The sequence below is a fragment of the Tachyglossus aculeatus genome, chromosome 24, assembly GCF_015852505.1.
Source record: "Tachyglossus aculeatus isolate mTacAcu1 chromosome 24, mTacAcu1.pri, whole genome shotgun sequence".
Lineage (NCBI taxonomy): Eukaryota > Metazoa > Chordata > Mammalia > Monotremata > Tachyglossidae > Tachyglossus > Tachyglossus aculeatus.
In genome coordinates, this window is record NC_052089.1 from 18,378,653 (window position 1) to 18,667,010 (window position 288,358).

At 39.8% G+C, this 288,358-nt stretch overlaps 1 protein-coding gene and 1 non-coding gene across 2 annotated transcripts; both read left to right on the forward strand.

Annotated features, from left to right (window-relative positions):
• The first annotated feature begins 7,356 nt into the window (after positions 1-7,356).
• On the forward strand, positions 7,357-7,494 carry LOC119945337. Its single transcript, XR_005456206.1, has one exon. It is a non-coding gene; the product is annotated as a small nucleolar RNA SNORA7 (small nucleolar RNA).
• A 23,204-nt stretch (positions 7,495-30,698) lies between these two features.
• Positions 30,699-210,853, forward strand: GBE1 (1,4-alpha-glucan branching enzyme 1). Its single transcript, XM_038766124.1, has 16 exons — positions 30,699-30,831; positions 75,153-75,322; positions 92,828-92,943; positions 117,560-117,685; positions 120,522-120,657; positions 121,993-122,083; positions 124,658-124,867; positions 141,955-142,070; positions 142,408-142,535; positions 145,047-145,145; positions 148,683-148,793; positions 150,834-151,005; positions 177,349-177,533; positions 181,064-181,194; positions 193,521-193,638; positions 208,879-210,853. The coding sequence occupies exons 1-16, from the start codon at positions 30,719-30,721 to the stop codon at positions 208,933-208,935; spliced, it is 2,079 nt and encodes a 692-aa protein (XP_038622052.1). The 5' UTR covers positions 30,699-30,718; the 3' UTR covers positions 208,936-210,853.
• The last annotated feature ends 77,505 nt before the right edge of the window (positions 210,854-288,358 follow it).

Below are 288,358 nucleotides of genomic sequence, written 5' to 3' on the forward strand. Positions count from 1 at the left end.
ATAATACAAAAGCCATTTAAGAATATGCAACAATATACAGTGAAACCATGGCAGCTTGACAATGATTTCTGACACTGACAGCTACTGTGGAGGGTATATTTTGTGTGTCTTAAATCTTCTCAGCTCACAGTATAATGAAGACAAAATCAGTCACCAATGACATCCCCTCCTTTTATGTTTACAAATAATATAGATCATTGTAATAATAATAATTTTGAGGCTAACAAGGATCTTTCTTCTGCTGTCAGTGAGTAATGGGTGAAATTCGCATCTCGGCAGAGACATATAAGACCTTTTTATGATGATGCTGTATTTGCTGTCAGATAGGTACTTTACATACAGCCTGAAAAAATGTGCCTAAGTAAGGCAGAGGTATTATTTTAGCCATTCAAAATTTGTGGCAAGGAGGAATTACAAATTCTCTTCTAAACTCCTTAGAAGGTGGGATGGTATTTATGTAGCTGGTATTTATAAAATACCAACTCTATTGTGTTCTCCCAAGCACCTAGTAAGGTGTTTTGCACACAGTAAGCACTCAATAATAATAATGATGGCATTTATTAAGTGCTTACTATGTGCAAAGCACTGTTCTAAGCACTGGGGAGGTTACAAGGTGATCAGGTTGTCCCATGGGGGGCTCACAGTCTTAATCCCCATTTTATAGATGAGGTAACTGAGGCACAGAGAAGTTAAGTGGCTTCCCCAAGTCACACAGCTGACAGTTGGTGGAGCCAGGATTTGAGCCCATGTCCTCTGACTCCAAGCCCGTGCTTTTTCCACTGAGCCATGCTGCCAGCGATCAATTGAATGCAGAAAAAGAAGTAAATAAATGAATCTCAAAAAGTTTTAGAATATACATTGTCTTCCTTGAGCATCGCCACTTTTAGATCTGAGTTGTCACTAGGCATGAGAAAAATATAAATGAATTAGCAGAGGCTAGTCAAACCATGGATCAAATCCCAGAATGATTGCAGATGGAGGTGGGACGTTCTAGGAGAGATGTGTCCATGGCACCGCCATGGGTTGCAGACAACTCAATAGCATAAGACAAGTCAAACTATAGGCAGGGGAGGCTTTATTATGCCCCCCATAAGCATGATAAAATTCATGTTAAGTTCACTTGCCTCCCCTTGAATGATTATTCAACCAGACAACTTGGAAATTGACAAAACACAGTACCTCACCTTCCCTTCAGCAAAGGGAATAATGTTATCATAAAAACTTGAGGACAGTAGTTTCAGTTCCATTGAAAGAATTGTCTAAGGGATTAATATGTTTTCTGATCATTTTTGATTGTATATCATTTTACGATCTGCCAGGCATCGAAACTACAATTTGTGGTGGACCATATGTGAGCTTACCTCACTACCCCTCTAGGTAAGCTCTGGGCTGGCTTGGTCATATGTGGAAGGTCAACACATTGTTTAGTTTGTTGCAATATGCCTATGATTTTCCAAAGCACAACTGAAAAAAACTTGTATTGTACTTTACATACTAATGACTATATTCATAATGCTTACTATTATTATACTATTATCCTACTATGCTATTAAAATACTATACAATTACTATAATATTAGTTTAGAACTATAGTGCTATTACTATGTTACTAGTAATACAGTCATTACTATATTGCTAATAATACAGTAATTACTATATTACTAATACATTTTGATGCTCTTCTGGGCTTGTGCAATAGTAGATGGATGGAAAATATGCTGTATTACTTGTGCCCTATGTTACTAAGATAAAGTTTAATTTTTTCAATCAGACTTCTTTTCCTCAGAAAAATGGCTACCTGCAAAATTTGCAGCTTTAGATCTTGGTCTCGATCTTGGACTAGTCTAGACTGAAGGAAAATCTGCTTCAGACTAGAACTTCTCCTGAGAGGCCCCCAAATTGATTCCTAATTAATACTTAATGATTGTGTTAAGTGCTTGCTTTGGGTTTGCCATGGTGCTACACATTGGGGTCGATGCAGTATAATCAGATCAGATCAGTCCCTCACAGTGAGGGAAGGTGGGGAGAGGTGGAGAAAGCACATATCTTAGCCTCATTTTTACAGTTGAGGAAAATGAGGCACAGGGAATTTAAATGACTTGCCCAAGATCACATGGCAGGCAAATGGCAGAATTGAGACTGGAACCCAGGTCCCCCATCTCCCAGACCAATGCTCTTTCCACTAGCCCACACTTTTCCACCGTGGAGGAGCTATATTCAGCAGTGACTAATTTTGCACCATTCCATCTGATGGCACAGTTGAATTGTGAAACTCTACGAAACACACATATTTTTAAAATTTGAATTTCATTTTCTCTTCTGATTTTCCTCTCCAGTTATTCAAGTTTTCATTTCTCTTCTATTAGTCTGCCTATTACTCTGAGTAAACATTTAGGTCTGGAGGCCTAAAGCTTTCATGAAAACTATGCTATAGTTGTGATTTTGTGACACTATAGCTATTTGCTTCTGAAAAATAAAAAAACAGCCACTATATTCTGAAAGTTTTCATGATTTAGAAGAACTCTCTGCCTGTTTTGTGATGGCACAGAATTTCTGCTAAGAAAAGAACAGACGTTGAGAAAGCTAAAGAACTAATTGGGCTCCCCAGTTCTGTCAACACATGAGAGAGCTGCTGTCTATCCATATACCTGGGAAGAAGTCAAAAATGGAAAAAAAAACAAAACCATAAGATTCTGACTGACAGTCAGAGTGAGAATCCATTTAATTTGGGGTATTGTTATGGGGTTTCTTTTTCCCCTCTCTTCCCCCTCTGGTGTTTCCTTCTTATAATTTGTGTTTGTTCTTTGTCTCCATATGCATAATTTTACCCAGAGTAATCACCACTTAAATTTTTTTTAGAAAAAATATATTGAAGAACCAGTTACATGCTTGCTCTACTGAAAGGAGAAATGTGTTTTGAAAGCACTTAAGCTTTATGATCTGATTGTTAAAATGCCTCCTATTGTGATGAGAAACCAAAGCAAGTACCTCATCCAAAGGCTAAGATGAAAAATTGCCAAGAAAATGAAATGTTTAAAAATGATTAGTCCTGCTTCCAAGTAAGATGTGGCCAGCTGGCTCTCAATAGCCTGTCTTTAGCAACCCCTCTGCCATAACTAAATAGTGGCAAACATTTCTTAGAAATGAAAAAAAGAGTACTCCCTGCACAACATACTCTGATCTTTTCTTAATCGGATCTTTCTTGATCCCTCCCAGGCTAATTAAAAGTGGGAAGCAGTGAGTATATTGAACGAATCTGAACAGGCTCTTTTGTAAGTTGGCTAGAGAATATGTGGAATGAAGGATGTTTTCTGGAATCCCCTCACTTCCCTCTCATTTCTAATATGCAGGTGTCCTGGTGGTTATTTCTGACCACCTGATCCATTACCCTTCAAAGAAAACAACTGTGGAAGCTAGACTGGTTATTTGTTTATGTTCTACTGTGGCCCCATTTACTCTTCGGCTGATATTCAAGTCCCTGATGCATCTGAATTGAGGATATTGTATTTATAATTAGTGATAGCCAGAATTCCCCAGGTTCATTCACATTCATGCTAAACATAATTTGTTGACAGTAGTTATGAGATATTTATTGCTTGAGGCCACCTTGATGGGAGTTCCCAGTTCTAAGAAAATCCCATACCAGACACAGAGCTATCAGAGGGGCCTCCAACATCTCACATCACCTGCAGGGTGACATGACTAATCTGTGTTCTTGCAGTGCCAACTAATGTCTGGTTGGCACTCTAGAATTTCAACACAGATGTGTTCCTTTATAGATTTCCATCCCAGGTTGTGTGGTAACTGGAGTACTCCCAAGCTGGAAGAGAGCCAGGCCACAAAAGAAGTGGCTGAGGTTCACTCTGAATTCATCAGTCTATCATATTTATTAAATGCTTACTGTGGGCAGAACACTGTACTAAGCACTTGGGAGAATGTGATCTAACAAAGTTGGTAGACCTGTTCTCTGCTCACAAGGAGCTTATAGTCTAGAGGGGGAGACAGGCATTAAGTTATGGATATAATAATGATAATAATAATAATAATAATAATAATAATGGCATTTGTTAAGTGCTTACTATGTTCATGGCACTGTTCTAAGCGCTGGGGAGGATACAAGGTGATCAGGTTGTCCCACGTGGGGCTCACAGTCTTCATCCCCATTTTATAGATGAGGGAACTGAGGCCCAGAGAAGTGAAGTGACTTGCCCAAAGTCACGCAGCTGACAATTTGCAGAGCCGGGTTTGAACCTACGACCTCTTACTCCCAAGCCCAGGCTCTTTCCATTGAGCCATGCTGCTTCTCTTACAGTACATAAGTACACAGTACATAAGTGCTGTGAGGCTGAGGGTGGGTTGACTAAAGAGTAGAAATGCAAGTGCAAAACAGGAGAGAGGGGTGAGGTGATGCTTGGGGTCATTTCCCCTTTGGGGACTCCAGGGGTTAATTTGGAGACCCTGGATGAGCCCCGTCAGCTGCAGCCCTAATGGAAAGATCCACCAGTGATACCCCGCTCCCACTGCTATCATCCCCTTTCCCATGTGTTCCTTTTCTCTCTTCTCACCACTATGATTTCTCTCTGCTCTCTTCAGGCAACCTTACTTGTCCTCTTCACCTACTTCACTGCCACCTTGCAATTGCATAAATCATTTTACTATCCAACTGCATATTTTTGAGCAATTACTGTGTACCAAGCACTATGCTAGGCTCTTGGGAGAATGTAACTGAGTTAGAAAACAAGATCCCTGCACTAAAAAAGCTTACAATACAGCAAAGGCAGGGGCAGATGCTTGAATACATTTCTGATGGGGGAGTGATTGAATACATACGTGCTTCAGGGTTTGTGGGAACTTGAATGTCTAGGCAGCAGAAGGGCTGAAATGGCATCTGGGGGATAAAAGGTGAGGAGATGAGAGAATCCTCTGCCAAGCTGTGCCATTTGATTCCTTCCTCCCATGTTTCATCATGTTTTGCCATATTTAGTCATGCTGCTAAATTAAATGAATGTATTGGAATAGTATAGTTAAATTGGTAAAGAGGGCCTTAGTCTTGGGAAGGAAACTTCTGTCCACAGTTTATTTAAGGTGCCTGAAATCTTTCATGGTTTTCAGAAAAATCTTATATTTAGTGTTGGCCACTGTGTCGACTATTGCGATTAAATAATAAAGAAAGAACTGGTACTGTAATGGGCTCAGTAGCTTCTCTCAAATTGTTTCTTCCTGCTACCTGGATGGCTACCTGGTACAGTGAGATGCCTTGGCAATTCTGCTGCAGGCACAGTGATCCCTAGTTGCTTTTGGGGAGATCAGCAACACAATAAAGTGGGCTTGTCAAAATCTAGTGTCCTCTGGCCCATGAAGACTCAAGCTTAAAAAGCCAAATTTTTCCAGTATCCGAATGACTAAACCCCTGGCTATCCACAAGAATCACTACATATTCTGAAAGCACCAAATTTACAGTCAGGGAATCTGTACTGGGAGGGTCTGGCCTTCATGGAACTTATTTTCAAGAACGTAAATGATAATAGAGGTAAACTGCAAAATGTCATGGTCCTTGGTAGGACCTACAAAAGCTGCCTGAAATGTAAGATATTTGGTGCTGTGATGGGAGAATTTGAGACTCAAAATGACAGGTTGTAAGAGAGAAATGCATTCTCTGTGACTGCAAAAGTAGAACTAGCACTTGCCCTAATCCTCCCAGAATCAATCCCATCTTAATAATTAGAATTCATTTTGCATTAGTAGTTTAATTTGGATGTTTTCCATGCTTATTTATGAATGAATGAATTCACTTTAGCAACTGTAGGAAACAAAATCAAGCAAGTGACTTCAGCATCCAGAATTGAATTATTAGCTGAATATGGCTATGACCTTGGAGAGAGAGAAATATCTATAAAAAGTAGACGTGGAATTAAGCTCCAATTAGGCTTAATGAATACCTGCTTACAGGAATGCTAGATAACCTGCACTTAGTACATCTCCAAATGCAGGGTATTATTTGAATTGATTCAGTGAGGATCTGAATGCATACTTTGCCAAGGGACCTTGATTGAAAAGAAGAGGAGATCTGTCATTGGAGCAGGTGAACTACCTTGTCGTTTTCCATACCAGAAAAATAACAAGCAGAAAAAATAAGTCATTGCAAACACGAGCAACTATCATCAATAGCAGAACACAAGTGAACATTAACCCTGACTAGAACATCGGTGTTGTACTTAGAAATCCATTCTATTGGTGGTTATAAAAGTAGACAGATGAGGACAAAAGAGAAGGACATTTCCCCTCATTAAATGTTTACCATTTGAACTTCAGCATTGTGAGAGGTAAGTTCTGAGTCACTGCTTTTTATTTTCAAGATCCAATCCATTTAGGAGTGAACAGAAGGCAATAGTTACCACATTGTCAGAGAAACAGTGAGTTCTGTGAAATGATTCATTTGAAAAAAAGGAAACGATTAGAATGATGGGATTATGTAAAGAACACCTCCTTTTCTTCTGACACCTGGAAAGTATGTTCATTTTTCCCCACATGTCTTGAAAATGACGATCAAGGTAGAAATTCAAGATTATATGGAGAAAACTGTTCTTTGAGGTGTGATTTAGAGTCTTCATCTCCTAGAACAGCCAACCGCATGTTCTTGCTCTTTTTCTTTCCTAGTAATCTGAGTGCTACATTAATTTTTCTGGATTCTGAAGCCTTTTGGTCTCCCATTCCATACTGCTGGAAATAGGGGTCTGTTCTTCATCAAATAACATTGAGTTATTTCTGACCCATAGCAACTCCTTGGACACACATCTTCAGAATGTCCCATCTTCTGTCATCAGGTCGTTTCGGGATGTATATCCCTAGAGTTTTCTTGGTAAAGATAGGGAAGTGATTTACCATTGTCTTAGTCTCTGCCATTGTTTCTGATCGATGTTTTGATCTCTTGATCATCTGCCTTTGATTCTTTCCCATGTCTCTGCTGACAAGCACAAGTGAATTGAGTTTAGAGCATTCATTCTGGGTAGCCTTATATGGCATAACTCTAAGCTTCATCAGCATATGCAAGCTCTCCGGCCAGATTAGGTGTTGATTCACAGGAAAGAGGACTCTGTTGGAACTCACATATTTTATGAGACAGGTGCCACCTTGCTAAACAACTTAGAATAAAAAGCCAAAGGAGCATTTTACCAATCCTGGTGCTTGTACTCCCTCCTCCTTAGACTGTGAGCCCCATGTTAGACAGGGACTGTATTCAACCTGATTATCTTGTCTGTTCCCCAGTGCTTAGCACACTGCTTGGCTCAAAGTATGGGCATAGAAAAAGTGACAATAACAACAATAATAATGATAATAATCATGTAGAACCTGATTCCCCTCTCAGGGTCACATCTGGAGAGTTTCCAGTACTCTACCAGTCTCAACTACGGGAGGTAGAATCAAGCAGAGGCATACCCATTCCATTCCTAGCTTTGGCAATGGCTAGCAAGTGGAAGGCAATCTGCTACAATCACCTGTGCTGGGCAGCAGCGGCATGGAAGAGAGTTGAAGGCAGAGACTCAAGTTTACTACAAGGAAAGAAGCAATGGTAAGCCACTTCCATTTTTTTACCAAGAAAACTCTATGGATCCACTACCAGAACGTTTGCAGATGGAAGGGTGAGAGATTTGGAGAGATGAGGAGAGGTGTGTCCATGGTGACGCTATGGGTCAGAGACGACTCTACAGCATGTCAAGAACCTGATTACACATGTTTGCTAACAAGTATTGTTTCAAACATAGATCTAATTGAAAAGTATCGTGTGTGTGTGGTATTTTCAGGGTGAGAATAGTGGAATGTTTTGCACATTTGTTCCTTATAATGGGTAAAGCAGAAGCTTCAGCTTACTGTGACCCTGAGTGTATGCCATTTTAATGAGAGAGCATCATGGTTTTGTGTAGGTTGCAAAGGAGATTTAAAACCACAAACTAGATTTCACATCATTTTAGTTTTTGCCATATGCACCTATATAAAATATACTCAATCAATCGGAATCGGAAATATCAGTGGCATTCACTGAACTCCTCCTGAGAGTTTGAAAGTGTGATATGAGAAAACACATGCTCATGACCATCGAGCAACTTGCAAACTAACAGGTGAGACAGGAAAAAGTATTTACAAATAATACGATAGTTCCTCATATCTTGCATTATTCCTGTGAATAAGCAAGTAAATATAATGTTGCAAAAGGTTTTTCCCAGATATATATTATATATGCATATCTATGTAGCATTCTTTGTGTGTGTGTGTGTGTGTGTGTGCACGCATTTGTGTGTCTTCATAGTGTCCCTGTGTGTAACTATATTTGAACTGTAGCAATCTCCATGCTTCCAAAAATGGTATAACTTCCATTCAACTGAGTTGCCTTGTCCTTGGAACTGAAAATTCCCACAGATAGTCTGATCCTTTAGGTTAATCTTTCATTAACCTACATTATTCATTCATTCAATCAATTATTGAGTGCTTTCTGGGCGACTTTGGGCAAGGCACTTCACTTCTCTGTGCCTCATTGCCTCTTCTGTAAAATGGAGATTATTAATAATAATAATAATAATAATAATGACATTTGTTAGGCCTCTTCATTTTGTTTTCAGCTACTCTTTTCAGAAAATGAGAGAAGGAAGAGAAGATGAGGTGTGAAGTGCTTGCCTTTTATAATGGCATTTATTAAGCGCTTACTATGTGCAAAGCACTGTTCTAAGTGCTGGGGAGGTTACAAGGTGATCAGGTTGTTCCTTGTGGGGCTCACAGTCTTAATTCCCATTTTACAGATGAGGTAACTGAGGCACAGAGAAGTTAAGTGACTTGCCCAAAGTCACACGGCTAACAAGTGGCAGAGCCGGGATTTGAACCCATGACCTCTGACTCCAAAGCCTGTGCTCTTTCCACTGAGCCACACTGCTTGCCTTGGTAACCAAGTAAACCCAGAGGCAATCAAGCAGGCCTAGAGCTGAAACAGCTCAGAGAAAAGGGGAACAAATGCAGGACCTTGACCATTGCAGTCCCAAATTAGGACCAAGAACTAGGAGCAAGGGTTCGGAAAAAAGGTCAGAACAACACTTAGAAGGGTAGATGATTGAACTTCAAACAGCCCCTATCTCAGGTGTAGTTCACAGTCTAAGTTGGAGGCAATATTTAATTCCTGTTTTTCAGATGAGATAACTGAGGCACAGATAAGTTAAGTGACTTTCCTAAGGCCACACAACAAGTAAGTCGTGGAGCTGGGATCCGAACCCAAGTCTTCTGATTCCCAGGCCCGTCCTCTTTCCACCAGGTCATGCTGCTTCCCTTTCAAATAGTCTATGTTTACTATGCATGTTCAATTTACTTTTGCTGTGATATCAAAAGCACTCTAATTCTGTTTTGGGCACCAGAGCACGTTTTAGTCAAGATGGAAAATATGCACGAGAAAAGAAGATAGTTCCTCTGTTGAGGAAAGGTGGATATGTTTGGAATATCTGGAGTTGGTCCCAGATGGTGCAGGGTTATGTTGTTCTTACATTATAGCTATGCTTCTCTTCTCCCATCACTAACTCATGTTCTCACTTATGAAAAAACACAGTATTTAGAAATAATGTCAAAACTATGCTCCCCTGTGAAATCTCAACTGAGCAAGCCCAATTGCAAAATCAGTGCAATGTTTCAGAGAAGCTATATTATCTGAGATATATATGTAATTTATATCGCAAATGTGATTTATTGCCAGCAGGGAAGTGGTTAATATACAGTTTAATATTCCAACACGTTTTATTCACCTTTTAAATGTGCATGGCCACAAATTGTAGAGATAATATCTACTGCCAATCTGCTTTGTTACAATGAACAATGACAATGAACTGCAAATAGTCACTGGTAATTTTCGCTTCTATCTATCCAATGGTTTAGGGTGTGAAAAACAAGCATTAGCACAAAGGTGTATGCTATCTTTTCAAATCTGGGTCCATCTTCTGGGTTTGTTTACAGAATTCAGGTCTACAGAGCAAAATAAGTTATGTTCTTTCATCTGTTCAAAATTTACCAAGAATTTGAATCAAAGTCAGGCGAATACTATGGGGCATAAGGTTGCTTTAACCTTCCTCAGAATGTGATCCTTTTTTCCCCCATACTTTGATCTCTTATTAACCAGTAAGTTGATTCAATTAATAAATTAATTATACTACTTATTTTGCACTTACTCAACTGCATTAAGAACTGAGGCAGAATGAAGGTTATTCTGGCAACCAGATTGCTCACCCGAATGCAAGTGGCGGAGTGATATTTTCTGTATGAGGATAGTGGTATGTTCTGCACATTTGTTCCTCATATGCTTCAATTTAGAATAATGTGTAAAGCAGAAGCTTCAGCTTACTGTGACCCTGAGGGTATGCCATTTTAATGAGAGATCACCATGGTTTGGTATAGGTTATAAAATGAAGCAGTACATTTAATTTAAAAAGCATTTCCCCTATCATCCAGGTGTCCTTCAATAATGGGGGATTGTCTTTAGTCACACCGTTAGTCCCTTTTCTGGCCCAATCTATTTAGAAATCAAGTTTCTAGCTGAAAATAATTCATTCTTGCCCAGTTTTCAATGTGGATTTTTGAAATTTGGTCAGTGCTTAGTTCATGTATTTAAGAATTTGGCACAACCATGAAATTTAACTCCCCCAGTCTGATTCAGATTCTTAAAATGGGTTTCCTTTTTTTTATAAGGGAAAAATGAAATGGCAACCGTTTAGTATAGTGCTCAAAACATGGTAAGCACTCAATGAATACCACTGATGATGATAATAGCTTGAAGTTGTTTATTCAAAACTTAACCCACTTAAAACACAATCATGACTATAAATTTATTTTGAAATAGATTAACTCTACAGTGTGTCTTAAGTACTTAATCATAAAACAAGCCTCCCTACTGATATAGCTTTCTATGATTTCAATTCAATGTGGAATCTGTTGTTTGTCCTTGATCTCAAAAGTGCCTGATAATAATAATAATAATAATAATAATGATGATAATGGTTTTTGTTAAGCGCTTACTATGTTCCAAGCACTGTGCTACGTGCCAGGGTAGGTACAAGGTAATCAGGTTGTCCCACATGGGGCTCACAGTCTTAATCCACATTTTACAGATGAGTTAATTGAGGCCCAGAGAAGTTGTGACTTCACACAGCTGATAAGTGGCAGAGCTGGGATTAGAACCCACGACCTCTTACTCCTAAACCTGGGCTCTTTCCACTATACCAAGCATAATGTGGTATGCAAACATCTGTTAGATTCAGTTGCAGTAGTCATATAGGAATGGCAAATTATTGGCAGATCATTGGAGGAATATTGGCAGATCGTTAGAGCCTCTCACAGGAATCGCACCCTGAGCTTTTTCATTATTCCAGAAATAGTAAGAGTAATGACATAGCATCAATAGTTCATCCTCTGCCGTTCGGAATGGAGGAATATATGCAAGGAACAGTACATCTTTACAGATTTATTCACTCACATTTATAAATTATATCTGCAATTACATTTTCACCATTGTTTCATCTGAACCTATCAGTTTGCTCTCCTCATTAAATAAGTCAGAGATCTAGTGTTATACCGCTTCTGTATGGATCCAAAGCAGCGTGACTCAGTGGGGAGCAGCATGGTTCATTCATTCATTCATTCAATCAATCGTATTTATTGAGCGCTTACTGTGCAGAGCACTGTACTAAGTGCTTGGGAAGTACAAGTTGGCAACATATAGAGACGGTCTCTACCCAACAGCGGGCTCACTGTCTAGAAGGGGGAGACAGACAACAAAACAAAACATAATTAACAAAATAAAATAAATAGAATATATATGTATAAATTAAATAAATAGAGTAATAAATACGTACAAACATATTTACATATATACAGGTGCTGTGGGGAGGGGAAGGAGGTAAGGCAGGGGGGATGGGGAGGGGGAAGATGGGGAGAGGAAGGAGGGGGCTCAGTCTGGGAAGGCCTCCTGGAGGAGGTGAGCTCTCAGTAGGGCCTTGAAGGGAGGAAGAGAGCTAGCTTGGCGGATGTGCGGAGGGAGGACATTCCAGGCCAGGGGGAAAGAGCCCGGGCTTGGGAGCCAGAGGTCATGGGTTCTAATCCCGGCTCCGCCACATGTCTGCTGTGTGACCTTGGGCAAGTCACTTAACTTCTCTGAGCCTCAGTTCCCTCATCTGTAAAATGGGGATGAAGACTGTGAGTCCCACGTGGGACAACCTGATCACCCTGTATCCCCCCAGCGCTTAGAACAGTGCTTCGCACACAGTAAACGCTTAACAAATGCCATCATTATTATCCAAAGGCCCTTTGCAATGCTGTGCATGCAGTAGATGCTAACTAAAAATTGTTGACCATGCAACTGATAAGGACTGGGCCTTAAAATGAATATTCTACCACTGGTGCTCTGCTATATTTTGGGGGTTTGAAATATCAAGTTAAATAAATAACATATGATACATGTATCATATTTTATCTGTTCATCTACGTAATATGAGATTTTATTCATCTTTTATATGATGTTATTTGACTAACTTCTACCTTTTAAATGATCATGATGAGGGAGTCTTCTGTCTTTTATATTAGAAATATGTCATCAGTTTATACTTTTAACATACTAAAAAAGTTTTGAACCAATTTTAGGAACAGGAATATATTTACCAATGTGTTTCAAGTACAGTGCATACAACGGAGTCCCACAGTATTGGGAAAAGATACCCATGAATGACCTTGAAATGAAAATCTGGCAACTGTTTTTAATTCTCCTTCTAAATTTAACCATGTCATAAATTCCTATTAGTAATCTAATTCATCAACGGGGAGTTGGTACTCATCTAAGAAAAACTGAGTACATTTTCAGTTGATCAGCTTTCTTGATCTGCTTTCAAGTACTGGCGCAGGAACCTCTTCCATGACTGCTCACATTTCCTACAATGACATAGAGGCATTTAATGAGAAATCTGTAAATTACAATAGCAGGAGAGGGTACCATCATATGAAAGATTTCTGATGGAGCTGATTTTTTTTTTTTTTGCTAGTCTCAAAGGCTGAATCACCTGAAGCAACTAAATTAATGAGAAAAATTTAAACTGAATGTTAGTCCCCTTAAGTCCAAACAGTCTCTACTGGCTTTCAGAAAGAATGAAATGGTGAAGTGAAACTGAGTTCCATAGTTTTTCTTTTTCTTTTTAAGAAAATAAAATAAAAAAAGTTCTCTGGGAACCAGGTAGCCAGTCTTCTACCTGACTAAATACACCTGTCTGCAAAACCGAATGATGCATCAACATTGCAGCCTCAGTTCAATTTAATTGATCTGTATATATCATTATATCGTTTGCTATGTTTATGTTTTCAATTGTCAAACAGTATTTGCAGACTAAGGGCTGTATAACACAACAGGCAGAAGATGGAGAGACACAATCATTAGTCTGCATCATTTAGCATAGGCCAAGAAGTTTACTCTCCCCGAGTTAAAAATTCAGAGTTTAAGGGATGAAGTCTTGACACTGCTGACTCTACAAATCTACAGGGCTAATACATAGAACATGCTGGACTTGGGGATCTGCAGTTCAGTGTCCAAGGGACCAACTGAGAATTGACAGAATGAGCTGAAAGGAAAAACTGCACCCAAGAGTTCCAGCTTGGCAGTTTGGATTTCTTAATAATGAGGAATATGAGCCATTTCCAAATGGTTTGGGTGAGAGGCATATTTGACGCAAGCTTTGTATCTATTTTTAAAACCCCTGAGAAATCAGAGTTGATAACTGTGGATCAGTAGTAACATTTTATTTCTCAATCTAACGTAGTGTATCAGTGTACCCACGGCATAATCTTCGTTAACTCACACAAGAAGTTGGTCACCTGGAAGGTGCATATTCTGCCCTCATTATGTAAGATCTCTGAGCCCTTGGATAGGTGCAGAGATGAAGAAGCCCTAAACCCAAAGAATTTTTCATATAGAATGGTGTTTCTGCTTAGGGTTATTGGTTTGTTATTTGCAGTAATATTGGCCAGTCCACATGAGGCAAAACAATGACTGAAAACGAAATGCGGAAACATATGTTTCTTTTATGGCTTTAATGTAATAGCTTCGTTTTCCAAATAGTTACTGGGAACCTGCTGTTGTTATTATTTGTCCCACTTTGACATAGAATAGCTGAAAAGCATTTTGGAGAAGTAATGCAGTTGGAGAAGCACAGTGGCATAGTGGACAGAGAACGTGCCTGGGAGTCAGAAGGGAGTGGGTTCTAATCCTGACCCCACCACTCCTCTGCCGTGTGACCTAGGGCAAGTCACTTCACTTCTCTGTACCTCAGTTACCTCATCTGTAAAGTAGAGATTAAGACTGTGGCCCCCATGTGGGACACGGACTGTGTGCAATTTGATTAGCACTTAATCTACACCAGTGCCTGGCACATAGAAAGCTCCTAACAAATACCACAAAAAAGGATGAGTTTTTGTCTATCGTTGTTTCCTCTTTTTTCCTCTTGATCTTTCGGCACGTTCCTTGATTAGTCCAGGAATCTAGTTGATTGACGGGCTGGGGATGCTGAATCTGTTGTTCTTATTCTCCAGCAATTTCAAAGGATCTCTTATTTCTATTTGGCCTTCAGTGGGAGCAAAGATCAGTTTTACCTGTCATCTCATTTGTTTGTTTTTTTGCACCAAGGGAACTCTACCCAAACCCTGTCTTCCCCCTGTTTCACAAGCCCATAATCTCAGCATTACCTTCAACTCATCTCTCTCATTCAACCTGCATATGCAGCCTGTGACCAGATCCTGTTAGTTTTACCTTCACGGGATCGTTAAAATCTACCTTTCCCATCCAAACTGCTGCCATGCTGCCCCAAGCTCTTATCCTATCCTGTCTGGACTACTGCATCGGCCTCCTTGCCGACCTCCTAGCCTCCTATCTCTCCTCATTCCTCTCCTTACTTCAGTCTGTTGTCTGGATCATTTTCCTAAGAAAAAGTCAGTCCATGTCTCCCCACTCCACAAGAACCTCCAGTGGTTTCCTCCAGTATAGTGTGCTCTCCAAAGTGCTTGGTACAGTGCTCTGCACTTAGTAAGTGCTCAGTAAATGCCATCGATGGATACCTGTAATTGATTTATTTATATTAATGTCTGTCTCCCCCAATAGACTGTAAACTCATCGTGGGTGGGGAATGTGTCTACAGACTCTGTTATATTGCACTGTCCCAAATGCTGAGTACAGTACTTTGCACATACGAAATGCTCAGTGATTATAATTGATTGAGTGATTGGTTTCGGCGGGCTTTGACTAGGAATCTGCCAGCAAGGAAGGGTAGTGAGATTCCTCCTTATGTTCTCTACTCAGTTCTTTTTCTTTATTCTTGAATATGGTGATGATGGTCCTCTCTTTGGCATTTATAATTAGGGTGAGGTTCTGCTCAGTCACTTATACAGATTTTTACTTCAACATATTGTCCCAAATGGGAATTTTGTACCTGAAAATTCCACCCAAACACCTTTCCCCTTTCCCTAGGCAAACCCAGCCAGAGGTAAGTAATGAGCAGGATCCATGCTTTATAGCACTTCGCAGTGATGCACTTGTATATTCAGTCGTTTGAATTCAACTCTGATGCTGAGTTTGTGTTAGGATGCAGCTTTAATATTTAAAGAAATGTTGACTTTTTCTGATGTGACTCAACCTTAGAATTGCAGTGAGCACCAAAGTGATTTGGGTATTACGAAGAGAAAAACAGCCTTAGGAAAGCAGGAGTCGTGTCTTGTTTCATGCCATCGAGTCGTTTCTGACCCATAGCGACACCACGGACACATCTTTCCCCGAACGCCCCACTCTCCATCTGCAATCTTTCTGCTTGTGTATCCAGAGTTTTCTTGGTAAAAATACAGAAGTGGTTTACCATTGCCTCCTTCCACGTAGTAAACTTGACTCTCCACCCTTGACTCTCTCCTATGCTGCTGCTGCCCAGTATGGATGAGTTTTGCCCGATCACTAAATAGTTCAACAAAAGGACGTGGCCTAGAGTTCAAAATGAGTAAGTTTGGATTAGAGGTAACTGGGTAATCGTGTTCTTTGGTATTTTTTAATCTCCTTGTAGGAGAAGACCTAATAATTTATTTGAGGTCGTCATTCTTGGTTTTCCACTATGGTAGGCCTACTTCTTTTGTATGGTTATTTTCCCTTCTGTTCCAATTGCTGAACATTTATGGGCACATTTTGGTTACCTTTAGGAATCTTTCTGGAATGGGAAATTTAATCCAAAAATGTTTCTAGCACATGTAATCTTCAATAGTGTGGTAGCTTTCTTGTAATAATAATGATACAATAATGATAATGGTATTTGTTAAGCGCTTACTATGTGTCAAGCGCTGTTTAAAGCATGGGGGTAGATACAGGCCAATTTGGTTGGACACAGTCCCTGTCCCACATGGGGTTCAGTCTTAATCCCCATTTTACAGATGAGGTAACTGAGGCACAGAGAAGTTAAGTGACTTACCCAAGGTCACACAGCAGACAAGAGGAGAAGACAGGATTAGAACCCATGATCTTCTGACTCCCGAGGCCCATGCCCTATTCACTACGCCATTCTGCTTCTCCCATAATTCTGTGGGTACAAGTTAAAACAAGATTTAAGGGTTTTTTTTCTCTTTAGAAGAATGTGGTTTTCCTGAGAACTCTACGACTGACTGGCATCGATCAGTCATAGAAATGGGATTTTTCCAAGAACTCTACGACTGACTGGCATCGATTAGTCTTATAAATGGAATGAATGATAGATAATGCCCATGGAAATAGGCAGCTAACTTCTGACATAACTATTTTAAAAGTAAATGTTCATGTGAAAATGTATCTTTAATCGACTGTGCCTGGACTTGGGCATAGCTTGATTGGTACAGTACGACTGATTGATTGATTGAGGATCAATCTGACAGGTTCCGTGTTACTTTAAAAACAGTTTTTTTGGGGTTTGTTACAGGCTACATTTTGATTGAAGGCAAGTGATGCCATAGAAGAGGATGCCACTTATCAGAATCCCCTAGAGCCCCTCAGGGGTCATTTCCAGGGTCCAACCTAAGGATTACACTGCAGAGATCAGAAGAGAGGGATGGGCATGTTAAGCATTGGTAGGTCTAATAGATTCTGAGAAAGCCTTTTATTTTGCTTGCCATCATTATTATTATCCCCTTCTAGGCTGTGAGCCCATTGTTGGGTAGGGATTGTCTCTATATGTTGCCAACTTGTATTTCCCAAGCGCTTAGTACAGTGCTCTGCACACAGTAAGAGCTCAATAAAAACGATTGAATGAATGAATGAATCAACTTCTTCCATCTTTCTGTAGTCTCCTTTCCAAACTACATTTTTGTTTCAACTCATGTAACATAAATAAAATGTTGTGTTACAACTAGGTGCCAGAATTGACACTTTTGAAAAAATTCAAAAAAATTAGAAAATGACACAATAGTAGCCAAAAAAAAAAAAAGGCTAGAAGCAAGAATATCTGGCCATGTTAAGTCCCTATAACATGGACATAAAATAAGAGTAATTGCAGAATTAAAAGCAGGTTACCCGAGCATGAGGGGAATTAATTAGAAAGGCCATATTAATCTGTTTTTAAGGCAAAGAAATGCAAAAAACCTGCTTTAAATTTATTATTTACCTATATAAAATTGAGTCTATTATTAAAAAGTTGTCTCAGGGAAGAGGTTAAAAATATTTGATAAAATACAGGGAATTATGAAAGCAGTCAGGCGCATATTACATCACAGTACTTTATAAAGCAGTGAGTTCAGTCAAGGACAATTTATAAATATGGGTGCAATCCAAGCTCTGAAGGTCATCAGACTGCTGATCCGTAGCAGCTTAAGGGTCAATAAGAAATTCTGTAAATGAGGGCTGTCTAGAAGCTATGCTTTCCCCTCTATCCCTCTGGATTGAATTTTGGAATTATCAATAGGATAATTTCAGCTGCTGTTGATAGTGAGAGAGAAAGTTTGTGTTGCCTAATGTACAGTTCTCTTGCAAGAAAATCCAAAACCAGTACCCCTGCCCCTCCTCAATATACAGTGCTCTACACACAGTAAGTGCTCAGTAAATATGATTGAATGAATGAATATATATGTATGTATATGTCTATATGTGTGTATATGTGTGTCTCCTTCCCTCTGTCTCACACAATCTGTTTCTGTATCTCTCTCTGTCCCCTTTCCTCCCTTTTTATAGCTTTTAGCCTGTACTCCTGGAGAAAGGAGAACTTTAATTACCATCTTTTCCTTGGAATTGAGTTCCCTGGTAAGGCAGGGGAGTTGCCATGTGGCAAGCACTGATAACTTTGCAGACATGAACACTCCAGACCCAAACTCTTCATCTTTCTATCCTGGAGCTATTCTTAAGTTGTACACAGTTTTCTGATCTCATCTGAGTAGGAGAGTTTAGCCTCTCAACGTTTAGCTTAAAGTGCAAGATTCTGGGAAGACTGGGCAGGGCTAATTATAGTCCATGGAATGATTTAATGGATTTAATGATTTAATGTACTGTGGAGTCACATGCCTTCCTCCACAGAAAGTTAGCTTAGGACAGACCTCTGAAGGATTGATCTATTTCAAGTGAAAACTTCACAGAAGGTAATAGCATATGAAATGATTACAGCACATCTTTCTGCTTGTAGCAGTAGGAATGTTGTATTTATGTCTAGCTAATCAGTTCTCAACAGGACAGTTAGACCTTTGAAAAAATTTTCTTTACTATTCAGTATCAACTAAAGAACTGGAGCTCTCCTGAATTCTCTTTAGCATACTGTGATTTCTTGAAGGCTTATCTGGAGAGCTTAATAATTTCTGCAAATGTGCATGAAAAGAAAACTACCTGAAAAAAGGAATCCTTTTTAGAAGAGATTAAAACATTAGAGTGAGAATATGAGATAGCAAAACACTAGCAAATTAACTCAGACGAGAAAAGAGCTCCAATACACTCAGTTGGGGATACTTAGAAAACTTTGTATTGCCCTTTAAAATGTAATGTATGAATAGAATAATAAAACACACTAACTGTTGATGTGCCGCATAATAGGAGAAAAAGAGAAGAAAACTAGCAAATCAAAGAAAGGAAGGGAAGGCAATTTCTATGGCTAGAAAAACACTCTACCATCTGGAGGGCCTCCCGCAGCCAATCGTCTTCCTCCTCTGAAATGAAAATCACTGGCAAACTGAATTCAAGGCCGCAGTTGGAATAAGCACGCATAGTCTAATAACACACAACTCAAAACTTATTTTTCCAGTGGGTTGGGATGATGAAACAAAAGAGGAAGCTCAGTTTCTGGGACTTGAGGACTAAGAACCTGCACGGATGAATTGAATGAATGCCAGTGGTTCGCGCAGCCCCCATTTGCATTCTGCCGTCTTTCCCAATCACGTTCCTGTTGGGGCACAAGGAGCAACGGGCGAATAGATGGGCAGGGGTGCAGCACAGTACAAAGTGGCCGTGTCTTCTCTGCCCACATTAGCCTTATTGAGAGCCCGAGACTAGAACCCAGGTCTTCTGATTTCCAGCTCAATGTTCTTTTCAGGAGGTCAGGAGAAGCGTGAGAAATAGCTTGGCCTAGTGGAAACAGCTCAAGCCTTAGGTGTTGCAGGACCCGGTTTCTAATCATGGCTCTGCCGATTACCTGCGCTTGGTCGGGTGTTTGCCCAATTACTTGGGCAAGAAGCAGTGTGGCTTAGTGGAAAGAGCCCGGGCTTGGGAGTCAGAGGTCATGGGTTCTAATCCCGGTTGTCTGCTGTGTGACCTGGGGCAAGTCACACAACTTTTCTGTGCCTCATTTACCTCATCTGTAAAATGGTGATTAAAAGTGTGAGCCCTACGTGGGACAACCTGATTACCGTGTATCTGCCCCAGCGCTTAGAATAGTGATTAGCACATAGTAAGTGCTTAACAAATACTGTTATTATCATTATTATTAACTTCTCTGTGCCTCGAGTTTCCTCTTACATAAAATGGGGACCTGTTCTCCCTCCTACTTAGACTGTGAGCCCCATGTTTGACAAGGACTGGGTCCAGTGGGAAGAATTGTATCTACCCTGGCACTTAGAACAGTTCTTAAGCAGTTAACAAATAGCATCACTATTACAGGAAGCGTTATTTGGAGTGGTGGTGGGAAGGACATGGAGCAGGCATTTGATGAATATTTAACCTGCCTTAACTATTTACTGATGTTTTAGTTCTATGATTCCCTATTCTGAAAGCTACGCTGAATTATATGGAGCAAATATGTGATTAATACAAATTATCACTATGTCCTCATTTATGTATCTTTGTGACTACAAAAATAAAATGTACTGAAAACATCTCTCAAAAGGGAGGGAATAAACTTCATTATTATTGTTATTATTAATACTTTTATTGGAAAATAGAGTATGATGCTTTGCAGTAGCTATTTCTTATACTGACACTGTCAGGTATACCATATTGTTATTTTATGATTTTGTTTTCAGCTGGGTAAACTGAAGTACTAAGAATGCTTATTTTTTTCTTAATGTTTGAACACAATAATAGTAATTGCGGTATTTATTAACTACTTACTAGGTTCCAAGCACAGTGCTAGACAAATTACAGTTGGATCATACACAGTCCGTGTCCCCTACAGGACTCCCAGTCTAAGAGGAAGGGAGAACAGGTATTTAATCCTCCTTTTATGGACAATGAAGCTGAGGCACAGAAAAGTTAAGTGACTTGTTCAAGGTCCCATAGCAGTGAGGGGACAGAACCGTGAGTAAAACCCAGTTTTAAGCATCGTGGCCTAGTGGGAAGAGCACAGGCCCAGGAGTCAGAGGACCCAAGTTCTAATCCTGCCTCTGCCTTAAGTCTGTTGTGTGACCTTGGGCAAATCACTAAACTTCTCTGTCTCTGTTACCTCATCTGAGAAGTGGCATGACCCAGTGGATAGAGAATGGGACCGGGAGTCAGGAGGACCTGAGTTCTAATCCTGACTCCGCCATTTGTCTGCTGTGTGACCTTGGGCAAATCACTTCATTTCCCTGTGCTTCAGTTATCTCATCTATCAAATGGGGATTAAGACCCTAAACCCCCATGTGGGGCAGAGACGGTTTCCAACCCGATTTGCTTGTATCGATCCCAGCGCTTAGTACGGTGCCTGGCACATAGTAAGCACTTAACAAATACCACCACCATTATTATTGATAAAATGGGGATTAAATGCCTATTCTCCCTCTGATTCAGACTTTGAGCCCCATGGAGGAAATGAGATATGTCCAACCGGATTATCTTGTATCTACTGTAGTGTCTAGCACTTAGTAAGCAATTAAAAAGTACCATTTAAAAAGAAATCAACCACAGGGACCTTGGGCATTACTTAACTTCTCTAGGCTTCAGTTTCCTCATATTTACAATGAGGATAAAAGAGACTGTGACCTCTGTGTGGAACAGGAATCTCTTGAATCTACTCTAGCACAAAGTAAGGGCATAATAAAGGCCATAATTATTATCGGCGAGCCACCTGCCTGAGTAAATTCTTTTTACTGAAAAAAAACAACTTCACCTTTATCAAAGGAGAAAGAAGAAAAATTTTAGCTCAAATCTTCATGAAGGATAATCTAAGATGTTGAGGCCTATGACGGATGAAATTAAACACACACACACACACACACGCACGCACGCAACATAAAAAGAATACTCTGCAATCATCATGTCTTCAAGTTCCTCCAACTTCTTCACCAGATAAGGCTATGGGAGAATTATTAATGGAAAGGATGGGTGGCTCAGGGGATTTATAACAGAAGTTAGAATGCTTCACCTCTAGGTCACCATTTCTCATCCAACCCACATCAATGTCATTGAGTGTCATTATCATCGGAAAACTATTAAGTGGCCTCTCTGAAATGAGTCGGTTGTCTCAGTCTAGTTTCTAGTTGACAGTTGTCTCCATCACAGAAAACACTCTCACAGTGGGCGGTCTGTGCAGAGAGGTTAAAGGTGAATGAGTATCGAGAGAGACTGACTGTCTCCTCGTGGGTGGTGGTCTGCTCAGGGCACCCCTAGGAGCATGGGAGTGGGAGGAAGCAGATTTCATGGCCACTATCAGTTCTGTGCTAAACCCGTGGTTAAAATGAGAAAATTTAGGTTTCCAAACGTACCATCCGATCCTTTTTCATAAGTGTTACTCTCCTGTAAAAGTGCATTTATAAAGAAATAGATACGATGGGCAATTTGTGATTTGAGATAGTTTTGAGAGACAAAACGGTTCCCTATTTTAATCGGGACAATGACTTTATTTTCCTACAAAGGGGGTGCCACAGGAGGAAGGAGAATTTTAGCGATTTAATCCAAGAAAACTGTTAGAAAAACACATAAAACCATTTATTCATTAAAATCACTATCAAATGCATTCTATTTCATTATAGGGAATATAGGGAATCCTATATAAATAATGGAGCTAGATGAATATTGCGCGTTACCATGCAACAGGCATCCTGAAAAGACAGCTATTTTAATTTGATATTCTTTAGATCCTTTCGTTAACGGACACTGACACCCTGTTCTCTAGATCATAGAAAGCTAGAATTTTAACTACGCAACTAATCTTATTTATGTGAATGTTTGGTGCAGCGGAGTCAAGTCAGTTCCCCTGAACTGGGTGGTTTGAATCAATATGGTAAATAATTCATTTTTTGTCATGGACAGGAATAATGCATTCGTGCCATATGACGTGAAACGCTGCTAACCAAAACACACGTAAAACTTCTAATCTCCACTTGCCTGCTTTGGGACCTTGGGCAAATCACAGTTCTCTGTGCCTCAAGTCACCTCAACTGTGAAATAGTGGCTAAGACTGTGAGCCTCTATGTGGGATGGGGACTGTGTCCAACCCGATTATTTTGTATCTACCGGCTTTTGTCTTGTATCTACCTGTATCGACCTGCTTAGTACCAGATGTGACATGTAAGTGCTTAGCAAATGACCATTTTAAAAAAAATATGCCCAAGCTCCGTATGGGTAGGAAGTGCATCTACCACAGCTCAGGTTTATTTTACTCTCCTAAGTGCTTAGTACAGTGGTCTGCACACATTAAGCGCTCAGCAAATACCACTAGCTGATCGATTGGGTAATTCTGGAGCTGAAGGTTTCACAAGTCCTTGCTAGGTTTTGTCCAGTGGTGCTCTACAAGGTGTGCTTTTTTAGGAAGATGAGGAAGCTTCTGAAAGCTTCCCAGTTGCCTGAGTAGAAGTGAAATCGCTGTTGCAGAACATCCTCGGTACTCCTGTGACAAGTTGTTACATTCTTGACCAACTGACTTTAGGAAATACGGGTTTTTGTTTGTGTGACCGACTCTGCTCACGTGCCACCATTTTTTTTTATGTCAGCACAAAGGAGTGGAAAGCAAAGCTATTTTGTAATCTCATGCTGCTGCTGGGGCAGGAGAGGGGTCGATGGAAAGTCCTGGATGACCTCCACTAAAGTGGCCGGAGTGGGTCAAAGTACTAAAGTCCTTCCCCAGCCTGGGTCCATATGGGATGGGAAGGGGAACACCAGAAGGGCCATTCTGATACCTTTTCCAACCTGTTCCGGTTACCTTCCACACATGCAGGCACCTCGCCATTTTTATTAACTTGACACCACAATTTATCTAGGTAAAAGAGTGTTTTTGGAAGAACTCCCTTTGTAGCACATTCTCTCCCAAATGTGTGGTGGAAGAACTGAATAAACTGAGTTGGGAAAACAGGATGACCATTGTGGACAAATGGAAAGAGAACGGGATTGGGAATCAGGAGGCCAAAATTGAAATCCCAGCTCCGCTACTGGACTGCGCTGCGAGCCTGCCTCGATATCCTAACCTGTAAAATGGGGAAAACATACACGTTCTCCCTACCTCTCAGACTGTGAACGCACCATGGGACCGGAGCAACGTTTGATCTGATTCTATCGACACCTAGGCTTAGCACATATTAAGTGCTTCCTGAGTACCATGCAGAATTGTATATAACTTGGGACCTCTCCAAGCTTGTTTCCTTGCCACTTCTCCCTTAATAGCCAGGAGGGTGTATGTGTGTGCCCCTGTAGGTGTCGTTGGATGAAAAGTCAGAGGGGATGGTTGTCAGCATTCTGGAGTGTCTGTAGAAATTGTCATTGTAATTATGGTATTTGATAAGTGCTTACTATGTGCCAAGCATTGTACTAACTGGTGGGAGAGATACAAGATAATCAGGTACCACCTAGGGCACACAGTCTAAGTAGGAAGGAGAACAGGCATTGAATCCCCATTTTGCAGATGAGGGAAATGAGGCACAGAGAAGTTAAGCGACTTGCCCAAGGTCACACAGCAGGTATGTGGTAGAACCAGGATGACAACGCAGGTCCTCTGACTCGCAGGCCCATGCTCTTTCCACTAGGTCATGTAGTCCCGGAATCAGCCAATCAACCCATCAGTCGTATTTACTGAGTGCTTACTGCACACAGAACACTGTAGTAAGCACTTGGGAGAGTACAGTTTAACAGAGTGGGTAGACATGTTCTCTGCCCACAGTGAGCTTACAGTGTAGAGATGCTTGTTTTGATGTCTGTCTCCCCCATTCTAGACTGTGAGCCCATTGTGGGCGGGGATTGGCTCTCTTTGTGACTGAATTGTACTTTCCAAGCGCTTAGTACAGTGCTCTGAACACAGTAAGCGCTCAATAAATACGATTGAATGAATGAGTGAATGAATGATGTTGTGACACCCAGATTGAACACATACTAGACTTGCTTCAGCCCAGATGTGGTGGTTGGTTTGAGTGCTCAGGGAGCACCCCGATTCTGGGATATTTGGGTAGTTTCCTGAATTTGTCCGAGGCTGCCTCCCAAAATTCAGAACTGCGATACCTTAAGGGCGACATCTGGTCAATGGGCAACGGCTCTATTTTTTTCTTGATAGGGCAAACAAACAAACAAAAATTACCCATGTCAGCCGGTGGGGATACTGAAGTTTTAGCCCGATCAGCATCTGAGATGCTGAGCTGCAGAATAGCCCTCAGTATTCGGTAGTTAAAGAAAAACCTGTCATCACTTCCCTTTCCCTGATGGCCTCTGGGAAAGGAGGTAGTGCCTTCTGGATATCCTCCTGCCTTCAGGACATCTCAACATGTCCAAGACTGAGCTCCTTATCTTCCCTCCCAAACCCTGTCCTCCCCTGACTTTCCCGGCACAACCATTCTTCCCGTCTCACAAGGCCGCAACCTCGGTGTCATCCTTGATTCCTCTCTCTCATTCACCCCAAGCATGCAATCCGTCACCAAAACCCGCCGGTCTCACCTTCCCAACGTTGCCAAAATCCACCCTGTCCTCTCCATCTGCTCCACTACCATGTTAGTACAATCGCTCATCCTATCCCGACTGGATTACTACATTGGCCTCCTTTCTGATCTCCCATCCTCCTGTCTCTTCCCGCTTCAGTCTATACTTCACGCCGCTGCCCGGATCGTCTTTGTGCAGAAATGCTCTGGGCATGTTACTCCCCTCCTCAAAAATCTCCAGTGACTACCAACCAACCTATGCATCACGCAAAAACTCCTTACCCTCGGCTTCAAGGCTGTCCATCCCCTCGCCCCCTCCTACCTCACCTCCCTTCTCTCCTTCTACAGCCCACCCCGCACCCTCCACTCCTCTGCCACTAATCTCCTCACTGTGCCTCATTCTCTCCTGTCCCACCATCGACCCCCCCACCCCACAACCCTTGTTTATATATGTACATATTTATTATTCTATTTATTTTATTAATGTGTATATAGCTATAATTCTATTTATTTCTACCGGTGCTGTTTATGCCTGTCTACTTGTTTCGTTGTCTGTCTCCCCCCTTATAGACTGTGAGCCCGTTGTTGGGCAGGGATTGTCTCTGTTGCCAAATTGTACTTTCCCTGCACTTAGTCCAGTGCTCTACACACAGTAGGTGCTCAATAAATGTGATTGAATAAATGGATATAATTCTATTTCTTTATATTGATGCCTGTTTGCTTGTTTTGTTGCTCTACACACAGTAGGTGCTCAATAAATGCGATTGAATAAATGGGTATAATTCTATTTATTTATATCGATGCCCGTTTGCTTGTTTTGTTGCCCGTCTCCCCCCTTCTAGACTTTGGGCCCGTTGCTGGATAGGGATTGCCTCTCTTTGTTGCTGCATAGTACTATCCAAGAGCTAGTGCTTTGCACATAGTAAGCGCTTAATAAATGCCATCATCATCATCAGTCCAGTGGTCTGCACACAGTAAGCTCTCAATAAAGACGATTGGACGAATGAATGAATGAATAGTGGGATGCCACGACTTGTTTTTCTAAAATGGGTGGGTACTGGTTAAGTCAGAGGGCTGCTATAGACGGGGGATGTAGCCTTGAAGAGTTCTGATTCATTTCAGTGAAAACACCTCCCGCCCCTCTGCCACGGGTCTGTCGTGTGTGACCTTGGGTGAGTCACTTCCCTTCTCTGGGCCGCAGTCCCCTCCTCTGTCAAATGCGAATTCATTCATTCATTCATTCAATCGTATTTATTGAGTGCTTACTGTGTGCAGAGAACTGTACTAAGCGCTTGGGAAGTACAAGTTGGCAACATATAGAGACGGTCCCTACCCAACAGTGGGCTCGCAGTCTAGAAGGGGCAGACAGCGAACAAAACAAAACATACTAACAAAATAAAATACATAGACTAGATATGTACAAATAAAATAAATAAATAAATAGAGTAATAAATATGTAATAAATATAATAAATAGTAATAGTATAGTAGTAGTAATAGTAGTAATAGTAATAAATATAAAATGCGAATTCATTCATTCATTCACTCGTATTTATTGAGCGCTTACTGTGTGCAGAGCACTGTACTAAGCGCTTGGGAAGTACCTGTTGGCAACATGTAGAGACAGTCCCTACCCAACAGTGGGCTCACAGTCTAGAAGGGGGAGACAGCGAACAAAACAAGACATACTAACAAAATAAAATACATAGAATAAATATGTACAAATAAAATAAATAAATAGAGTAATAAATCCGTACAAACATATATACATATATACAGGTGCTGTGGGGATGGGGAGGAGGCGGACCGGGGCGGGTATGGATCCGACCCGATAAGTTTGTAATAATAAGAATAACGATGGTCTTTGTTAAGTGCTTACTATGTGCCCAGCACTGTTCTGAGCTCCGGGGGAGATACAAGGTCAGTGTAAAGAGCCCGGGCTTTGGAGTCAGAGGTCGTGGGTTCAAATCCCCGCTCCGCCGATTGTTAGCTGTGTGACTTTGGGCAAGTCACTTTACTTCTCTGGGCCTCAGTTCCCTGATCTGGAAAATGGGGATTCATTCATTCATTCAATCGTATTTATTGAGCACTTACTGTGTGCAGAGCAATGGACTAAGCGCTTATGAAGACGATGAGGATGAAGACCGTGAGCCCCCCGTGGGACGTCATTATTATTATTATTATTATCAGTCTTATTATTATTACAGTCTTCATCCCCATTTCACAGACGAAGTTCTCCCCCAAGCGCTTAATCATCATCATCATCATCATCAATCGCATTTATTGAGCGCTTCCTGTGTGCAGAGCACTGTACTAAGCGCTTGGGAAGTACAAATTGGCAACATATAGAGACAGTCCCTGCCCAACAGTGGGGTCACAGTCTAAAAGGGGGAGACAGGGAACAAAACCAAACATACTAACAAAATAAAATAAATAGAATAGATATGTACAAGTAAAATAAATAAATAAATAGAGTAATAAATATGTACAAACATATACACAGGTGCTGTGGGGAAGGGAAGGAGGTAAGATGGGGGGTGGAGAGGGGGACACGCACACACTAAGCGCTCAATAAAGAAAGCTCGATAAGCTCAGTGGAACGAGCACGGGCTTTGGAGTCAGAGGTCATGGGTTCAAGTCCCTTCACTTCTCTGTGCCTCAGTGACCTCATCTGTAAAATGGGGATTAAGATTGTGAGCCCCGCCGTGGGACAACCTGATCACTTTGTAACCTCCCCAGCGCTTAGAGCGGTGCTTTGCACATAGTAAGCGCTTAATAAATGCCATTATCATTATTAAATACGATGGAAGGAATGAATGAAGTGAGTGGCCCAAAGTTACCCAACTGCCAAGTGGCGGAGGCAGGATTTGAACCTGAGGCCTCTTCTTCCCCAACCCGGGCTCTTTTGCCACCGAGCCGGGCTACTTCTCGTCTCTCTGTCGGCGGTTAGTACAGCGCTGCGGATTGCTGCTGTTGTTGTTAATAATAATAATAATAACATTTATTAATCGCTTACTATGTGCAAAGCACTGTTCTAAACGATGGGGAGGTTACAAGGTGATTAGGTTGTCCCACAGGGGGCTCACAATCCTAATCCCCATTTTCCAGATGAGGGAACTGAGGCCCAGAGAAGTGAAGTGACTTGCCCAAAGTCACACAGCTGACAGTTGGCGGAGCTGGGATTCGAACCCATGACCTCTGACTCCAAAGCCCGGGCTCTTTCCACTGAGCCACGCTGCTTCTCCAATAATAATAATGATGATGGCATTTAAGCGCTTACTATGTGCAAAGCACTGTTCTAAATGCTGGGGGGGGGGTGATACAAGGTGATCATGTTGTCCCACTGGGGGCTGTCAGTCTTCATCCCCAGTTTACAGATGAGGGAACTGAGGCTCAGAGAATAATAAATAATAATAATAATAATAATAGCATTTATTAAGCACTTACTATGTGCAAAGCACTGTTCTAAGCGCTGGGGAGTTTACAAGGTGATCAAGTTGACCCACGCGGGGCTCCCAGTCTTCATTCCCAGTTTACAGATGAGGGAAGTGAGGCTCAGAGAATAATAAATAATAATAATAAAAATAATGGCATTTATTAAGCACTTACTATGTGCAAAGCACGGTTCTAAGCACTGGGGAGGTTACAAGGTGATGAGGTTGTCCCACGGGGGGTTCCCAGTCTTTATCCCCAGTTTACAGATGAGGGAACTGAGGCACAGAGAAGTTAAGTGACTCGCCCAAAGTCACACAGCTGAAATGACTTGCCCAAGGTCACACAGCAGACAATAATAATGATGGTATTTGTTAAGCGATTACTATGTGTAAAGCACTGTTCTAAGCGCTGGAGGGGGAATACAAAGTGATCAGGTTGTCCCACATGGGGCTCACAGTCTTCACCCCCATTTTACAGATGAGGTAAATGAGGCACAGAGAAGTTAAGTGGCTTGCCCAAGGTCACACAGCAGGCGAGTGGCTGAGGCAGGATTCGAACCCCGACCTCTGACTCCCAAGCCCGTGTTCTTTCCACTGGGACACGCTGCTTCTCAGACGTGGTGGAGGCGGGATTATAATAATAATGATGATGGCATTTGTTAAGCGCTTACTATGTGCAGAGCACTGTTCTAAGCGCTGGGGGGGGGGGAATACAAGGTGATCAGGTTGTCCCATGTGGGGCTCACAGTCTTAATCCCCATTTTACAGATGAGGTAACTGAGGCTCGGAGAAGTGAAGTGACTTGCCCAAAGTCACACAGCAGACATGTGGAGGAGCTGGATTCGAAACCATGACCTCTGCTTCCAAGCCCGTGCTTTGTCCACTGAGCCATGCTGCTTCCCAGACGTGTGGTGGAGGTGGGATTATAATAATAATAATAAAATAGTAATAATAATAATGATGGCATTTGTTAAGCCCTTACTATGTGCAGAGCACTGTTCTAAGCGCTGGGGGGGGGAATACAAGGTGATCAAGTTGTCCCACGTGGGGCTCACAGGCAATCCCCATTTTACAGATGAGGTAACTGAAGCTCAGAGAAGTGAAGTGAATTGCCCAAGGTCACACAGCAGAGTCTGGGAAGGCCTCCTGGAGGATTTGAACCCACGACGTCCGCCTCCCAAGCCCGGGCTCAGAGAAGTGAAGTGAATTGCCCAAGGTCACACAGCAGACATGTGGCGGAGCTGGATTCAATCAATCAATCAATCAATCAATCGTATTTATTGAGCGCTTGCTGTGTGCGGAGCACTGTACTAAGCGTTTGGGAAGTCCAAGTTGGCAACATCTAGAGACGGTCCCTACCCAACAGTGGGCTCACAGTCTAAAAGGGGGAGACGGACAACAAAACCAAACATGCTAACCAAATAAAATAAATAGAATAGATATGTACAAGTAAAATAAATAGAGTAATAAATACGTACAAACATATACATATATACAGGTGCTGTGGGGAAGGGAAGGAGGTAAGATGGAGAGGGGGGAGAGGAAGGAAGGGGCTGAGTCTGGGAAGGCCTCCTGGAGGATTCGAACCCACGACGTCCGCCTCCCAAGCCCGGGCTCAGAGAAGTGCAGTGAATTGCCCAAGGTCACACAGCAGACATGTGGCGGAGCTGGATTCAATCAATCAATCGTATTTATTGAGCGCTTGCTCCACTGAGCCACGCTGCTTCTCTAGAAGCAGCACCACCTGGGACTCCCCAGCCCGGGCTCTTTCCACTGGCAGCGCCGGGGCTTCTCTAGGGCGGACGGGGAGGGGGGGCGGGAGAGGGGGAGGAGCCCGGGGAGGTCAGGGAGCGTCCCGTAAAGAGGCCCGGCCCAACGCCGCCCCCGCCGCCCCCAGCTCCGGCCGTCCGTCCGGCCGTCGTTCCGGGCCGCTCGCTGCGGCTCCGCTGGGCCCCGCTCGGCTCCCCTCCCTCCCTCCCTCGGGCTGCGGCCCACAGGAACATGGCGGCGGCGGCGGCGGCGGCGGGGGCGGGGGGCGAGGCTGCGCCGGAGCTGTCCCTGCTGCTGGACACCGACCCCTACCTGCGCCCCTTCGCCGCCCACTACGAGCGAAGGTACCGAGCCCGGCCCCGGCCCTCCCCGCTCCCTCCTCCCCCAGCCGGCTCCCCCCGCTCCCTCCCCTCCGACCGGCTCCCCCAAGTGTTCCGCCCCGCCCGACTCCTCCCCTCGGGTCTCCCCCGACTCCCCCCGTCCCGTCTGATTCCTCTCCTCGGGTCTCCCCCGACTCTCCCCCCCCCCCCGCCGGCCCTCCCCGCTCCCCCGCGGCCGGCTCCCCCCGCCGGCTCCCCCCAAGTGTTTCCCCCCCCCCCCGCCCCGCCCGACTCCTCCCCTTGGGTCTCCCCCGACTCCCTCCACCCCGATCCCCCCCCCGGGCCCCCCGCTCCCCCCAAGTGTTCCCCCCTCCCGCCCCGCCAGACTCCCCCCCCCCCCCGGGCTCCCCCAGTTCCCCCCCTCCCTCCGGGCTCCCCCCGCCCCGCCCGGCTGCTCCCCTCGGGTCTCCCCAGACTCCCCCCCCGGGCTCCCCCCGCTCCCCCCCCCGGCCAGCTCCCCCGGCTCCCCCCTTGTGTTCCCTCCCCCCCCCGCTCCTCCCCTCGGGTCTCCCCCGACTCCCCCCCCGGCCCTCCCCGCTTCCCCCCGGGCTCTCCCAGTTCCCCCCCGCTCCCCCCAAGTGTTCCCCCCCCGCTCCCCCCCAAGTGTTTTCCCCCCTCCCCCCCGGCCCTCGCCGCTCCCCCCGGGCTCCCCCAGTCCCCCCCCCGCCGGGGTCTCCCCCCCCGGCCCTCCCCGCTCCCCCCCGGGGCTCCCCCGCTCCCCCCCCGCTCCCCCCACGAGTTCCCCCCCTCCCCTCCCGGCTCCTCCCCTCGGGTCTCCCCCGACTCCCCCCCCCCGGCTCCCCCCGCTCCCCCCGCCCCCGGCGGCTCCGCCTGCTCCCCCCAAGGGTCCCCCCCCCATCAATCAATCGTATTTACTGAGCGCTTACTGCGTGCAGAACACTGTACTAAGCGCTTGGGAAGCACAAGTCGGCAACCTAGAGAGACGGTCCCTACCCAACAGCGGGCTCACAGGCTAGAAGGGGGAGACAGAAGAACAAAACCAAACAGACTAACACAATAAAAGAAATAGAATAGAGAGGTACAAGTCAAATAAATAAATAGAGTAATAAGTATGTACAAACATAGATACGTAATATACAGCCTCCTCCCCCTCGCTTCCCCATCATTCATTCATTCATTCATTCATTCATTCAACCGTATTTATTGAGCGCTTACTGTGCGCAGAGCACTGTACTAAGCGCGCTTGGGACGTCCAAGTTGGCAACAGAACAAGTTGGCCATCAGGCCTCCCCCCCTCCGTCCCGCGTACTGAGCGCCCCCAGAGAGAGGCAGCGGGGCTCCCGAGTCCCAGGGCCTGGGTTCTAATCCCGCCTCCGCCGCCTGTCAGCTGGGGGACTCTGCCCAAGGCACTTCACTTGGACTTCACAGGCGCTTAGTACAGTGCTCTGCACACAGTAAGCGCCCAATAAATACGATTGAATGAATGACCGCACACCGCTGAACTGAGCGCTTACGGGGGGGCCGCAAAGCAGTGTACTGAGCGCTTACGGGGGGGAAGCACAGCACTGTACTGAGCGCCTTGGAGCGCCGCACAGCGCTGTACTGAGCGCTTATGGTGCCGCACAGAGCTGTACTGAAAACTAACGGGGGGGCGCCCACCGCTGTACTGAGCGCTTATGGGGGGGGCGCACAGCAGTGTACTGAGCGCCTTTAGGGGCCCTCACAGCAATTTACTGAGCTCTAACGGGGGGGGGGGGGGGCGCACAGCATTGTACTGAGCGCCCTTAGGGGGCTGCACAGCAGTGTAGTGAACGCGTATGGGGGCCGCACGGCAGTTAAATATGCGCTTACGGAGGGGGCGCACAGCACTGTACTGAGCGCCTTTGGAGGGGGCGCACAGCACTGTACTGAGCGCCTTTGTGGGAGGCCGCACAGCAGTGTACTGAGCGCCTTTGTGGGAGGCCGCACAGCAGTGTACTGAGCGCCTTTGTGGGAGGCCGCACAGCAGTGTACTGGGTGCTAACGGGGGGGCCGCACAGCGCTGTACTGAGCACTAATGGGCGGGCCGCACGGCCCTGTACTGAGCGCCTTTGGGGGACCGCACAGCAGTGTACTGAGTGCCTTTAGGGGGCCGCACAACAGTGTAGTGAGCGCTTACAGGGGCCGCACAGCAGTGTACTGAGTGCCTTTAGGGGGCCGCACAACAGTGTGGTGAGCGCTTACAGGGGCTGCACAGCAGTGTACTGAGCGCTCACGGGGGCCGCACAGCATTTAACTGAGCGCTTACGGAGGGGGCGCACAGCATTGTAATGAACGCCTTTGCAGAGCCGCACAGCGCTGTACTGAGCGCTTATGGGGGGCTGTACTAAGCGCTGAGGGGGGCCGCACAGCTGTGTAGAGAGCCTTTACAGGAGCCATTCAGCGCTTACGGGGGGGCGGGGGGGTTGTACAGCAGTGTGATGAGCGTTTACAGGGGCCGCACAGCGCTGTACTGAGCGCTTATGGGGGGGTGGCGCACAGCAGTGTAGTGAGCGCCTTTAGGGGGCCGCACAGCACTGCACTGAGCGCCTTTGGGGGGCCGTACAGCGCTGTACTGAGCGCCTTTGGGGGGGGCGTACAGCGCTGTACTGAACGCCTTTAGTGGGCCGCAAGACAGTGTGGTGAGCGCTTCGGGGGCTGCACAGCAGTTAACTGAGCGCTTAATGAGGGGGCGCACAGCAGTGTACTGAGCGCCTTTGGGGGGGCCGCACAGCAGTGTACTGAGCGCTTACGGGAGCCGCATAGCAGTTAACTGAGCACTTACGGAGGGAGTGCACAGCATTGTACTGAACGCCTTTGGGGGGCCTCGCAGCGCTGTACTGAGCGCCTTTGAGGGGGCCGCACAGCAATGTAGTGAGCGCATACGGGGGGAGGGGCCGCACAGCAGTGTAGTGAGTGCATACGGGGGGGGCGCACAGCGCTGTACTGAGCGCTTACGGGGGGCTGCACAGTGTTGTATTGAGCACCCTTTGGGGGGCCGCACAGCAGTGTATTGAGCGTCTTTGGGCCGCACAGTGCTGTACTGAGCGCCTTTGGGGGGGGCCGCACAGCGCTGTACTGAGCGCCTTTGGGGGGCCGCACAGCAGTGTAGTGAGAGCCTTTGGGGGGCTGCACAGTGTTGTATTGAGCGCCCTTTGGGGGGCCGCACAGCAGTGTAATGAGCGTCTTTGAGCCGCACATTGCTGTACTGAGCGCCTTTGGGGGGGGCGCACAGCACTGTGCTGAGCGCCTTTGGGGGGGGCGCACAGCACTGTGCTGAGCGCCTTTGGGGGGCCGCACAACACTGTACTGAGCGCTTACGGGGGGCTGCACAGTGTTGTATTGAGCTCCCTTTGGGGGACCGCACAGCAGAGTAATGAGCGTCTTTGGGGGGCCGCACAGTGCTGTACTGAGCGCCTTTGGGGGGCCGCACAGCAGTGTAGTGAGCGCCTTTGGGGGGCCGCACAGCAGTGTAGTGAGCGCCTTTGGGGGGACGCACAGCAGTGTAGTGAGCGCCTTTGGGGGGACGCACAGCAGTGTAGTGAGCGGCTTTGGGGGCCGCACAGCAGTGTAGTGATCGCTTACGGGGGCCGCACAGCAGTGTAATGATCGCTTACGGGGGGGGGGGGGTCGCACAGCTCTGTACTGAGCGCCGAAGCGCAGACTGCATTAGAATGAGCAGAAGCGTCCCTTCCCCATCAATCAAGCAATCGTATGGAGCGGTTGCTAGCTGCGGAGCACTGTATTGAGCGCCAGGCCCAGGAGACTGCAAACAGCAGGAGCGGTCACGTCCCCTGCCGATCAGTTGATCGTCTTTATTGAGCGTCTAAAGAGTGCACAGCACTGTACTAAGCGCTTGGGATGGACGGTGTAAATGCATGAGCGGTCACGGCCCCCCACGATCAGTCGATCGTCTTTATTGAGCGCCTAAAGCGTGCAGAGCACTGTACTAAGCGCTTGGGATGGACGGTGTAAAAGCATGAGCGGTCACGTCCCCCCACGATCAGTCATTCGTCCTGATGAATAATAATGATAATGATGGTATTTGTTAAGCGCTTACTATGTGCCAAGCACTGTTTTAAGCGCTGGGGTGATCAGGTTGGCCCACGTGGGGCTCACAGTCTTCATCCCCATTTTCCAGATGAGAGAACTGAGGCCCAGAGAAGTGAAGTGAGTTGCACAAAGTCATACAGCTGTTGGATAGGGACTGTCTCTATATGTTGCCAACTTGTACTTCCCAAGCGCTTAGTACAGTGCTCTGCACACAGTAAGCGCTCAATAAATACGATTGATGATGATGATACAGCTGTCAAGCGGTGGAAGCGGGATTAGAACCCACGACCACTGAGTCCCCAGCCCAGGCTCTTTCCACTGAGCCACGCTGCTTCTCTGATTGATTCTTGCTTGAGCACCTACTGCACAGCACAACTGAGCGCCTACTGGGTGCAGAGCACTGTACTAAGCGCTCGGGAGAGGATGGCGTAACCTACTTAAAGCAGCAGCGTGGCTCGATGGAAAGAGCCCGGGCTTGGGATTCAGAGGTCATGGGTTCTAATCCCGCTTCCGCCAATTGCCAGCTGTGTGACTTTGGGCAGGTCACTTCACTTCTCTGGGCCTCAGTGACCTCATCTGGAAAATGGGGATGAAGACTGTGAGCCCCACGTGGGACAATCTGATCACCTTGTAATGTCCCCAGTGCTTAGAACAGTACTTTGCACATAGTAAGCGCTTACGAAATGCTATTATTATTATTATTATTATTATTATTATTATTACTGAGGAGTCAGGGCCCGAGCCCACCACGGTCTTAGAGTCTGCAGGACTTGAAGTGGCTCAGTGGAAGAGCCTGGGTTTGGGAGTCAGAGGTCGTGGGTTCTAATCCTGCCTCCCCACTTGCCAGCTGTGTGAGTTTGGAAAAGTCATTTCACTTCTCCGTGCCTCAGTTCCCCCATCTGTAAAATGGGGATTAAGCCTGTGAGCCCCACGTGGGACAACCTGATCACCTTGTATTCACCCCACCCCCACCCCGCGCTTAGAACAGTGCTTCGCACATAGCGCTTAACAAATCATCAATCGTATTTATTGAGCGCTTACTATGTGCAGAGCACTGTTGATAATAATTAACTGCTAATAATAGCACAAATGCTATTATTATCATTATTATTAGAGTTGGGAAGTTCTCGAGCATCATAGACAAGGAGCGTGGCCCAACTTGTACTTCCCAAGCGCTTAGTGCAGTGCTCTGCACACAGTAAGCGCTCAATAAGTACAACTGGATGAATGAAAGGGAAAGAGCCAGGGCTTGGGAGTCAGATGTCGTGGGTTCTAATCCCGACTCCGCCACTTGTCTGCTGTGTGACTTTGGGCAAGTCATCATCATCATCAATCGTATTTATTGAGCGCTTACTATGTGCAGAGCACTGTACTAAGCGCTTGGGAAGTACAAATTGGCAACATGTAGAGACAGTCCCTACCCAACAGTGGGCTCACAGTCGAAAAGGGGGAGACAGAGAACAAAACCAAACATACTAACAAAATAAAATAAATAGACTAGATATGTACAAATAAAATAAATAAATAGAGTAATAAATATGTACAAACATATATACATATATACAGGTGCTGTGGGGAAGGGAAGGAGGTAAGATGGGGGGATGGAGGGGGGACGAGGGGGAGTCACTTCACTTCTCTGGGCCTCAGTTCCCTCATCTGTAAAACGGGGATCATCATCATCATCAATCGTATTTATTGAGCACTTACTATGTGCAGAGCACTGTACTGAGCGCTTGGGAAGTACAAATTGGCAACATATAGAGACAGTCCCTACCCAACAGTGGGCTCACAGTCTAAAGGGGGGAAAGAGAACAAAACCAAACATACTAACAAAATAAAATAGACTAGATATGTACAAGTAAAATAAATAAATAAATAGAGTAATAAATATGTACAAACATATATACATATACAGGTGCTGTGGGGAAGGGAAGGAGGTAAGATGGGGATGAAGACTGCGAGCCCCACGTGGGACAACCTAATTACTTTGTATTCCCCCCAGCGTTTAGAACAGTGCTTGGCACACAGTTAGTGCTTAACAAATGCTATTTATTATTATTATTATTATTATTAGAGTTGGGAAGTTCCCCGGCCCCTCCTCCTTTCCGGCTTGTTGGCCCCCGCCTCCTGCTCAACGGCCTTCTGTCAATTTCTGCGGCAATAACGGCCCGTGGCTTGGTTTAACCGCACAACTCAGCAATTTTCCAGCCTCTTTTAGATTTTTTTTTTAAGTACTTACTAAGCGTCAGTCGTTCAAGCAATCAATCGTATTTATTGAGCGCCTACTACGAAGTACTGGGCAAGATGCAAGCTGCTCAGGTTGGATACAGCCCCAGCCCCACGTGGGTCACAATCTTCATCTCCATTTTACCGGGGAGGGAACTGAAGGCACAGGGAGGTGAAGTGGCTCGCCTGAGGTCACACAGCAAACAAGTGGCAGAGCCGGGATTAAAACCCAGGTCCTCTGGTTTCCAGATCAGTGCATGTCAAGTCCACACTGCTTTTCTGGGAGCATACTGTAGTTTTTCAGGCATAATAATAATAACATAGTTAGAGAAGCACCGTGGCTCCGTGGAAAGAGCACAGGCTTGGGAGCCAGAGGTCATGGGTTCTAATCCCGACTCTGTCACTTGTCAGCTGTGGGACTTTGGGCAAGTTACTTAACTGCTCTGCACACAGTAAGCGCTCAATAAATACGATTGATGTATATATGTTTGTACATATTTATTACTCTATTTTACTTGTACATATCTGTTCTATTTTATTTTGTTAGTATGTTTGGTTTTGTTCTCTGTCTCCCCCTTCTAGACTGGGAGCCCACTGTTGGGTAGGGACTGTCTCTATGTGTTGCCAACTTGTACTTCCCAAGCGCTTAGTACAGTGCCCTGCACACAGTAAGCACCCAATAAATACAATTGATTGATATATATATGTTTGTACATATTTATTACTCTTTATTTATTTTACTTGTACATATCTGTTCTATTTTATTTTGTTAGTATGTTTGGTTTTGTTCTCTGTCTCCCCCTTCTAGACTGTGAGCCCACTGTTGGGTAGGGACTGTCTCTATGTGTTGCCAACTTGTTCTTCCCAAGCGCTTAGTACAGTGTTCTGCACACAGTAAGCGCTCAATAAATACGATTGATTGATTGATTCTCTGGGCCTCAGTTACCTCATCTGTAAAATGGGGATGAAGACTGTGAGCCCCACATGGGACAGCCTGATCACCTTATACCCCCTCCAGCGCTTAGAACCGTGCTTCAGACATAGTAAGAGCTTAACAAATGCCACCATTATTATTATTATTATTGTTATTATTATTATTATTATTATTATAGAGTATACAACTGCCATTCATAGTAGTGGCCAGATTTATGAGGCTATTACTGTTCGTGATGGCAAGCATGTCAATCATATTAATTGAGCATTTACTGTGGACAGTCCTCTAGATTGCAAGTTCATTCTGGGCAGGGGTTGTGTTTATTGCTTTCAAGTGCTTACTACAGTGCTTACTCACAGTAAGCACTCCATGAATATGAATGAATGAATGACAATACAACAGAGTTGGTAAATGCTGGCCCCAAGTATCTTTTTTTCCCTGAAACTTTTTACACTACCTTTGGACCAGGACTTTGTGGTGGATAGGTGTATTTCACAGCCAGCATTTTCACCCTTTGCCAAAACTAATTTTCATCAGGGTGAAGGAGGAATGTTGACTATAGATCGACCTGATTCATGACATATTTATTATAAATACCTCATTTGGAATGATATTTAACCATGGAAATTCCGCAAGTCTTAAAGTCTTAAACCTTGTATTTTTTGTACAATTCAGGGGTTCATTATTTTAGTGGGGATCCATTTAGTGATTCTGTGAACATAATATTTTCCGGCTGTTGGAGAGGAACATGTTAACTGTGTGGTTTGGGGACGTTTTAGTTTGCCCAAAGAGGGTGGTGTTACTTTGGGATTGAGTATTTACGGTTGTGAAAACCATCTTGTGAGCGGCGGCAAATTTAGGAATTGATGCTTCCCACTCTGATTCAAGAATATTGTGTGTGTGTGTGTGTGTGTGTGTGTGTGTGTGTGTGTGTGTGTGAGGTGTTGGGGAAGGTGGGATGGGGAAACTATTTGGTTCCCCAATCTTCATTTTTTTCATTCCTTTGTGATATCACTTAGCTCCCGATGTCCAATGGACAAGCATTCCCGAATTCAGACCCCAGTGAGTCAGTTTTGAAATCAGAAGATTATCTTTTGTCATAGATTTAATGCTTTCCCCTCTAAACTGTAAGCTCATTGTGGGCTGGGGAATGTGTCTACCAACTCTGTTATTGTACTCTTCCAAGCACTTAGTACAGTGCTCTGTGTAAAGAGAAGCAATGTGGTTCAGTGGAAAGAGCATGGGCTTGGGAGTCAGAGGTCATGGGTTCAAATCCCGGCTCCGCCTCTTGTCAGCTGTGTGACTTTGGGCAAGTCACTTAGTTTCTCTGGGCCTCAGTTACTCATCTGTAAAATGGGGATTAAGATTGTGAGCCCCACATGGGAAAACCTGATCACCTTGTATCATCCCCAGCACTTAGAGCAGTGCTTTGCACATAGTAAATGCTTAAAATACCAAAATTATTATTATTATTAATAAAATAAGTGCTCAATAAGTACGATTAATGGAAAAATCCTCCAAGCAGCTTGACACATTACAAAGCATGGGAACGTAAACACTTCCATTACACCACGTAACCCTCATTCTGTCTTCTACTGTGGCAGTGAGATTTTGGGAGGAATTTGTTACCCTTCCTTCGACGGGCATCTTAAAAGCTGGTTATGTACTATCGAGTACCCCCATCTCTCGTTTCCCCTCTCTATCCCAATCTTTCTCTTTGGCAACCCACATTGGATCATTCACCCATGGATTTTAGTAAAACTCTCCAACCTTTTGGTATTGCGGGTCTGCACACATAGATCATTCACCCGTGGATTTTAACAAAACTCCCCAGACTTCTGATATTGCAAGTTTGTACACCTGCCTCTATTAAGTTCCACATCCTTGCCCCTCGAAGTGTCCATTAGTTTGTTCTGAACATACTAACGTCCAGAATTTGTCAGCAGTCCTCCTATATTGGCTAGATCTACTCCCTTCAAGACTCTGGAAATGTCCATCTTGTCCCTTCCAAGTTTCTGTCTTTAAAGACCAATCAATCAATGGGATTTAATGAATGCTTACTATGTGCCTAGCACTGAACTAAGAGCTTGGGAGGGTTCAGTGCATCAGAGTTGGTAGATGAGTTCCCTGCCCAAGTAAGTGTCTGATCTAGAGGACAGAGACAGACATTAATATAAACAAATAATATATGGATAGCAACATAAGTGACGTGGGGCTGAAAGTTTTTTCAGCCAAGACTGAAGACTAATCTTTTCAGTCCCTTCTCAAATGGAGATAGAATTACCTTTCTTCTGGGCCCTGGGCCAGTAACCCACCTGATCCTAAGCCTGCTCCTACACTTCTTTTGACTCATTGGGCCTCAGTTGTACTCCTGGCTTGGCTCTAGAGGAGTTGTCATTCGATGCTTTTTATTGTGGTTTTACTGTGTAGAGTACCCTGCTATGCGTTTGGGAGAGGACTAGCTAGTAGCCGTGAATCCTTGCCCTCAAGGAACTCAAATTCTGGATATTGACATCTTTATCAAATGTGGTTGGTGAACTTTTCCATGCTTCTGCTTTTAAAAATAAATGTTGTACTATTTGAAATTTGACTTACGAGGATTTGGTTGAGAAAATGCTACTGTTATAATGGCATTTATGGACCGATTAGTCTGTGCCGCGGTAATTCAAGGCCAAAAGATTCGGCCTGGTCCTTGTTCCAGGAGAGGCTCACTGTCTGGGGATGAACAGACAAGGGGAACAATAACAATAACAATGCAAAGCAGTAGCACATTAAAATCTCAATAACGCAAGCTTGTCTTATGCTGCCGAGTTGTCTCCGACCCAAAGAGGCACCATGGACACATCTCTCTCAGAATGTCCTGCCTCCGTCACAAGTCGTTCTGGGAGTGTACCCATAGAGTTTTCTTGGTAAAAATACGGAAGTGGTTTACCATCGCCTCCTTCCGCGCAGTAAACTTGCATCTCCGCCCTCGACTCTCTCCTATGCCGCTGCTGCCCAGCACAGGGGAGTTATAAAATGGGAGGAATCGCCACAGTCTAGGTGTATTCTTTGTTCACTGCAGGACAACGGGGTTTACACCCTGTGTTGACCTGAGACAGCTAGGAAAACAAACTACAGTCAAGGTGTTGGAATTGGAAACTTCTTTCCCTCTCCATTTGACTATACACTAATCGATTGTCAGGAAGCAAATTAGAATGCTGTAACTGCATGGGGCAGTTATTTCTCACTGAGAGACTCACTCGTGAGACAAGACAAACCCCTGCACTCCCGAGCCCCCACCCCCCGGGCTCCCACCCCCTCTATTCCCATGTAAGGCTTCCTTGAAAAATTTGGGAGATTTTAGGTGGCGCGGCTTTTATGAGGCCACATCTGCAGAGAGAGATAACAGTAGAGAAAATCCAAGGGATTTGTGGGAGTGGAAGAACACTCACTTTTAATAGTCTACCTTGGTTTAACAGTGTCATTAGTATAAGTTTTATAGTATTTTTGCACTTGCTATTGAAAAACTCACTTCAGCAACTAAAGTGACTTTAGCAATTAAATGGTGTCTTTGCTTTCCCTGTCTGCTCAAGAACATCGTGTGGATGAGAGTGATGTAGTAGCAAGACTCGTGGGTAAGAGAAACATTTTTCTGCTTCTGTAACAAGGATTTACCATTTTGCCACTGAGACCTATCATGCTCTGGAGTTGCGACTGGATTTTTAATAGCTGTAGCCGAAGGTGCTTTAACTTGTCCTGTTACCTACAAAGTACCTTCAAAGCCTGCTTTGAACACTACAGTATTTATTTCAGTTGGGAATTCGGAATGTGCAGTACCACCTACTTTGCAGTGGGTCTTTGTGTAGCTCTTTCTCTAGGCTCCTGTACAAATACCTTCCAAGCCTATCCCATCATAACCTATGAGCTGATCACAGGATCATAGCACAAGGTGTGATTCCTGTTGGTTACATTACCCGATGCTACGTGTCTGCATGCTTTAAACTTTTTGTGTAGATATTCCGATGAAAATGAAAACCTTAAAAATGAGAGTGTTTTCTTTAGATGGGATTACTGCAGACAGGCAAATTGGACACTAAAACAGGCTCATATTCTCCCTAACATATAGATTCTCCTTTCCTAGCCATAACTGCTATTACTAGTCATTCACTGTTTTGGATCTGGGCATTTTTATATTCTAATTTTTTTTTTTGAAAGTTCCCTCTAGCAGAAGCAGTATTCCAACTGGCCAGTTGACATGAGGTTAAAAATCCACATTGAACTAAGTTGCTGTTCATACTCATTTTAAATTTAGGTTCCCACAACCCTGCAACACGTTGAAATTAAAACCCAGGTCGGATGCTAATGATCCAGTGAACTGTGAAGATACAGTGCCATTAAAGACATTGATGTTTCATGGCAGATTGATCAGGGAAATGGAGTACGTCCTTTCTGAGGATAGATTGAAAGGATTAGGATACTTCATTCTGGAAAAACACAGGCTGAGAGGGGTCATAATTGAGGTCTGTAAAATCACGAAGGATGTCGACAGGGTAAAAGTGGAATTGGTGTTCCCTTAAACAGTATTATCTCCAGGAAGAGTGGACACCCATTTAAACTTGAGCAGGTAGATTGCAAATAAGCAAAAGGAAATAATGCCCACATGCAGGTTATAGAGTCCTTGAGGGCAGGAACTATCTCCTTTACTTTAAAAAAAAAATTAAATTTTTCTCTCACAAGCACTTAGTGCAGTGTTCTGCACACAGGTGCTCAATGTAATGAGCAAATGTAAGTCTGTGGAATTTGTTAGGTAGGAAGCTGTGCACAAAACATAATCAGGAGGCTCAAGAAAGATTTAGTGAAAGACATGGGAAAGAAGTCTATAGTGGATGATGGTGAAGTTGAGAATTGAGTAGAAGAGTTGGGAGCGAGAGCATCCTGAGGGAAAACTCATGCACAGTTTGTTCAAGCATCTTGTTGCCATTGCTGGAGACAGAATCCTGGGCTGAACAGACCATCAGTTTGATCCGGGAGTGGATCTTTACTTGTACATCAAGTAAGCACTAACTCTGCACCCTTGGCCCTAAGAAGGGGCCGCAGTTTATTGGGACTAATTGGGGAAGAGTTACTTTTTTCAGCTTTCCAAACTGTGCGGCTCCCAGTTAAGCTAGGCTACCTATTCAAGCTTGGCCTGGGGCTTACTCTTCAGATCCTTCATCCCCGGCCAAAATTAGCCAAAATTTTTCAGACTCAAAATGAAAATTATCCATTTTGGAAATGAAAAACTTCAGAGAGAGTGAGAGATAGGATTGTCTATACCTCTTTCTAATTACTTGGCATTAACATCCTGAAAGCAGGTTCTTGGGAAAGTTCTTGGACTGAGAAAACTTCTGTGGTTTTTGGGAGTGGCCAGTGAATTTTTGTTCTATTTTTGTGTTGTTGTTGTTGCTGCTGTAGAGGAGACTTTCACTGAGGTGGGAGGGGAGCTTTGACTTAGATTATAATTATAGCATGGAAAAAGAAGCTTTTTAGATCTTGATACTTAGATGAAAAATAGTAAAACAATTGTTGGTTAACTGCGCTTCAGGCAAACTGAATCCTGGGACATAATTAACATGAAACTTTTGGTATTGAGGTAAAAACTAGCCTGCAGTAATTCAAAAATCAGCCTACACTATCTTTTCTGCCTTTTCTTTCATCTGATTGCCAAGTGTTCATATTCTTGGGCAACAAACAGCTGCAGGGATTTATTTGGCTTAACCGCTGATGGTGGATATGAATGTTCCCTCTTGTGCAAAGTCTGTTGATGGGCAAGAACAACTTTGAAAGTAGGGCACTTTGGAAGAAAAGTGACAGTAGCTTTGAGAGCATGAAAACCAAATATATTTAAAAAAATGTGTATCATCTAGTGTCTATCACCAAGGAAAACAAACGCCACATTAGTTTTCGTGCCCATGCTTGGTTTTATGTGCATGCATTTTATGTGTAGATGCAAATGGTATCAAATTTTTATTATTGAGAAACTTGCAGACTTTCCTCTGTCCCAGAGGTACCAGGTTTATTTGGAATCCCAGTGATTACTTTGTCCAGGTGTGGGAGACTGGCAGACTAAACACACTAATCAATCCATGGTATCAAATTTTAGGCTTGTTGGACTGCTCGTCAATTGATATTGTAAGATTAATTGATCAATTAATGGTATTGAATGAGCGCTTACTCTGTGCAGAGCACTGTACTAAGCATTTGGCAGAGTATAATACCATAGAGTTGGTAGACACGATCACTGCCCACAAGGAGCTTACAGTTAAGTCCAGGACAGAGGTGTCACCTGCCACGACCTTCCGGAACTGCCTTTTTGCCCAGAAGACATTCAGAAATTTAGAAGCAGCGAATTTCAGGAGGATGTGGTGGTTATGTCTAATGTTCTCCTTGACGTACGGCAACAACTCTAGCTCTGCTTTTGGACTTTAAAAATGGGAAAACAGGGAAGTGGGCATCACGATATCAGCAAATCAGATCCGGACAGCCTTGCCATAGTTAAACATTGAGATGTGAGTCTGAGTGGTTGATGCCGTTTCAACCAAGTTTATTTTCTTATATAATCAATCAATCAGTCGTATTTATTGAGCACTTACTGTGTGCAGAGTACTGTACTAAGCACTTGGGAAGTACAGGTTGTAACATATAGAGACAGTCCCTACCCAACAGTGGGCTCACAGTCTAAAAGGGGGAGACAGAGAACAAAACCAAACATACTAACAAAATAAAATAAATAGAATAGATATGTACAAGTAAAATGAATAGAGTAATAAATATGTACGAACATATATACATATATACAGGTGCTGTGGGGAAGGGAAGGAGGTGAGATGAGGGGGATGGAGAGGGGGACGAGGGGGAGAGGAAGGAAGGGGCTCAGTAAACATAGATATTACAATTTAATGCTCGTAATTCAGAATCAATCCCAGCCATCTTGTATTGAGAAGGATCAAAGGGACAGACCTGGAAATTCCACTCTGAATTCCATAGGCTGCCTAGGCCTCAGTGATTAATAATGTTTGAGTTGCACCCACAGAAAAGTGGTAGTATAAGGAATCAGGGTTTGAATCGGAATACAAAGAGAGGTATGATTTCACACCAGGAAAACTTCCAGATAGATTAACAACTCCCTTTTCCCTGGCATACCTTCCCTTCATCTTAATCAAAGAGCTAGTGGGTTTTTTTTTTAAATCCATCCACCCTAATCAAGACCAGTGAGGGGCAAAACTCCACCTGAAACCACTTCTTAAAGAACCAAGCCCCTTAGCCTCTTGGAAAATGCTGGTTTTTTCCCCTTTGCTTCCATACCTCTTCTTAGCTGACTTTCAGCAGGATCTTTTGGATGACCAAAGATTGACTGTAATGCAGACAGTGCCAACGGCAGCATAACAATGACATTGTTTGAACCATATTGTAGAACTGTGTCTGAATCCACTTGACTATAACGTATTTTTTTGTTGGGGGAAACACTGGCCTTGTCTACTTGCACTAGAGCCTTTTTGCTCCTTTCCCACATCCATGGGCCATTGCTCCCAGGCCATGTAACTCAGCGGCAGGAGCTGAGGAGGATGCTTAAAATGATACCCAATATATAAGGTTCTGGTGCCATCACGATACCTGCTGTGGTAGAGACCTTGCTGGAAACTGGATTTGTGTAGAATAAAACCCAATGAATGAACACCCTAGAAGTGAGCCATTGTGTAGATGATAAATGATGTTGTGGAATGTAGGAAGTCCATGCAGCTTGGAAACAAGTAGTGTGGAGATTTGGAGTTTCTGCAGCTTTTGGAATTGCAAGTAGTTAGATGAGTTTGATGCTGCTGAGAGCTGGGTGTTAAGGACAGAATTGGTAAGGAATAGGAGTTGAGAGGGCTGCTTAACTTAATCCTAGGTAAACCTAGTAATTGCAGCAGGGCTATTGGCTTTAACAGGGATAGCTCTGGAACCTCTCAGCCTTGTTTATTTGTTTTTCATTGTTAGGGCTTCTAAAGAGGCTGTTTACTTTGTTTAGCTTGCAAATCAAGGATGTCCCTTCCTGGAAGCCAGCAGGAGATTGGGTTGTGGACTAAAGGAAACATCAGCACAGGCAGGGAGCAGAAGCAGGAACAGGTAGTGGGGTTTTACAGAGGGCAGGCACAAGAGCAGCTCCTCAGGGTGGTACTGTTGTTGTGGCCTGAAGGCCAAGAGGGGTAGGGGAGAGAGAGTGTGGATGGCTCAGTTCATGCTATCGTCCTCATCATCAATGGTATTTATTGAGCACTTACTAGGTGCAGACCACTGTACTAAGTGCTTGGGAGAGTACTAACTGAAGTCCACATATTTCCCTTTTTGCCTTTAGTATCGGAGCGACACTTTCACAAATAGCAAGGTCTAGAAAATGGCCATTATGATAGCATTTCCTTTTTTGCCTATTCCTGAGACACCAGTAGCTATTCAAAACAGCTGACTCGTATTTAGCTTGTGTCAACCAAAGTATTAGTACAAGAACTAGGGAATCTCGTGTTTTATTCTGCAGAGGTCAGACCCTCATTATTATATGATTACCGATTTATAAAAATGATGAGGAAAATGGGTAAGGGCTCAGAGATGAAACAAATAATAATTGTGGTATTTATTAAGCACTTACTATGTGCCCGGCCCTGTATTAAGCACTGGGGTGGACATAGTCCCTGTCCCACAAGGAGCTCAGAGTGTTAATCCCCATTGGACAGATGAGGTAACTGAGACACAGAGAAGTGACGTGACAAGCCCAAGGTCACACAGCAGACACGTGGCAGAGCTGGGATTAGAATACAGATCCTTCTGACTCCCAGGGCCATGCTCTATCCACTAGGCTGTGATGACAATCACATTGAGAAATACATCCTAAAGGAAAGCGTAAAGGAACTAGGACTGTTGAAAACGATGAAGGAGAGACAAAGGAATTCCTTAATAACTTCTGCGGGTATGAAGAGTTTTTATAAGGAGAGTGCTTGTCAAGTTGTTTTCATGCTTGGGGAGAAATGTTGGCTCCACTTAGAGTCTGAAAATATTTCATTGGGTTGTGAAGAAGAACTTCTTGGTGGTTAAGGGTGACGTAACAGTACAACAGGCATCATGAGATTTTGGGACTCTTTGGAGATTTTTCAAGAAATGAGCAGGCATCCATCTGGGTTGGTCTGGTTGTTAACCTATAGGGAAGGCCTAGATCAGATAATCACAACTTGTCATAAAACTCTTCTCAACTCCTGTCTGATCCTAAACTCAAACCCTTATATTAGACTTACTAAAGCACACAAATGTGTCTAATTTATTTCTTCTGAAACACTCAGTTGCTAATCCTAGTCCCACTTTGTCTTCTAAATTTGCCGTCAGTTTTCTTGAATCCTCAATAAAGCTCCAACTGTGCACCCCCAAAAAAGAAAAGAGTATAAAATGTCCATGAGAAATGAATTTTTAATTGGCAGAAGTTTGGATTAACATTTTATGAAAGGCCTACTAGCTATTCTTATTTATTGAGCACTTACTGTGTGCAGAGCACTATTCTAAGTCCAGGGTGACAGTCTACAGTAAAGGTGAATTTTTGAAAGATGGTTAAGAGCATCTCTTGATATAATAGTGAAATGTGACAGACAAGAAGGCGAAGCTATCACTAAATGCTGATTTTGCGTTTTGCTCTCAATAGCTGGGAATAGCACATGCAGCTTGAAGTAAATTAGTACTGAATAAAGAAAGTTATGACGTGATGTGCTGTCTGAGGAAAGAAAAAGATGCTGTAGAGCTTAGCAGTAAGATGGTGTCGGGTGCCCAAATCCCTAATGTCTGTATTAATAATTCAGTCAATTAGTCAGTGATATTTATTGAACACTTTCTGTGTGTTAAGTGCTTGGGAAAGTAAAATTCAGTAGCATTGGTAGACATGATTCCTGCTATCAGGGAACTTACTGTCTAGTGGAGGAGCCTAGAGGGAAGAATTTCATAACTGAAACATGGTACTGTGTAGGTGATGGTGGAGAATTAGGTTATGGGTGGCTGGTTTAGAGACTGTTGATGTACATAATAATAATAATAATAATGGTATTGGTTAAGTGCTTACTATGTGCAAAACACTGTTCTAAGCGCTGGGGAGGTTACAAGGTGATTAGGTTGTCCCACGGGGGGCCTCACAGTTTTAATCCCCATTTTACAGATGAGGTAACTGGGGCACAGAGAAGTTAAGTGACTTACCCAAAGTCACACAGCTGACAGTTGGCGGAGCTGGGATTTGAACCCATGACCTCCGACTCCAAAGCCCGTGCTCTTTTCACTGAGCCACACTGTTTCTCCTTCTACATCTGGCCCTTTAGGAAGATTTGGGAAACTCAGGGAAAAGAGTTTTCAGACAAAACAATTATTGAAGACTTTACTAGAGATGAGTTCAGAATCAGCCTATTGAAGCATTAAAATTGGGAGGAAAATCCTGGATCTACATTAATCTTGTGTTTGATGGGAAATATGCTGAGTTAAAGGCTTATATTGCCTTTTTTGTGCAGAATTTTCTATAAGGAAATGACCACAGACTCGTGTTTTTGTTTTTTTAATCATGAAGACACTTAAGACTAGAGCTTGAAAATGGTGGTTGTATTGATCACTTGTTTATATTCTGAGAATAAAATGCATAAAAGCATGAAAGCCTTCCTCTCTCTTGGCTACTCATCTACCCTCATAGACCCAGTCCAGTGAAGAGTTGCAGTGTGGCCTAGTGGAAAGAGCCAGAGAACCTGGGTTCTAATTCCACCACTGCCACTTTCTTACTGTGTGACCTTGGGCAAATCACTTAAATTCTCAGTGCCTCTGTTTTCTCATCTGTAAAATGGGAATCAAATTTCTGTTCTCCTGGCCTCTTAGAATGTGAACCTTTTGTGGGACAAGGACTCTGTCTACCAAATTGTATCTATCCTGGTGTTTAATACAGTTCTTGGCACATAGAGCTTAACACACTAAATTATTATTAGTTATTGGCTAACCATAGGCTGTTAAGCAGCCACCTGATTAAATGGTGTAGTGGATAGAGTATGGGCTGGGAGTCAGAAGGTCATGGGTTCTAATCCCGGCTTTTGACCTTGTTCTTTTTGACCTTGGGCAAGTCACTTTACTTCTCTGTGCCTCAGTTTACCTCCTCTGTAAAATGGGGATTGAAACTGTGAACCCCATGTGGTACAGGGACTGTGTCCGATCTGATTTACTTAGTACAGTGCCTGGCACATAGTAAGTACTTGACAAATATCAAAACAAATGACCCTTCTGTTTTCCAGTCATCTAGATGCCTTTTTGGTTGTTGATGTTTTTCATAAATGAGTCTTTGGTACATTTCACATTCTTACCTGAAGCTGCGTGGCTCAGTGGAAAGGGCACGGGCTTTGGAGTCAGAGGTCATGGGTTCAAATCCCGGTTCTGCCAATTGTCAGCTCTGTGACTTTGGGCAAGTCACTTAACTTCTCTGTGCCTCAGTGACCTCATCTGTAAAATGGGGATTAAGACTGTGAACCCCCTGTGGGACAAGCTGATCACCTTGTAGTCTCCCCAGCGCTTAGAACAGTGCTTTGCACATAGTAAGCGCTTAATAAATGTCATTATTATTATTATTATTTATAGTGAAGCAGAGGTTTTGGGAACAAAGCTTATTCTAACTTGATTTTCTCAGTTTCAAGAAAGACAAATGTCAGTTTTATGTGAAGTGTCTGTCTCACTTAGATTTGAGGCCAAATAACAGGTGTCTCTAAATTTGTTGGACTGTGTCTCAAGTTTCATTATTTCCAACACGGTAATGACAAGTAACACATTGTCCAGTTACTTGAGTCAGGATGACTTGCATTATTTCCTAGTGGCCCAGTTCCACATGTAGGAGAGGAGGTTGAGGTGATTCACCAATGACTTAGTTGCTAATGTTTCCTGTGTCCTTCCCAGGGAAGGATGAACAAAACCAAAATGCCAGCTTGTTTCCAATTTGACACTTATTTTTAGTCAAATGCAATGTTTCCCTAAGTATACAAAATTCACATATGAGACAGATTCTTGTGGAGTATTTTCCACCTTACTGTTCACATTTCTAGCTAAGTGTCTCTTGATTTTTCTGAACTGTAACAGGGAATCCTTATATAAAAAAGCAAACTCTCTGGACATGATTTGGCAAAAGAGGGAACTGCTTACAGATTGTGATTAATGCTTTCAGATTTTTTGTTTTTTGGGGGTGATGAATGCACATTTTGAGAAAGCACTTTGCTGTAGTAAACGGCAGGCTTTTCCTTTTTAAATAAAAATCCTCATCTGCCCAATCTTAATGAAGCATTTTTATCTAGTGATTTTTTTCCCCTTGGGTGTTGCATTCTTTGGACAGTGGGTGAAAGGAGTTATGTAAACACATATGCATATTCTTATATCTCACACTTTTATTTTCTTTTAGCCTTCCCGCAGATTAGCTACTATTCTTTCTTGCGGTTTGTAGATTACTCTCTCTGAATAGGTTCAAGACTAGGAAGGGAGGTGTTTCTTGAAAGTCTTTACTGACTCTCCAACTGATGTGATTTAGAGAATGGCCACGTCCATTGGCACTTGGCCATGGAATATTACTCCACTTTCAGCCAGCTTAAATTTAAGGGCAGTCAACTGCGCTTTGTCAGCTGAATGGAAAGCAAAGATGCCAAAGAAAGCTGTTCTGTGCCTCTCACCCATTTATCATCTTCAAGACAAGGTTTAGAACCTCATATTTAGGCCACCGATTAGTTGCTAAATGGATGGGTGTGGGCCTTGAGACTCAACGTTTCATGAATAATTGTCTCGATGATCGGTAAAAGCACCAAAAACCCCCATGAATCTCCATGGCAGTATTACTTCAGTACTATTGACTTGAAAAAAGACCTAATAAAGGATCAGGTAACTTGGAAAACTTCTAGGGGAAAAAAACAGTATTTTGTATCTTTTAGATGAGAGAAGAGTTGTAAGTTTCTAAATGTCTTGGTTCCTAAATTTTCTTTAAGTTCTAACCAGTAATGTCAGTACCGAGCAGTGTAATAATAATAACAATAATAATTGTATTTGTTAAGTTCTTACTATGTGCCAAGCACTGTTCTAAGCGCTGGGCACTGTTACTTTTGACTCCAGAGGTCAGAGAGTATGGTTTGTAAACTTAAAGATTGTGCTGTCTGGAGATGTGCACTGAACTTTAGGGAACATCAATCAATCAATCGTATTTATTGAGCGCTTACTATGTGCAGAGCACTGTACTAAGCGCTTGGGAAGTACAAATTGGCATCACATAGAGACAGTCCCTACCCAACAGTGGGCTCACAGTCTAAAAACATCTTTTTCCCTTAGTTTCACATAGCCAAACATATCCTATTTCTTACACAAGGATGTTTGACATACCAAAGGGATGTCCCAGGATGAGCTTACACTGAAGCCACACTATGTCTAGTGCAGACATCTAGTGATTCTTCTAATGCCTAGAGAAGCTTAGAGCAGCCTGTTCTGGAGAAGAGCGCAGAGTGAACCTGCTGCCATTATTGTTCCATGTCCAGGAATGTTCAAGTGCAATTCCCTTTCCAGGGTTAACCTACGATGGGCAGAGCATGTCTCATAGACACAGCTTAACCTTTCTAATGCCTAATTTGATTTGTGAAGGAGATTGTAATTTGGGCATTGTGCTTTTATCAAGTTGCTGTTCCCAGTGCAGTTAGTATAATTTTCCATTTCCTTATAGTCCTCAGGCAATTCTATTTAACACATTTTCTATTTCAGAATGTTCTTCTTTTTAAAGGAGCTCTTTTGCCTCAGGCTTTAAATGCTTTCCCAGGCAGGTCTGTAGTAATTTCTCTCCTTGTCATCATCTTTCACCGATGTATCCACCTTTTAAAAATTCACTTGTTTTTACTTTTTGAAGTTCTTATTTTCAGGGTGCTGCTTATATCTCTACTTTGCATTAGCTACAAATCTAATATTGGGAAGCTCTAAGTTGTATTGCTTAAGTTGCGATTTAGATGAATATTCCTTCCTTTCTAGCTTTTTCCATTGTTATTAAAATGCTAATATTAAAAGCGTCGGTTGAATCGTGTTCTCTTTCCATTTTGGTGTGATGCTTTTCAAGAGTCACCTAGCTAGTCTTCTTCATAGACCTTTGCAAGTCTATGTCCTGTTTAATGGCCCTCTGTGAGGTTTTTAGACCTTTGGATGGCCATAACAGAAGAATTCTTACTTGAGTACTATTTCAAGGCTTATTCTTGCAGCATCATTGTAGACTTTCAATTAAAAAGTCATTCATTTTACCACTTGCCTTTTAATTTTTTTTCAAAACCACTGTTAAATGGCAACATACCAAATGCTAAAATGTCCTCAAATCCAAAGGGGGCAAGTGGATCAATTCTAATGCGGAATGCTTCCGTTATTACCCATATGAGAAGATTAATGACCCTAACACACTTTAGCATCTTCACTTTAAAAGTCCTTGCATCGTGACGGTTTAGTGGCTAAAGTGCGTTAATAAATTTTGTCTTGTCTGCTGAAACTGCAGCTCATGTAGAGGCCCCATATTCATGGGTTCTGCCCACAACCTTCTCACTGTTTTAGTTCCTCTTTCTCCATCGCCATTTGTCATTTCTGTGGTATTAAAACAAACAAGAGGGTAGTCTGCCCCTTTGGGAGAAATAGGAAACTCCTGAATTTTTGGAACTAGATGAGGGAAGTATTTAAAGGATAATATTATTTGGGGTTTATGAGGCTTAGAAAAAGAGTGGGTTTTTCTGGGATAGAGGGGGGAAGAATTTTTTTGAAATTGTAATTTGGTTATCACCTGCTGTGCACTTACAGGAGGTTGAAAAAGGGAGTGTCCACACCGACTGATATTACAATTCATTCATTCAGTCGTATTTATTGAGCTCTTACTGTATGCAGAGCACTGTACTAAGTGCTTGGGAAGTACAAGTTGGCAACAGAGTCGGTCCCTACCCAACAACGGGCTCACAGTCTAGAAGATATGTGCTATATCTTGGTAGTACTCATAAGGAAGGGTGCCTTAATTTCATACTGCACCAACTGGGACTTGAAGAACGTTTTCAAGGAGAATTCATAATTTAACTCAAGGCTTTCCAAATGAAATGAGAGAATTCTTCCTCGATTGCCACAAGGATTCCCAAGGATAGGGAAAATTCCTGAGACATGCTAAGTAGATGTGCTTTCCCATCTAGATAAGAGTTCAGTCCTTTGGAAGTCATTACTCCTTGCAGCTTGTTGGTGACAACAATGAGGAAAGAACAGAGAAGAGTGTTTTAGTGGATGTAACATGAGATTGGGATTGAGAAGAACCTGGATTCTAATCCTGGCTCTGCCACTTGTGTGCTGTGTGACCTTGGGAAAGTCACCTAACTTCTCTGTGCCTGTTACCTCATCTGAATAGAGATAAATACTGCGAGACTTTTGTAGGTTATGGATTGTGTCCATCCTGATTAGCTTGTATCTAACCCAGTGCTTAGTTCAGTGCCTGACGCATAGCGCTTAATGAGTACTATAAAAAACAGTAGAGCAAGAAGGCTGAATGTTTTGCTATCTCTAGTATTTGAAGTTGGAGATTGCCTTTCATAATCTTCTATTATACTCGGGGAAAGGTATTATTCCCCAGATGCTGACCCAACAGAATTGTTTTGAATCGTTTTCTTTATATATCACTTTTATGCATAAATATGAAGCAAAACAAAAGGAAATAAGGGAAAAAACTCCTTTGTACTGAAAAGTCACAACTCCAATCTCACCAAATAAGCAGTGAGTTTTAATATACAGCTCTCTATCCATCCCCAAAGTGCCATTGATTTTATGTTAAGTTTTCAATTACACATTAAAGACCCTATTTTGACCACCTTTTCCAGTTTTCATTAACTTAATACAGAAACGTTGTTTAGACTGACATACAATACACAGTATACTTTTAGAGAATAGTTCTTACAAATGGAAACAAAAAGTAACAGTTTCATCCTCTAAATGTATCTTTATAAAATTTTATTTTTATGATAAATCCATAGCACTTCACCTTTTTAGCTGAGAATGAATTTATTTCCTAGCAGTAGTAGTTAGGTTGTTATTACTGTAATCCTGGTTTATTATTAATAATGGTAGAAATGTCACAGCTCTGAATATTTATTTTCTTTGTTATCTGAAAAAGAGATGACTGAAAGAAAATGCCAAGACCCCGAACACTTTTCAATATCTCGTCTCATTTCATGTCCAATGTATAGATTCTTGGTTTTTTTTTTGAAGATGTACAGATTTTTTCCACTTAAATTAGTCTAATGAAGTTTATAATCCAGTTTTCTTAATTTTCCAAAATTACCATCGTCTACCCCTCCTACTCCAAATAATGTATCAGAATTTAACACTTGTTTTCAACACTATTTAACACCTAGCCCTTCCCCTGACCTGGAATGCCCTCCCTCCACACGTCTGCCAAGCTAGCTCTCTTCCTCCCTTCAAAGCCCTACTGAGCACTCACCTTCTCCAGACTGAGCCCCCTTTTTCCTCTCCTCCTCTCCATCCCCCCCGCCCTACCTCCTTCCCCTCCCCACAGTACTTGTATATATTTGTACAGATTTATTACTCTATGTTACTTGTACATGTTTACTATTCTATATATTTTGTTAATGATGTACATATAGCTTTAATTCTATTTGTTCTGGTGATTTTGACACCTGTCTACATGTTTTGTTCTGTTTGTCTCCTCCTCCTAGACTGTGAACCCGTTGTCGGGTAGGGACCGTCTCTATGTGTTGCCGACTTGTGCTTCCCAAGCGCTTAGTATAGTGCTCTGCACACAGTAAGTGCGCAATAAATACGATTGAATGAATGAACCCAACACTTTGCCTAGGAGGCAGAAGTGTCCAAACAAGCTGGCAGTTATTCAAAAAGACAGTTCTGTGTGATCAGGGAAAAAAATGCATTATGTTGAAATTCAAAGAACAGGACATTCATTCATTCAATTGCATTTATTGAGTGCTTACTGTGTGCAGAGCACTGTACTAAGCGCTTGGGAAGTACAAGTAGGCAACATATAGAGACGGTCCTTACCCAACAACGGGCTCACAGTCAGTCCCACCTGATCAAGTCCTCAACAGGGGGGAGGTCCACTTGTTTCCTTGCCTACTGATAGGCAGATATAGATTGTTAGATAGAGGTGTTACTCCTATGACACAGTAGTTGCATTCCTGAAAACCCATGTTAGCAAAAAATAATTTTTTTGTCATCCGGGAAATAGTAGTCAAGGTTAGAAATTTATTGCGATCGTGCATAACTTCTGTCACATCGTGTAAAATTCAATAAACTATGGAAGACAAAATATTCAGGCAGTAGCATTTATTGAGCATCTATGGTTTGCAGGACAATGTACTAAGTGGTTGAGAGACTATAGTAGGTAAAAAGATAAAGTTTGTGTGCACTAGGTACCTGAACTATATTGGGGGAGACACACAAGTCTATACATTTATGAGTATTAAAAGTTGGCTTGAATTGGACTCAGTTTTTTTTTGAGAACCCATGATTATGCGACACATTTTGGGGAGAATGCTGATACTGAATTAAGGAACTTTAATCTGACAGCATAGCTCTCTGAAGAGAATGTGATATTAAAACAAATGTGCATAAATGTGCAGCTTCTGTCAAGGTGTTATTTCTATAACTTAACTATGAAGACCAATTATTCAAATATGTGTATATATATACTTATATACATATATATAAAATCTCTACACACAGTTTGAAGTTACTTTAGTGTTGATCAATCAATCAGTGGTATTTATTGCGTGCTTGCTATGGGTAGAGCACTATTTTATGCACTTGACCAGTCATTCAACAGATGGTGCATTTGGCAAATTGAACACGCCGGAAAATAGGATGAAAAAGGTTCAATAATAATCCTTGGTGGTATTTAAGTGCTTAATTCATGCCAAACACTGTACTAAGCTCTGCGGTAGGTACAAGATAATCAGATGGGATACAGTCTAAGTAGGAGTGAGGACAAGTATTTAATCCCCATTTACAGATGAGGAAAATGAGGCACAGAGGAGTTAAGTGACTTGCCCAGGGCAACAATGCAGCAAAGGGAAGAGTCAGGCTTAGATCCCAGGTCCTCTGATTCCCAGGCCCATGCCTGCCCTTTTTACTAGGCCTCATGGCTTCTCCCTGCCAAAAAGGTGATTGTAGAGAGTCAGTAGTCTCCATCCTCTTCAACCCTTGCCCCTGATCAATTCAAGAACTTTTCAAAGTAGATGGAGAGGTTTCTTACTGTTTTTTCCCTTGTCTTCACGGACACTGTCTTCTCCAGGTTCTCCTCCTATCTCTCTGGCCACTCCTTTTCCGTCTCTTTCACAGGCTCCTCCTCGATTTCCCACCGGAAGGCTCAGTTCTGGGTCCCTTACTATTCTTCATTCCCTTGGAGACTCATTCGTTCTCACTGATGATTTCCAAATCCTCCTCTCCAGTCCTGATCCCTCTCTTCTGCAATCTCTCATTTCCTCTAGCCTTGGATATCCCTCTGACACTTCAAATTGTAACGTGTCCAAAACAGAAGTCTTCATTTTCCCACCCAAACCCCACCCGCCTCCTGTTTTTCCATTACTCTGGGCAGCTGTACAATCTTCCCTGTCTCTCAAACCTGTAACCTTGGCAGTATCCTCAACTTATCTCTTATTCATCCCACGTATTCAGTCTGTCACTAAATGCTGTCAGTTCATCCTTTGCAACGTTGCTAAAATCCACCCTTTCCTCTCCATCCAAACTGCTGATCCAAGCACCACTTATATTCTGCCTTGACTACTGCATCATTCTCCTCATGAACTTCCCTGCCTCCAGTTTCTCTCCAAAGCAGTCCATATTTCACTCTACTGCCTGGATGGTTTAGGAAAGAAAAGATTCAGTTCAGGTCTCCCCACTCCTCAGTAAACCTCCAATGGTTACCCATCTACCTCTTCAACAAACAGAAACTCCTTGCTGTCTTTTTTAAAGCACTCAGTCAGCTCACCCCTTCTTGCACTCCACTCCTCCAATGCCTGTTTACTCATTGTACCTTGATGTCGTCTTTCTCACTGTCGAATTCATGCCCACATCCTTCCTCTGACCTGGAACTCCTTCCCTCTTGATAGACAACAGACCACCACTCTCTCCATCGTCAAAGCCGTGTTACAATCACATCTCCTTCAAGATACCTTCCCTAAATAAGCCCTCATTTCTCCTACTCCCTCTATTTTCTGAGTCTACTATGCACTTGGATCTGCAGGGTGGTTTAGTGAATAGAGCACAGGCCTGAGAGTCAGAAGTCTTGGGCTCGGCCACATGTCTGCTGTGTGACCTTGGGGAAGTTACTTCACTTCTCTGAACCTCAGTTACCTTATCTGTAAAAAGTGCTCACACTCTTAATCCCCAGTGTGGGACAGGGACTGTGTCCAACCTAACTCTCTTGTATCTACTCCTGTGCTCAGAACAGTGCTTAGCACATAGAACTTAATAAGTACCATAGTAATAATTATTATTATTATCCTGTAAGCACTGGATATTCACCCTATCCTCAGCCCCTCAGCACTTATATACATATCCATAATTTTTTTTTTGTCTTTGTCCCCCTCTAGACTGTAAGCTACTGGTCAGCAGGGACTGTATCTGCCAATTTTGTTGCATTGTACCCTCTAAAGTTTTTAGTACAGTGTACCCTGAAGTTGTTATTAAGAGGGATTGAAAGGACCCTTGAAAAGGAAGACTCATCTGTAGGTCTTAAAAAGAATATTTTTGTAGCCCTTTGTTTTTTACACTTACAAATTTAAAATGCCTGGATAGGGTGGTAATATTAAATTGTAGCTTGCCTAATTGTTTCTGTGATGTGCTTTCTATATTTGCTTCCACCCTGTGGCTGGCCAAAGAAATAACTTTGCTAGTGATTGAGTTTTGCTGCTTCCAGAAGCAAATTCTTAAAGAGCAGCTCAGCTCAAGCACTCCCTATGTTTTAAATATCTTTTCAGTTTTTAAAACTTAACCTCAAGCTGACATTTATAAGATGAACTGTGTTGAGAAGCACTTAACATGAACATCCTGTGCCATTATGGTTTAATGGTAGAGAAGCAGCGTGGCTTGGGAGTCAGAGGTCATGGGTTCAAATTCCGACCACCGAACAAGCTGATAACAACTGACCGAATTCAGTTTAGGGGGGAAGATAAGCATTAAAATAAATTGCAGTTGTGTACATAAGTGCAAGGGGGCTTAGGATGGGGTGACACTCAAATCCTTAAGGGGTACAAATCCAAGTGAATTTGAGTATCCCAATGGAACTGAAAAGCGGAGACGAGGCCTTGACGCATATGTGATGATCAAGATGAAGTGTGGGGTATACGTTGGGTATTCCTTAATCAGGGATGGAGACAAATGTATTGTTCTTCCCAGTAGGCTATGCTGCCTTCCACTATGGACTTTGAGCAGAAGGCAAAGTGAGAGCAGGGAAGATAAAAATGCTAAACAGCAGGATTCAAGGGAGAAGATTTACTTAGACTGGGCACCTAGTTTGAAAATGTTGATGCATTTTTGTGTTGAATCAATTTGAAATATATAGCTAAGGTTTCTTCCCTGTAAAAGTAATCATCATCCAACAAAAAGTACTGTGTTTTTCCATATTCTTTTACCAAAACACATTGATCTTAGGAGAACATTTTAGGCTCTAGATAATGTCCCATTACCTATAGTTTACTTCAAAATAGGACAGAATTTCAGAACATGCAGTGCATTCTCATATATCATTGGTTTAGGGACATTTGGGTCAGATGTGGTTAGGCTAGAAAGGAAAGGACTAAAAAAATTAAGGGATTAGTAAAGAGACTAGTGATATTCAGAACATTTGATTCTCCCAATATTATTGTGGACCTTGATACATTGGTCCTCTTCCTACTCATATCTTACTTCAGCTCACTCTAATTACATCCCTCACCTCCTTAATAATGAGATGCTCTCATTATGTAAATGTAGCTAAAAAGGTCTTTGCCTGTTGACCCTCATATACCACTGTGTTTTACAACTGTAGCAGCTGACACTTGTTTTGAGACTGTCCTAATGGATTCTTGATTTTCCTCAAAATTTCGGATCCAAAGATCATGTCCTCTCCTGATTGCCTAACACCAGGTCAATCTTTCAGCTGCAGTTGTTTCTCAAAAGTCTGCTGCCAACCACATTGTTTGATTTGGCTTCATGAAGTTCTTAGATTTATCCCAGCATCAACAATCAGTGCCTATAGTGGACACATAATAATAAAATAATGATGGTATTGTTAAGCGCGTGCTATGTGCCGAGGACCGTTCTAAGTGCTGGGGTAGATACAGGGTAATCAGGTTGTCCCATGTGGGACTCACAGTCTTAATCCCCATTTTTCAGATGAGGTAACTGCTAACTGAGGCACCGAGGAGTTAAGCAATTTGCCCACAGTCACGCAACTGACAGGTGGCGGAGCTGGGATTAAAACCCACAACCTCTGACTCCCAAACCCGTGCTCTTTCCAGTAAGCCACTGAAGCTATAGACCAAAATGCATAAATTTCAAGATCCTTGCAGGCAGAAAACATATTGAGTACTTACTATGTGAAAGCACTGTACTAAACACTTAGGAGATTATAATGCAGCAGAATGGAACAGAATAACACATCTTCCAAGTGCCTAGCTTAGTAAATGGTGTTGATTGATTGCTTTTCCCTTCTTGGCTTCGTGTACCTTGCTGTTAGTATGAACAAGGCCACAAAGCTAATGAACTGACTGCATCGGTGGGGGTTCCTCAAGACTCTGTTCTTGGTCCCCTTCTATACTTCATCTACACCCCTCCCTTGGAGAACTCATTTGTTCCCATGTCTCCAACTTCCATCTTTATGCCAGCGATTTCCAAGTCCACCATTCCACCCCTGAACTCTACTTCTCTGCAGACTTATTTCCTCCTGCCTTAAGAACATCTCTGCTTGGGTGTTCCACTGGCTCAAGGTTAGCTCTTTATCTTCCTTCTTAAACCCTGTCCTCCTCCATGACTTTTCCATCACTGGGTACATCACCACCATCCTCCCTGTCTCACAAGCCCATAACTTTGGCATTATCCTCCACTCACGTCTCATTCTAGTTGTCTGGAAATCTTGTCAGTTCTGCCTTCACAACATTGCTAAAATCTGCCCTTTTGCTCTCCATTCAAACCGCTACTCTGGTGAGCCAAGAGTTTATCATATCCTGCCCTGACTACTCTTATCACCCTCCTCAGTGACCATCCCGCCTCCTGTGTGATCTCCTCAATCCTCAAAAAAACTCCAATAGTTTTTCCTTTAATCTGGCATCGAGTCATTTAATCTGTCAGCTCCTTAGGGACAGGGAATATGTTTACAAGATCTCTTGTATTGTGTTCTCCCCTATGGTTTGCACAGTGCTGTGCACACAGCACTCAATAAATAGCATTGATTGATCGACTGATGGTTGCCCATCCACCTCCACATCAAACAAATGCCCCGTACCATTTGCTTTAAGACACTCAATCAGCTCTCTTGCCTTATCACACTGATTTCTTCCTACAGTCCAGCTTCTTGGGTGGAGAAGGTGTTGGGCCTACCTACTCTTTTGTATTGTACTTTTCCAAGCACTTAGTACAGTGCTCCTCACCCAGTAAGGGCTCAATAAATACCATCGATTGATTGAAAGACAGCAATCAATTTGTGTGCTTTTTTTCTTTGCTGCCAAGGGTACATCTACTTTGCCTATCTGCATTGGAGCATCTTATTAGTGAAAGTTAATTATGCAATTTTTGTGTACTTCAGTCTTTTTCCACATCATTCATTCAATTGTATTTACTGAGCACTTACTCTGTGCAGAGTACTGTACTAAGTGCTTGGGAAGTACAAGTTGGCGACATATAGAGACGGTCCCTACCCAACAACGGGCTCACAGTCTAGAAGGGGGAGACAGACCTCAAAACAAAACATGTGGACAGGTGTCAAGTCATCAGAACAAATAGAATTAAAGCTAAATGCACATAATTAACAAAATAAATAGAATAGTAAGTCTGTACAAGTAAATAGAGTAATAAATCTGTACAAACATATATACAGGTGCTGTGGGGAGGGGAAGGAGTTAGGGCCAGGGGGATAGGGAGAAGGAGAGGAAAAAGGGGCCTCAGTCTGGGAAAGCTTCAGAGAGACCATGGTCACGTTCATTCTACTCAGGGATAGTTGTCTCTCCTTGACCTTTTATCCTTTCTCGGTTTTTATCCCCGCAGGCTTTGAACCAGTTTTCAATTTTTAGGAGATAATACAATTTATCTGTGGGAGGTGACATTCCAAATAGAGCAAGTTTTTATATGCGTGACCTGGGAACCAGCAGCTAACCTAACTCCTAATTCTGGGTGTGAATTGGTCAGTGGACGTTGCCAGCTGGGACTGGTGGCCTAGGGGAACAGTGGCTTTTCGGTGTCAGAGTAGGTGAAATAAGATGGGTCTCAAGGCACGGAATAAGATGGGTGGGATGGGACTAAATAACACCCCTCTCCCGACCCCCAGTGCTGATGAAGTGGTCTAATTAGGAGAAAGTGACTGGAGAGTTGGGAGTGAAATGAGGGGGAGTGTGGCAGAAAGGGGCAGAGACCATAGTGTTCTGTCAAAATTGCAGCATTAGGCTTCGGGCTTAATTTTCAAAAAGGAAACTCTTAATTAGTGCATAAAACTTATTTCAGAGGCTCAGCATATGTGCCACTCATCTGGTATATATTTAATGTTAACTTAAGATTTCAGTACCCGTATTCCAGCTCTATTTTCCAGTAATTAGTACTATAATGGTATCTACAGCATTGTTTCTCCTAATGTAATGCCTATATTTTCAAATGTTCTTCTGAGTGTCCATTTGTCTGAAAATAACCTGTAAGGGAAACTTAAAAACAATATATAGTTCTAGGGTTGAGCTACCACATCTTCAATAATCCTGGTGATTGTGACTTCCGGAGAAATTAGCTGTCTCAAGAAAAAATGAAAATGGATCAGTTGGAGTTTGATGTTCCCGTTTGAGTATTAGACAAAGGAGTCCCCTGTTGCAACCATATTTCTTGGATTACTAATTCTTCTTTTGGAAAACAGTGTTCATTTTAACCCAGAGCTGCCTTTTCAAATGGGCTATTTTTAGGAAATTGCTTTCTTAAAGTGACTGTATCTATCAGTGGTATTTATTGAGCACCGTACTAATAACTTGGGAGAGAACAATAAAATAGAGTTGTAAGAAATGGACCCTCCACACAAGGAGTTGAGTCTAGAGGGGAGATAAGCAGTGATATACATAAATTTGCAGTGCTGTGCACATAGTAAACACTCACTAAATGATCGAATGAATAAATTATGGATATGTACATAGATGCTCTGGGGCTGGGAGTGGGGTGAATAGCAAGTGCTTAAAGAATACAGATCTAAGAGATGCAAAAAAAAAAAAAGAGGCAGCAGAGGAAATGAGGGCTTTATCAGGGAATGCCTCTTGGAGGCCATGTGATTTTAATAGGGCTTTGAAAGTGGAAAGGGTGGTGATCTGTTGTATTATATTAGAGACATCATATATTACTATATAATGAAGCCCTTGAAATGTAGATCTGTCTCTCAGCAAGTATACTATTAAATGTAACACTTTAAATTCAAGGTCATGTGGTAAGCACTGTGGCCTAGTGGAAATGGCACAGAGTTAGATTTCAGAAGACCTGGATTCTAATCCTGGCTCTACCACTTGCCTCTGGTGTGACATCAGGCAAGACACACAATTTTTCTATGCTTCTGTTCCTTCATCTATAAAATGGGGATTAAATAGCTTTCCTCCCTCCTGCTTAGACTTGAGCCCCATGTGGGCCAGGGTGGGTCAGGTACTGTTTCTGATTGCATTGTATCTACCTCAGTGTTTAGTATAGTGCTTAAACAAATACCACAATTATTATGAGAACTCTGATTTGAAGTATCTGATGAAATAATATAAAAAAATCAGATTCTTGGGGAATATTTAAGTTGTCTGCATTTTATATTTTGATTTTTTTTTTTACTCAGGTAGTCCCGAAGTGGAAACTAGTAGTTTCCAGTTTTCAGCAGCCATTCATATTAGCTTCTCCAGCTCTAGGCTCTGCTTTTTTTTTTTTTTTGCTTCAAAACATGCATGCACAGCTGACTTTTTTTTCTTCTTTTTGCTTTCTCACCTCATCATACCCACCCTCCCTTGCTGTTGTTGCAGCTGTTAACAGAGTGGGGGGTGGTAACAGAGGGGTAGATAGTATTTAAGCCACCTTCAAAATCCTCCTAGAATCTGCTTTTTTTCCCCACATTATTAGAGTGGTACCCCATGATGTAGGTATTAATCCCTTTGGTGTAGAATAATTCCCACCAAGATAGATCCCAGACTTTTTTTTAAAGAGGCAATTCTGAACTTTGGAAATGGTAAGCAGAAAGAGAAACCCAGCCCTTTGTGATACTGGGAAGAATTTTGGGCTTGGGAAGCTCATCACTTTCAGGAGGAAGTGACAGAGCTATGTCAGAGACCCCATGAGGGAGGAAAAGTCAAACATAAGTGATGACTGGAGGAAAAAGAAACCTCTTTCCCTTGTGCTGAGCAGCCTGAGCAGGTATGTGGGAAGGCAGTTACCGCATTCTCCACTTCCTCCGTAGGTACAGGATTTCCTGACACAGTATCTGACTGCTTTAAATACCCAGCTCAGTGTGATAGTAGGATCCAAGCAAATAATGAGTTTTATGGTGTTACCCACATAAAAAGGAGCTAGCTGTGTAGTTGGATTCTGGCTAATTTAGTTAGAATCTATTTTATTTTACGACGGTTTACAATCTGCATATTAAATCAGTCATCTGTATTTATTAAGGCCTTAAAAGGTGCAGAGCCCAGGAAGTGGGATTATCTGCAAGGTGTCCTGTTTGGATAGCGGAGAAGAAAACCCAGACTTAAAATTCATTTTACTTGCAAAAATGACAGTCTTCTTTAAAAGAGTTCTGTAGTATAAAATTGCATACCAGTATGGTCTATTCTTGACTATTGTGAATTTCTTTTGGATGACAGTGTTTAATCTTCACTCTGAATATTCTAAAAAGTGAATGTTTTTGTTTTATTTGAACTCCATCCTAAAAGAAAAAGAATGAATTAGGAGAATTCCTCTAGCCACTGATCTCTTAAAAAAAAATTGTGAAAACAGAGAATGCTTATTTGTCTCTGTTTTACATGTGAATTGTCCATGACATATGTATACTATAAATATACCCTCTCTTCCTTCGGGTCGGGATCATTTTTCTACAAAAGCGTTTAGTACGCGCTTCCCTACTCCCCAAGAACCTCCAGTGGTTGCCCGTCTACCTCTGCATCAAACAGAAACTCCTTACCATCAGTTTTAAAGCACTCAATCACCTTGTCTGCCCCTACCTCACCTCATTACTCTTTCTTCTACAACTCAGCCTGCACACTTGGCTCCTCTGTTGCCAATCTTCTCACTGTACCTCCATCTCATCTATCTCTCGCTGACCTCTCACATACATCCTGCCTCTGGCCTGGAACACCCTCCTTTCTCATGTCCGACAATTACTCTCCCCACCTTCAAAGCCTTATCGAAGGCACAACTCCAAGAGGCCTTCCCTGACTAAGCCTAATTTCTTCTTTTCCCACTACTTTCTGCTTACCCCTGACTTGCTCCCTTTATTCATCCCCTTCCAGCTCCACAGCACTTATGTACATACCAGTAATTTATTTATTTATATTAAAGTCTATCTCTCCCTCTAGACTGTAAGTTTGCTGTGGGCAGGGAATGTGTCTGTTATTGTTGTGTGGTACTCTCCCAAGTGCTTCGTACAGTGCCCTGCACACAGTGAGTGCTCAATAGATTTGATTGATTGCTAAACATAACTCAGGCGACTCAATTTGGCTTATTCTGTTAAGGTAATGGTACACTTTTTCCCCAGGGTTAATGAAATGTAGATTGGTTTTCTACTTTAATATTTTTAAGTCATTTGTGTTTCAGACATATCATTAGATGTATATTTTATTGAATTAAGGTAGCATTCAGGAATCTTTTGCTTTATGAGGCCACCAGACTAGAATTATGAGAAACTAAATGTCACTTCAATTTATTCAAGAAGAACTTCTCTTAGAAAAGAAGTTTATAAATCGGCTACCCGTTGTTTTTCTTATTTCTGAGTCTCATTTTATACTGACATTTGCATTCTTTTAGCACGTTACCCTGAATAATTGTGTTTCTCACTACTGCATGAAGATTTAGGTAATGGGGCACTTTGCCTTGTATTCTATAAAGACTGTTCAAGAGTTGCTGAATCATACGGTCTGGTGATGAACTTTCTAATTGTGAAATCAGCCTAGCTTAAGCCTGATATTGGGGGAAAAGGGGGATAGGATGTTGTGTCAATTAAGTGGTTTCTAAAAACTAGGGTTGGGGACAGAAGGAAGTTGCCATGTAGATGTAACAATCTTTTGCATTTGAATTAAACACTGCTCTAATGGTAGATTGGAATAATATCTGTATAGGGTTCTCTTTAGTCACAAATGAACACAAAATCCAGAAAGTGGATGATGTGATTTCCTAGCATTAATATTAACATGGACTGAAATACAGGCTGGTCAATTGGCTAATTAAAAACTGTATGGCAAATTGGTAGCATAGATGGGAATTCAGTGCAGGAGTACAGCTAACTTGTTCACTCTCGTCCCTTCTCCATGATAGTTAAGTCGGGAGAAGGGCCCCATATGACATATCCATACAAACGGACAAAGTCTGACAACAGTGATGATATTTGGCCTAGCAGTATTGGGATATAATTGGCATTTTCTAGACTGTGAGCCCGCTGTTGGGTAGGGACCGGCTCTATGTGTTTCCAACTTGTACTTCCCAAGCGCTTAGTACAGTGCCCTGTACACAGTAAGCACCCAATAAATACGATCGAATGAATTTTCCCAATCCGTAAAATGTAACTCCTTGTTGAAAGAAATATTTTCGTCTTTACTAACTCCAGAGATCTTTTTTTTATATTACTTATTAATCAGTGATATTGAGGGCATACTGTGTGCAGAGCATTGTACTAAGCACTTGGGAAAGTACACTACAGTAGAATTGACTGACAGGACCCCTGTCCACAAAGAGATTAGTTGTTAAGCACTTATGCCTGGGGTAGGTATGTGATGATCTTGTTGGACACAGTCCCTGTTCCTCATGAGCGAGGGAGAAGGATTTAATCTCCATTTTGTAGATGAAGTAACTGAGGCATGGATACATTAAATGACTTGCCCAAGGTCACTCAGCAAACAAGTGATGGGCCTGGGATTAGAACCCAGGGCCTCTGACTCCTGGGCCTGTGCTCTTTCCACTAGACCACCCTGTTTCCCCATTTGCAATATTTTTTTATTTGCAATTTCCACTTTCTTCACTCATTACACAAGTCACAGAGCCCTGCTGGTGGAAATCTAAATATCCGGTGAGTGTTGTCCACCTGAAGTTCATCCTTGTGTGCTTAACTCGGGTGGAGTGAAGCAGTAAGCATTGTTGGCTTGTTATCCATTTAACTTCATGAAGCAGGGCAGGAGTTGGATGTGCAATTTCTGAAAGGAAGAAAAAGCATTTCCCTCCCTCAATCCTTCATTCTTTCCCCCTCCACCCCCCCACTTCTCTTTTCACTTATAATCAATCAATCAATCATATTTATTGAGCACTTACTGTGTGCAGAGCACTGTACTAAGTGCTTGGGAAGTACAAGTTGGCAACATATAGAGACAGTCCTTACCCAACAGTGGGCTCACAGTCTAAAAGGAAGCAGATGTTTAGAGGTAAGGCAGTTGTTTGGCTACTCTGAATGGACTCTCATCTAGGGAATTAATTGGTGGTTTCAAGCTATTAATTTAGTCAACTTTTCCCCTCTTCCACCTCTCCATCCCCCCGCCTTACCTCCTTCCCTTCCCCACAGCACCTGTATATATGTATATATGTCTGTACGTATTTATTACTCTATTTATTTTACTTGTACATATTTATTCTATTTTATTTTGTTAATATGTTTTGTTTTGTTCTCTGTCTCCCCCTTCTAGACTGTGAGCCCACTATTGGGTAGGGGCCGTCTCTATATGTTGCCAACTTGTACTTCCCAAATGCTTAGTACAGTGCTCTGCACACAGTAAGCACTCAATAAATACGATTGAATGAATGAATTTTTTCACTCTACCTGTCTTTGATTCTAGGTACGGTTTCCCCTGCTACATTGTAAATTCCTTGAGGGGCAGGACTACTAATTTAACTGTACTCTTCCGAGCACTTAATACAGTTCTCTCCACACAGTGAATTGATTGATTAACTCATCAAACTTTTTTTTTCCATGGACCTTGGGAAATCATATAGGAACAGTGTTTACCAAATATGCGTAATATATTGTGAGTAGATGCAGTGTGTGTGCTTGTGTGTATGCATAACCTCTTATTAAGCTGCACACAGAAATATGGACTCCCACCTAAAAAGCTGGTACCTTTCCGCTTCCTCATTATATTATTTGGGTAGCAAAGATAAGTCTGTGACTTTCATTTGCAGGAATGAGATTTTAAAATTTTTTGGACTGTTTCCTCTTGGCTCATGCCTTTCACAGTACTGATGGGATTCACAAGAAGTAGAAAAACTTGGAAGAAACCATGAGTGGAGGTGGAACAAAATCAGTTAAACTTTTCTTTTAGAGGTGTGGTACTGGGCCATTTTCATTTGTTCGTTCAGTTGTATTTATTGAGCTCTTACTGTGGGTAAGCACTGTACTGAGCACTTGGGAGAGTACAATGTAACAGACACATTGCCTGCCTACAAAGAGCTTACGGTCTAGAGGGGGAGACAGATGTTAATATAAGTAAATAAACTTGCGATCAATCAATTGAGACCTTTATTAAGGGCTTGGAAGTGTACCATTGAGAAAGTGACGTGATCCATGCCCCCAACCAAAGTTGGAAAACATTTCAGATTTTCCAGGTTCCCTCCTCAGCCCCAAGGCATACCCCTGGCCACCAAACTGACAAAGCAGCATAGTCAGTCCACATCTGAGAAGAAACAGATGGTTTCTTGTTCACTGCTGTGATGAACTAATAAGTGCTATTTAAATAATTTGTTTTTTGTTGGTGCCAACCAAAATTAAATAGCAGAGAATTGCTTTGTCTTGAGTCTCATCCAAAGCTCATTTTGTTGAGATTATTTAGCATGATATTTTGGTGGGAGGATAGCAGTGAAAAACTAATACTAAGCATTTTCATCACCCAAAAGATTTTGATGCCCATTTTTTTCAGTAGTTATAGAATTTAGATTCTTATAGACCTTCTTTTGCAGACAAGACACTCTTTCCCGATTTGTTTGTCTTAGTTATTATTTGTCTCGGCCACACTTAACATTAATTTTATTTTAGCATACGTTTATTCCACTTTGGCTGTCCACCCTGTTCCATTTTACCAAATGATCACCTGTTGTGGTTTGACTTGTGTAGACCTGATCTTAAATTTGGGAAGCTTCCTTAATCTTCATATCAAGTACCACATGAGAATGTTTGAAAATTGTGCTCTGAAATCAGAGGAGAATTGGCATAGTTTCACTCAAAATGAGTTTGAAAAGACAAAATAAATGCTTTTCTCTAGTTAATGTTCATTTTAAGTATCAATATGTTTAAAATGTTTTTACCCATTATTTTGCATTTAGAGTGTCTTCAACTCAATAGAATTTAATAATATGAATGACAAGAACCCAGCATGCAATCTTTAGTGTAAACATAGCTTGATTCCCAAGTGGATTCAATAATTAAAATAAATTCCCAATATTTAGCTAGGAATTCATTTTAATGACTATGTGTTGTCTCTGAATTCCAAACAAATTAAGAGTATTTTGCTCTTGTAGCTTTCCTAGGGATATGATTAATGAGCAGTACTAAATATGTTGGGATCTTTTAGCCAAGTAAAAATCTGACTCTTTAAATGAGAACAAAGTTTCAAATGAATGTAATAAATCTGAATTACCCAAGGTAAATTCTCCGGGGTGGCCCACTCAGCAAAGAGTGTTGCCCTGTTCACATTGGGCAGCATGCCTCTTTATTAGTTACTGTCTTTCCAGTCACGCTTGTGTTCATGTCTTTGCTACATGCTCTGCTGATTACCTTGGAAAAGGGCAATGCTGTAACTGTTCAACTGACCTTTTGGTTTATTTTCTCTTGTGTAATATGAAACATGAGCCAACACAGTCCTAGTCTACTGATTTCCACATAGAAAGCTGACTTAATGCTATTACTGCTTATGACTCAAAGATAGTGGTGTTTTTCTTTTTTGTAAAAGAGCACTGGTAATGATCAGGAGAGAGAGAGATTGATTGAAAGATTGACAAAACTGTGAGTGTCAGTCTGTTTTGATTTTTTTTAAGGCCTTTCCCTTTATTTAGCACACTAGTTCTTTAAAGTGCTATTTCAATTAATATAAATATTGTATGGCATATCTTATGTCTGAGAAATAGGACAAGAAACAAAACTAAGAAAATAGTTTGGATTCAGGTTGTTGAGAAGCAGCGTGGCCTAGTGGAAAGAGCATGGGCCTCAGAGTCAGATGACCGTGGTTCTAATCCTGGCTTACCCGCTTGTCTGCTTTGTGAGTTTGGACACAATCACTTAGTTTTTCTATGCCTCAATTACCTCATCTGTAAAATGAAGATTAGATGGTGAGCCCCAAGTGGGACATGGGCATTGGCCTTTCGGATTAGCCTGTATCTGCCCCAGTGCTTAATAAATGCCTGCCACGTAGTCAGCATTTAAAAAATGCCGTTTATTTAAAAAAAGTGTTTTAGGTTGCTTCCTGACAGATTTATAGGTTGTGGACTCATCTGTTATGTCCCATGCCAATGTATACATGGTAATGGATAAATGATTTAAGAAGGAAAAAATGGTTCAGTTTGTGTACATGCCCAATGTATCCCCTCCCCTACCGTAATTTTTTTAATGATTGGGAAGGAAATTTTAACAGTAGTAAATACTAATTTCAAACACTTAAAATTTTGCTCTTTTTCTTGGCGTTAATTGCTTATTAGCATCCCACCAGAATTAGCAGCTGCAGACTAGAAATGTCAAGAAAACTATATAATTGCCATTTAATCTTTCCCCAGATTTTCTACATTCTTTTTTATCATTTTTGGAAGTTATGCAGCATTTTGCATCCTATCTTGCATGGTAATGCATTTTTGATCAGTTGAGTCAAATGTTGGAATTCTAAGCATTCAAAACCGCTTTTCATTATTGGTCCCTTTGACAGTTCCTAGTAACAGTAACACTTTGGTAGTTGAAATTTCACCAAAATCTAAATTCTGTTAGAGCTGTTCTGTCTGTCTTGTGGAAGAAATATTGAGAGTTTAGATAATTACCGCTTGCTCTTCTAAAGTTTAAGGCAATGCTGAGGTTGCTGAGTAGTGTTGGCTCAGTGTATATGAAAGCTATTTCAGAAATTTACTGTGACATCACCATAGAAAAGTCCAGCTCTCCAAATATCACCATTAGTGGTAATAGTATTAAGCATGTGCAGTGTGCAGAGCAGTGTAATAATAATAATTAATCAGTGCGGTATTTGTTAAGCGCTTACTACGTACCAGGCCTAAGCATGGGGAAAGAATACCCAGGTGAGGATTAGATATGGTCTCTGACCATCCATTATAGGAAATAATTATTTCAATCAATCATTAGTATTTATTAAGGGCCTAATGTGAGCTCAATACTGCAGCTAATGCTTGGGAGAGTACAAAGAAGAAGGCATGATCACCATCACCAGGATCTTAAAGTCTAGCTGGAAGCAGACCAAATAAGTTATAAATCAGAGGAGGAAGCTTGGTTAGGCTTAGGAGAAGGAATTTGGAGTAAAAGTGAAAGCATGAAATGTGATGGAGAAAATGTTTGTTTATTACCGGGAAGGGTGGGCTATGAACAAGGATCTAGTAGAGAATGAGGGGAGAGGTTGAGGAGCAATGTTTACAATGTGATAGAGGTTAGGCATTGTCACAGGTGGGGCAGTAGATTTTAAAGGCTGGTGAAGGATCTCTTGAAAAATGGCTGGTAAGGTTAAGTGGATATAGGGGTGAGAAAGGCAGTAGGGAAATGAGGGGGACTATTTGGGGGGTTATAATAATAATTGTGATATTTAAGTGCTTGCTATGTATCAAGCACTGTTGTAAAAACTGGAGATGATACAAGATAAATTAGGTCAGACGTAGCTAACGGTGTCATAATCTAACTAGCTGGGAAAACAGGTATTGAATCCCCATTTTACACATGAGGAAATTGAGGCACAGAGAAGTTCAGAGTCTTGCCCAGGTCACCCAACAGGCACGTGGCAGGGCCAGGGCAAGAATCTAGGTCCTCTGATTCCCAGGCTCCGGCTCTTGCCATTAGGCCTCACAGCTCCCCAGGATTAGGATATGGGACTTAATGGTTTCAGGGCTTTTCCCAGAAAGTAGTTTGCAAGATTGTAAGGCTTAAGAGAGTGGATGGACGAGGGCACTGGAAGATCTAGGAACAAGTTGAAGGTTTGGAATCATTGGTGGGGGCAACCAATGAGTATGTGAGTTGCGATAGATGAAGTAATGTTATTGAGCAGTCTGACTCAGCCTCTGTCTCTGCCCTAAAGTGTCTTTGCCCATAGGCCTCCATCTTCATTTTCATATTGCAGCAGTAAGGGATAGGTGAAGATGGAGGGCTAAACTTTTGTTCTCTGCCAATAGTGGTTGCCTGCTAATGAAGAAGCTGTTCTGAATAATTGCACCATAATTAGTTTTTTTGGGTACAATTGCAGTGCCTTAGTTATTAATTTGATTAAAGATAGACCACTTAATTTTGAATAAAGTACTTGAAATATTTAAGGTATTATCTTTAAAAATAAAGTTGGCAGAGCCCCTGAAAAATGCAGTGGAGAAATTTAGTCTAGATTTGTGACACTAATATTAAAACATAACATAAAAGTATTTCAAGTTTATAGAGATGAATAAAAAGATCTAAGGTGAACTACACAAAGTATGCTTGCTTTAATCACTAGCTTTAGACTAATAATTGGCATACAGATCGGTCAATTGTATTTGAACACTTTGTGCAGAGCAATCAATCAATCAATCGTATTTATTGAGCGCTTACTGTGTGCAGAGCACTGTACTAAGCGCTTGGGAAGTACAAGTTGGCAACATATAAAGACAGTCCCTACCCAACACTGTACTAACCCCTTGAGGACGTAAAGTATAACAGAGTTGGTAGACATGTTCCTTGTCCACAAAGAGTTTACAGTCTAGAGATGAGCTTATAATCTAGAAACAACCTTACAGAAGCACGGCAAAAATGAATCTAGAGTACGAAAGCAACCAGATATAGAAATCAAGCTCTGTCTTTCCTATTTCTCTTTAAATGGTATCACTGCGATATATTATATATAGTGTTATCAGTAATTTGATGCTTTGAATTACAGAAGTCCTGACCCAGAGTTTATTTTGCGTGGCATTGGTGAACGAATTCAATTAGTTCTTCCCTAATGTGTGTTTTCACTACACGTTTTTGTTAGAATGTGATGAAGATTCGGGGGGAAAAAAACTTTCCTAACAAGGCAGTTTTAGCAATGATAGTCATTAAATATGTACTCAGTGCATTGCACTGTACCAATCACTGAACTCAAGGAGCACGAGAAGTTTCACACTCTCAAGGATCTTTTGTTCTAATGGAGGAGAAAGACTGACACAGTGGGAAGGAACTAGACCAACTGTGTCCCATTTTGTGTATCCCCTCACTAATGTTCCAGGGGGAGGTGAGACCGTGGAATTTAGGCATCCAGAAGCCATGTGGATTCCTCCACTGCAGATGGATCCTTGTTTTGGATTTAAGGATCAGTTGGAGAATGGGCAAGGGCAGCCGGGAGAGATGGGGCACAAGTTTGAAGTGGAAGTGGAGCTGAGGCCATGATCACCTTCCTGTTGTTGGTGATAACTCACAATAATTGCCGGATGCAGTTCCTTGGTCCAGCTGTGAAGTGCAGGATGATTTAGAGGTGTTTCTGGTCCACTTTTTCTGGGGAGACTTGAAGATACAGTATGGTGGAGTGTTGGAAGAAATGGTTGTGCTCTGTGTACCGTGATGGTAAAGGCATAAATACCACAGTGTGTCTTTTCCTTAACAGTGATCCTTTCTAGGAATCATCATCATCAATCGTATTTATTGAGCGCTTACTATGTGCAGAGCACTGTACTAAGCGCTTGGGAAGTACAAATTGGCAACACATAGAGACAGTCCCTACCCAACAGTGGGCTCACAGTCTAAAAGGGGGAGACAGAGAACAAAACCAAACACACCAACCAAATAAAATAAATAGGATAGATATGTACAAGTAAAATAAATAAATAGAGTAATAAATATGTACAACCATATATACATATAGGAATGCAGCCAGGCCTAGTGGAAAGAGCATGCGCTGGGGAGTCAGAGGACTTGGGTTCTAATCCTGCTCCATCGCCTGCCTGCTGAGTGACCTTGGGCAAGTCACTTATCTGTGCCTCAGCTACCTCATCTGTAAAATGGGGATTCAGCCTTCCTTCCCCCAGTTTAGACTACGAGCCCTATGTGGGACAGGGACTGTGTCCAACCTGACTGTCTTGCATCTACCCCAGCACTTAGAACAGTGCTTGACACATAGTAAGCGATTAAAAACTACCATTAAAAAAAACTACCTATGTTCTAGGAGATGTGACTTGATTCCAAGTGCTTAGTACAGTGCTCTGCACACAGTAAGCGTTCAATAAATACGATAGAATGAATGAATTAATTAGGGAGAGTGGTAGGAGAGAACAAGAGTTTGAGTCCGCTGTATTCTCAGACTTTTTTAAACCCAACTGATTTAAAGGCGAACATTTATATCAGTAGTAGAAACTTTTGGCAGTGCTGACCTTGCTCAAAGTCATGCTATTTATTCAAGGTAATGTATGTGCAGTAAGCCTGATTTTATTGAAATTCCTAATAAATGGGACATTTTGAACCTCTCACGAAAATATGAAAAAGAATGATTCTCATTTTGAACTCCAGATAGTCTGAGAATAATAATCATGTTATCTCTTCAAGGTTTAATGTGCTAGTTGTCGTTTTGGTTGTTGGCACGTTTGATGGAATTGTTTTTCTAAGTTGGGTCTCTAATATAATTGGGTGGTATTCTTTCAAAATGATATTGTGCAGTATTCTATTTTCATCCTTCATGAAACAAGTACACAATTGTCTTATACTACTTGGGGTCAATCATTTTGATATCTTTGTCTGTCCAAATTATGTTATTGAAAATGTCACAGTGTTGCATTTTTCAACTACTGCATTATTTAAAGTGTTTAAATGTAGCCAAAAAATATTTGGGATGAGTGAGGTACCTTTTTTTAGTGAAATCGAGATTGGCACTTTGGGTTTATGCTAGTTGCAGAAAATATGCCCCCATTAGGTGGGAAGGTAATGAAACTGATAAATCAAACTGTTTTTACATGTAATATTTTTGCTGATATGGTATCTCTGACCCTTTTTACACGTGGCATATTGAGTTGAACAATTCTTTCAACCAAATCACTGCTTACACTTGCAGGCATACATATTTTGGCAATGATATCTCTCTAGACATAAAGATATTCAAAATGATTACTCTTCTGATACTGTTAGTAGACACCATAAACATTAATTTAGATAGGTGGCAAATTTGGGGGAGGGGAATTGTAATTATCCATGCAATTAACTTTCAGTAGTTTATTTTAACAAAGGGGATAGGAAATGAAATACCATCTCCCCTGACCTGTAATTTATTTTAATATGTCAAATTGTAAACTCTATGATGGCAGGGATCATGCCTGTCTGCGCTCCCAAGTGATTAGTACAGTGAGTATGCACGCGGTAAACACTCAGTACGTACATTGATTAACTGGCGGTGTGCCCAAATGGAGCTGATTTATCCTTTTTGCAGTTTCTTCTGCAGTTTTTTCTTGGGAAGGTGTTCCCTAATATCATTCTGTATTGGCTCTTTTGAAGGTACAAACTGTTTAACCAGCATTTGAAGAACATTGAACAAAGTGAAGGTGGCATTGATAAATTCTCCAAAAGCTATGAAACATTCGGCGTTCATAGATGTGCAGATGGCGGCCTGTACTGCAAGGAATGGGCACCAGGAGCAGAAGGTGTTTTTCTAACTGGAGATTTTAGTAAGTATATTATAAATATTTACATACTTGTGGTCCACTTCCTTCCCACTCTCACACCCCCCCTAACTGGAATAGTAATGGACCATTCAGTGGTTGTATATATTAAGTCTTAAGGATATTTTATACTAAAAACCTCAATTTATTTCCTATAATGCTGGCACTACTCTACCAGTGGGACGAACTGGCCGTCTCTAGCTCCTGGACTTCTCCTTAACTCTCTCTCTCTTCAAGCTTTCAGGAAGCGGAGAAGTAGGTTGGGATTTTCCAAACTTCCAAACAGCTGTTGATTGGTATCAGCACCTACATTGTCATACCCTTAGTTTGTTGATAGAGGTAATGGAGGGAAGGAGAAGGAGTGGTCAGCGATAGAGCCCTTAGCCGAGGTTATAGATATAAAACTTCTCAAACACTGTTATGGACTTTAATAAAATTTTGGCCAGGATGTCGAACCAAGAGGGTAAGGTATATTTAAATTCCTTGGAAGTGAATGTTAATTTGAAGTAAAAGAAATGTAAGGTGGAGGTGTACACTGATTTTAAAATGCAGAAGCATCAGTAGTTTTTTAATTGAATTGCATGTTCATAGTAAGTATCAATAGAATGGTTTTAATGTCTAGTTGTTGAACTTCCTCCCTCTCGCCTATTTCTATACTAGTGCTTAATCTGTGGTTAGTAGAAAAGCTGTGACCTTAAGGTGCCAGTCTTGCTCAAACCCAATTTTCAATGTTTTTATCGTTTTGAAAAAATGATAATATAAAGAATTAAAGTTACTCCTTTAGTTTCCTCCAATTTCTCTCTCCATCTCAAAAAGGAGAATGGTTTCATCTTTTCTGATATTTAAGATTTTAGCTACTCGTTCTCGTCTTGCTGGTTGTTTTTTACTTTGTGCATTATATCATTGGATTTTTTCCTCTTGAAATTTCTAGCCAATTTGAATAGAAACTGCAGAAGTAGATGGCAGAGCATGAAGCCACTGGGGATTTTTACTCCTCAAATTCCTAAATTCCGGGTGCAGGATTTTATCCCGCCCATTTAGATTAATTTTTTTTTAACAGTACAGTTCGAAAGGAAAAAACAACTTAATTCACCAAGGATCATATAAAAAGTCTAAAATTTTTTTGTTTTTCTTGGATGGACAAAGAATAATACACCCATTTTTGCTCTGCGCCAATACCCCATTCAAATTAACAAAACAAATTGGTTTTTAAAAAATGTAGTGCATAACTAGTCGTTGATTACTTAATTGTGTTCATGCCATGCCAAGCTAAGTACTCACACACTCTTTTTAAGTGTCTAAAAACAATTTTAACCAATAATCCCAAGTGACTGCTTGTCTCAAAAATAGGAAACTTAGAAAAGCCAGGAGTGACTTTAAACTGAATTCAGTAATGATGGATGCAGCACAATAGTGAGGCTCTATGTTGTTTATTTCGATATATAGTTTATTTTTAAATATGCATTTGGTTACGAAAAAGGGAGAAAAATGTAGGAGGAGTAAAAAGCAATATCTTGTTAGGTCTTTTCTAATTCCCAGATTCAAGACTCTTTATATACTTTGTTGAAATGTCAATGTAAAGTCAGACCTATCTTTCACCAAAATAATTAAATGTGTCTCAGCAGGAAAAAAAGACTTGTGCTCCATAATGTAACTCCTTGCTGAAATGAATTTTTTTTTTTTTGGTTTTAGATACCATGTACATATCTTTTAGACTCTTTGAAATCAACGGAATGTCATCGTAGAACATTTATTGTGTTGAATAGAAAGGGTAGAGTAGTGTGAAAAGACGCACTACACATAAACTGATATTCAAATGTCACTTTTGCATTTAAAGATTACAGTGAAGAAATCTACCATGTGCCATTTGCCAACGGACAAATACAGCTGAAGCAGAACTAAGCTTAAAAGATTCTGTGGGATTGATTCCTGAACATAATCATGATCCATGTTCTGGAGTCTGATTGGAATCCCTGTAGTGGGAACTAGACTGGCTACTTTGTAATCCGTTTTAGAAGTTAAGGCAAGGTTTTAAATATTTATCGACTGGAATGCCTCAATGACTATTGCTTGAGACCTTTCAGCACAATGATTTATACCTTTTATTGGGATTTCAGTTTGTTTACTGCAGGTTCCAAGCTGAAGCAATTGGGAGCTTTACCTTTTCATTTTGATAATGACTTGAAGAAAATCTGGGCGGCAGACCTAACATTTAGGCAGGCACATGACAGGTCTGAGTCACCCGTATTAGTAGAAAATCTTATTTTCATCGACTATGTAACTTGCTTTTTTGTATCTGAAGTAGGATCCCTTAGCAATATAGAGAAAATCTAATTTGAGACCAGTCAACTATACTCGGTGGAATTTCAGCAGGGATATTTAGTCATTCCCCAATATGTCCTTATAATATATTTTCCCCAATAAATTGCATAACTTTCTTCCCCTAATAATAGTACCTCAAGGATATCTTATTTTACCATGAGAGCCAGGGGAATATCTGTCCCTCCTTTCCTGTCTCTATTCCCCTGACTTTGGCAGGAACAGGGAGATGAGGCTTCTAAAAGGAAGAGGAAAGAGTATTATGGGAGTAGTTGTGCTTCCTGCAGCCGAAACTCTCATTTTCGTTGGTCTGGAAAAAGATGAAATAATGGAACCTACCGGGGGTAAGGATGGGAGTTCCAGGGAGAAGGTGTGAGAGGGTGGCAAAAAACATTGTGAGAATGGGGGGGATCGGATGAGAGATGAGTGAGGAGAGATGGGGGAAAGCCACACTGAGAGAGTTTAGAGTGTAGAGTTTTTGGATGGTAAGCTCGTTTTGACTACGTCAGAGTTGGTTCTTCAGTGGAACCAGACACATTGCCCGTAAGCAACCGTGCCTCATGAAACAACCGTTGGTGATACTACCACATATTTGAGGAATGGTGATAGCGTTTGGTATGCTTGTACACTCAATTCTAACGTGCTGTTTTGGGGAATACAAGATACTCTGTAGCCAGAAACAGAGATGGGAGCTGATCCTCAACTCCTGCCTTTCCTGGTCTGATGAATAGGTATAATAATAGTCTCAGATAGGTAGTTTCATCCTTCGGGGACAGATGACAACCACCTCCAGGGTTTTACTTAGTCTAGAGGTCACAAGAAAGGTCCCACTAAGAATTTCAGGTTCTGTCTGCTCTTTGTTTTGATCTCCAGGGTTTTACAGTGTTGACAGTCTTTCCCAGATTTGGCTTCAACCCAATTACAAACAGCATTGGAAATGTTAGTATACCCCTGTCATTTTTCCAGCACCAAAGCGTCTGGAGTCAGAAATAGTAGCCAAACTGATAGAGCAGTTAGGATGTGTCTTTTCCAGTTAGTAAACTGTCCCCAAAGTCCCATGGATAGATAGACTGTTCTGATTCTTTGGACCATATTGAGGAATTGATCAGAAAACTATTGAGTAATTTTTTTTCTCAGAAAATCAGGCTTTAATCCCTAGAATATCATTGTGATCGATTGCTTAACAGATAAGCCCATATTGGCGTTAAGCAACTCTAAGCATATTTCATGCACACTGGATGGTTGGCATGTTGAGCATGACTAGGTGAGGTGGCTGGTAAGATGGTGAAAGCCACAGAATTGATCAGGTGGTTGGGTGTGCTCTGAGTTGAACTACCCCATTGAATACTTGGGATTCAATGTTAAATCAGAGCATTATTTCTCCCATAATGATTCTATGAAATGTTTGATGGAATATCCGATACATAAGGACCAGTCTAAGTCTGTATTTATGTGTTGTTTTAACAAAAAACACATAACCAATTTTTATTAATGATTGAAAAATAATGATATTAGTTTGAATTAGTTCCCATCCCAGCTCTGCCACTTGTCTGCTGTGTGACCCTGAGCAAGTCAACCACTCTGGGCCTAAGTTACCTCATCTGTAAAATGGGGATAAGATTTGTGAGCCACATATGGGAATGGACTGTGTCCAACGTGATTAGCCTTTATCTACCCCAGCACTTAGTACAGTGCCTCACACATAGTAAGCGCTTAACAAATACCATCAAGTAAATAGTACAGACTATTTTAGAAGTGTGCAATATATGGGAATACAACATATTAGTCAAAGTAAACTTTTTGTAGCATTCTAAAAAGCAGTCACTAGGTTTAGTGTTTTTTGGATGGTAAGCTCGTTTTGGACAGGGAATATGTCTACTAATTCTGTTGTACTCTCCAAGTGCTTAGTATAGTGCTCTGCACATAGTAAGCCCTCAGTAAATGCTATTCACTGGTTTTCAGCTCGGCTGAGTTTTTTTTTTTTTCTTTGGGGGGGAGGCTAAAATTATAAGTACTACATCTTATCCATTTGCAATTTTTTGGAATTTTTGAGTCCGTATAAATGCACCAAGGAATTATCTCCATAGATTTTTCAGGATGATTTCAGCATTCTCTTGATGAGGTTGTTATGAATTAGATTTGTCAGTTAGGATCACTTGACACTTCACTGTACCTTAGTATGGGAGAGAGTTTTCTTCATTGTTGTCTGATGGCAACATTTCATTCAGAGTGACATACCATTTTTATATTCAGTTTTTGGAGTGTTGGGATTTCATTGTTATGTTCTGAAGTAACAAGAACAAACAGATTAACAGGTTCATGGATATGTTGTTTCATTTAATTGCTTCTGTCCTGCTCAATCCAACTGTGTCGCATCTATACCAGTGGTTCGTACAGAGCTCAGCATATAGTGAGTGCTTAATAAATACCACTAAATAAACTCCCCTTAAATGTGTGCTTTAGAGAATTGGAGCAGCCCAAGGGCATCTAAGCCCCTTAGAACTGTGTATGTTCCCTTGCATTTCAGGGAACCCAGCCCTTTTGAGCCCTCCCACCACCAGAAGAAGAGGAGCATGGCACAAGCAGCAAATGGAGAAGGCTGAAGCATCCTTCCCATTGTGAATTTCTAACCACTTGCAGCAAATTTGGTTAGACAGTTCAAAGATAGAAAAATCATTGTTGTCCATGACCGATTATTTCCGCTTGGTGGAAAAGCCAACTAGTAGACTAAGTAATATCTGTAGCATGGCTACGGTAACAAATCCTGGCCTTACCTAAGCAGTTTTTTGCCAAGGTCCTGGAACCTGTCATCTTTATCTGTGATTATCAGGATACCAGGCTAGACTTGGGGTAATTGCAGCTTCGCCTCCCTGCTCACTCTTGTTTCAGCCCTCCCTACCACCATACTTCTTCTCCCTCTCCCTCTTCCCTCCCCACAACATGCTTTGTGTGTGCTGGGCAAAAAAGCTGCTGCTGAGCCTCCTTATCCCCTCCTCCATTGGCAGCAGAGCTAAACACCTGGTAATTGCAGCCATATATTCCCACATGGTCTCACCTCCTTCCATCCCCACTGTCCAGTGAATCTGTCATCCCAAGAACTGGCACCACTCCAGTTTGCACCATCAAGGAGACCCTGCCCCATCGTTCTTTCTATTAGCCTGGTGGGAAAGAGAACAGCCCCTGTAGCATGAGTCCTCATACAACCTCTAGAAGGCTACCATTGTTATTGCCGTAACAGTGGGTATATTGCGTGAACTATGAATCACAAGAAGCCTGAAATTCTGTTCTTCTAGCAACGATCCCCTACTGGCTTTTGTTTTTATTTTGTATATTGTGTATTTGTCCTTACGACTTATGCTGTCTGAGTGTTCTATTATTTCATTGCCCCTGATGTGTCTCTGTTCTATATTCCTGTATTCGTACATTGTGAGCCCCTTGAAGGACAGGGTCCGTGTCTCATTCCTACTTGTACACTTTTCCCTCCTCACTCACAGAGTAAATACTTAGTAAACACTATTGCTTTGCTTGTCTTGAAAATCCTGCCCTTTAATCTCTCCGTTTTGGAAGCAATGTAACGTCATTACTTAGAGCACTATTTCTTCACCTTACCACTTTGATCACCCATTCATTTCTTTACGGTAAAGGAGTATCTGAATAAAAGTCTTAAATGGCCAACATTGCTCTAAGTGTATCAATGTATAACTACATATACTTGAAAAGCTATGTGGCTCAGTGGAAGGAGCATGGGCTTTGGAGTCAGAGATCATGGGTTCAAATTCCGGCTCCGCCAATTGTCATCTGTGTGACTTTGGACAAGTCACTTAACTTCTCTGCACCTCAGTTACCTCATCTGTAAAATGGGGATTGACTGTGAGCCCCCTGTGGGACGATCTGATCACCTTGTAACCTCCCCAGTGCTTAGAACAGTGCTTTGCACATAGTAAGTGCTTAATAAATGTCATTATTATTATTATTATTTTAGAATGTCCAGAACCTATGTAGCAGAGGACAATGGTATGCCTAATTTGATTCCAGTTGAAAACAAAACATAGCTATTTTCTTGAGCAGGTGACCTGAGGGTATTTGGTGCACTTGCAAATGAAAGAATACTTTCATTCTCCTAATGTTATGTGGGAGCCAATGAAATGAATATGGTAAGGACAAATAACTTTCCTGAGACTGCTTTTGTTGAGGATAGTCTAGGACTAGGCCAAATCAGAATTAATGGAGGCTTATAACTGTGTTAAATGAAATGGGGACTGCTTCTTAAAATAAAATTTAATGGTCATCTTGAAATGTCCATATCCTTCAGTGATTGATTACTCCATGATCATCATTTGGAAAAATAATTTCAGTGGTCTTTTTTATTTTAGTTAAGAGCTTAGTTTTGTGTCTTAAGTTTTTGAGGTGTTTCTCCAAAATCTTTAATTGATTTAAATGTTACATGCCTTTTTTTATCAAAGTGAACGCAGATTTATAAAAAAAAATCTTAGCATGGCTGTATTTAGATTTTAATGAAACCAGGCAGTTAGGCGACTAAAGTGAATTTCCTTTTAGTCTTTTGAAAGAAAAATTGCATCATTTGTCCTATCTATCTTATTCATCATCAGTCATAGCAAAGCATTCATTCCCATGAGGGAGATAATAGATTCAGAAAGCCTAGAGGAGGGAAAGATTGTCATTCAATGCAGATGAGTTTTAGCAAAATTCTTATCAGGAGAAATTGGGTTGCAAAACCTGAAGATTTAGAATTAAGTTGCTATAGATATAGTTAATTAAATATGGTTTGCTTTAACCTTTCTTGAGGTTAGAAATAGGTTAAAATCTTAAATTAAATTTATAGTGACTTTTGTATTTAACTAAAAGTCAGGAATTGCTTTTAATAAGAAATCTTTATAAAACCTAGTTCAATAAAGTGTTCTCTTCTTGGAGCCATTAGAATGTGAAATATGTAAGGAAGGTTTTCAAAAAAAACCCTCCTTCACCCAAGTTACTGGCTCCATTTTTTCTAGATGGAGACAGGTCATCTTTAGCAAAATGTTATTTGTCAAATTAAGAATTGTTTTTACATTACTATGTTACATTACTTGAATACCATGTAAGTAACCCCTATCTCTATCACTCTATAAGACCTTTGACAGAAACTGTGTCTTCTACCTTTAGCATATTCTTTCATGGCTTGGTAAATTCCTTCACACAATTGATCCTCATTAAATATTGGTTGATGGCATGCATAGAAAATAAGAAATTCACTTGGAGAGTTTTTGTAATCCAAGTTTTAAACAATTTTTAATGCCTTTGAATTTCTTGTTCATTTCTAATCTTAGTACTGTGAAATGTTAGTGTTGAAGTCTGACAGTTGCCAAGCATAATGCTTTTGGAGAGTCATTTGGTGGTTGCTTCCCTGATTTGGATTGAAGAGGCAGAAATCAAATGATGGGGTAGACACAGTCTTCATTGTGCTCATTTCCAATACATTTTTACTGCAGTCTACTTGAGGGATCTTGTAGAAGGATTGAACTGAGTAAAATGGTATGATGATTTTGCTTTTTATTTCTAACTTTTTCTATAAAAAAATCAATTTTTGAAGGTGTGAGAGTGGTGAAAATTATATGGTTTTTTAGTGCTGTTACTTAAGGTACTTAAGATATTCATTCATTCATTCATTCAATCAATCGTATTTATTGAGCGCTTACTGTGTGCGGTGAGTATCCAAAATGCTAAAATTGATCAATTAGTGGCTTTAGAAGCAGAGTAAATCAAGTGCATGAAGCAATTAGTCAGCTAAAATTCTGATTCAAAAAACACTATTGGCATTTAAGCTTCCTGAAAGGGCCTTGATGATGGTGCTGAATACCTAATTTGCATATTTTATTGCCCAAAAACTAAGTGGCTACTTGTGTAATAGTTTTTTAGACTACCACTCTGAACCAACATCCTGGTTCATTAAGGATTTATGGTCTCCATGCTCAATAGCTTCATAACTGTGGAATAGGGGGAATAATAAAAAAAAAGGGGGGGGAGGAGGCAGGGGAGTCACTCTTCTAACCTCTTGGTTTACCGTAAGTGGTTCTTCATCCTTCCTCTTAAATTTAGCCATCTCTAAAAGGAGAATGAATCACCCTTGTAATGAGTGTAAATTAGTCTTGGGTTAGCTACTCCTTTGCTTGCCTATACTAGTAGTAATTTATTCCTGGTGATAGGAAAAAATGCTGATTACATTAATTTTGCTATTAACGTGGCTCTTTGAGGAAGAAAGAATGGTGCATGTTAACACAATTGTAAGGAGCTGGTATAGGACATGCTTATTACAGTAAGGGACCTTGATAGTGTTGGGGCTGGTTGAAGCAGTTGAGATCTAGGACTGGTGGTGATGGAGGCAAACTGGGCCAATTTTATCCCGAGTTCTGTTCTCAACAGCCCTGTGTGTTCTGGACTGGGTCGGCCGTGGTTAGCTACTTATCCTACTGCTCTTAGTTTCCGCTGCAGCAGTGCAACTGCTGAGACTTCGTGATAAAACTCAAGGTCACAAAGCTGCTGAATGGGAATGGATAGCAAAAGCAGTTCTGTGGAGTGAGCAGTCAGTCAAACAAAGTCCTGGGTTCCAACTTCCATAGAGAAGCAGCGTGGCTCAGTGGAAAGAGCACGGGCTTTGGAGTCAGAGGTCATAGGTTCAAATCCCTGCTCCACCAATTGTCAGCTGTGTGACTTTGGGCAAGTCACTTAACTTCTCTGTGCCTCAGTTCCCACATCTGTAAAATGGGGATTAAGACTGTGAGCCCCCTGAGGGACAACTTGATCACCTTGTAACCTCCCCAGAGCTTAGAACAGTGCTTTGCACATAGTAAGTGCTTAATAAATGCCTTTATTATTATTATTCTTGTATGCCACCTTTGTCTCTGTGCCACCCCTTGTATCATTCTGAAAGTAAAGATGTATCCCAGGTTAAGAACACCCGATAATATATGCACCCTGGGGACTGTGCCCTGCACTGCTGCTGACTTTGGTAGACATGTGCCCCACTCCAGCATTTCTTCCAATCACTATAGGTAAATCTGTTCCTTCCACTTTCCACTAGGTATATTGCTTCTCTTGGGAGGGGTGAGTTGGGGCTCAAAAGAAAAGCCTCTGGGAGGGAGGGAGGTTGGAAAGAGGGCAGAGTGAGGCAAGTTGGAGGGATTTTGCAGTATAGTTTTAATTTACTTGTAGAGTTCAGTTTGGTTCTAGAATTGGTGTTAACTAATCATATGTATGCCTGTGGGAAAACTTAAGCCATTATAAAGTCATTCGTGATCCAACCACATTTCCAAGGAATGTAGCCCGGTAATAGCCTCTGATGCACCTTTATCTTGAAATTGATGGTAGTCAGGCAAATTAAATCGGCAGGCTTTAGTACTAGGCCTGTCATAACTTGTAAAGTTTTAATGACCGTTTTGAGTAGTTGTCTAATTTAAACAGTCTGATACACAATTTGCATTTTCTATTAATTATTGGTAGATTAAGAATACTCAGTGTCTGACTTCTTCTTTTAAATTGAAGAATCAAGAGCCAGTTAGCTTGACTGATCCTTGTTTATCTGCTCTAAGTAGTGTTGATTCATTTTAGTCATAAGCCCCCATTTACATCCAAACGTCTTAATCAAGAGAGTCAGTGCTATGGCAAGTTGGCATAGTATGGAACAAGGCAGAGGATAGGGCAGCGTTGCCAGTTCCCTGGGGCTGTCAGTCAAATATTTGAGCACTTCAGACCCCTTGTCCAAGTTTCACCTCTGGCCTGTAGCTCCCTCCCCCTTCGTATCTGACAGACGATCACTTTCCCCACCTTCAAATTATTACTAAAATAATAGAATAAGAATACTAAAATAATATCTAAATATTACTAAAATAATAGAAGAGGAGGCTGATTACTGCATCAGCCTCCTCTCCCATCTCCCATCCTCCTGTCTCTCCACACTGCAATCCATACTTCACGCCGCTGCCCGGATCGTCTTTGTGCAGAAACGCTCTGCGCATGTTTCTCCCCTCCTCAAAAATCTCCAGTGGTTACCAATCAACCTATGCATCAGGCAAAAACTCCTCACCCTCGGCTTCAAGGCTCTCCATCACCTCACCCCCTCCTACCTTACCTCCCTTCTCTCCTTCCACAGCCCAGCCCGCACCCTCCGCTCCTCTGTCACTATTCTCCTCACTGTGCCTCGTTCTCGCCTGTCCCGTCGTCGACCCCCGGCCCACGTCCTCCCCCTGGCCTGGAATGCCCTCCCTCCGCACTTCTGCCATGCTAGCTCTTTTCCTCCTTTCAAACCCCTACTGAGAGCTCACCTCCTCCAGGAGGCCTTCCCAGACTGAGCCCCCTGCTTCCTCTCCCTCTCCTCCCCCTCCCCTGCCTTACCTCCTTCCCCTCCCCACAGCACCTGTATATATGTTTGTACAGATTTGTTTCTCTATTTTACTTGCACATATTTACTATTCTATTTTATTTTGTTAATATGTTTTGTTTTGTTGTCTGTCTCCCCCTTCTAGACTGTGAGCCCGTTGTTGGGTAGGGACCGTCTCTATATGTTACCAACTTGTACTTCCCAAGTGCTTAGTACAGTGCTGGGCACACAGTAAGCGCTCAATAAATATGATTGAATGAATGACTGAATCTTCTCCAAGAAAGTTTCCTGTTCTCCCACTCCTGTGTCACCATTGCACTTGGATTTGCACACTTTATTCCCCCAACCCTCAGCCCCGTAGTACTTATGGACACATCCGTAATTTATCTATGTTAAGATCTGTCTCCTTCTCTAGACTGTAAGCTCTTTGTGAACAGTGAACATATTCACCAACTCTGTTATACTGTATTCTCCCAAGCGCATAGTTCAGTGCTGTGCACACAGTAAACTCTCAATATATTTGATTGACTGACACATTGAAGCAATTCCACGGACCTGTTCTCTGACCCCTTGAGCCACATATCCAAATGAAGTGTCTCAAAACATATCCTTCACTTGGACTCGATAGCAGTGAGGATCACAAGGAGCCATTGTTATGTGGTAAGCATTCCTGCCGGTAAGAAGCAGGTCAGGGTAAGTCACATGCTGCTTTGAAAAGTGAAAAAAGAGCTTCCCTGTTGGCACATGCTGGCTATTTTCCATTTAAAAATTTTTCCATTTTTGTCATTCTAGGTAAAAATCACTGAAAATAGCATGTATTGTACTCTTTGAGAAGTAATTGCTTAAGTGGTTGGTTCAGATGTCTGGGAATCCGTAGTCTTTCAGTCTTTTAACATTCACATGATCCCAGTTCCATTTCTGAGATGAATTTATTTCCCATGGTGTTACACTGGTTTCATTTAAATGCTGTTTACGTAGATTATGTAATATATTAATTATGTAAAATTGCATGAAAGGTACACATCAAATTTCATGTAATTTGACATTTTTCTAAAATATTACTATACAGATGATGCATTTAATTTCACATGTAACTTATATCTTTAAGATCCAATGTTATTTATGTAAGACATTCAGATTCTTCAGGTGTGCCTTATTTTCTATGTAAATTCTTCAAATGTTAAGTTTTCTTGAGCTACTAAATTTTGCATGGAATCCTTTATCTGAAAATAACTCTCATTCCCTTTTTTCATTTTTTGTTTTTCAAGCCTAGTATTGGGTGAAGTGGAAAGTAGGCCTCACAAAACCTACCTTAACATGTAGCTCAATTGATTATTTCACTGTGGAATTCATTCATTCATTCAATCGTATTTATTGAGTGCTTACTGTGTGCAGAACACTGTACTAAGCAATTGGGAAGTACAAGTTGGCAACATATAGAGACGGTCCCTACCCAACAGCAGGCTCACAGTGTAGAAGGGGGAGACAGATGACAAAATAAAACATATTAACAAAATAAAATAAATAGAATAGTAAATATGCATAAGTAAAATAAATAGAGTAATAAATATGTACAAACATATATACAGGTGCTGTGGGGAGGGGAAGGAGGTAGGGCAGGGGGGATGGGGAGGGGGAGAGGAATGGGGGGCTCAGTCTGGGAAGGCCTCCTGGAGGAGGTGAGCTCTCTGTAGGGCTTTGAAGGGAGGAAGGGAGCTAGCTTGGCGGATGTGTGGAGGGAGGGCATTCCAGGCCAGGGGTAGGACGTGGGCCAGGAGTCGACCATGGGACAGGTGAGAACGAGGCACAGTGAGGAGGTTAGCGGCAGAAGAGTGGAGGGTGCGGGCTGGGCTGTAGAAGGAAAGAAGGGAGGTGAGGTAGGAGGGGGCGAGGTGATGGAGAGCCCTGAAGCCAAGAGTGAGGAGTTTTTGCCTGATGTGTAGGTTGATTGGTAGCCACTGGAGATTTTTGAGGAGAGGAGTAACATGCCCAGAGCGTTTCTGCACAAAGATGATCCAGGCAGCAGCGTGAAGTATAGATTGAAGTGGGGAGAGACAGGAGGATGGGAGATCAGAGAGGAGGCTGATGCAGTAATCCAGTTGGGATAGAATGAGAGATTGAACCAGTAGGGTAGTGGTGTGGATGGAGAGGAAAGGGCGGAGGTGAGAGCAGCATTTTTTGGTGATGGATTGGATGTGAGGGGTGAACGAGAGAGCGGAGTCGAGGATGACACCAAGGTTGCGGGCTTGTGAGACGGGAAGGATGGTAGTGCTGTCAACAGTAATGGGAAATTCAGAGAGAGGGCAGGGTTTGGGAGGGAAGATAAGGAGTTCAGTCTTGGACATATTGAGTTTTAGATGGCAGGCAGACATCCAGATGGAGATGTCTTTGAAGGCAGGAGGAGACACGAGTCTGAAGGGAGGGAGAGAGAGCAAGGACAGAGATGTAGATTTGGGTGTCATCAGCATAGAGGTGATAGTTGAAACCGTGGAATTATAGTCATCATAATAATTGTGATATTTGTTAAGGACTTCCTATGTGGTAGCACTGTATTAACTGCTGGGGTAGATACAAGGTAATCAGGTCCCAAAAGGGGCTCACAGTCTAGATAAGAGGGAGGATGGATATTGAATCCCCACTTTTGCAGATGAGGGAACTGGGACTCAGAGAGGTTAAATGACTTGTGCAAGGTCACAAAGCAGACAAGTGGCAGAGCAGGGATTGGAGTTCTTTGACTTACAGGTCCTTTTTTAAAAAAAATCGTATTTGTTAAGCACTGGGGTAGATACAAGGAAATCAGATTGGACGCAGTCCACATCCCACATGGGGTTCACAGTCTTAATCGCCATTTTACAGATTAGCTAACTGGAGACACAGAGAAGCGAGGTGACTTGCTCAAGGTCACACAACAGACAAGTGACAGAGCGGAGATTAGAACTCAGATCCTCTGCCTCCTAGGCCAGTGCTTTATCCATTAGGCCACACTGCTTCTCATTCAAATGCATGCTGGATATTATTCCAGATATATGCACATTCCAGTACATGAATCTACCAGAGTTCTTCATCTGTGATGATTTAAGTAATCACCCGTTGAAATGACTGCATGTGTGTGTTTGGGTGTTGTTTACAGTCTGTTTTATTTTAAAACTGAGTAATATTTTCAGGTAACGATCATTTTCGTAACATGAATCATGACGTTCCTTTGTACTACTTTGCTACTTTTTTTTTCTTGCCTCCTCTACACTGTAAACTTGTTTTAGGTAGGGAACGTGTCTACCAACTCTCTTGTATTCTCCCAAGTGTTCAGTAAGTGTTCAGAAAATACCATTGCTGGATTGCCACATTGTTGGTTTTAGGAATCTAAATATCCTCGATTACGCCATTCTGATAGTTCGATAGTTAATGCAGTTTGTCAGGCATGCCTTGGGTTTAAACTTTGAGGCAGTTTAATAGCAAATTGATGGTTTGTGAGTGTTTTGGAGTGGCTGAGTGAGGTGCTTGGAGAAACCCCAATATATGTGGGAGAAGCTGATGCAATGCAGTACATGGTATTCTTTCACAGAAATGCTAAAATCCAAATTAAACTTCATTTCTTGAATCTCAATTTATAAAATGAGAAATTGGACAAAATATGGCATTCCTGATTACAGTTCCCCCAAATATTTCCAGATTTTATCGAGTTTGGTTAAAAAACCATGTGCCTTTCTGTAATAGGTTATATGCAAGTTGGAGGACTGATGGTTTGTAGGTATTTTTTTATTTAGTAGGGTTCTTAAGTCAAATATTATTGGCTAACCAAATATTTGGGTTTGACAAAAATGATAGAGGCGGCTGGAGACTGTGCATAATCAACATCAGGCATGAATTCCTTCATTCAATCATATTTATTGAGCGCTTACTGTGCGCAGAGCACTGTACTAAGCACTTGGGAAGTACAAGTTGGCAACATATAGAGATGGTCCCTACCCATCAGGGGCAGGTCCTCTAAAAGGGGCTTTCAGTTCTCCAAGCAGTGTTCCAAGACCTGTTCTGCTGAATGATGGATAAGTGGTGGCTGGAGAAAATGAGGAACAGTAGAAAGTAGCTGACTGCAAGGAGTCAGAGATTTTCCAGAAGGCTTAGTGCACTCTAAATCCAGTAGTGTTAATCCCATCTGTCTGTATTGCTGACTGATCATGCTATTATTCCATACTGGGAGGCTGAACATTTCAAAGAAGTTCTCAATTCTCATCAGTGGTCTCGGATACCTCAGTGAGAGATCTGGATTAGATTCTGATAATTAACCATTTCAGACTTCCCGTCAATCCACCTTCAAGTAGAGAGCTGCTGGTTCAGATGGCATTCCCATAGAGGTGTACAAATATGGCAGGTACACACTTACCACAAAGCTTACCTGCCTGCTGTGCCTAATTCGGGAATGGTGAGAAGCACTACGCATGTCGTTTGTTTAAAGGGAAGGACGAGCATGCCTTGTGCTGTAACCATCATGAGATATCACTTGGGCACTGTCGGGCAAATTCTAGCTGGAGTGATGTTAAATCATAGAACTGTCCAGTTAGTAGAAAAATACTTCCTGAAAACCATTATGATTTCAAACAGGACATAGTTCTACTGAAATGACCGTTGCCACTAGACACCTGAAGGAGAAATGCAAAGAAAAGAATTAGGACCTGTTCATAGTGGTCATTTACTTCACAAAAACTTTCCAAGGCCTGTGGGCTGTAATTCTAAATTTTGGTTGTTAAGAGGTGTTGGATGTCACATGTCACTTCAGTGTTGGAATAACATAATATTGGGAAGCAGCATGCATGACCGAATGGATAGAGAGTCACTTCTGGGAGTCAGAAGATCCTGGGTTCTAATCCTGGCTCTGCCACTTTCATTCAATCGTATTTATTGAGTGCTTACTGTGTGCAGAGCACTGTACTAAGCGCTTGGGAAGTACAAGTTGGCAAGATCAGGCAGAGAGGTTAATACTGAATCACTGGGCGAGGCAAGAAATCTACTTGATCTCCATCCGGTTCACTTATTATATGGAAAAAGATTCAAAAAGAAAAAGAGGAACTAAGATCTGAAACATGCGTATGTTTTCACTTCATTCACTGTCTACCAAAAACCAACACCACTACGTCCACTGATAGTATATTCATACACAGAATAGATAATAATTATAATGGCATTTATTAATCACTTACTATGTGCAATGCACTGTTCTAAGCACTGGGGAGGCCACTTGTCTGCTGTGTGACCTTGGGCAAGTCACTTCATTTCTCATGCCTCAGTTCCCTCATCTGTAAAATGGGGATTTATACTATGAGCCCCACATGGGACAGGGACTGTGTCCAACACCATTTGCTTGTACCCACCCCATCTCTTAGTCCAGTGCTTTGCACATAGTAAGTGCTTAACAAATACTATTATTATTATTATTATTATTATTATTAATAACAGCCGGCAACCTGGTCAGAAGTTGCGTCTTGACACCCATCCCTTACAAAAAGCACTGGGAAATGATGAATTCTCACACAGACCCTTTGACCATTATTTTATCAGCCTTGCTAGTGGGTGGGCCATGTGGAACTTGAGGTCTGAAGGCAATATGAGCGGGTCTGTAGCCTATTGTTTTTGTAGTAACTTTGTGAGAAGACAGAGATGGCAAAAACTCTCATCTGTAAAGTCAGTATAAAGATGTTTCATAAGTGTTACGTGTGCATAGCACTATCAACTTTTGTTAGCATGATAAAGTCAAGTCAAAATAAGTGTTTCAAGGTTGGTTGATTTAGAATTGATTTCTACAAGATTACGTAGTAATTTTGGTATTGAGTGTTACAGTGTGGCAATCATTGTGCAAAGCACTGGGGTAGGTGAAAGATAATCGGGTCGGACACAATTCTTCTCCCATGTGGGACTTAGTCCAAGTAGATGGAAGAACAGATATTGCCCATTTTACAGATGAAGGAACTGAGGCACAGAGAAGTCATGTGACTTACCCAGCGGTCAAACAGCAGGCATGTACCAGACTTGGGATTAGAACCCAGGTCCTCTGATTACCAGATGCCTGACAAATCATTGACTACAAAGCAAATAAAATCAGTCAAAAAAAAAATCCATTGGTCAATGGTTGCTGAAAAAAAATGAAATAACAAAGTATGGTCCATTTTGTCCTCCATGCCTTTTTAACAATTGCTGGAGTGATTTCAGTGTCTGGAGTGTTTAGACTATTTGACTTTATTCTTTTGAATTCAGCCATCTGTGGTCAAATCCCCAAATCTTCAAATGATTAGCTCTTCTCTATGAATAATAGTTTATCCTCTTTAGAGGTCATAGTATGAGCAATGTTGAACTGTGAATAAAATACTCATTCCTAAAAATATCCTGTGCCACTAGCATGCAAATTAGGTGGTACTAAAAATTCATGTATGAATTAACTGTCTTTCAGGTAGCCACAATGTTACTGGTTTATTAAATTGCAAGTAATATGCTTAAATTCTGGCAATGGTGGAAATGAGCTTTGAACATGTGGGAGTTGAAAAATGATTCCATTAGTAATATGATTTCTGGAGCATCAGGGGTAACTATTACTAACTCAGCAAATGAGTTAATTTAGGATAGAGCAGTTTGACTAAAGTTGGTCCTCTATTAATGTACTAAGATTAATGGCCTTTAGCACACACCACAGTTTCACTTATGTAGTCTGGATTCCAACTTTTTAGGAGGTGTTCTCAACAGAAAAATCAAATAATATTGTATTTAGAATGTTAGTGGATGAACATTAATTGTATTACTTATTAGCAATTCAAATTATTTTTCTGTTACAGATGATTGGAATCCATTTTCTTTTCCCTATAAAAAGCTGGAGTTTGGGAAATGGGAGCTGCACATTCCGCCAAAGCAGAACAAATCTTCACCTGTACCCCATGGAACAAAATTAAAGGTGCTGTCTTCAAAATTATAAAAACCATAACATGTTTTCCATTGATATAGTTCTACTTTTGAAAATTTCTCTGATCAAGTTAGGCTTATACTCTGATTTCATTTGAGCATTTTACTTCAACAGAAAGTGAAGAAAAATAGGAAAATTTCAATATATTAAGATGTATAAAGATTTGATACAATCCAAATTCAGCTTTCTAAAATATGGGTTTGTCATTTTTTGGTTTTTGTTTTCTACAGCCTTCCACACAATTTTCAAAAATTCTTAGGCTTACGGAAATTGTGTTACATGCTCACCTGGCTAATCAGTAGATTCTCTCTCACCTGTTTCAATGCTCTAATCTCCTTATTGTGGTCATCTGTATATCCCTTTAGTGCTCTATAATGTACTCTCTTAAAGCCCAAGCAAGTTCCTGCAGTATTTCAAACTGAGTTTCATCAAAGAATACAGCCAGGTGTATGTGGATCATTTTTCTTGCCGAATTTTCATTAAGGCCATCCTGATTTCTTTAAGGCTTTTGGTTTATGGGACAGTGCTCATTTACCCTCCTGGGTGGTTCAACACCGTGACTCAGTGGAAAGAGCCCGGGCTTGGGAGTCAGAGGTTGTGAGTTCTAATCCCGGCTTCCCACCTGTCAGCTGTGTGACTTCGGGCAAGTCATTTAACTTCTCTGGGCCTCAGTTACCTCATCTGTAAAATGGGGAGTAAGACTGTAAGGCCCATGTGTGACAACCTGATTACCTTGTATCTACTCAGTGCTTAGAACAGTGCTTGGCACATAGTCAGTGCTTAACAAATGCCATTATTATTATTATTATTATTATTATTATTGTTATATGACATTTCAGAGAGTTAAACTGTGACACTAACATTAAATGCCCTGCTTGAGTAAAAGTTAATGTGCCTAGATAAGTTACTGACTATATGCTGGGGAGTGATTTAGGGGTGGGAGAAACTGGTTTCTAGATTATGATATCCTTAAGGGCACAGATTGTGTCTTTTTTCTCTGATTAAATTCCCAAGTATCTACTACAGTGTAAGGATACATATTAGAAGCTAAAGTCGTTGATAAATGGAGAATAACGCGACTCATGACTTTTGTGCTTTCCCTTTTTCCCCTTCCCTCGGCCCCTTTCTCACTCTCTCTCCCTCTAAATTGGGTGTGAAAGTAGATCAAGAAATTAGAAGGTGTATATTTTAAAGTCAAGAAATGAAGAGATAAATCTAGTTTGCATTTTTGAGTGTCAACAGTGCATTGGGCATTGTACAAAACTTTAAAATGAATTAATTTGAAATTTTCAGTCTCCCTTGGTCTTTTAAATAGTCTCTAGACAATATTCTCATTATTTAGCCTAGACACCAAATCTCAGTAATTAAAAGCCTTGTTATAAATAGAATGTGACAATTTATTTCACTCCATAAGGGGATTGACCTTTATCACTCACTTGAGAATATTTCTCTCATGAATTGTGTGGCATCCATTCATAAAAGGAATTGTTACTTGCCATTCAGGTGATCACTTTGCCGCTAAACATCTGGCCTTGTGGATCAGTGAAATTTACAATTGAATTGTAAAAACAAAGTATAGCACTAAAGGTAGCCAGAGGATGATAAACATATAAATCTTTTCTATTACCATATTTTAGATGAGATTTTTAAATGCCAGCATGAATGAACAAGTAAGGATTCTTGTTTTCAACACCAGGAGAATATCACTTTTAAATGAGAAGATAACTCTTATTGCACTAGAAGGAAAAGAGGAAAAATTTAGTTTAGCGCCATTGTGCAGAACTGTAGTCTGTGTCCCCCTGTTTTTGAGGGTTTTTTAATCATCTTGTAAATCACTTTTTTCCTCTTCTTTCCTGATGAATTTTAAATGCCTTCAATATTTCATGAAACTAATTTTTCCTAATTCACAATAATATTTCCCTTGGCTTTTTTTTTCTTCTTTCATTTCTATCTATTTGGCCTTTAATGTGATTTCATGGTTATATGAGACATCACAATTTGTATCAAATAGAATCAATATATGTAAATTCTTTGGAGAATGAGGCCATCAAAGTGGAAGAGAACTTTGCAGAAAGCATCTAGATTATGTCATACGTCCAAAATTTTCCCCAATCAATCAGCCAATCATTGGTTTTTTATCTTCTTTAAATCTGTGTTGAATCCTAATTCTTTAACTTGGAATTAAAGTTAATTCTTTAACTTTATCTCTGAGCCAGACCTTGATAATGTGGCCCTGGGTAGCAGTAGCTAGGAGATTGTGCTGCCTTTAGGTGCATGTGATATTGGGGAATGAGATTGTAAACTCCTTGAGGGCAGGGATCATGTAAACCTACTGTATTATGCTCTCTCAAGGGCTTAATACACTGTTATGGCATTGGTGGACAATATCTCTGAGCCACATAGGATAGGACCAGTACTCAATAGGACATGACCTGTATTGTGAAGAACTCATTCTTGATTTGAAACTTGTTACTAGAGTCTCATAAATGACTTCTTAATTTGGGTCTGTTAGCATAACATTTATTAGTATACTATTGAGAGAGAGAGAGACAAACTCGGTAACAATTTCCAGCTCGGAACCTCTTAAGATATTTGGCTCCATTAGTGTTGACTGGTTTGGGACCTCAGTCTTCCTCAGTCTTACTGATAGGATTGCTGTATGGACTTTTTGTAGTAATGTGTCATTTTATATGTATGCTACTGTATGTGGCCTTTAGCACAATCTATGGCATAGAGTTTCTAGAAAATGTCTCCAGGACATTTGGTGTTCATAGCCTGTTGAACCACAGGACTCAAAATGTATTCCAGACCTGAATATCTGGTTTTCTGTTTGGGGGTGTTACCTGCAAATTCAACCCCATAAAATATTTTGTTTAAAATTGGGTCTATAAATAAGGTGGTTGTTATTGGGTTAAAAATTGGATTGATACTTATTCTGAGGATATGAGCATGGAGGGAGAATGAGAATTCATTCATTAATTCATTCCATCATATTTATTGAGCACTTACTGTGTGCAGAGCACTTTACTAAGCGCTTGGAAAGTACAATTCAGCAACAAATAGAGACAGTCCCTACCCAACAATGGGCTCACAGTCTAAAAGTGGGGAGGTAGACAACAAAACAAGTAAACAGGCATCAGTAGCATCAGTATAAATAGAATTATAGATATAATGTGAATTATAGAGAATGCATTTTGGGGTGGTAGAAAATGGGTCATCTGCGCTGCAAGTCCATCATGACTGGTAGAACCAGGACAATTACAAAAATAAGAGAGCTGGAAACCAGCACATAAGAGGCTGCCTGGTTTTAGCTGGGATGCCCCTGTTCTAGAACAATATTCTTTGTTTACAAAAGCTTCTAGGGCTGCGATAGTTAACCCCGAACCTATTGACACCCTTGGAAATGAACAGCCCTTTAGTGACAGGAAAGATGCTGTTATGGCCTTATGAACTCCTAACTTCATTGTCAATCAAATGGTATTTGAGAGCTTACAGTATGCAGTGTATTGTACTAAGTGCTCAGGAATGTACAGTACAACAGAGTGGTAGACTTTTCTCTACCCACAAAGAGTTTACACTCTAGACAGGGAGACAGACATTAAAATAAATTATGGATATGTACATAAGAACTGTGGTGTTGAAGGTGGGTGAATATCAAGTCCCTAAAGGGTACAGATCTGAGGTGCCTAAAGGGTATAGATCCAAGTGGTTTATTTATTTTGTTAATGATGTTCATATAGCTTTAATTCTATTTGTTCTGATGACTTTGACACCTGTCTACATGTTTTGTTTTGTTGTCTGTCTCCCTCTTCTAGACTGTGAGACAGTTGTTAGGTAGGGACTGTCTCTGTATGTTGCCAACTTGTACTTCCCAAATGCTTAGTACAGTGCTCTGCACACAGTAAGCGCTCAATAAATACAATTGAATGAACGAATGAATGAAAGTGGTTTGATGAAAGTGAAGAGAGAGGGGATAGAAGAAATGAGGGAATAGTTGAGGAAAGCCCCTTGGGGGAGATGTTGATCTTAATAAGATTTTGGTCTATTGGATGATAAAGAGGAGGAAGTTCCAGGCCAGGTGGAGGACATGGGCAAGGGGTTGGCAGTGAGATAGATGAAATTGAGAGACAGTGAATAGGTTGGTGTTAGAGGAGTGTAGCTTGCCAACTGGTTTGTAGTAGAAAATCAGCAAAGTAAAGGAGGAGGAGAGAGCTGATTGAGTAGTTTAAAGCCGATGGTAAGGAGTTTCTGTTGAGGAAATGGGTGTAAACAACTCACACAAGGATCGGCTACAAAGTTCTTATTTTAGTTTTTAGTTTTATTAATGGTGCTTGAATGAGCTTTTCTCGGCATCCAAACTTCCTTTCAAAGTTCAGGTCTTTTGATTATTTCAAATGCTTTTGTAAAAAGGACTATTTTTTGAAGAGGCCCTGGCAAATCTCCATGGAAAATGCTTCACTTTAAACATCTAGGCTGTTTTACAGTGTTACAGAAAAAATCAGTGTTCCAATTCTAGGGGCAGTAGTATTTCGAAGAACTTGGTGAGCAGTTTAAAAAAACTCTCATCAGGGAGGTAGAGCACATAATTCTCTTTATTTGTCTCACTCTTTGTTGTTTTTCCTCTTGAAGTAGGTGATAATAACACTAGCTTGGTTGAAATCTATATACATTTCCAGGTGAATTGAAGGTGAACTGTTTAGTGATGTGCCTGGAGGGTGTGTCCCCATGTTTAATATAGTACGTACTGGGTTAACACAAGTTGATGTAGTCTGTATATGGAGGGTCCTTTAGGATGCTCATGGAAAAAAACTGATCAGAAAAGGGTTGGTTATTCCTCTCAGTTCAATGTCAGACTAGTCAAAGCAGCGAATCAGTATTGGCACACTTTTAGGTGAATAGAGGTTCATTTAAAAGCCTTTCATTCACATCAATTCTCTATTCTCTCTTTCCTAACTGTTTTAGAACAGATGCCATTATTCTGTGTATGAGTATATGTAGTCTTAGAGATGACTGAGGGAGAAACGCAATGAAAAACATTCATTCAATCATATTTATCGAGTGCTTACTGCATGCAGAGCACTGTACTGAGCGTTTGCTGGCCAGCCGTGAGCCTGTCAGTTCATGAAGACATTGCCATTCTCCCAACTAAATAATAAATAAATAATAATGATGGTATTTGTTAAGCGCTTACTACGTGCAAAGCACTATTCTAAGCGCTGATAGATACAAGGTAATCAGGTTGTCCCACGTGGGGCTCACAGTCTTTAATCCCCATTTTACAGATAAGGTAACTGAGTCGCAGAGAAGTGACTTGCGCAAAGTCACACAGCTGACAAGTGGCAGAGCTGGGGTTAGAACCCACGACCTCTGACTCCCAAGCCCATACTCTTTCCACTAAGCCATGCCACTTCCTTTGAAGTGGAGAAAAACAATTTCAAGCCCTGAAATGGTGCATCAAGATCAATGTTTAAGGTACTTGTTAAGCACTTACTGTGTGCCAGGCACTGTACTAAACGCTGGCACTTTTCTAAGCGCTGACAATCTGTGGTATTTATTGAATCCTTTCCCTGTGCAGAGCACTTGGGAAAGTACAATACAGCAGGGTTTGTAGTCGTGATCCCTGTCCCCGAGGAACTTACAGTATTACAGTAGCTTAGGGATAGGGAAAATAGTGGAGCCCAAGAATATTTGCATAATAATAATAATGGCATTTATTAAGCACTTACTATGTGCAAAGCACTGTTCTAAGCTCTGGGGGGGATACAAGGTGATCAGGTTGTCCCACGTGGGGCTCACAGTCTTAATCCCCATTTTCCAGATGAGGTAACTGAGGCACAGAGAAGTTAAGTGACTTGCCCAAAGTCACAAAGCTGACAAGTGGCGGAGCTGGGATTTGAACCCATGACCTCTGACTCCAAAGCCCGTGCTCTTTGCACTGAGCCACGCTGCTTCTCATAAGTGTGTGTAAGTGCATGTAGGACTGGGGTGAGTGTCAAAGTGCTTAAGTGCATAGTCGATGGAAAAGACAAACTTTTCATACCCCCACATGATGAGGATTGGTTATCATGGTCTGGTTGGTTGGTCTGATCAGCCTCATTGGCAAAGAGGTACTGGATCTCACTGCAATTAATACCATCTTTAAATTCTTAAGGTGTTGCTATATCTTCTCTCCTTAATGTTACTTCCACATACATATCCTTCTGCTTACACGTCGTTTCACCCTTCAGTAAGAGCAAAGAGAGAATCAGCATAGCCTAGTGGTTAGAGGACGGGCCGGAGAGTCAGAAGGATGTGGGTTCTAATCCTGGCTCTGCCACTTATCTGCGGTGTCACCTTGGATAAGTCATTTCTCTGCCTGTTACCTTGTCTTTAAAATGGGGTTTAAGACTGTGAGCCCCATGTGGGATGTGGACTGTGATCTGCTGATCTTCAGCAGCAATATTTTAGTCCTTAGTCTATGTTACCTGAGTATCACGCTCAAAGGTAATTTAAGAGGATGGGCAGCTCAGTGATGTCTGATGCTATTGCAGTAAAAGAAATAGTCTGTTCTGTGTCCATAAGTAGTCCCTCTGCCTCTCACTTGCCATCTTAGAATGATGCTTTTGGATTCAGGGAGATGAGGGGAAAGAATTGGGTAGTTCAGTCAAACCCTTGGCCACTACTGCATACCTTTCCGGTCGAAACAGTTGTTGCCTGAGAAGTGCTCATCCTGAAAGGCAAGAGAACAGAAAAGTGTATTGTATTTGCATGGGGACAGTGTGCAAGAGATTCGCAGGATGACAAACAGCCACATCAATCCAAAGACACAATATCATGGTGAACATATTGTCTTTGAACTGAGCTTCCCTGTTTTCAGAGCATTATACTCAACTGCTCGGGAACATAGAAGTAAAGAATATGGTCCTGTCCTTAAGCAATTTAGGGTGGAGGGGACCAGCAGGCACAGATTGCCAAAATTCATTATTGGAAATTAATAGGCAATATCTCTGCAGCTTGTGGTCCTTAACTGGTGGAAATGCTTTTAAATCCAGGGTAAATTCTATATAGTATGAGTTTATTGTTTGGGAGTTTAGGGAGTATGGATTTAGTGAAGGTGATAATCTAGATGGTGGTCATAAATGCTAAGTGCACATTGCTTTTATAAGTTGATTGTGGCATTTAACTGATCTTACACAACTGTGATTTGTTCATTTACTTTAAAGAAAGCACCAAGATTAAAAGTTAAAGGTGATTTTAGTCTAGTTTGATATGTTCTCTTGTTAGCTCTTGTTTGACAAATTTTGACTTTGGAAATGAGTCCACAAAATTGGTTTTTAGTGGGCTTTATTAATAGCTAGAATTTTGCCACTTCCTGATAAACATGAATGATAAAATACACTATCAGCAGCTGTCTATTTTAGCAGTGTACAGGTTGAATATTAACCCAATATAAATCTGTGTCTCATTTCCGTAGTGAAGCTGAGAGTTGGTGAGAGGCTTATATTATGTAGCTTTTACCAGGAACCTTTAGAGATTGGGAGATTGTCAGTGCAATATCAATGGTAGTATAGGGATTGCTTTCTGAAGTCATTATGATTTAACAACTAATGGGTAGCTTTCTTTGATGGCTCGTTTATAATTGAGTGCAGATAGATGGAAATCAAACACAAAGGGAACTCAATTTTATCATTAATTTTGACTTTGTTTAACAGATGATTTCGATGCTCCCCAGCAGCCTTTCTAATTTGTCTGTGTGTGATGAAGGAACTAATCATACACAGCTCAGGGAACAAATAACGTAAGTTTCTCAGAAAAGGTCACCTTCAGAGACTGCTGTTAGGAATTTTTTTAAAAAATCACTTCATTTTCCCTTTCTGTTTTTCTCTAACCACTGCCATCCCTGAAACAGATACAAATGATTTTTGTGTCCAGGTCTGTATTGGTAAGTTCCTAAATACAGTTTCATGAATCTGTGTATACATGTTCAAAAACAGGAACAGTTGACATGCTAAAAAGGAGAAAAAGTTTTGTGGCCCACTATCCTTGCTCACTAATTATATGCTTTAGCCTTTGGCAGTGGTCATTCACACAGCTGGGGTTTTCCTTTGCATTTTTAAATATATATTGGGTTGCTGTACCCGAATTGAGCCCATTTTCGACTTGTACTTCCCAAGCGCTTAGTACAGTGCTCTGCATACAGTAAGCACTCAATAAATATGATTGAATGAATGTTTTCTATCTTTTTGGTGATCCATGCAATAGGTATTTGTAGTGAAGATGAAAGAGATGAAGAGGAGGTGTGGTTTGTTTCTTGGTCAAGAGAAAGCTATACCTGGGGAAAAGTCCATGATGGGAAATTGTGGAGATTGGAATATAAATGCATAGAAGTTGAGATTAGAATATAAATAGTGACGGCTGTTAGCTACTTCTGAAGGGGAATAAAGACTAATGATATGAATAAGCTACAGAGCCCATGCTGTGTCCATGCCTATATTTAATTTTAAAGGGTAAGTTATATAACTGAGTAACAATATGGCATAACCATGTCTCACATGGTTGGATTTTATCATGAATATCTAGTTTTAACAACACCCCTTTAAAAGTATTTAAGATCAGCTACTAATGCCTACTCTACCCACTCAGTTTGAAAAAAATAAAATGTAAATTTAATTTTTTTTGAGCAGCATGCTTTGGAAGCAAGTTGGAGGCACAGTGACCACTAGCTGTTCTTTTATTAGAGCCAAACATGGAGGGAGGCCTCTGGATAGAAAAACCTCTCTTTATTGAGCAACGCGCCAACTTTGTCCTCCTACTTGAATCCTTCATATCAGCCAAATCAGTGGAACTCTTGCTATAACTACTGCAGTTGTCTGTAAGTCACAGACAACCCTTCAAGAAGGAAACAAGATTAGGCAGGAAGGATGCACATAACCGGCATGTTAACAAGCGGGTAGTAGGAACTCTGGTATAGCAATTTATGTGAAGTTAAAATATCACAGTGCAAGTTGTGTCACCATTTAACCTCAATGTGTCTCTTCCAGATTCTTGGGAGAGTACACTCACCATATCATCTTCAGTAAGTTGTGTGACAACTTAACTCAAATTCAGGGGAAGAGCTTGAGGCATAAATGTAGTCGAACACTCTCTCCAGCTGATTTGGTATTCTAATAAGGTGGCCATTTTCTTATTCTGTTATAAATTGGGTCAGCTAGCTCATCTACGTAGTCCTCCTATGGAGCTGTTCTTTTCTCTCTTTCGTGTTCCTACTTTCCACTTCATTTTGGGAGGTGAATAGTGACATAAGTGACACAATATTTAGTAAGATGATTTTATTTGCACTAGGCTATGCAGTTTCAGTTTTTAAGTTTAAAATTACTATCAAATCTGATATGGGATGCTGCAGTTGTTGGTCCTCGGATCCATTCTGTTTTTTGCAGTTAAGATGAAAATCAAGAAAACAGAAGATACACTGAATTTCATTACTTTCCTTTTAGACTGATAATCAATTCTGGTCACACCTTTACCATTAGCCTGTTTTGTGTGTCTTTGGAAAAATCACTCAAACTCTGAGCCTCTCACCTGTAAAATGAAGATGGTGATGCCTGCCTCTTCCTTCACCAGTGGATGTTGTGAGGATAAAATAAGACAAATGATGGGAAGACACTCTGGAAAAATAAGCCCTCCTTGAATTTGAGACATTAGCTAAACGGAGGAACGTATTCCATTCTCTGAAAAGAATCCAAGCATGCAGTGTGAGCAATAATAGGTTGACTGTTTTAGCCAGATTTTCCCAATTTTGAGATCTTTTTATTTTTCTAGCCAGTATTGTCTCTACTAATCAGATGGTATGTTAGAGATTTTCCCTCACCTACTTACTGAAACAGAGGAATTGAATATTTTAAAAAATAGAATCTTCCAGTCTAGTTGCTCCATATGGCAACTCTTAATTCTTCTTCATTCAGTTTTCCCAGGAGACTTTGGTGTGATCCGGTTATTTTGAGCCTGAAGGTAAATTCTTTAGTTCTGTCCCTATTACCTTCACATAGTTGAGGAGAGGAAATAATACTATTTCAGTCCTTACCATGTGCCAAACACTCAGATAATTAAGTTGGACACCACCCTTGACCCACTAGGACTAAGGGGCAGGAGGACAAGTATTTGATCCCCATTTTGCAGATAAGGAAAATGAGGCCCAGAGAAGTAGCAGGAGAAGCAGCTTGGCTCAGTGGAAAGAGCACGGGCTTGGGAGTCAGAGGACGTGGGTTCTAACCCTGGCTCCACCACTTGTCTGCTGTGTGACCTTGGGCAAGCCACTTAACTTCTCTGTGCCTCAGTTACTTCATCTGTAAAATGGGGATTAAGACTGTGAGCTCCACATGGGACAACTTGATTACCTTGTATCTACTCCAGTGCTTAGAACAGTGCTTGGCACATCGTAAGCACTTAACAAATACCATCATCATCATTATTATTATTGTAATTTGCCCAAAGTCACACAGCAGGCAAGTGGTGGATTCAGAATTAGATCCCAGTTCTCCTGACTCTAAGGTGTGTGCTCGTTCCACTGGACCATACTGCTTCTCAAAATTTGAATCACTGTCAGAGTGTCATGTGTTTGAATATCTTTTGATAGACTTACCACTCCATTCTAGTATACTGTTCAGTGTCCAGGATAGACTTTGTTTTGAAAATTCTTTTGTTGTGTTTTCAACAAAGGTGATCAAATGACTTTTCAACCATTTTAGCAGGTAAGGGTTCTTTGGCCCTTCAAAACCCACCTTTGAATTCTCTCTGGAAGGGGAAAACCTAGAATGCCCTCGATGCTAAAAATTTTATCGTAAGGATTTGAAATTGCACTTGAAATAATTGGTTAATAATTGACTAAAAAGAGCTCTTAATCATCAATCAGTCAATGGTATTAAGCGCTTACTATGTGTGGAGCACTATACTAAGGACTTGATAGAGTGCAGTACAACTGAGTTGGTAGATGTGTTCCCTGTCCACAAGGATCTTACAAACTGTAAAGATTGCACCTGTTAAGTCTGTTTTTAGTTTACCAGAAGATTTTCATAGGGTCCAAAGTCAAGTAGTAGAGTGGGTCTGCCTAAACATCCTCTGCAGCATATTAACAATTGTCCTTGTGTGGCTCGGCTCTCATTGACTATGCCAGTTGTTTCAGAAATTGAACTCCCCCCCTCCTTCATATACTACAGACTACTACTCTCTCCACCTTCAAAGCCCTATTAAAATCACAACTCCTCCAAGAGGCCTTCCTCAAGTAAACCTTCCTTTCCCCTACTCACTTTCCCTTCTGGGTCACTTAGACACTTAGATCTATACCCTTTGAGCATTTGATATTCACCCTACCTTAAGCCCCCCAGCACTTAGGTACATATCCACAATTTATTTTAATGCCCGTGTCCCTCTCTAGACTGTGTGTGTGTTTGGGGGGGCGGGGGATGTGTCTACCAACAATTGTATTGTACTCTCCAAAGTGCTTAGTACAGAAAGCTCTCAATAAATGCCATTGATTGATTATTTTTTAGTTAAGTTCAAGGTGTTCATTTGATGTGATCTGAATTACTAAGGATTTTAGAAATCACTTTTAACCTTATTTGCTGAAATGCCAGTTGATATACATCTGGATACTTGTATTTGTCCTTTTATGTGACTGGAAGTTTAACTGTGAATCTTTTTTCTCCTCTCTCTCTCTGACACAACTGAACTTCACTGTGTACAAGGTTCGTCACTAAATCATTATGAAATATTTATATGCTCTCCCTATTTTAGGTGCTTTTCAGAGTTAGTCAAGATCCCTGCCCAATAGAAGAGTATGCTGTAATCAGTATTAACTGATATTGTCATGGGTTATTTTTATTTTTGGTGTTGCTTGAAGGAGCGTGTATTCTGGATATGGAAACAGAAGGTGACTGCACATGACTTTGGAGGATTTGTGTTATAAAATACAAAATCTTAATTAGTCTATATCCTAATGTACTCTAGAAATATTTCCAGAGACATTTTATGAGTTCCAGGACTCCCATGCACAACTGAAGGAGCTTCTGGTGTGGGTGAAATGGAAGTCTTCTAGACTGTGAGCCCGCTGTTGGGTAGGGACCATCTCTATATGTTGCCAACTTGTACTTCCCAAGCGCTTAGTACGGTGCTGTGCTCACAATAAGCGCTCAATAAATACGATTGAATGAATGAATGAAGTGCCTCTTTATGCATGTTGATCCAATTTAGGTAAGTCAGCATGCATTCTGTCAAGTGGGTCAGGTTGAAAGAGTCAATTGGTTGGTGCTGGCTGCATCTTTTTTAAGCAATGACTATTTAACTGCAGCAAGCAGCATCGGTAACTCTGCTGCCTTGGAAAATAAAGACCGTACACAACTATGCAACTATACCGAACCTCTTCTCTATGTTCCAAGGATTTTGTATTTAGCTGTATATAAATCTTTGCCACAGATTTAGAAACCAGATGTAATGTGTGTTTCGTTCAGCAAAGCGGAGGGCCAGGAATTTGGATTTGGGTCTATTTACCCACATAAGTTTGCACATGATGCTCGATCCTCTTCCAAATGTCAATAGGTGGCATTTGTTTATGTGACCTCTGCTCATTTGGTAGCAGACATTATTTGCCTGTTTTGCATAGTTTCCACCAAAGTTTCCTTGTGTATTATTAAGTTCTAAAATTAACACTGTAAAATACTCTTCCGAAGTAATGGGAGGGGGCCATTTGTCAAAATTCCTGTTCTTGTTGTGTGTAGGTCAGCCTGTACTGAAGAACCACTTCTAAGATGTGGTTTAGCATAGGTCACAAAGACAGCTAGAGGACCAACTGCTTTTTAATCAGATTGTATGAACTCCTTTTTACCTGTCTCACACTGCTCAACCCCCCCTTTTTTAATGGTATAAAGTTTATGCTATATGTCCAGCACCGTACTACAAGTTAATCAGGTTGGTTACTGTCTCTCACCCACATGGGGTTCACAGTCGAAGTGGTCGGGAGGAAAAGGTACTGAATCCCCATTTTACAGATGGGGAAACTCTGGCACAAAGAAGTTAAGTGACTTGCCCAAGGTCACACAGCAGGGGAGTGACAGAGCTGGGATTAGAATATAGCTCCTCTGATTCCCGGGTGCCTGCTCTTTCCACTAGGGCATGCTGCTTCTGTACAATTTATATATAATTTAAAGATTAATCTGTGCAGTTTCTATTTCATCTTTGGGATATACTTTTATTTAGAATTAAGTGGAATAATTTTAAGCAATCAAAGATCTAAGTTTAAACAAGATCTTTGGAGGAAAAAAGCAGTATTTTAATAATTCACTAAATCGTGTGAATCTGGTGGTGTATTTCAGTGGAGTTATATCTCCCTCTTTTGGAAAACCAAGGCATGACCTGTTATGATGGAGATTAGGCCGATCTCCTTCATATGTTTTCTGCTTAGATAAATTTCTTGAGCATACAGATGCTAAGATATTATCACTGGAAAAAAAAAGTGTCAGTGTCTGACAATTTGAATCATGAAAAGGGGAAAATTCTCAAGAGATGTAAATCTCTTGCTGTCTTGAACTGAGAGATTTCCAGTCTATGTTGAATAAAGATATCCTTATGTTGAGAAAGGAAGATTTTTCTAAAAATCTTGAAATCTAAAGTATTCCTTTTTAAGGACATTCATTTTACAGTGTAAGTACTTTAGCTGCATGTACATCCTTGTAAATAGGAGTGAGTTCACAAACAGTAGTCTTAGTTGATGGGATTACATTTTTGCTAATTAAATCTGACGTCCAATACTTACATCCCATAGCATTTAATTGGCCATAAATAAATAACTGAGGGAAATACTTTTATGAATTAAACTTTATCTTAATTTTCTTCAACAGGTGAAAATATGTAAAAAATGAAGATTGACAGTGAGGTGGATTATCAATCACTAGGATTTATTGAGTACGTGGCTCAGTGGAAAGAGCATGGGCTTTGGAGCCAGGGATCATGGGTTCAAATCCCAAATCTGCCAACTGTCAGCTGTGGGACTTTGGGCAAGTCACTTAACTTCTCTGTGCCTCAGTTCCCTCATCTGTAAAATGGGGATTAAGACTGTGAGCCCCCTGTGGGACAACCTGATCTCCTTGTAACCTTCCCAGTGCTTAGAACAATGCTTTGCACATAGTAAGCACTTAATAAATGCCATCATTATTATTATTATTATTACTTATATGAAGAGCACTGTACCAAGCACTTGGAAGAGTGAGGCAACAGTTGGTAGACAGGCTTCTGGTTGGGAAGGTATTGTATGTCTTCTATGGCTCCCTCCTATCTCATTTTTGAGGGTCTACTTTGAAGGCAGGTATTATATAATAATAATAATTATATTATTATTATAGTGGCATTTGTTAAGCGCTTATTATATGCAAAGCACTGTTCTAAGCACTGGGGAGGATACAAGGTGATCAGGTTGTCCCACTTGGGGCTCACAGTCTTAATCCCCATTTTACAGATGAGGTAACTGAGGCACAGAGAAGTTAAGTGACTTGTCCAAGGTCACAAAGCTGACAATTGGCAGAGCCAGGATTTGAACCCATGACCTCTGGCTCCCAAGCCCGTGCTCTTTCCATTGAGCCATGCTGCTTCTCTGATATCTACTCTCCTCTACTCTATCTACTTTATCAAATTCTCCTAAGCCCTCAGTATGGTGCTGTGCACACAGGTGCTCAATAAATATTATTGGTCAGATCTACCTATTAAAATGTTTAACTGTCATTGCATATTATTGCTTTAATCAGTGGATTTGTGAAACACTAATGATGGAGAGATTTTCTGGAAATGTAGTTTATGATGCCATAAATACTTGTATCTCCATATTAGTCAGTGAACTAGGAAAATGAATGAAGAATTATTGCATTATTTTTTCCCTTCTCCTTGTCTCTCAAGGAATGAATTCCTGGAAGCATTTGCATAGCATTAAAGTGTTTCTTTTGTGAAGTTTTCCACAAAGAAAGCCTTCACTTTGCTGTAACCACATAGCTGATAGATAAATTTATGTGCACTTACTAATGCGAAAGAAAATGTGTTAACTATTAGATGAGGAGGAAGAAAGTTAAAAGAGAAAAATGGAGTAGATGAATCAATGCTGTGTATTGCACACATACTGTGCTCAGGCTAATCAATCATTTGTATTTATTGAGCACTTATTGTGTGCAGATCATTGTTCTGAGCTTTTTGGGAAAGTAGACTACAGCCGAGCTGGTAGACAGGATCTCTGTCTACAGGAGCTCCCAGTCTTCAGGCCACTCTACTAAGCTCATGGGAGAGTATAGCTCAAGTAAAAGATGAGGTCCCTATCCTTAAGGAATTTAACAGCCTAGTACGGAAGACAGGCAAGCATAAATTATTTGTAAATTGTGGGAGCAGGAGGAAGAATGAGTTTTAAAATTGGCAACAGCAAGATTATGGTAGCCTGTGATAAATGATAAAGTGGTGGTATATATAGGTCACTATCTCTCCCTCTCTTTCCCCCTCCCCCCCCCTTAATGTGCTGAGGATGGGAAAAAAAGCATGTATGTACTAAGTTGTAAAGTTATAGCAGAAATTAAAGGGAAAAAGTGACAAACAGAAGTAACTTTAAATTGGGACCTATCTAGAACTTGAAAGTCACAAATGAACAACTTCACATTTTTCCTTGAGGTTTTGGTGAGAATTTCAGAACTGTTGAATTATTGTCTTCTTATAAAGGTTGACCTATCATTCGTTCATTCATTGTCACATTTATTGAGCGATTACCATGTGCAGAGCACTGTACTAAGCGCTTAGTGTTAGGCGTTCATGTTGTGGCTTCCTGTGTTGCACTACCCTGTTTTTCTACTTGTAGTAAGTATTATTGTCCTTCAGGAGCAACTTTAATTACCTTTAAATAACCCTAGGGCATGTTCAGCACAAAGTCTAATGCCATGTTACATTTGCTGCTCTCCAGGTTGTCTTTGGTCCCTTTGGGCTGAGATCAGGGCTACCAACTCAGTTGCATTATACTTTCTCAGGTGCTTAGTACAGTGCTTTCCAGCCAGTAAGCCCTCAGTAAATCGCATTTATTGATAGATCGATTCAGCCTCACAAGTAAAATAGGAAGAGGTATGTTTATTAGCCATAGCATTAAAAGTTACCTTTAATGCATAATTAAGATTTCAAGAATCAACATTTTCCAAGTGTGAAAAACAATTTAGTGTTCCAAAGGATGAAAATGAAGAGATGCATCACTTAACATAGTCTTTTATAACCATCCCTCCCCAGGACTTTCTCAGTTGCTTTTCCTCTCAAACCACACATTGTAAAATAAATTGGTAGGTTTTGAGTTAATTGCTTTTAAAGTATAATTATTTCATCAAACTTACCACAAGGTTGATATGCCATTTGAGAGAAATGCATACACCTAGTGATGGAAATTGTACTTATTTTAAGACCAAATAGTCATGCCATTTTTCTGAGGCATTTTGAATAAAGGTTAAAAAAACCCCCAAAACCTCTAATGTGCTTTTTGTAAAATGTATTTCCTATACATATCAGATTTTAATGAAGTACTAAAAATTGATGAATATGAAGAGAATAGCTTTTGTTTATTGACCTTGTAAACAACGTCTTTGACATTTGCATATTTATATAAAAACTGGGTTCACTCAATCATTATGTTAAATATCGTCAGTCTTTGATGGCCAATTAATTCTATGTCATTGGCATAAAAAGCCACATTTACCAACAGTTGTTTTGAGAGGTTTGAAGCTATGATCATGATGAAAGAATAATGCATAATGTCCCAACTGCTAATTTCCCTGGGTCATTTTAGTAAATCTCCTTTAATGTCTGTACCATCAACATTCTCTGCAAATAAGGCTCAGAGTTGAAAGGAAGCAGATTTATAAATAAAAAATTCAGATATCCCTGTACCTCATAGATGATTTGAATCCACACCTATGCCAAATTCAATAGGTAATACCTCATATCTGTTAAATATTGCCAGAATATTACATGGAAAAATGCATAGCTATTAGCAATAAGTAAACAGAAAATGGGGAAAACATATTTCAATTTTATCTTTCAAAATCAGTGGCCTTTCCGTGCTTATCTGTTTACTGATTGATCTTCAGAGTACACTGTCCTTCTGAAAGGGGTATGCCATTTAACTTTGTTTTTTGTTTTTTGTTTTTTGTTTTATTGGGGAGCAAAAGTCTGGGTGTTTAATCAGGCAGTGCCTGGATGTCAACCTTCAAGTGGACTGTAAAAAATCCTTATCTCATCAAACTTACCACAAGGTTGATATGCCATTTGAGAGAAATACATACAAGAGAATCAGAATTCTAAAATACTACATGCCACAGGATTTTTCCATAGAGAATTTACTGGAAACACACTTAGTACAGTGTTCTGCACACAGTAAAAGCTCAATAAATACAGTTGATTGAATGAATGGAAAAAAATGGGGATAGTTTTGACTTAAGTACAGCATATTCCGAATTGAAGCTGCTGCTGATGGTGAGAGGGCATGTGTGAGTGTCACAGAGAATCTCTTGCTTTCTTGACTTTGTCCATGAAAATTCAGTAGTGTGACTTTTCTAGCCCCTTTCCATGTAGGGAGCAGAGTTATGAAAAGTTGGAGTACGTAATGGCTTCAACTATCACGTCTATGTGGAAGATATCCAAATCTACATATCCAGCCCTGATCTCTCTCCTCCTCAGCAGTCTCACATTTCTTCCTGCCTTCAAGAATCAATATGTCCTAAACAGAACTTCTTATCTTTCCACCCAAACCTTGTCCTCCCCTTCACTTTTCCATCACTGTAGCAATACCACCATCTTTCCTGTCTCACAAGCCCATACCTTGGCATTATCCTTGACCCGTCTCTTTCATTCAACCCATATATTCAATCCATCACTAAATCCTGTCGGTTCCACCTTCACAACATCGCTAAATTTTGCCCCTTCTTCTCCATCCAAACTCTTACTACATTAATCCAATCATTTATCCTATCCCACTTTTATTACTATATCGACCTCCTTGCTGACCTCCCTGCCTCTTGTCTCTCCCTACTCCAGTCCATACTTCACTCTGCTGCTCAGATCATTTTCCTACAAAAATGTTCAGTGTTTCCCCACTCATTAAGAAACTCCAGTGGTTGCCCATCCACCTCCACATCAAACAAAGACTCCTCACCGCTGGTTTTAAAGTACTTAATCACCGTGCCCCCTCCTACCTCACCTCCCTACTCTCCTATTAAAACCCAGCCCACACAGTTTGCTCCTCTAATGCTAACCTTCTCATTGTACCGTGATCTCATCTATCTCGCCGCTGACTTCTTCCCCCTAGGTCCTGCCTCTGGCCTGAAGTGTCCTCCCTCCTCATATCTGACAGACAGTTACACTCCCCCACTTCAAAGCCTTACTGAAGGCATTTCTCCTCCAAGAGACCTTCCCTAACTATGCCTTTCTTTCCTCTCCTCCCACTCCCTTCTGCATTGCTCTGACTTGCTGCCTTTATTCATATTCTATCCAAGCCCCACAGCCCTTATGTACATGTCTGTAATTTATATTCATGTCTGTCTTCCCCTCAAGACTGTAAGCTCATTGTAGACAGGGAATGTGACTGTTTATTGGTAGACTTACTCTCCCAAGATCTTAGTACAGTGCTTTGCACATAGTAAGTGCTCAGTAAATACAGTTGAATGGATGAATGAATGAATGAATGAATAATTGCTGCTGTAAGGCATGACTCCTGAAATGAGACTTAAGCCCTTGGGTACAGGGAAGCAGTGTGGCTCAGTGGAAAGAGCCCGGGCTTTGGAGTCAGAGGTCGTGGGTTCTAATCCCGGCTCTGCCACTTGTCGGTTGTGTGACTTTGGGCAAGTCACTTAACTTCTCTATGCCTCAGTGACCTCATCTGTAAAATGGGGATAAAGACTGTGTGCCCCCCCCGTGGGACAACCTGATTACCTTGTAACCTCCCCAGTGCTTAGAACAGTGCTTTGCACATAGTAAGTGCTTAATAAATGCCATTATTATTATTATTATTACTCACCTCCCTCTCCTGGTATTGCTAATGTATCTTTAAACTCTTATCATTTCCCCCTGCCAGTAATATATGTTAATGCCTGTCTCCTTGCTAGGTTGTAGTCTTCTTGAGGGCAGAGACCCTCTCTACTAACCCTGTTACCCCAGCCCTTAAGTACAATTTTTGCTCAGTGCAAGCAGTCAATAAATACTGTTGATTGAGAGGATGTGACCTATGGAGAAGAAATAATAATTGGGGAAAGTTCCTCCAAGACGTGGGGGTTTAGTAGGGCTTTGAAGATCAGGACATTTGAGGACTAATGAATTTGAAGGGGAAGGGGGAGGTCCAGTGAGGAAGAAGAGTATGAGCCTGGAGTTGGAGGTAAGATTGTTGAGAAGGTGATGTTGTGAAGAATGGCCACCTTACTCAAGTGTCTCTTCACTTGCTTGCTACTCCTCAGATATCAGTCCTTTCAAGCTAACCATACCTTATTCACTCTTACACTATCCTAGAACTCTCTCTGATACCAAATTTGACAGAACAGAGCTTGTTCCAAACTTAAAGCCCTTCTCACAGCCTTACCCCTCCAGCAAGCCTATCCTGATTGAATACCAGAACCCTTAATCGTACAAATCCACTAGCCACCTTCAGCACAAATGCAGTTACTTATACTATTTCTCAATACTTTTGTATTATGTATGTTGATTCAGTTGCACACTGATTATTGACTACCCTGAACATATAGTCAGCTATTTACCCTGGTAGACTGTAAGCTCCTAGTGAGCAGGGAATGAGCCATTCCTTGCGTTGTACTTTCCAACCTGTCACTATGGTGCATTATAACAAATGGTGTTCAATATTATTATTATTATTACTACTACTTCTGACATTGCTAAAAGGGGAGTGGATAGATGAGGAAGAGAGCTGTTGGAGTCCCTTAAAGCTACTGTTCAGAAATTTCTTTTATAATGCAAACATACAAATGGATAATCACTGAAAGTTTTTGACAAGAGGAGAGGTGTCTGTAGAATAAAGGGGCAAAGAATTAAGTGAAAGTAAAAGGACAAGTTGAAAACAAGTGAAGCAGAAATATACAGACTTTACCGTGAGAACAGAAAGATTTAGTGACAGTGGAGGAAATGTACAACATCTATCTAATCATAGCTGAGACTGGCTAATATGCCTATCATTTCTGAGGGTTTTTCTTTTACTCATCAAAATCTTAACACAAAGTATTAATCAGTAACAAAAAATAATTTTTAAGTTCAATATGAAATAGGATAGCAAGTATCGCAGGACAAACATCATTTTCAGTTATTTCCTTCCTCTTTGCTGCCCCTCACTTGTGACCACAAAGTGGATAGCTTGCTCTGAAATTTGCAGATTATTCAAAAATAACTTTCTAAATGACTGTTTGTGAAGAATGGTTACCATATAAATCTTGAAAAATGCAGTTTAAGAAAAATGGAAGGTAGTCTGTGCTGCCAATTTTAGTTCTCCATAAATAATTTAAAGATAGAGGATTGAGTCATTTTTTCTATAAGATTATGAAAATATGTGTGCATATATATGCCCTTATATGCACATGCAAATATCTTCTTTAGATCATATTCAGTTTCCAGCTCCCAAATGGTAAGGTTCTTTTAAAAAATATTTTGAAGTCCATGTTTCACTGAAGATTTGAAAACCATCACTTGAGATTTTTATATGTAGCATTCTGTGAGCATCCCTTTGCACTTCCTTTTCATCCAAGTGTATCACTTTATCAATTTGGCAGAATGCAATGGTTAATCGAGATTTATATGTGAGCCTCTAGACTCAAAGCAGAAATTGAATGTACATTTGTTTGTGACATTGGAAAACTGTGATACAGAATATTTTATAAATATATCCATTATGGGTGTCTCCAAATAATTTGTGGACTCAGTTGAAGGCCAGATTTGATGTGTTTTCCAATCGCTTCATTCATTCTTGAATGTCTCTACCTTGTTTGTTATAAGAATGTGTTTTTTTCCCAGTTGTAACAAACACAAGTTAAAATAATTTGCTAGAGGAACAATCCTTTTGGAATGTGTTTTGCTTATGTGACTTTAAGAGCCATCATGGGTAAATGCAGAAAATTTACAGTACCTTGGAGGGTAGTTATTCGGGGTGCATCATTTCTTAAATATCCTTTTTTTTCATTTTGCATTCTTCTAGGTGTTGACAGTGTGTGGAATTTGACATGCAGCTAGGTGTGATTGGAACATTTATTTTGGTAGTAGTAGTTAGGTATTTATTAAGCATATACTAAATTCAGTGTGCAATACTAGGAAAGTACAACAGAAAGAGAGGGTATATCCTGGCCATGAAGTATTTACATTCTGTTGGTGGAGACCTAAACAGTGAAAATAGAATAAATGAAAAGTATAGAAGGGGATCATAATGGCTTAATGGTAACAGCATGTATTTGGGAGTCAGGAGGTCTGGGTTTTAATCCTAGCTCCACCATTTGCCTGCTGTATGACCTTGGACAAGTCACTTAACTTCTTGGTGCCCAGTTTTCTCATTTGTAAAATGGGAATTTAATACCTGCTCTCCTTACCATGTATACTGTGAGCATTATGGAAGACAGGCCTGGATCCAACCTGATAATCTTGCCTTTATCCCAATGATTAATACAGTGCTTAGAACATAGTAAGCTCATAACAGATATCACAATTGTTTTATTTGCCAGTGCTGAGGATGGGCATAAATAAATATTTATGGGCAAAAGGTGACTGAAGGACTGGTAAGATTTGGGGTACTTTAAAATAATAGGGCCACAATGAGAGAGAAATTATTGTAGGAACAAATATGGGTTACTAGAATTTACATTTGGAATTCTGGAATGATGATGGTGTGCTTTTTAGTTACCTTCTGCCTAATGAAATGTCATTTAAATTTAAAAATAGCATTAACCAAAAGGCAAAGTGTTAATTAAACCAAACCATAGAGACCAAAGCGTCCGTGAAGTTTTTGAATCTGTTCAGATGCTGAATTTAGCACTACAGGAATAAATCTGGACTTCCTAGAGTCTTCTAATTGTCGCTTACTTCAAATATAAAATTTAGAAAGCTTTTATCTAACACAGAATAAAATGGTGTGTATTAAGCATTTTGTACCCAGCACTGGACTGAGTGCTAAAACAGATACAATTTAGTCAGATTGGGCATGCTATCTATCCCCCACAATCCACATATAAGAGTTAGGGAGAGCAACAATCTTATCCCTAGTCTACTGATGAGGCAGCTGGAGCAGAGAGACTAGGTGACTTGCCCCAAGTCTCATAGCAGAGAAAGTGGTGGAGCTGGAAGTAGAAAACTGGGTCTCCCAACTTCGTCTTATAAGACAAATGATTTTTTTATATTAATAGCCAATTTTCTTTCTCGAAAGAGAGAGACGGTAAACAGTAGCTATGAGTAGAATATGATTTAGATTTTATTATCAAATTTTGGCCCTGATTTTCAAAAATTCAAATCTCTAAGGGTTTAAGCATTTGGATTTCTTTTCAGTGAGTTTAAATATCTGCATTTTGTAGTAAGAACAAAACGTTGACTTAAATTCTTACAGTTAGTTGAATTTAAGAGTCTGAATTATTAGTCCATTCTTTGAATCACTAAAATGCCCATATTTTCTTGGTAGCTTTTATTATAGAATTATTTTGCTTCTCTCAAACCTTTCATCAATTAGGAACAAACTAATTTAGTAGAAGATTGTGGCACTTCTTAGTACCTAGGTGCAACTTTTGGATAAGAATAGTGGTTATGTTATTTTGATGACCTGTTAAGATAATTGCCCACTTTTTTGCTTGATTCTGGCATTCACGATGTTCACAAAATTAATTTGTGCCTTTTATTCGTGAATAAATTTATTCTCTATTCTCTAGGGCACAGAGGTCTTAATCTGTGCATAATCTTTTTGAAGGATAAAATGGGTCTAATAAAAGTGTAGACCCCAAAATAAATTATATTAATAGTATATCTAATAACTTTAAAAATAAGATTAGTTTAGGGTTTTTTTAAATTTCACATAAAAATAAGGAGCTTTATTTTTAAAGTATTAACAATCTGGTAAACTAAGGTAGAAATGTAGGTGTATGTATACAAATATACACTGGTTTTTAAAAGTTCATTTTTATTAATTTTGTTAAAATATTCATTTAAAAATTATAATGTAATCCACAAATTATGTTTTCTAATTTAGGATCCAAGACTTTATCCTTCTAGAAAACCATTAGTTATACCTACCCAGGTGGACCCTGAGAGCCCTTTTTATATTCATTCATTCAATCGTATTTATTGAGCGCTTACTGTGTGCAGAGCACTGATTTTTTATACTCAACAGAGAAGCAGCATGCTTAGAGAAAAGCAGCATTGCATAGTGGGAAGAGAACGGGTCTAGACATTAATTCCAACTCCACTCCTAGTTTGCTTTATGGCCTTGGGCAAGTCACTTAATTTCTCTGGGCTTGTGTAAAATGGGGATTAAGTTTCTTATCCCTTTAGACTGTGAGCCCCATGTGAGACAGAAACTGTGTCAAATACCACAGTTTATAATGCTGTTATTGTTCTTGTCATTATTAATGGTGATAGCTTGACTGTACTGGTGAGTGTGTGTATGTATGCACACACTATACTAGATAGTTGAAAATTAAGCATGGAATAGGAACACTTTGACATTCTCACTTAATGTTAAGTCATGAATAGTTCAGTCCTCCACAGGAAAACAGTGTGCTCCATTGATGCAGTCTCCAAGGTTTCAGCCCCAATCTCTGGAGTGGTACAGCCAATTCTGAGTGGCTCTAGCTCCTGCACTCCATGGATGATGCCCTGACGGAACACCCTTATGCTTGCAGTTCATTTATTCAGTCATATTTATTGAGCGCTTACTGTGTGTAGAGCACTGTACTAAGTGCTTGGAAAGTACAATTCAGCAATAGAGACAATCCCTGCCCAAACTGGGCTTATAGTGTAGATGGGGGGAGACAGGCATCAAAACAAATAAAAAAGCATCAATATAAGTAAATAGAATTACATTATTATTATATTATATATATATATATATATATATACATATACATAAGCGCTATGGGGCAGGAAGAGGTGGGAAAGAGCAAAGGGAGCGAGTGTAGGTGATGTGGAAGGGAGGGGGAACCGAGGAAAAGAGAGGGCCTTGATTCGAGAATATTCCTCTACATGAATAGTACTGGTAGCGGTGTTCATTGAGCACCAACTGAATGCAATGCATTTTAATAAATATATGGAAAGTACAGCAGGGACATTAGACATGTTTCCTGCCCACAACAGACTTATGGAAACAGCTGTGCTGTTAAAAATAGGGCTCAACTAGCTAATTGGGTCTCATTTCTGTGTATCAGTTAACTGTTAGTTATATTTTAATTGATACCCCTCAACAAGTCACCTTCTCATAATTGGGAAGCCCTCACAGCCTTGTTTTAAGAGTACGTTCATAATAAAATGCCTGTGGTTATTTTCAAAAATGATTTGGCAGCTTCACAATTCATGATCGTTCAGGTGATTTTAAAAATAACTTCATTTTGTTCTTTAGGTGGTTATTGCTAGTAAAACTGGACAGATCCTCTACCGAATTTCACCATGGGCAAAATATGTGATTCGTGAAGGTGATAAGGTGAATTATGATTGGATACACTGGGACCCAGAGCAATCATATCAAGTAAGTATTAAGTGCTTAGTACAGTGCTCTTCACACAGTGAGAGCTCATTAAATATGACTGAATAAGTAAGATCACTGCATATAACTTCAAATTTAGATATCACTGTTTAGCCTTTTTAATATACTTTTGTTTTTTAACCATCTGTTGTAAGATTTCTTACTTACTGATTTATATTACAGTGCAGCAATTATCCAGATAAAGTGAAAGAAGTTATGTATGCTGTTGAAGAGGCCATACAGCAGAACACAGATTCATGGCTACATGTTTGATGTTGCTAGCCTAGTTGTAATGTTATTGTAGGTGCACTATCCTAAGCCAATATTCTTATGTAGGGCTTCTTTACATGTAGCAAATGTGTGCCTTGCCATTTCACTTCAAGAGCACTATATTAGGAAACTCTTCAAATTGCTCATACTCAGGCAATCACAAACATCACTGGAAGTCTTCAAGTTAGTTACCCATGTACTACAGTATGCCATCTTGGTGCTCTGGCTGCAGACCTACATGAGGAAAAGTAAATGAATATAAATTGTTGATCAGCTTTGAAAAGGCTGCTGTGGCCTTCTAAGTTGAAAGAGGCCGGAATTTTTGGTCAGCCAGGGCCAGAGAAGCCATACCTATCCAAGTACTTAATGTAGTTCAGTGGCAGCTTTCAGTTTTATTGTGCTGATAAATTTCTACATAAGCAGAATGAGGCAGTAATACAGGGAAGCAGGAAACTAAATCAAGAAAACAAAAACAGGCTAAGGCATGCAGCTTAAGATGAACAAAAGGAGGTGACTGATTTGTGTACTGACTGAGATGGGTATCTGCCCTTGCTTGCATCACTGTCCCTGATATATGAAGTCTTTTTTCTTTTTTTTTTTGCTTTTGGATTTTGTATTAAAGCCAGGGACTTGGAGCAGAGCAGGGTAAAAATAACCCACCTCTAAAAATGTTCATTTCCATGTATGGCAGAGATCACCTTTCCACTAAAACATTATGATTGGATGCTTTAAATCAGGATGGTTTTAGATGGGTCCCCTGGATGGCACACCTAAGGAGTGTTTCAGAACAATTTTACTGCTGTGTCCTTCAACCGTCAATGGTCTCTGTGCTTGTAAACATTCCTTTGTTGGAATGAATAAACACTGCTCATCCCAATATGGACTTTCATTGCTAAAGATTAAATCCAAGTCCTGTGGTTAGCACTCCAACTACTTGGAAATGACTACTTTTGGTAACTCTGTGTTACCCTTTTGATCTTATGTTGACTGTTTATGCAAGGAGGTTCTGGAAGCACTGAGGAGGAAATTTGAGATGTTGACAGCACTATTTGTTTCTGTTTGGCAAGAACACTTTTTAAAATTGTATAGAACACCTGAATTCAGGCAGGATACTTTTTGAAATTTTATCTCAATAATATTTTAGTGTACGGCTCTTGTGCTAGATTGCAGAGCTCTTTAAAGGGAAGACTGTCTAACTCTGCTGTGCCTTCTCAAATGCTTACTGCTCTGCACACTGATGCTCAATTAATACGATTGATTGATACTTACATTCTCACTCAATTAAATCCTTAAATCTTTATTAGAGAAACCTTGCATTTAAACTTTTTTCCAAATTAGCAGTCATTTCTAAACATCCCACTGAAAACCATAAGAACAATGCAAATGTATTGCTTTTATTTTTGCATTCATTGTCTTTTGCTTTGGGGTTTTTTTTTGGGGGGGCGGATGGGGAGGGAGGAAGAGGGTTATTTGTCTTTTCCTATTCCTTGGCTAAAACATTTACTAAGACATTTCATTTTAGTTGGACGGGAAAAGATGTGTGCATGACCTTATGGCCTTTTTGTTTTTCCTGTATTCCATCAATGAAAAACTCTCATTCTAAAATGTGCTGTTTGTTGTGGAAACATTGTTTAAGTATACTTATTGACTACTTTGGGAGATATTCACCTGATATCCTTCTCATCCTTGGTCAGATCTTTCTCTCATTTTGGGCAGGGAATGTGTCTACCAACTCTGATACATTGTATTTTCCCTAGTGTTTACTACTGTGCTCTGCACACATTGAGTGCTCAAGAAATACAATTGATTGATTAATTTCCTTTGTCTCTTTGAGTCCGCCTTCCTGGCCTTCTAATGTGTCTTACCTTCCTTTTTCCACATCTCCCCATGTTCCCTTATTGTCTCTTCCACATTTTCCTTCCTGCTTTTTGCTGTTTCTTCTAGCCTTGGTCCCTTCTTGAGTTTCTCTTTTCTGATACTGTAACTACATTTCAGCCTCCTTCTTCTCTTCTGTCCACTTTCTAACAGGTTTACTCTGTCTGTTACTCTCCCACAAAAACTTGGTAAAGATAAGAACATGAGCATCACTAGGCCCAATCAGTGGCCTTTCTAGTACAGAACAATGTTTTGTCTCAGGCAATAGTAAAAAAAAATGCCCGGGAGGACAGGAAATGTGATGGTTTCCCTTCTTGAACCAATCCTTTTGATTTAAGATTTGCCATTAAATGTGACTTACTTTTTCCTCTAATCAGCTCTCTCTGAAACTACCCCTATTTATTAATTCTTCATAAACCTGTTAAAATTCCTGGTTTTTGTTGTGGTGGCAGCAAGTAGTGGGCCTTATTATAAGGTCCCCTTCAGAGCCCTCCTTTCCAGTCACATTCTCATTATCGTGGGATTGTCCACTCTTAAATTCTTATTTGTATTGCTTACAAATTGGTATTTAGTAACCTGAAGTACTGATGACATTGAGGATCTTTTGACTTTTTAATCTCTATCATCATATTTTTTATACCTGTGACATATTTTATCCTTTACATCCTGATAGCCACTGTATCTTCTTTTACAGCGCAAACATTCTCGACCGAAGAAGCCACAAAGTTTAAGGATCTATGAATGCCATGTTGGAATTTCTTCTCATGAAGGAAAAGTAGCTTCATATAAACACTTTACATGTAATGTCCTACCGAGAATAAAGGACCTTGGTAAGTAATAACTGTGATTTTTTTTTTTACACTTGGATACATTTTTAATGAGTTTGTGCTCATATTGAAAAAGCTAATTATAAGGATCTTCTTGGGTTAAGATTAAATGTTTAATAGAAATGCATTTTGATTTTAGACTTCTCAAAATTGCTTGCTCTAATTTGATCTTAGAAAATGGACTTAGATAGAGTATATGACCCAATTTATTGCTTAAGAAAAGCCAAGAGATTATTCCAATACAATGTGTTAAGGATAATTGCTGTCTATTTAGGAAGATGCCTCTAATACCATTGGATAGTTGAGAAATACGTGTTTCATTTTGCTTACTATTTTCGAAACCTTAACTTTTTCGTGTCGTAATATTGGCAGTGTGGGTAAAATGACTATGGTCATAGCATAGTTACTAAAATAGTTTGTGCATTCTCATATACGGGATGTTCCCTACAACCCTCCTTCTGCCCAACTTCCTCTCCATCCCTCAACTCCACCTCATCCACTAAGCAATTGGATGCATAATCAATCCATCATCTCTAGTCATCGTACATTTATTAACCTCACCAACTTTGAAATTCTCCTCTCTGACCACAAACTCGTCACCTACCTTTACTCTCCATTTGCTCCAACAGTACAAAATCATCTTATTCTCCCAGAAAGAACACCGATCCTTTGACCTCCCCCAGTTTTCTAGTCATCATAGTCATTTTCGCTTCTATTCCCAACCTACCTTTATTAGATGCAGAAATCCACCCCCTCAACACTTTGGCCCTCTTCATTGAGCACAATTCTCTTGCTCCCCTGTCCCTCCGCCAGTGTCATACCGCCAACCCACAGCCCTTGATCCACAGCACGATTTCCCCATTCTTGTGTTCAAACCCTTGGGGCACTGCTGGTGGAACTACAGACATCAGAACAAAATTCTTCCATCTCAAACTCATTCAAACTCATCTCAAACAATGCCATGATTAAATACACAAATCAAGTTTCAGAGTGTAAACCACAAGTTAAACCACATGTAATAATGTCTTGTTTTGCTTTTGTCACTTAATGTGAATATTAAAATGCAATTGTTGTTTGTATTATAATTACCATCTTAGTTAATATTGCCAAGTGAAATTACAACTAATTTATATTTTATTTTTTATAAAGTCAATCAGAATACAAGGTATGCAGTGATAATTTGGATAAAGACCAAACCTTTTGCCAACATATATCAAGGTTAAATGTGAAATTTTGATTATTTTCAAATTCAGTTGGGTAGTAAAAGGAGTTCCATATTGATGCATTTAAAATGTTTCCTATCCATTCAGTCAGAGGATTCACTTCATATTTAAACAGGGTACAACTGCATTCAGATGATGGCTATTATGGAGCATGCCTACTATGCAAGTTTTGGTTATCAAGTCACAAGCTTCTTTGCTGCATCAAGGTAAGATAATAAGCATATATACATAGAACTTTTTATTTGAAGTAATAGAGTAAAACAAAACAAGCTTGGGGAATAAAACAGGGATTCTCCCGTGATATTCACATTATTTTCCTAAGATTATTCTGCCCAGAGCAGGGGAAATATTTTTAATTGCATTTGGTATTCATTTGTCGCCCGTCAAAATTTTGGGTGCTGTCTCAAAGATTTGTGTTGAGAGGAAGTAGCCCCATTCAGTGAATGGATTTGCCTGCAGTGAGTGTGTACTTGGTAAGATTCTGGAAAAGTGTGTAGCCCTTGGAAAAAAATAAGAAATGGTATATACTTCGGGCTTGTTTTCAGTTCTGAAGTAGTCTAAAGAATTAGCTTATGCAGCATGTTGACCATTTGTCCCAATTTTTTTTTTCTTCAAATACAGTGTCATGGACAGTTATAGAAACACAGGGGCAGGGAATGTGTCTGTTTATTATTATTATTATTATTATTACAGTATAACAATAATGTCGGTATTTGTTAAGCACTTACTATGTGCCACGCATTGTTCTAAGTGCTGAGGTAGATACAGGGTCATCAAGAAGGAGCGTGGCTTAATGGAAAGAGCCCAGGCTTGGGAGTCAGAGGTCATGGGTTCAAATCCCAGCTCCTCCACGTGTCAGCTGTGTGACCTTGGGCAAGTCACTTAACTTCTCTGTGCCTCGGTTACCTCATCTGTCAAATGGGAATGAAGACTGTGAGCCCTAAGTGGGACAACCTGATCACACCTTGTATCCCCCCCAGCGCTTAGAACAGTGCTTGGCATGGAGTAAGCACTTAAAAAATGCCATCATCATTATCATTATCATCCGGTTGTCCCACCGCATCCCGCCGAGTGCGTGGCATGCAGCGTTCATGTGGGTGGCAGGGGGCAATCACTTGGTGATCGTGTAGATTGCACAAGTGCTTAGTACAGTCCTTTGCACCCAGTAAGTGCTCAATAAATATGAATGAAAGAAGAAAGGAACATAGAAATGTACCAGGGCTGGAAGTGTCACATGTAAATTGCTTAGCCCAGCTTGCCTCTGACCTTAGCCATTCTTGCTCATTGTAAAAGCTGGGTTATGCCCTGTAACCGGCCCCTTGCCTACAGAGTTTAGGTCCAACATACTAAGAAAAGAGCGGGGACTTTTTCTGTCCCACTTTCCATGCACACGGGGAGGGAGCGTACTCAGGCTCTGAAGTCCAACCTCTTCATAGACTGAGATTAGAGGATCCAGAGAACAATGGAAAACTCCTTTGGATGGCACACAGAAGACAGAGCACTGTACCCAGAAGCTTGGCAGAATGCAATGCAATTTAATGTGTTATTTTTTTCTGCATTTTTAGTGCCATTATTAGAGAGATTACTGGGCTGAATAAAGTATTTATTGAACCCCAATAATAGGTCTGTTTATGTACTGAGTAGAAAGATCACAGTCTTAGTGACCTTCTAGACTGTGAGCCCATTGTGGGGCAGGGACAGTCTCTATATGTTGCCAACTTGTACTTCCCAAGCGCTTAGTAAAGTGCTCTGCACACAGTAAGCGCTCAGTAAATACAATTGAATGGATGAATAGTCCCTTGAAAGTTATAAGTAGCAGAGAAGCAGCGTGGCTGAGTGGAAAAGAGCCCGGGCTTTGTGGAGTCAGAGGTCATGGGTTCTAATCCTGGCTCCCTCACATGTCAGCTCTGTGACTTTGGGCAAATCACTTAACTCCTCTGTGCCTCAGTTCCTTCATCAGTAAAATGGGGATTAAGACTGTAAGCCCCACGTGGGGCAACCTGATTACCTTGTATCTACCCTAGCGCTTAGAACAGTGCTTGGCACATAGTAAGCACTTAACAAATATCAACATTATTATTATTATTGTAATAAGTGCTTAACAAATACCATCATCATCATTGTTAGTAGTAGTAGTAGTAGTAATAGTAGTAATAATATACCTAATTAGTGGCTTCCTAGCTATTCACTTTTTGAAACCTGCCTCTTTTTACCTCCACACTCAAGTTGAAGTTTTGGCACCAGTACATCTCAAACTCATACAAGTGTTTGTTGGAGTTGGAAGAATGCAATACCCTTGGTTGCACTTGCTCCAGAATCACTGCTCGGGAGTGTTCCTGACTTATCCGGTCATGCCTCTAATCATAATGATAATTGTGATAATTGTTAAGAGCTTACTATATGCCAGGCACCATACTCAACACTGGGGGAGATGCAAGCAAATCGGGTTGGATACCATCTCTGTTTCACATGGAGCCTCAATCCCTATTTTACAGATGAGGTAACAGAGGCACAGAGAAGTGAAGTGACTTGCCCAAGAGCAAATAGCAGACACGCGGCAGAGGCGGGATTAGAACCCATGACCTTCTGACCGTAGCTTCATGTAGTGCGATGGTGGGGGAAAGATTGTTCTCCAGAATTAGCTGGATGCTTGCACCAATTTAATTCACGTTGCTCTCGTTCCATGACAAGGGATGGGTGGGGCGAGGAGGGAACATAATGCCAGTCTCTGGAATCGGAATCTTAATGTTTTGACTTTGACTTTTGAAATTAACTTTCAGCCGTTACGGAACTCCTGAAGAACTGAAGGAACTCGTTGACACTGCTCACTCAATGGGCATCACAGTCCTCTTGGATGTTGTGCACAGTCATGCATCCAAAAACTCTGAGGATGGGCTCAATCAGTTTGATGGCACCGATACTTGTTACTTCCATTCCGGTCCTAGAGGAAGTCATGATCTCTGGGACAGTAGACTCTTCGCCTATTCCAGGTATGTGAAAACTTTATTGTCTTTAAAATACATCTGAAAAAGCTGAAAATTTTGTTTTTTAATGAAGTATTAATGCCATGAATTTATTTTTTATTTCATGTTATGCATTTATGTATTTTTTTGGAACGAACCCTGCTACTTGATGTTTTACTTGGTTACTTCATAACTTTAACTTTGTGTAAGGTTTAGACATTAATCCATATAGTTGGGTTTTTTAAATAATTCTATTTTTGTATTGCTATTACTTGGAAAAGTTATCATTAGTATGTTCCAGTTTGGGTTTTAAATATAGCCTGATCTTCTTTTCCTGAACCTTCCATTGTAGTTGAGTAGCAATAATAGCATTTCAATTTAATTTATTTTCATTTTTTGTCTTCATCTTCATCAGCAGCAGTAAGAGGTTGTGCTATTTTATGGTATATTAATGCTCTTATTCTAGAAACAAAGTACAAGCAGTGAAATATTACCTAAAATGATCAGTGTTTGGTTCTCAATTACTGACTCAGATCTTTCTGAACAGCATACGGACAAACTATCGTCATGCTTGTGTGGAGGTTACGATGCCAATATAAACTTGATTGTTGAATGTCAGTGTTAACTCCACCCTTTCGCGCTTGCCTTTGGATACTCTGAATAGCAAATTTGGGGTAATTCCCAACATCAGAATTTAATGTTAGCTTATGCTCATCAACAGGGCATAATTGTATAACAACTGCAAACATCTCCAGCTGTGAAGAATTAGCACCCTAGACCAATCACTGACTGCATTAACATCTTCCTTCCTTCAGTAGAAGTTGCCAAAAATAAGAAATGAGTGCCTAATTGAACTGTAGAAGAGGTGATTTCTAGAACTGGTCTCCACGCTTCCTCTATTATATCTTGTCTCAGTGACCTTAACACACTGTATATGCTCCCACTTAAGTTGGAACATAAAAACTTTCACTGCACCTTCTCTTTATTGGGTATGTAATTTAATTTTGATGATTTTGACTTTCCACACTGTTCTCCTTCCCTGCCAAGCAGGCCTTTTCTCCTAAAAGGGCAGTTTCATTTAGAGGGTAAAGAGTTAGATTCATATTAATTTACTTGATCTTCTAAGCTAGATATTTTCATTGATGCATTCCTTTTGAATTGTATGACACACATCCAAAGTGCCTAACAAGGGTTGTGGACTGAGCCCCTACTCTCTGTTTATTTTTGAATATTGTATTTTCCACATAGGAAATAGAAAAGATATGGAAGCACTCTGCCTTTTCCAATTCAATATGCTACACTAAACTTGAGAGCATATTTCAGAAATCATTAGCTTACTTCCAGGAACTCTAGCTGGCCTGCAAAATTCGCTTTAGGTCTGTCCCCCATCCCAGACCTCTAGGCAAAGATTATGATATATCTTGGAACAGCAAGCAAGTGCAGACAGACCTAAGGGAAGGAAGGTAATCAGGATAGGGAACATGCATATCATTTCCTAGTAGTCTTGCTCTGGTTGATTTGAGTCACGAGGAACAGTGCTTCAGTTTATTGCTCTGCAACAGAATGAAATACCACATTCCAAATATTTTTGTTAAGGATTTTTGCTGCTTACTGTAGCCACATCGTAAATCCATCTGTCATGTTATGGTAGGTGGGTCCCACTTTGGAAATTCTCTGGCATCTGGAAATTCATTTCTAGGGTTTTGACTCTTCTGTCCACTACTCTCCCACCCCAAGTTGTATCTGTTCCCATTCAGTCATTAAAAAATAGGAACAACAGATGGATAGTAATGACTGCCATGAATTTTATTTTTCAAGTCATTGAGTCTGATTTAGCTCAAGCTACTTGTTTCTACGTAGGGATGGCTAACCCAGGATCCTACCTAAGATCTCCTTTCAGTCACCAGCTTTTCCCACTTGGGAGCCTTTACCAGTCTGATTCCTTGGTACTTCCAAAGCCACCTTCCTTCTCCCCTGGGGCCACATTGTTTCAGGAATCTTGCTGCAAAAAGGGGACTTAGTGTTTGTCTGGCTTTATGTCTCTTGGTTTGGTGCCATGCTGGTGCCAGTGTACTCATTCAACTCATGGGGAGATAATGAAAAACCAGTAATATTTTATATTTATAGATTTTCTTGCTGATTGATCACATTAATGTCAACATGCAGATACTGTAAGTTAGCATCTTTATCAGTCTCTTTTTTGTAACATAAAATCTTTGAATTGACCAGAACATTTTCTTTCAATCTAAAATACTTGGATCATTGGTTGTCTACTAATATACAGAAATGTCAGATTGGGACAAAATTTTGGAAGCATCTATTTTTTTTCCTTCCACCACTCTCATCCCCTGTGAATAAATTAAGATCCCAAAATGTTGTGATGTGCTGATGAATTCCCAGGAAGTTGTGGAAAGCATTTTGAAAAAAATTATAGATAATTGATCTTCCCCTCTTGGAAATAAATTGGTTTCTGTTTGAAAAGGGATTCTGTAAATGCCCATATCTATGGAGTATTCCACTCACATGCCACTACACTTGACCAGTTTTTTAAAAATCATTATCAAATTTCAAAGAATTACACTATCCCAGGAATTACCTGAGAGACACATTCTGACTGTCATTTCACTGCAGACTCTAAATGCATTTCCAATCAGGTGTTGAACATATTTCACACATTTTAATGTTCTCTCTGCTCTGCTAAACTGCTTTCTATTTTGCCAAATTACTAATGACAGCTCATAACAGTGATATGGTTGTCCTTTCTTCATTTGGTAAGGAGGATTTTCTGACAAGGCTGTCACTTTTAAGATCCTCTAGAGAAGAAAGTAAATGTGAATGGATGATCTCATTAGTTCTTTTAATTTGATTTATGCAAATCCCCAACATTTTATAAACAAGACACTCATAAAAAAAGCCAGTAAGCTATGTGAACTTAAAAATAAACAATGTCATCAACGCACAACTAAGTTTCAAGTTCATTTTAGGTGAGGGCATACCAAAAACTGAAAATGGGGGATATCATCAAAGAGGAGCAATGTGGCCTACTGCAAAGGGCATGGGCCTGGGAGTGAGGAGATCTAAGCTCTATCACTTGCCTGCTGTGTGACCTTAGGCAAGTTTCTTAACTTCTCTGTGTCTCAGTTTCCTCATCTTTAAAATAAGCTTCCTTGTCTGGATATTTAACCAAGCTTTTCCGGATCTTGCTATTAATTTTTGCCTGAAAACCTAAAAAAAAAAAAACACCCCTCTGTGAAGAAGTGTTACTTTCAACCAACTTAAAATCTAAGTGATTTCCCCCAGGCCTTGTGGATTTTGTTCATTCCCTTTATGACTTTTAAAATTTCATTCCTTGTTATGAAGATAAGCCTAATACAGCTTCTTTCATGCCATCTCCCCAGCTCCAAAATTACATTATCACTTACTTAACTAGTGCCCATGTTTAAAACATGCAGCCAATCAACAAAATTTTTCATGAGCCACGGGTTTATATTGTAATGCTCGTATCTTCAAAAATAAACCTGGAATCTGAGAGGATGAATTAATTCCTTCTGAAAATTGGCCTTGATGTTGAAGGCAACAGACACCATTCTACCTTATTTGCTTAAAACAAATTTATTTCCACGCAAGAGAATCTAGAGAACAACTATAGAAAAGAGGTTACCAAAAGCTCTTGCAAGTTTGTAGTCTTTTTTTCCCCTTTGGAAAGTAAAGCAGCATGGTGCACAATCATTGATTTCCAGGAGAGCCTTTGATAACCAGAACTTCAACTTCTTTCTTCCTGTAGTTTTTCTTTAAGCATTTTTAATTCACTTAAACTAAAAACTTCTTTCTGCTCAATTAGAAAACCTGGTTAAATCTGCTACTCTTCCAAAGAAAGTCGAGTTAACTGCAAAATTCAGAAAGACTAATTCTCTTTCGTAAAAGAGATTAAGAACATTGCTCTCTCAATCTAATCTCTCTGGATTTGAGTTTGAAAAGGAGAAACATATCTCATCTCATAAGGTTTATAAGATTATTCAGCCTACTAGAAAGGTTTCTATTGATGTGAAGTATAACCCAGTGGTAAGGATTTATATGTCTTTGTATCAACTTTGCCCCTTGGATTATCGCCTTCTGTTATTCCCCACAGGCCTAAAACTCAGAAACCCAGAGGTGCACATTTTCTAAGTTGTTTAAGTTTCTATACTTTAGTTCAGTATAACATACCCTAATCTGAAATGCCCTCAGTATAAAAGTTTTGGCTCAGTGGAAAGAGCCCAGGCTTTGGAGTCAGAGTTCATGGGTTCAAATCCCGGCTCCGCCACTTGTCAGCTGTGTGACTTTGGGAAAGTCACGTAACTTCTCTGTGCCTCAGTTACCTCATCTGTAAAATGGGGATTAAAGACTGTGAGCCCCCTGTGGGACAACCTGATCACCTTGTAACCTCCCCTGTGCTTAGAACAGTGCTTTGCACATAGTAAGCGCTTAATAAATGTCATTATTATTATTATTATTATGACTCCAAAAGAATTACCTACTTTTAAAAAAAGAAATCTGAGAATGAAACTCGCATTAGCTCAAGGTGGGAGGAGCATGCTTTTGCAAGTTAATTTTCATTGATTAGTCTATATCTAAGCTTATGACTTAATAGCTGTGTATTTATTTGGACTAGCTCAACCATAATGATGCTAATGGATTTTTTAAAATATGATGTCTGTAGCCCAACACTGGATGAAATTCACACTCTTACTGAACTGGCTCACTTCCTGAGAAATATAATATTTCTATAATAGAACCCATGACCTACTGACTCTCAGGCCTGTGTTCTACCCACTAGGCCATGCTGCTTCAATACAAGATCAACGAAGGGATAGAGGAGCGAGTAAATTGAGTTCAAGTGAGAGGGTGGTGTTGAGAGTGTCAACTTGATTGTCACATTGAGTACGTAAATAAAGTAGACAACTACTCGTGGAACAAATACCACATGTGCATAAAGGTCCCTTGGAAAAGTGGACCATTTGAAGTGTCTCTTGAACACCTGTCTATTCGTTTTCAGTTCAGGAGTCCGACTCTCATTCTGTCTTCCATCGTTCGGATCCTGATTCCTCCCTCTCACAAAGATTAGCTTGGCCAGCCACGTACTTGTCAAATTTGAATGGGGTTTTGTTGATCGGAAAAGTTGGAGCAGAACTAGAAATATTCCGTGTGCTATTGTTTTTTCAGTGGATGAAACTTATAAGTAGGTAAACCTTAACAGAAAGAAATTGAAAATGTTAAAAAAAAAACAAGACTGATTCTGAGAGGATGAGTTCATTTTTGAAACGCTAGCGCTTAGAACAGTGCTTGACACATAGTAAGTGCTTAACAAATACCATAATTATTATTATTATTATTAGTCAGGAGACCCGGCACCACTCTTATTTTGCTGCTTTGTGCCCTTTGATAAGCTGTTTTAATCTTTGTCACAGTATCTTCCACTGTAAGAAGGAAAAAAAAAAAACATTGCTTCCCTCTAATCCTCATTGAGGATAAATAGGAGGGTGTGAAAAATGTATCTCTTTGGAGAAAAGGGTACTACATGAAACCTCTCTGGGGAACCTGTTCCTCCCTCTGCTCTTTCCCCTCTCACACTTCGTAATTCCCTAAGATGGCAGTAATGTTTCATTTAAAAAAATAAAATTTATATAACTTTATAAAATATACTGAGGTATACTTTTAATATACCAGTAAGTTGGCTCATTAGTTTGAGAGCATTTATAGAACTGGTGTGAAGTTTCACAAGATAGCAATAAATTATCTAATAAGCAGTAAGCATTGACACTGGAAGGTGTCAGTAACCATAAAATCAGACTAGTTAGTAGGCTTTAGTTCAGTTGGAATTGTTTTGTTGTACTAAAACCTGCCTCTAACCTTTCCTCAGTACTCCCAAACTGCTTCTCAGGTACATAATTCCATCCTTGGATTTTGGGAAAAATAATGTAATTTGAAGTTTCTGACATCCTTTTTCCCTCCTTGCCGAATGAAATTTCAGTTTATCAATCTCAAGATTTAGGACTCAGTGGGAAAGTGTGCTTTATGGTTCAGTTCCTGATTGTGTACTACTTCTAACCAAGTTTTCTTTTTTCCCCCACCAACCTCTATTTTAGAATGACAACTGCATGACCATTTTCAATTATTTCCTAAATGTTAGACTCTAGAATAAGCATTTTAAAATGGTTTTATTTAGGAGTAGAAGGAGTCTTTTTTGGTAATTTAGCAGCTGTGCTTGGTAATTAAACCCTACTAATATACTACCAGGACTTAAATTATTCTTCATTGGCCTGATTAGATTTGTCCACTTCAAGATGTTGAGATAACACGTTGAAAATTTCAAATTCACTGGGCTTAGTGTTTGTCTACATTGGTCCCAAGTGAACAACTGATTTTATTACTGGCCTTCACACATTTTTTTTAAATATAAGAAATATTGACTTTTGAAATGTGCATATATCTATAAGAACTATCACACCATCTGTTCAGTCTACCAGTATCATAAATGAGATATGATTTTAGCTGATTAGTCAGAATATTTTATGCCATATTTCTTCCTGAATTTTGGAAGAGTAATTTTCCTATTGCCTTATTATGCATTCTGATTTGATCATCGAATTGAAAGTGCTAAAAAAAGGCTAAACTGCTTCAGGTTGTGATTTTTTTAAAAAATTACATATAGCACTCGGAGACTACTTTGGATTATTTTAGGAATCTATGCATGCTTTGAAAGATAGCTACAATTAATGAATATTCTACAAATTGTATCAAATATGCCTAGATTGGTATAGTGAAGCAGGTTTTGCCCCAAAGAGGTGATAACCTGGCACTATTTTTCAAAGGTTATTTTATGCTGCTGTGCCCTTTGGCACTGCTAGTGGATCCTTGACAGATTTTAAGTGATGAGCATATATTGGGTTATTTTAAAGATACTTATGACCTAAAGTGGCTTATACTTTATACAATTTCACATGATGAATTATAAAACTAAAATCATTTCCAAGTGCTTTAAAAAGTTCAATTCATATGTATGTAGGCCCCTTGACGAATTCAGAAATAATGTTGTCTCTGTATAGACCTCTTAGTGGTTTCTCTTTTTCCGTGCATATCAGGGCACGCACCCAAACACTGTGAACAACAGCCTCCTGAATATTCTTTCCTGTGTCCGACCTGAAACCTGAGCCTACATCCATACTGTAAACTCATGGTGGGCTGAGAACCCGTCTATCACCTCTGTTGTACTGTACTCTCCCAAGAACGTAGTACAGGTCTTTGCACACAATAAGCACTCAATATGTACCATTGATTGACTGAAGGGTGAATGTTCATTCATTTAGTTGTATTTATTGAGTGCTTACTGTGTGCAGAGCACTGTACTAAGTGCTTGGAAAGTACAATTCAGCAATAGAGACAATCCCTGCCCACACTGGGCATACAGTCTAGAAGGGGGGAGACAGACATCAAAACAGTAAACAGGCATCCATATAAATAAATAGAATTATAGATATGTACATATATACGTAAGTGCTGTGGGGCGGGAAGAGGGGAGAAGAGCAAAGGGAAGATTGGAAGAGACCCGGAGGGGAGAGGGAGCTGAGAAAAAGGGGGGCTTAGTCTGGGAAGGCCTCTTGAAGGAGGCCAGAGGTAGGATGTGGGCTAGGGGTCGACAGCAGGACAGGCAAGTAGGAGGCACAGTGAGAAGATTAGCACCAGAGGAGCGGAGTGTACGGGATGGGATGTGGAAGGAGAGAAGGGAGGTGAGGTAAGAAAGGGGCAAGGTGATGGAGAGCTTTGAAGTGAGGAGTTTTTGTTTGAGACGGAATTTGATAGACAACCACTGGAGATTTTTGAGGAAGGGGGGTGACAGGCCCAGAACGTTTCTGTAGAAAGATAATCTGGGCAGTAGAGTGAAGTATGGACTGAAGTGGGGAGAGAGAGGAAGTTGGGAAATCAGAAAGGAGGCTGATGCAGTAATCCAGTCAGATCAGGATGAGTGATTGTACTAATGTGGTAGCAGGATGGTGGAGAGGAAAGGGCGGATCTTGGTGATGTTGTGAAGGTGAGTCCAGCAGGCTTGGGTGATGGATTGGACAATTTAGGGGAAATAGCCACATATTTCTGAATTCATTTAAAATCATAATAGCCTCCTCTACGCTGTAAGTTCACTGTGGGCAGGGAATGTCTGTTTATTATTAGATCATACCCTCCCAAGCATTGAGTACAGTGCTCTGCACAATGTAAGTTTTGTTTTGTTGTCTGTCTCCCCCTTCTAGACTGTGAGCGCATTATGGGGTAGGGACCGTCTCTATATGTTGCCGACTTGTACTTCCCAAGTGCTTAGTACAGTGCTCTGCACACAGTAAGCGCTTAATAAATATGATTGAATGAATGAATAAATGAATATGTTGGGTGAATGAGAGAGCAGAGTCAAGGATGACACCAAGGTTGCAGGCTTGTGAGACGGGGAGGGTGTTTGTGCCATCCGCAGTGACAGGAAAGTTAGGGAGAGGACAGGGTTTGGGAGGGAAGATAAGGAGCTCTGTCTTGGACACGTTGAGTTTTAGGTGGTAGGAGGACATCCAGGTAGAGATGTCCTAAAGGCAGGAAGACATGCAAGCCTGGGGGGAGGGAGAGAGAACAGGGAGGAGCTATAGATGTAGGTCCACATTGTAAAGTCAATATTTTTAAGGGATAACATTTTCTGCAATCCTGAAGTGTTGACTTGGTAGTTCCTTGGTATGTTTTTTAAAAAAATATAAATTAAAATCACTGTGCCAATTTACCAGTGCTTAATTTTGACCTCTTTTAAAGGTTAACCATTATAGTGAATTTTAGGGGAAGCAGCATTTCCTAGTAAAAAGAGTATGGGCTTGGGAGTAGAGAACTTGGATTCGAATCCCAACTCTACCACCTCAGTGCGACCTTGAGCAGGTCACTTAAGTTCTCCATGCCTCAGTTCCCTTATCTGTAACTTGAAGATTCAACTCAATACCTGTTCTCCCTCCTGCGCCATATGGGATCAGATTATCTTGGGTCTACCCCAGCACTGAGTACGGGGCTTGACACTTGGTAAGTGCTTAACAAATGTCATTATTTTTCTTATCATCATCATTATCATAAAGTTATACATACATCTCCAATACCAAAGTGGAAAGTCCCCTAAAATAGTTCTCCTATCACAAAGGTGATGTGTTCTTGCGGAATCTTTGTCCAAAGCCAACATCAATTTGTGCTGTCTCCAGATAATCCCACCATGTCAGAAGGGCATTCCTCAATTCTGCTGTGACATTCCAGCCAAATCAATTGGTAAAAATATGAGTTCTAGCTGAAATTAGTGTATATGTGTACTTGAGTCTATTAATCAGATTTGTAGTTGATTCGTAACTGAGAACCAGCATGGGCTAGTAGAGTCAGAGGGCCTGGATACTAATCCAGGCTCTGCCACTTGCCTTCTCTGTGCCTCAGTTCCCTCATTGACAAAATGGGAAGTTGAATACCTTTATTTGAATACCACTGTGGGACCTGATTATCTTTTAATCTACCCAAGGGCTTAGTACAGTGGTTGACATATTGTAAGTGCTGAACACTACTAGTCATTATTATTACTGTTAACATTCATTCAATAAAACACCTCTGTTCTCTAAATTCCACCATGTTGTGAAGCATAAATAGCACTTTTAGGTAACCAAGCTCTTCAGATTTATAAAGAAAATGAAGTCGATGAAGTACATTTCTCATTTGTGGATCAACGCACATGCATGGAGAATACTATTCAAGTTCGAATTTGACAGACAGTCTCAAATCCAAAGTAAGACAGGGAAAAGAAGGAAATAGAAACACAAGTGGAAGTGTGTGGTAGAGAAAGATAAAGTAACCTCTGTCCTGTCTTTTTCCCCCAGTCCTTCCCTGTTGATCTCATTCCCTGATCACCCCAATTGTTTTCCTCTTTTCTGTTTCCTATCAGTCTCCAAGCCTCTTGTTTCTCCTCTCTTCCTGCTCTCGCAGTTGGTTCTTGGATTCAGAGAGTTGATCCAGTTCCTTTTTCCTAGCCCCCTGGAGCATTTGAAAGCTCAAGCTGTGTGCCCTGCAGTATCTCCTTCCCTTCATTCCATCAACATTGGGGGCTTTAGAAGGTCAGAGCCCCACTTGGGCATACTTGTCTAAATTTAGGGATGTGGAAATATCAGGAGGAGGTAGGATTGGACAGCTGAATGGTTAGCTAGGCTCAGGTCATCACCACACAGTTCTTTTTATTTGGGATTCCTTGCCAAGATTGAGACTTCTACTAACTCGAAGGTAATCCTGTGAAGTCAATCAGTATCATATTCTTCTGTGAAAGTATTGTAACTTTCCAAAGTCATCTCGCAGGGCAAAATATTTAAAAGAGCATGATCTTTTTCACAGAAATATGAGTAAAGTTTTAATCTGTTTAGTCCACGAGCCAAAGAAGCATTTTTTTTAAGGGATCCTTTAACCCCCTCATACAGGGGCCTAAATATTTTTCTGTCTAGTGAAATTAATGAATAAGCCACCGTTTTCCTTAAAAATTTTCAGAATTGGTGCTGAGTTAAAAGAAAAAGAAGCAGTGATGAGCTGGAGTGGGAATAAACAAACCTTGGATGAAGTGGCAGAAAAATCAGAAATCTACCGTGTCTTGGCTGTCGTGGCACCATGTAACTTGTAGATACCAATACCATAGCTGTCATTCTGCCATTGAATCTTTGCTCTTCTTAGGTGTCTCGCTGCCAGATTAGGTGACCCTTAACTAAATGACTGAAATCTTGCCCGAAAAGTAGGCTTGGCTTCCCAGTCCTTGAAACAGCATATAGATGAAGGAAAAAGTAATGATCATCTGTTTTTAAAAGTACATGCAACACTTTTAGAAGTTTATAAAATAAAAATCAACCATATTGTCTACAATTTTATTCTTGATCTGGAAAGCCATCAAAAATCAGAGTATCTCATATAACTTGCAAGGATTCCAGGACAGTTTTTCCCAGTCGAATAGGTATGAATTTGAAGTAGAACCCACTGATATTGCCATGTAACTCAGTTTCTACTCTTTTCAAACCTGAGGCTGTTGAATTTAAGAAGCCAATAAAGTGTATGTCACAGTGTATAGTTAAGTGACTTCATTATCTGATTAGATTTGCTGAAATTATTTACTCAGAATGATTATTTTTAAAAACATCAAGATTTTGGTATTTCACATTAGAAAAATAATTGTTTAAACTTCTTAAACATCTGAAATTTGAAAGAAGGCTAAATTTGAAACTCAAGTTATAGTTCATACTCAAAGGAGAGTGAGTACTTTTAAAATATTGCTTAAAGCTGAATTGAGAAAGCAGTATGGCTCAGTGGAAAGAGCACAGGCTCTGGAGTCAGAGGTCATGGGTTCAAATCCCAGCTCCGCCAATTGTCAGCTGTGTGACTTTGGGCAAGTCACTTAGCTTCTCTGTGCCTGTTACCTCATCGGTAAAATGGGGATTAAGACTGTGTGCCCCCCTGTGGGACACCCTGATCACCTTGTAACCTCCCCAGCGCTTAGAACAGTGCTTTGCACATAGTAAGCACTTAATAAATGCCATTATTATTATTATTATTATCAGTGCTGGCAATTCCTTTTCATAAAGTTATGAACCTGAACATAAAAGCAGTTTAATCACTTCTGATGTTCTGTAGAATGTGATGGTTTACCACAGAAAACAGTGGCATTTTTCTTTTGAAATATGGCCAAAAGCAACAACAATCATTTGAACTTCAAAAGAAATGACTGCCATTTTTTTCAGACCAGCCATTGTTTAGCAGCTCTTATCCTGTTGCTAGCCTGTTTTCAGCCTTCTCTGTCACTTAAAAGCCAAAGTGGAACTATTTGTAGAACCCAAATATTCCTGCAAGTTTTTTTTTGTATTTGTTTTTGATAAAGGTTTTAAAACCTCAGAGACTGCTTCTCACGAATTAGTGTTGAACTAATAAGATGCCAGCAGGGAAAACCTTTATCTAAAACATGGCCAATATTTTATTCAAAGCTAGGTTTCTCAGCAGTAACCCCAACACTTTCATCTTTAAAGCTGAATCTAAATGCTTTTCATAGGATAAACTAACTGTGACCCAGAACTAACATTTCATTAATCAGGACAAGTTCAAGGTATTTATGTATGAGTGGGTTAGATTTTTCTTTTTGTCTAATACCAAAGTTCAAAAGTCTTCCTTGAAAAAGTTGAAAAATTGATATCTATTCCACATCTAATGGGCAAAAATGTCATAGAAAATGCATTAAAGTTAAAAAAAAACCTACTTAGTTTATTTAAATTTGTCTTAGAATTTGTAGCCCATATGTCTAAAATCCATTTTTAGAATCTGCTGATTTTTTAGTCCTGCCAATTTTTGTTTTTCAGTAAGTACTATAGTGCAGATTAGGGAATCACATTATGAACTGTTTGGACATTTATTTAATATATTTTGTCTTAGCCAAAAGATCTTTAGGATATAGGAGAACTGCATTACAGAGGTACAGTATGATAGAGATACAGCTGTTACCTGATTTTAAAAGGGACACCAAAAGGCTCAAAACTCATTCTAATTTTATCTACCAAGTGTGGCATAATGGAAAGAACACAGGCTTGGGAGTCAGAGGACGTGGATTCTAATCCCGCCTCCACCACTTGTCCACTGCGTGACCTTGGGCAAGTCACTTCGCTTCTCTGTGCCTCAGTTACCTCATCTGGAAAATGGGGATTAAAAGTGTGAGGCCCATGTTGGACCACCTGATTACGCTTTATCTACCCCAGAGTTTAGAACAGTGCTTGGCACATAGTAAGCACTTAACAAACACCATAATTATTATTATTAGGAAGACAAATGATTATAATTTTGTAGTTAAATAGTTGAACAATCCAGTGGTTCATTTTGCTCTCATAAGGTAGTAAGAAATGAATAGTGGATGATTTCTCTATAATCTGTCCAATAAAATATCAAAAACTCCTTACTAAAAGTTATCACCTTTTTGTGCTTATATTTAGCTATGCAGAAAGCATAAACACACACCTCAGTTGAGAAGGGAAGGCAGATGTGACTGTGGGAATGCTGATCTTAGAGGAGGGCCTAGATTTCTCAGGCAGCCACACGGTTTAATGCCCACGGTATAGAACCTCATAGTGAAATTCAACATGAGCCAGCTTTGGCCCAAGGAAACTGGGTTGTGCCAGTTGTTTAAAGACTTCCATTTTGGGGATTATGGTATGGCCTATTGCCACCAGACTTGAAGAGCCAACCAACTCCAAACCAGAAGAAGCTTGCAAGTCATTTCTAATGCTAAGGTGCTTCATGGGCTGCTCTGATTTGAAGTTGTAAATTATGGGGCAGCTACATGTGCTCCTTGGTAGTGTGTCTCAGGATGCTTCATGTTTGGTATCAGAGTTTGGATTGAGTTAGTCCAGACATGGATCAGATTGGGTACTCTTTTTGGGGTTTTTTGTTTGTTTGTTTTTACCCCTTTGTAGAGCTCTGGGTTTTTGAAAATGACTCAGCAGTTGTTTAACGTGTTTTCTCGTTGTTTGAAGTTACTTTGTGGTGTTTTGCTTTGTCCTTGCTGTCACCGTCAGTGGAAAGAGGGAAGGAACATTGCTTCAAGAGCCCCTCCCTCCTTCCCGCCCTGCCCATTTTTCACCCTCGGATTTCTTTGGGATTGAGGACTCCTGGGGGGCTGGGAGGGGCGGGAGCAAGGTTGAGAAGAGGGAGGGTTTGGGTGGGGATCTGAAAAGCCATTAGGAGTGAGGGGACATGATTATGTCATAAATTTTGCAAGTCAAGTGTTAGATCCAGTGTCACTTGAAACAATATACATTCAGAGATGGCAGAAATAGTTTGTTGTAAATTGAGGTCTTAAAATTCCTAAAATAGAGAGTGAAGTTGTAAACCCCTCAATCCGATGGTAAAATATTCAGTTCGAGTATAAGCTTCTCTAGGTCAATCAATCAATCAATCATATTTATTGAGCGCTTACTGTGTGCAGAGCACTGTGTGTTTCACTTTTTATCCCTTCTAGACTGTGAGCCCGTTGTTGGGTAGGGACCATCTCTATATGTTGCCAACTTGTACTTTGCAAGTGCTTAGTACAGTGCTCTGCACCCAGCGCTCAATAAATACGATTGAATGAATGAATGAATCATGGGTCCCCAAGTGTCTAATGTAGTGGTCTGCTCTCGGGTGCTGAATTACCAATGAGAATGATATGCAAACCTCCTCACACAATGAGTCCTTGTAAAAGTATATTGGACTTAACATTGTGTTTTATGATCCTTTGCATTATAAAATGATGGTGAGAGGGATGTTTAATACAGATCTTACCTTTATCACAATAATATGGTGTGGTGTTGGCAAATTCACTGTTTTAGAAAGTTGTTTTTTTCCAATGTTGCAGCTTAACAAGATTTCTGACTTTTTTCAGTCCTTGGGTTTCGGGAAAACAGGACTACTCAGAAATCAATTGTGTTGAAGTGCATCACAGTGGCACCAGAGGCATGATTTACATTTGTAAAGGTCATTTCAATAGGAAGTCTATGCCTTAAATTTTTTGACATTCTTGTGATATTTCAGGCTATATGTTTTCACTCCTACAGGAGTGAAGAATACATTCTTCCGGAAATTCCCCAGTGGCACTTATGTGCACCTCTAATTATGTATTCTTTAAATAAAACACAAAAGTAGCCTAGATTTTAGATTGTGAAGAAAACAATTTTTAAAAAATTTTCCAGGTACAGAATTATGTGTCAGGCACTGTACTAAGTGCTGGGATAAATATAAGCTAATCAAGTTGGACACAGTCCATCTCCCACGTGGGGCTCACAGTCTTAATCCTCATTTTACAGATGAGGTAACTGAGGCACAGAGAAAGTGACTTGCCCAAGAAGCAAGTAATCAGTAAACTGAAATAGAGTACCATGAGTAATTTGGGGACTAGCCAGGCTGAATATGAATGACCTTTCATATCACGAGATATGAGATATGACATATCACGACCTTTCATACCATGAGAAGCAGCGTGGCTCAGTGGAAAGAGCTTGGGCTTTGGAGTCAGAGGCCATGGGTTCAAATCCCTGCTCTGCCAATTGTCAGCTGTGTAACTTTGAGCAAGTACTTAACTTCTCTGGGCCTCAGTTACCTCATCTGTAAAATGGGGATGAAGACTGTGAGCCCCCAGTGGGACAACCTGATCACCTTGTAACCTCCCCAGCACTTAGAACAGTGCTTCACACATAGTAAGCGCTCAATAAATGCCATCATTATTATATCAAAAATCAACTATAGGCTTTTTTGAACAGGGCAGCTAAGAGCCTTCTTTTTCTAAAGATGTATAATTGTTTAATATTACTCTTTGAAATGAGCTAATCATCTATCTACCACCTGGAAGATTTTTAAAACTCCAGATTTTGGGGGCACAATTGAATCAATATCAATTTAGTTCCCAGGTATTGCTGAAATTTAATTCAGCTGCATATAAATCAGAATCTTTGTGAATAATATAATCTATTAATATTACTTTTTATTCAGTAGACTTAGAATACTCTAGAAGCCAGTTTTATGCCTCCTAAATGAAGGAACCAAGTCTTAGCCTGGTGACTTTTGGGACCCTTAACTGACCTTCAGCAACCTGAGTGTTTAGTGAGAATTCTGGGATCAAAGATTGGATTTCAAATTTCCAGTACTGTGGTCTTGACTATGAAACATTGTTATAAAGTTAGTCAAGTTTCAGTGAACATTTCACTTGAATGAATTTATACATTGTCATTTACCCCACATTGTTTATAAATTGATGGAATCTATTTTTATGGGATGTTGCATTACGAGACAGAGTGCAGTATTCTGAGTAAATACAAGTTTTGTTGGGTTTTTTTTTAAAGAAGTCCTATACCAACAATTTAAATAAATAGAACATTTTAGTAAATATTCTTAGTTTACAAAATGTAACTTCATTAGATAATTATTACTAAATCTGATTATGTTTGGCTGCCAAGAAATTTTGGCTGTGCTTTATTTCAGTATGTATTTCAATGGCAGAATGTGAGACAATCAACAGCTTTGATTTTTTTGTGGAGAAGTTTCCAAAAAAATTCACATAATTAATAAAACGTCATTAGTTGATTACAGGTTGAATATTTCAAGCGTCTAAACTAAGTGCCTGATGATTTTGACTGCCAGACATTTCTAAATATATTATCAATAAGTTTTTCATAGGCATCTGTGAATTTTCTTGTAAAATTAGAACCCTAGTTGCAGTGCATTGACAACGAAGAGTGTGTGTGTGTGTGTGTGTGTGTGTGTGTGACCACACATGCATGCATGTACACAAAACCATTTTAGTCCCTGCCTGGGGATATTTTGTCCCCCTGTCCCCCTCCCCATCCCCCTGGCCTTACCTCCTTCCTCTCCCCACAGCACCTGTATATATGTATATATGTTTGTACATATTTATTACTCTATTTTACTTGTACATATTTATTCTATTTATTTTATTTTGTTAATATGTTTTGTTTTGTTGTCTTTCTCCCCCTTCTAGACTGTGAACCTGCTGTTGGTTAGGGACCATCTCTGTATGTTGCCAACTTGTACTTCCCAAGTGCTTAGTACAGTGCTGTGCACACAGTAAGCACTCAGTAAATACGATTGAATGAATGAATATTAAAAATATTGAAATTGCAATTTGTGCCAAGGACTGCAAGCTTTAAGATGTATATGTCATGATCCCTGCCTCAAGGAATTAAAATATAAATGGAAAGGACCATAGATATAATTTGATGACAACACTAAGTACAAGAGTACTGAGATAGATGTTGGGATGGTATTATCAGAGGAATAACTTCCAGAGGGCATTGAAATATGGGAGAAACCAGTTGGATGAAAATGAAGCCCAGGTAAAAGCATTAGAGTCAGGAGTCATGGACATGTGTTCAAAGTGAACAGTTGGCATTCCTGGATCCCTGCTCATTACCCCAAAGAAATAGAGATGAAATTCTTTTTAGTACAAACAGTCTTAAAAAATGGATCACATAACTTTGAAACTATGAACTCAATTTAAATATGCTTAAATTTTTTTTTTATTTCAGCTGGGAAGTTTTGCGATTCCTCCTTTCTAATTTGAGATGGTGGTTAGAAGAATATGGTTTCGATGGTTTCCGTTTTGATGGTGTAACATCCATGCTTTATCACCACCATGGAATGGGTAGGTAAACTCACTGATAAACTTGCAACTGCTGAATTTTTTTTTTTTCGGTTTAAGTGGAACTAGTCACTGCTTCCCTCCTAAATGATGGTATTCTAAATATCTGATGTAGTAATAGCGATAGCACTCTCTCAATTTTTCAAAGGCAACAACTCTAACCGTCCTTGCGAGGAGAAAGAATTGTGGGATTAGTGTGCATTATAATTTTCCTGGCACATTGCAAATGGGCATTAACTAAGCTACAAAAATAATTTGGTAAAAATGAAGTGGGGGCCTTAAAAGAACGAAAAGACATTTAATATCCTAAATTATATGTTCTCATATTTTGTTTTGCTAGGTCAAGGTTTTTCAGGTGATTACAATGAATATTTTGGATTGCAAGTGGATGAAGACGCCCTAGTTTATCTCATGCTAGCAAACCATCTGGTTCATGCAGTGTATCCAGATTGCATTACAATAGCTGAGGTAATAACACTGTTGTATTTGACCTCTTTGGTTCTGACCTTTTCAATATACAGTATTTGAATAATAAATCACATGCTTTCAATTAATGTATTTACAACATTGCACTCTGGTTACAGTAGAGATTATATACACTTATTGTGACATTTAGAATTCAGTGTTTTCCTGTTAGTGAACTTTGCATCCTAATTTATGTCACAGTTCAACTGTTGAAGGAGAATTCCAGCATATACAAAATAAAATATCCCAGTCATGGACAGGTCCTTCCTCTCTAAAGCCATCAGCAGAAAAAATAATGGAATGTTAATGTGTTACTTTTTTTTCTTTCACTCAAGGCACAGTCATTAGGTATGCCATGGCCTGCCTTTCAGCTTCTTTGAAGCCTTTATTCTTATGTTCCTATTACCTTTCTTGTTTGTTGTTGCTCCATGATTGCCAAGTGTTCACTAGTTATTCATAATGCTGAAGGTTTATGATTAACAGTCCTGTTGCTACAATGTACTGATATAATTCAGCTTATGCATAATTGACAATTCCCTTCTTGGTGATAAATGTGATAAATTAAGAAGTTTGTTAAATGCTTATGCTAATTTAGGTATAACATTAGCATTCCTTTGGTTTTCTGAGTTCTGTAAATAGAAATGAATATTAAAATGGATTATAGCCAACGAAAATTGTTTTGCCTTCAAAGTAGAGTGGTTGACACACATAACATTGCTCCTGGAGAGATCAACTTCAAAAGAAATGGGTTTAGATAAATTTTTATGTAATGGTGTTGCTAATATACAGTATATCATTATTATTATTATTATAGTGAAGCAAATCTTGTGAATGACAGAAACTGGTATAATTCTCTTCAATCTCCTTCAGTATAAATGTTCAGTAGCACCAATATCATTCAGATTCTTAGTGTCACGACAGATGTGTTAATAGTTATAAACTCTAAGGTGCCCCAGTTCTATCTGTAATATTGTATTGCTCAATTTCTGATATGCTTCATTAGTATTTGCGAATATTATTTGGCACTAGTTGAGTGCATAAGTTGATTAATGCCAGGTATTGCCCACTTAACTTCTTCTAACACAACTATTTTATAGTTTTTCTTGATGTTGAAGCCTCTTGTGTCATGTGAGAAAATTTAAATGAATACATTCTTCAATGATGCATAAGGCAGTTTACAACCTACTGTCTGATATGTAGCAACTATTAGGCAATTAATGACATAAAGGATCAAAAATAGGTACACATGAAAAGAAGCAATCATTTGATACATGAAACTTAAAATTGTTATATTGATCTTTTACTTCATTTCAAGTAAAATAGCTTCATCAACTAGGGAGCTGTAGGCTGCTAATCAGCATTTCTTCCAATGAAATTTAGGGACTTTAGTCTGCTTTATATTACCTGGCTTTAGCTTTTTCTTAACAAGATGTGTCTTCAATTTATTCTACTTAAATTGAAAACTATTTCAATTTCACTATATCACTTTTTTGCCTAGAAGGATCATCTGTACAAAACGTGGAATTGATCCGCATGCTCATCAGCATCAGAAAAGGAATGGGGATGGGAGGAAGATTTGATATAATTTAAAAGGATAAAGATCAGAGAATGAACTTCACACTTGGGTGGTAATAGTCACAAGAGGGATGTGCCTTTTTGGGAATACCATACAATTAGTAGAGTCCTTAAAGTAGGCCTAACTTAAATATACATATAGATATTATGTATTGTAGGTGTTTTCTTCAGCTTGAGTACCTGTAAGAATTCTTCTGCAAGTGAGCATTTAAAATGTTAGAATCTCTTTTTGGTTTCTTATCCCGAAAAAAGAGACTTGTAATCTCATACATAAATCTTCCTTATTAGGGTCTTAACCCATCGTCTTTTTCCATCACAAACATGCTTGAAGTATTCCATACAAGTGAACTTGATTCTGTGACTATGCTTTCCGCTTCTCTTCCCCCATCCCTCCACAGTTGATCCCAATCCTTAAGTCTTGTATCCAAATTAAATGCTATTTATGATAAAATTTATTGTGTTGTGTGCCCCAGAAGCCAGTTTTTCAGCCCTGCTGCTGCTCCAGTGATGCCACTTTTTACACAGAATCCCATTGATTTAGTTGGGGGTAGTATTATTTTCCTTGTTTTGCAGACAGAGAAACTGAGGCACCAATAAGTTAAAAAAAAATGTGTGTGTGTGTATATATATATATATACATCCATAGTCATCTGGCAGGTGAGAGGCAGAGACAAGATATATTCTTGCTCTCCTGAGTACAATCTTCCCTTTAGACCATATTGAGGGTTCTTGGGAGAGTCTCCATGATGGTGCACTTATCTGATTCCATGTTTCTACATTATTTTTTTATTATCAGGGAACTCCACATGGTTTGCAACAAGATGCTTCAAAAGAATAAAATGGAAAATGCTGTAACCTCTCACTAAATTGTATTCTGTTAAAAATGGAGTGTTACTTTAAAGTTCTAATGTTGCATGCAAATGGTGTTTTTCCCTTTAGGATGTTTCAGGGATGCCAGCTTTGTGTGCTCCTATTTCACAAGGAGGTGGTGGATTCGACTATCGATTAGCCATGGCAATTCCTGATAAATGGATCCAGGTGAAAACCAATGGTTTATAATGTTTTTGACCTTGACCCTGTCCTTCTCAGTTACCATAGTTATCAGAAATGCAATTATAGTTTTGCCTGGATTAATTCAATCTTAGGTTTAGTCACTCCAAACTCACATTTTCTCATTTTAATCCAGAAGTATATTTGAATCTGTTTCAAACTTTTTTTTCCAGTCTGCAAAAGAACGTTTCTAATAAGTATTGCTGTGGTGTTTGTTAAGCGTTTACTTATGTGCCAGTATTGTAGTCAGAGCTATGTACAAGAAAATCAGCCCAGATCCATTCCCAGGCCTACTAAGCAGGAGGAAGAACAGATATTTCTGTTCTGTTGAAGCAGCGTGGCTCACTGGAAAGACCACGGGCTTTGGAGTCATAGTTCATGGGTTCAAATCCCGGCTCTGCCAATTGTCAGCTGTGTGACTTTGGGCAAGTCACTTAACTTCTCTGTGCCTCAGTTACCCCATCTGTAAAATGAGGATTAAGACTGTGAGCCTCACATGGGACAACCTGATCACCCTGTAACCTCCCCAGCGCTTAGAACAGTGCTTTGCACATAGTAAGTGCTTAATAAATGCCATCATTATTATTATTATTATATTTAATCCCCAATTTACAAATAAGGAAACTGAGGCTCAGTTAAGATAAGTAATTTGCCGGTCACCCAGAAGGCAAGTGATGGAGCAGAGATTAGAAACCCCATCCTTTGACACCTAAGCCCATGCTTTTTCCAGTAGGCTATATTTCTCTTCTAGCTTTCCTTTTCCCCAGGGAATTGAGAGTTGCTAAAATGTTTTTGAGATCCTTCTTTATTTTTCTGCTTCCTGCCGAGAATGGATGAGAATGATTTAAAAGGATAGTTTCTCATTTAGTACTGTTTGTGTCTAAAAATCAGAAGTAATTTGCTAATGTTTGAACTTGCAAGGCTAGTTCTCACTTGTGAATCTGGTAAATGAACAGTTGCTTGCCATGCACTCCTTGTATAGTGGCCAGAAGAAATTTGTTACGCTGCTTTAAAATGAGCATTGCCAGACTCTTCCTTGGGAATGAATCACTAGCCACCTTCTCAAGCATCAGGATCCCATATATTTCACAACCACTTTAGTCTTTCACAGCTGGGACAAAGTGTCTATGGTATGTACTCTCTTAATAAGTGATGGAGAAACTCTTTGGAAAAAATGGAGGATGCCAGACCCAATAATATAGAGGTCATTTAGTTTTTACATTTTTCAGACACAAGATGTGAAGAATTCTTGGTCTGAAATATGGCCATTTGTCTGGATTTTGCCTGTTGTGGTACTGTTATGGTATTGATGCAATCAAGGCTGACATTATTTTTTTTTAGTGCCAGGAACTGTATAGATTCTGTGAATTCCCACAGAAACCCTTTTTCTTTGAGACTCCATCTGATGCCCTTGTTGCTTGTGCACAATTAACGGGAGGGATTATCTTCATATGGTTTACAAAATGAAAAACTTAAGCATGTCAACAGCAATGGGCATAGGTGTAAACACTAACTTTTATAGTCAGTACGTTAAGTGCTTACTATGTATCAAGCACTATTCTAATTGTTGAGTAGATACAAATTAATCAGGTTAGACACAGTTCCTGTCTTGTGTGAGACTCACAACCGAAGTAGGAGGGAAAACAGGTATTTAATCCCCATTTTACAGTTGAAGAAACTGAAGCACAGTGATGTAAAGAGGTTCCACTACAATGCCTAAGGTCATAGAGCAAGCAATTGGCAGTTATGCAATTAATAATGATAATAATAATAATGTTGGTATTTGTTAAATGCTTACTTGTGTGCCAGGCACTGGGGGCATACAAGTAATCAAGGTTGTCCCACATGGGACTCACAGTCTTAGTCCCCATTTTACAGATGAGGGAACTGAGGCCCAGAGAAGTTAAGTGACTTGCCCAAAGTCACACAGCTGACAAGTGGCAGAGCCGGGATTAGAACCCATGACCTCTGACTCCCAAGCCCAGGATTTTTCCACTGAGCCACGCTGCTTCCCCTAGAATTAGAATCCTGGTCCTCTGACTCCTAGGCTCATTCTACTTCCATTAGGCCATACTGCTTTTCTAAATGCTATGTGGACAACCTGATTACCTTGTATCTACCCCAGCACTTAGAATAGTGTTTGGCATGGAGTAAGTGCTTAACAAATACCATAATAATAATTATTATTAATTGGGTTTTTTTGTTTAGTTTTGGTGTTTAGTTTCATTTTTATCAAAATGTGGAGAGGCATTTAGCCAAAGGGTTTCCCATTGGTGGCCAGTTTCCATCTGCCAAATGGTCTAAATCCCATCAACTAAAGTCAGATGTCCTGAAAAGGGATTTCCTTGAAGACACCAGAAATCAAAGTCAACCTGATTAAAAAGCAATTATTGTTGGGGGTCACACCCCTAAATTTTATTGTCAATTTCAGTTTTTCCTTTGCCCCAAGGTTTTTAAATGATTATATAATTTGAGTTTTTTACATCATTTCATTTTTGTTGCTTTCCTTAAATCTTTCATACTACCAAAAATAATTTTTCATAAACTGTTTCACTGGAACAGATTGTTAAAAACTTTGGAATTAGTATTTGCAGGCTAAAGTAATAGAATTCTTGTTTTTAAGACCATAGAATTAGTATTAGTATTAGAGAAGCAGTATGGCTCAGTGGAAAGAGCCCGGGCTTTGGAGTCGGAGGTCACGGGTTCAAATTCCAGCTCTGCCAATTGTCAGCTGTGTGACTTTGGGCAAGTCACTTCACTTCTCTGTGCCTCAGTTAACTCATCTGTAAAATGAGATTAAGACTGTGAGCCCCCCATGGGACAACCTGATCACTTTGTAACCTCCCTAGTGCTTTGAACAGTGTTTTGCACATAGTAAGCACTTAATAAATGCCATGAATAATAAATAATAAAATAATAATAATAATATTACCACTGGTAATTTTAATAATTCAAATAGGGAGAGGAGTATCCAATGTTATGAGATTCAAACAGTCATTCTGTGTAATAACAGTATCCCATAGTGAGGCTTCAGCTGATATGAGAAAATTAAAAATTTAGGTTACAGAATTCCCAAAGCATAATTCTTGTTTCTGAAATGAGCATTACACTGCAACAAACAAATAAGATTGGCAGTTTCATTTGTAGTAGTAGAATTGAAACAGTATGAATTTTATTTGCTAGTAAGAGCTCAGTAAATTCATTGAATGAATGAATGAATTTCCTGGGAGATTGTGCTTTCAAAAGTGCTTATACATAAGCACTTTTGTTTAACCTTGGGGCAAAGGAAAAACTGAAATTGACAATAAAATTTAGGGGCGTGACCCCCAACAATAATTGCTTTTTAATCAGGTTGACTTTGATTTCTGGTGTCTTCAAGGAAATCCCTTTTCAGGACATCTGACTTTAGTTGATGGGCTTTAGTCCATTTGGCAGATTTTAGGAGGGCTTAGGTGGACTTCAGATGAGCAAATTGATTCTCAAGTGTTTTATTTAAAAGTTCTGTTTTTGAATTGTTCTTATTAGATAATTAAAGAGTTCAAAGATGAAGACTGGGATATGGGTAACATTGTGCATACCCTTATAAACCGACGCTACCGTGAAAAATGCATCGCGTATGCTGAGAGCCATGATCAGGTATTCACAATGTTTGTAAATAATTCTTGAAGTCACTATGGCAAAAAGCTATATTCACATAAAATCTTTGAGAGGTACTTTTTTATGTATTTCCTAACCTTCAATACTTGGCTGTTCCTCAATTTGGCTAATTTGCCTAAATCCATATTATTGTTCATTCCACTCTTACAAGGTAGGTACATTCTGTGTAATAATTTTTTTACCGAATAATATGGGTAGAAAAAGAGATTGACAGTATTTTGTAGATCTTAAAATGTCAACTTTCTCTCTACAGCATTTTACAGTATGTTGAATATACTTGGACTAGCTTATGAATGATGGTGACACTTGACTCTTACATTGAGTTTTAATATGCTTAGCCATATTTAGCTATTTATATTTACCTTGGCTTACATTTCATTTATGGAAAAAAAATGATATGTTTCCTAAATCAGATGATCATTTTTTGCAGTCCTATCGGTGTACAGAATGATCACATTGGAGCCACATAAAAAATTGTAGGTATCATTAATCCAGGAAAATCAGAACAAAATGTAGAGATGTTTGAAAAACCTTTCAATCATGTGCAATATCATTGGATGACGAATTCATATTAAATCTAGCCATGCTTTTTAAATATTTATAATTTAAACTTTAATAATATCATATTTTGTGTCAAGGCTGGTTCTGATAAGTATTACCTCTCGGTTCTGGGTTGGAAGAAGTGCCTTTAGTTTTTACCCTGCTCCAGTAGAGCCCCCACATGCCTGGCAAAGGCCAATAGCAAAGACTACTGTGTCCCAAGTTACTCTCCATTTATAATACCTGTCTCTTTGAGCCAGTAATGCAGCAGTTATCTGTCCCTGTTCTCCCAAATACATTCTTCCTTCTTACCTTTTATCTTATTTCCCAATTCTTCCTGTCCTGATGCAATTAGGAGACCCAGCCTCCATGGCCCTATTCTGTCCTTTACTGCTTTCCTCTACTCCAATTTATTCTCCTTATGCAATTGCAAGGATCCACCTTTTTGCCAATATTCTGCCCTCTCCTTTACTGAATCTTGCTGGGAATGTTAAGTATAAAACACAGGAAATTTGGGATTATTAGTTAGTCTTTTTCTAATGTGTCAGGGCCTTAGTGTTCCATATTTACATTTACTATTTAAAAAAACAATTGTGTTTTAAGGGTTCTCCTTCAGTGCAGGGGAAAAAAATATTACCTTTAGATACTTGCTGATTGTAAATATGTGGTATGTTTATATCTTTTATTTTCCTTTTGCTGAAATGGTAAGCCCAGAAACTTATATCACTTTAGTTTCATTATTCAATGAATGTTTCTTAGAATACTTGAAACTTTTTCAATGACCTCTAAATATACCTTTTACCCCTAGAGCAGAGGCCATTTCCTGTTTTCCTCTGCAATCCTCCAACTAGAGTGTCTAACTTGCTCATTATGTGGATCCTTATGGTGTTAAGCAGTGCTGTCTGAATGGTTTTTCATAATACAATAGAAAGGAATCTCTTCCTTCCTTTTAACTCCACACGACATATGGAGACCCCCTCCAGAGTTGTGGAGAAGAAAACACTTGTTCCATCTCCACACTATTTTCTCCATCAAAAAGACTTTGCTGGGTTTGAGCAGAGAACTTGCTCCCAATCAGCCATTGCAGCTATCTGTAATGTGACACATCTCAAAAAGTTGCACATGGAGCTGTCAGCAAAGTTGACAGCTGCTCTAGCCCTTTGCTTAGCCCATGTGAGCCATGCTCTGAGTTGATAGCCTGTATCATCCCAAAGAAGAGATTCTCTGTTGACACATACTTCCTCCGCCACATAAACTCAAAATGGGACATAATATTCTTTGCCTTTACTCATCTCAAATAAACCCCCTGGGCCCACTCCTCAGATAAATCCTCCGTAGACTTAATAGAACTGACCAGTTGATGCATGCTTGAGACAATCTAGTACATTCATACCCATCTTGAGTGAACAGCTAGCTGCACAGCCACTGAAGATATGAGCATTTTTGACTGAATGGGTATGTTTGTCCCTCAATTCTCAGGCTCTTGTTGGTGATAAGACCTTGGCATTTCGGTTGATGGATGCAGAAATGTACACAAACATGAGTGTGCTGTCTTCTCTTACTCCGGTTATTGATCGTGGAATTCAGCTTCACAAGATGATTCGCCTCATTACTCATGGACTAGGGGGAGAAGGCTATCTCAACTTCATGGGTAAGTTGGAAACTCACCTCCGGACTTTAGCTAGGATCCTTCGATGTGGATTGGAACATTGAAATATCCAGGTCATAATAGACCATACATTTTTTATTGAGTTTGAACCATTAAATTCCAACATAAACCCTTAAAGACCAGCAGTGCCAACAGTCCAGTTTTAAGTGCTTAGACATCAATAAGAAGTCCATTCATTTTGAAAAATGTGATATGAAGAAGCTCATTCTTGAGTGTTTTTTCAGGCTCTTAAGAGACACATTGAGTTTCTTGTTGATGTCATCAGCAGACAAATCTTTAGCTGATTGTGAGCATCTTTTACTTTCTGCCTTCTCATGAAAACATTTGCAATATAATAGTAACCATGGTATTTGTTAAGCATTTACTGTGTTCCAGGCACTGTACTAAGCCCTGGGGTGGATGGAAGCAAGTCACGTTGGACTGAGTCCCAAATGGAGCGCACAGTCTCAATCCCCATTTTACAGACAAGGTAACTGAGGCACAGAGAAGTGAAGTGACTTGTCCAAGGTCAAACAGCAGACAAGTGGCAGTGCCGAGTTTAGGACCCGGGTCCCTCTGAATCCCAGGCCCGTGCTCTATCCACTAGGCCATGCTGCAGGTAGCGTGGTACTTTAACCATAATTCTTCCAGTAAACTAGCACAGGTATCAGAGTAATATCACTTAAATATTTTATTATAAAATTTAGATGTGAGAGATTTTAATTATTTAAGATGGAGATGAGCAGCCTATAGATCAATCAGACAGCCAAGATTCATGAAGTTTCTAGATGAGAAGCCACTGTACAATGTGCGTTGTGCCAGCAAGTTAGATGGCTTAGCGCCTCTGAAATCTTTCTTTAGACAAACAAAATGTAGATTAAGGTAGCAACAGCAAAGGTAATTAAAACTGAAAATGTATTTTTTGAATTGGTGGGTGGATTTTTTTCCTAATGAATATAAGCACAGCCATTCTTGGTATGTACATTATTTAAATTTTTCTGTAAAATCTCAGTATTTTAGACCCCAGGAATTCCAAATTAAAAAGACAGGATTTACTGTGCATATGACTGATAAATGACAAGGTCAGATATATAATTGAATGTAAAAATAAAATATACATTTCTTCATAACTGCTGAAAATAGGAAATAAAATGCATAAGTTCCAAATTTAGGTGTTGGGTTGGCTTGTGTTGTTCCTCAGTTGGAAAAGGCAGGAAATAGGAAACACGTTTAGTAACAAAAGTTCCAAAAGATTCCAGAAAAACATTTTGGTGTGAGCATGTTTAATTCCTGTCTCTAAATAAAGCTAATTGTTTCTTGAATCAATAGACTAAAGGAGGAAGCAGAATATAAGTCAACTCAGATTGGGATTCATTCTTATTTCTTTAGTTCTTATTGATTTTTACTTCTTACATTTTTTGGGGAAGTTGGCTGATATCAACTTTATTCATGTCTTAAAATATTTACATATTATTGATTGTACATTATTGTTACATGATAATTGTCATCATTATAGTCCTTTTATTCAGCATCAATTTTTTCTACTTCCATATCATAATGGATCTCTTGTCTGAGACCAGGACAAGCATATTTAGCGAGCAAATATGTTAGAGAATAGTGAGAGTAATCACATTATGGTTGCTTTGAAGTTGTCACCCCTATGGATTAATTTCCCCCATTCATGCTTTTGTCTTTATTCTTCCAAGGCCTCAAAACATCGGACTTCTTTGCGCTATCCACTAAGTTTGTGCTGGGTACACTCTATATGTAATGTCCACTCTCCCCATTTTCAAACCCCATAAAACCACATCTTCTCCAAGAGGCTTTCTCTGACTAAGCCCTCATTTCCTTGCCCACCCTCCCCTCTATGTTTACTATGCACTTGGTCGTATACCTCTTAGGCACCTTAATACTCAAACACAGCCCCACAAAACTTAAGTGGATACCTAGATACTCCTCTTTTTCCTCTATTTGCAATTTATTTTAGTATCTGTATACCCCGTAGATCATATACTAACTGTGGGCAGGGATTATATCTACCCACTCTTTCCCAAGTGCGTAAAGCAGTGTTCTGCATGCAGTAAGTGCTTAATAAATATCACTGATTAATAAAATTACCAAAGGGCTCTTGAAGTTAGATATTCGCATTTCATAACAATAAAGTTATTCTGACTTCATCCATCAATCTAGAGTATGTAATTGCGGCTTCTATTATGAACTTTAGCATGCCACTTGATCTACTAATGGACTTTATATTTCAGTCTTCATTATCATCATTATCATGTTTTTATTCAATCTCCACAAGGTGAAAAGTAATGAGTAGCGATAGTACTTGTATTATTAGTTGCCTAAAAATATACCTTCTCTTGGACTTGAATAGTTGATCAGAGCTCTGCTTCCTTTGTTGCTAAAAAAAGGCAGATAACTTTTTCTCCAAAAGAGTCTCTTTTCAAAGCTTATATTAAAAAAAAAAGAGATGAATATTATCGTATATGCTGTTAGGTTCCACCCAAGGAACTGGTATTATTCCCAACTGACTTTTCCAGTAGCCATTTGGGTATTCATTGTGATTCCACAGAAAGCAAGCCCAGTTTGTAGTGCAATACAGCCTCAGAGTTCTTGCAGTAACAGGATGTAACACCCTTTTAGGAATCCTGAATCCAAACTCACTCCAGGGATTCAGCTGTTGCTGTGTTCAGAAAACCTCTCGCAGGTTTCTCCATTCTTCCCATTCCTGTCCTCCCTCACCTCTGCTGGCTTAGATGGTCTATCAGCAGGTTCCAGAGACTCTAGGTGAGAGGGGGAGGATTTCCCCAGCACCACCCTTAGACTTCAGCTGCCCTTTAGACTATAAATTCATAAATTGAGATCGCTTCCACCAACTGCATTGTATTTTCCCAAGGGATTAGTATAGTCTTCTGCACACATAATTGATTGATAGCCATGAGCTCTGAAAACACTTGGCTGAATAAAAGGATCCTAGCCATCATAAGCCTCCTTTGCCTTAATCGAGGGGAAACAATGCTGGATTGTGGGATGAAAATTCTAAACATTAATACCTCTTTCCTTTGAAGTGCTTTGTATGATGCCCAGCACATAGTAAGCGCTTAACAAATATCATTAAAAAAATGACTAGTCTTTACCCAACAGCAGCACATGATGTCCATTAATATTCTTGTTTCTTCAAACTGTTATACCGTTCACCAGTTGGGAGAGGAACTAAAAATTCTGAGTGACAGCCTTGCATCTGAGAAATGAGAACTCTGATATTTTTTAGAATTCCTTATAAGATGTATTGAGTTTGACACTATTCACTTCATCAGCAAAGAAGAAATATTAGTATTTAATATCTCCAGAGAATTTGTTGTTCTTTTCCCAATGGATTATGTGGCAAGACTCTGGCAAATATGCAGACATTCTTCTAAACAATTTATCACACACATTAGAAAACTTCACCTTCTATAATTCAGTTTGCCAGCATGCACACAACCTAAGGTGACCAGATGCCAGCAATTGTTCAACGTTGGTTTGGACTTTTTATATTTTTGTGAAAGTAAGTAGCTAGAGCTCAGGCTGCATTTGCCTTTGATTTCACATAAGGGAAGGTGTTTCTTTGGACTCTCTTAAACAGCACCTACACTAAATGATTATTAGATGAGATTACACCTTCAGTGTCTTCAGGCAGAGGGCTAGGTGGAGAAGCAGCGTGGCTCAGTGGAAGGAACTTGGGCTTTGGAGTCAGAGGTCATGGGTTCATTCATTCATTCAATCATATTTATTGAGCACTTACTGTGTGCAGAGCACTGTACTAAGCGCTAGGGAAGTACAAGTTGGCAACATATAGAGATGGTCCCTACCCAACAGTGGGCTAAACCCAGCTCCGCCAATTGTCAGCTGTGTGACTTTGGGCAAGTCACTTAACATCTCTGGGCCTCAGTTCCCTCATCTGTAAAATGGGGATGTAGACTGTGAGCCCCACATGGGACAACCTCATCACCTGTAACCTCCCCAGTGCTTAGAACAGTGCTTTGCACATAGTAAGCACTTAATAAATGCCATCATTATTATTATTACTCCTAGTTGATTAAGGTTGGGCTTTGAGGTCCCCCTTTACATGAAGTTTACACAACTCATGTTCAGATGAGCCAGTCCTTAATCGCCCATTGCTGCTGGAACTCCTATCAGAAATTTTGCCAGAATATGATAGACTGGAATTTCCCAGATAGTCAAAGATTTCACCTATCAAAGTGGTTTCATCACCATCGTGCCTTAACCATTGCAGGGCTACAGATGTAATAGATGTAATAGATGTAATCCAACTGATCTAGCAGGCAGCCTCCTCAGAGATTTTTCTGTTTTCCCTCAGGGGTTTATAGAAACTTCTTTCCCCTTTTTCAGCATTTTGATAGCAACTGACTTATTGCACACAACTTGAAGTAGTTTTTGAGGTTCATTTATAGGTCAGTCTCCCTCTCAAGGCCTCATCCTGAGATTCAGATGCAGGCCAAGTTGATTTTTCTCTGGAGACTCTATATACAAGTCTTTTACCTAGTTGAAAACAAATGATCACTATTCTGGCATTGAGACTATTAACATTATCCTAAATTGCTTCTTAAAATGTAACCAACAGCTTTATGTTTCTTGAAACATGGTGTGTAAGTATGCAGGCTTAGTTTTGTGGGTTCCTCCTTAGACCATAGCCCTAGGTTGCAGGCCCTAGAGCTTCTGTATTAATACACCCAGACATCTGTATGCTTTCAGCTCGTTTCCGTCTTATTTAGAATATTACTTTTTCTTGGTCTCTTTAGTCACTTGAAATTACCATTTAATCATGGGTTCTGCAACATGGACATAGCTTTTTGGGGAATATGTTTCACCCGAGCCCTATGGCTTTTATATTTTGTCATACAATTTCACTATAATGAAAGAAGCCATTTGATTTGAACAATTCAAGGACTGGGAAGCAAATTTCAGTCTCATTGATAATGCTGAAGAATGTGACTTGAAAATTGAAAATCCATTTTTCAAGAGAACCTGTAAAATTAGCCACTCTGTGTAAAAGAACAAAGCATTTTAAATGTTTGTGATGATCATAAATTTGGACTGCCTACCCAGAGCAAGCTGAGCACACTTTTAAACCATGTTAGGTTGTTGGATGGGGCATTAAGGCCTATCAGCACTAAGATAAGACACTCTTTAAATCATGCTATTTACAAACTACATGCATGTGGTAAATATTCCCTCAAAACCTTCATTAAAGTTTTTAATGCTTTACCGCCTGAACAAGTGCAACATAATCACATTTCATCTTCAATTTATGCCTTTTTAGTATGGCCTTGTCCACCTCCTGTATTTCTTTTTCTGTCTCAGACTGCTTTGTCAAAAATAATTATTTCTTCCATTTATGAGTAAATTTCTTAACATGTGTATGGAATTTCCACTGTGGTTCAGAGATTGTGTTTGCTTGTTAACTTAAAACAGAATGTTATCTAATGGGTCTATCTGGGTTTAAATAATTCAAGTTCCTCAAATATAGAGGGACTAGCTGTAACAAATTGTGAAGGGTTTTAAATTGATCTTGGACACAATTGTTCAATATTCCCATTATGTTACTGACATTTTATTTGATCTTTCAAAATGTTCTTATTTTTTCCATAATTTAATAATACGTAGGATGGAGAAAAGAAGGGACTCTGCTGCATTCCATCAATTTGCTTAGCATTGAATTCCTTGATAGTCCAAGAAGGAAAGATTCCTTCAGGCTCATCATTCATAGTTCCTTGATTCTTCATGTAACATTTTCCTGTTATTCGTCTATGCCTGCAGATATTATAGAAATGTTCTGATTGTAAAAAAAAAAATTAAGCACTATGATTTCAAATTGGCAATATCTCTTTTGCTAGTATCTTAGCTTCTTGTCATTTTACACAGGACAAGATCTCATTCAGTCAATGATGTTTATTGAGTATTTATTGTGTGCAGAGCACTGTAATATGCGCTTGAGGGAGTACAATGAAGCAGAGTTGGCAGACATTATCCCTGCCCACAAGGAAGAGTACAATCTAAAGGAAAAGAAATATACTAAGATAAACTGTGGATATGTACATAATTGCTATGGAGCTAAGGGTGGCATGAATGTGCAGAACAGTGCTCTGCACATAGTAAGCGCTTAATAAATGCCATTATTATTATTATTATTATTATGAATATTAACTCTTAAAGGGTACCGATGCAAATGCATAGACAATACATAAGGAAAGGGAGTAGGGGAAATGAGATCTTAAGTTTGAGAAGAACTCTTGGCAGATATGTGATTTTAATAAGACTTTAAAGGTAGAGAGAGTGGTGGTCTGCTGGATATGAAGGGGGAAGGAGTTTCAGGCCAGAGGGAGGACATGGCGAAGGGATGAGTGGCGGGATAGACGAGATTGAGGTACAGCAAGTAAGTTGGCATTAGAGAAGCAAAGTGTGCAGGCTGGGCTGTAGTAGGAAATCAGTGGAATGAGGTAGGAGGGGGCAAACTGTTTGAAAGTTGACGTTAAAGGGGTTTCTGTTTACATTGGTAGTACTTGAGGAGTGAGGAAACGTGGACTGAACATATTTTATTAGAAGTCGGGAAGATACACGAACAAGGAGGTCAGCAAAGAGTCTAATGGAGGGATCAAGGCGGGATCAGCGTAGTAGCAATTTGGATGGAGAGAAAAGAGCAGATTTAGCGGTGTCGTGAAGTTAGAACCAAGAGGATTTGGTGATAGGTTAAATGAGAGAGATGAGTCAAGGATAATGTCAAGGATATGGGCTTGTGAGACAGGGTTGGGTGAGACAGAAGGACAGGGTTGGGTGAGAAGATGAGGAGTTCTGCTTTGGACATGTCAGTTGGAGATGTTGGCAGAAAATTCAATTAGAGATGTCATGAAGGCAGGAGGAAATGTAAGACTGCAGAGAGGGAGGGATGTCAGGGCTGGAGTGGTCGATTTGGGATTCATCATTGTACTGGTGGTTGTGGAAACCATGGGCGCTCACAGCCAACTCCTGCCTCTCTATCCAAACTTACCACATTGGTCCAAGTACTTGTCATATTCTGACTCAACTAAAGCTTTAGCCTCCCTGCAGTTGTATTTGCTACCAGTCTCTTCTGCCTCCAGTCTATACTTAACAGATCATTTTTGGCCAGATCATTTTTCTAATATATCATATACATTCCCAGTCTTCAAAAACCTCTGCACATCAAGCAGAAACTCCTGGCTACAAGAAACTCAATTAGCTCCCTCCTGCCTACTTATTCTCACTCCTCTGCTAAATCCTGCAACTTCCACACTTCTCTCCTCTCAAGCCAACCTTCTGCCCAGGCCTCATTCTCATCTCTCTCCCTGCTGCCTTCGTGCTTATGCTCTCCCTTCTGCCCAAGGTCAGAGTTCCAGGTGTTGGAGGTTTGATTAGAAACCTAGTCATCCAAATTCCAGACCTCTACTCTTTCCACTCAGCCAAGCTGCTTCCCATTCTTAAGGCATTTTAAGTGGAATGGCAATACATGGCTATAGTCCTTAGTCAATGCACTACATATATGGATGTTGGAAAAAATCTGGAAATGAATCAAGGAAGTACTGGCAGTAAACTTTGAACGTCTCCGCTGCTTCTAAAGGATTGCTTTGTGATTTTTAGCTAAAATGTATCAACAGAAATAGTAAACTTTACAACTCAGGCAAACTTTTCCCATTATTGTAGGCTGTTAAATTTAGTCAGATGTAAAATAGTTAAGCTTCTTTATTTTTCTCTGGTAGTTATTGAAAGAAAAATGTTTGTTCTGTTTTCACTCTACCATTTTTTTCTCCTTTTCTATTTCTCTTCTTTTATCTCCCTATTTTAAATTGGCTTCACAGCTTTAATGCCTAGTAACTAAAGGAATGTTTAGCTCTTCTGTTCCTCTCCTCCTCTCCACATTGTACAACAAGTCACCAAAGCAATGTTATTTAATCTCATTTACTATTTTTAGTAAGTGTTTTATAAAATCACCTTTATTTTATAGCTTACGTGCTACCAATCCTGATTCTGTGCTGCATAACTTTCTTTTCTTAGGTCTGAAAACTTAAATGAAATACAACCCCTATTATATGGCTGCTGATGGCCTATCTTTAAGCCTGTTAAATTACCTTTTTTTTCCTTCCTTTTCCTCTTCACAAATCTTTGTGCCTATTCTTTCCTCAATGTTTCCAACTGTGATTCGTGTTGACAAATAAAATCTGCTTTTAATTTTAATAATTAATCCCGAATAAGAAACATTTGCAATTAATGAAAATCAAATGCTCTGATAGTAAGCATCAAGTTGTTAAGGAAGCAGGAATGTGCATGTGTATCTTTCTGAGTAATCACTCTAGTATTAGAAAATTATTTAATGAGATAGTTTGGTGTTGGAAAATATGGCAAGTCCCTTTGAGTGGTAGCCAATTCCAAAAAGTTTTATGACAGAATTATTGTTTAGAATCATGCATAATGATATGAATAAACTAAACCTGAATATCTGAAAACCTTAGATTAATAGATAATAGTTGATATTGCTGTCTCCCTAGGGCTTGGCACATTATTCAACATACAGTAGGTACTCCATAGATACTATTGATGAAAAAATAGATCCAAGATTCTTTTACCTTTTGCCAGTGTAACATTAATCACATTTACATGCAACTAGTTAATGTAAGAGTAGAGGACAGATTTCTTGGATTCACAGAATGTAGGTCATCTGATTCTTATGAGTATTTCTTTACTGTGCTTTTGTTTAGAAATCTCATTATGAGTCCTTTATTCTTTGCCCCCAGGGATGATAACTGTGGCGAAAACTATGACTACAAACTAGCTATTTTCTATCTCAGCAATATTATTTTCTGTTGGTAAACTTAAAGGATTGTCACAATATGGTTATGTTATATTTTAATTTTAATAAATGTACTTAAATGTACCAGATCATCCTTTTACAATTGGCTAATATCTCATTTGCAGTACGACGTTCTCTTTGGAGCCAAAGAAGTTGGTCTGTCTGGTCCATTAATCAGCATTTATTTCTATCTGCAGTCCTCTGCAAAAATGTATGATCTAACTTTTAAATGCTTTAAATGTGATTGTATGGTGTCAAACATGGACATTTTTGTGTCAAGAGGAAGGAATGCACTAAGCATTTAAATGTCCGCTTGCTAAGTGATGGGATCGAAGCCCTTGTAGAGGAGAGAAATTCACCGTACTGAACTGTGGGGGTGTTGAATTTTGTGAGTTCCTCTCAGTCCGTCGAGGCATGTTTTCGGAATGTACTGTGTGGAGTGAAATTCTCTGGAAAAACTGTGAAAAATTGGGTCAGTGATTCCAATATTGGAAGCTTAATACATTCTAAAACATTGTTGAAGTATAGTTCTGAGCCTTGAAAATAATTTTATAAAAACAAATTGTGGTTTCTAAGTAATAATTTCTGCTTGATGTTCACGATATTATAATTTTTTAATGGTACTTGTTAAGCACTTACTAAGTGACGGTATTAAATGCTGGGTGGATAAGCACCTAAGCTAATTTGGTTGGACAGAGTCCATGCCCCACATGTGGCTCATAGTGTTAATCCCTATTTTACAGATGAGGGAACTGAGGTACAGAAAAGTTAAATGACTTAACCAAGGCCACACAGAAGACAAGTGACAGACAAGTGAGAAGCAGCATGGCCTTCTGGATAGAGCACATGTCTGGAACTCCCGAAGGACCTGGGTTCTGATCTGGTTCTACCATTCATCTGCTGTGTGACCTTGGGCAAGTAACTTCTCTGGGCCTCAATTACCACATCTGTAAAATGGCGATTAAGACTGAGTTCCATGTGAGACAGGAACTCTGTCCAACCCGATTAGCTTAGTGTGGTGCCTGGCACGTAGTAAGTGACAAACAAATAGCATTTAAAAAAAATAAAGTGGTGGAGCCAGGATCAGATCAAGTAGGTCATTATTATCAATTGGTTGATAGTCATAAGAATAAAATTGCACGCAAGTTTTTGCAGTAGCAGCATTTTGGGAGAATCTATTTTGTAAAGATTCCTGAACTGAGGCACTTGGGGGCATACTAAAGAAATGCAAGACATGAGTTCCCCATTTTAGCATCTTACAGTTTAATGGACTAGTCAAACTGGCATTAAATAATGAAATGATAGTTGGAATAAAGGAAACTGGATAATTTAATCAAATCGAGACAGTTGAGTTGTTCCTCAGTCTCTGAAGGCTGCATGGCTGAGTGACCTTGGAAGTCACCTAACCAGTCGAGGCCTGTTTCCTTATCTGTGAAATGTGTATTAAATACACTTCACCCTTTCTGGCTGTGACAGAGACTACGTCGATATAATTTTCTTAGTACAGTGTTTGGCACACAGTATGCACTTAATAAATACTGTTATTGTAAATACTCCTCTTCAAAACTGTTGCTCCTAGACTTAGATGTTGCTAATAAAATATCTAATCGGTTATTACTTCCAGAGTTTCAAAGTGAACTATCTTGTAGTACCAAAGTGTGCAGGCAGACTTGTTAGTTTCATGTGATATCAAACATCCCTTAGAGCAGGTCTGTATTTACACTTTGTTTCAGCTTTAAAACACACTCGTTTCAGGCATACATCACTAGCCTCCTTTTATAGCACTAGCCCAAGGCAGTTTGATTATTTGAACACATAGGAAAATTAAGGTAGCATTTTAAAATCCATGATGAAGTGTGAAGTTTGGGGGAGGTTAAAGAGAGTGTTGAGTGGTGGTGGGACAGAGCCATATGGTCTGGAGCTCTGGGGATTATTTGTTAAGCAGTGAGGACTGACTTGTTTATTTTTTTTCCAAAGAAGTAGAAATCTGTTATCTCATCACAGAAGGTTCTGACTTACTATAAATGCATTAAAGTAGTTATACTGTTTATATGTAATTGACTGAGAACACAATTCTGGGTAATTTGGCTAAAATAGGTTGTCTAATCCTGGTTCAGAAATTAATTCCCCATTCATAACATTGCTATGAGAAAATCTGTTTCAACCTAACATGGGTTTCAGGAATGTCTCTTTGAATGAATAGGTATATAGTCACCCAGGTTTTGACCGTTTGCTAAAGTGAAAGGTTAATATTGCAATCCCACAATTTTGCTCAGTTCCTTAACTATCCTCGGACATAAGGTGTACTTTCACCTCCTTCCTGTGTGTTTTTAAGTAATCTTTAATTCTGGACTCCTACTTTAGTGGTTTTCTTCTCTCCTATTTCAGCTGTAATGTATCCATATTTGGATTATAACTTTTTTAAATAAATGTTGGAGCCCCTGTTTTTTTATTACCTTGGTATATTAGGTTGTCCCTCTGCAATTAATAAAAGGATAGCTTTTTCCTTTATTGTTCTCTTCTGCCTGTTATTTGTAAAGAAATAATATTTTTTTGTGTTTCATTCCATTCTTGATTTTACTCTTCTGACTTTATCCTTGGAAGATTTCATTATTTATTTATGCTTTTTGAGGTGGCTTAGATTATATTTTCACTTTTATTTCTGTTTGGATTTAGGGTCTTTTTGCAGACTAGGTTTCTTCCTACCTTCAGCCCTTCTGAATCAAAACACTTTTTTTCCTCCCTAGTAGAATTTTTTTTTCCTATTGAAGACAATTCAGCTTTTCTGGATGGCCGTTTTGCCTCAGAACATAAGTACAGTTTCATCCTTGGTTGTTTACTTTCCTGACATTGTTTTTTCTCCTCATGTGCCTTCATTTTTCAGTATTTTTTTTTTTTACCTAGTGGGGCAGGAGGGATTGGAAGAGAGGAGAGTGAGTCGTACCAGAGACAACTCTGTTCCACAGAGGGAGTAGGATGGTTGTGGGATTGAAGTGAGGTTTGCTTACTTCAGGAAGTATGGCTAAAAAGGGCTGGGGCAGCAGTTCGTGAGGTGGTGATGTGGCCTCAGAAAGATGGTGGAGGCAAGAGCTGTGTGATCCTATGCCCTGTATTACAGTGGTAGCAACAAGATGGTGTGTCACCAAGGTGGAAATGATATGGTAGCGAGCTGTAAATCTGAGTCTCCTAGTCGAGCTATTCAGAGCCCTCAATTAATGGAGAACTTCGTGGGAGTGGGTTGGTTGTAGAAGCACACTTTGGGCAGGCTTCCAAAATGCATAGTGTATCGAGGTTTGTTGTGTACATGTGCCGTGTAACATAGTGAGTCTTGCCACTTTGAATCCATCTGCTCTATTTCATGCATAGTTCATGTTCCTGATGCCCCTTGGAGCCATTTAGGCAGGTTCTCTCCTTTCTTTGATTTCTCAAACAATTCATCTGTATATGAGAAGCCAGTCAAGAAAGAAAGCTCCCTTTGAGTTTTGTACCCTAAGCACATTGCAATATCTCAAATACCTAATTTGATTTTTTAAATGTCTTTTGCTGTCAGTGAATAACAATGTGATCTTAGTTCCATTGTTTGAGGTGCTATGCTATATACAGAAAATGGATCATTTCCTTAGCATGCTTTTGACATGAATTCAAACCCTCATATTAGGGTAGAATCCTGTGGTCTTTAAGTACTATCTCCAGTTGAGCAAATCAAGGCACATAGAAGGGTTACTTCACCTCCCTATCTCTGGGTAGTGTTCTTTCCATTAAACTCCACTGCTCCTATAGACTTGTAGATGGTTTCCCACATAGGGCAGAGGAGATTAGTACCTCTGAAGGTATATAGTTTTGACAAAAAGAGAAGATTGATTTCTACTGAGGAAAACTTGGAGAACTGTCTTCTAAGATACTGCTAATGGTTATCAAGAAAGAAGAGGCTTGAGCACAGTACAGAACTCCTTATCTTCCCATCCAAATCCTGTCCTTCCCGTCACTGTGGACCCCACCACCGTCCTTCCTGTCTCATAACTTTGGCATTATCCTTAACTCCTCTCTCTCATTCAAACCACATATTCAATCTGTCACTAAATCCTATCTATTCAAACTCCACAAGGTCTTTAAAATCAGTTGCTTCCCCTCCATCCAAACTGCTACCAAATTCATCCAAATACTTATCCTATCCCGCTTTGGTTTTAGCCATTTTAGACTGTAAACTCATTGGGACAGGGAGTGTGTCTCTCAACTCTATTAGATTGTACTCTCCCAGGCGCTTAATACAGTGTTCTACACACAGTAAGTGCTCAATAGATACAGTTGATTGATGGAGCTGGAACCTCAGAAAACTGGTAGTCACTGGAATGGTCCCTCTGCCTCAAAATAAGTTAAAAAAAGAAACTGCCACTGAAGCTGATCCCAGTGAAGATTGAAGTGGGGAGGGAGAGTCAAATAGCTATCTTAATAAGTTTAGGTCTGTTGTCTTGCTTTTTGCTAATCACTAGGAATCTGCAGACTCACATATATGAATTGGTAGAAAGTTTAATAAAATGCTTGCATTTGGAAATATACTCTGATTAGATTTTATGCCACTTCATCACCTAAATGAACGTAAGAAGACCCTCTCCTACCCATCCAACAGGAATGATCAGTGTAAATAAGGATGGGTGGAAAGTACGTTGAGCTCTTTGGAGCAAAGGTACTAAATGCTGTAAAGCAAAGATGCTAACATGAATAGTAATATCGTCTTCTTTGGAAATCCCCCCAAAAGCCAAGTGCCACTTCTAAGGAGTAGATTTTGTTTTAAACTCATTGGTTCCCTCAGTCTTCCTCCAGCCATTTAACTTTTGTTCCCTTTCTTGCCCCCGACCCTGACAGTATCTTCAGCCCCTAGACAAAGTGAGACCAAGAATTACCTTAACAAGCAGAGCTTCAAAGAACAGGCAGCTTAAAATAAAAGGCTTGAAGGTTTTTAAAATTCTGATTTTTTCTTCCTTCTTACTGTTAATATTTATTATGGATGGGAGGCAGGGGAGTTCTTTAATGTTTTATAGATCAGATTTTAGGGTCTTTAAGGTCACCATATTAAATTTGGAAAGAGAGCAACCTGATACATTGCTTACATATATATTTTGAAAGGTATTCAATTTATCTTTCCAACAAATAAGTAGAGGGTTACATTGAATGAATTTTAGGGACAAAGACAAATATAAGGAAACTGACTCACATAGAGGTTAAGGTCACTTAAAGTCAAAAGTTTACTAGTACTTCTGCTCTTAGTATTACAGTGCCAGAATGCAGGTGACAAGTCTCCTCCCAGACTTCCAAAATGAGTCTCTAAACATGTTTTCTTACCACAGATTGAATGAGGTATGAATTTTGCTGAACCTAAACATCAGAAATCAGTGTTCTTGTGAAGGGCATAGGGTGCCTCACTTCACAGAAGTTCAAAGCTCTTTGTGGATATTTTATCACTTCTTTTCCTCTTTTGCCTTTGCATGATCTTCTCTTCCATTAGAGTATAAAATCCTTGGGGTCTGGGATTAGGTTTTGTACTTCTGCAGTATTTCTCCAATTACCTAGTATGGGTGTTTTGGTTGTTGAAGAAGACGAAGTGAAGACCTGATAGTAGATTGTCCACTCTCTTTAAAGCCCTGCACTGTAGATGCTGAGCAGAGTCACAAAAGGTTATAGTTGAACAGATTTTCAACTAGAAGGCTTGTGGGACAAGGTGGGGACAGGGTAAAATCAAAGAAAACCAGAAATGTTTGAACAAGACTTTGTATAATGATTGTGTTAATGTGACAGCCATATGTGGTTGCCTATGTTCTCAGAACTGCTTTCATCAGGAGACTGGAAGAAGGAAGCCAGTCACCATGTAGCTTGAATGCCTGTTCCGTTGTACTTCTTCAAGCATTGAATGCAGTGCATTCTACCCAATAAATGCCATTATTACTAATAATAACTATGTTAATTGTCAAACACTTAATTTGTTTCAAGTACTATACTAAGCGCTGGAGTGGATACAGTGTATTCAGTTTGGGCACAGTCTCTGTTACATATGGGGCTCAAAGTCTAAGTGGGAGAGAGCAGGTATTTAATCCCCATTTTAGATTTAAGGAAATTGAGGCTGACTCAGTGGTATTTATTGAGAACTTGCTATGTGCAGAGCGCTGTACTAAGCACTTGGGAGAGTACAATACAACAGAGTTGGTGGACATGTTCTCAGCCCTCATTGAAGCTTATAGTCGCGAGGCAGAGCGAGATATTAAAATGAATTACAGATAAAGGCATAAATTCTGTGGGGTCAAGAGTCGGGTGAACATCAAGGGCTTGAACAGGACAGGGAGGGAGGGAGGTAGTAGGGGAAATAAGAGTTTAGTTGAGGAAGGCTTATTGGAGATATGTGATTTTAATAAGGTAAGGTAGGGTTGCTTTAAAGCTGATAAGGAGTTTGTCTTTGACATGGAGGTGGGTGGATAACCACTGAAGCTTCTTGAGTTGTAGGCAGAGACTGTATCTACTAACTGTTGTGGCTCAGTGGAAAGATCACGGGCTTGGGAGTCAGAGGTCATGTGTTCTAATCCCGGCTCTGCCATTTGTCAGCTGTGTGACTTTGGGCAAGCCACTTAACTTCTCTGTGCCTCAGTTCCCTCATCTGTAAAATGGGGATTAAGACCGTGAGCCTCACGTGGGACTGTGAGCCCGTTGTTGGGTAGGGACCGTCTCTATATGTTGCCAACTTGTACTTCCCAAGCGCTTAGTACAATGCCCTGCACACAGTGCTCAATAAATAAAATTGAATGAATGAGTAACCTTCTATCCCCCCAGCGCTTAGAACAGTGCTTGGCACATAGTAAGTGCTTAACAAATACCATCATTATTATTATTACTCTCCCAAGTGCACTGAACACAGTACACATTCAGTAACTACTATTCATTGATTTAGGAGGGGGAGAGCATGAACTGAACTTTAGTGAGGAGACAGGAGGCAAGGAAGTTAGTGAGGAGGCTTATGCAGTATTTAAGGTGGGATATAAGAAATTCTTGGATCATTGTGGTAATAATATGCTTGGAGGGCAAAGGGCAGATTGCAGAGTTGTGAAGGAACAGAAGTTAAGTGATTTACTTCAGGTCACATAGCAGGCAAGTGGCAGAACTGGAATTAAAACCCCAGGTTCTCTGTCTTCCAGACCTGTTTTTTTTCCACTAGGCTACACTGCCTGTCACCTACTGCTACTACTAAAATGGACTTAGACTTAGGGAGTTTTATTTTTCTAGCAGAGAGAGTTTTTAGTTTAGGCATAATGAACTTTAATGAGCTAAAAAAAATTCAGCCGATTAAATCAATTTATTTGATAAACCCTAGACTTCCTAAAACCTTTTGACAATACTCTGGATTAAAAAGTTCCTAATATTGAAGTCAAAGAATGTTGACCTACTTAGGGTAATGATTTCTCCATTTCCCCGACAACAATTTTAAGGAGTTGTCTGAAGCTTTGTTGGAACCAGTCTTCTTCCTCAATGCAAAATGACAGTTTGCCCACTATTAAAATATTCATCAAACTGATCAGTCTTAATCTTGTCTTTTTGTGCCTGTTTGCATCACTGCTGATACTTAAAGTATACCTTCCAACTCTGCCTGCAAAAGAAAGGGAAAAAATGCTCAAAAAATTCCAAAACATTGTTCTCCCTAAAGTCATCATCAGTGATATTTATTGAGCACTTATTGTGCGCAGGGCATTGTATTAAACATCTGCAAGAGTACGGTATAAGAGAGTCCGTAAATACGTTCCTTGCCCAAAACTAGCTTTCAGTCTAAATACCATGGCAAAGCAGTTTTTGATGGTCCAGGAGAGTGGCCATATAGGATTTTACTGGGAGGTTTGAGACATGTTAAGCACTCCTAGATTTGTTTTCCCCATTGGCTAGAAAAAAATTTTTTAGGCAAATTCCTTGTTGTATAAAAAAGGCAACTCTATTCATTGGTAAACTTTTTCCTCCAGCAGGGCTGCTCTCCCTTTTTCTCCTTTTCCTATCCAATAGCACAGGCAGTCACAGCAAAAGACTCAGTCAATTGTGGACTAAAGCATCAGTAGTTTAGGAGAGATTGTGCGTATTTCCACACTTTCTCTGCATAAACACATCCTTCCTCTGTCTCTGTCCAATATCCCATTTGTCTTCTCCCCATTCCAAGTGAGTAATCCACTTCTGAGGGCACTGAATTGTGACACCTCAAAACGTTAACTTGGAAAAAAAAAAAAATGAGATTACTTGCCTTCTCTCCTTTCTCGGTCAGCTAAGTAGTTAATTTTTCACAAATATTTCATTTCAAAATTTGGTATGTTCGGGAACTGTAATAGATTAGTGAATGTGGTAATCAACTGGAATATTTTGGTGCATTACGTACTTTTCAGAAAAAGGTTGAAGGAAACATGGCATATAAAGATGCCTATTTCTGTAACCTAGTTAATGGGAGTTTACCATACTGTAAAGAGGCCACCATATGTAGCAGAACACTTCCCCCACTTTCCTCTACCTTTCCTTTCAGCATATGCTTGTAAACACTATGATTCATTTTTGTGAGTCTCTCTGCAACATTTTAAAGGAGAATAAATACTCCCTGTTGGTAATGTAGAGTGTCTGTGGGGTAATGAATATGTATATATTCATGAGTCTTGACATCTGTCACTTGGGATGTTTAAAGTTTTACTTTTTTCCCAAGTACTTGACAGGTTTATTGGCTGTTTAGACTGTTTTAGTTTGGAAAAGTTTGAGAAATATCCAGCAGTGTTTTGCAGACTCTTTGCCCAAGTTGTGTAGCAACCAGATAGCTTTGTTTGGTGTCAGTTTTGACACCAATATTAGTACTCTTTGTGTGTAACCAGGGACCCTTTTTTGTATCCTCAGACTCTTTGGACAAGCTGGTGGGATTGTTTTAAATAATTACCTTGAACAAAGCTATCTTTAATTCCTACTTGCTCAGTTCTTTTTGAGGGTCACAGTTATTCTAATTAAGTCAGTAGTTGTCAACAACTACATGTTAGCTAAGAAATTCCCAGACTATCACATTGCGTTATTGAAACCCTATGATATAGTTTTCCTTTTACCTTTAGTACTCTTGAAGGTAAAGAGTACCTTTTCTTTACCTTTTCTCACTTTTCTTCATTGTACCTTTTCTTATCAGTCTTTATTGAGTGATACTTTCCGTATTTATTGTGTTTACTTTCTGCAGAGCACTGTACTAAATTCTTGGATGAGTTCAATGCAGTAGAGTTGGTAGACTTAATCCCTGCCCTCATGGATGTAGAGCCCTTACCTGTTATCCAGCTATTTTTTACTTAAATCCTGTTATCCTTGTGTTTGTTTCCCTCATTTAGAACTGAGCTAATAAAAGTTCTAAATGGGAGGGGGAAAGAACAAAGGGAGCTCATTTAGAAACGAGGTAATAAAAGTTGCAGAGTACTTGGATTAGGCTTTTTCTATTGTTACTCTTTACTTCAGAACCACTTTTCCTCCTACATCATTAATAACTAACTTGGATTATAGTGACATTCATCCTTATCTAAATGGAGTACCCTATTTCTGAAACAGGTATGTGGAAAAACATTTTAGGATGAAGAAGTACTTGGGCATAAAGAGATAGGTGGCTTAATGATGATTTATTGCCCTCCCACTGCCTGGTGCTGGTTTTAGGTCATTATCTCAGGCAACCTGAAAGCCTATTCAGAATATTTCCTGCCAGAAAAGGCTGAACTAGGAGCAGTGGTCCTGGGAGTCAGAGGAGTTGAGTTCTAATCCCTACTCTGCTAGTTGCCTGCTGTGTACTTCAGGCAAATCACTTGACATCGCTGTGTTTGTTTCCTTATCTGTAAAATGGGCATTCAATTCCTGTCTCCCTCCTACTTAAACTGTGAGCGCTTTTTGGGACAGGGACTGTTTTCGATCTGATTTACCAGACTCTACCCCAGCGCTTGATACATAATGCTAGTAGTGCTAGATACATAACAAGCACTTAAAGAAGCAGTGTGACCTAGTTGAAAGAGCAAGGGCCTGGGATCAGAGGACACTGGTTCTAATCCCGGCTCCACCACTTTTCTGTTGTGTGACCCTGGGCAAGCCATTTAACTTCTCTATGCCTCAATTATCTCATCTGGAAAATGAGGATTAAGACTGTGAGCCCCACGTGGGACAACCTGATTACCTTTTATCTACCCCTACACTTAGAACAGTGCTTGGCATATAGGAAGTGCTTAACAAATATTGTCATTATTATTATTATTATCAAATGCCATTATAATGACAATTGTTGTAATTACAATAACTGTGGTTTACACCATATCCTGGATATGAAAACTGAAACAATGGCACCACGACTCAACAGTGAGGTACATTGTTCTCACAACAAGGTACAAGAAAGGTGGCAAGGTCAAATTTAGTGGTCTTCCCAACATTCAGTGTGAGACCAACCTAAATATGCAGCCTATGCCTGGTCTGTGTCCTGCCTCTGACCTGGAATGCCCTCCCTCCTCTAATAATAATAATAATTGTGGTATTTGTTAAGCACTTACTATGTGCTAGGCACTGTACTTAGTGCCGGGAGGGAATACATGCAGATCGGGTTGGACACAGTCCTTGTCCCTCATGGGGCTCTCAGTCTCCATCCCCATTTTACAGATGAGGGAACTGAGGCACAGAGAAATGAAGTGATTTGCCCAGAGTCACACAGCACACAAGTGATGGAGTCGGGATTAGAACCCAATGACCTTCTGACTTCCAGGCCCAATGTCTATCCTCTGATAGACAACCACTGTCCCCCACTTCAAAGCCTTATTGAAGGTACATCTCCTCCAAGAGGCCTTCCCAGATTAAATCCCACTTTTCCTCATCTCCCATTCTTTTCTGCATCATCCTGACTTGCTGCCTTTTCTCTCCCCTCCCCCGCCTCCAATTGCCAAAGCACTTATGTACATATCTGTAATTTTATTTATCCCTTTGCTCTTCCCCGCATCCCTGCCCCAAAGCACTTAGGTACATATCTGTAATTTCACTAATTTGTATTGATGTCTGTCTCCCCCACTCTAGACTATGAGTTCGTTGTAGGCAGGCAGTGTCACTGTTTATTGTTGTATTATACTTTCCCAAGCGCTTAGTACAGTGCTTTGCACACAGTGAGCACTCAATAAATGGGATTGAATGGATGAATGAATGAAAAAACCATCAGCAATAGACTAGTTAATCTAGTTAATATGTGGGAGAGCACAGTTCAGTTTAGAACCACCCTTCTGTTTCCCCAGATATGTTAGCAATGTACATTGGCCAGAACAACTCAACAAGATATATATATATCTATATATATATAGATAGATAGATAGATATATCTATATATATATATATGTTGATATCACCCCAAAATCCAAAGCCTATACCTAATTTTATTTCATTAATACTACTATTCAATTATTTTTGTATTGCACACAGACAACAATATTAGCCTTTGAATGGAAAATTTGAAAACTATAAACCCCAAGTGGAAAAAGCACCTATCTTGCCAACTAGTTTAGCATCTTCCAAATTACCCCAAAAAAGAAAAAAAAAATGAGCCATTTAATATCTAAAGTAGATTTAGAATACTTATGGAAAATGTTTTCAGCATGGTGAAGGGGATTAATATTTAGCTGTTTTTCCATTTTTCAATAGAATTTTCATATAGACAGACACAAACTTGGTGTCAACAAAGAGTCCACAGCATGGAAACTGTGATAGACTTTAATTAATTCCTAGGTAAAATTAGTATGCATTACAGCTTAGAGCAACAAAACACACAAAACCCCACTAATCAAAATGTTCAGGTAGCAGAGCTGGGTCTTTTCATTAGGGGTATTGTCTTGCAATTCATCACTATACCAGCTGGCTTCTTGTCAATTTATAGTTTGGACCTTTACATCAAACACGAAAAAATTAATTACAGGGAAAGAAATCCCAATAGTACTTCTGTGCTTAGAGGTTTTTCACAATTAACCAGACATGAATGTTGATGTTTCTAGAGGAAATGGAAAGGAAAAGAGTGCACCTAAGCACGTAGCTTTTTTGCAACTATTAGTTAAGCATAAGTCACCTAGTCACCTGTTTCTCAGTTTTTAAAGTTTTATTCAGAGTGCTCTTAGCTCTTTCAATTTTCAAAGTGTCAGCTTTGGCCCTGTTATTTAGATGGGAATGAATCATGACCATCTATGTAATGTGAATTATTTCAAGAGAGGTAGGAAGCCACCGTCTCCTAAATGAAAAAAGTAACCAGCGCCAAAGACATGGCTATTCTCCTCTTTTGAAGGAGTTATACCATCTCTATCTCTCCCTATTTCTTTATCCTTGTCCCTTCTCTGTTGCTTCTTCCTCCCTCCTTCCCTCTTGACTGTGATTCCTAGCTGTGGTATCAGTAAGCAGAAACCTTGTCAAATGAAGGATCATTGAAAATGCCCTCTATCTAATTTGAATTATTCATTTTCAGGCAAATCACCCTGTGTTGGTTTCAGTTACTTTGAATTCTCAGTAGGTTTCTTCTTTGGGGCTGAATGCCAAAGGAAGGACTGTTAACTAAACTTTCTAGAGACTGTGAGATCATGAGATCATAATGAATCATCTAACTTCGACTGTTGTTACGCTTCTTAACTTTAGCAAGTCTTCATGCCCTTTTATTATAGTGTGATGAATTGAAAGATGGAAGGGTTTGTCAAAAGGGCATATTTGATAACTTTTGTAAGGGTGACCTAGTGACTAGAGCACAGGACTGGGAGTCAGGAGATAGAGGTTCTAAATCCCAGCTTTCCCATTTGCTTGCTGTGTGAATTTGGCCTATTTACTTCTCTGTGCCTCAATTTTCTCATCTGTAAGTGGGGATTAAATACCTGCTCTCCTTTTCTTTTTCACTGGGAGCCCTGTGTGGTTCCAGAACTGTGCTCAGTCTAATAATTCTTTACTTTCCCCAGTGCTAAGCACCTAATAAATGCTTTGAAAGTAACATTCTCGTTACTATTATCTAACATTCTTTTATTTTCAAGAGCAACTGCTAATTCACCTAGATGTTTTTTTATTCTTTTCTCTATGCTAAAGCAAATCACTTATACCCTTTGCTTTCACCTGAGTAGGTTTGGCTTTCTTATCCATCTTCACATTACACATGGCAGCTCTAAATTAGAAGCTCATTTGGGGGCCATTCTTCACTGTACCATCTGAAGTGCTGTCACAAATACTAAGTAATTTGTAAGCCACCACTAAAGAGAAAATTCTTAACCTGTTTTAATGAGAGTAGTATTCTTTGTTAGGTATGAGGGCTTTGAGCTCTGCAAGACTCTGAAAGGCAATTCAGTTTTCTCCGTTCTGTTTAGGAGTAGTCTTATATTGTTTCAAGGTCACTTTGAAAGTCTTGATGGGATTCAGTTGCATCTATTTTGTCCCTTTGTTTATGGCTTGGAGCCAAATTTGAAATTAAATGTTGGGTTTGTCAACATTAAATTTAATTGCCATTTGTCATCCTAGCTTCAAAATAGATAATAATCAGAGGCACTGTATAGTTGTTTTAGTATACAGTTCTCTGCTGTAATTTTCTTTACCCATTTCTAGTCAATATGCATTTTTATATACTACATACTCTAAGTGTAAGCCTCTTATTGAAAAATATTAGATTTTTCAGAAAACCTTAATCACCTTTTTAACCTCTTCAGCAAGTTTTACATTTATCATGATTTTATTTGTCCCCAAATAAGAATAATAATAATAATAATAATTTTGGTATTTGTTAAGCGCTTACTATGTGCAAAGCACTGTTCTAAGCGCTGGGGAGGATACAAGGTGATCGGGTTGTCCATGTGGGGCTCACAATCTTAATCCCCATTTTACAGATGAGGTAACTGAGGCCCAGAGAAGTTAAGTGATTTGCCCAAAGTCACACAGCTGACAATCAGCGGATCCGGGATTTGAACCCATGACCTCTGGCTCGCAAGCCTGTGCTCTTTCCACTGAGCCACACTGCCCAAATGGTTTCATTCTAGTACTTTATTGGTGTGAATACTAAGGTTTTCTTCTTAATGTTATTTATAGTGACCACGGTGAAGAAAATCAAGATTAAAATCCATTCCGTGCCTCAGTCGACTTGTGATGCTAGATTTTTGTCAGTTTCCCTTTATTCTCTTTTTTAAGCACTTAAAAGTTGTTCACCATCTCTCCATTTGATGCTACTTAATTAGTTCTCCACAATTATTAATCCCCAGAATTGAACATATAAAAATGGATACGATTTAAAAGTAAAATGATATAGTCTTGAAGAATCCATGATGAGAAAATGAACATAAGTGTCATTAAATACCATGAAGTGTAGTGCAGTCACTGTTATTTCAGAAATAATCTTGATTAAGGAGCTCTGTGTGTCTCTAGCTTGTTATGGTGTCTTCAGTTTGGGGGTGTGAGTTGTCTATAGAGCTTAAATTTACAAACTTAAAGAAAGCTTTCATAGAATGATACTATTGTTTGTCGTGGTCCTATATAAATATGCAGAAAAGGAGAATAAATAATTTCATCTTTCAGTGATTGTTTTGAAGTGCAATTACAGGAAATTCAGTAAAACAGAAAAATAATTTATTAATTTATGTATTTTTCTGTCCAAATCACCACTATATTCTACTTTTTTATGGCAGTTGAAATGGTCAGGGAAGTTTATATGCAAAATGATATTGAACATTCGTAGTTCTGTCATTGAGTCCCTACAGATTTTCTTTTTCAGGGAGAGGTGCCTTGCATTGAAATTCACCCTCACCATTCATCAGCTCTAGACTTTCTCCTGCTTAGCGCCGGAGAGATAGGATGACCATTCATCATCATCATCAATCGTATTTATTGAGCGCTTACTATGTGCAGAGCACTGTACTAAGCGCTTGGGAAGTACAAATTGGCAACACATAGAGACAGTCCCTACCCAACAGTGGGCTCACAGTCTAAAAGGGGGAGACAGAGAACAAAACCAAACATACCAACAAAATAAAATAAATAGGATAGATATGTACAAGTAAAATAAATAGAGTAATATATATGTACAACCATATATACATATATACATTCATCTGCTTTTATAACCAGGAATCCCTAGTTTATCTGGCCTATCCCTTGTCCAATACTGCTGGAGCACCGTGTACCTCAATGATTTTTAATTCCATTAGTCATCCTCCCTCTACCTCTGTTTCTTCCGCAGAGTCCGACAAATCAGAAGTAGTACGTGGAAGGAGAGTGCAATAGCTCTGGCTCAAGGAATTCCTCCTCCACACTCAGGACTCACTTTAGGCTTTGTGAATTTTGGGGGAAAAAAATGTGGATCATGTCATTATGTTATACCAAGTAACCTGTGTGACATACAATACTTATTTAGTGCCAGGTCAACTAATCAAATTTGTTGAGTGCTTATTGTGTGCAGAGCACTGTACTAAGCACTTGGGAGAATACACTGTAAGAGAGTTGGTAAACCCATTCCCTGCCCATGAGGAGTCAATGGTCTTTAGAGGGAGACAGACATTAAAATAAATTGCAGCTATGTAAATAAGTGCCGTGGGACTTAAATAGCCTTCTGACATTCCAAAATGTTATCCGTGGCGACTCTGTGGAGATAGCACACTTGAGTATCTCCTTCTCATTTTGAGAGAGTTCCTACAATATTCCCTTTGAGCTGTTAGAGTAGCAAACTTCAGTGGCTCACCAGGCTTTCAACGGACCCTTTGGGATATACCCCCACAGGTGAGATTGGTAGGAATTCCTGAAGGAAAGGATCTGGGACACACTCACTCTAACAGTCCACCCCACCCCACAGTTTTTCCAGTAGTGTTAACTATCATTTTCAGGGCTTGGAAATTCTGATAGCAAGAGGGAGTTGGTGCTCATTTGTGGACCTTGACTTACTGCTATTTAGATGGTCTGCCAAGGAAAAGGTCCTGGATCATTGGCTTCCTGATTGCTGGATCCTAAAACTGGAATGCTTAGGCAGCCGAACCCCAGCTGAGCTCTGTGCACGCAGCGGATCAGGCAATCTAAGAGATGGCAGGTCTGGTTTAACTTGAGTCACTGGGAAATAAGTGCTGTGGGACTTAAATATGCTTCCAGCATTCCAAAGCGTTGTCTGTGGCCACTCTTGGGTACCGGCTTCTCTGGGAAAGTAGTGATTTAGAAACAGTTTCTCTATCCAGACTCCAACCCTGCAGTGGGGTAGGGGTGGGGAGAAGTCTTGGTTTTATTCCATTTTCAGAGGGACATGGACAGGGAGCATGTTGTGACCAATCCCTTTTGTTGTCTCTGGGGGCATATAGTGGCATAATGCTGATTTAGAGCCAACGGGATAATGATCTAGAAGGCGTTAAACTATTTTTACACACACAGACTGTTATCTTGTGCAGCCTCCCATGGTAGCAGTGTTGAAACAGTCTGTCAATCAAGCGAGGTCCTTGGGGCAGGTTCAGTGGTGGGATTGTTGACAAGCAAGTCAGCGGAGATTGATGTGGACTGGAGAGAAAATGTTATATTTGTGGACAGTCATTCCCATTTATCACTACTAACAGGAAGAGGAGCTGGTTGCCATCACCAATTACTTGGCTTTCCAGTCTACAGTATTAACCAAAAACTCAGTTAAGACTTTAGTTTTCAGTGTGAAAAACCTGGATTTTGTAGTTGAAAACATTCAAGGCACTATGTTATTAAAACATCTCCCCATTACACAAAGATCACAGAGTATTCAAGCCCTAACCATAACGTGGAATCTCAATGAGATGGTCATGGAGGAAATGCCATAATTGGGAAGAGCAAATAAAAATCATAAGAAAGAATGTTTCCATCTATGACAGCCTGACCAATATGATGTTGAAACTTAAGTCTCTACAATCATGTTTTCAATGCATCTTCTCTGGTGGTTTGAGACTCCTCATGACTCAGGGAGGTTTCAGAGAATCCACTGCTGACACCGGGGTTCTGGAAAGCTGGGTTTTAAAGGTGTTCTGGACAAGGGCGAGGACCAGTCCTTTATGCTTTTTCCTCCCACTTTCTGCAAAACTTGATTAATTCAATTAAAACACCAAAAGAATCCTAAATAATATAAACCCCAAAATGGGGATCCTGAATTGGGATGCCCCATATCCTCGGGGAAATAACTGTAGACAAAAGTGGGTTCCCCAAAATATATTGGTTATCTTGTGGGATTCTTCAAAATAATCATTGTTTTGACTAAATCTCTGTTTGGCTTATACATCACAGTGCCTTTGGTTTGAAACTTTGTATTGCATCTGTTACCCAGTTAACTAAATAGGTTGGAGAGAAGACATAGCTTTGAAGAGGTGGGAAAAAATAGAAAATAGATTCTACTGCAGTGGGTGTCTACCAAGCTTTGGTAAGCTTGAGTTTGTCATTTTTTATGTACACATTTGTTTAAATGTCTCACATTTGCCAATTAATATTTTTAAATGCAGGTAATGAATTTGGCCATCCAGAATGGTTAGACTTCCCAAGGGCAGGAAACAATGAAAGTTACCATTATGCCAGGAGACAGTTTCATTTAGCTGATGATGAGCTGCTTCGCTATAAATTCCTGAATGCCTTTGACAGAGATATGAATAAATTGGAAGAAAGATGTGGCTGGCTTTCAGCTCCCCAGGTAAGCGACATACAGTTAATGTTATGTTTTAGTCACTCATTGTGTACATGGTTAGAATGGTAATTGTTTTAAATCTACATGCAGAAATTTTAAACAGCACTTTTATGTGCTGTGTGAAACCCTGGAACTTATTTCAGATTGTCAAAACATGTCACTGAAGTCACTCCTGCAGATACTGAAAAATCTTAGATCTAATGTCCTGCTTACCTTCCCAGGAATTTTTTTTTTATTTTGTAATTTGACTTCAAATTGGTTAAAATAAGCAAGTAAACCTCAACATGAAATCCATTCTGGAAATTGCTGTGGAAACATTTAATTGTTTTGACTGTTCTCTTTATGTAAATAATTACATTGTCATAGAGAAAACACAATTGGTGGCGTAGCTTTTTTTATTCTTTTTCTTTCTCTGAGTCTTTTCTAGTTGCCATTATAACCACATACCAGTTTGTAGGTTTTATTAAGCTGACTCACTGCCATTGTTAGTATGTCCACTTTCAGTAAATTTTAGAAAACTTAACAGGTGCATACTATTCATTCATTCATTCAATCATATTTATTGAGCACTTACTGTGAGCACTGTAAATATGTAAATATGATTCATTCAATCATATTTATTGAGCACTGTACTAAGTGCTTGGGAAGTACAAATCGGCAACATATAGAGATGGTCCCTAGCCATCAACGGGCTCACAGTCTAGAAATAAAGGTATATTGTGTATTTTTGCTTTTCTTCCATGAAAACTAATGTAATATTTGTGTTAATGATATATTTAAATTAGGACACATTTTTACATTTCTATAGTTCTATTTTACATAATTTTGAGATTTTGTAACGGTATGATCTGGTCTTGATTATGAAGCCCCAACTCCAGCACAACCCTGTATCACAACACAGATGCCCTTACCAGTAAGGCACGTGGGTTTTTCATCTTGGGCATGCTGCCCGACTTTGGCAGGAAAGTTGCATGTTCTTTACGTTTGCCCATGCCATCCCAACCGCTAGCGCGGTGGAGAACCCAAGCTAAAAAACTCCCCACCTTGGCAGTGATCTTCAGTGATGAGCAGGACTGGCAGTGCTACCCAAGTCATTGCCAAGCCCTGCTCTTGTGGTGAAGGACAGAAACCTCTAACCACCCAGGCATGTCAGCTGTTGAGATAGCGTGCCCAGTCTGTGCAGGAAAAAGAGCTAAGATCATCCACCTCATGGTGGAGGCTGGATAATCAAGAGGACAAAGTGTTTTGACTTGCATCTGTCCCAAATAAATCCTCCTAAATCCCCCTTAAAGCCAGCCCTTAATATAGCACGTTTATTTTAGTAGTCAGTCGTCGTATTTTTAGAGAGCTTACTGTGTGCAGAGCACTGTACTAAGCACTTGGGAGACTACAATGCAACATTCATTCATTCAATTGTATTTATTAAATTGTATTTATTTATTATTAAATAAATTGTATTTATTTTGTTAGTATGTTTGGTTTTGTTCTCTGTCTCCCCCTTTTACACTGTGAGCCCAATGTTGGGTAGGGACTGTCTCTATATGTTGCCAATTTGTACTTCCCAAGCGCTTAGTACAGTGCTCGGCACATAGTAAGCACTCAATAAATACAATTGATGATGATGATTTATTGAGGGCTTACTGTGTGCAGAGCACTGTACTAAGCTCTTCGAAGTACAAGTCGGCAACATATAGAGATGGTCCCTACTCAACAACGGGCTCACAGTCTCGAAGAAATAAGCAACAATAAGCAGACATATTCTGTGCCTACAACAAACTTACAGTCTAGAAGTATTTCAGTGCTATTCCATTTTAATATTTTAATACCAGAATTATGTACCACACTCTCTCACTTGAAGGTAAAGCTGAAAAATTAGTTCTGTCTGAAGCACTCTTTGAAGTACTTTAACTAACTTAGAGTGATCAAAGCCCATCTCAGTTTAGCATTAGGTAATGACAACAAATATGTTGCCAACTTGTACTTCCCAAGTGTTTAGTACAGTGCTCTGTACACAATAAGCGCTCAATAAATATGATTGAATGAATGAACAGGCAGTTTTGTTAGTCCAAGAGGCTTTGTGGCTGAGTGGGATATGAAAAATAACAGCTAGAAGGGTAAGTAGTGTATTTACAAATGTACACTAAAAATGTAATTGAAAATCTTTCATTATTAGGCAATATTTGTATTGCTATTTGATAATAATATGTGAGCCCGCTGTTGGGTAGGGACCGTCTCTATGTGTTGCCAACTTGTACTTCCCAAGCACTTAGTACAGTGCTTCGCACACAGTAAGCTTTATAAGTACAATTGAGTGAATGAATGAATAATAATTGTGGTATTTAAGGGCTCACTACGGGCCAGGCACCATACTAAGCCCTGGGGTAGATACAAGCAAATTGGGTTGGACACAGTCCCTGACCCACATGGGGCTCCCAATCTTAATCCCCGTTTTACAGATGATGTAACTGAAGGCCCAGAGAAGTGAAGTAACTTGTCCAAGGTCACACAGCAGAGAAGTGGCAGATCCAGGATTAGAACCCAGGTTCTTCTGATTCTCAGGCCCACGCGCTATCCACTAAGCCATGCTGCTTGATCATGTTGTAATTGCTGACTTTTAATATATTCATTAATGTTTTGGTTAATTTCAGAATCTTTGGCAACACATTCATGCATTTTAGATTATTTTTTATGGAGAATTATACTCTTCTGACCACTTCTTTTCTCAATACTCCATTTTCATGGAACAAATTAGGAACAATAAGCAGGGCAGAGCAGTAATACCACTTTCAACAGCTGAGCCAAAATAGTGTTTTTCTTGCAGTTGAACTGTTGTTGTTTCATTAGGAAGTGAATATAGTCAGCTCTTAGAGGAAAAATGCAATATAATTTGGAATGGAAAACCTGGCAAGCTGTTCTAATTTATCCTCATCTTGGATTCCTTTTCTCAGACCTAGTTTCTGACTATTACTCAAAAAATACATTGTGGACTTCAGGTACTCTTAGCCCATGTTATGGCTATATGAAAATGTTCAAATCTCCTTGTTGCCTTAAAATCTTAATTTAACACAGTCTTGCAAGATTAGCCATAGAGGATAAGACTTTTACAGTCTTGAAAAGATAGACAGCATCAAGAACAACCTGGGTGGCCATCAGTATTTTTATAAAAATGGAAAAAAGAAATCAGTATTTAAAGTTGTGGCTGTTGAAAACTTTTGATATTCTTTATATTATCAATGAATTGCTGATAAGAGTACAAGTGATTTGTGAACATTTTTGAGCTGGTTAAAAAATTCACAGGCTGAGATATTTTTAAACCCAAGTTGCAAGACTGCATAAATTACAATGCCAAATTTTAATGCCTGTTTAAAAATGTGACATTTAAAAACATTTTTAGCAATGTTTTCAGTCTCACAGAATAGGATGATGGCTATTGGGGAAAATTAAATGTCAAAAACTACTTTTTTCCCTATTTACAAATAATTTAATTTTAAGGGATTGAAATGTAACCCTTTGTTGTGTTGTTTTGTGTTTTATAGGCATATGTGAGTGAAAAGCATGAAGAGAATAAGATCATTGCTTTTGAGAGGGCAAATCTCCTTTTTATTTTCAATTTTCATCCTGTAAAAAGCTATACTGACTACAGAGTGGGTACATCGTCACCAGGAAAATATCCTTTCTGTTACTAAGATGAGGGAGATGCTGAGAGAAACCTGAAATGCCTTCTGTTCATCTAAGGGGTCCTCCCTTTAGAGGAAACAGGGCATCTGGTTTCACCAGTGAGTATAAATATAGTTTTGCTGCGCTAGTTGGAGATGTCAGCTAAGATCCATAGTTTTATTCATTTATGTATTTATTTTTGATGGCCATAAGGTTACAATTCTAGACTGTAAGCTTGTTGTGGGCAGGGAATGTGTCCCTTTATTGTTGTATTGTACTCTCCCAAGCACTTAATACAGTAAGCACTCAATAAATACAATTGAATGAATGAACTTCTTCAGCATAGGATTCTTCTCTCTTTTCTTGAGAATCATGAGAGTACACTCCACTAGGCAGTGGAAAGAGCATGGGTTTGTGAGTCAGAAGACCTGGGTTCTAGTCATGACTCTGCCACTTGCCTGCTCTGTGACTTTAGGCAAGTCACTCTGTGCGCCTGTTTTCTTATATGTAAGATGCCATTGAAATACCTGTTCTTCTTCCTCCTTAAATTGTGAACTACAAATAGGACAGGGTTTGTGTCTGACCTGGTTATCTTGCATTTACTCCCAGCACTTATTACAGTACTTGACATGTAGAGTAAGTGCCTAACATGATCATTATTATAGTTATTATTATCAGTAATAATAATAATACTCTCTGAGGGAAGTCAATAGACTGTGCTGTCCCCATTACTGAGACAGGAACTCTGAGCATGCAGGTGGGTAAATTGTGATGTTCCTGATGTTCAAGATTTACAGGACCTCGTTTCTTCACCTGATTTACTTTTATGGAAATTTAGTTAATAATTATAATAATAATGATGACATTTGTTAAAGTGCTTACTATGTGCCAAGCACTGTTCTAAGCGCAGGGGTAGATACAAGGTAATCAGGGTGTCCCACGTGGGGCTCACAGTCTTCATCCTCATTTTACAGATGAGGTAACTGAGGCCCAGAGTAGTTAAGTGACTTGCCCAAAGTCACACAGCTGATAAGTGGTGGAGCCAGTATTAGAACTCGTGACTTCTGACCCCCAAGCCCATGCTCTTTCCACTAAGCCATGCTGCATGTATTTGCATTGTTTTTTACTACCTCTGATTTTACAAATGGTTCATGTGGAACATAAATCAAGAATATATGCCCTGCTGTATTCTCACATTCAGTATTTCATACCTGGCATGTTCATACTTCTTTAGATAACTTCAGTGAAGAAGTTTTGGGTTGAATGAAATTGAGAATTGAGCTAAGTTTTTCATATGGTTCCCAAAAATAGCCATTGTATGCTTTAAATAGAAGACTTCATTCTCCAGGGCTACTAAAACTTGAATATAAAAGGGTGTTAATAACAATAATTGTTATTGTTGGCTTCCCACCTTTCTGTTGAGGAACCAAAAGCTGTTTGCCTATAGTAAGAAAGCCTGAAAAGCTCTCCTGTGGTAATTATTAAATAGCACAATGTTGATTCAAGTGCTTAAATTCCACTAGCTCTTCCCTTTTCAATCTTAAGTGTGTGTTCTTCAACATGCAGAATACTTTCATAGAGAGGTTTCCTAACTGATCTCTGTAAGGGAATGCCTATTTTAAAATACCGTATGGCAGCAAAGAAAGAAATGATTGCTTAATCACGAACCCCTTTTCCTTGTGGCATTTAAAAGTGTCACCACATTGAAATGTTGAGGTGAGTGATGCTAAAAGGGGTAGCCCACATATGGAAGTCAAGGGTAGAGATGAGTAAATAAAGTTAGATGTGACCTGAGAGCTCAGGAATATTGTCATTAAAATGCTGCAAATGTAGTTTTTTAAATGTAAATTCAGACTCCCTGACATTTGCAACCTGCACCTAGAGCTTCTAATGAGCAAATAAGGTCACTTGAATGAGTCACTGGAGTGTGATTGCTGAAGGCAGAGATGTTGCTTTGTAGGTGCTTGGTTTGCAGACTGCTTTGAAGTGCAGTTATGTAACTGGCCCTGTCTATTAGAATTCAGGCTTCATGCAGCAAATGAAGACAAAGAACTTAATTTAAGATCAGCCAAATGCCAAATTCTATCAAGGTACTTTATATGTTAAGGTTAATTTCTAGGGTAAAGAAATAGAGCATGCCTGTACAGAAATGTAACCTGGAAAACCTGAAAGGTAATTGGTGGAGAAACAAATGCATTCATTTTAGCAGAGACAGACAAATGGTATTGAAAGGGCATATGCCATGGACTCTTTTTTTTATATACCATAAGTTGCTAATGCATATATTTGTGTGATTCGATGTTAGGAATGTCAGAGTTTGGGCATCTTCCATAAGCTATGCTTCCCGTACCTTTTAGCCTAAGCCTTGTTTGAGAGTGATTTTCGATAAGTATTTGGTGTTTGGCTTAGCTTTTTGCAGCTTCATGTACATTTTCATACTTTACTTAGACCTTTTCAATAATTTTCCATTGTTAAAGTCTGTTAAATATTCTAGGATCTAATGGTAATGGCAGAAAAGTACCCCAAGTTCCACTTGGAATAAAGAGCCCATGATTTAATCTCATTTCTATTCCCAGGAACTGGATCTGAGTTGTAAAGTGGGAAAAATATTTTGCATGATTAAAAATTATTGCATCTGCTCTACCAATTTCAGGATTGGGGTAATATTTATTCTAAAGCTTCTGTGTGAAAGCAAATAATAAGTGAGACATTACTTCGTGCAATTGTTGTTAGCTAATTTTGTGCACATTTATTTTGAAGTCATAGGAACTTGTTAGAGCTTCCATTTTTAATATATGGACTGGAATTGATGGCAATTCTAAAGTGATCATCTGTAGTTAAGTTATAGCAGAAGACAGATATTCTGATTGTCCTACCTCTGGCCTGGAATGCCCTCCCTCCTCACATCTGCCAAACTAGCGTACTTCCCCCCTTCAAAGCCCTACTGAAAGCTCACCTCCTCCAGGAGGCCTTCCCTAGACTAAGCCCCCCCTTTTCCTTTGCTCCTCCTCCCCTCCCTATCACCCCTACTCCCTCCCTCTGCTCTACCCCCTCCCCACCACACTCCATTTGCATATTTATGTACATACTTATTATTCTATTTATTTTATTAATGATTTATATCTATATATAATTCTATTTATATTAATGCTATTGATGCCTGTTTACTTGTTTTGTTTTGTTGTCTGTTTCCCCCCCTTCTAGACTCTGAACTGTTGTTGGGTAGAGATTGTCTCTGTTGCTGAATTTTACTTTTCAAGTACTTAATACAGTGCTCTGCACACAGTAAGCTCAGTAAATATGATTGAATAAATGAATGAATGAATATGTTTAATGAACACTTCATCAGTCAGTCAGTGGTATTTATTGAGCACTTACTATGTGCAGAACACTATACTAAGCTCTTGGGAAAGTACAGTGCAACAGAGTTGGTAGACACTTTCCCAGCCCACAAAGAATTTACAGAGCTTGCAGTCTAGAGTGGAAAAAAGACATTACTATAACTAAATAATTTATAATATATAATGAGTGAAATGAATCAGTAGTCTTTAGTGAGTAACTCCTGTTTGCAAAGCATTGAACAAATTGCTTTGTAGAATGCAATCAAATCAATAGACATATTTCCGTGCCCTCAAGGACCTTAGGGTCTAGCTGGAGAAACAGTCTCTAGAAGAAATTGCATATAGTAGGAAGAAGAAAAACTTACGTGCACATATGTAAAATATGTGAAAAATTGGTAGGGGAGAATATGAGTACATAAGTGCTTAGGTAGTAGAGAAGTGCTGGTGAGACAATAGCAGGAAATGTAAGCAGGGAAGATTAGAAATTAATGAGGGGGTGTTTTTTTTGGAAGGGCTTTGGGAAGAAGTTGTGATTCCAATTAATAATTATTATTATTATAGCATTTGCTAAGTACAGCCTGGAGGGGAAGATAGGCCTCAAAATAAATTCTGGGGTGCGCAAGAATAAGCATGCCACAAAAAAAATAGAGAAAATGGGATACCTAGTCACTGAATAAAATTCAGCTATTTGCTGTTTTGCTTGCAAATTTAGAACTACTTACATTTTTACTCCCACCCCCTCCCATAGACCTGTTTTTAATTATTCACCTCTTTTGGTACATATTGGAAGTGATGCTTTTCACACTCAACTCTCCTATTATTTTTCTTATGCTGTTAAAGAATGAAATGAACATTGTAGTTATGAAAATGCTTCAGGCTATTGAGAAGACAAATCTGGTTCATTCCAAATTTTCTGCTTTATCATCAGTGTTCTTCATCTGAGTGCTTACTATGTAGTGCGCAGAACACTATACTAAGTGCTTGGAAGAGAGCAATATAAAAGAGGTGGACCTCTCACCTCTCCACTCCATGGCTGCTTTTAAATGTTCTCCACAATAAGTTGTTAAAAATAAGCCTAGAAATTTGACCTTTTTCTGTTATGTGAATGTGAAAATCCACACAAGATGTCTGATGTGTTTCTAAATTACTAAATGAGTTCTATTAATTCATTGTTAGATTTGTTCTGAATCTGCAATCTCCATTCTGGTTAAAAGGATTAGAATATATTCTCTCAGCACTAGCATCTAGTAATGAGTGTGGAAGAATCAATACTTGATAACTAAATGCTGTCTTCTAAGTAAGCACTGAGCTCTTTAACCCGGGCCAAAATTGGAGAAAGGTTATCGAATAGAATTTTCTTTTTCACTGTTTTGGATGTTGCTATGTAGAATATAGTAGAATAGAATATGTAAAGAATGCGTTACTGGCTGCTAATGTTATACGGTTATCCATTTCTCTTAATAATGTTCTGAATCCATTTGGACAAGCTTTATTTTCCTATTGTGTTAAACCATTCTTGTCAAATTTAGTTGTTTGTGACCATTTAGATGGCAGCATGATTTTTCTTAGGTAAATCTTAGGTAGAACTTATGCCTCTTTCTTTTCAATCTCCATAAGTTTCCTCTGGAATGTACAGCAGCCCGTTTTATTTTTAAGTATTAAGTCTCCGCAAATAAATATATTTTTTTTCCCAGTTAGACAAACACTGTCTAATTCTTCCAACAAACCTCCTTGGGGGACAAGTAAGTTAATTCACTAACTCCAAACCTGAAGCTATGGTAGCTATTGGAGGGTACATGTTCTTCTGATCCAATAGTTCTGAAGTCTCCACTTCCTTGACTTTTAGAAAGGAAAAAAAAAGATGGAAAGTTTTCTCAAAGAATTATGAATTGATTTAATTCCCCAAATTGTAAACAAAGTTACTCATCAGGCTGATTCCTAACCTCAGAGTCCCCTTGGAATTCTGTCTTTGAACTCTAGTCCTAAGGCTCCTATTTCCACAGTATAATCTTATCCTTTTCAGATGAACATATTTAACATTTAGAATGTGACTGATATTTTCTCTTTAACTTTGTGGCCTATCCTTCTTATTCTTCCTCCATTCCTTTTATGAGCTTTGTTGGACTGTATAATTATTATTATTGTTAAAGTTCATTATCTTGCAGAAATAAAATGTGTTAAATTAAGACATGTAATATTTATGAAGCCTTTTGCTGAGTCTGTGAAGGTGGCACACAAGGCTAATAGATGAACTCTTCTCTGGATGAAAAGAGACATTACATCTAGCAAGTAGCTCGCTGACCTGAAGGGATCTGTCCTGAACTGAACTCCTCATTTCTCCCCTCAGATCATCTCCTCAACTTAACTTTTCCATCGCAGGTGACATCACCATCCGTCTCATCTCTGAAGTTTGCAGTATTATCCTTAACTCCTCTCTTCTTTTCAACTCCTGCATTGGGTTTGTCTCCAAGTCGTGTCAATGTTTCCTCTTCAGTATTTCCATATCCTCCCCTCTCCATTTCTCAGTAGGACTACTGCATCAACCCCCTTACTGTTCTTCTTATCTCCCGTCTCTCTCATCTCATGTTCATTCTTGACTCTGCTGGTCAGATTATTTTTCTAAATTTTCATTCTGCACATAACTCCCCTGTTAGACTCTAAGCTCCTTTGAGCAGGGATTGTGCCTACCATTTCATCTGTATTGTATTTTCCCAAGCCTTCGGTTCAGTGCTGTGCATCAAAGTAAACAGACAGAAGCAGGATTAGAACCCAGGTCCTCTGAATCACAAGCCCGTGTTTTTTCCATTAGGCCAGCACCAGCACTTGATTTATTCTTTAGAATTCACTTTCATTCAATAGTATTTATTGAGCGCTTCTTGTGTGCAGAGCACTGTACTAAGCGCTTGGGAAGTACAAGTTGGTAACATATAGAGACGGTCCCTACCCAACAGTGGGAATTCATGTTTGTTTATTGCTTTGCACTTAAAAAAAAACTCATGGATTACTGCAAGTCTCCTGCGTAGAGTTCAGCATGTATAGTGAAGTACCATGGCATAGCAGCGTGGCTCAGTGGAAAGAGCATGGGCTTTGGAGTCAGAGGTCATGGGTTCAAATCCCAGCTCCTCCAACTGTCAGCTGTGTGACTTTGGGCAAGTCACTTAACTTCTCTGGGCCTCAGTTACCCCATCTGTAAAATGGGGATTAAAATTTAAAAGATTGTGAGCCCCCCGTGGGACAACCTGATCACTTTGTAACCTCCCCAGTGCTTAGAACAGTGCTTTGCACATAGTAAGCGCTTAACAAATACCAACATTATAGAGCACAGGCCTGGGAGTCAGAGGTCATGGGTTCTAATCCTGGCTCCACCATTTGTCTGCTGTATGACCTTGGGCAAATCACTTCACTTCTCTGGGCCTCAGTTACCTCATCTGTTAAATCTAACCCAATTTGCTTGTATCCACCCCAGCACTTAGTACAGTGCCTTGCACTTAGTAAGCGCTTAACAAATACCAGAATAACTATTACTATTTCTAAACCTTCCAGACAGGTCTGGTTGAAAGTTAGCAATTTGAAAGTCTCATGGGTTCTTGCATGTTGGCTGACTTTAAAAAAAAAAAAGGCAGTCAGTCTTTGCATTTGTAGTTGGAAAGCTCAGTGACTTTAAATTGGCATCTATTTTTCTATGAATCCTGCATATTTTTTTGCAGTTGTAATATTTAATAAACATTAGGTGTTTGGGAACCTAATTCAGCTATGGTTATCAGAGCATTTGTATAACTAGCAAACAGATACAGGCTGAAGGTTTGTACTAATTTGAATCCTTGTTCACTATAAATCAGCCAAGTGGATCCTCTAACTTCATCAAGCAAGTACTTGTGAGAATAATGGATTTTATAAAGGAAAACTCAGTTAATGCAACCATAAGCCATTTTATGTGAAAGCTAGCAGTTAGGTTGCATTCTAACATAAAAGTTTTAATGACAAAGAAATTGGTAATACAAATGAGTTTCGTAATTATATGGTATAGACATCCCATCCATCCTTAGTAAGCCCTTTGTACAGATGTAGAGATGAATAAAACTAGTCCTCTGTGACTCAGGGAAAGATATTGCATGGCACTTAAAGGATGCCTGGCTCCCTGTTCTGACTGTGGGCTGGAACCCCGAGTTTCAAAAATGGGAGTCATCGCCTATTATGTTAAGCAGCATTGCCTGGTGGGAAGAGCCCAGGACTGGGAGTCAGAGGACCTGGGTTCTAATCCTGGCTCCGCCACTTGCCTATTGTGTACACATGGACAAGTCACTTAACTTCTCAGTTCCTCAGTTTCCTCATATGCAAAATGGGAATTCAGTAACTGTTTTCCTTCCTACTTAGACTCTGAGCCCCATGTGGGGCTCTTTCTACCTCAGCCCTGAGTGTAGTGCTTGGCATATAGTAAGTGCTTAATCAGATAATCAGTGCTATTTATTGAGTACTTACTGTGTGCAGAGCACTGTAATAAGCTCTTGGGAGAGTACAATACAATGGAAATGGCAGACAAATTCCCTGTCCATGGTGAGGCAAGGAAGTCTAGTTTAATGCGTACCATTATTATTATTACTCTTATTATCATCCTATTCATCATTATTATTATTACCATGACTAACCTAGACATCCCTCTCCTACGCATGTGATAGAACCTCCCAAAACTTATGTTGTAACTAAAGATTCTTATTAGATTGAAATGATCCCTTGATTTGGATTGAATCCAATGTACTAATGTAGCCTACAGAAGCTTTAATTGATAGCTAATATATTTCCAAAGAAAGGCTTAAATGTCTTTTTCTTCAAAATAGAAGAGTAAAAGTGATATTAGTAAATATAGCACACAGTTTACTTAAATGCCATTTTGCTTGCTAAAGAGTAAGCCAATGATATATCTGAAAATAAGTATTTCAAAAAATTTAGTATTCTGGTAATTAATGTTGTTAGTAACAGCAGTGTCTACATTTCAGGTTTTAAGCATTCATTGGTATTGCTGCTTTTGTTTGCCATTCATTGGTTTTACTTGGTCTAAGAAATTTAAAGTCAAGGCATCAAACTTACTGAGATTAAGGTATTTCATTATCTGAAATCAGGGTTGATAGCTCAAAGTCTTTGTAGATGAGATGAACATCCTTGACTGAAATAGGAAAACACTTCTGTTTTACTCTTAATTAAAATTTTTAGTTGTCAGCTTTTTATGAAGGCAGTATTCACAAACTTAAATTCATTCAATTGTATTTATAGAGCGCTTACTGTGTGCAGAGCACTGTACTAGGTGCTTGGAAAGTACAATTCAGCAATGAAGTGCTCAGGCAGCTCTTGCATAAGAGCCAGCTTGCTTCAGTAAAGTCTAAGTTTTAATATGAAGCTATAAAAGCAGAAAATTGGGCATCTCTCCAAAAGGATGGTGTAATTAAAGCAACTCTAGACACACTTTGGATACATTAAGTAGAAAAACTAAACCTTTTTTCACGTTTCTTCAGAACAGTTCACTGTATTTCTACAATTCAGTTAGACATAGGCGTTCTCTAGAACTTGGATTAACAAAAGCACTTAACAAATAATTTGTTTGAAAATTGTTAGTCATAACATACCATTGTAGTAAATAATTATTAAAGAATCATTAAACATATCAGGGCTTTGAGCGCCATTGATGAATTATGCAATTTAATGTATATTGTAGATCACTGAAGCAAAGAGTGAAATGCCTGAGGGAGACATTACCCCTAGGTTCATAAAATCTACAAAAACTTGTCAGAAATCTCTGCTGGTGCTGAGTTTGGAAAGGTACCAGAGAGAGCAACTAAAAGTTGAAGTTTATGGTTCTCTGTATGGGTCATGACAATAAACCAGGGGTAATTTAGACATATTTATAAAATAAAGGGGCAGATCTGTTTTAGAAGTTGTACAGCTATATCCTAAGGCCTTTTGGATTGCAGTTTGCAATAAATAAAATACAATTTAGGTAACTCACAAAAGACAAAAAAATAGTTAGGCCAAGCTTCGATAGCCTTCAGCTCTCAATTCATCTTTAGACAGTTAAAAACCTATAAAATGCTCCTAGTTTTGTGGCACCTCTTCTTATCCTTGCAGATATTTATATGGACAACTTGTTCATTGAAGTCACAGCAATCTGTAATTAACAGCTTTTTTGCCTTTGGCATTTGGTATATCTTTCTACTGAGGATCACTGTTCCTAGGAAACTGCTGCAATCATGTAAACATATGGGGAGAATAATTAAAGAATTGAATCTCAAAATAGTACTTAATTTAATTTTATTTTGGCCAACTTAAGTAGCATTTAGTCACTCTAATGCACCGTTCCTTGCTTGTCGGTTTAAAGCCTCAGGGATTATACCTTTTCAATAAAGTTGCTGAGCTGCAACAATTGGCATGAAGTGGATAGAGCAGAATGATATAAAAATGGTCGTACTTCTTGCATAAAATCTTAATACTTTGAGCAGGCTCTTTATAAAGAGGCTGAGCAAACACAGCAGCTTTTGAGGAGCTGAAGAGCCATTGAATTAAAGAGCCTTCACACCCTCATTGTTCTTTAATCTTATTACCATAGGCTTCTTCGATAACATGATTTTTTTTCATGGTTAAAAATTTAGGACATGGATTATCAAATACTGCTTCAAATGGTCATTTTCACTAACCTGTTGATAGATTCAGTGAGTACTTTGAAGGCCCTCAAATTTCCAAAGCAAGCGTAAACCCCACTTGAATAGAAAGGGTTGAGGTTGAAAGGTACCAACTATTTATTGCTTTACAAACCAGGGCAGAAGTCCATGTAGTTTTTGCCCCTTGGCTTTAAGTTGTTTTATAATCTACATTTAAATACCCCATTTAATTTTCACATTCATAAACACCAAGCTGGCACTTACCATATCCAACTTTGATTTAGCAAAATAGATTAGCATGTGAGACAGTGTGCTAAAATGACCTTTGTTAATAGTTCTTGTTGCAACTCTACTCCTCTCACTTCCTTTTCTTTTACACTTTTCTCTCTGCTTTGCCATTCCCACATTCTTCTGTCCACCTTGAAACACTCACATTTTTCTCTTTTCCCACACACTTCACAATGTCATTTTACCATAGAGCAGCTGCTCTGGCTGTCTGTATCTTTTTTCAGAATATAATAATCTGGTTAGCCAGGGGCTGTTCCTAAGAGTAAGTGGAGATGGCTTGGTCTGGGAGAGTGTATCATCATCATCATCATCAATCGTATTTATTGAGCGCTTACTATGTGCAGAGCACTGTACTAAGCACTTGGGAAGTACAAATTGGCAACATATAGAGACAGTCCCTACCCAACAGTGGGCTCACAGTCTAAAAGGGGAAGACAGAGAACAAAACCAAACATACTAACAAAATAAAATAAATAGAATAGATACGTACAAGTAAAATAAATAAATAGAGTAATAAATATGTACAAACGTATCAATTTGGTTAGGAAGCGAATATTTTGCAGGCTGCTATTTTGAACTTATTTCAAGGCTGCTGAATTTTTACACATTAAAAATGGATTTTTAAGAATAGAGTAGATCAGGTGAATTGGGCACTTGAGTTGATAGGTTTATCAGTTTACCATGTATGCTGGAGTCGTAATTTACCATATGATACATTACTGACATACTAAGCCCATTAGCAGGATCTGCACAGCTCAGTCCAATGAAGGATCAAACAATTATCCAACAATTTTGGTCTCCAAGTGGATTGTTTATAATGAGCAAATCATCCAGATAATTGTTCAGCCCTCCAGTCTGTCACTAGCCGTTCCAACAATCCCCATATTAATCGAGATTTATTCTATTTTGTTGTATTCACATGTCTGAAACACTCATACCCTTTAGGTGCATTTTCAGGAAGCATATAAAAAACTGTGTGTGTGTGTGTGTGTGTGTGAGAGAGAGAGAGAGAGAGAGAGAAAGAGGGAGAAGAAAGAAGCAGAGAGAATGTTTTTTTAAAAAACTTCTCTGATGAGCTACTCTCCTCTCCTCTCCTCAGCCTTCTGGAAACCAAGACTGGGCATATGGGATATAGACTGTCTTGTGGGTAGAAAATGGAATGCCCAGGAGCAGAGTTTATTCCTCAAAGACTGTTGTCCTTTCGGTCAACCCAATGATGGAATAATGAGGAGAGAAGAGGGGCTGAGGCCAGCCATCTAGATTGCTTCTTAAGGGTAGGTAGGGATAAGTTGAAAAGACTTTTTAGCTCCCCAGATCCCTATCCCCTGAAGCTGAATTTAGGCATGTATAGGACTTTGAAGAGCAACAGAAGTGGTAAAAGGAGAAAAAGGGAGAGGGGCATGTGAGATAGCAACAGGCTTGTAACAAATACTGCATTTACATCTTTTAGAAGAATACGTATATGTGAGCCTGTTTATATATCCATTCTAAGCTAGTAAGCTTTTAGACTGTGAGCCCACTGTTGGGTAGGGACTGTCTCTATATGTTGCCAATTTGTACTTCCCAAGCGCTTAGTACAGTGCTCTGCACATAGTAAGCGCTCAATAAATACGATTGATGATTGATGATAGTAATGAGCAAATACAAATATATGTGGGCAGAGTTTAGCGACATAGAAAACTTACTAAAATCACACTTCTTTTGTTCCTCATTAACATGTCAGTTTATTTCCTGAACAGTTGAAGCAGTTTTGAATTTAATATCAGTAGCGATAGCTGTCAGGTGGTTAAATGTATGTGATAGATGACTGATCTTTTAAAAATCAAGTGATAAATGATTGAATTATAGCTAAATTGCAGGTGAGTAATCTTAATAAAGGCTAAGGCCATGTGTGTCATAAAACACAAAAAATCAGAGTTGATAAAGCTAGATGATGATTGCTTATTCAGTATCAGCTGCATGCATTTCTAATTGGCTATCCAGGATTAAATTTGTACGTTGAATCTTGTGAAAATCTCTCCAATTTCCTGAAGCTCTGTGAATTCCTTAATAAGTCATAAATTCAAAATTGTACTGGATTCTGATGAAGCAGAATATGGAGGACATCAGAGGCTGGACCACAATACAGATTTCTTCTCTGATCACTTTGAACATAATGGCCGTCCATGTTCACTTTTGGTAAGTGTGACTGGCTAAGAGTATATTCACTCAGTTTTATTCAAATCAATTAATGGTATTTATTGAGTGCTTATTGTGTGCAGAGCACCTTATGAAACCCTTGAGAAAATACATCAGAGTTAGTAGAGCTGATTGATTTAGTTTGTATTTTTTTAACGGTAATATTAAGGTGCTTTCAAACGATGACTAATCTCAATTTTCCACTTTATTTAGTAAATCACTTGGTTTTAATGCTGGGGCTTTTCTCAAAAATGAAATCTATTTGTGCCTTTCAGTAACAGGAATTGAGTCTGAACGCAGATGATATGCAGAATTTCCAAACAGTTGTGAACTTTCTGCCATGATCTCAAGTGACTATATTTCTGTGATACCATTTTAAACATATCAGGGTAAACTTCTGAGTTAAAAATAAAGACTTAATCATAGACTAGGGAAATTGTCTCTCGGACTTGAAAGAACTCACTATTGCGTTGGAATCAAATTCACCAAATTCCCTTTCCTTATTCTACTATCCAAGTCTACTGAATATCTTACAAAAATCTGCTTAGCTGGTAAAATGAATGCCACAGTATCTTTTGCGTACAGTATCTGAGTCTAGAATAAAATAATGGTGGGTATTTATTGAGCATTTACTATGTGTCAGGCACTGTTCTGAGCCCTGGGGTAGTTAGTTAATCACAATGGACACAGTCCCTGACACACACGGGGCTCATAGTCTAGGTAGGAGGAAAGACAGGTATTGAATCCCCATTTTGCAGATGAGGAAACTGAGGCACAGAGAAGTTAAGGGATTTTACCAGAGTCACAAAGTGGGCAATTAGCAGAGCCAGGATTTGAGCCCAGGTCCTTTGACACCCTGGTCTGTGCTCTTTCCACTAGTCCAAGCTAGAAGGAGAATTTAGTTTAGTTGACTGGACCACCCCGGTTCTGTGGAATTGTTTTGTTTCCATTTATCCATGAATCAGGGAATACGTGTGTCATTTGCCTGGGATGGCAGTCCCATAAACCAAGTTTCTGATACTCAGAGTACAGTCAGAGTGTTAGGAAATTTGATGAAAGATCTTGCCCCTTTTTTCTTAACATAGATAAAAGTCATTCGCGGGAGAAGGGAGGTCGGTCTGACAAAAGCTCCAAGGAAAACTTTTAAAGCTTTTGAAGAATTCCAAAACTCTTATTTAAACATGTGTGGTAGCAAATAATACTATAATCAAAGAGCTATTTGAAAAGAATGCAAGAGTAGCTTAATATAGGAAATGCACACCACAAGAGAGTTCAAAACAGGAAAATCAGGCCATTATTGCCCAGCTAAATGGTAAACTTTGATATTTTTAACTCCACTAAATTATGATAGTTGTATTAGTTACTTTCTTGCTATAAGCCAAACCTTGTGCTACGGACTGGTGTAGATATAGTTTAGTCAAATCAGACACAATCCCTGTTCTACATGGGGCTCACAATCTAAGGGGGAGTGAGACTAGGTATTTAGTCCCCATTTTACAGGTTGAAAAAAAAACCGAGGCACAGAGCTTAAATGAAATACAAGGTCAAAATTCTGCTAGATTGTAAACCCCTTGTGTACAGTCTACAGTAATTTTGATTACATTCTCTCATTCCTTTAATGGAGTGTTCTAATAATAATAATTAATAATAATTATGGTATTTGTTAAGGGCTTACTATGTGCCAAGCACTGTTCTAAGCACTAGGATAGATACAAGGTAATCAGGTTGTTCCATGTGGGGCTCACAATCTTAATCCCCATTTTACAGATGAGGTAACTGAGGCACAGAGAAGTTAAGTTACTTGCCCAAGATCACACAGCAGAGCCATGGATTAGAACCTGTGTCCTACACACTAGACCCTTAAAAAATACTAATGTTTGATTAATTTGACAAACAAGGATTTACTCTGAGAGAAAGAGGCCTCTCACTATATGTTTACTCTACATCCCAGAGAAAGGACACCTTTACTCTAAAGTTTTCCTTTGAAAAAGGGTAGGCAAAAAGGGAAAACTAAGAGTAGAATGATAATACCCTAAACTACGTGACTAACCCTTATATCTCTGGCCTATTTTCCACAAGTATTGATTTAGGCAAAGAGAGAAACTCATCACGTGCTCTTGGGACAGTCTGGGAGCTAAGCAGGAGCAAACCTATCACGAGCAGAGTAAAGGAGATGAAAAAGCAGGCAGAAGGGTTTGAGCAGTTTGCAAACCTCCTTATAAAGTCTTGGTCCTATCGCATCCATGAAGCCAATGGTATTTGAGTGCTTAGTGCCTACTGTGTGTACAACACTGCTCTAAAGTGCTTGCAAGAGTACAGTATAACAGTGTTGGTAGACCCATTCTCTGCCCACCAGGAGTTTACCCCATATCCCTATTGGAGGAGGTGTTTTCTCCTTTCCTTACCTACAAATCCCTTGCCATCCTTCAACAGGATCTGGGATTAGGTGGTTAGAAATCCCATAACTCTCATCAAAGACTGACTAACCACAGTGCATTTTAACACTAAGATTCCTTTTGGTATATGGTTTCCAGCATCAAAGATTTCTGTCTACTGGAGGACATACTCCATGATTGAGAAAGGTGTGACTCTGCAAAACCCAAAGACGAGGGAGCTCTCAGTGCAGGGGGAATACAAGGTGACTACTGAAGAAGGTTTTGGGAGTCCCCGGAAGGGAGCAGTTCAGAGATAGGACTCAGTTTCATACATAAAAAACAAGAGTGACAGAAAGCTTCTATGGGCTGCTTCCGGACAGTAATTCTCTACTTGTGACTGCAATCGGTTCTGGGCAGCATGGGCACTTAGTCTCCCCCGAACAGTCATGTGAGGTAGGGCTGAATTTGGTTCTATCAAGGCCAGGACAAATCAGGCCTGCTAAGGAAAAGGACATGGAACTGAAGACTCCCAGAAGCTCAGATGCTTCCGCCTGAAAAGGAGAACTGGACCACTGCCCCTTGCTAGGATCAGTATTTATTGAGCACTTACTGTGTGCAGAGCACTGTACTAAGTGCTTGGGAAGTACAAGTCAGCAAATATAGAGATGGTCCTTACCCAGCAATGGGCAAGATTTCAGCAAAAAAGCATCCATTATTAGTAGCCTGAGCTCAGATTATATCTGAGTCTAAAATCCCAAGAATTCTATGAGTATTTTAATTTGGGGATAAAAGAATTGCTCAGTGCATGGGATTTCTTCTGTGGGATTGTCATTGATTGCTCTGCATTTAGTCCTATTTTCAGTAACTACAAATGTCACTTGAATTACCCCCTTTTTACAGTGGGAAATGTTCAGGTAGTGTAGTTATCGTCTTGATAAACTGACAGAGCTGCTTGCTTTTTTTTAATAACTTTGTTACACATAACGCATTTAGAACACAGCAGTTGGTGTGATGCCTTTTGCTCCTTCTATACCATATGGCTTGCATATAAAGAACAGAGACATTGGTTGGAAAAGAATTTATTCAAACCTTTCTTTCAATTAATCAAGTTCTTTAAAGTTCACCCTGGTTGTGTGTTATACTGCTTTGCTCCGTGTTGAAAAGTAGATGAAGCAATATAAATTTCTGAATTAAAATCTTACTGATGCCAGTTTTCACCTTGGCCCTACCACACACCAATCAGTGCTAGAATATGATTTCTTTTTCCTTTGAGAAAGTTTACAGACTAAAGCATTTGCATGAAGACTGAAATGATCTAAAGCCCTTTGTGACCCTTATTTTTCAAAATAGGCATTTGCATATCTTTCATGACAAGGATTTGTGTGTTTAGACTGTTAAGAGTCTGATGTATTTTTCCTGAAGGAGGACTTTTGTTCCACAGATGCAATGTAAAGTTTTTGATCTCTAAATGATCTCTGTCTGAAGAGCGGAAAAATGATTGATTTTTATGCCATAAAATCCTTTCCTATTTCATTTTACCAGCTACTGTATATCTGATGATGGAAGCACTCGCTCTTAATTGTGATTCCTGATTAGCCTAGATTTTTAAATTTTAGAGATTAAAAAATGGTGAGTAGGGGGATAGAGATTATGTATATTAGGTGGAAGATAAGATGTGAACTTCTCTCTCAGTTCTGTTCTAAGAGCCAAAGTCCCTAATGTAGAAGTCAGCCCACCCAGATGTCCTACAATGTGAGGATTGCCCTTTAATACCTATTCTGTGCTACAGACATGCAGTCAGACAGTGTCTGTGATAATGCAGTATGCCAAACCCAAACCAGCTCAGGTGGTAGGACAAATGTTCCCTAATTCCTTAAACATGTTCCAGCCAAAATGCATATGGAAAACATGCTCTATCACAGAACTGAATGTGGATGGTTTTTGCTACTGTGTAACCTCACTTCAGAAAAAATGTGGTGTATATCCAGTTAGTAATTGCAAGTCTTCCCCATAGCAATAGGCACCAACTTTCCCTTGTCGGCACAGAGGCAAAGACAGTCAGGAATTTTAGGGGGAGTGAGGGCTGGAAGATAACTGGCTTCCAACAGCCAAAAGGCCACGATTTGGAGTCTTTTCAGCCGAATTGGTAACTCTTGGGTCTTGTTAGAGACCTGCAATGAGTGAGTCTTGGAGGCCAACTAAGAAAGATGTGAGGACAGTCATTCCCATTTGACCCCATGGAGTGTATATCTGTTCTTATAGTTTGGAGATCTCAACAGTTGCCCTGGGTTCTTGAGGCTTTCCTCAAGCCTCATTACTGGTAGCTCTAGAAGCAAGGAGGTAAAAAAAAGAGGGGAGCAGAGTAGAGGAAGGAATTATCAGAGTTTTGAGTCCAGAGATTTTTCAGGGCATTGCTTTGCATCTAAGTCACAGGGCCTCACTTCACGCTTCCTGATAGTGGCTTGATTCAAAGCAGACTGAACATTCCAGGATTAGGATTAGAATTCACAAACCCATATTTCTGAAGCATTACTTAATCTTAGAGCAAAGTGGAAGCTTTAGATCTTTGAATTGTGTTGGCTCATAAACTATCAATTTGAAAATCTAATGCCTTTGATTTCTGGTTCCACCTCCCACCCCCGCAACACACATTTTAATTGAGACTATTGCTAATTCTTTGAACTCCGTCAATGCACATAACCAGGTCCTTTTAGGAATATCCCAACTGCACCAATCCCCCATTATAATACCTTCCATGCTTTTATGCTTTAATGGTATTGAATTTTAATGATAAAATTCATTGCAGCACTTCCACAGCTCATAAAAGTGCTCCTTTCTTGCCCATAAATATGTTGTGATCAGCATGTGTAAATTCTATTTGTGTTGGGCCTACATAAGTCCACTGCATAGCCACCATCCCCTCTTACATACCCCGCTGCTAGGTTTATATGGAACTGACCCCTCAAGTAAATTACGGTACAGTTATGATGGTCAGCGATGACACTTAGGAAAACTGGGCATCATAGTGGTTACACAGGTGTGCAGTATAATGCAGTGATGTCAATCAATCAATGGTATTTATGACTACTTATTGTATGGACTAAATGCCCACAAGGAGCATCCAGTTTATAGGGGGAGTTGGGTTGGACAAGATAATATTAGTTACAGTGTCACAGAAATCCCTATTATATATTCTGTGCTATTAAAGATATTAAAGTATAACCTGCCAAGTTTTCTTTGGCATAAGCCTTTCCCTTCCTTTTGAACATTTTCACTGGCTTGATAAGTGATTATAGCCCATTTTAATTCTGCATAGATAATGGAAAATTATTTGAAGGAAATAATGTCAACAAAAAGTGCCTTTTTGCTGAGTAGAGTGTGTGAAAGATAATAATGATAATGGTATTTGTTAAGTGCTTACTGGGTGCCAAGCACTGTTATAAACAGTGGGGTAGATACAAGGTAATCAAGTTGTCCCGCATGGGGCTTACAGTCTAAATGCCCATTTTACAGATGAGGTAACTGAGGCACAGAGAGGTTGAGTTACTTGCCCAAGGTTACACAGCAGACAAGTGGCAGAGCTGGGATTAGAGCCCATGACCTCAGACTCCCAAGCTTGTGCTCTTTCCACTGTCACACAAAGATAAGACTTTGACATTTAAGTGCAGTATTAACATATACACAAGTTATCAAATTTACAGTCTGTCAGCATTGGTACTTACACTGGAATTCTCTCAACTTTTAAATATACTGTTTTGGTCAAAATTTGGGGTCTATGGGATGCATTATTAATGCACTTCATATTTTTCCGGTGGCTAATTTTACTTTGTTGAGCACTCTCTTGCTTAACACTATTTCCATGAAACCAGTTAGGAGTACCAAGTGGGATACAGCAGTAAATATGTAAAAAAATGTGAAACTTCTTCAAGGGTCTGCCAAAAACTGCAATAATTGTCGGTAGTCCACATTGTGGAACTTCTGTTTAGGAAGCCCTCCATGGAGGTCAGCAAATAAGGCTGCCATGAAAGAGGTGAGCAGCTCAGGACCCTTGATGCTTTCCCATATAGGACTCTTTGGCCCCCACATTTGCTCTCCTCCCACTCCACCACATTTGCTCTCCTCCCACTCCACCCTAAAGAGATCCTGTATATAGGGGCCAAAGTATAAAACAGGGCTACAGGGAAAATGGTGAAAGGCTGGTAGCTTCTCTGCCAGGGAAGTCTGTTGATGAAAAAACCAGTTGGGTAATGATGAATTTGATATGATGATGATAATGATATGATTTGGATGTCATTTTGTTTGCTTGTTTTTAGCCAAATTCACCCGCGTGTAGTGCAGTTCTATGGAGAACCCTCATACCACTTCTCTCTGCAACCCATGGACACATTTGTTCCAGAGTCTTTGTGTTCCCTTCCCAGAGGATTTGGGCACCAACTCTGAGTTGAGAAAATCAGCAATGGGAACTGTAGTGGAGGATGGCTTGGCAGTGAATAAATACACTGGACATAAGTGATCCTGGGACCATATCCCATACCTGAAAGTAGTCAGACCAGCTGAAGATCAAACTCTGCCTTGGAAAACAGATGAATGCCCACCCTAAATTTAGCATATCTTGACCTCAAAACAAATCTTAAATAATGCATCAGGGCTGTAAAGTCTAGCATGCTGCCTCAGGTGGCCCCAGAGCTGAGGCTTGAAGAAAGAAATACTGAGAACTGTGAAATTTGAAGCCAGTATCAGGTGATGAAAATTGCAAATTCAGTCTGGCTATTTATTGAATTAGATGTACTGAAGTGTCTGGACTCAGGTGAGCTTCAAATCAAGATGTGCAAGCTATTAGAGCAGTTTTTTGTATATGCGCAGGTTAACAATTAATCGTTTAACTCCTAATCGTTTATTGTTATTATCCCTAATTAGCCTATAATGCAACATTGTTGAACAACCCAAGTTTAAAAAAAAAGTGCTGTCAAACTCACCCCATTGCAACATAGTGCACAAACTGTCCTACCAACACCTTGGCACGCTGAATCCAATTAGTCTTGTGTTGTCACCACTTATGGGCTTTATTCCCTAACAACACTTCAGCTAGAAAATATAATGCAAACATATTTTGTGGCAGAATTGAGTGTTTTTACATTGCTCGTTGATCACATAAGTTATAAATGTTATATTTTTTAAATTCAGATTATTTTAGTCAATATCTAGGATCGTGGGAATGCACGAGTGCACTTTACATTATTTTCTAGGGGAAGCTAAACTGTGTGTATTGCTCTTTGAACAGTTCATTGACCCAATTAAGAACACTAACAGAGGTTTTTCAGTACAATGGAAATCAGAAGGAAAATAGTATGGTCAAAAATATACACTGAAGAATCCCTGAATTTAGAGTGAAAAAACTGGATTCCCTTAACTTCATCATTTCTTTTTTGCCTTGGTTGGCTGAGCAAAAGCAGTGTTTTTTGAAAGTGTTCATTTGGAATTATGTAATTAAAAAAAAAATACCATTCTAGAACATAGTACAATTATAGTATTTATTCAGTTCTTACTATGAGTTAAACTCTGCAGTAGATACAAGATCATGAGATTGGACACAATCCCTGTCCCAAATGTGGCTGGTTATATTATCCCCATTTGATAATTGAGGAAATAATAATAATGATGGTATTTGTTAAACGCTTACTATCTGTCAGGTACTATTTTAAGCTTTGGGGTAGATACAAGGTAGTCGGGATGAACGCAGTCCCTGTTGTACGTGGGGCTCACAGTCTTAATCCCCATTTTACAAATGAGGGAACTGAGGCACAGAGAAGTGAAGTCTTCTAGACTGTGAGCCCACTGTTGGGTAGGGACCGTCTCTATATGTTGCCAACTTGTACTTCCCAAGTGCTTAGTACAGTGCTTTGCACACAGTAAGTGCTCAATAAATACGATTGAATGAATGAATGAAAAGTGACTTGCCCAAAATCACACACTGCACGTGTCGGAGCTGATTAGAACCCATGACTTTCTGAATCCCAGGTCTGTGCTCTCTCCACTAGGCCATGTTACTTCACAACTTGCCCAAGCTCACACAATGGTCCATTGTCTGAACTGGGGCTCAAATCTGATTCTCCTGACTCCCAGTCATGTGTTCTTTCCAATAAAAACAGGTAACTCACCCTGAATATAGGGATGATCAATTTTGTATTTTATCTATCAAGCTCTCATTGCCAAAGTACTCCCATGCTACCTAGAGTGCTTTGATGTAGTTTTTAAGGCCTTGTAGGGAGAGATCGTGTCTCCTAAGCATGTAGTAGAGTGCTCTGCACATAGTGACCATTCAATAAATATCATTGATTTAGTTGCTTGATTTTTCCTAACTCCTCTGAGCTATTTGGCACCTCTACAAAACTGAAAAATTGTAATGGAATAAAACCCAGCTGATTTAAAATAATTGTTGAACATCTCTGACACTAAAACTGGTTTGTCAGTCTACCTGGACTACAGACAGATTTAATTATTTCTATGTTAGTGACACATCAGGTAGACAAGGGAAAAGTGTAGCTGTAATCTGTGTAGGTTGTATTTCACATGACATTCTAATTGACAAGCTTAAAAAGTTGCCTCAGCCATACTTTTCAGATCATACTAAATTGGAGAAGGGTTACTAACACTTCAGAAAGTTTAGAATAAAATTCAAAATCACCTGAGCACATGGGAAAATTGGTCTATCGAGAAGATGTAAATTCAGTAGGGACAAGTGCAAGTAGTATACTTTGGGATGCCAAACATTAAAAATAAATTCAGAATAGTCAGTTAATCATATTTATCGAGCACTTAACTGTGCACAGAGCACTGTACTAAGCACTTGGAAGAGTACTATACAAAAAGACACATTCCCTGCCCATAACGAGCTTACAGTCTGGAGGGGGAGACAGACATTAAATACAGTAAGAATACAATATAGCTGGTAATACCCTGAAAATACCCTGAAATTCATAGTAAAATAGAAGTTTAATCTGCATTAACAGTGTAGATTTTAAAAGCCCAACATAATTCTGTGATGTGTGAATAATAATAATTCTGGTATTTGTTAACTTCCTTCCAGGCACTGTTATCCTGCACTGAGGTAGATGCAGGAAAATTAGGTCAGACACCCCCTTTGTCCCACATAGGACTCACAATTTACAGGTGATGAAACAGAGAAGTGAAGTGACTTTTCCAATGTCGTACAGCAGGCAAGCAGCGGGGCTTAGAGCCCACTTCCCCTGATTCCCAGACCCATGCTCCATCCACTAGACCACACTGCTTGGACATGAAAGGTCCAGGAGGTAATCTTTCCATTAAAATTCTGTGGTCAAACCCTCTTAGCACAGGTAGGTCAACATTTAAAATAATGGAAAAATTATAGAAGGTTAGACGAGCGTCTGAAATGATTAAAGATTAGCCGTAGATCTTGTGAGAAAGGTGAAGAGAAAGGTCAAGGGATGATTTAAAATTGCAGCACATCAGGTTTTTTGTTGAAGATTCTTAACTTGCTCTTGGTGTTATCAGATACTTGAATAAGAAGAATTTGGGTTAAGAAATAAGGAAGAATATCATGACCAAGAGGTTGGTAAAACACTAGAGCACTACTGAGGAAATAGGTTGAGGTCAATCAACCAATGGTATTTATTGAGTGTGTGCTGTGTGCAGAGCACTGTACTAAGCGCTTGGGAGAGCTAAATACAGTAGAGTCGGCAGACAATCCCTTTAAAAGGAGTTTTCATTCTAAAGGAGGAGACAGTCATTTAAATTCATGTAGGAGAAATGGGAGAGTATAAATGTATGTACATCAGGGCTGAGGGGCTGTTTATGGGGAACAGATCCAAGGTGCATAGGTGATGCAGAAGGGAGAGTAAATGGGGGAAATGAGAACCTAGTCAGGGAAGGCTTCTTGGAGGAGATGTGATTTTAATAGTGGTTTGAAGAAAAATATGGAACGCTTCACCAATTTGCATGTTATCCCTGGTGATCTCTTAGGAAAAATAGACAAGCCTCTATCAATCAGTGGTATTTGTAGAACACTTACTATGTGCAGAGCACTGCACAAGCACTTGGGAAAGTACAAAATAACAAAGTTGGTAGACACAGTCTCTGCACTGCTGGATGGATTCATCATTCATGTGGCTTATGGGCTGGGACACAATAATTTAAATAGTTGAGCTTTGAGCTTTACTACTCCTGACTCTACGGCAAGAGCGTAAAGAGCGTTTGCATCCTATGCCCATTAGGTCCTGCTACCCCATCTTTTCTGCAGAAGACTTGCAGACCAAATGAGGCTTTGTAAACCCCAAATGCTCCCTCCTATAGATCAAAAGACACCAGCACTAAATAAGAGGCAAGGCTATGGGCATTAGAATCTCATCTTCAAAATGAAGCCTCATGACTACTGGAAAGCAGATGAAGGGAGTGTAAAGGCTGGCTCACATATTCTGTATTAATGGAGTTTAAATTAACATTATAAATAGAAAAATCTAGTAAAATATTGTTTAAAAATTGACATTTCTCCTCCAGTGTGCACTGGTAATAATTCAGTAAAGACTCCTGCAGTGACCATGTTAAATTGCAAAATATTTCTGTTAATAGTATTGTAGAATTACCCACAAAGACTTTCCATGCCAATGTAATCTTAGGTGGTCTCTTTGTGATTGGAATTAGTATCATAAAAGTACTTATGGAAAATGTCCCACAACACTTAGTTTTAAGAGTTTTTATTAGAGATAGATTGATCAATCCATCTCCTGCTGAAATATCATAAGCAGTAGCAAATGAAGATCGTGCTTATTCTGTCTTCTAAATAGACTCCTTTCTGTTTCATCAGTGATGCTCTCTAAATGGTAAATCAAGGCACTGTTCTAGAATCATTTTGTTGAAGCAGAGTTGTTTCGAAACTTTAGATGGTCACTACAAATGTGTTTGATTTTATGCCTCTGAGGAAAGCATTTTTATAAGATGAATCAGATGAAATGTATTAGTGAACAGGCAACTGAAATTAGGAAGTCAGGATCTTATTTCTATTGGGCATTATTTGTCCAGTTTTTTCCTGAACTTTACTGAAATTATCCAACCTAAAGATTCAAAAACTGTATTCTGCGATTTTGAAAGTGATTCAGAAGGTAGGTTGGACAAATAGACATGAAAGAGAGACAGTTGCATATCAGTGAAAATGAGGTAATGCAATCAATAATAGCTTCCAAGACCAGATCTCCATTTGCCATGAGTGAACCGTGACAAACTAAATGCAAGTCATGTCAGCATTCCCTTTTTCAAAATCTTTCTGTTACAATTCCAGATTTTCAGTCAATTTTACTAATATAAGAAAGTAAGAGTAAAATTTAAGCAGTAGGTAAAAAGTAGCTGTGCACTGAAGTTCCTGGACCTTTTTTTTTTCATTATTTGAAAGAACATTAAAATCAATTCCAGATATGATTTTACTTGTTGGCTTCATTTTCAAACTCATTCATTTGCAAAAACAGGAATTCCACTAGAACTAATGCATTGAAATTAAGTTGTCAAAATAAAGTGTATCCTCCTAAAAGGTTATTTTTCTCTAGTTAGAATGAATTTTGTTATCCATTTGAGAAAGCATAGGTTATGAGTGATGCTTTGCTAAATGTAGTCTATTATTCTCAATACTCTATTTAAAAAGATCATCTTTGCTTTTAGAGATACTGTGTGCCCCACTGAAGAATACTGTGCTATTTGAAAAACCAAGAAGGGGATGTGGTTATGTTTTTTACTCTTTTTGTAGTGGATATTATACTCACAACGGTAGTCATTTACCTCTCATTTACAGAATGAATTTACTGAATAAGTAAAGACTTACCCCAAATTAAACATTGTGGTGATGTTCAAAGTTAATAAACATTTTATGAAACATCAACAAAGTACTTTACAAATGTAGTGAGAATTATCAACACTGTGTAGGTAAAGTGCTTTCACCTTAGAGAAATACAATGGAAACACAGTACCATAATTTTAAATTCCTGTTAAAATCATGCAACATGCAACCTTTATAAAGATGACTGACTGCATTTGCCACTGAAAACTATCAAGTCAAGCAGATGTAGTCTTAGTTTTTATACATACTGTTTATCCAGTATGAGAAGCAGCCTGGCTCAGTGGAAAGAGCTTGGGCTTTGGAGTCAGAGGTCATGGGTTCAAATCCCTGCTCTGCCAATTGTCAGCTGTGTGACTTTGGGCAGGTCACTTAATTTCTCTGTGCCTCTGTTACCTCAACTGTAAAATGGAGATTAAGACTGTGAGCCCCATGAGGGACAACTTGATCACCTTGTATCCTTCCCAGTGCTTAGAACAGTGCTTTGCACATAATAAGCTCTTAATAAATGCCATCATTATCATTATTATTATTATCCAGGTCACAGGGATATCGAGGTTATAAAACTGGAGTTTGAAGTGTGATTTGAGTTCCTTGGAGAAAGGCCACATCTAAAAGTGGTCCTACAATAAACAATTTGAATGAGACTAAAGTATCGTCTCATTCTACTTTCATAATGTGGTAATAATAGTGTGGCATAGTGGAAAGAACATAGAGTTGGGAGTCAGAATATCAGGATTCTAGTCCTGGCTCTGCTGCTAGCCAAGTGTGTGACTTATGACTTGATTGTTGTGTGCCTCAGTTTCCTCATCTGTAAAATGTTATCCTTCCAATTTAGACTGTGAGCCCTATGTGGGATAGGAACTGTGTCCAACATGATTTTCTTGTATCTACCCTATCATTTAGAACAGTGCTTGGCACAATAATGTAAGCACTTGAGAAGTACCACAAACACCTCTCGGATATCTACTATCACTTCCATATTTTTGGAGTTCTCTCAGAAGTGAGCTTTTGCTTCTCATCTGAGATTATTACAAGTATATCGTCAAACACATCTCCCAGTGCTGCCGTTTATAGCGTGCCCACTAAAGGACATGTGCCCTGTCTTTAGTCCATGTTAGCATCCTTCCAAGGAACAGAACCAAATGTACGTTTATATATGTACATATGATATTTCCTTTTTAAGTTGTACAAAACATATTGCAGCCTTTTTAAGACATAAAGATGAAATCCAGACCCAAGCTGATTCAGATAACCTATGCCAGTCCTCGGATAGCAGGTGTTTACGATCAAGTTATCTATTACAAACCTGAAAATCCTTTCTCTATGTTAGACATTCTTAAACTAGGTAAGATAACTTGGATTGTGCTGGCTAGCAGTGGTTAAAGCTTCAACCCACTTTGAAATAACTTCTAAACATTTTCCCATTTGCAGCAGAAGATTAGGGAACAATTGCTAAACTGCTACATTATACCATAATATAAATTTCTCTCACAGCTCCCAAGTCTGCTTTAGTCATCTTTAATCCACAGTGCTTTTAATATTCAGATCTTTCCAACTGTATGGTATGTACTCTTCATAGGAAAAGATTTGTGAGCTATCACAGAAGCCTCAGGGAGAAAACACTATGTTCACTGTTAAGAGTTGAGATGCACTGAGCATGTTTTCATCTGTTTCCATAAAAATCAGTTTATGTTCTTATTTTCATCTTTTTCTAAGGCAGTATTTCTGTTGACCTTTCATGCTGGTTCCAGACTCTCTAAGCTATTGCTGTCACCAATCTAGCGCTTTCTTGAATATCACATGCCTGATAAGCAGAATATATTAACTATGCACACTGTCACAACGGAGCTAGCAATCTTTGGTTCCTTGGGAATTTTTACTTTGACAGGTTTTAGACTAGTTTAACTTATGCAATGGGTAAAGTGGTGCATAGGGAAAGAACTGTCTGTGTAGTCATCTGGATACTGGTTTTATTTTGTGTACTTCCAATGTGCTTATACAAATGCTTCCAATAGTTCTCTTGTAGTCTCACAAGCATTTAGTACAGTGCTCTACACATAGTAAGCACTTAATAATAATAATAATAGCATTTATTAAGCGCTTACTATGTGCAAAGCACTGTTCTAAGCACTGGGGAGGTTTGAGGTGATCAGGTTGTCCCACGGGGGGCTCATAGTCTTAATCCCCATTTTACAGCTGAGGTAACTGAGGCCCAGAGAAGTTAAGTGACTTGCCCGAAGTCACACAGCTGACAATTGGTGGAGCTGGGATTTGAACCCATGACCTCTGACTCCAAAGCCCGGGCTCTTTCCTCCGAGCCACGCTGCTTCTCTAAATACCATAAATACCATTGATTGGCTGCATCCTCGAGGCTTTCATGTGCAATTTAGATTTGCTTAATTCAGATTCTAGTCATCTGTTTAAGGAGTACTTTGAGAAATGGATGCACTTTTGTAATTAGGAAAACAGTTAAATGCACATGACCTAGAGTGACTATGAACCTTTTTAGTGATTTCTTCGATTGTTTGTCGTTCAAAAAAAAAAGGAGTAAAAATATGTTCATGAACTACAGCTAATGAAGATGGGGGTGCAGAGCATTACTTGCTCACTGTCTGTATTTACCTTTGTAAAGTGTGACCAAAGACCTTGGGACAACTTTAATTTCCAGTGCAAAAATTTGTCACTTCTGGGAAGTCTATCTCTAGTTCTCAAGTTTAAAACTGGCCATTGCAAATCATAAAGAGCCCTCTAGTGGTCCTTGCTTAAAAATATATTACCACTGTAGCATAAGACTGGTTAAATATTTTGTGGGAAAATACCTTTTTGCTAGAATCCACAAAATCCAAGGAGTTAACACAGTCCAAAATCAGCATACGCCTTCAATATGTTAGAAGTAAAAAAAGAAAAGCTTTAGGAAGGGGTTAGTCGAAGGCATGAATTTAAAGCCATTTATGTTTTTAAATATGCATCAGGTGTGAATGATTTTTCTCTCCTGCTCTTTAGGTCTACATTCCAAGCAGAGTGGCCCTTGTGCTTCAGAACGTGGATCTCCCAAACTGAAGACCAAAAGATCTAGGTCCATTCTGTGCAGATGCAGAGGGGATTTCGTGTTTCAGTATTCAGCGTCACAGAGTTTATATCTTGAAAGCTTTTTAAAAAAATTATGCTACATGTAATATTAGGCATCTGAAAGAAGTATTAATATATTCACTTGATTAGCTGGAGATCATATTCAGAAGCCCAATTCAGGGTATATATATACGTATATATATATATGAGACAGAAATAGAGAAAATTTTATTTTTGCTGTTCCAGTGTTACAGAACACCCATATTCTCAAAAGAGGTGTCGTGTTTGAAGTGTTACAGAGAATTTTCTTTTCTTGGTCCCAGTCATTTCTTTAATCTCCTTGGATTTGAGAATTAAATTAATCAATTTAATTTAAAGCATAACCTGTACTAAAAATTGGAGAACTACGGGTTCATCTGTTTGAGTTCTCTCCTTTTCCTGCAAATAATAAGGTACCAAGATCCTTTCTTAAATTCAGTTTAGAAGAACTTCTGTGATTATCGAAGTTACTCTAAGTTTTTCCCTTAAATGTCTATAATAACTGCAGTTGGATACATGCATGTGGATCATACTGGTTTGATCCCCAGATCCTGAGTAGCTAGTAAGTATAATGTCTTCATGGAGTTTCATGAGCTAGTTTGTGATAGTAAAATATCTTCTATTTACTATAGATGAGTAGGTTTTGGAAAATATTTCCTTTTTGACCAAGTTTGGGGTCCATGCATATTGGGAAATAGATTTGGAATCATACTAAAGGGGTATCAAAATATAACCTCTAGGTTGCTGGCTTTCTGTTGGCAGAAAAATCTCCTTAAAAAGGTCATATCTAGCCGACCCTGAGGACATCAAAATTCACTTAAGGATAATAATGAATAAGGGGGTTATTAGCAATATCGTCTCATGGCCAATATTGTAAGTTAATCATCTTTCAAGGATGCTTCAGGTAGTGCATTGCGGCAATATTCCTAAAAGTGTCTTATAAGAGTTACACGACTTCCAAAGGTGTTTTCCATACAAGGCATACTTTATTCCCTGGGAAAATATACCTTAATTTGTTTTCCAAGCCTCTCAGAAGTTAGTAATAATCTTCTCTGTAAAATGCATTATTCCAACAAGTGAGTAGTGATCAAATACTTTTCTTGAGAGTGAATTGCAATTTATGATCGTTCTTCAAATTTTTAGGCTAATAGTAAATTATCCAGTAGAAAACATGTTTGTTTTTCTATTGCTAGTTCTATACCTTAAGCATTTATCATAAAATATGTCCTTTAGAAAGGGCAGAATATTGAAATATGAGAGGATAAAGGATGGGAAAACTGTGTGTTCACTTGTGTAATCCCTAACTCGAATCATAATTTGAATGTCTTTGAAAGAATGAATGATCTTGGGTGATAATACTGCATGCTGGGAAACATGAGCCTGAAAGTCTTTGGTGATGCATTTCCCATTAAAAGAGGTTTATGAATATCCCAGCACTGTCATAATCTGTGCACTCTGTTATAGATGAAGACACAGTGTGCCATCATGCTGTTAAGTGTTCCAGTTTATATTCTCCTGCCTTAGCGTTAATTTTGTGTTATAGGGGCTGCGAGGGCATTTTCAGACACTGTAGCTTAAAAATGACAAGAAGCTATTCTAACAACTGGAATAAATTTTTATTTTTAAAAAATTGTGACCTTCAAAGTGAGGTCAAAACACCAGTGTAACTTTGTACTATGTTTTCGTTATATTGATTGATTTTGCTAATATATTCCCTAGATTTCACTGGCTTTAGTTGCAGGGTTCCACAATGTCATGTAAGGTAATTACCCTTGTCAAGTTTTTGTGCAAGAGAAGCAGTGAATGTGTGCAGCTGAGAAGGAACTATGAAAATAAATGAAAATAAAATATTAAGAGTTGAAAATAAGAATATAGGTGTCCTTCTGTCTGTCTCAACAAATGAAATTGCACCGTGTTAATTCTTGAAATGAACGTTACTATATTCATAACGCTGAGCCTGTGAATTTGCCCCATGAAGAAGTTGTGTGACAGTACCCCCATTCTTTTATTTCTAATAAGCATAACAAATATGTGAATATTCTTATTCTTTTCAGTCTTTCTAATGATGCTTTTCCCAGGCTTAATTTGTCAGTAATATGTAGCCATGGTGTCATCAGTATCAGAAAGCATATTAATAATATGATTCTATGCACATTTTCAAAAACCAGAATGTGAATTTTTAATTGTATTTGTTTTCCCAAATAAAAGATGGGTGGCAACAACAGGGGTAAGTGAGTGCTATATATACAAAAGTGGAGAGTGTTGTTACTTCTTACTGTCAGGTCTGCATAATTTTGTTCAGTGAATCAGGTGATAGGGTCTTATGAAAAAATACCATAGAAAAATGTGTTGAGTAAAGAGGTGAGAAAGAAAGCATAATATTAGATTATGGGGCCCTAAAATATTTTTTCCGTATAAGGTCACAAATCCATTCTAACTCACTTTGCTGGCCATTATCCAAGATTCTTTAGCCCTTTTTTTTTCTGGCAGGGGGGTGAGAATGTTGGCCTGTTTTACTGAATATGCTAAAACAGTATGGATTAAAACAGAACTTCCTGTTCACCCAACAGTTAACTTATAACTGAACAATTCACTGAGTAATGATCTCTTCTAAGTAATATATTATAGACAAGGGGAAAAAAACACTCAAGCATAAGCAATGTCATGTCCTTCTGAGCAAAATGCATTTGTCATTCACAGTGTTGTGGAATTGTAATGTAGTTGTATGATTCTAGTGAAGCCCACTTTTTAGTCAAGAAATCACAGATGTCTGCTTTATTTTCCTGCTTATCACCTTGTTACAGGTATTTTATTGTACAACCTCTGTGAGGAGCTACAAAGGAATGACAAAATATGGTTTGTTTGGATTTTTTTTTCCTTCCAGGGCTTGTTACCTGTATTGAATTTTTTTCAGGGCTTGCTTTTAAATTCTTTTTCTATCCCTTTGCTTGGTCTCCACCCTCAGAGAGTTTATAATCTAATTAAAATTTGTAGGCTAGGGCAAATTGCACTAAACTACTGAAGGCTTCAGGCTAAATCCATCAGTTACTGTTATGTCAGTAAATTAGAATATACTCTATATGCCAGTGGGCAAGCTGTGTAGCATTTTTAATATTATGCAGTGGCTTTGAAAACAGGCATATTTCCTGTAGATAAAATGGTATTTCCAAGGTACAGGAAATGGTGAAGTTCAAGGTATGCTTCTCTAACATGTTTGGTTTGGAGCAGTCAGAAGGCTATTTGGACTAACACTGTGATGGTCAGGGGGTGACAAAGCTAAAGTGGTGCCCTTTCCCAGTAAGCTTTAATTTTTAAAACATGCCTCTCTTCAAAAGCCCTACCTGTTTCACAGATTTTGGATGTGTGAGAAAAATTGTACTTATGTCAATTCACAGGCACAGGAATTTAGTTGTGGGGAAAGAGTTTCCTAAGTGGTGCTATAGAGACCTGAAAGAAGAATGAAGAGGTGTGTACAGCTAAACGTAAGTGTAATAATGATGGCATTTGTTAAGCGCTTACTATGTGCGAAACACTGTTCTAAGCGCTGGGGGGATACAAGGTGATCAGGTTGCCCCACGTGGGGCTCACAGTCTTAATCCCCATTTTACAGATGAGGTAACTGAGGCTCAAAGAAGTTAAGTGACTTGCCCAAGGTCACACAGCAGACATGTGGCAGAGCCGGGATTAGAACCCATGACCTCTGACTCCCAAGCCTGGGCTCTTTCCACTGAGCCACGCTGGTAAGTCGCTCATTTTTCCATGAGAAGATTTGACTCTGTCAACTAACTCACTGTGTCACTCAGTTACTTTGGGGCAGATAAGGGATGGGATTTGCTACTTGCAGAAAGCTGATTGTCTGCCCTACTGTCAAACTAGAAACCATTACAAATAAAACATTATCATGCCATAGACAATTTAGGTTGCATTTGTCAAAACAGTGTGGCTTATTAGATAAAACACAGGCCTGAGAGTCAGAAGGTCATGGGTTCTAATCATTCATTCATTCAGCCAATCATATTTGAGTGCTTACTGTGTGCAGAGCACTGTACTAAACACCACCATGTATCTGCTGTGTGACCTTGGGCAAATCACTTCTGTGGGCCTCAGTTACCTCACCTGCAAAATGGGGGTTAAGAGTGTGAGCCCTATTTGGGACAGGGACTGTCCAACCTGATTACCTCAGTGCTTTGAACAGTGCTTGGCAGACAGTAAACACTTAACAACCACCATAATAATATTGATTAATAATTAATAGGTTTCTTATTTTACAGTTTTTATAATTAATGTTTATATATTTGTATAATTAATGCTAATAATGGTAATCATTATTATATAAGGACATGTCTTTAAGGATGAGGATTTGCTACTTGTAGAAGCTGATTGTCTGACCTAATGTCAAACAGGAAGCCGTTACAAATAGAGCATTATCATTCCCTAAACAGGTTGCATTTGTACAAGGACATGTCTTTCTCTACAGCATGTATTTCAAGATTCCAATCTAAGTGCTTAGTTCAAATCACACCTAAATCCTGGTAGAGAAAACTTGAGTTCTAGGAAGCATTGTTTTCATTTCTTTCGAGATCAGTACTCATGTGCAGTTTTTTTTTCTGGTAGCAGGCTCCCACCCGACCCCTCCTCTCCACTCCACTACCAGTCCACATATTAGAAGCCACTCCTTCCTACCTATGTCTATAATTTCTCCAATCCAAAGTGGGAGTTTTGTGGCCTGGGATCTCCAGGGGAGTCGTGACTCTTGTAGTGAAATCCTGGCTGACAACAGAAATAATGGAAGCAAAAATGAAAAGATTGGAGAGGTAGAAAAGAATATTTAAGCAAACAGTGAGGCGCATCATAGTCCCCTCAGTCTGCCTCTGGCCTCTTTCCCTTCCTTTTTGCTTCCACAACCTGTTTGTCTGTCTCTAATGGTCAGAGATGGGTGAGGTGATAGTGTTTAGGGAGATCATTAGTACTAGTTGGGAGAGTGGGGATGTGGCTTCTGAGTTTGGCCAGGGGCAATTTGCCAGTAATAAACTCAACCTTGTCCCAGTTACCTAGTATTTGCAGTACAAATTTTAAGATGTATACATAAGTTTTGGAAAGAAACAAAGAAATTCACAATTCCACAAAAATACCTGACCAGCCTCCCCTCTCTCTGTGGGAGAAATACAGAAATAATTTGCATTCACACTGAAAATTCTGCACTGCAGTGTTTTTCTGTGCCATGAACTAGTTGAGTGCAGCTAACACCAATCTAGAATAACATTAGAAGGTACGACCACATCACCACTCCCCAACTTCAGTGTCGGTTTTGAACTAGAGTCTTGTAACATGCACTTCAAGGTGTAGATTTGTGAGCAGATTACAGTTACCACTTAATCCAAACAGGTAATTGTTCTTGAAGTAAAAATTTATTTAATTGTGGCATGAAATGCTGGATATATATGTTTTACTCTTTTGAGATAATTCATCTCACTTCAAATAGCTTGGCTTTCTGGTTTTGGGTTGTCATTCCCCCTGATGTGGGGAGCCTAAAACCTGTATTTTTTTATTACTTGTATCTTTTATGTTCACTTCAGATTCTTTTTAGCCAAGTTTGGAGTGGTGCTTTCTACTTGCTCCAATAAAAGAAATGACCAAAGATGTAACATAATTTCATTTCTGAAGTGCCACAGTCATGTTGTGCTTTACTGATGCAGAAAGGATAGGCATGCCATATAGAAGCATGCCACAAAAATGAGATCCCGTATTTAAACCAGGTGGCCTTCTCACCATAGAAGCATTTGGTGCCTTAGAGTGAATGAAGAAAACAAGATATCGAAGAACATTGAGTACAGTAGGTCAGTGAGATAATCTAAGTGAAAGTGAATTACAGATTTTGAACAAAACACAATTTGGCCCATCATTTTAGAGCAGCTAGTCAACCAGAATACCTAACCAATGGTGTTTCTTGGCTCTTCCTATGCTTCATGAGAGCTTCTGGAACCACTCATGCCTAATGAGAAGTAAAGGAGTTTCCCTTGGTATTCCATTTGTCATTTAGATTCATGAGCATTTTCTTGAAATGCAGTGACAACTAGGTATTGAATTCTTCAACTCTGTGGAAAGCCTTTAAAATAGATATGAAGAGAGGAATGATTTTTGCAGACATTTGGAAATCCTGTTTGCAGAAGTACTTCTCTATACAGATTGTCCATAAAGACTTCTCTATGCATGGTAAGCGTTATGATTGTACTCTTTCCTAAATATCACCAGAGTATAATCAGGTGCTATCAGAGAGGGCTCTAGGTTCTCTAGTATGGTAAGATCAAGAGTTAATCCAGTTTTGAAATTTAGCTAGTATTTGGTTGCCAAGGGTATAATTACACTAGAACTAATTGAATGTCATCCAGACATTATACTTCCTCAGGGCTTCCAAAGAAGACATTGTAGTCCAAATAAGATGCATGGACATGAGTTGGCCTTTGAGGGTGGAGGTTGGGGTCTGTCTCGTACCCTAGTTGCCAAGTTGGCCACTCAGAAGTTGGAGAGATGTAAAGCGTATCAGTGAACATTCCTAAAGAGAGCTAAGCTGTGAACAAAACTCAGCTGGAAGCTGAGTATTGAATTGATTGTTAGGGGTTACTCTGAAAGCACTGGACTCCCTAATTGCCTAAATGGCAGGGACTATTGTTGACCAGGAGTTGTTTCACTTACTGTATCACCAGGAGACATTTGGCCAGATGGAATACCAGCAGCAGAGATCAACTGTACCAAGGAATTATTTTATAGCATTTTGTGAGTAATGGCTTAGGTATCATATTCTCAGGAACAACTCTAGAATACAAAGGTGCCTCTTAAATCAGGCCAGCTGAAATTCAGACTTGGTACTGGCTCTCCATCCTCCACTGCTGAAGCAGAATCCTGGCTAAAAGTAATTCACTATTCATTTTGTCAGTGAAGGGATGCACAAGCAATAGGATGCTGGGACCCCATTGTAATATGGGCATCAAGGTCCATACCAAAGGTTTCTAGTCAGTGAGATTTCAATACATCTTAGACATACACACATGTGTACCCACACATAAAATCAAATTAACCATCAAATGTACTCATCTGAGGAAAAAAAGTCAACAACTTGTGTTCATATGTAAAAATTCTCCCAGATTTTACTGGGCTAAATTTAGAATAACTCTGGGCACCTGCTCCGCTTTAAATTGAATTTCCCAATATCCTCAGCAGCCTCAAAACATATCCTGGAGGCCAGTAAATTTAAAGAGCATGAAGCTGGAAGGGCTGATGGTTTTCCAGGCTTGGAGAGCACTGAGTGTGGGAGCTAATTGTGATCTGCAGACCTGTTTCCAGAGATGGGGAGACAATTATTGAGTTCAGCAAGTGACAACACTAAGATAAGTGTGTTGCTCCTTCAGAACTTTACCTTGGGATAGTCACTTGAATGGAAATCTGCAAGTCCAGTGTGCCCCTGGATTTCAGAACAAAATACCCATAATCAATGACCAATGATATTTATTGAGCACTTACTGTGTGCAGAGCATCGAACTAAGTGCTTCTCTTAATAACATTTAAGTGCTTACTATATGCCAAGCGGGATAGAGACAAGCTAGTCAGGTTGGACAGAGCCGCTGTCCCACGTGGAGCTCTCGGTCCTAATCCTCATTTTGCAGAGGAAGTAACTGAGGCACAGAGAAGTTAAGTGACTTGTCCAAGGTCATACGCCAGACAAGTGGCAAGGACATGACAACACAGTTGGTTCATTCATTGATTCATTAAATCACATTTATTGAGCACTTACTGTGTGCCAAGCACTGTACTAAGTGCTTGGGGTAATACAAGATAACGATGTAACAGACACATTCCCTGCCCACAACGCAGACAGGACAAGACAGGTTTCCGGTTCTCTGTGTCAATAATATCCCTGCCAACAAGGAGCTTACAGTCTAGAGAGGGAGACAGATATTAAAAAAGATATTCTAAGCCTCCCTTGAAAACAAAGCTGAGGATGGAGTAATAAGCACACACTTCTGGGATTACATTGCCAAGGTAGTCTGCTCCGTGTTATTTTCCCCTTTGACTTTTCAACTTGCCCGAGTGTTGGAATGCTTTGTTGTCATGGTTGTCATTGTCAGCAGCCGAGCTCCAGGCTCCAACTCTGTAATTGATTTTATCTGCAGCCAAAGTCTGCAGCTCAAAGTGTTATTTTTTCACTTTTTCAAAGGATTGTTGGCTCTCCTGCCACAGAATCAGTAGAAATCTATTTCCCCCAGGCTTGTCTGAGAAGGTAGTATTTCACTTTTACTTCTTAGTTAAAATGATGTGATTCTAGCTAACATCTATGGCAAAAGAGAAGGATCTTTTTGTAGTAGATATAGGCAAGATTAGTTGGGCCATGATTTTATCACCCTAAAGGAGAGGAAATGCAGTGGCCAAAGCCAAAGGAGTTAACTTCATCATCATCATCATCAGTTGTATTTATTGAGTGCTTACTGTGTGCAGAGCACTGTACTAAGCGCTTGGGAAGTACAAATTGGCAACATATAGAGACAGTCCCTACCCAACAGTGGGCTCACAGTCTAAAAGGGGGAAGTTAACTTGCCAATATTTTACCTGGCATTGTAGAACTTCTTTGTTTCCCTCCCATAGCTTTAGGAAATTATTTGGTGTGTGCAACCTGCTGTATAACTATAAAAATGTGAATAATGTAACTTATAAACATTGTTCATGTTTGTACTTCATTCTTCTAAATTGCTTTTCAGGGTTTCAAAAACTTGAGTTTCTTTAAAGCATTTTGTCCATCTCGTAGAACAGAGGAGGAAAATTGAATTAACTGCAATGAAATGCAGCAGTCTGCATCACTTCAGAAGTTAGATTTGAATTATTTGTCTTATTTTCATGAATTGTTTTTTAGCTACTGACGTAACTCATACTCTGGGTGTTTTTCTTTATAGAGGCATTTCTGTAGCATTGAGCCTAGCGTTTTTTGGGTTCAGAGTTGTGTTTTTACACAAAGGATGCTATCTGCCTTAAAGAAACTTTCTTATTCACATTTCAGTTCTTATGGTTTATAATAATGATGGCATTTATTAAGTGCTTAGTATGTGCAAAGCACTGTTCTAAGCGCTGGGGAGGTTACAAAGTGATCAGGTTGTCTCAGTCTTAATCCCCATTTTACAGATGAGGTAAATGAGGCACAGAGAAGTGACTTGCCCGAAGTCACAGAACTGACAATTGGCAGAGCTGGGATTTGAACCCATGACCTCTGACTCCAAAGCTCTTTCCACTGAGCCACGCTGCTTCTCTAAAAATTTGTTAAGCGCTTACTATGTGTGAAGCACTGTTCTAAGCGCTGGGGGGGGATACAAGGTGATTAAGTTGCTCCACATGGGGCTCACAGTCTTAATCCCCATATAACAGATGAGGTAACTGTGGCACAGAGAAGTTAAGTGACTTGCCCTAAATCACACAGCTGACAAGTGGCAGAGTCGGGATTAGGACCCATGAACTCTGGCTCCCAAGCCTGTGCTTTTTCTACAGAGCCACACTGCTTCTCTTAGTTTACAAGTTAATATTTAGCCTCTACCAAGGCAGACTTAGATTCTGCCCTCAAATATTCTAGTATTAAATCTATTAAATCCTCCACCCTAGATCGGCAGGATGCTCCATCTCTGGCCATGAATTAAAGGTGAACCTCTTCTAGGTCCCGTCTGGATTTTTCTGAGGGAGCCTGAGACTCACTTGGTGATGGTTGGATAAAAAAAATGCCTCACTACACATGGAACTTGAGTATGGAGAAGGCCTATCCCAACTTGTGAACTGCCTCACTCCTCCCTGATCCAGCCTTCCACTTCTCAGACCATCTCCCTCAAACATGACCATCAGCCTAAGAAATTGATGGCCAAAGTGGCCGCAAACACTTTCTCCCATTCTGTGTTTTTGCCATTCATTCATTCAATTGTATTTATTGAGCGCTTACTGTGTGCAGAGCACTGTTCTATGCGCTTGGGTAGTACAAATTGGCAACATGTAGAGACGATCCCTACCCAACAGCGGGCTCACAGTCTAGAAGAAGGAGACAGACAACAAAACAAAACATATTAACAAAATAAAAGAAATAGAATAAATATGTACAAATAAAATAAATAAATAAGTAGAGTAATAAATAGAGTAATAAATAAATAGAGTAATAAATAGAGTAATAAATAGAGTAATAATGCCATCCAGAGAGATCAACAAAACGTCATTCATGGAATGGTGGAATGGTAACTGATAAAGAGACTGCTCCTCCAGAAAAGATTGTCTTCTGTCCCTAACCTGGCCCAATCTCATTTAACATTTTCTGTTTAGGGAACTTCAAAACTGGGTTATAATAGTGAGGGGCTCTCATTACCCATACAAAGATTAATTGAATTTAATGAACAAAATGAGCCATCATTCAATAGTATTTATTGAGCATCTACTCTCTGTGCTCTTGGAAGAGAACAGTAGAATAAGTAGACATGATGTAGGCTGTCAAGGAGCTTACAATGTAGCCCAGACAGATGGACACTAAAATGATTGCAGGTAGGAGGAAATTGAGTAAAAAGACTTTTACATAAGTGCTACAGAGGTGTGCAGTTGGCATATGAGACAAGTCGAAGCCAGAATTTTGGGTGGGGATAAATGAGTGTTTTCTAGAGCCTCTAATCGGGGCTTCTAGCTAGATTTAATTCTGACTAGGATTTAATTCTGACAAGTGATAGGAATTGATGGAAGATGTTTCTGTGTTTCTGACATCATTTTATTTTGCTTTCTTTCTGGGGACAGGAGGCAAAAAAAACCCTACCCAAGTATATTAAATTTTAGAGAAATGAACAATGCTGGAATATGAGCCAATGGACAAAGCTGGAGAGAGTAAATTTAAGAATAAAGTAATTTACAAGAAACTTGGAGTCTGTTGGAAAAAAACTCTTAGAAGACGAGTAAAAATGTTAAAATCATAACAATAAAGGCCCTCTGACAAAGTGAGATAATCATAAGGAAAAAGCCATCTCTTTAAAAAAAAAAAATGGATAGTTCACATAAATGAAGAAGACAGCAACATTCATTGAGGCAGGTCAGATGCGAACAGAACTTAAAGTGGGCCAATGGGAGTGTAATGAACACCCTCCAATGGACTCCAATGTAAGTACAGTTTATCAAATTTATAAAATGCAACAACTTGGGGGTAGGAAATCAGTGTGACTTTTTATAATCATGGAAGGAAAGTTACTCTCAGGAATGCAAAGGATATAGCCTAGAGGTTCAACAGAATTAAGTTGGATTATTTTACTGAGGACCCTGTTCATCATCCTTATATACATCCCATGTATTTTTTGAAGTATATAATAATAATGGCATTTATTAAGTGCTTACTATGTGCAAAGCACTGTTCTAAGCCCTGAGCACTGTTCTAAGCGCTGAGAAACTGGATCAAATTGAGGAATGTACAGAAAAAAAAACTTTGGTGAAACTAGTTGCAAATGAATGACCAAGGCCAGCTGGTGTGTACTCAAGGGTTTTGAAGAAATTCAGTTGGGAGATGAAGGAATTGCTGGCAAGAAGGTGAATCTCTCAGTCCAGACAACTGCTATATCTGAGGCCTGGCAAATCACCTGTATTCTTCCTCTATTTTAGGTTTCCTGAGTTGACCCTAGGAATTATAGGCTGGTTAGTCTCCCTTCAATTCCTAGCAAATTGGTAGAAGCTATAATTAAGTTTGGGATCAGTGAACACTTAGAAAACCACAACCTGCTGTGAGAAAGACAACATGGTTTCTGTAAGGGGAAATCATGCCTTACTAATCTGTTGGAGTTCTTTGAAGGGGTCAATAAGCATGTGGCTAGAGGGGAAAGAGTGGACATAATCTACTTAGATTTTCAAAAGGCCTTTGACAGGGTTCCACACCAAAGGCTTTTAAAAAGAAAAAGTCATTAAAATGGGATTGCAAAGTCTGTTCTGCTGAAGTTAGAAACCTAGGTAAAAGATAGGAAATAAAGGGCAGGGATAAGAGGCCACTTCTCAGAATGGGAAAAAAAAATGTAAATAGTGGTGTTTCCCGGGTTTCTTACTTAGTTTGGGAGAAGTGAAAGCAATACCCAGTTGCCAACAGGATACAGGCCTGAGTTCTTGCAGTAACGGCGAGGGCTTGCAATGAGCCCAGTTCCGCTGTGACTAGCAGGCTGCATTGCAAGAGGATGGCAGGAGGATGGGTACAGCCTGTCATCATGGCACAGAAGTGCTCTTCAAGGCCATGGGTGGCCAACACTGCTGATACTGCATCCTTTCTTAGCCATCATTGAGTATAGCACTTGGATTGATGTGGGGGTCTTCCACTTTTATTGTGAAAAGCAGTAGAAGAACAGGAAAAGCCAAGCACAAAAATGAAATATGTCTTTTTGTCATTGATGATCTAAGACACTGACGGTTTTAGTTACCTGTAAGGGTAGGAAGAGAGTATTCCCTCATCCTTGATGAGTTTTGCTGGTCCCCTTCAGCCTTTCACCCAGTCCTCCTGGGGCCAACAGAAGCAGGTTGATGCTGTTCACACACCATTTTAGGTGAAGCATCACAATAGAAGTGCAAATCATCACGACCATTACTGAAAACACAGGGTTTGAGAATTACTAGATATACTGTGAATGGAAGCTGTGGAAACTACAAGTGGGGAATAAATATCAAAGGGAGAGAGTCTCAAGCCCACATTCCACATCTATTTTGTTTGCACACTGCTGGAGGAAGCAGACCAGAAGGCTCAGACACTAGTAAGTCTCTCTTCTTGGGCCAGTCCATTGTTAAATTTGCTTAGTAGATGTTCTGTCTCTTGTTAGATTGAATCCTTGCTCACAGTCTTACCGTCCTGCATAGTCCCCTCAAAAAAGCATTCAGATGTGATTTACAATAAAATAACATTTATTAAAAGCTTACTATGCTGTAAGCACAGCAAAGATACAGGTTATCAGATCTCTCAGTCTCTGTCCACACAAGGCTCCTAATCCATTTTATGCCGACTTTACAGATGTGGAAACTGAACCTCAGAGATTTCACACAATAGGCCATACTACAATAGACAGTAGACCACAATAGACAATACTCCATCCCCTGCTCTTTGCAATAGACAACTGTCTCACAAAGACCTAGTTGTGTTTTTAAGAACCATCTCTGTAATTCCCTTCTTTGACCTGAAATGTCTTTTATCTCATAGCTTCTTTTTTTTTTTAAAAAAAGGTATGTGTTAAGTGCTTACTATGTACCAGGCACTGTACTAAGTGTCGGCTTAGATACTAGCTAATCAAGTTGGACAGAGTCTCTGCCCTACATGGAGCTCTCAATCTTTAAGAAAATGAGTAGCACTGATTCTAAACTGAGTTCTCTTTTAAGTCAAGCCACTGGCACAAATGAGTTCCCATTTTCATAAAATCTATTATTTTATAACTGCGAATATATATTTGAAAAGATTAAATAATTCAGATCCTCTCCTGAAGTTGGAATGAATGTAGATTTTAAACTTAAGACTGGCTAATAAAATATTCCTTTTGAATTAAGGATTTCAGAGTGATTGATTAAAATGAAGCATAATTTAACAAAATATTAGAGTACATATATTCTTTACCAGTTGGTTTTCTACCACAAACATAGGAACTGTCAGGGAAGATGAGAAAATAGCTATAATTATATAGTTGATGATAAATCATGAGGGGTTTGTGCTATAGTTTTCAAGTTCATTGTTAATACCACAGCTTTAGTTGTTTTCCATGAAACTTAAGAGAAACAGCTTAGTTTTGGCATTTATCTTGCTCTCATAAATTGGTTGGCATATTATAAAAATGTATTAAGTCTCCAAATACCAAAGTATAAAATTATGGCAACATTACTACTACTACCATAGTAGTAGTGTGGCTCAGTGGAAAGAGCCCGGGCTTGGGTGCTAATTCCGCCTCTGCCATTTATTGAATGTGTGACTTTGAGCAAGACACTTAACTTCTCTGTGCCTGTTACCTCATCTGTAAAATGGAGATTAATATTGCGAGCCCCATGTGAGACAACCTGATAACCTTGTATCCCCCCAGTTCTAAGAACAGTGCTTTGCACATAGTAAGTGCTTAATAATTACCATCATTATTATTATTATTATTACCACTACTACTACTATCATTACTATAGCCCTGTTGTTGAGCCAGGGAACCCCCTCTAAAGTGTAAGCTCACTCTAGGCAGAGAATGTGTCTGTTTATTGTTATATTGTACTCTCCCAAGTGCTTAGTACCGTGCTTTCACACAGAAAGCGCTCAATAAATATGAATGAATGGATGAATGGAAAGAGCGGGACTTTGGTAATATGGAAACATGAGTTCTCTAGCTCTGTAAGAAGGGGTGTACCTTAGAGGTCTTGGCCAAAGAACCTCTTAGGATGTCCCACGAGATGGATAAGCCCAGCAGGAATCCCAAGAAATAACTGCGTACTCAGGGCAGTAAAGTCCACAGCTCCTACCATGCCAGACACCCACAGGGTTTGTGGCACTTGAGCAAGGAATCGGCCATGTGCTGCAGTTACCTGGGTCTTAAATGAGTCCTGTATTAAACATTTTACATGGACGTTGCAATGTGCGGCACTCCTGCCCATCTACTTACTCACTGATCTCCAAACTCTTCAGACAGGGAAGAGAAAACAAGTGGCACGGTGCTAACCTCTGTCTTGAGGAGCAAGAACCGAGCATTGTTATTCTATGATTCTTTTTGCGACCCATCACCATCAATCCCATTACAACTATTAACATTTATACAGTACTTACTATATGCATACCCTAGACTGCAAGGTCATTGTGGGCAGGGAATATGTCTGTTACATTGTATGCTCCCAAATGCTTAGTACAGCGCTCTGCACCACTGACTGATTGATGGAGAGCAGGTTGTAGTCGAAGACAGCAGGGATGTAGAGCAGGATGCATTGTAAACAGAACAAAAACAAGTTTAAACAATAAAAAAAAATCGGTCCCAAATATACCCCCTCAAGGTAATTAGAGGAGGCAGTTCACAGGCACCACAACACTTCAAGCAAGCAGCCTTTGGATACAAGCTGATGAAACTTCAACAGCATTCAGGATGTTGGAGAACCCAAACTTCACTCCTTCTGTGCTCAAGAGTCAGGAGTTCATCCCCAGCTTTGGATGGTTGCCAAAGAAGTTCGGGAAAAACTCTCCCATAGTTAAAGAATCCGACTGGAAATGAGGCATCATGTACAGCCTGTTGCATTTTCACTTCACTCTGTCTACCTCCGCTTCAGTTTAATGGAGAAAATTTATCTCAGGAGGATGCTGTGAAGACCAGACATTTCATCATGTTTGCTAAAGGCCTCTGAATCTTTGGACATGGAAGCTAAATGATTGTTATGTAAGGTATGATCTTTTTACCCATCATTGCTATTATTCATCTTTGCTGTTTTTTCTTCCTCTTTCTGAGTCAGCGGATGAGAAGGGAAGAAAATCACTAATTTTATTAAAGATGCACTAACTTGCCCAATCTTCATGACATTAAATAAATTTCCATTATCCTATGTGCTAGATGGTACTGCAGTGGCCCCAGAGCTGTTATCCCAGCCTGGCCTGATGGATAGAGCATGGTCCTGGAAGGCAGAAGGAACTGGGTTTTAATCCTGGCTCTGCCACTTTGCTGTGTGACCTTAGGCAAAGTCACTTAACTTCTCTGTGCCTCAGTGACCTGGTCCGTAAAATGGGGAATAAGATTTGAGCCCCCATGGGGGACAGAGACTGTGTCCAACGTGATAAATTTGTATCCACCCCAGTGCTTACGTGTTACATAGTAAACACATTACAAATTTCATTTAAAAAAAAGTTCTAAAGAGTAGGATCAGACTGGAAAGGGTAGCAGCCTGTCTAATGCGAGCCCTGCCATTGTACCCAATAACTTGGCAGAGAAATTTGCCCAGTGAGTCAAACGAGGCTCACATTGGTTTAGTTGTCCTAAGCCCAGCTCCTCCTAAGGGTCGATAATCACCCTGTTGTTTTAATAGCAGCATTCCTTACACTTCTCCAGAAATACCGTTCTTGGCTTACTGCACACAGGAAGTGCTCAATAAACATGATTGAATGAATGAATGAATATCAAGTCTGAATTTAGTGTGAACAAAAGGTTCTGTGCAGATTCCAGCCCTTAAATAAAATTTACCTTGAAAATTTTTTTCTGTCAACCCTCTATCCAGGCTAAATGGATGAGCTTATTGGCTAGAATAGCAGTTGGTAAAGCTCACTTCGTCACATGGTAAAAGTGAATGCAAACAGGAGGAAAGGACGTACGTCAAAACATAAATTAACCTAACATGAGGGTTTGAACCCTATGCTATCTGCTTTTAACTGTTGTAGTCTAAGATGACTTCCTTAAGACTTTGGGATGTAGTGTCTATTCATGTGATTAGACAATACAATTCAAAATAGATATAGGGAAATGATGCCTAAAATGTTTACAAAGAATCGATGTTGTGATTCAACCACTATTTTTACAGCTATTGTTAATGAAGCTATTCTGGGTAATAGCAGCCTTTAGTCATTGTCCATCTGCCTGCTAAGGAAAATCATGTGCTGTCTAATGTAACAAAGTGCTCAGAGAGGCAAAATCTTTAATATCTGATTTGCTAATCCTTATTTGGCACTTTTCTATCTGAAATGCAGATTTGTGTGCTGGGATAGTAGATGAATATTTGGCTGCAGGAAACCTCTACTAGTAGCATTTTTTACTGGCAACTTGAGTTTTACTTTCGAGATGTTTAAAATCTAACGCTTGCAGGCAGGATTAAGCAAAGGGTCCACAAGTGATTGTCCTGATACAAAATTTGGGAGGAACCAGTCGTAGCTTGGAAAGAGACAGAATTTTGAGGTTTGGGGTTGGGAGGAGTGACACTTTGACCACCCACTCTGAATGAATGCAAAGACACTCCCAACCATCCCCATCTTTCAGGCCGCTTGCATATCTTATTTGTAATGAGTGTTCCAGTCAAATTCATCCTCTCCTGCTGGAGAGTGGAGCTGGAAATCCTAGAGTTTGTTGTTTTGCCTTCCCTTCAAACTGCTCCTCAAGTCTCTGCAGCAGAGCCTGGAAGGGAGTGCAAATGAGGATTAGAGAGTGGAAGAACATCCTCACCTTGTGTTTAGTGCACTATTTAGCCTAAACCTAACATGATCACATGTGAACAAGTCATCTTCTTGGACACATTAGAAGTTTGAACCTCTTCCAGGTATCATATCTAAGAACTTGATTATACTCTCCCAAGTTCTTAGTATAATTGTTGTCACAGAGAAAGCACTCAGTAAATCCCATTGTTTGAGGAAAGTGTTGAAGACAATGAACCCAGGGGACCACTGTAGGATGGTGATGTACCTGATGCATTGAGATAAGGAACATGAAATGTTTTCAGTCAGTTACGCTAGGTATTCTTCCAAAGAAATGCATCTAGCTCTTAAATGTTGTTGAATTTTGACATTTTGTTCACATATCTGGGGGCGGGAGATACATTAAAATAAGTACATACATTATGGACATATGTGTCTTCCAACTCTGTTGTATTGTACTCTCCCAAGCACTTAGTACAGTCCTCTGCACAAAGTAAATGCTCAATATGACTGATAATTGATACATGTATAAGTGCTGTAGGGGCATGGGTGAGGTGAATATCAGGTGCTTAAAAAATACAGATCCAAATGCATAGGTGATGTAGAAGAGAGTAAGATCCTTTTCAGCTTTTACAGTAATATTATTTCTCTAGTTCAAGTGTGTGGAAAATATGAAATGATATATTTTGTTCCACAACACATGCCTTTCTCTCCAGGGACGTTTGTGTTCTGATGCTGCAGCTCTATGTGTAGTTGCTGTGTAAGTGGAAGTGTTGGTTGTTGGGTAGGGACCGTCTCTATATGTTGCCGATTTTTACTTTCCAAGCGCTTAGTACAGTGCTCTGCAGACAGTAAGTGCTCAATAAATACGATTGAATGAATGAATGAAAGTGTGGAAGTAGGTAAACTGGCACGTCTTTGAGGTCTGGTTTGTGCTCAAATTTTTCCTAAACCTAATTTTGACAAGCTCACTAACCTCAACTACATCTTTGTATGGCAAAAAATTGAATGCACCTTATACTAGGCCCCTCAGTTGATTTAGTGATCCTTGGAATATTTTTTTAAAGATACAGATTTCCCTAATATTCAGGCATTGCTATTACTGTGTGTTTGTGTGTTTAAAATGCATTTCCATTTCAGTGTCTCTAGACACTGGGTCTCAGGCTGAATCTACAAACCAAACATCTGTTTTTTAAAAAGCTGAATAAAAAGCATTGAAGACACTACATGTTTGTTAAGGGTGCTAACTTTAGCAGTTGCATTTCCAATCACGAGGAAGCTCCACTGGCTATGATTTAACATGAAATGACTAAAATGTGTAATGCTGAGTTTGTTCAGAAAGGGTGTTTCTACTGTAAGAGTGTGTCCTCACTCTTGGGTCTTTTACAGCCTATGCTGTCTGCTGATTAACAGCAGCTGTTCAACTGGGACAAGTTGCTTGTCCTTGTGTGTTTGCTAAGGATTTGCATTTCAGGTAATTTAGTGTAGTTCACAAGAGAATTGGGCAATATATTTGGATTCAAGAAAGCCTTCTGTAGGTGTAGTAGTGCTGTAAGGATTAACCAATAGCTTCTTTTTGTGTTTTCCTCAGGAGACAATTCCTCTTCTTAAAGAGGCTCATTCAGTCCCACAGCTCCAGTCATTTCACTTGTATCACTTTTCGTTTCCCACAGTAATAACAATAATAATAATAATAATAATAATAATGTTGGTATTTGTTAAGTGCTTACTATATGCCAAGCACTGTTCTAAGCACTGGGGTAGATACGAGGTGATCAGGTTGTCCCACGTGGGGCTCACAGTCTTCATCTCCATTTTACAGATGAGGGAACTGAGGCCCAGAGAAGTGAAGTGACTTGCCCAAAGTCACACAGCTGATAAGTGGCAGAGCCAGGATTAGAACACACGACCTCTGACTCCCAAGCTTGGGCTCTTTCCACTGAGCCACTCTGCTTCTCAGTATCTCTATTGTCTTTGAAGCAGAGGAAACACCCCCTGCCTCCTCAGCTTCTCCCATCCACCAGTCTGTCTTTACTCCCTACAGAGCTGTGGCGCAAAACTGAAAGAGAGTTGGAGCCAAAGAAGGAAAATATCAAAGGAATGAAGTTAAAACTGCCCTAAATCTGGGGCTCATCTCACCTCTAGATTGTAAACTCTCACGACTGTAAGTTCATTGTGGGCAGGGAATGTGTCTGTTTATTTTTATATTGTACTCTCTCAAGTGCTTAGTACAAGTGCTCTGCACACAGTAAGCATTCAGTAAATGTGATTAAATGAATGAATGAAAAGAAGTAAAAACCAGATTAGAATGGCCAGAGCATGTGCCATTTGTTGGTCAGGTAGCGCTGGTGACACACACACAGACTGGGAGGAAATGGTGCATTATTCCAAAGAGTTAATGCTGCCTGCATGGCCAAATTATCACGTGAGTTTGGCACCCATCTTGTCAGTAGCATAGTTCGTTTTACATGTATGAATTGGAGTTAGACTTTGAATTTTACCCCTGAATAATTCCTTTAAAAAAATCCGCATTGGCAAGCTTGGCTTACGTGTTCATAATTCCTTGAGCTATGTTGCATTCTAGGTGGGCTTTAAAAAATAGTTAAAATGATCCCATGATTTCCTGATAATCAAGGGTATTTTCAGCGAAAGTGAAGATAAACCTCAGAAGAAAGATGTCTGCTGTATATGAGTTTGGAAGTAATCAGTTGTCCCCAGAGAGTTTGTTTGAATTTGATGATTCAGTATATATGCAGGAACATAGTGGACCAAATGGAAAAAAAAGGTATTTAGCAGTTGCTTCACATTCCGTGTGTGTGTGTGTGTGTGTGTGTGTGTGTGTGTGTGTGTGTGTGTGTGTGTGTTGAAACTTATCTTTGAGGCAGAAAGGCTGAGAATTATAGTGGCTGAAGGAGACCTATGATATTGTGTGTCAAAGGCTATCTTACCAACGTTTTTTTTTTCTCTCTGATATCCTGAAAGTATTTTAAATCCAAATAATATCAAAGTCTCTATTGTTTTTCATTGGTCCTAGGCAGTGTGGAAACAAGAGACCAGTGTGTTGTATATAATGAAAATTTTGCTGTAGAAAATACCCACTCCTTAAGCAAAATTTGCTTTTAAGTCCAATTTACCTAGAATCACTTAGGTTGCTCTCTCCTTGCTTAATGTGTTGTAGAATATGCTATTTAGGTATTTTTAAGATTGCACCTCCTACTTGCCTCCTGATCTTGCTTTTTCTGTGTATTCCTTGGAAAATTGATTAAAAGCATCGAGAGTTAACAAAGAGCATCCTCTTTTCTTTGTATGATTAGAACAAGACCCAACTTGTTACTGCATAGTGCATAGTGGTTTGTGAAAGGGCATCTCGAATGACTTTTACCTGAGCTCAATTACCAGTTAAATTAACACTCAACACAAGCAACATAATGTGAAAAGCAAATTAGGCCATGGTAAATGCTGTGTATTTCCCAGAGATCGTGGCCACATACATTAGCATTGTATAAATTAAGTATTTCTTGATCATCGGTGTGAACTGAAGTCTCCTGCCAGCTCTGTGATAAAGTGGTGTCTCTACAGAAGTTTTTTTCAGAGAAATTGGTGCAGTGGACCTCTTGTACAATGTTTGTACTTTTTAATTATTAGTCGATCGTCTATTCTTTGCTGTGTTTGATTCACAAGGGATATGTGTCAAAAAAGAGGTGAATTTTCTGGCCTTGCTGTCTCAAAATCTGAAGAGAAAAGTTCAGTTGGAACCAATTGCGAATTGTAGAAAAAGGTTGGGGCTTCAGTGTATGGAGGGTGAGCTTAAAGAATCCAGTGTTTTTGAAGACCATTTTGTGCAAGATTTACAATATGTATGATACAGAAAAATGGTTCTAGCTGGAAACAAACTTCACTGAAGTGATGAAAACTGGAGAAACATTTCATGGCTTCATAACTAACCTTAAAGGTAATGAAAGTCCTTGTCCACCACAACTGAGTGAAAGAGAATAGAGCTTTCTGTACTAACAGAGAGAGAGGTTAGGTGACCACTGAGCCTTTGGTGCTTTGACTAGACTAGAAAAAACTTCTCAGCTGCCAGGCTTCATTTTCTGTCTGGAAAGACAACATATAATGTCATCCTTAGTGCCTGTTAAGTCTCTTTCTTGATCTATGGTAGGCTCCCTCCCTCTGTCTCCCCTACTCTCTTCTCCCCCTTTTCCCCTTCTCTCCCTCTCCCCCTTTCCTCCTCTCCCTCTGTTTTCCTGTTTCTTAATTCCACTTTCCCTTACCTTCATTCATACTAATGCTATTAAAGTGGATGGCTTTCATATAACACTAAGCAATGTGGGTAATATTAATTTGAATTTAAACTGCACACATACGATCTGGGGTACAGAATAGCAATTGAAAGTAAGCACCTAGTGACTACTTCATTGGACGGCATGACAATTTGGCTGAAAACCTTGCCACAAACCACCATTTTAAAACTTCCTATAGACAGGTTTAGTGGAATAGTGAACAAAGGAAGCAAGGCCTTATCCTTTTCCCCACTATCAGACCTCTGATTCCTAAATTCCTAAATTAACTCCCTTTGGTTCTTCTCTGAGAGAATGAGTACTCTTCTTCTGGGTACCCACTTCTCTTCAACTGCTGGGGCTACTTTTGCTACTACTATTAATAATGGTATTTGTTAAGCACTTACTATGTGCCAATCACTGTTCTAAGTGCTGGGGTAGATACAAGGCAATCAGGTTGGGCTCACAGCTTAATCTCCATTGTACAGCTGAGGAAACTGAGGCACAGAGAGGTTAAGTGGCTTGCCCAAGCCAAGCTAACAAGTGGTGGAACTCGGATTAGAACCCATGACCTTCTGGCTCCCTAGTCTGGGCTCTTTCCACCAAGCCACACTGGCAGAGGTAAGTTCCAGGGATGTTTGAAGAGGGAGATTTTTTTCAAGATGGTCATGGTTGACATTTCTGATGCCATGGAGAATTCCTCCTCTCCTCCTAGCGTCCCATCTACCCAGGGTGAAAGCAGCGAATGGTAATTACTGTTGTCGAGAAACAATCTTACATTTTTAAAAATGCTTCCTCATCTTGACTTCCTAATCAGTACTTCAAGCTATAAAATAATTGCCAGATATATCTTCTTAACAGATATATCTGTTCCAGTAGACCTTCTTAAGGTTCAGTAGTGAATTCAGAGGCAGAGTTTGGACACTGGACCGTTTCTTTGGACCGTCCTGTGGGTGAGTGAGTCTGCCACACATGACAGAATGTGAAAGAAGGTATAATTATTTCATTTAGCTCTCGCTATTCAGTGATACTAGTGATGGTGGTATCAGCACACTGCTGCGTTGTAATAGGTTATGAAATCCTAAATTCAAAAGTTGGTGCTATAATTTCTCTGATGAATTTTTTAAGGTTAAAAGATGGCCCTTTGACTCCTGGAAGTGTGTTTCATTTTTATAATGATTAAAAAAATACCAATTTGCCTTATTTGTGAGCTTTGTAAGAGCTAGCAGTTGGAAATTCATCAGAGATCTTTCAAGGCACTTTGGGCGAGGGTCATTTTCAAACTGTTAAAGGGTAGATAGAGTTGAATCTCTGAAACTGAAATTTTTTTGACTGATGCAAATCAGCCCAATGTTCATATTCCAATTTAACTTCGGAATTACTCCAAGGTTAATGAAGCTTGCATTAACATCACTTCAAGGTGGCAGGAGATTATGACTTCTCGTTATGATGGGTTGGTGAGGCAGGAACGTCCAAGGACGCACAATTAATTGCCTCTGTGATGGCACCACTGGGAGTTACCTCTAAAATTACTGTTGATGGAAAAATGAGGGGAAAAAGAGGCATTGGGGTATTTTTGCTAGAATTAGCCATGTAATTAACAAAGCTTCCTCTTCACTTGGTTGGAGAAAGCTTAGTTAGTGGAAAAGATCCTGGAAGGTCAAAAGTTTTACTTTGCAAATTTCTCCTACATATTAATAACACAATTAAGCATTTTTAGGGTGGGTTGTTTTTAATATATAAAGTATAGGCAATGCATCTATCATTCAGTCAGTCACATTTATTGAGTGATGTCTGTGTGCAGAGCACTGTACTAAGCACTTGAGACAGTACAATATAGCAGAGTTGGTAGATAATGATAATAATAATAATAATGGTGTTTATTAAGCACTTACTATGTGCCAAGCACTGTTCTAAGCACTGTGAGGGATACAAGGTCATCAGGTTGTCATAGGTGGGGCTCACAGTCTTAATCCCCATTTTACAGATGAGGTAACTGAGGCACAGAGAAGTTAAGTGACTTGCCCAAAGGCACAGAGCTGGCAAATGGCTGAGCCGGGATTAGAACCCATGACCTCTGACTCCCAAACCCAGACTCTTTCCACTGAGCCATGCTGCTTCTCTAATATGCCCCCTGCCCTCAAAAAGCTTACAGTCTAAAGGGATACAGTATAGGGACAATCTCATTAAAGTTTTGGATTTTTTGAGGGAAAAATCTTAGTTATTTGGAGCATTAAAACTGACAAATATAAATGTGAGACTGCAGAGAGGGAGGATTTGGGAATCAACAGCACAGAGTTGGTAATTGAAGCCATGGGAGCGAATGAGTTCTACAAAGGAGTGGGTGTAGATGGAAAATAGAAGGGGACCCAGAACTGAACCTTAAGGATGCCCAGATTTAGGGGGTGGGAGACAGAAGAGGAGCCCAGGAAAGAAACTGAGAATGAGCAGACAGAGGGAGAGGAGGAGGGACTGTCTCTATATGTTGCCAACTTGTACTTCCCAAGTGCTTAGTACAGTGCTCTGCACACAGTAAGCACTCAATAAATATGATTGATTGATTGAGAATGTTTCACGCCAGAGGCAGGACGTGGGCTAGCAGTTGGCTGCGAGAGCAAGATAGAGATACAGTAAATAGGTTAGCTAGCGGTAGTAGGAACTAATTTCTGCTGACTTGTAAATATATCTCCTATTTCCACCTTCAGGTCTAGTCTTCTGAAGGCTTTTTCCACTGCAAAGTAAGACAACACCTATGTCATCCTCGCAAACTGCAGCGAAAGTGTGCTATTTAAAGGAATCTTGTCAGCCTTTAATCTTTTGTGGGCGCACTTTGGGCAAGGTTTGTCAACCATGGGCCTGGACCCTAGAACAAAGCATATCTTCCCTCTAATCCAAAGTGATTTTCTGTGGCTTCTGGGTCATTTTTCACAGAAAATGTGAGAATTGGGAAAAACCTAGATGCCCCTGAAATTTAAATTTAATTTACAGATTGGAGAACAAAAAGCATTCTATGAACCAGGACAAGAAAAAAAAAAAAGAAAGAGATTGTAATTGGTTTTCCAAGGCATTTTCCCCATTTCAACCTCTTTAACATTGACTGTAGCACTTCAGCTTACATTGTGAAAAGAAGATGAATTGGCCAGTTTGGTTCATCGTTATTCTACCTTCCCCTAAAAATATAATTAAGAAGCAAATCATATTACCAGGATGTCAGAGACAAAGTATGTCAGAAATGGCATTATAACGGCAAAATTACTGAAAACACAGACTCCATTCCCATGTCTAATTTATCACAATAGTGATAAAAGGTCTAACTGCTCCTAAATTGTGAAATTGAATGTGAGTTATCAGCATATTGTTACTTAGGAGCAGAACTAATTTCTTTTCCCTCACATGGAACTAATTATGTAATTTTATGCTGCATTTTCACTGCTTTTGATATTACTGTATATAATCATACAAATTCTTTGTATCTAACAGTGTTTTTTTCAAGTGGCTTAAAGCTCTTAATGAAGATCAGTTTATGAATTCTCACATCCTCCGTACAAGAGAGCTTTATAATAAGTTTTGTAGTATTGTTCTCCCTGTATTGATGTGGAGAATAGGGCACAGAGATGTAGAATAAGTTTTACAAGCTCACCGAAAGCATTGTCAATATCATCACTATTGTGAAGCAAATTGATTTGAGGTATTGCGCTACTGTAATTACTGTGACCTTTACAATGACCTTATATCTAACACCCTGAAGAAGAAAAGGCTAATTGTGCCCAAGGGCCTTTATTTTTTATGTACTACATTCTGGGTCCCCTATTCTTTCCTCTATACTCAGTCTCTTGGTAAGCACCATGATCATTTAAGATACTTTATTAAGCAACTACTTATAGGTACCATGTTTATTTGATTGACTCACGTATCTACCTCATTTTCCCAGTTTTCACACTTGTCTTGCCTTATGCTGTTGAGTCGTCTCTGACCTATAGCGATGCCATGGACACATCTGTCTCCACCTCTATCTACAGTTGTTCTGGTAGTGGATCCCTGGAGTTTTCTTGGTGAAAATATGGAAGTAGTTTAGCACTGCCTCCTTCCACGCAGTAAACGTGAGTCTCCGCCCTCTCCTCTCTCCCATGCTGCTGCTGCCCAGCACAGGTGAGTTTTGACTTGTAGCCGACTGCCTTCAACTTGCTAGCCAGTGCCCAAGCTAGGAATGGAATGGGTTTGCCTCTGCGAGAGTCTCCCTCCCGTAGTTGAGACTGATAGAGTATTGGAAACTCTCCAGGTGTGACACCGAGGGGGTGTTTCACACTTAGTAGGAGGAAAAACAAGATTTTAAGCTTCTAGGACATCTAATGTATAATACATCAGAACTTTAATCTCATCTCCTTATGTTACCTCTGGTCAGGGATGCAAGAATGTGAATGGTACTGGGTAAGCCACTTGCAATGTTGTCAATTCCTCTGCTCAAGTTCTTGGTCCAGAAGTCTCAGGACTGTGGCTTATCAGAGTTTTTGACGAAGACTCCTATCTTTGCCTTTATGGCCCTTAATGGCCAAAAACACCACTAACCTCCTTGTCAGAACTTGAAACTTTGGTGTCATCTTTGATTCACCAAATTTCCTTCACATCCCATATTGCCTGCCTCTAAACCTGCCAACTTTTCTGCCTTTCTGAAAGAGATCAGGGCTGGAGGTGTAGATTTGGGAATCAGTCCCATAAAGGTGGTAGTTGAAGACATGGAAGCAAATGAGTTACTCTTGTCCCTTGTTGGCACCAACCAACTTCAAGTTCTTGTCACTTCAATGACCTCCTTACATGTTTCTTTGCATCCCATCTCATTTGTCTTCAGTTTATCCTATCCTCAGCTGTCCAGATCATCACCTTGTTCCTCATTACTTTGAACCTCACCTCAATACCTACTGGTTTCTACATCAAACTTCAACATATTGGTATGAAGGCTTTCCACCGGCTTGCTTCTTCACACCTTTCCACCCTTTTCTGACATTATACCTCAAGTACCAAAGTCATCTTGCAAGCATTCCTTGCTCTTAACTCTTGATTACCGTATCAGCCTCCTTGCTGACCTTCCAGCCTCCTGCTTCTCCCCATTCCGGTCCATACTTCACTCTGTTGCCTGGATCATTTTTCTACAAAACTGTTCAGGGCATGTTTTCCCAGTCCTCAAGAAACTCCAATGGTGGCCCATCTATATGTGCCTCAGACAAAAATTCCTCACCATTGGCTTCAAAGCACTCAATCACCTTGCCCCCTCCTACGTCACCTTGCTACTCTTCTACTACAACCCGGCCCACACACTTCACTCTTCTAACACTAACCTTCTCAATGTCCCTCAGTCTCATCTATCTCACTACTGACCCTTTGCCCACATCCTGCCTTTGGCCCTTAAACACCCTCCTTCCTCAAATCCAACAGATAATTACTCTCTCCCACTTCAAAGCCTTATTGAAGGCACATCTCCTCCAAGAGGCCTTCCCTGACTAAGCTCTCCTTTCCTCTTCCCACACTCCCTTCTGCATCCCCATGACTTGCTCCCTTTATTCATTCCCCCTTCCAGCCCCACAGCACAGCAATTTATTTACTTGTATTAATGCCTGTCTCCCCATCTAGACTGTAAGCTTGTTGTGGGAATGTGTCTGCTTATGGTTTTATTGTACTCTCCCAAGTGCTTAGTACAGTGCTCTGCACACAGTAAGCACGCAATAAATACAGCTGAATTAATTAATTAACTAATTAATTCATGAACTCTTCTGTCTCCAACTCATTGCTCACACCTTTCCCCTGCAGGGAATTCCTTTCCCTCTGAAATCCATCCGATCACCTTCTTCCCCATCATCCAAGTCCTTTTAAACACTGTCTCCTTCAGTAGATACTCCCTGACTATTTCTCAACTTGCCTTGTCATATTCCATTAACCACCCTTACCACCCATTTGTATATGTTTTTATTTATATCTTTTTTTTGTATTTCTTTTTACCAGTCATGTTTTTACTCTTGTTCCTATTGTAGATATAACATCTCCCCTATTGATTGTAAACTTCTTGAGGACAAGGGACCATGTATTTTACCTTTGCTTGTAGGTTCTCTGACACCTACAATAATAATCTATGCAAAGGATTTGCTCAGTATACACTAATGATGATAAATAGGGGGCAAAGTTAGAGTTGTTAGATATTACATCTCTAAACTTTCAGTAGATGTCAAAGAGGGTAACTATTTCCCTAAAGATCCTTTGTTATTGCTGAATAAATCCTTGATTTGCCCCAGTAATGAAATGGCTCAAGTTCTTAGGTTAATGCCATCAGCTATTGTAAATTCCAAAATCTACAGAGCAGCAAAGAACAACCTTTTTATACACACAAGGTGAAAGGAATTGCAGGGCATTCATGGTTCTTTGTGGCCTCATCCATACACTTGGATACAATCTCACTGTCAGGAGAAAACTTCCAGTTTTCTAAACTGGAAGGACAGCTATAAATTCTTGTGGAAAACAAACAGAAAGAGATAATACACAGAGATTAATTAAATTCACAAGCCAGGGAAAAAACTATAACAGTGACAATAAACATCAAAACTAAAGCAATTGAACAGATAGATGATCAGGTAAGAGGTGGCTTGAAGAAGTGGCTTGAGGATCATCATAGACTTCATATTTTACATCAAGATTCTGAACAGTGAAGATTCCTTCTTCTTACTATCTGCACCTTTTGGGGCAAGGATTGGGCTTCTACTGCAGTGGAGAACAGAGGAGGAATATCTGTACACCCTCCTAATAAGAAAGCAGCTAACATTTTCCCACAAGACATCAGTTCAAGGCCCCACCTCATTGCATTATTGTTGTCCCTCAGGAGGAGGGCTGTGGATATTCACTCTGCTGTGCAGGATAGCCTTGGGATATAATGTTCCCTGCTTGGATGAGTTCAATGAGGAATCTCCAAACAGGTAGTTATAATGCCTAATGTGATCCAACTCACAGTCTACCATTTGCCTTTGTTGCTGATATTCACTCAGTCTATAGCAGGATACCAGTTGCCTGTGGCCTGAGTCTTCTACTGCCTCAAACTCAGTAGAGTTGCATAGTCAACTTACCCCTTCATAAGCATGCTTTCTTAATCCATTTACCAAAAGCAACCACTTTAACTCAGAGGATCAGAAAATTCCCCAAACAAGGTGAAGGTTCCAAATTTATAACTTCAAAGGAAAAATGTAAGTAATTTATCTATTTCTTTGTTTTAAATATGTCAAAATGCAGGAACTGATGAACTGAGGTTTAATGGTTAGACCTTAATGTAGAATGTGCAAGAATTCTGATATGTAAGTTTCTTCTTCTCTCAATTGACAAAATGAAATATTCCTATTCGTTGTCAACTAGGGACTATCTGTAATTTTGCAATTCAAAGTTTTATTTATTTTCAAATTCAATGTGAAGGACTACAATGCTTCACTGTTGAAGGCATATTCTAAATCCTCTAAATCTTCTTTTGAAACAGACCTCTTGAAGTCCTGTGTTGCAAACCTAAAAAAAGAAAGTGTCCTTCTTGAGAGAAGAAAATATCTTCACTACTGATGAAAGATCCATTAATTCACTCTTGACTTTACCATTTGAATAATATGATCTACCGCTTTAATTTGTTTTATTATTTTTTTGTAGCTGCAGGGACATCTATATGAGAAATGGGTTGATGAAGTATAGAATTCACCATTTCTGAACTCAGTTGAAAAAAGCTTAAATAATTTGGTATACCTCCATCTTGCACACACAAAGGCCAGAAAACCTAGTTTTCCAACAGTTCTGATCATTGGATCTGAGAAGCAAACAAGAAAAACAGCCATTCAATCATCTCACATTCTTTGGTCAATGTGGAATTACTCCACAGAGTGCATTTTTTCCAAGGCTTCAGCCAATCTGTTTTGAACATTGGAAGCAATGGGGTTTCCATTATGGCCCTAAGGAAGCCATTCCAGATTAATAAATCTCACTTCCAGGAAGGTGGTTCCTAATACCCACTTGATTTTTGTTAAGGGGGAAGTCTGTAAATCAGTTCATTTGTCGTAGGTCGTTTCCAGTAGAACTGCTGTGCTGAGCCAATTGAGCTCACAGGTAATGTCAGGAAATGCAGTATGTGCATCCAGAGAAACAAGGCAGATGTTACTGACAGGAAAGAGATATAGAAGACAAATGATAAAGTTGTAAGTGCAGATTTACTTTTCTTAAACAAACATACCAAATATCCCTAGAAATTCGGCCTCTGTACTTTCAGATAGCAGTCTGGTTTTCTTTCTACCTCAACCTCTGATATTGAATTCTTGTATAATTTCATCATTTTTCCTAATTTTCATCTTAATTTTCTTTGTGATTAGGTATTATGACAATTTAGGTAATATTTCAATTTTCCTTTAATCTCATCACTTTTGATAAGCACAACCAAAATGAGGAAATAGGGTTGAAAGGGCATAGAACCATCTAGAGACACTTTCTGATAGCTGACATGTTTTCCATTTAGTCAAAATATTCCCATTTTTTTCTTATGCCTGTGTCTTTTCTCCTCCTCAATCCACCTTCTTTAGTCTTCAAATTGCTTCTCACACACTAAAATCTTTTTAGTGTGGAGATGCCTAGGTATGTCCCTGGCATTCTGGTATTTAAGTGCTTACTATGTGCCAGACACTGTACTAAGTGTAGGGGTAGATACAAGCAAATTGAGTTGGAAACAATCCCTGTCCCACATGGGCCCTCACAGTCTTAATCCCCATTTTACAAATGAGGGAACTGAGGGACAGAGAAGCCAAGTGACTTGTCCAAGGTCACACGGCAGACAGGTGATGGAGCCAGGATTAGAACCCAAGTACTTCTGACTCTCAAGCCCATGCACCACTCCACTAGGTCATGCTGCTTAGTTTAATTCATCTTTGAAAGGGGCCCATTTTAAAATGCACTTTAGAACAAGCTAATACACCAATATTCAACTCTTGAACATTGACTTAGGTGAGATCTAGTCTACTTCTTGTCACTCTGTCTCCTAAAACTTGTAGACTCATTAGTTCTTATTCTTTATCATCATCAGATTTTCTTGGGATGCAACTACACAATTAAACTCTTAACACATCATTTCCTAATGTCATGCTTTCCGAGTTGCAGCCTTTTGCATTAAACCACTGCATTTCCTAGGAACCCATCCATACTAGATGTGTTCCACAAATCTGTAAAAAGAATTTGTGGGTAAATTTCTGGGGGAAGGCATTTTTGTCTCAACAGTTACTTCATCTGTAAAATGGGGATTTAGACTGTGAGCCCTATTTGGTACAGGTACTGTTTCCAAACTGAATATCTTATATCCATCCCAGCACTGAGTACAGTGTTCGGCACATACTAAGTGCTTAACAAATGCTACAAAATAATAAAATCCAAACACCTTTATGCCCTAAGTTGCATCCTTTCAGAAAGTAACATAGCCTAGTAGAAAGAACAGGGGTCTGAGTCAGTACACCTGATTCTAGCTCTTGCCTGCCACTGGTCTGCTGTATACCGTGACCTTGGCCAAGTCAACTGTTCCATGTCTCAGTTTCTCCATCTGTAAAATGGGGATAAGATACTTGGCCTTCCTACATCTTCAACCGTGAGCCCTGTGTTGAACTGAGACTGTGTTCAATCTTCTTATATTGGACCCAGGCCCTAGTATAGCTTTTTGTGTACAGTAAGTGCTTAATAATAATAATAATAATAATGGTATTTGTTAAGAGTTTACTATGTGCCAAGCACTGTTCCAAGTGCTGGGGTAGATACAGGATTATCAGGTTGTCCCATGTGGGGCTCACGGTCTTAAACCCTATTTTACAGATAAGGTCACTGAGGCACCGAGAAGTTAAGTGACCTGCTCAAGGTCACACGACAGATGAGTGGCGGAGTTAGGATTAGAACCCATGACCTCTGACTCCCAAGCCCATGCTCTTTCCACTAAACCACGCTGCTTCTCTGGTAATGTGGTAATAAATACCACAATAAGAATTATTATTATTTTATCAATATTGTAGTATCTACCTCAATGCTTGGCACATGTGTTCTTAATAATCGTATTCATAGTATCGTATACAAAGCATTTTTCTGCCCATCTTAAAAGGCTTTCTAAAATCACATCTCCTCCAAGAGGCCTTCCCTGATTCCTCGTTTCCCCAATCTACTGCCACTTGGGCACTTCCACCTCACTTAAGGACTAGGGTACTCACTCCCTAAGCAGTTACGTGCTCTTTCTGGTAGTCTTTAGAATCTCTTGCTTCTCCATACCCATAGCATAGTGCCCGTCTGCCCCACTTGATTGTAACCTCCTTGAGTAGGGTTCATGTCTACTACCTCTATTATACTCTCCCTAGCACTTAGTACAGTGCTCAGCACAGAGTAAGTGCTCAAGAAATACTACTGATTGGTTAACTGAAGGTGAACTCTTCTAGACAAATGAGCTACTTGCCTATTTCTAGAATTTATAGAGCTGTTTTAGCAGCATTTTATCTGGTTTTGCTGATATGTCAGAGGTCCGAGTTAAATGACAAGTTAATAGCTAAAGACTTATCCGCTGCCTGAAACTCCCTCCTCTTTCATATTTATCAGTCCATAACTCTCCCCGTTTAAAGCATCACTGAAATCCTATATCATCCAGAAGTATTCCCTGAATATTTTCCAAAATCCCCAGTTTATATCTATCTCCCCAACTGTTATTTCAGCCATTCTGCTCCACCTTAGCACTTAAGTACTCCCAATTTCCTGTAGCACTTACATACATATTTTACATACCCATTTCATAAGCACTAGCTCAAACCACAGGTTTTTCTTTCCTTTTTTCCTCCTATTTCCACATTCTTTTAGTGTCTGCATACCCTGATAGATTGTAAGCTCCTTGACGGCAGGGATCATATCTATTGATTACACTGTATTGTGCAAGTGAGACTGATAGAGCCAATGCAGGCTCAGTGATCTGTTCCCTTCTGCATGCACATAAAGAACGACCCTGGCTGAAGTGTCAGATTTGCTCCCTGCAATACTTAGTCATGTCTGATTTTCTTGAGATGCCTATTCTAAGTGACCTCATTTCTATGTCCTTTAAACCAGATTTGTCTGTCTTTCCACTTGTCTAAAGCTGTATGATGCTTTGATTTATTGTGCCTTCAAAATATTTCTTCTGTCCTTGTTTACAGTCTCCCCACTTCAGATTATCAGACGAGACCTCTTTAGTTATCCTACTGTTGTCCAATCTCCTCTAATGTCAGTGTCTTCCAATAAGACAATTGTGCCTTTAAAGAGACATGGAGAATATTATCAATTCAGAACATTCTGGCATTTGTGACTTTCCAAGCAGATCAGAAGGAGATATTAATTATGAGAGAGGAAAGAAAATTAGTTTGACAGCTGAATTTGTTTGAGCAGACTGTGAGTTGTAACATCCATTCTCATATCTACTTCCCCCAGGCAAAAAACAAAAAACAAAAATTATTGCTTCTTTCTTGAAGTTTTCATTCTTCCTTGTTCATTCCATTTGTTAGTTGAGTTTTTACAGTAATAAAGCAAAAATAACCATCTCCAAAGACCATTGTGTTTATCTCAATTATCGGCATCCCCATCCCTCCATGCAGAATCCCTGAAGAGAGAGGTTCTTTTAATTGCTTTTCTTGTGCTGAGAGGAAAATGAACTCAATTACCAAGTCTTTTGTTCTCCCCCAATTTGTAAATATGAACTGTAAATATGTAAATATGTGTATGTATGGATATATATATATATATATACACAAATATATATATGTAGGTAATTTTCACATTTTTTTCTAGATGCAAGAGAATATCCATCTCTTCCTCTTCTCCTCTGAGGACCTTGAGAGTAGAGCGTTGAAGTGACCAACATGCCTTTGTGAATCTTAGGAGATCCACTGGAAAAATTAATGACATCCTGTTATTTCTGTCACCCCTAACTGGTCTCTGCTGCTTTATTTTCCAGTGTAAAAATTGATATTTCAAAGCAGTTAGATAGCACTTAAGAGGAAGCTAAGAGTCTATCAAGGAGAGCCATTACTGGGGAAAACAGAGGCTGCATGTGCATAGCATTAAGGCTTGTGGTGTATAGCATTAAGTGTAACCTGACTCCCATCTAGACTGTAAGCTCATTATGGGCAAGGAATGCTTCTGCTAATTTTGTTGTATTGTACTTGCCCAAGTACTTAGTACAGTGCTCTGCTCATAGTAAGTGCTCAATAAATATAATTGATTGATTGACATGGATAGATTTGGGTCAATAGAGGGATTTTCTACTGGATATTAGGGGCAGAGCAAGCTAGCTATTTCCTGTCTACCTTCCAGCAGAGCTTGTTTCTGTAGAAACAAAGGTAGTGGTGTTGCTCTCACAGTACCAAACCCACAGATGGTCTCCCGTGCGTGAGACAAATTTGATTCCAAGAAAAACCAAAGGTAACTCCTGAGTTACCGGTTACTAACCTCTGCACTGGATTCTGAGTTCCTTGTAGGCAAAAGTCTTATCTTGTGATTATGTTGTATTTCCCAAGGGTTTATTTAATCTTTGCATCACATTCAGTGGGCATTCAAATGGGGATTAAGACTGTGAGCCCCCCGAGGGACAATCTGATCACCTTGTAACCTCCCGGTGCTTAGAACAGTGCTTTGCACAAAGTAAGCACTTAATAAATGCCATCATTATTATTCAATAAATGCCATTATTACTTCATGTAACAGATACTTTGAGATTAGAGGGGTACATTTTTGACAGGAGTTGGTAAAAAATGTGAAGTATACCCTCAGACATCAATAACTGATGTCAGGTCTTGTATTAAAACCATAGACATCTGATTTTCCTCTATAATTTATAGACCTTTTCATCCGCACATGTATTTGTCCACTGTAGCTAATTGATCTAGGATTCTACAATATTAACAACCTCTTCTTTGAAGTCATCTTTAAAGCCTATAATTGCTCTTAAAGAAGTTTCAGTGTGATTGAAATGATAGGACACTATAACAATAAACAATAAAATAGTAAACACTCCTCCCAACAATTTGCGGGCTCCTTTTTATTACTTGAAAGTAGCCTATAAATAAATTTGGAACCTCAACAGTAAATTAAACCCCTTTTCATGGAAATGTTAATCTAAACAAATTCATCTTCCCTTGTGAGATGAAAAGAAAGTTCAAGTATTTCTTGAAATAAAATAGCTGATAATTTATTGAATAGCCTAAAAGAGTGTGGAAAACTTCATTTCGAAACCACATTCAATCGACTTTCCACCAAGGTTGTTGGTTATACACATACTTTATTACCAAGCTCTTCGCCACATCAACCTTGAAGAGAGACACATTCATGGCAAAAGCACTATTTATTTAATGTCTAAAGGAGTTTAATGATATAGGTTCTAAGAGCTGGGAATCTTGATTTTTGTTTTCCATCAGACCTGATAATGTAGAGGACAGAGCGATCAGTTTAAGGAAACAAAGAGTGGGTGTGACAAGTTGTCTCTTGTTTCTTCTAATGGCCAGATATATATGAGTATTGCATTATTTCGGAAGGGAGATGTTATCTGCAGGATTGCTTAGTACATTTTCAGATTGGAAATATTTGGAGTAAAAGGAGTTTTTTAGGCACACATGACTTGTCTTAAGTTCCTGTCTTATTTTCCCAAGATCTTCATACAGTGCTGTTTACCCAATGAATACTGAATTATTAACTACTACTACAAATACTATAATTTAGCAGTTAATAATATGTGCAAAGCACTGTTCTAAGCACTGGGGGGGTTACAGGTGATCAGGTTGTCCCATTGGGGACTCAGTCTTAATCCCCATTTTACAGATGAGGTAACTGAGGCCCAGAGAAGTTAAGTGACTTGCCCAAAGTCACACAGCTGACAAGTGGCGGAGCCGGGATTTGAACCCATGACCTCTGCTGTTTCTCTGGATCAGTCACCCACCAAAGATTATTAGGAACTCTTTGAAAGTGATGACTGTTGGAATGTAAATGAAAGATACATACATCAAAGAGCTTCCCCTAAAAAAAAAATGTAAATGTCAATAACTGCACTACTCTTAGCATTAGAATGCTGCATGGAGATGTGAAGTCTGAATTTGACCTTGGCATCAGCTTTTGATTTTTAAAATGGAAAATCCTACCTACTCACTCATGCCAATCTCCTCACTGTGCCTTATTGCAAATTCTTGCCATCGACCTCTTTCTCCTTCATTTCTCCTTCTTGCCATCGATCCTTCATATCTGTCAGGTCAGGCCAGGAGGCCTTCCCAGACTGAGCCCCCTATTTCCTCTCCTCCTCCCCATCCCCCCAGCCCTACCTCCTTCCCCTCCCCACAGCACCTGTATATATATTTGTACAGATTTAAAACTCTATTTTACTTGTACATATTTACTATTTATTTTGTTAATGATGTGCATATAGCTTTAATTTTACTTGTTCTGACAATTTTGACACCTGTCTACATGTTCTGTTTTGTTGTGTGTCTCCCCCTTCTAGACTGTGAGCCCGTTGTTGGGTAGGGGCCATCTCTATATGTTGCCGACTTGTACTTCCTAAGCACTTAGTACAGTGCTCTGCACACAGTAAGTGCTCAGTAAATACGACTGAATGAATGAATGCCCTCTCCATTTTCAAAGCCCTTCTGAAAGCACATCTCCTCCAGAGGGCTTCACTAATACATCTCTCATCTAGACTCCCTATTTCCCTTACTACTGCCCTCCAGACTGTAAGATCCTTGTGGGCTGGGGAAGTGTCTACCAACTTGGTTATATTGCACTCTTCCAAGGGCTTAGTACAGTGTTCTGCACACAGTAAGCGCTCAATAAATACAGTTGATTGATATTGCCCTTTCAGCATCTTGAGGCTGCCTATGCACATCTTATATACATCTTTAAACTCTGGTGATTCCCCCTACTTGTAATTTATCTTCATGTTTGTCTTTTCCACTAGATTGTAGACTCCTTTAGACCTGGCGTTGTGCCTTCTCACTCAGTTGTACTCTGCCAAGTGCATTGTGCAGGGTTCTGCACAAAGTAAAGGACTCAATAGATTGATCATAATTCTCCCCACCTTCAAAGTCTTAGTAAAAGTACATCTCCTCTAAGAGGCCTAAACTCTCATTTACTCTTCTTCCACAACCTTCTGTCTTGGCCGTGCACGTAGATTTGCATCCTCTGTTCACCCCTTCCTCAGCCCCACAGCAGTTAGGCACAGTCTAGAGTTGGACGCTTGTTGTGGGTAGGGAATGTGTGTACCAACTCCATTTTATTGTTATAATGTACTCTCCCAAGTGCTTAGTACAGTGCTCTGCAAACAGTACGTGCTCAATAAATATGATTGATATCCATAATTTATTTATAAAAATATAATGGTGTTTGTTAAGCATTTCCTATGTGCCAAGCACTGTTCTTAACGCTGGGGTAGACACAAGGTAATCAGGTTGTCCTACGTGGGGCTCACAGTCTTAATTCCCATTTTACAGATGAGGGAACTGAGGCACAGAGAAGTGAAGTGATTTGTCCAAGGTCACACAGCAGACAAGTGGCAGAGCCAGGAGTAGAACCCATGACCTTCTTACTCCCAGGCCTGTGCTCTATCCACTACAACATGCTGAACTCTCCTAATACCTGTTTCCTTTTCAAGACTGTAAACTCACTGTGGGTAGGGACTATTTATATTGTACTCTCCCACGCGCCTAATGCAGTGCTCTGCACACAGTAAGCCCTCAAAAAATATGATTGATTGGTGTTCAGTTTAGACCACTAATGTGCCTGGGATCATAGTACCATAGTTTGGTATCCATTCGTATATAACTAATGCATTCCTGTGTAATCTGAACCTTTGTTATCCAATATTAAACTGGGAGAAAGGGAGAGAGAAAGAATAATATAATAAGCAGGACTAAACCTTAAGATGTATTGTTTCTTAAGAGAAATGAGTTGTTTAATTTTTAGTTAGCAACTTATATTTAATTACAACAGTTCCCTCTGCAGGCAGTATGATCTGAAGGCAGAAGGAAGCCATTATAGGAGCAGAGACATCTTTTGCCCAGACCAAAAAGATTGAGCTATTGACTCTATCTCTAACTTTCAATCCTTTTGCAGTTGAAAATTCTCTTCCAATTGTAAAGGGAACTAGAGGTACTGGGCTTATTCCCTCCACACAGAGCAATGACAGGAAGATTTTGCCACCTACTTAGTTGTCACTTTCAAACACATACACAAAATAGGTTCTAGTTCCTCAAACAACTAAACAATGAATGTCAGCTCAGTGTGAATGCATGTGTTCAAGGTTTTTCACAGCTTTTACAACTCACAGTTGAGTTGGTTCATTTTAATTGCTTATCTTTCAGTGTGGGGCTGAAGACACATGTAAAATATCAATTAATTTGGGAACTGCAGGTATTTTCTGTATTTTGTTCTGATTTTAATTAGGAAAGATACAAGTATACATAAAAGGTGATTATAAATTCAGGAGTGGATTCACCAAAAGATGATTTGTAAACAAGAGCTTGTTCAATTCATACTGTTTTTCTTAGGAAAAAATGGCAAAGAGGATAAATTTCACAGACTCCGTCCTCTCCTGGTTCTCCTCATATCTCTCTGGCCATTCATTCTCAGTCTCCTTTGTAGACTCCAAACCACCCTTACTGTAAGGGTTCCTCCACGGTCAGTTCTTGGTCCCCTTCTGTTCTCCATCTATACTCACTCCTTTGGTGAACTCATTCGCTCCCACAGCTTCAACTGTCATTTCTACACAAATCTACATCTCCTACCCTGTTCTCCCTCTCAGCTCATAGCTCCTCCTGCCTAATAGGTTGGTTGAGACCTCCTGGGAGAGATATGATTTTTTTTTAGAAGGGATTTGAAGATTAGGAGAGCTATGTCTTGTGATTATATCTAGGAGAGGAAAGAAAATTAAAAGATTGGTAAGTGTTTAAATAATTGAAGACATAAATGTTACTGTTTGGCTAGACTACAGAAGTGATGAGTACTTAGGAGGAAGAGTTCTGGGGAGAAGAAATTTAATCAGAGAATGCCTCTTGGAGTAGGTGGGATACAACAAGGGCTTCCATCTAGTAGTTACTTTTCCCAGTAAGCACAGACTTCAGTTTTTCCCTCTCTCATTAGCATCTCCAGAATTCACTCTGAGGTCAGAAATCTGTACTGCCATTATTCAAAACCTTAGGTTTCAGAAAACAATGTTGATAACTGATTATTTAGATGATTGATGTTGAGTTGTGATGTAATTTCTCTCTTGCATTCTCTCTCATTTTCTTCTTCTCTCTCTCTCTCTGTCCCCTCTCTGCTCCTCCAAAATACTTTTGCTCAGGTTTTGGGCTCAGTAAGAAATGTAGAGCTTCCACACTTTTCCTTGTTTCCTTTGTACTTGGATTTGCTCCCCTTTTTTTAACCCCTCCCTCGGCCCCACAGTACCTATGTACATATCCGTAATTTGTCTATTTATAGTAATGTCTATTTCCCCTCTAGACTGAAAACTCACTGTGGGCTAGACACTTGCCTACCAACTTGGTCATATTATAGTCTCCAAAGTGCTTAGTACAGTGCTCTGCAAACAGTGAACACTCAATAAATATTGTTTGTTGCTCCCCTGTTGAACTGTTTCAGCCATCTTTCTTCCAGGTTTCACTGGTTATATTCAGGACGGCTCACATTTATCCTGGCATATTAATACAGATATTTCAGTCTTCTAGTGGTGTGATATTTTCCCCAGTGTTTCAATTTTTTGTGTAGTTTGTAAATTATCTTGATTACATGCTTTTAGGGAGGCTTTCTGATATGGATTTCAGGTTCATTTGGACCTCTCCTTGTTGTGAAAGAGATGGTGTGTTTAATCAATCAGTCAGTTCTATTTATTGAGCACTTACTGTGTACAGAGCACTGTAACACAAGGATTTGGGAGAGTTTATGGCCTTATTGATGGTGGAGTAAACACATCAAGGATGGGCCTATTTAGAGAATTGGTAGTTTCATCCTCAGTTTATTCAATCATACATATGTTTCAGTGAAACTTCTCTAAACCAACTAGCCAAGTCATGCCCCTTAATGTATAGATGAATATCAATTTCTCATTATTTTTCTGTTTAAATAACTGGACTTGGAAAAAAGTTGTCATGTCTTTGGAACTCAAACCGAATAAGATACATTTTCTTTTGTTGATTCTAATTTTCAGAATCACTTTTATGAGAGATTGTAATCTGTTCTTTCTTCAACAGTTGGTGTTTCCAACTTTGACCTCTGAACCTCCCTTTTGTCAGGTACTATGCATTATTATCTCATAATATGACAATCAAAATATAAATCATTGTAGCCTTGTTTTACTGGGAGATCACAGGAGAGTTGTACACTGCAGCCGAAAACAGATCCAAATGAGGAAGTTAAACAATATTTGGTGCTGCCAACACATGCAACATTCCACCTCTCTTCACTGTTTTAAACTCTTTATTTTGCTAGATTAGAAATCCTCAGGATGCACAATCTCCAGGCCCTAAAGGCTCCCTGAATTGAGGCATCCCGCTGACCTGATGAAGCACCTGAAATCTGTGGTAAGCAGCTTGACCTCAAAACAACCCTTGGGCATTTTTGTTTCCTGCTTTATATCTCCTCTGTTCTTCCCCTTTGCTTTCTTCTGTGTAGAGGAAAGTGTTTGCTAATGCCAACCTGATGGAAGTCTCCACAGCAGGGGAATGATATAGGTTGTTTGGGAGTTGTAAAATAGTTATTGCCTGTTTGCAGAGTGCTTCAGATAACAATTGGAGGTTAATCTTTCTATCAATACACCCAAACCTGAAATAGATGGTTCTAATTAGCAAGAAGCTCTCTAGGAAACATTTAGGGGTTGAGGCAGGGCTTTCCCCATCGCCAACTGCACCCCTGCTCCAACAGTAAGCATCATTCAAAAAACTAATCCGGAAGTAGTCCTTGGTCTGTGAAAATCAGAAACACAACCTAGTAGATAACTTTTATAATGTCAGGCCAGCGTTTATTTTATCCAGAGACATTATAGCCCACTGAATGCTACAGCATTCCTGCCTGAGCCTTATTAACTATGGAAGCTAAACAAATGTGTAAGTATCCAGTTTTTGCCGAGATCCCTTTCTTTATGGTTTGTTAGGTGTTTACTATGTGCTGAGAGCAGTGTACTAAGTGCTGGGATAGTTACAAGTTAATCAGATCTGACACTGTGTGCCTGGTCAGGGAGAGGCACCAATGTCATGGCTGCTGTTGTGAATGTTTTCACTATTTTCAGATAATCCCTCCATTCTGGGATTTGGCTCATCACTTCAGACAGCATCTCAGCCTCAAATGAGCAACCTTTTTTTTTTTTTTGGCTCAACCCGTGGTCTACCCTGCCTCTTGCTAACTTTATTCTTCCAGAAGTCTTACCTCAAAAGGAGCCATCCAATTCCTGACTGACACATGTCAAACTGGTCTGTCTGCAGCTCTTATCTCCCAGCAGTCCTTTCCATATTTGAGGTTGCACTTTAGTGTATTTAGGGTCATTGGGGGTAATTGTTCAGCAAACAATGATGCCCACATTAGCTTGCATCTTTGACTCAAAGCCTGGTCAAAGGGTGAGTGAAACCATGGGCTGGGGGGATAGAGAGCTTGTGATTGATGATTACTCCCCCCCAGACCCCACCAAGAGCCCTCCTTGCCTCTTGCCCCTTAGTCTCAGCTTCTTTATTACCCTTTACTTTCATTCATCTGATTGGTAACCCCCAGTTAAATTAGTACCGAGCATAGAGGATATCAAACACATGCCTCCCCCATCTCACTCTGCAGAATCTTTAGTGGGAGTGGGCAAACATGTTTAGGGCTCTGCTGAGAAAGAAGAAGGAAGACCAGTGATGAAACTTACCGAAGCTGATGGAACTGGGCTCTCCAAAGTATTTTGGTGACCCTAATGGTCTTTTTCATTTTTTTTTTCTCCACTTGTTGATAATGGTCAGGCCCAGAATAGCCCATTCGGTTGGATTGTTGGCATGCATGGGTTGCCCCTGGGGTCCTAAGGAGTGAATTGGGAGACGGAGAAGTGTGTCTACTCCTGAAACACCCTGTCTCCCCAACTTCTGCCTTCCTTCACCTCAGCTCCCTCGGGTAATTTCTCAGTACTGTTCTCTGTGGTAGTCTAGTCTTTTTTTATGGTTCCTCCAATTCAGATCATTAAAGTACAGCTGCTTGGGTGTCCTGGCTACATCCGTTCTGTGCAAGCAATAAACAGAGTCATTTTGACATCCATAAGGACTCTGTTGATTGCAGGAGGAAGATCCAGTACATTTATCAAGCATATGTCCTGTTCTGCACAAAGTGTTTCCAGAGAAACCACCCAGAGTTTACAAGAGGCAATAAAAACACTCATAATGACTGCTTGCCATTGAGCTGTGTATTCTCTCACTGTAATGAGGGGCTCACGATTGGCCATGCTTGTTTCGGCAAATTCTCACCGGTGCTGCTGTAAAATTAAGGCAGTTTTTCCCCTTGTCTTGACAATCGGGAAAAGAAACGAGAAAAAGTTCAGAAGGATTTGCAAGAAACTGCTTTTTATGCATTATTTCATGAGGGCACAAATGCATTTTAATAAGACATTAAAATGACAGTAATTCGAGTAGGTGAAGAAGATAATATTGGTTAAAAAAAAAAAGCCCAGAAAATGAATGAATTAAGACCAAATGCATGTAAGCATAAAAGTTTACTAAAGAATGCCATCTACAGGCCTACGGTAGCACATTTTGAGAGGCTTAGGCAGGCAAGATGAATACATTTCTAGGAAACATTTCTGCCATCTCCTGTAACTTCAAAATAGGTCATTTTTAGTGGTTTAAGTGAGAAGAAACACTTCATCTCGCTCTCACACTCACTCTCAGATGAGATGAAGAATATTTTGTTTTTGAAGTTGGGATTTCTATCCAGTATAAACCTACGGGTAAATGTTGCATTAAACGTAGGTCTTTTAACTGAAAGGTTAACTTTCTGCGAAGTGAATTTTCTACACGCATTTATTTAATCAGATTACATCAGTACCTGAAAGATGTTCAAGGGACTCCATTCATCAATTTATTTATTTGGAACTCCACAGAAAAGAAAATGAATGAAATACTGAAGCCACAGGTAAAGGGACCTTGGTGAATGTGAGTAATGAAAACTATTACAAGTTTCAAGACTGAAAGACATTTAGTTATGTGCCCCAGACTGAGCCCCTTCCTTCCTCTCCCCCTCGTGCCCCTCTCCATTCCCCCCATCTTACCTCCTTCCCTTCCCCACAGCACCTGTATATATGTATATATGTTTGTACATATTTATTACTCTATTTATTTATTTTACTTGTACATATCTATTCTATTTATTTTATTTTGTTAGTATGTTTGGTTTTGTTCTGTCTCCCCCTTTTAGACTGTGAGCCCACTGTTGGGTAGGGACTGTCGCTATATGTTGCCAATTTGTACTTCCCAAGCGCTTAGTACAGTGCTCTGCACATAGTAAGTGCTCAATAAATACAATTGATGATGATGATGATGATGATGATTCATCAATCTATGAAATCTTGTGAAAACTCACTATGTGCAAAGCACTGTACTTACCTCTTGGCAGAGTTCAATACAAGAGTGGTATAAATGATCCTTGTCCACAGGGGCTTACAGACTTACATTCCTAGCTAGTTGCTTTGTACTGATAGATTAGAAAAAAGAACATCATTGATGTTTAACAATATAAAACCAATAGCATCAGTGGAAAGAGTCAAGAGCCTCAGAAAAATATTTTGTTGGGTTTTTTTTTAAGGAAAAAATTGGAAATAGGAAGATAAGCTTAAACAGCTAATGTGGGATTCTTTATGGTAATCACATGACAAAAAGACTTTTAAAGAAGATTTGTAATACTTAGGTCTTTACTACATTAATTAAACATCTGAGGCACTTGTCAAGACTGAAACTGATGTTTCATTAATGCTACACTTTGTCAGCACGTCTGTGTTAAAACCAAGGATAATGGGCTTTATAATGTGGGTCATATGAACACAGTGAAGTCTAACAAAACTGAAAACTTTATCATTAATAACTTGTAATTGGAGGCTTATACTGTGGAAATTGCTTCTGTACCATTAAGAGAACAGAGCACTAAGGCTTTTGCAGACAATTCTCTTAAACAGTGTGATGCATAGAGTTACTTTCAGCAAAGTATTCCAGTGATGGATGTGAGGTTATACAATTTGTCCCAAAGTCAACCTGTGCAACTTGTTTCCTTTGGCCACAGAAGTTGGGATCTTCAACCGTTGTTTGGATTATCCTAGTTCTATTTGTGTCTTACAGCCCTGGAAATTGCATTCACACTAGTACTGAGGTATTATCTTGCCATTTGTTAGTGACTGTAGAAATTGCAAACAGATTGAATTTGTTAGCATAGTCTGCTCATTTGACGATTCAATAGTAACCTAAAGATAGTTAAGAGAGATGAGGTAGAGCCAGATAAGCTACTTTTTAAGCTCTTTGGCTAAGAAAGGTAGCACAAGTAGGAGGGAGCGTGGTTAGGTGGTGAGTGTATCTACACACAAAAATGAGTTCATGTTCTTAAAGTTGCATCCCTTAGGATTCATGATAATATGAAGAAGGTCACATATAAATCCAAGACTACTCATAGTTAGTATCTGTGTAAAATTGTCTTTTCATCTTTCTGGCAACACGCTTAGAGAAAGAAGGAATATTTTCACAAATGCCCAATATAAATTAAGGTACTAACAACCTTCAGATCCACAACTATGCAGATTATTTATTAGCCCCAGTTTATTACAGGGTTTTCAGAAAGTTATATTAAAAAAAAAACTTGAAGCGTTTTTTCCCCACCTGTTTTAATAAATTATTATTATTATTATTTTAATTATTTAGATTTTATGTTGTACTCGAATAACTCTCCTAATATATAAAGACTAAATGGGGCAATTAGCAGAGTCTACGTGAGTGGGTAAAATAGAGAAGTTCTCCTAAAAAAAATCACACTGATAACAGTTGAAGTCATAGTAGTTTAATAAAGCCTGATAGCTAATGGATTTATTTTATTTTCTCTATTAGCATGTAATGGGTGGGAAAGAGGACTTTGTACATATTCCATTTTCTGGACAGTTTTACAACTAAATTGCAAGGGTTTGCAAGCCAAATCCGACATTTCCTGAGAACCTGAGTTGAGTAGCTGCAAATTTTCGACTGAAAACTCCAGTCCAAAGCAACTGTGACTCATTCCTTTTCAGTGATTTTTCTGCTGCTTCCATAGACCTCAAATGTTAAGGACTTGGCAGAAATGGTCATGGCCAAAGGTTAGAGTTTTTGTGGGGGAAAGTATTGGGTATAGCAGCTTTTGATGTATACATGAACACACATACGCACGCATCATCTATTTATATCCTTTATATCCCATATTGCCTGCCTCTAAACCTGCCAACTTTTCTGCCTCTCTGAAAGAGATCAGGACTGGAGGTGTAGATTTGGGAATCACCCTCACAAAGGTGGTAGTTGAAGACATGGAAGCAAATGAGTTACTCTCATCCCTTGTTGGCACCAACCTACTTCAAGTTCTTGTCACTTCAATAACCTCCTTACATGTTTCTTTGCATCCCGTCTTATTTGTCTTCAGTTTATCCTATCCTCAGCTGTTCGGATCATCACCTTGTTCCTCATTACTTTGATCCTCACCTCGATACCTACTGGTTTCTACATCAAACTTCAGCATATTGACATTGAGGCTTTCCACCAGCTAGCCTCTTCACACCTTTCCACCCTTTTCTGACATTTTACCTCAAGTACCAAAGTCATCTTGCAAGCATTCCTTGCTCTTAACTCTTGATTATTGTATCAGTCTCCTTGCTGACCTTCCAGCCTCCTGCTTCTCCCATTCCAGTCTCTTTCCACTGAGCCACGACTGGAACCACCTACCTGCAGCTGATATTTTACATTTCAGTAAAATTCAGTAAAATACACACTGTAAAATGCCTCTTCTTTGGATACCAATATATCAGTTTTCAGGAAATCTGATGAACTCCCTCAAGGAGGATAGTGAAGACTGATCATCAGTATTTATATAGCAGTTATTTTTAGTACTGTGCTCCCCCATGTGTGGTTAACAAACTGAAGCAAAGGACACTGAAGACATTGCATAATCACAGTGACAATAGTATATGTACACACTTGCTTAGGTAGGTTAGATGAGGTCTTTTTTGTTCCTTCCCAGAGTGAAAGGAATATATAGTTGAGTTGAATTTGGAGTTGATACTTTAAATGATAATAAAAAAATTAGCCCCAGTTAATTAGAGGGTTGTCAGAACAACCTTTCTTATATTTTTGCTTTTTCTCTTGCTGAGAGAGTGCTTCTTTTTATAGTGCTTCCCTTATGAATGTGAGCTAAGCTAGAGGGCAATTTCCAAGTTGAATGACCCCAAATCATTTCCAAAAGAGATTTTAATTTTTCTTCTATAGTTTAAACAAAGTTTTAATTGAAAAGATGAAGACATTTCTGCTTACCCTTGGAGGCCTGATTCAGAAACTTTAATATAAATATAAAGCCAGATATCTGGAAGAAAAACAGGCTTCCTTGATTCCTTAAGCTACAGAATGAGAGAAGTGCTTTAAGAACTACTATGAAATTCAGCAGAACAAGCTTCTTTGCATGGAACAAGATGAAAATAGGGAACTTCCAGATGGGTTTATAGCTTTCCAGAAAGTCACCTTCCTTTCTCAACTAGAGTTAATTCCTTTGAACCCCAAATTTAAAGGTGGAAGGAGAACATGGTGAGCTAGACTTTAAGCTCCTTGAAGTTCGAGATCATGTGGACCTACTCTATTGTACTGTTCCAATGGAGAAGCAGTGTGGCTTAGTGGAGTCAGAGGTCGTGGGTTATAATTCCAGCTCCACCACTTATCAGCTGTGTGACTTTGGGCAACTCACTTAACTTCTCTGTGCCTCAGTTACCTCATCTGTAAAATGGGGATGAAGACTGTGAGCCCCATGTGGAACAACATGATTACCTTGTATCTACCTCAGTGCTTAGAACAGTGCTTGACACATGGTAAGTGCTTAATGAATGCACTCATTATTATCATTATTATTATTCCAAGCAGTTTGATTGTGATAAGGACAATTTGGTACTACTTTAAAATGAGTTGTCTACCATTTAGGAAAAATATGTACCCCCCCCAAAAAAAATTCAAATATTTCATTCACTCATTCAATTGTATTTATTGAGCACTTACTTTGTGCAGAGCACTGTACTAAGCGCCTGGGAAGTACAAGTTGGCAACATATAGAGATGGTCCCTACCCAATAACTGTCTCACAGTCTAGAAGGGGGAGACAGACAACAAAACAAAACATGTGGACAGTTGTCAAGTCACCAGAATAAATAGAAGTAAAGCTAGATGCACATCATTAACAAAATAAATAGAACAGTAAATATGTAGAAGTAAAATAGAGTTATTACACTGTACAAACATATATACAGGTGCTGTGGGGAGGGGAAGAAGGTAGGGTGGGGGGGAGAGGAAGGAGGGGACTCAGTCTGGGAAGGCCTCCTGGATGAGGTGAGCTCTCAGTAGGGCTTTGAAGGGAGGAAGAGAGCTAGCTTGACGGAAGTCTGGAGGGAGGACATTCCAGGCCAGAGGGAGAAGGTGGGCTGGGGGTCAATAGCGGGACAGGTGAGAATGAGGCACAGTAAGGAGATTAGTGGCAAAGGAGCAGAGAGTGTGGGTTTGGGTGTGGGTTTGGCTGTAGAAGAAAAGAAGGGAAGTGAGGTAGGTGGGGGCGAGGTGATGGAGAGCCTTGAAGCTGAGAGTGAAGAGTTTTTGCCTGAAGTGTAGGTTAATTGGTAGCCACTGGAGATTTTTGAGGAGGGGAGTAACATGCCCAGAGCGTTTCTGCACAAAGATGATCCGGGCAGCAGCATGAAGTATAGATTGAAGTAGGGAGAGACAGGAGGATGGGAGATGAGAGGAGGCTGATGCAGTAATCCAGTCAGAATAGGATGAGAGATTGAAAGAGCAGGGTAGCGGTTTGGATGGAGAGGAAAGGGTGGATCTTGGCGATGTTGTGGAGGTGAGACCGGCAGGTTTTGGTGATGGATTGGATGTGAGGGGTGAACGAGAGAGCAGAGTCGAGGATGACACCAAGGTTGTGGGCTCGTGAGACAGGAAGAATGGTAATGCCATTTACAGTGATGGGAAAGTCAGGGAGAGAGCGGGGTTTGGGAGGGAACATAAGGACTTCAGTCTTGGACATATTGAGTTTTAGATGGTGGGCAGACATCCAGATGGAAATATCTTGAAGGCAGGAGGAGACCCGAGCCTGAAGGGAGGGAGAGAGAGCAGGGGCAGAGATGTAGATTTGGGTGTCATCAGTGTAGAGATGATAGTTGAAGCTGTGGGAGTGAATGAGTTCAGCAAGGGAGTGAGTGTAGATAGAGAACAGAAGGGGAACAAGAACTGACCCTTGAGGAACCCCTACGGTAAGGGGATGGGACGGGGAGAAGGAGCCCGGAAAGGAGACTGAGAATGAACGGCCAGAGAGATAAGAGGAGAACCAGGAGAGGACGGAGTCTGTGGAGCAAATATTTGAATTTACATGACCCATTCTCCATGGAAACGCTCCTTCTGAAGGACATGGCTCCCAAACTTTTTGCTCCATGGCTAATATGCAACTGATTTCCGGCATAGAAACAAAAAGGTATATTTTTAAAAATCCTACACTATTTCTCAGTCCTTTGTAAGTTAACTGAAAGAAAGTGAGCACAGAAACCCTGAGAGAAGGATATTTATCTTAAAATATGACATTGAGGGTCATACCCTGATTTTAACTAATGTCCACACTCAAAAAGCAAATTACTCCCATTCCTTTAACAACTTACCCACAAAGCTAAATGCAGTGGGCAATTATCTTGGTAGAGAATTTAAATTTAGTCTTTGATTTCTCTTTTAGATAAATCATGTACTAAGAACACAAAGATAATGACGGTTCAAAGAGCATTTAAATATTTATGCACTGACTATACTCTATATTTGGAGAACTTTCTACCCTCATAGAAAAAAGTTACCTTTTTTTCTTTCTAATACATAATATAATTTCTAGAACTTTTATAAGGAAAAAATGATTGCAGAAAGCCAGTTTTAGACATCAGTCTCCCTGCAGCTCTCACCTCACTTAAAACAATAATATGAATCTGGGAAATTTAGACTTTGGTTGGGTCATTGAAACTGTGCAGGTGTTCAGTTATTTCTAAACACTGATTGCTGTAATATCTAACAAATAATGGTTCCTTATGACATTCTCCCAGAAGAGCAAGATTAAATGATTCCTCTGTGATTAAATGACTTCTGTGGGTCCCATACTGAAGTAAATCAGCTCATTCTCATTCCGAGGTCAGAGAGGGGAGAAGATTTCCTGCTGATTTTCTTCTCTCTGCCCCCGCTCCTCATTCCATCGTATTCTCTCCCTGTAGGTTCGTGTGGAGAGAAAATTCTTCGGACTGCTCTCAGGTGCCCCAGTTCCAGGTGTGTGTGGCCATCCTCCCCACTCTGTCTCACCCTGCCTTTTGCAGGTAAGAGGGACTGACAGAAGGTCGAAGGGACACCCCATAGAATCCCTCTTCAGCCCCACCCTACCTCCCTTGGACAAGGCTCTGGAGATTTCCTTTCACCTTGATATTGGCATAGCAGAGAGTAGAAGGGAGGAGTCAGTGGCTCTTTCCCTCTGTGATGAAGACAAAATTTTAACCTGTTTCACAAGAAGTGAGTCTAACATGGGCATCATCATCATTATTAATTAGTACTGAATGAAACCACTACATATCTGGCACTTTGACACTGAATATTTGGCAATTATGTAAAATACCTGAGAGCTCGCTTACTAAAAAGTTAGAGGAAATTAGCCAAAGATAAGCATCTTTGCTCCGACTTTTCTTATTTATAAGGGAATTAAAATTGTAATCTATAAAAAAGGGGAAAAGAAAATAAAAACCAAGTTAAGGCTTATAGAAGTTGTGAACTAAAACAAGCCAGAAGTAAATTCCTTGCCAAGAGTCAATCCAATAGTCAGTTATCTCATTCTCATGACATTTAAACAAGATTTATAATCTGGAATTTTATCTAGGATGTATTATTGTTTTTTCTAGGATGTATTATTGTTTTATCCAGCACTGTAGTAACAGTACCCGATAATACTATACTAATCCTATAGAAAATGTGGAGGATTATGCCAATTCCAGAGTTGCTGAAGTTATCAGGTGGAGAAATCCTTTTAAATTGGATGCAGTGTTCCAAACTGCAGGGCCATAAATATTTTCAAAACATTCTGTGTGGCACTAGATAATATTAAAACAATAAAGAAGAGTCTTCTAGCATAGACAGTGTTGGATGGAAATGATTTCCCTGTAGGGCAGATAAATCAAATTTACTGCCTAATATTCTATATTATCAACCATCATATACATAAAAGCCAGTAGCTCTTTGACAGCTTGTGTAGCTCATGAAATGAAACTAAACAATTATAAAACGAGAGGCCCCAGCAAGCTGCATTTCTTTTCCTACTCTCAATTCTTGACCACATGAACCTGGTGCTTTTGTAGGAGTAAAGATCAATTGGAAACAAGGTCCGGCTAGCTTGTCCAATCGATCAATCATACTTATTGAGCCCTTACTACGTACAGAGCACTGTACTAAGGACTTGAGAAATCACAGTACAGCAGAATTAGCAGGCACTTCCCTGCCCCTAACAAGTTTACAGTTTACAGGTCCAAGTGAGGACTCCTCTTATCATGCTGTCTAGGCATAATAGTAATAATAATAGTAATTATGGTATTCCTTATGTGCCAATGCAGTCAAATCAGACACAGTCCTAATGTGACTCACAGCCATGAAGTGAGGAATTGAAAGTCAATGATATGTATAGAAATGACTTATTAAATTTGCCCTGGTTTGGTTCAATACATGTTAAGTAAAAAAAAAAATCATCAGGATACAAATGAGAAAAAGTTAAAGATATGTTTTTCATTATCTGAAATTATTTAACCTTCCAATATAAAGAGTTTGTATCAGTCATATTAAAAAGGCAAACTGGTTTTCCTTGCTTTTCCTTACTTTTCCAATTTGCCATTGTCCCCTGTACTACTTCAAATGCATAATCTGCATCTGCCTTTAAACGTCTCCCTCCAGCTCTCCCGAAATGATAATTTCCAGAGCCAGCTTTAGCTGTAGTTCTCGGTTCTTAGATCTAATGTTGAATATTTGTCCTTTTATGTTAAAATCCTTAACTCTGGGTTTCCCCCCCAAGTCCTTGGCCACAGCCCTAAAGATTTACCAGACTGGAGACAAATGACAGATACATGGGATATGAAGGGTGAAATAAGAGGTTCATTTTTTTTTTTTTCATTCTGGAGCATTACGATTTTATGGGGGCATTGTCTTAAGCTCAACATTGTTTGGGAATATTTGAGAAGCCATAATACACGTTGCTAAGGTGAAGTGCTCACTGTGACTTGAGTGTGATGATTTAAGAGACTTCTCCATAATAACCTAGTGCTTCTGTGAACCACGAACTTTACAAAACAGTAAACTCAAGGAAAATACAGGTAAGACATATATGCTGTACTCAGTTGGCTGTTATGCCTATCTGCTTTTCACGTAAAATAGGACTTTGAATTTAAACTCTTCGCCTGTGGCAAATACTTAATGAACTAAAATTTTGTACTTTTTCGGAAGCAAAGGAATATTATCATGGTAAAGGAAAATGTTAAATTATTCCTAACTTAAGTAGGTGATCATCGTTGTGATGTGATTATCAGAGATTATATGGGATAAAAATCACAGTTTGGCACAGAAATGGGAAGCAGTGTGGTCTAGTGGATGAGCACAAGCCTGGGAGCCAGAGGACTTGGATTCTAATCCTGGTTCTAACATTTGTCTGCTGTGTGACCTTGGGTTAGTCAATTAACTTCTACTTCTCTGTACCTCAGTTCCCTTATCTGTAAAATGGAGATTAACCCCTACTGCCTCCTATTTAACTGTGAGCCCCGGGTGGGACAGGGACTGTTTTTGACCTAATTATCTTGTACTCAACATAGCACTTAGTACAGCACTTGGCAGAGAGTAAGCATTTAATGAGTACCATTGAAAGAAAACAAAGCAAACCATTTCTGGCTGGCTAAAGAATAACTGAAAGGACAAATTTCCTCTACATTAACTGTATGTATATAACAAAGCTCATTTATTTATAACAGACTTATTGTCAGTAATGATAATTACTAATTAATAATGATAATTAGAAGCAGTGTGGCCCAGTGGAGAGAGCCTGAGTCTTGGAGATAGAAAGACCTGGATTCTAATTCCAGCTCCACTACTTGTCAGCTGTGTGACCTTGGGCAAGTCACTTAACTTCTCTGTGCCTCAGTGACCTCATCTGTAAAAATGAGGATTAAGACTGTGAGCCCCATGTGGGACAGGGACTGTGTCCAACCTGATTTGCTTGTATCCACCCCAGCACTTAGTACGGTGCCTGGCACATTGTAAACACTTAATACCTCTATTATTATTATAGACATTGATAATAATGCTTTTTAAAAATATATGTGGTACTTGTTGAATGCTTACTATGTGCCAGGCACTATACTAAGCACTGACACTGAGCACTAAACAAGATAATCAGGTTGTCCCACTTGGGACTCACAGCCTTAATCCCCATTTTACCACTGAGGGAATGAAGCACAGAGAAGTTGTGAGAGTTGTCCAAGGTCACACAGCAGATAAGCGGTGGAGTCAAGATTAGAACCCTTGTCATCCAACTTCCAGGTCCATGCACTTTCCATTAGGATATGATGTTTTTCAGCAGTCAAATACAGTGCCAAGCACTGTACTAAATACTGGGATAGATACAAGATAATCAGGCAGACACAGGCCCTGATCCAAATGGGGCTCACAGTCTAAGTAGGAGGGAGAACAATAATAATAATAATGGCATTTGTTAAGCACTTACTATGTGCAAAGCACTGTTCTAAGCACTGGGGATGATACAAGGTCATCAGATTGTCCCACGTGGGGCTCACAGTCTTCATCCCCATTTTACAGATGAGGGAACTGAGGCACAGAGAAGTTAAGTGACTTGCTCAAAGTTGCACAGCTGACAATTGACAGAGTTGGGATTTGAATCCAGGAGCTCTGACTCCCAAGCCCGGGCTCTTTGCATTGAGCCACGCTGCTTCTCTAACAAGTATTGAATCCCCATTTTACAGATAAGGGAACTGAGGCACAGACAAAGTGACCTGCCCAAGGTCTGAGGTAGGATTAGAACCCAGGTCCTCTGACTTGCAGGCCTGTGTTTTTTCCACTAGTCCATGCTGCTTCTCACAGCTTTAGCTTCTCCTGCCAGGAGTGCCACCTGACATCAGAGTGCTTGAGCCCAGCCCTCCCACAGGATTAAAGAGCAGGTGAAGCAATTGAATATTAGAAAAATATTTAAAATAGTGGGATTTTAGCAGCTGTCACCTGGGGATGCTGATCTTCCCTTGATTGTTCTTGAGCCGCAGCTTGCTTGGAAAGTGGGGAAAGGCATCCTGTGGTTTATCGTTCAAGTTAATTCCCAGAAGTGTCTGAGGGTTTCTTATATCATCTAATCCAACTCTCCCACCCACTCAGTGCAGAGGGCTGCTTGAATATAATTTCTCAGAGATGAGTGCACAATCCCACTAACAATGATAATAATAATGATGGCATTTATTAAGTGCTTACTATGTGCAAAGCACTGTTCTAAGCACTAGGGAAGTTACAAGGTGATCAGGTTGTCCCACATGGGGCTCACAGTCTTAATCCCCATTTTACAGATGAGGTCACTGAGGCACAGAGAAGTGAAGTGACTTGCCCAAAGTCACACAGCTGGCAATTGGTGGAGCTAGGATTTGAACCCATGACCTCTGACTCCAAAGCTCCTGCTCTTTCCACTGAGCCACGCTGCTTCTAAAAGGGGAGTGAGGTCGAGGGTGGGAAACTAATTCAAGAAACATTTTGAGGGACTAAGGAATCAAGTATGTGGCTCAGGACTATAAATTCAAGGAGGGTTTGGGACTTCTGGGAAGGAAGTAGTTTCTGGACAATGGGAGTATCGGAATCTAGTCGATCAAGATACCGATAGTGATTTTTTCCAGAAGCCTAGAGTTTGTGGCTTTTTCTTTGTCTCTCTTTATCTACTTACTCCTTCTTTCTTCCCCCCCTACCTTTCTTTTCCTCTTTCCTTGCTCTTTTTATTCCATCCTTTTTCTCTCTATTCATCTCTCTTCCCACTGCCTCTTCTCTCTCCTCCACTTTCCTCTGTCGCCCATTCCATTCTCTCTCACACTCTCTCCTTATTCTCTTGTCTCTGGCTTTAATAAAGACAATCACAATCTTAAATGAAAAGTAATTTTTGGCCTCCTTAATTTGCTTAAATTTATGATGGCTCCGTTCTCTTTCCCAACTAGATACTATGATTATTGTTCTGCTATGAATTGCAAATGTCAATTTGTTTTCCATAACTTCACAAAGAAAGCAAACCCAGTTTTTCTCATCCCAGGAGGTTTGGGTCGGGATTCTGCGGGCACGGTATTCAGAATGGAATCTGATACAAGTATGTGCCCTTGATTGCCTCTAGTGAGAGAGAATGTCAAATGTAACTGTTTGTGCAAAAATGGAATTATAAATTGTCAGTTTACAAGAAGAGTAAATCATACTCATAAATTTACTTATTTTAAACATTTAAAATAAAGTTAGGGATGCAAATGCTTATATGGGTTTCACTGCAGCACTAGACATCTGGCTGGCTTTAAATCTTACTGGCAACAACAGTTTTGGATGTTGCCAAAAACCACTACTGTTCCATTTCAGCTAAAGGCAGGATTACTTGAGCTGTATTATATCCTCCATCTCATTTTCCGCTCTATTGCCCCAATTATGCAGCATTGAAGCTTATAGGGGCTTACATTGAGGTTCAGATGGATGTAAGAAGGCAGAGTATATTCTTTGTGATAAAAATAGTCATTAATTACAGAAACTTGTAAACCGCTTAGCAACCTACTTAATGTGGAACATCAGGTGCTGTTCTTCCTTCTATGGCTAATCAGCAGAAGGGGAGCGGATGTTGTGGGAAGGGATTCTTCATGAAGAATGCAGTCTTTTTTCTGGTGTGGAAAGAATGGTAGGGTTAAAGGAATTTAATCAATTAAAACACACACACAAAAAAAAAAAAACCCCAAAAAACCCTTTTAAGCTAGACCAGCCTTAACTTGCTGGTAAAAAACCTTGACTTTTTCTTACATCCTTCATAAGAAAAGTGGTTTTAACCTCGGGATGATTATCATTAAATTTTTTTTTTCAGAATCTGAATAGTGTTTGCAACTCCATGAAACAATAGAGCATTTCCTGAAGAGCTAGATGAGTGAAAACACAATTTCAAATAGTCCAAAAGGGGCTAGATAATTATCTAATTAAAGAAATGTGAAGTGTCATAAAAGGGCACAGAATAACTTGGTCCTGAGAGAAACAAATAGAATAAATGGTTCATTAAATGTATAATGCTGCCCAGTTCAATTGGTGAAGGGAGTTAAAATGATTTTAGAATGAGACCGCTACTCTTAGCATATTTATTTTACATAGCCTTGTGTTCAATTGTCTGAAGCACACCATATGCCACTTCTCTGAAGAAATTGGAGAGTGACAGAATTAACTCTAACACCCTCCACTAGGTAAAATAATTTACAAAATGGACTTCCTCTAAAAGGGCATCTCGCTGCTTGGAAAAGGCAAAGACAATGCTTACAAATGTTCTAACCACAGAGATAGGGCCTTCTTTGGAACCTCTAGGTTTTGCCCTTAAAAGATGCATGATAAAATACCTTACTCTATAGGACATGAGTACAAAGAAGCCTATAATATTCTCCAGGGAGCTGGAAGATGTTAGGAGAATAGAATATAAGTTAAGTTGGCTGCTTGTTCAGTTATATTATGAATGCTCGGTTGGCACCTTTCAAAATGAACAGCGTATGCAGGAAAAATATGAAAGAAAGCGTAAGTGGGCTTAACTGTACTGATGTAAATGTTGACATTGCTTATTAAATACACAGCTTGGCCTTTTGCTACAATGATTATTTTACAAAATATTGTGTGTGGCATCCATTTGTAGTGTAAAGCAGCAGCACACTTCAAGGATGCCCCTGGGAATACTTGTGAAGAGATTGAATATTTTGTTAAACCCTTTGAAAAAAATCCAATAAAAGTTGCTGTATGTAGGTGGCTTTGGATAGCAGTTTTATTTTTCAGCAAGTTATAGCACTTTGATTCTGATGCTCATTATCTTAATAATTTAGTTCTGAGAGCAAGAAGACCAGAAAACATGAGGGTGTCTGCCAAATTAACATACTAAGCCTTAGCTGTATTTTTTTTTAATAGGGAAGTCAAAGTAGAACTCAGTAACAAACAAAATATATCATTGTTCAAGAGGAAATGGCAGATTGTTTGCACAACATATTTTTTTTCTCAACAGTAAAGCTTTTTCTATGTCCCAGATGTTCAATAGCTACACATTTTTGAAAGGCATTTCATCACAGATTTCCATATATTTGACAAAATGTTTTTCCATGAGACTTTTTAGTCATTAGTCAGACCAAACAGATTCATATGGAATAATGTTTGCTAAAGTTGAAGCTTCTGCTCATCACTTTCCTGTCAATAGAATTCTCTTTATTCCTCTAAGGAAAATATGCCTCTCATTCTGAACACAATTTTGGTTCCCAACTGTGTTAAGTAATTTATCTCCAATTGTTGTCTCAAATCCTACATCAAATTACCAAAGATGTCAGTCAGCTTTCAACATATTGATTTATTCGTCTCAGTCTTGTCTCAGAGCCTCAGCCTTGACCAACCCCAACAGAGGGTTGATTGCTTTGCTCCAAAGTCCTTTGAAAAGTTAAATTGTTAACAACACAAATTCACTGGAAATTGGGATAACTCCCTGCCATAGTTTTAATCTCCTCAGTCGGAGCCCCGGGCATTCAGGAGTTGTCTCTGGGCAGCAGGGTAGGGAATTGGTAAGAATAAGCGGCAATACAATCTCTGCCAGAAGCCAAACGGAAAAGATGACTAATTAGAGTGGGCAAGGGGAATGTGGTCCAGGCACCAAGGAAATGATGAGGAGGGAAAATAAAACTCCTCCCAAACTCTGAGAACTAAACTGATCCTAGGACTTACAGGGAGAGGCCCAGGCAAAGCAGAGCTCCAACTCTGGCCCAAGGAAATACCCATCAGCAATGTCCTTTTGCAGTTTCATCCAGCACTATGCACCAATTACCTGACAGAAAACATTTTTTGGTATTAATTAAAAATGATTCCTTTGATTATTAAAGCCATATGAGAAGCAACGTGGCTCAGTGGAAAGACCATGGGCTTTGGAGTAAGAGGTCATGGGTTCAAATCCCAGCTCCGCCACTTGTTGTGTGACTTTGGGCAAGTCACTTAACTTCTCTGAACCTCAGTTACCTCATCTGTAAAATGGGGATTAAGGCTGTGAGCCCCACGTGGGAGAACCTGATCACTTTGTAACCTCCCCAGCGCTTAGAACAGTGCTTTGCACATAGTAAGCGCTTAATAAATACCATTATTATTATTATCTGAGCTATTTCTTCAAGGACTGATTGAATATATCAAACACACTGAGCCATTAAAGTCTTGAGTAAGTTTTTTGGTTAATAAGCAAATTTAGATAAATGTCCTTTAGGAGCTAGTGTTCATATTCTATCTGGTTGGGGTTTTTGGATTACTTTGATATTTAAGACTATAGTTCTCGTGAAGAGTGTGACTGGGGAGCTGGTGTACCAATGTTAAGTATAAGAAAAAATAATTGACTCAAATGTATCCTGTCCTTTATAGGAATCCCTTTTAATGGCTTTTCAAACATTTAACACTTTAGAATAGACCTTCATTCAAAATGACACGATATCAAGGCTCACTGCTCTATTATCTCATCTTGGATCAACTGATGAGGTAAGGTCTCTGGCCTCTTTCTATTTGCATGTTTAAGTGTTTGCTGAGGGGAAACTGATTCCATTTTTATTGTATGCTCTCCAGGTGCCGCAGTAGGGGCTCAATAAATGTGGATGTTAATTATGTTGACTGGGAGGTTTAAAATTGCTGGGTAAACAATTACAATGTAAAAACTTCCCATTACTATATAATCTTCTTGCGGGTGTTACCACCTACTGCTAGGCTAACAGGACTATCCCACTAGATCATCATTATGATGAGAACCACACACCAGGATCCTGGGTTATGACAGGTCCTCTTTATTGTCAATCAATCAATCAGTCGTATTTACTGAGCTTACTGTGTGCAGAATACTGTACTAGTGCAAGGGAGTGTACAATATAACATAGTTGGTAGACATGTTGTCTTTTAGACTGTGAGCCCACTGTTGGGTAGGGACTGTCTAACTTGTACTTCCCAAGCGCTTAGTACAGTGCTGTGCACACAGTAAACGCTCAATAAATTCGATTGATGATGATGATGATGACATGTTCCCTACCCACAAGGAATTTAGCAGTCTACACCTGCTGGCTCCATATGGCAGGGTACATCATCTGGTAGATGCACATTTTGGCAGTCAAGACTCGTACCTTTTATAGTTAAAGAAATCCAAATTCCCAAATGGTTCCCAGTCTCTTCCTCTTAGTTCCCAGTTCAACAATGAGTCCTTCAGTTAGGAGCTTTTCATGATTATGTGCAAGACCCTCTTCCTGAGGAAATTTCTCTTATGATGATGTAAACTGGTCGGTTCCTCAGCCTTTTGTTGATAGTAAGCAGGAATACTTTTCCTGAGAGACCTCTCTTTTGATTCTAGTATGGGTGAAACTTCTCCTTGAGCATTTCCAGAGATGGTCAGATTATCCACCCCAGAGAGATGCAGGCTAAAGGATGGGTATCTTGATGCTATCATTCTGCAGCTGGCACGCTGTGTGCCCAGTGCCCCCCTTGACCACTGGTAACAATGGGCAGGGAACTTCTAACTCTGTCTCTTTCTCTCTTTGTCCCTGCCTCTCTTTTTTTTTTTTTTTTTTTTACCCTTACTGTAGTGCACTGCATTCAGTAAGCACTCGAAAAATAGGACTGATATCTTTTTTGGAACTTCCCAAGCACTTAGTTTAATGTAGCACACCCAGTGAGCCCTGAGTAAATGCTATAAAAACTACTGCTCAGAGAAGCAGCGTGGCTCAGTAGAAAGAGCCCGGGCTTTGGAGTCAGAGGTCATGGGTTCAAGTCCTGCCTCTGCCACTTGTCAGCTGTGTGGCTTTGGGCAAGTCACTTAACTTCTCTGGGCCTCAGTTACCTCATCTGTAAAATGGGGATGAAGACTGTGAGCCCCCCGTGGGACAACCTGATCACCTTGTTAACCTCCCCAGTGCTTAGAACAGGGCTTTGCACATAGCAAGTGCTTAATAAATGCTATCATTATTATTATTAATACTAGCAGATTCAACTATATGTATATTTCAGAATAGGGTTTTGTATACCAGTGCAGTCTTGGTAGTCACACAAAAGGTTTTGATGGCATAGTTGATCAGCCTCTCTAGGCACACAGTCTCTAATTATATTCTGGGAAATGGCATGTGGAAAATTTTCAAGTCAATCATGCTGTTAGAACAATGTCACTTCTTGTCACATACCTCATAAAGAAGACATAACCCCTACCAGGTGTTTTCCTAACTTCCCTGTGCCTGCATAGTAGACACAAAACTGCAGGAAGACATCCGCTCCCCCATCCATGCATGTTCATCCCACCCCTGACCCCGTCCTTGGCTGCAACACAATTGTTGCACATGCACTGTTATTACAACACAGCATGACACTAGTTCTATTTTTAAGGCATGCTTCCTAAATGTCTCATTTAAAAAGTAGTTATCATCATCAGTGGTATTTGCTGAACCTGAGTTTTGGCTTATTTGAGCTTTTAGACCACTAGCAAATGGCCTTTATTTTCTAGTTTAGTAACATTTTTCCTCTAAAGTGTTCACTAGGAACTGTTTGGAGGTGAACCAGTTAACTCTGGTTGGAAAGTATAATAATTTCTTCTTCTCCATTTTTTCCCTGGATTTCTCCCTCTTCTTTTTACGGCTTAAGAACAATTATCCCTCCCTACTGAACTGAAGAGTTGTCCCTCTTTATCATTGTTATTATTATAGTAGTACTTAAGTGCTTATTATGTGCCAAGCACTATTCTAAGCACTGGGGTAGATATAAGGTCATCAGGTTGTCCCACATGGGGCTCACAGTCTTAATCCCCATTTTACAGAAGAGGTAACTGAGGCACAGAGAAGTTAAGTGATTTGCCCAAAGTCACACTGCTGGTATCTCTGTTTTCTACAAAAATGTTCAGTCCATGTTTCCTCACTTCTCAAGAACATCCAGTGGTTTTCTATCAACCTCCACATCAAATAGAAACTCCTTACAATTGGTTTTAAAACACTTGACCACTTTGCTCCTCCTACCTCACCTCACCGCTCTTCTACTACAACCTAGCCAGCACACTTTGCTCCTCTAATGACAACGCAGTCACTGTACCTCAGTCTTGTCCATCTCACTGCTGACCCCTCGCCCACAACCTGCCTCTGGCCTGGAACTCTCTCCCTCTTCATATCTGCTGGACAATCATTCTTGTCACCTTCAAAGACTTATTAAAGACACATCTCCTCCAAGAGACCTTCCCTGACTAAACCTTTCTAATTTCCCCTTCTCCCACTCCCTTCTGTGTTGCCCTGATTTGCTCCCTTTTCTCACCGCACTCGCCCCCAGTCCCACAGCACTTATTTACATATCCATAATTTATTTATATTAATGTCTGCCTCCCTTCCAGACAGTAAGCTCAATGTGGGCAGGGATTGTGCCTACCAACTCTGTTATATTGTTATATAGTACTCTCCCAAGCACTTTATAGTGCTCTCCACCCAGCAGGTACTCAATAAATACAATTGATTGAGAAATGCCATTCCTACTCATCATCATCATCAATCGTATTTATTGAGCGCTTACTGTGTGCAGAGCACTGTACTAAGCGCTTGGGAAGTACAAGTTGGCAACATATAGAGACAGTCCCTACCTCTACTCCAGCCCAGTATTCTATCTTCTAACAGAGGAAGCAGAATGTTAGGCTAATGGTTGATTCTAGAATGACATTGCCCTCCTTGATGTGCATCTTAGTGTTTTCCTTTCTGTGAGAGTGCCAGTTCTCAGCTATAATGGGTCTACTTGTCTTTGTGTCTTTGTGGCAGTGGTTTTTGCTGTCCTGGATTAATAGTTACCATTTCTGGATGACATGCTACTTAGAGTCGCTTAATTCTTAAAACCATCTTGACCCTTCTAGTGTGCTTGATTTCCTTAGAGCTTAGATCTATCTGGGAAAAGTCCTTAATTACCTTCTATCTTTAGTCTATTTTAATACCCTTCTGACTGTCACTTGTAAATTACTTTTGTCCACTGTGTTGCTATTTTCCATCCCATTTACAATTTTGTTGTCTAATGTGATTTTAATAAAGGTGTTTAGTGATCCTAATAGATTTTTTTAATCACCATTTTCCCCTCTCCTCCCCCCTCCAAAAAATTTAGTGCTCATAATGAATAAAATGAGACTCATAAAATGTACTTATTACAAATCTATTTAGCATTTTTAGATTTGATTTTTACGTACAAATGGTCCTGACTACTGGAACACAGATTTTTACAAATTTTCTCTATTAATTTTCCTTTCTAATTCTTGCCAATTGCCTGCAATAACATAATTAAATTTCCTACATTATGGTTAGCAGGAAAGATTAGGTATGTAGTATGTTATTGCCTTTGACAGCTTGATGAATTGTGACTTGAACTGAGTAAGTTCCTTTGTTCTAATTGTCTCTTTCTCATTAAAGTCGAGAAGGGTACATGGGCATAAGAGACTGCTTTACTGATTTTGCTAGAGCTGTTCACTCTGATGAACGATCTCCTTCCAAACTTGCCCACTGGTTTCTAGCTGCTTGTTTTAATTCTGCTACTGCTGTAAATTTAAAGTTGCCCAAGATCAATACAAAAGCCAGAACCAAAAAGTATAGGAGCAAGGATTTTTGAGAATAGAATGACATTTGCCTGCTTTTCAGCCTGAGGAACTGGAAAGGCATGTCTTACCTAGGGAGTGCAGAGGGAAAATCTGGGTGGCATCAGGAGAAAGGGCTAGAATGTAAATGAATAACAAGTTTGATTCATAAATTACTTGGAGCTCAAATTGCATATTTGTCTCACCAGTAAGAGCTACTTATCAGTAATGTATTTATCATGTACATATTTTTATTTTTTTCACATCCTTTCATACCTACCAGTTTTAATTTTATTTTTCCTCCTGCTCCCACTATTTATAATAATTTTGGTCTGCCAGTCTCCCCGTTAGACTGTAAGCTTACTGAAGGGAGGGATCTCTTTCTTTACTAGCAATATTTTGGGAGATAGTATTCAATTTTAGGTTGAGAAAAATTAGAATGAGTTTTTGATGAGGATATATAAGAAACTCAGAAGAGGAAAATATTTGTGAAGAAATGGAGTACTTTGTACTATGTTGCCAGATACAGACCAAACTTCCTGCATTTTCCTATTAATGAGGGTAAATGTCTCAGTCTGAACTTCATCCTTAGTGTGATTAGGCAGTGGATATTTGACTCTCATGTCATTGACTGGTTTGTTTGGCTAAAAGAGGAAGTAGGTGATAAATTATGACCTTGGAATGGCTAAAAAAATGTTTTAGACTACGAGAACTTGTCCAACCTCCAAACACCCGTTAGATCTCAACAGGCATAATTCCATAGATTGTAGCTTCATTATTCAATCATGAGGGATAGAGATGATGACAAAGAAATCTGTGGTCTACTGCTTACTGGGGTATTACAAAGGACCCCCAAATCATGACAGTATTCTTCTTCCCAAATATCTGGATGTTTCGTCTCCAAACTGTAATTAACATCACATCTTACCAAAGAAATACTTCAGCTCCAAAGAGATGAAATTCCTACATTAATTTGGGAAATTACTTTAACAATATTATTATTATTAAGAATAAGAATGGTAACAATATTTACTAATCCTAACACTTACTAATCCTCAGCATCTCAGCTGCTTTTGACACTGTGGATCACCCCCTTCTCCTTGAAACATTCCCCTACCTTTGCTTCACTGACACTATCCTCTCCTGGTTCTCCTCCTCTGCCTTCCCCTCTGCCCTTAAGATTGAGAGTCCTCAAGGCTCAGTTCTGGGCCCCCTTATAATCGACATCTGCACGCACTCTCTCGGAGACCTCATTCACTCCCACGGTTTCAACTACCATCTCTGCATGGCTGATGAATAAATCATACTTATTGAGTGCTTACTGACTGCAGAGCACTGTTACTAAGCACTTGGGAGAGTACAAGAAGTACGAGAAGCAGCGTGGCTTAGTGGAAAGAGCACGGTCTTGGGAGTTAGAGGATGTGGGTTCTAATCCCGCCTTCCCCACTTGTCTGCTTTGTGACCTTGGGTAAGCCACTTAACCTCTCTGTGCCTCATCTATAAAATGGGGATTAAGATGGAAGCCCTACATGGGGCAACCTGATTACCTTGTATCTACCCCAGTGCTTAGAACAGTGCTTGGCACATAGTAAGCGCTTAACAAATATCATCATTATTATTACAAGACAACAATATAACAGATATATTCTCTGTCCACAAGGAGATTACAGTCTAGGGGGGGAGACAGACATTAATATAAATAAATAAATTATGCATATGTCCATAAGTACTGTGAGGGGCTGGGGTGGACGTGGTGTGAATAAAGGGAGCAAGTCGGGGCAATACACAAGGGAGTGGAAGAAAATGAAATGAGGCCTTAGTCAGGGAAGGCCTCAATATTTAACTTTAATATTAAACTTGTAAGTTTGAGTAGTCTGTAATAGATAATGTATCTTGAAATTAGGACATGGTAGTGAGAAGGAATACTCAGTAGATAATTCCATAATGACATTTTTAGAGGCCTGCATGCTCCTTGATAGGTAGTGGTTGATTGAGGTACAGACCTGCCAGGGTATGTGTTTATTTCCATTTCTTTTTAAAATGCAAATTACTGGAGGGTTTTTTCCTCTGTCCATATCTCATTTAGCTTATCTTTGGATGGGGGCCGGGGGAATTATTTGTAGGAATGTTCCCCAGATAAATTAGGGTGATCCCAGAGTCCCTGAAAAGGGCCCACTCATTTGAGGCACTTACTGGGGACAAAGGGATCCAGAATTCAAATGGGCTCTGAACAATCTCCTCTCAGTAGTTTACCTACTATTCCTATGATGATATAAGAGGGAAGGTTGCAACCAGCCAATTCCAGCAGTAAACCTTCCAGGCTTTAAATTGTTATTTTCTTTTGTTAGCTATTAAGTGTAGATAGCAGGATTCATCCCACTGCTTCATTTGAAGAAAAGCATCTTTGCCTCTAATTGTGCCATTTAATTACATATTATTTCTGAGACACAAATGGCCAAAAATATACGTACATATTTACCTTAGCTGGTATTTCAGAACAAACCCTGACATTTTCCCATCTTAGAAGAGGAAAACATTTTATCTCCCAGTAACGGAGGGAGAGAAAAGATGAAAGGTTTGAGGAACTTCCCTTGAGAGACTGTCAGGATTTTTATGATATTCCTTAATATTTTCCCAGAAGAAATATCTGCCAGTAGATAGTTGACAGAAAGAGAGAATGCCTTTCAATTGCGTTTGTAATTGCATTCTGCAGACTTCCTCTGTATGACTGGTACCTAGCCCTTGCCTTAGCATTCAGTGTTTTGGAATCTACATATAAATTGCTGTGTACTGTCAATTTTGGTGGGGTCAAGTATATTCCCAAAGGCAAATATCACGGTGTTTAAAAAAAGACTGAGAACAATTATATATGACAAATAATTTGTCCACATGACCTGAACATTCCAGAATAAAGAAAGAAAGATCCTCTTGTATTCTGATTTGCCCAGAAGCATTATTCAGCTGTGTAATCTTTTTACTTGACCTATTGTAGTGAGATAAATGTGAAAAAAAAACCTTCAGACTGCTTTGAGAGAATTGCTTTTTTTCTTTTCTTCTTGGAAGACCCCAGAATGAAAGCCCCGCTCACATCTTTCTCTGTTTCCTGCCAGATGGCAGCTCCCACCCAAAACTATGTTTGGGAGGTGTGGGGGAAGGTTGGGGGAGAAAGTCTCAAATCCTGGCTCTGCCACTTGCCAGCTGGGTGACTTTGGGCAAGTCACTTCACTTCTCTGGGCCTCAGTTCCCTCATCTGTAAAATGGGGATTGACTGTGAGCCCCACATGGGACAACCTGATCACCTTGTATCTACCTACCCTAGCGCTTGGCACAAAGTAAGTGCTCAACAATTACCACCTCCTCCTCCTTCTCCCTGTGACAGTGGCAGGAGGGCAGATAGAATTCACCATCACAACTCTTAGAAAGCTGGGGAAGTTGTCAGTTAAGACCAGGATGGCCTGGACTTGAATGATGAGGAGGAGTTCAAGTGTTATCCCTGATTAGCAAGCATCTGTCCTTATTGCTATTTAAATGACTTGCTTATCCTAGCCTGTTTTATTTGTCTTTTTTCTCCTTTTTTAGGTGGCTTTTATCCCCTGACTTTTAGAACATGAGCACATTTTAGACAAAGAATGATTTGTGAATCAGTGCCTACATAGTCTTCCCAGTGCCTAATAATAATAATAATAATAATAATAATAATGGCATTTATTAAGCACTTACTATGTGCAAAGCACTGTTCTAAGTGCTGGGGAGTTTACAAGGTGATCAGGTTGTCCCACGGGGGGCTCACAGTCTTAATCCCCATTTTACAGATGAGGGAACTGAGGCCCAGAGAATAATAATAATAATGATGGCATTTATTAAGCGCTTATTATGTGCAAAGCACTGTTCTAAGCACTGAGCACTGTTCTAAGCACTGAAGTGGCTTGCCCAAAGTCACACAGATGACAAGTGGCAGAGCCAGGATTTGAACCGATGACCTCTGACTCCAAAGCCCGGGCTCTTTCCACTGAGCCACGCTGCTTCCAATGTTTCACACAGGGTGAGTGCTGAATAAATGCCACTCAGGACTGATGGATATAATAATTATTATTAGTAGTGGTAGTATTGTTGCATTAAGCAGTATTCTAAGGCCTGGGATAAGTACAATATAATTCATTCGTTCATTCAATTGTATTTATTGAGCACTTACTGTGTGCCGAGCACTGTACTAAACGCTTGGGAAGTACAAGTTGGCAACACATAGAGATGGTCCCTACCCAACAGTGGGCTCAGAGTCTAGTCCTGGATCCCCATGGAGATCACAGTCCAAGGGGGAAGGAAAAAACACAACTATTTCATCCCAATTTTTAATAATAATAATTATGGTTCTTGTTAAGCACTTTCTATGTGCCAGGCACTGTTCTAAGCCCTGGGGTAGATACAAGGTAATCAGGTTGTCCCATGTGGGGCTCACAGTCTTAATCCCTATTTTCCAGATGAGGTAACTGAGGCACGGAGAAGTGGCTTTCCCAGGGTCACACAGCAGACTAGGGGCAGAGCCCGGATTAGAACACACATCCTTTTACTCCCAAGCCCATGCTCTTTCCACGAAGCCACATTGCTTCTCTTGGCTGCTTTTACAGATGAGGAAGCTGAGGCATAATTGAATTTAAGTGGCTCGCCCAAGGCCTCACAAGCAGACAAGTGAGGGTGGAGCTGAGATGATAACTCAGGTCTCCTGACTCCCAGTCTCATGCTCTTTCCACTAAGCCACACTGCTTTTCTAAAAGAAAACCTTCCATGCTATTGCATTTAAAAATGGGGATGAAGCCAGTATGGCAGAAGTAAAAGCTAGAATTCTTTTGGGCAGCAGTTTTCTTAGTAATCAGAAAATACTCAGGGTTAGAAATCAAAACACCAGTCTTTTCATAAGTTGGAAACACAAGCGAAACATCTTTGGGTTGTGCATAGTGAGCAAGCCTAATGACTATTTTGCTCATTTTAGAATTAGATTTGCTCAAAAAGTAAGCAAGTCTAATTGGCTTTAGTTCAACTTTAGGTATCTGCATTGTTTAGCTAGCCACAAGGAAGAATTCCAGCAGCCTGAAGGTTAAAAACAAACATTTTCAATGTGGGAGCTGATGAAGAATTTAATTAAAGCAATTCCTGGCACCTTAAACCCTGCATGCCCTGCTCCATTAGTGGTTAGCATTTGGATATTCCCCTCAGGAAATATTTTCTTCCTTGACAGTAGATATTGGATCCTCACATTTTCCACTTGATAAGAATGCCTGAGAAAGGATTTGAGTCTCAAAAATACAGAGAACCCTTTCTTCTATGTGAAATGGAAAAAAAGAAATGGCAGTCACATAGAGCTCTGCAATCTTCACTGTTGTTCTTTTTATACAATGGAAATCATACCACGAAAGTCTTGTTTTCCAAGGGAGAAGTTTTATCCTGCATTAATTCAGAGAGGTTTTGGCCGAGTAGTGGGAAGGCGCTCTCTCCCCCATTATGAGAGAGATGCAAACATTTTATTAAGTTAAATGAAAGATGAATAGAAGGTACTTAAATCCCCAGGATACTATAAGTGTTTGACTTCATAAATCCAGGCAGATGACAAGTTAGGGCACTGTCCCTTTCAAATAGCTGATCAACAAGTAATACTTTCTAGGCAACTACTCAATCAATCATTGGTATTTCTTGAGCGCTTAGGTGGGCAGAGCACTATATGAAGTGTTTGGGAGAGTACAATAGAGTTAGTAGACATAATATCTGCCTTCAAGGATCTTACAGTCAAGCAGAAAAAGCAGGCAATAAATTACTGGTGAAGGAAGCAACAAAGTTTAAAAACATATATATATATATATATAAGTTTTATATGTAAATGTTTTTATATGTTGTATATTATTATATATTATACATATATTATAAATGTTTTATATATGTTTTATATATAAGTTTAATATACACGCAGAGAAGCAGTGTGGCTCAGTGGAAAGAGCCTGGGCTTTGGAGTCAGAGGTCAGGGGTTCAAATCCCAGCTCCACCAATTGTCAGCTGTGTGACCTTGGGAAGTCACTTCTCTGGGCCTCAGTTCCCTCATCTGTAAAATGGGGATGAAGACTGTGAGCCCCACAGGGGACAACCTGATCACCTTGTAACCTCCCCAGTGCTTAGAACAGTGCTTTGCACATAGTAAGTGCTTAATAAATGTCATCACTATTATTATTATTATAAGTGCCAGGAGGGTGAGCATTGAAGTGGTGGCAAAATGCTGCATGAGGAAAGAGATAAGGTGGAGAGATTAGGGATTAATCATGGAGGGAATCCTGGAGGAGTTGGAGCTTTCCAAAGATCTTGAAAATGATGAAAGCAATAGTCTGCCGTATGTAAAGGAGAAATTCCAGGCAGAAGGAAGAGCATGAGCAAGCAGATGAGAAAGACGGTGAATGACAGATGAGAAAGAGACTCAGTGAGTAGGTTGGTTTGAAAGGAGTGAAGGGTAGGAGCTGAGTGTAGTGGAAGAAGAGTGAGGTTAGTTGGTAGGGAGATGGCTGATTGAGCCCCTTAAAGGCCATGGTCAGAAGTTTTCACTTGATGTAGAAAGGAATAGAAAACCGTTAGAGGTTTTTGAGGAGTCGGGGAGAAATGTGCAGAATGGTCTTTGAGGAAGGTCATCTGAACAGGATGAATGGACTGGAGAAGAGGGACACTGGAGGTAAGGAGGAGGCAGATCTTCGATGAATTTTTGATGAAAACTGAAATTTAAACCAATCTGGAAGGATTAGAATGAGCCAGACAAGTATCTTTGTCACTCTCTTCCCCCTTGTCACATATACAGACAGGTACCCAAATACACATATACACTTCTATGTGTCTAGGCACAAGGTACTTAAACTTACAGAAGAAGTATATGTGATACTGTCCTCAAATGAAATGTAATGAGAAGCCATCAATTGAGAGAAAAATGATCAAATGGGCATAAGTGTATCAATAAGTGGACTGGGCTCATGAAGTGGATGAGGGGAAGACATGACCAGAAAGAGAGGGTGATTCGTTATAGGTCCTCCTGAGGAAAATGGGTTTTTAGGGAGAAGGAATAGCCTTACAGATGGAGGGAAATATCTGAATGGAAAGTTCAAGTAGAAGGTTGAGAGTGTGGGGCTGTTAGGACTTTGCTTGGAAAGAGCTCAGGCCATGAACTGCACTGTAGCGGGAGAGAAGGATTGATGAGGGAGAACCTGATGAGAAACAGTGTGGTCTAGTGGAAAGAGCAAGGGCCTGGGGGGACCAGAGTTCTAACCCTGGCTCTGCCGCTTGTCTTCTGTAGGATCTTGTACAAGTCACTTAACTTCTTTGCCTCAGTTCCCTTATTTGCAAATTGGGGATTCAGTACCTGTTCCCTCTCCCAGCCACATGTGGGACCTGATTATCTGGTTTCTACTCCAGTGCTTAGTACAGTGCTTGAAACATAATCAGCGCTTAACGAATACTACAGTTACTGTAACCTTGGAAGCTAATGACCAGAAACCTGCTCCTTTACGTAAAGTTTAAAATGCTGAGAAACTCACTTGAGTTTTTTTTATTACCAAAGTTTTGAAGCCCCATTTTACCTTGGCAGCTCCAGAGAATGCAAAACTGCATAGTTATGAGGAAGGATGTGTCCCTTCTTGACTATTCCAGCTTAGCGAGACTGGACAGTTGTTTTTAAGGGCCTCCAAATCTGCCTACATTGAAGTTCTCTTTGAGTCTCAGAAATGGGTGGCAGGGGTTGATAGGTAGAACGGAGGGTAGCAGTAGCTGTTAGACTCCTGGAAGACTCTGGGAGAGTATGGCCGCAGGCCCACCCTAATAATAATGCTAACAATAATAATCATCATTGTGGTATTTAAGCGATTTATATGTAGATGCAGTGTCTGATCTGATCATCTTATTTCTACCCCAGTTTTTAGTACAGTGCCTGGCCAATCTTAACTCCACCAATCGTCTGCTGTGTGACCTTGGACAAATCTCTGGGTCTCAGTTACCTCGTTGTGGTTAGGGAATGTGTCTATTATATTGCTCTATTGTACTCTCCCTCACGCTACGTACAGTGCTCTGCACACGGAAAGTGCTCAATAAATACAATTGACTGACTCATCTGTAAAATGGGGATTAAGACTGTAAGCCTCATGTAGGTTACAGATTGTGTCCAATTTGACTAGCTTGGTTCTACCCCAATGCTTAGTTCAGTGTCTGGCATGTAGTTATTGGCAAACACCATAAAAAATATAGTAAGTACCTAACAAATATCATTATCATTATTATTATTGTTGTCATCACATCATTGATTCCCCTTGACTGTAAACTTGTTGTGGGCAGGAAATGTGTCAGATTATTGTTGTATTGTACTCTCTCAAGTGCTTAGTGTACAGTGCTCTGCACACAGTAAGTGCTCAATAAATCTACTGAATGAATGAATGCATTAATTTCACTGAAAAATTCTCTTTTTCCAAATTAATATGCTTCTCTCACTGCAATATGTCATCTGGAGCCTTGTGACTACAGCTCATTTTAGTTATTCACAAGTATGGAGATGTCTGCAAGTTGAGAGGGAGAGGGAGAAGAAAAAGTGAGGGGGAGGAGGGAAGTAGAGAGAAGGGAAGAGGGAAAGAAGGATGAAAGGGAGGGGTAGGGAAGGACAGGCAAAGCAAGCAGAGGACTCAGCAGCAAAGAGTAAACCTATTTATGCTCCCTTTATCTTTTCTCTTTTGTTCTTTCTTTCAATCATCCCCACACCCACCCTTCTCTTTCTCTGGCTGTTTTTTTAGACTTTCCTATATCTAATTAAATGCCTATAGGCTCCTGAATTTGAGAATGGGTTTTCCTGATTACTCTGGTTTTGTCTGACTAAACTTATTATAGCTTTAATCCTTTTGAGAGGAAAGAGTAATTATTTTGCATTTTTTCCTCCCATCTCTGCTTGGTGTTTACAAAGGAATGCATTCTATTAGTTACTCTCTTATGTAAGTAAAATGGTGATTTTAAATCGCAGAAACAAAACATCTCCTAGAGGACTAATGCATGTGTCCTCTGTAACTTAACTGTCTGCTTTACCGTTTAGACTATCTCTCTTTAGTCTAATAATATTAATTATTAATAACGATTGTTATCATTGTACTTGTTCAGCACTTACTATGTACCAAGCACACTGTTCTAAGCACTGTTAATCAGGTTGAACAAAGTCCCTGCCCCACGTGGGTCTCACAGTCATAATCCCCATTTTACAGATGAGTAACTGAGGCACAGAGTGAAGTGACTTGCCCAAAATCACACAGCTGGCAAGCGGCAGAGCAGGGATTAGAAGCCTTGATCTCTGACTCCAGAGCCCGTGCTCTTTCCACTGAGCCACGCTGCTTCTCTATTATTAGGGATCATGCCTACTAATTATTTGGTACTCTCCCAAGTGCTCAGCACACACGGTACTTAGCTCACAGCAAGTGCTCAATAAATACCACTGATTGATCGACTGATTCTCCGGTTTAAATATATAGGTACTGACACTTAGCTTCATTTCCCATCCCTAGATTTGAGCATGGAAACAGTCTATGCTTTCAGACATAAAGAACAATAAAACTGTATTAAGTTAAGCTTTCACTGAATTCATTCTGACCTTATATTATATTACCTGATAAGGTACTTTCTCTTACAATAAGTTTATCGTCTGGAAAATTTTCTTTCAGTTGTCGCTATCAAAAGATCCATTTTTTCTTGGCAAGCTTTTTGTTCTTTGGATCGGCAATTTATCCTCTTCTCCCTTTTACTCTCAGTGCTTATATATCTGACAGACTACGGATGTGATTTAGATTCAGGCAGCACATAGTAGCAGAGAAATAGTCTTAACTAGAATTGAATGGTGTACCTAAACATTTGGGTCCAGCCTGTAGCCTGCAAACAAATATATGAAAACTATATCCTAAGCCTTTAAGAACCCTCCCAAGCTGGTGTTACTGAACAACGAAACCAGGCCTAGAAGCCCTCTGGAGAATTCTGTCCCTGTTTTCAGATTTGTTTAAGCAGCATTTATGTAATCTTCATTTTGCAGATTATATGATGTAGTTTATAGGTACATTACTCTTTGTTTAGGTGGACCAGTGTCTTGACAAAAAACCCAAAACATTGTGAGGTTACTGAACGGATCTGCGACCATCACTGTTTTATCCTGTGGTCCATCTTTTGATAAGCACCTTGGTGGAAGGTCTTTTACTTACTGAATGGTATTCGACATTGTCCTGAATAATATTTAGGGTGAAAGGAGGGGTTATTTTTAGAGAGAGAAGACCCGAAGGAGACAAGGAAGAAACCGAAAGAATCAAGAGTTAACAGCTAGATGAAGCATTATAGTTTTAGGGAGGTATGAAAGATGTCTAATTGCCGTTTTAGTTCAAGTATTTGTTGGGAAATTGAAGTCATTTGGAAAAATGTAATGTATAAAATAAACTGATGTGTGAGTGCTAGAGTAGCTTGATTTGCTGCCCAATTTGATAAATATCCTGTCATCTTAGACTCTGAAATTGATGAAGTTATTTCTGTAGCCCTAGGTGCAGAAATATATAAATTGTGGGCATTGAGGCTTCTTTCAGGAGAGTCAGTGGGAGGTTTTTTTGTTTTTTTTTTTAACTAGAACAGATTTGTGATCAATCAGAAGTATTTATTGAGTGTCTACTGTGTGCAGGGCTCTGTACCAAGCCCCTGGGAATTTACAATAGAAGTACACTTTAAATGTGGAGACAGGTACGACATCATTTGGAGATATGAGGAAGAAGAGACGATAACAATCAATCAATTATTTTTAACAATCAGTCGTATATATTAAATGTTTACTGTGCACGGAGCACTGTAATAGAGAGGCAGCATGGCTCAGTGGAAAGAGCATGGGCTTGGGAGTCAGAGGTCATGGGTTCTAATCCTGACTCTCCACTCATCAGCTGTGTGACTTTGGGCAAGTCACTTAACTTCTCTGTGCCTCAGTTCCCTCATCTGTAAAATGAGGATTAAGACTGTGAGCCCCACGTGGGACAACCTGATCACCTTGTATCCCCCCAGCACTTAGAACAGGGCTTTGCACATAGTAAGCACTTAGCAAATACCATTACTATTATTATTTATTTTACTTGTACATATTTACTATTCTATTTATTTTATTTTGTTAATATGTTTTGTTTTGTTGTCTGTCTCCCCCTTCTAGACTGTGAGCCCACTGTTGGGTAGGGACAGTCTCAGTATGTTGCCAACTTGTACTTCCCAAGTGCTTAGTACAGTGCTCTGCACAGAGTAAGCGCTCAATAAATACAACTGAATGAATGAATGAATTAATGAATTAATAAGCGCTTGGGGAAAAAGCAATTCAACAGGGTTGGTAGACATTTCCTTGGCTACAGTGTGTCAGTCAGTCATATATAGTGCTTACTGTGTGCAGAACACTGTACTAAGCACTTGGGAGAGTACAATATAACAATATAACAGATACATTCCCTGCCCACAACAAGCTTACAGTCTAGAGAGGGACAGAGACATTGATGTAAATAAATTACAGATATATACACAAATGCTGTGGGTCTGGGAGGGGAGATGAATAAAGGGTGAAGCAGAAGGGAGTTGAAGAAAAGGAAAAGAGAGATTAGTTAGGGAAGGCTTCCTGGAAGAGATGTACCTTCAGTAAGGCTTTGAAGTGGGGAGAGTAATTGTCTGTCAGATCTGAGGAGGAAGAGTGTTCCAGGCCAGAGGCAGGATGTGGTTGAGAGGTCGGCAGAGAGATAGGCTCAATCAATCAATCAATCAATCAATCGTATTTATTGAGCGCTTACTGTGTGCAGAGCACTGTACTAAGCACTTGGGAAGTACAAGTTGGCAACATATAGAGATAGTCCCTACCCAACAGTGGGCTCACAGTCTAAAATGGGGAGAGAGAGAACAAAACCAAACATACTAACAAAATGAAATAGAATAGATATGTACAAGTAAAATAGATAAATAGAGTAATAAAGGATGCAGTGAGAAGGTTAGCATTAGAGGATAAAGTGTGCAGGCTGGGTTGTAGTAGGAGAGTAGAGAGGTGAGGTAGAAGGGGGCAAGGTGATTGACTGCTTTAAAGCCAATGGTGAGGAATTTATGTTTGACACGGTGGTGGGTGGGTAGTCACTGAAGGTTTCTGAGTGGGGAAAACATTGCCTGAATGTAAAAATATGGAAAGCTTCACGGATTTGCACGTCAATGAGCTCACAGTCTAGAGGCTATAAAGATGAAAATGTGGAATGTTAAATCATTAAGTAATAGCCTTTGTAAATTGGTATGTACAAAAGTGATATGAGTGATTGTGATTTCATAAAGTGCTGAGATCTGGCTGGGTGATTGTAATGGGAGCAACGGACTATTAATTGGGGAAACCCTCCGTGGCTGTAGATTTGGAGAAGGGAGGAGCTCCTGGTGTGAGGATTGTGAGCAGGTGATGGAGGTGGGAGAGTTGACAACCAGGCACGGTGGGGAGGTGAATTGGGGAGGATAGAGAGTAAGAGCTAGGCTCAATAATAATTTTTCCATACTAATTAAGATCATTCAGCGGTCTACGACAGCCATGGGAATGGGCTATGTTCTACTTGCCAGATTCAGAGGACATCAGAAGGAGGTCAAACAGCAACTGAAAGAAAAATTTGACAGGGTCAGTAAAAGTCAGAATAGTTTAAAATGAAACCTTGGGGACTACAGAAATAGAAATCATCCAATTAAAAATCAAGGTAACTTTGTAAAAGAATGAAGAAGTAGATGGAAAGTTTTTTTTTCTTTTTTAGGTTTATTTTATCCAGGAACTTTAGATGACCTTGATCTCTTTTTTGAGATAATTTTATTTAAGTTGCTTTAGTTTAGCTGATTTGCCTTTTCAACCATATTTTTATGATGGGAAAGTGTTGTGGGATGCTTTGAGTTTTAAAAATAACTACTATTATTAGAAAATCATTATTTTAAGTAAACTGGCTTGTTGAGAGGTATTTGGCCTCTGTGATATAATGTTTCAATCTGTAGTTATCAATAGAACAAAGGGCTGGTATTCACAGTATTTATCACTCTCTCTTTGCTCTCTCACTTTTTGCCCCTCTCTGTCTTCCTTGACATTTTTTTGTTTTCTGCTCCTGGGTATGAAAACAAATGAGTATAGGAGAAAGAGAACTAATTAATTTATTAATTCAGCTCAGGGACTTAATTTTTGTTCAGCTGCCTTGGAATGATTCATTCTTGTTGTCAAATAAGAAATGGTAATCCAGAGGGGACACACCAATCTTACCCTTATCTCCGTTAAAATGGCAGACAGTCTGGGCTCATTGGAGGTATTTTTTTTTTCCTGTCCTTTTCTTTTCCTGTCTTCAAAGAAAGTGTGAAGTGATAGTCTCAGAAAATAGAGACTCTAATGGCTCAGCCTTCTTTCAAAGGCATGTGATTTAAAGGGAACCTCTGCGTTTCCATGACTTTTTTTTCCATTAGTAGAGAGTAAAAAATTCAGATGAGGATAAAAGTCATGTTATCACTGAAGTACTGGAACTGTTCAACTAGAAAATGGTCACCCCTAAAAGTATAAGCAGAGATGGGAATGATTATGGGAAATACGTATTTTAGGGGATGGCAATGAGACAAATGCCAAAACAGTATTTTACAATAATTTTCATTTCCAGTAAATTTGGTAAAGTTCCGTTAATACTGAATTCTGTCAAAGAATATAGAAGAGACTAACTAGATAAAAGGGCTTACATTTTATGTGTCCTTCCCCATTTGGGGGGAAAAAAGCTGTGCAGTGGTCATGCTTCTTGCAAAGGATAAAATACTGAGTGTGGTGCTGTGTACCCTGCCAGAACCCTGAAAATATATGAAGTGATGCTGATAATAATGATGTAAGGTTTGTGGACAGTGTCTCTAAATCAAATAGGAAATGACAAAAGCTGTAATGGAAAACCAAAGAAAAGTGGGCACATATAGAAAAAAGAGGAGTAGATGAAATATTTAATCTCACTGGAGTGCTCTCCAACTGAATATCATAAGAACACTTTTATATCATGACTATCCCTTGAGGAAAGGTTCTAGCCAAGATTTCTTTGTAGAGTTATCTCATTTCAAACAACACTTACTGTGATCTGCTTCCAAGCACCACAAAGCAGCCAAAGGTAAAATTGAGACCGTTTTTTTTTTTTAAATTTTTGTTTTTCAATTGTGCATACGGGTGAGTTAATTCTACACTTTCTGTTCAGGCAAACAGGGGCTGAGTAAAGAGCAGCCAATATGTTAGTCTTCAGGGTTTCTTTATCTCTCCATTGACCCCTCTCAAACTCCTTCACAAGGGCTTCTTTGCAATACAGCCAGTGTTATATGATTTTATTTGGTCCAATCTCCGTGGTGTAGATTTTTCTTTTATTTTCACCTATAGTTTGCGCATTCATTTCAGCTGTGTTCAATGGGGTGACATCTTCACTTTGCCAATTTGGAGGCTGGAACGAATGATTTATAAAATGCCTAAAAACCTTTTACACAGTAATCACTGTATTTCACCTTTGGTAAATTTGCCTTTTGGGAAATCTTTTATTATTTTTCAAAACGGGATGAGAGCCAATCCTGGAAAGGGAATGAAATCAGGTTAGGTGGAATTGGTTAAGCAAGAAAAACAAAGGTATTTGAAGAAGTCAAAAATATTGCAAGTTTCACACATGCACTAATGCTTAGGGCTGGATTTTCAAAAGTAGTCAAGGGAATTGAATCTCTGCATAGGATTGTGATGGCAAGAAGAAAGTGTATTTTTATTCTCTAGGCAATCATTACACTATACCGAATTATCTGAGACCCACACAATGAGGACATGTTTTCAAGTAGAAGAATGCAACTCTAGTAGCCATGCATGTGGTTGGGTTTCCAATCATCTATTTTTCCAGGAGATGCAGTTCATTCATTCAATTGTATTTATTGAGCACTTACTGTGTGCAGAGCACTGTACTAAGTGCTTGGGAAGTTCAAATTGGCAAAATATAGAGACGGTCCCTACCCAACAACGGGCTCACAATCTGAGGATATGGTGCATGTGTGGGGATGTTCAGCTGTTGTTGTGCCATGTCAAACAATTGACTGCTGTGTGTCAGGCAGTTAAAAACATGAATCAATCCTATTCATTGAGCATTTGCTGTTTGCAGGGCACTGTACTAAGTGTTTGGGAGAGTACAATACAACAGAATTGGTAGACACATTCTTTGCCCACAGTGAGTTCACAGCCTAGAGGATGAACTCACATGCATATATCATTTGTCATGAATTATTGCATTCATTTTTATCCGTTATGTGATGTTACAATAATGGATAATAGTATTATCTGCATTGTTATATATTTATTATTTTAAATTGACATTATATATTTAAATATATGTGTAGGTTATGTTGGCAGCTTAGATGAACTCATATTTAATGGAAATCATAATGCCTGGGTGCTCACATTCATTTCTTCTGCAAAATCAACTAAAACTCACATTGTGTATAACCACTACCCCCACCCCCCAGCCAAGTAACACAACTAAATTGCAGGAAAGAAAATATTGATTGGAGCCATTATTAAGTGAGAGTGGGTTTTGGCACCTAAGAAGTATTGCAGTTGAGACTAGCCCAACCGTAGGGGTTTCTTTTGCTTTTAAGTGAAGTGAATATGAGTGAGAGATGTTAGGCCAGGAGCCCTGGGGAAGGTAATCAAGAAAAGAAATACTGTGTTGCCAACATCACAGTGTGGGTTTCCTCTGAGCTCTTTGCCCAGTCCTCCACTTCCAGTCTGCAGATCTGGCTCATAGAATTAATCTCAGTCCTGCAGTGTCTGATGTAGAATGGCAGTAAGGACGTTGCCTGCCTATCAGCGATTTTGGTGAAATATGCAGTTTGCCACAGATAACACAACCCATTCTAAACGTGCTTCACTTTGAGCTTTAAAGCGATAAAGAATAAAGGTCATCATAGGCAGTTGTGTCCAGGGAGACCAGCAACAAAGCCAAATCAGTCTGTCTGGAGCTTCGTTATAGCTGGGTGCTGTGAACTTGTTCCCACATGGCTCTAGGACTGTGGTGATGGAGGGAATGGGAAAACAGTAGGCAGCTGAGGGGAGGGGTCGGGGACTGGGCAGGCAGGAGAGGGAGAGAAAATTAAGAGGTCTCCGCATCCTGGTGGACGGGAAGGAAAGACTTGGAAATGTCCAATGGAAATGCAGCAACTTTAACCTGCCTAGGAAGCACTTTCGAGGCCCAGAATGTCAAAAACCGAGTGGTCCATTTTAAAAACTGAATCTTCAGGGGAGCTGTTCACTGCAAACCTGATTGCAAGAATGTTGGCGCGTTGAACACCGCTACCGCTTGCTTAAGATAAATTGATCTCAAGGAAGCCTCCAGTTGATAGCCTTATTTTGGATATTTTTTTTCAATCCTGAGGCCACATTTGCTGTCATTGGAAACCCAGCTGTTAGAAAATGAATCCACATTTTTTTAGGGTGGAAAAAAGTTGTTTACTCAGATTAGTAACAGTAAACTTTATAGGGTGACTAAAGAAAATCGCAAATTTGATAAAGAAATAAAAATGTTGAGGGTGTCTTTACACCAGATTGACATATTTGCAGTTGCTTTATATGGATGGCATAAATCTGAACTTAATGTTTGACAAAATGTGCATTCTTTCAATGCTTGAAACTTCTTTTTTAAGGTGCTGGTGAAATACCATTAATAACCTTCCTGCTATACTTTATTCATAAAACATCTTGGCTCAAAGCAAGACTAACTTTTGCAGCGATCTGGAATTCAGAGGCTGTAGCCATAGCCGGGGCAATAACCCATCATTGGATAATCTGTTTTTTTAGCATTCAAGCGCTCCATGAGAGGGAGAGAAAGGGCTGGCTTGGGCAGGAAACTGCATGATTACTTCTAATCAAGTCCTCTTTTGCATCTGTTGATAGAATTTCACTCTAATGAATGTTGAAAACCTCTGTAGCCGTAGAAAAACAAATGAATTTTAGGACCTTGATGAAAGAGCTCTTTAGAATCTGTGGGTCTGTCTGAAGCTCATGAACACTTCCAACTAATTTCCCTGGCCAAGAGCCACGTGGACATTGTGGTACTAATGCATTTCATCCAATGTATGAAATCCTTGCTATATTAGAACTAACTTTACATGAATAAAAAAAGATCACTCCATTTCATGGAGTCACAAATATTTCAGGAAACCACTTACTCTAAAGAAAGTTCTCCCTTCTGCCAATCGGTAGTGCTCCAATGCTGAATCATCTGCAGCCCTCTGCTAATAGTCCCTACTAAGCCACACCAAAGTGGATGTTTGGTGTTTCATTTTTATTGATTTTCATTTCTAGTGAAAACAGCATGGCCTAGTGGAGAGAGCACAGGCCGGGAAACCAGAAGGACCTGGGTTCTAATCCCGGCTCTGCCAGTTGCTTGCTTTGTGACCTTGGGCAAATCACTTGACTTCCCTTTGCCTCAGTTTCCTCAACTATAAAATGGGCACTCTTGTTCTCCTCCTACTTTGACTGTGAGCCCCTTGCAGGACAGGTCTGTGTCTGACCTAATTAATGTATACCTTCCCCAGCACTTAGAACAGTGTTTGACACATAGTAAGTTTCTTAACAAATACTATAACTAAAAAAAAAAAGAATTGACATGTACAATTAAGTCATGCAGAAAAATAGAATTGTCACATAGCAGGTAAATGCTAGAGGCAGGATTAGAACCCAGGTTATCGGTGGAAAGAGCACGGGCTTTGGAGTCAGAGGTCATGGG

Excerpts from the sequence above, each read along its gene's own strand:
- GBE1 (XM_038766124.1), top strand. The coding sequence starts at position 30,719 with ATGGCGGCGGCGGCGGCGGCGGCGGGGGCGGGGGGCGAGGCTGCGCCG. Across the intron at positions 75,323-92,827 it reads TTTTCTAACTGGAGATTTTA|ATGATTGGAATCCATTTTCT; the intron begins GTAAGTATATTA and ends TTTCTGTTACAG. Across the intron at positions 148,794-150,833 it reads ATGCTGAGAGCCATGATCAG|GCTCTTGTTGGTGATAAGAC; the intron begins GTATTCACAATG and ends CTCAATTCTCAG.